The sequence below is a fragment of the Zootoca vivipara genome, chromosome 17 (genome assembly GCF_963506605.1).
Source record: "Zootoca vivipara chromosome 17, rZooViv1.1, whole genome shotgun sequence".
Lineage (NCBI taxonomy): Eukaryota > Metazoa > Chordata > Lepidosauria > Squamata > Lacertidae > Zootoca > Zootoca vivipara.
In genome coordinates this window covers 31,447,966-31,727,062 of record NC_083292.1, presented here as the reverse complement: position 1 = coordinate 31,727,062, position 279,097 = coordinate 31,447,966, and the positions used below count along the sequence as shown (strand labels likewise).

Below are 279,097 nucleotides of genomic sequence, written 5' to 3'. Positions count from 1 at the left end.
AGAAGTGAGCTGTGACAACTGAGGTGACATCTCATTTTTATGCATCTACGTCTCCCCATTTTCCTGATACAATCTTTTCTCTTGTCACCTTCTTTTTGCTCACTAAGATTCGGCTTTGTACTGACAAATGACAAGCCTAGGGGCAGAAACCTGCAGGAATAGTTTTCCATTGTTTCGGGGACTGAAGTATTCTCTTGGGCGTCGTGAAGGTCATTCAGACCTGCTAGGCCCAAGGAGAAACAGATCATGCATCTTCTTCCCGGTGGTACATGATCTCAGCTCAACTAAAGCCTAGTCAGCATCTCTTCCTCTCCCATTCCAGAGCCCACGCAGTCACAGACATTTCTTCCCTCAGAACAAGGCACCCCAGGCCTGTTTAAACCTTGAACCAGAGTTCCTTGGCCAAAGTTTGCTTCCATTTTGCTCCATAGCAGTCTGCTACTCCCTCATCTTCAATACACACAGAGCTCTCTCCCCTCCCAACCCCAAATAAGCTGAGCTAACTGTTATAAAATGCAAACATACGTATAGGAAGATGGGGAACTGTCTCTAGCTCAGAATTGCCTTCACTGACACTGGCAGCAACTGTCCAGGATTTCAGGCAGATGCTTTGCCTCTGAGCTACAGTCCTCCCCAATGTTTGCATATGGAATGCCATGTTCTTCTGTATAAAACCCAGTCCTCATTGGATGTCGCCATCAGGTGTCCTCCAGTACCTTCTGCGGCATCCACAAAATGTCTCTGTAAATACCTCCTCTAAAAACCACAACATTTGAGAGACGTTTTGCCCTTCCTACTCAGTTCCTGTTTGTAGTGGCTGAGCCTCCCCTACATAGAACATCTCCTAACCTTAAAACATTCCCACATTTCATTGGATGCCATTCTGAATAAAGGAGAGGTGCAAAGAGCTTCTGTCTTTGAGTGAGCGTCATAGCTGCCAAGTTTTCCCTTTTCTCGCGAGGAAGCCTATTCAGCATAATGGAAAATCCCTTTTAAAAAGGGATAACTTGGCAGCTATGGTGAGCGTGGGTGGCTATTGTAGCTGCATCTTTCCTATGAATGGGAGGCATGCCTACACAGTTTTGCTGCCCTGTGCCTTTTTCGGCCACACCCCACAGCAGCCATTTTGTGTTATTCCACACTTCCACGGCAGCCATTTTGCGTTACGCCACACGCCCACAGCAGCCATTTTGTGTTATGCCACACCCTGCGGCAGCCATTTTACATTACGCCACATTTTGTCATTGGCACCAATGACACACTCTCAAAATCCCAAATGTGCCCACTGGCCCAGAAAGGTTGGTGACTCCTGCAGTCTTCAGGCACGGCCAGGGATGCCGCACTCAAAGCCCACATCAGCACAAAGAAAAACAATGTTGTTGAGAAACAAATTGACTCCTAATGTATATTTAAAAAATCAAAGTTAGAACTGGTCGCGATGGGGGGGGGGTTCATCCTTGCGGCTTATACTGCTTGCTCCTGTGAAAAGTAATGTGCCCCTCTGGTTACTTTTTTTTCAGCCTTGGCACCACCAAGAAAGGGATTGGTCCAGCGTACTCCTCCAAGGCCTCCCGAACCGGCCTACGCATCTGTGACCTCCTGGCGGATTTTAACGAGTTTTCCAAGAAGTGAGTTGATGGGTGGAAGAGATTGTTGTTAGGCATTATTGTAGATTACGGGTGAGGATTGCTTAACTGCGCCGTAAATCCGCTGAGAAGTTTTCATTTGTCTATTGTTCTTAAGTTGTTCTAAATTGTTTTTAATATTGTTTTCAATCATAAAATAATGGCAAGGCGGTGTATAGCCTACCTACACCATGTTGTTTTTGGTGTTATAAGCTGCCTCGAGCATGGTTTAATGATGGAAAGGTAGCTCGGAAATAAATGACAATGGCGATCGTTGGGGAGTGCAACTGACTCAGCAGCAATCTTTCTCCCTCTCTTAGATTCAAGGTCCTGGCCCAGCAGTACAAAACAACATACCCAGCTCTCAACATTGACACGGAGGCTGAGCTGCAGCAATTGAAGGTGATTATTGGGTTGGGGGTAGGTCCATGACTACTGGGAAAGCCTGCCTGCGGTGATTCGTGATTTTATTGCATTGTGTTCTATGTGGAGCTACCCTTACGCCTGGTCCAAAAGCTCCATCTCGTGCAAAATATTGCAGCTAGACTGACAACATATTGACTCAGTTGCTTAAAAGCTTGCCCTGGCTGCCTGTGTGTTACTGAGCCAGGTTCATCTACAACAGACATCCCCAAACTCGGCGCTCCAGCTGTTTTGGGACTACAACTCCCATCATCCCTAGCTAACAGGAGCCAGTGGTCAGGGATGATGGGAATTGTAGTTCCAAAACATCTGGAGGGCCGAGTTTGGGGGTGCCTGATCTACAAGGTGCTTAGCAGCTTGGGTCTAGGTCTAGGATATCTTAAGGACCACCTGACTCCTTATATCCCGGCCTGATGACTGAGATCTTTGGGGTAGTCTCTGTTGGTGTGCCCCCTGTGGCTTAGAGGTGCTGCTTGTAACTACTAGAAGCTGTGCCATCAGTGCAATGGGTCCAAACCTATCGAACTCCCTCCCGATTGAGAGCAGGCAGGCACCATCCTTGCTGAGTGTTGGGTGCATGACTCAGACTTTCTTAAACTTAGACTTTCTTCGACTGAGCCCAAAACTGCAGCTCATTTTTTAAAAAATCAAAACCCGACAGATTTATGCCGAGAGGATCCGCCCACTGGTGAAGGACGGTGTTTATTTCATGTACAAGGCCCTGCACGGCCCACCCAAGAAGATCCTGGTCGAAGGAGCAAATGCTGCACTCTTAGACATCGATTTTGGTAAGCATCCTCATTTTAACATTTTGAATGCAGGAGAACCTTTATTCCTCTCACAGCAGTGGCATAGCCACACTGGGGTGGTTGCCCCAGGTGCAAAATGGTTCGGGGGTGCAAAATTTCAGTATACCAAGTGCTGCCTCAATACAGCTGTGTGCTTCCATCGCTGGGCTCCGTTGGAAACGGCTTCTCTGTGCAAACCAGGAAGTTGCCTCTCCAGACAACGAAAATACTCTCTTTTTCCTTATCTCTGCAGCTGTTGGTGATACAAAGGCTGTTAGGCAGGCATACTCCGTTTCCCTCCCACCCACCGCCTTGGCGTAGCCCCGGGCACTGGCAACCCACACTATGCCACTGCCTCGCAGAACTACGATTCCCAGAGGTCCCCGGGAAGAGGGGTTGCCCGTTAAATTGTGAGGGAAATAGGGGCCTCCTAACAACTCTCAGCACCCTTAACAAACGACAACTCCCATAATTATTTTGGGGAAGCCGTAATGCTTTAAATGTATGTTGCAAAAGTGGCATTCATTGGAGACAATGCACAGGTTCCGTGCGCTACTTACAGGCCGCAATTGGCTCAGTGACGTTGTGAGGATTCTCCTTTCCCCACCAGGTACCTACCCATTTGTGACATCCTCCAATTGCACCGTGGGAGGGGTCTGCACCGGCCTCGGCATCCCCCCACATTACATCGGCAAGGTGTACGGCGTGGTGAAGGCCTACACCACCCGTGTCGGAGTTGGGACCTTCCCAACCGAACAGGACAATGTGAGTCTTCCCCTGGGGGGCCGTGGGGGCAGAACAGGAGCAAGACTTTGCAGCAGAGGGGGAGACTGGGTTACCCACGGGTGATTTGATGCTTTTCTCCCGTCTTCCAGGAGATCGGCGAGGAGCTGCAGTCGCGGGGGCGGGAATTTGGCGTCACCACAGGCCGGAAGCGCCGTTGTGGCTGGCTGGATCTCGTGCTGGTGAAATACGCCCACATGATCAATGGATTTAGCGCGTAAGCCTCTCTCTCAGTGCTAGAACTCGGGGACATCCAGCAAGGCTGAGCTTTGGAAATTTCAGGACAGATAAAACAAAGCTCTTCTTCAACAAAGCACTGCCCCAGGAAGCAGTGATGGCTAACAGCTTGGATGGCTTTAAAACAGGATATTGCCCAGCCCTGGTTTTGTCAAAGGTGCTGGTGGGGGGTTCTAGAGGAGTTTATACTTTTTGTAGTGTGTCACTGGAATCCAAAACTGAAAAGGTTCATTGTAAGGTGCACACATGGTCCTCTGATGCCTTCGGTATGACCGCCACATTCTTGACCCCGCCCCACATTGAGGGGCGTATCATTTGCACAGTGAGGGTCGAACACCTGACACATCCATGCGTGCTAATGGCTGTGTGTGAATGACCCAACCTCCACCCCGGGCCCCGCCCATAGGCACACAGCCCCCCAGTCTTCCACCCATCTAGGGCAGGCATCCCCAAACTGCGGCCCTCCAGATTTTTTGGCCTACAACTCCCATGATCCCTAGCTAACAGGACCAGTGGTCAGGGATGATGGGAATTGTAGTCCAAAACATCTGGAGGGCCGAAGTTTGGGGATGCCTGATCTAGGGCCTTCAGTGGCAAACAGGCATTGCCTGCCCCTGTTGTGAATGGAAAGCTGCTCCCATCTCTTGAACCTGGTTCATAACCCTGTAACTGTCGCCCTCTGCTCTGCTCCACAGCCTAGCTGTGACCAAGCTGGACATCCTGGACACCTTCGAGGAGATCAAAGTGGGCGTGGAGTACCGGCTGAATGAGAAACGCATTCCCTACTTCCCAGGTGATGCTGTGGGCCTAGCAGCACATGAGTAGGCAAACTAAGGTCCGCGGGCCGGATCAGGCCCAAGTGCCTTCTGGATCCGGCTCGCGGACAGTCCAGAAATCGCTTGGATTGCCAGCGCGCGTGCATTCTTTCCCTCTCCCTCCCTCTCCCTCACACGGCGCCGGCAGCACCTCCTCCCTCCCTCCTCCTGGCTTCTCCCCGCCCTGCCTAGAGGAGGAAGGGGGCTGGGTTTTGTTGGTGCCAGCAGCAGCAGCAGCGCTCGAGCGGCCGCCATTTTAAGCAGCCCCTCTCCAGAGCCCTTTTGCGCGCCTTTCATGCTGCTGCTGCCGCCAGCCCCTGCCACTCGCAAGACACAGGTAAGCAGCCGCTGGGGCTCATGGTGCTCTTGCATCATCCCCCCCCAATATACTCCAGCCTCCCACAAGGTCTGAGGGACAGTGGACCAGGCCCCTGCTGAAAAAAAAATGCTGACCTCTGGCGTAGCCTGTAGGCCAGTCAGCAACGGGAGGGAGGCTGTTTTAGCCTTTGCAGTTTAGGTAGGCCTCAGACAGGGGACCTGCAGCCCTTCAGATGTTACTGGACTCTGGCCCCTAACGGGTTCTCTCCTTCGGTTCAGAAGACAGGAGGAAACTGGTGAGGAGTGTCCTGGAGTCTCCAGCTGTTTTGGACTACAATTCCCATCACAGGAGTGCTGACTGGGGCTCATTGGAATTGTAATCCAAAGCAGCTAGAGAGTCCCTGGTTGGCAGAGGCTGGTGTAGAGAAAAACAGGTTTCGCTGAGAGTGTGGGTTCAGAAAGACTCAAGGGGAGGGAATGCTTCACATAACTCATTGTTAGCTTACGGAACTCACTGCCACAAGATGACCACTGGCTTGGGACAGCTTTTAAGGAGGAGTTAGGCAAATTAATGGAGGAGAAAGGTCTACCAAGGACTGTTATAGCTGCATGTTCAGTTTCAGAGGCAGCATGCTCAGTTCCTTATTTACCATTTTTATGCTAGTCTGTTCCTTGGAGTTGTTCAAGAATTCAAATAAACAAAAACAAGTGCAGTTCTGAAAGGTTCAGCCCACCATCGTCATTCAAATTGGCATCCAGTTGTGTCCAAATGTAGATGAAAACTTGCTCCCTGACCTCAGGAACACCCATGCCATATTTGGTTACAGTGGGTTGTACCTACATAGGATGGGTTTCCTCATGAGTAGGACTAGCATTGACTGCAACCCAGTGCCATAAGAGGTCTCCAGATGCATGCCATTTGGAATGGGCTGAACCTTTCAAAACCACTGATTTCAACCAGATTTTGCCTGATAATTCCGGAGATCAAGGTACCTTTCGGAATGACGCTCATTTTAATTGCCGATTTCCAAACCACACTGATATATTTTTTTGTTTCTTGAAACTTCTGAGCAACCCCCAGGTACAAGTAATGAATAAGAATGCCCAGATACAACTCAAAGCAAAACCAGAATACCCAAATTTAACAAGAGCTTCTCTTTCCCCCACCCTCACGGACGTCCACAGCCAACCAGGAGCTCCTCAACAAAGTGGCCGTGGAATACAAGGTGCTGCCAGGCTGGCGGTGCAGCACCGAGGAGGCCCGCAGTTTTGGTGATTTGCCCCCCGAGGCCCAGGGCTACATCCGCTTCATTGAGGATTATCTGGGGTTGCCAGGTGAGTTCAGTGGCCCAATGCAAATGGAACTTCTCCAGCACCCACACTTTGGAACTCCCTGCCCATTGATGATGGGCAAGCACCTCCTTCGCTGTGGCGTTTCCACCGTCTGAAATCTTTCCATTTGTTTGTTTGTTGCTTAAGCGAGGCTGCTCAGACGTGTGAATTTGACGCGTATTTTAATGTATTTTACTTCTTAATGTAAACCCCTCGAAATTAATGGATCTCAGTTAGCCATGTCTGTGAATTTCAATATATCTGGGCAGGAATACGCGTTGGCTGCAATCCTTTATTGTGAAGGGGTGGTGGTGGAATGGCCATCTTGTTATTAAACATCTGATTTCATCTGTCCTATTAATGTATGTTTTATATTTTATGTTGGCCAGTTGTGTGTGTGTGTGTGTGTGTGTGTGTGTGTGTGTGTGTGTGTGTGTGTGTGTATATATATCCTGTTTGGATAAATAAATACCTTTCTCTCTCAACACCTCCCCCCCTTCCCCTGTTTTGCAGTCAAGTGGATTGGAGTGGGGAAATCGCGCAGATCCATCATCAAGCTCTTCTGAGGATGGCAGCGGAACAGAGCAGAGCTCACGTCTTGGAAGGAGGAGGCGGCAACCACAGGCACTGCCCCTTGTCACTGCTATACTCAGTTCACGGACCAATCAGCACATGGGAAATATGGGGATCTTCCCGCCCCACAGGCCAGCCTCCCACCACCTTCACTCAGCTTAGAGCACTCCTCACCTCCTTTCCCACTACGGAGGCTTGTAGCCTCAGCGTAACAGAGACTTGCTGCCTCTGAGATCTTTCATTTTCTTTCCAGGCTGGTTAATGCCACACACTCCGCTTTCCCCTTCTGCCTCTGGTCGTTCTTCTCTCTCACAGGGGCCGCTGCCGTTCCGCATCTGGCAGCCTCGGTACTCCTGTGTCTTGTGATGGGCAAGGACACAGTCCCCCGAAATTGTAGGACATCCCCTCGTAGCAGAAAGCAATTCCCAGAAATGGGGCAGTTAACTTCTGTTCGCTCTGAGTGTGGATTCCTGTTGCTGTCCTCTTGCACTGAAGACAGTGGCCAAATTCAAGCCACGGTTTATCAAGCGTTGAAGAGCTACAGGAAGCCTTGGATGCACGCCCCCGTCTCTCCCGTCTGCTCTTCTGCTGTGGCCACAGAGATTGGAAAGCTTTTGCTTCTTTCACTGTTTCTGATCAGCCACAGTTTAGCATGACACCTGAACCCTAAACCGTAGCTAGGTGTTAACTTCAGTCAGTTTTGTTCAGGTGAAACAACAAACTGCAGCTCATCAAAAAGCAGGATCAGAAGTTTCCATCCATGATGGAGGGGGGTAGAGGGGACGTGTGTAAGCCAATGACGTGCTGCATCTCATTTCCGTCCAATAACATTGCCATTGCCTTCTCTCTTATCTTTTCTCTTCACCTGGTTTTATGGGGAATTTCCCAAAAGATTTAGCAATTTGCATTTAACATCCTGCCTTCCGTGATTGGACATAACTATGCAAATCAAACCTCCCCATCTGATAGCAGGGCTTGGGGTTTGCGTTGATGTGCAGGAACACTGCCTATAATCATCAGAAGCCCAGGGATGAATTCGAGTGTTCACAGGGACTAGAATTCTGACTATTCTTTTTTTATTTTTTTCCAACGATAAAAGTGGAGATTCACAGGCCCGATAGACTAGATACCAAAGCGTTCTCAGCACAGACTTGCACAACCACACCTTCCCAACCCAATGAAGTATTCCTGCCTTTGCGTGTGCGCATGGGAGTGTTAGAAAGCTCCCTTTGTCACAGTGTTGCCCCCAGTGGGGGGGCTCTAATTTTCAGGGCATTGTCGTGTCTGCCAATTTTCACTGTGCACAGAAATTAGCAATAAAGAACAGTGGTTTATTTTATGAATGGTTTGAATCATGAAGGAAACGCCAGGCCGGGACTGCTCTATTTTTTGTACCAGTTGTGTTGAAGGGTTCATGCCCCGCGACACACACACTTTTCTAGCTCAAAATGTTGCCAACTCTGGAGCATTTCCTGGCAGGAAAAGGCCTGACAAACTCAGATCTGTGGGCCATAAATGGCCCTCCAGGCCTGTCTGGCTTGTGGGACTCTTCCTCAGGCCACGCCTTTCACCTGCCTGGGTTTGTGCTACTCTTAAGTGTTTTTGCCTAAATGGGATATGTCCATGAGTTCTGATTATTCCTCTTGTCTGGTTGGAGGATAGACACGGGTTTCTATAGAAACAGCCACATTGCTCCACCTACTTTGCCTTTGGCTCCACCCACCTCTGGCATGTGTGTCTGTCCGTCCCCCGCCCCCCAAAACAAGGTAGCCCTCAGGCTGAACAGCTTTCCCTACCCATCCTGTATGATGAACCTAATTTTGATGCCAATCTTGTGACCTTGAAACCTTTTGGGCTTCCGACTCCCATCCACCCCCTACTGCCAGCATGCCCCAAGGCCCCAGGGATGGTGGAAGTTGCATTTTGACATTTATTCCTGGCCTCTAGCCCCAGCCAGTTTGGCAGACGTTAAGGGACAGCCAACGGGATTTGCGATCCAGCAATGTCTGAAGGGCACCAGCCTGGGGGAGCCTTTGAGCAGCATGTGTCATCGTTTTCAACTACATTTATTCTCGAGCTCAAAGAAGACCCTGAAACCAATTGGCAGCAGGTGGGAGAGGAATACATTTCGGACTCCCCAAGTTTCCAGTGGTCCCATTTTTTTTCACGTTTTTGACACACTCTTGCGCACATGCCCTGGGCAAACCTGGCGCCAGAGTTTTGCAGCCCTGATAACCAAGAGTCCGTCCATACCACCTCCTTGCATGCCAGAGTTTCTTTTTGATTTTGTCGTCTTGCTCCAGAGTTAGTTGGCTCCGCCTGCCATTATCTCTGGTCGAACCTCCTGTTGGGCTTCCTTGCCTTCCACCCCATCAGTCCCGATGGGCACCAGCCACCACTGGGTTCGACCCAGTACAGGGCCACTTCTTGTGTTAGCATTGGCTGCTCAGGCTAAGAGTCCAACAACAGCTGCAGGGGCCACAGGTCTCCCCTGACCCCTTAGCACAGGCACCCCCACCTCTCCATCTCAAAACCACTCCAGCCCAGCTTGAGTGGCTCCAGTTAATTTTATTACTTTCTGTGCTCTCTGATACAGTGTGAGTTGGGCAGGTGTGTGTGGCACAAGCCGCCTCGGCCTGTTTTGGAAGAAATCAAAACCCCTCGCTCTTTTCCCCCCTGGGTAGAATTTTTTTTGCGGGGAGGGTGAAACTTTTCAGTCCCTCTGGCCATAAGGACCAAAACTTGGTTGAAATAGGTGGGGTGGGTGGGACGGGGGGGGCAGTTTGTAGCAAAACCATTCATAGATTGGGCATACAGTAGGGGGCAGTTAATACCTCTAGGTCTCGTTTTGAGGAGAATGGGTGCCTTCTTCCCACCCTGTGTTGACTGTGGTCCACTTAGAAGGAAACTGGAGGGGCCGCTGTATCCATATCACTTGCAGAGTTTGAATTGTGCTCGGTTGAAGTGTATGGAGAAGTTAGCCTTGCAATGACACATTGTGGAGGGGGGAAATTGAAAGTGGAAACCTCGACAACTGCCCTGCCAACCCCTTCCCCAAAACAGCCAAAAGTTGGGCTTGGGGGTACATTGCAGCCTTCTCCTGCACAAACCCAATTCAACGCTGAGCAGTGATAAGGGTGTCCCGGGACTGGAGGATGTGAGGGATGGGGCAGGGGAGAGAAGGGAATCTGAGCAGCCCAGTTGGCCCCCTGGGCCCAAAGGGGTGAGGTTGGGAGACAGACATAGCTCAGAGGAGGGCACAGAAGAACTTCTTCTCTCGGAACGGGTTTTCGGAGGTGGGCACAGGGGTGATGAGAGGGTCCTCACAGGCGTGGGCATCACAGTAAGTCATCAGATCCGCAGCAGCCTTGGAGACCTGCCGAGGGAAGGGGGAAAGAGTTGAAAACTCCAGCCTTCTGATGTCAGTTTATAAAATGTTGCATGGCACAGAGAAAGCGGATAGAGAAAAGCTTTCCTCCCCCATAACAGTAGAACTTGGGGACTTCCAATGAAGATGAATGTTGGAAGACCCAGGGCAGATAAAAGAAGTTACTTCTTCACACAACATACAGCTAAACTATGGAACCCACTTCCATAGGCAGCAGTGAGAGCCACCAGCTTAGATGGCTTTAAAAGAGGATTGGACAAATGAATGGAGGAGAAGGGTACGATGGTGCCCCCTCCATATATTGCTAGACTACAACTCCCATCAGCCGCAGCAATCATGGTCAGTTGCCAGGGATGATAATTGGAGTTGGAGTTCAGCAACATTTGGAGAGCCACAGGTTCCCCTGCCCTGATCCAGCCCAGCAGGGGCTTTCATAGGATCTCGTGCAGAGAAGGCTCTTTCATCCTTTTAACTGGAGATGCCCTGCTGCGAAATCTGGTACATTCTGCATGCCAGGCATGTGTTTTACTGCTGATCTTTTAAAAAATTTATTTGCTTGTTTGGTTACCGGTTGTGTTTATCTACCGCTTTCCTGCCGAGGGGCCTTTTCTGACTATACAGCTCAGTAAAAGCTCGTTCTCACCACATGAGGGTGCATCTGGGCAAGCCATGCGTTGCTTGCAGTTGTGACCAGAAAGCAGCTTTGCTGCATTCCTAGCAATTCAGGGCTCAAGGGTGGGGAGGGGAAGAGATCTGCCCGAACCGCTGTTCACCCTCCTCAAACGGGCAGCGACTTCACGTTCTTCGCACATGTCAAAAACTACAAGGGGTTATTTGATTCAATGGTCCTTGAGCGCGCACACAGACACATGGACTTGTACAGATGCTCCGAAGCGAAGTGGTTGAGTGTGGGCTTTGGGGTATCTGGTCTGCCACTGTGAGAACAGGATGCAGGACTAAATAAGCATTTGGCCTGATCCAGCAGGCTTGCTCTACTGTGGCCCTTGCCACCTTTAGATTGTAAATTCCTTGGGGCAGGAACCTGTTCCCTCCTCCTCTGCAAGGTGCCACATGCCTACTGATAGGTAAAGGTACCCCTGACCATTAGGTCCAGTCGTGACCGACTCTCGGGTTGCGGCGCTCATCTTGCGTTATTGGCCGAGGGAGCCGGCGTACAGCTTCCAGGTCATGTGGCCAGCATGACAAAGCTGCTTCTGGCGAACCAGAGCAGCGCACAGAAACGCCGTTTACCTTCCTGCTGTAGAGGTACCTACGGTATTTATCTACTTGCACTTTGACGTGCTTTCGAACTGCTAGGTTGGCAGGAGCTGGGACCAAACAACAGGAGCTCACCCCATTGCGGGGATTTGAACCGCCGACCTTCTGATCGGCAAGCCCTAGGCTCTGTGGTTTAACCCACAGCGCCACCCGCGCCCCTACATGTAGTGATAGTGCTACATAAATAAACACCAGGTCTTTTGGGGGGGGATTTTTTTATTACTGATTTTCCAAATGTGGAATGCCAGGTCATTTCCCCCATCTATCCCAATACTAGCAGCAGCTCTCCAGGGTTTCAGACTGGGAATGTTCGCAGCCCTGCCTGGAGATGTCAAGGATCTTCTGCATGCAAAGTAGATGCTCTATTGCTATAAATGAGAAGGGGTGGTGTAGTGCCAGCCACCTGTGGCCCTTGAGTGGCTGGCACTACAAATCTCATCAGCGCCAGCTAGCATGGCCGGGGATGATGGGAGCTGGAGTCCAACAGCATTTGCGGTGTGTGTGTGTCACACGACCTGACCCCAATGGGGGAAGCAGTAATCTACTGCCCTTTTGGCCCCCTTCCTCCTATTTCCTACCTTTATCCTGCACATGCTGGCCTCAATCTTCAGTTGCTCCACCATCTTCCGGGCCTGCCCAATACTCATAGTGCTGTTTACTGGAGTTTCGCCCTTCATGAGGATTCTGCGACAGAAATCATGGAGCAAAAGATACTATAAAAACACTGGGTGTCACTGTGGACCCTATTTTAGATGAGTTTTTTTTTAATATAAAAAAGAGGATTGGTCAAATGCAGGCACAGGCAACCTTGGCTCTCCAGATGTTTTGGAACTACAACTCCCATGATCCCTAGCTAACAGGGCCATTGGTCAGGGATCATGGGAGTTGTAGTTCCAAAACATCTGGGGAGCCAAGGTTGCCTGTGCCTGGTCAAATGTATGAAGGAGATAAGGTCTTTCAAGGGCTATTTAGTAACTAAATGGAACCTGCATGTTCAGAGGCACTCTACCTCTGGATACCAGTTCATGGGGGCCAAATAACAGCAGGAGGCCATTGCCTGTATGGCCTGTGTATATACCATACATTAGAAACACATGGCACCCCCCAAAGAATCATGGGAACTGTAGTTTACCTCCCACAAAGCTACAATTCCTAGCATCCTGAATGAACTACAGCACCCAGGATTCTTTTAGGGGGGAGGGGAGGGAAATATATTTTAAATGTACGGTGTGCATGCTGCCCTGCCCCTGCTTGGTAGCTTCATGGCGTCACTTGGAAAAACAGGATCCTGACCTGGATGAATTTTTGGTCCAATCCAGCCCAAAGTGCTCTCCTCCCTCCCAACCCACTTTTTATACATCCCGATTGGTCACAACTTAATCTGGAATGAGCTGGGGTTGTAAAGCGGCCCATGGGGTTTTTTTTGTCATTTTTTAATACAGCATTTTTAAAGCCCATCCTTCAGTGAACACTGTCAGGCCAGCCTATGACAGGGATGATGAACCGCAAGTACAAAATACAGAGTTGCATGGAAATTAAACCTGAACAGAGCAGCAGCATAAGAATGAAACGCAACAGGTTGAAAACATCACACCATGAATGTAGGGGGCATTTTGAGACTGTCTCTATTTGTGGGCAAGATTAGTTCACATAACAGCAAATCCGGGTCGTGCACTTATAGATGATTTGGGAGATATTGGGCAATAAGCCCACTTCCACAAAAGAACAGCCTTTTTGTGATAAAGAAAGGAATGGGAAGATGCCCTGGAATAAATAGGATGACACTTGCTTTGAGGCAACATCGTCTAATCTCCCAACCAATGAGTGAATGCTTGTTAAATAGCATAGATCAGGCATCCCCAAACTGCGGCCCGCCAGATGTTTTGGCCTACAGCTCCCATGACCCCTAGCTAACAGGACCAGTGGTCAGGGAAGATGGGAATTGTAGTCCAAAACATCTGGAGGGCCAAAGTTTGGGGATGCCTGGCATATATCATCTCATCTCCCTGCAAAGCAATTTAGGAAGCATCCTCAATAAACAGGCCGCCTGGTAGGGTCCCTACGTTACCTGGTAAAATCCTATGCAAATAAACATTTATTTGCCTGGCAGTAGAATAACATGAAATACCACATCTACATCGTTAATTTAAAGCACTATAATACCCCTTTAAACATCCATGGCTTTGCCAATAGAATCATGGGAACTGTAGCTTGTTGAAGGTGCTGCTGGTTGTTAGGAGACTCAATTATCTTCATGGAGCTACGATTCTCAGAGCAGTGTTACAATCAATCTAGGGCTGCCATTCATCCATATTTTCTCAGACTTTTTTTTGCCAATTATTTTTATTGATTTTCCAAATTTCAACCCAATCTTCACTGATTAATACAAATCAATACCAAATTTATACAATTTTAATTAAATGACTTCCCACTCGCCATTGTTGATGCGACCTTAGCTTCTAATATTACTGTACTGCGTTAAACCTTTTACATTATCTCCAGTTACAATCCATTACCCAAAATTATCCCTTAATTGTCAACTGTACTCTTAGCTGTTTCCATTCGCGTTGAAACAGTATCTAAAGCATTTACATACTTTTGTAAAACTTCAAGTGAGAATATAATACTGTACTTCTTTTCCTTCCATTCTTTGCTCTCTGCCACTTATATCAAATGGATTTTCCCAGACATTACCGGGATTTAAAAGGCGGAATTGATGTCTAGTGGGGCGGGGGCGGATTTCTGAAAGGCAGTGCTTTGTCCTAGATCTTAGGCAAGGTTTTTACCTTTTGAAATGTTGCAATCCTAACCAGGGAACTCAGAATTACAGCTCTGGGAAGGGAACAAGGGTTTCTCCTAACACAACTCAGCACCCCTGAACAAATTGCAGCTCACATATGAGGGGCCACAGCTAAGGAGGCCCACCCCTAAATTGCCACATACCTAATTTCCAATTCATCTTTTTATAATCCAGAGGAATTATATACCCTACTTACACCACCTAGTTTTCCACCTGTGAGTGCTTGTTAAATATAGGGTTGGCAGGGGAGAGTTTGAAATGCAAATACTTTGAACAATGGAACATAGGAAGCTGTCTTATTGACGTTGCTCAATCTAGCACAGTATGTCTACACTTACTGGCAGTGGCTGTCCAGGGTTTCAGGCAAGGGGCGGTCCCAGACCGAGCTGGAGATGCTGATCAGCGAACCTGTGATTTTATGCACATGCAAAGCAGATGTTGTGCCACTGGGAGCATGATTGGGAAATCGACAAGATCCAGTTGTGATGTTGTCATGAAAATGGGGCATCCGGTTAATCTTGATAAGGGCTGGAGCGGTGTTGCAAACTCCTGGCACTTGACCAGTCCCTGTCAAGGCTTCTTTTAAACAAGAAGCTGTTAGCTTTAACCTGGACCTGTTTTCAAGGTCAAAGCTTCAAGGGGAACTAGCTGCCCTCTAGACATTTTTTTGGACTCCAATGCCCATGGAGTCAGCATGGACAATGGTCAGGGATGATGGGAGTTGTAGTCCAGCAACATTTTCTTTCTTTCTTTATAAACCACACTTTCATATAAAATATCACTAGGCAGCATACAGACAAAAAGAACCACAGTATTGCAATGAGAATATCAAACGCATTAGGAAAAAGTGGCTGGCAAAGCATCTTCAAAGACCTGTCTGGGGAAAACAGTTTTTAAAAGATGTCTAGAAATGAGCAGGCATGGTCGTCCTCTGTTAAAAGCCAGTCAAACCTCGGGGGCAACACAGATGACCCATCTGACACCTCAGCGATCAAGAGGGAGCATGAGGGATCAGGTGGGCCTTAAAGTACTTTGGGGGCCCAAACATCTAGATGACCACAGGTTCCCCATCCCTGGAGCGTAATAATAATAGTAATAATAATAGTAATAATAATAGTAATAATAATAATAATAATAATTTATTATTTGAAACCCGCCCATCTGGCTGGGTTTCCCCAGCCACTCTGGGCGGCTTCCAACAAAGATTAAAAATACATTAAAATGTCACACATTAAAAACTTCCCTGAAGTTAGATGTCTTCTAAATATCAGGTAGTTATTTATCTCTTTGACATCTGATGGGAGGGCGTTCCACAGGGCGGGTGCCACTACCGAGAAGGCCCTCTGCCTGGTTCCCTGTAACTTGGCTTCTTGCCATGAGGGAACCGCCAGAAGGCCCTCGGTGCTGGACCTCAGTGTCTGGGCAGAACGATGGGGTTGGAGACACTCCTTAAGGTATACTGGGCCGAGGCCGTTTAAGGCTTTAAAGGTCAACACCAACACTTTGAATTGTGCTGGTGGAAGTGCCTCTGAGCACATACGGAGTGCCATTCCCAAATATCAATACACATCCTGCACTTCCAATTCGGGACTGGGAGAAAAGGCTCCCAGAAGGAGGTGTTGCTTCTGCAGACTCCAAGCGCCGCTTTCAAGCAGAGCTGAGGAGACCTTGAGCTGCTGTTGGACTCTCCCACCAGCCCCAGCATCCATGGCCAGTGAGCACATCTGGAGAACCTCAAGTTCCCCACCTCTGCTTTAAAATAACAAATAAAAAGGTTTTAAAAGGCTGCAGTCCTGTACCTGGGAGTAAACCCCACTGAATTTAACAGACATAGCGCTGATAGGATTTCTGTCGGTGTAACTGTTCCCCCCCCCCTGCTGCCACACAGCTGTTCCCTTCAATTTATTCTCACAAATAGGTTTGGGTTTGAGAGTGTCTGACTAGCCCAGAGTCACCTTATTGATTTATTTAGAAACATTTATAGAGTAGCTGGGGCAACCCAGCGAGATGGGTGGGATACAATTATGATGATGATCATCATCATGCTTAATATTTCAGAAATCTCTAGATATCCCACCTTTCCTCCAAGGAGCTCAAGGTGGTGTGCACGGTTATCTTCTGCCCCCATTTTATCCTCACAACAACCCTGCGAGGTGAGACAGACTGAGAGACAGTGACTGGCCTGAGGTCAGTGAACATCATGGCTGAGGGATTTGAACACAGAACACAGCCTTATTCTGAAGGCCCATCTGCACCATACATTTAAAGCCATGTTATACCACTTTAAACAGCAATGGCCTCCCCCCCCTAAGAATCCTGGGAACTGTAGTCTCTTAGGAGACCCCTAAATCCCCTCAGGGCACTTCAGTTCCCAGAGTTCCCTAGGAACAGGGGTAGATTAAATCTTGCTGAGAATTGTAGCTCTGCAAAAGGAATGGGGTGTTTTCCCTCAACTCTTGGCACTGTTAACCAAATGGCAGCTCCCAGGATTCTTTGGGGGGAGCTGTGTCTGCAGTGGTATAAAAGCACTATAAATATATAGTGCGGATAAGGTCTGAGTCAAATCAGAGGTCTGTAAAAGTATTGTCAACCCTGACTGGCAGCAACTTATTTAGGGTTGCCAGACTCAGACAGGACTTCTGTGCCTTTAATTGCCCTGCTCTCTTTTGAGTCTGGAAACCTTAAAGAGAAACCAGCAGACCCTTTGCTTGGAAATTAAACAGAGGGTCTGCTGGTTTCTCTTTAAGGTTTCCAGACTCAAAAGAGAGCAGGGCAATTAAAGGCACAGAAGTCCTGTCCTCTATTGAGTCTGGCAACCCTAAACTTATTAGGCCCAGACAGGGACTGTTCCCATCCCAGCTAGAGACAATGGGGACTAAGCGAGTTCTAGCAATAACCTAGGCCTGGCCTGAGGAAGAGAGGTACAGACCTCAGACGAAGGAGTCTTGATTTAAGCCAAGATCTAAACCAGGAATCTGGTGGTTGTATTTTTAATGGCCTGAGGACAAGAAGAAAAGGACAGGCTGTCTCTGGGAGCAATGCAACATTACTTTCCCTCACCGACTAGGGTTGCCAGACTCAATAGAGGACAGGACTTCTGTGCCTTTAATTGCCCTGCTCTCTTTTGAGTCTGGGAGCCTTAAAGAGAAACCAGCAGACCCTTTGTTTAATTTCCAAGCAAAGGGTCTGCTGGTTTCTCTTTAAGGTTTCCAGACTCAAAAGAGAGCAGGGCAATTTTTTTAAAAAATATTTTTATTAATTTTCCAATTAAAACCAATTATATCACATTCAATATTTCAAATTATACACATATATATATCAATCAAACCGAATGTTATGCCAAATCATCTAAAGAATTTTTTATTTGGGTTCCCATGCTTCAAGAAATTGGGAATTCCTCGCAACTGTCCACTGCCGTCTTTTTTCTAAAGTTCAAATCGTCCTCCAAGTTCATAATAATCCAGATCTTCCCCTTACAGTCACATAGATGTTTTCCACTTTCATCCGATTGTTTCCCAGCCGCTGAGATAAATATCAAACAACGTTTCACAGATGTTCTTTCTCCTGTGTGAGTTAATCAGTCCAGCCTCCCCATAAATCTTCTTAATGGAGCTCCTTGTTGCGTCGAAGCAGCCCGAAGCAGCGCCATCTCAAAAAGCTCAAATCACTTTCGCTTTCTCTCATAGCCATGAAGATTCACGATCATTATAGAATTTACAGCTTTTTCAGGCAGGAGACCCAAACATCAAACCATAAACTCTTGGTAAATTAATAGATCTCCTTGCCCTATAGCTGAACTTAGCTTCAGGTCGCTGCTCCAATTTAAAGTGTGTCACAACTCATAAATCCTCCGAGCGCGTCCAGAACTCCTTCCGCCCAACTAGGGGGAGGCTTTTCTCATCGGCAACTCCACATCTTTAAAAAAATATGCTCAGTAACAACAGTTATAAAGTTCAACTCACACAGTCTTTTGCTTCTCTTTCACTCCAAACAAGCCAGGACATCGCGTCCGGGAAGGTACGAGGCAACAATATGAAGGGAAAAAAAAATAAAAACTCGCTTCCCTTATCGCTCCGTCCCCATCAATCCTTCTTCCAGATGCAGTACAATCTTTGACTCCTCTCCTTTCAGCAGCATAAATTTCTCAGCAGTAAACAGCGCTTCTTCCCCTCCTTCTGAAGTATGTCCATAGATTTAAGCCTAATTATCTTCTTTAACCATGGAAATCCCCGCCATGCAGATTAGCGTCCGGGAGTCCTGGCCCTCGTAAGTGCTCAGCCCAAGCTCCCCCCACTCCAAAAACAGTCGGAGTGGGTCTGGGGGCATCGCGGGCCAGCGGCCCCTCTCCGTAACCCCCGGAGAGGGTAGGGGGCTGCCATTTACTCCCCTAGCAACCGCCAAATTCCTTACGAAGGTCAGAGAGATGGAAAACAGGTCCGCCATTCCTGCAGGCGGAAACCGGAACCTCAAGAGAGCAGGGCAATTAAAGGCACAGAAGTCCTGTCCTCTATTGAGTCTGGCAACCCTATCACCGACCCCAAAATATATAGGGAGAAAAGCTCAGGCCTTGGGGTTTGCTTTCCTGGTGTTTGAAAGCCCTGGTAGCCAGCCAATGCAGTTGTCTTTCCTTTTCTTAAAAAGGTTTCACAGTCTGCCAAATGAAGTGACTGCAGAGGGCATTGCAAGGGGGTTGTTGGGATGGGCGACACAAGGACCCCTGCTAGTGGCAAGGTGGATTGTAAAGCCAACATGATGTTATCCAGACTTTGTAGTCAGATTATAGGTCCCATCAGCCCCAGCCAGCATGGCCAGTGGACAAGGATGATGGGAGCTGTAGTCCAGTACCTTCTGGAGGGCATCACATCAGCTCACCCTGAGAGGAAAGCCCTTAAACCAGAGATGGGGAACCTGTTGCCCCTCAAGAAGTTTCTGGAGTCTGGGCTTCAACTCACATCAGCTATGAGCATTGGCCATGCTGCCTGGGGCTGATGGGAGTTGTAGTCCAAAAACAGCCAGAGTCCCAAGTTTGGGAAACACTGACCTAAGCCACTCCAGGATAGCATTCCATTCAGTCACATGTGTCCTCAATTTAAGACATTTCCTTTGGGGCCTCAGCCTATATGCCAAGTATACAGCAGGCGTCAAGGAGTATTGGGGACAGGTCATATAGCTCAGTTGCAAGCACCTGTTTTGCATGCAGAAGGAACCAGGTTCAGTCTCCAGCATCTCCACCCATGCCTGAAATCCTGGCGTGCCACTGCCAGCTAGTGTAGACAATACTGAAGTAGATGGACCAGTGATCTGACATGATATATGGCAGCTTCCTATGTTCCCTAGTGATATTAAAACGAAGGTTCATAGCTCAAGTTGGGCCATAGCTTCAGTGCCCTGCCGAGAGCTACTGCCAGTCAGAGTAGCTAGACAGTACTGAGCCAGATGGAACAATGGTTTGACTTGGTATAAGGCAGTTTCCTATACAGTATTCCTGTAGTGAAAGAATGCTATATGAGGGTTAAATTTCTCCACATTATTTTCTTTCTTTCTTTCCAGACGAAGAAGCTCTCCCCATTATCTCACTTCCTCCCTTTACAGCCCACCTTCCATGAGAACAAATACTCACCCTGTGAGCTCTACCCAAACCTTTATTTAAATAATAATAATTGCTGCCCCACCCTCATATCTTTCCTTCCTTTTTCTTTTCTTAGTAGATGCAAACAATAAAAGCGAGGGGTGGGGAGTGCAGAAAAGCTATATCAGGCAGGGAGATGCTATGAAGCATGAACAAATGGCAGTTCCAAAGGCTGGCATCAGAATTCAAGCACCCCCACTATGATTTCACATTTTTGTTGGTTCCCCTATTCTTGGCATAGCTGTGGGGGAAGGAATCTCTGCCCAAAAGCCCTTTCCTCTATTTCTATTTCCATCTGCTCCTCCTCCACTCCCCACCCCCAACCCAAGCAATCCAAGCAAGTAGACCATGGAAACACAAAGCTATGACAGCTACTCACACCCTCCTTCTTTTGTCTACTCTCTTGCCACATTTTATTTATATAGAAAAGCATTTATAGACTAGCAGTTCACACAAGGCAGTGTGTGCCACACAATACAAACAAGAAGAAAATCTATAACACTGTCAGAATAGTGCAAAATGGTCATTCAAATCCCTGGCTGATCAGAAAAAAAAATTAAACATTTGCATAGGCCCATCAACATTAGGTCTCTGCCCTGAAGAGGTTCCATATGCCAGACATCCTAATCTTCCCTCCCTGCATGCAAGGAGCCGCCTTCCACCCCCCACCTCAGAGCTGATGGAGTTTTCCCCCAATACAGACCTTTATTTTGGATCCCTGTTGGGAATGAAGAGATGGGGGTGTAAATGTGGGTGCCTGTTGGTTTTTCTCAGCCTTGGGTGTGTTCCGATGATCTGGCGTAGAGAGGAAGACTCTGGTCCTCTCTCCCCACCTGGACTTGAGTGTGGGGGTAGAGGAAAGGGCGTGGGTGTTCTTCACACGGCACCTTTCTGCTTCCTTCCCACCACCAAAGCGGTGACTCCACCCTGGCGTCTCCCCAGTACCCTCCTCACCTCTTCCAGGGTGGACCTTAATTAAATAGAACTGGTACCTAGAGGATGCTCCAACAAGCCACTTAAGGCTGGGGCTGAACCATCTCTGTGCCAGGGGTGGTGCTGGTTGTGGAGGCGAACCCCCCACATGGGTTTATCTAAAAAGACAGCTGCTTTTCTGGAGTGGAAGGCTACAGTTGCTATGGAGGAAATTTAATTAAAGAGGAGAGACGTGAGGTTGTGTGGGGATTGGGAAAGCACCGCTAAGGAGTGGGGGCTGCTGGCCCACACACCCCTCATGTGCGTAGTGGTACAGGCGCATGGGAGCTGCAGTACCGTGTCAGCATCTCCCTTTCATTTGGAAATCTGACATCAATGCACACTGCCTACTTTTCCCCCCTTCTTCCAGGCTTCTCACCCCCCTCCCTTTCTAAATAGGCACAGCAGGTACACAAGCAGCTTCCACTCCCTGCAGCACCTTGAACTATGTAATGTGGGAGGCAGAAAGCTGAAGGAAAGAGAACATTTTATTGATCGTCTCCGTTTTCCGCTCGGTGCTGCCACATGGCACTCCAAAGCCTTGCCTGCTCCTTCACATCGAGAGAAACTGCCGATTTCCATCTTCAGCTATTCGGAGGCCTAAATCCCTGCAATTTCCCCCAGTGGAAAGGGGATCTAGGCACATAACCGAAACCTACGAAGCTACACTGCAATGAGCCAGAACACTGATCCCTCTAGCATGCAGCAGTATACACTCTCCAGTTTTTTGGACAGGGGTCTCTCCCAGATGTACTTGGAGATGCAGAGGATTGAAACTGGGACCTTCTGCATGCAAAGCAGATGCTCTGCAACTGAGCTACAGCCTCAAGAGGTACCATTTTCTTGGCTGTTTATTAACCCATCTTCCCTTCTGCTTCCCCTTCTTAGTGAGGGAGGAAACAACAGAAGAGCCTGCTAGATCAGGCCGAAGGCCCATCTAGTCCAGCATCCTGTTCTTACAGGGGCCAACCCAATGCCTCTGGGAAGTCCAAAAGCAGGAATATATGCAAAATTTCACAAACTAAGGTTTGTAAAATAAGGATATCTGCATTAATTGTATTTTTATTTTTATACTCCTTTTAATTTTTATTATACCAAACGTCTGGAATGGATTATTGATACGTATCTCTGCCCCATGGGTGCTGCCAATGAGGAACAGGGGGCAGCAACCCCACAAATCAAGTAAATCAATTAAAAATACTTAACTAACTGAGGTTCTGCCCCCCTCAACATAAAGCCTGCCCCCCTAACATACATCTTGGCTACGCCCATGCTTTGCCCCCCTTTTGTCTTTGCTTTGATGTTTCATATCTCCTTCCTCTGGTGACAGCAAAAAGGTTCTAAATAATGAATTAAAAAAATAAAAATAAAGTGTCAGGTTTTTGATACACCATGTACAATTTAGGCTGTGCATTATTTTTTCCAGGAATGCCACGTACCGTACTTTCTGGTTCCAATAAGATAAAGTTGCTATCTGAATATCATTTCAATGTTAAGTTATGGTGTTATCATTAATAGATGCCCAGCTAATTTTTTCTTGGTGTGTGGAATGTCGGCATTTTGAATAATAAAATGATGCACCAACACCAGTTGTGGGGGTTGCTTTCCAATTTCCTGTATTTCACCAAATAGTAGATTCCAGGGTGTACAGACCTGCAGGCAGGTCCATCACACGTGAGAATACGTGGCTAACTCAGCACAGCCTCTCCAGCACCTTCCAACATTCATCCTAGACAACTGTACTGGGGCATTTAGGACAGGCATAGGCAAATTCGTCCCTCCAACTTTGGACTACAACTCCCATCATCCCTGACCACTGGTCCGGTTAGCTAGGGATGATGGGAGATGTAGCCCCAAAACATCTGGAGGGCCGAGTTTGCCTATGCCTGATTTAGGAGCTCAAAGCATCTCACACTATTCTGCCATCTCCCCATACTATCCTCACAGCAATCCTGTGAGGAGGACCGGCCAAAGGCCACCCAGTGAACTGAGTGGAGATTTGAACCCCAAGCTTCCCCTCCCCCCCAGCACCATCGTCCTTGGCAGAGGATGGGAAGAGGCCTGGTTCTCCTCCTCCTCCTCCTCCACCACTGCTGCTGCAGTCGCCATGGAAACGGGAGGCAGGCGGGCAGCATCAGCATCCTTCTCCCCACGTGACTGGAAGATGCTCGCAGCACGAGCGTTTAAAAAAAAGAGAGAGGCCCGCCTCCTCCTCTTCCCTCTCCCTCCCCGCCCGGAGGATCGACAAGGGCGGGGCCAAACCCGGAAGAGGCCGTGCCAGAGCCAGTTTTTGGAGAGACAGAAGAAATAAGAAGGGGAGGGGGGTGAGGGGGAGGAGGAGCTGCAGCCTCAAGCCGGCGCTGGAAACGACTAACTAAGGTGGTTGAATTCTCATCCCTCTTCTACAAGTGTAGCTGGGACCAGAAGTCCAGGTGTATAATTACCTGTCCCCGCATATGTGACTGGGACCCAGGCGTTCGGGTATCTACTTTTCTCCCCCCCCCTCCATCTATGGCTAGAACCCAGGCGTCCGGGTATCTAATTATCCGCCCCCCCCTTATTTTTGGTTGGGACACAGGGGTCCGGGTGTCTCTAATTATCTCCCCACCCACCTAGTTGTGGCTGGAGTGTACAAGTACCGTAGGTTTCTGACCTTCTTTACCCACTTCGGAAGCTGTGTTTGAAACCCAGGTGTCCTTCCTTACACACGCACACCTGCTTTCGAAGGAAACCTCGGAGTGCATAGTTTACTTCTCAAGCTGTCGTCCGTCAAAGGTGGGATTTAGGTAGTGGGAACTCTCCCCTCCCCCCCCCGCAAAAAAAACAATATGGGATGCAAGTCGGAAGTGCAGAAACTTACCTTATAATCCCATTGTTTCTGAAGTATATTTAAATCAACCCCCCCCCCCCCGCCGTCGCACATACAAAATGCCTCCTTTTTCATCAGCGGTTTTATTGGTTGGGAAGTGCTATAAGGTCTTGCTTGCTTTTGCTAGCCTAAGCTGTGATCTGGTGTGTTAAGTATCTTTTTAAAAAAACAAGAAGATTTAGCTAGAATTGAAACTGGGCTAAGTTCTGCTTGGAGTAAACCCATTGAAACCCATGTGCTTCTTCTTCCTCCCCCCCCCTTTGGTTTTCAGCTCTTGTCGTGTTTGGCAGAACGGTAGTATTTATCTATTGGATGAAGGTAGAGCATTGGTAATATTGTTTTAACAGATGCATTTGTGGATTCGGTTTTATTCTGTTATCTTTCTTCTGTACTTGGAAAAACAATAAAAATATTTTTTTTGGGGGGGGGGGGAATCCATGTCCTTAACTTAGTCATGTCCACTCATTTCAGTGTGGCTACTAATATTGGATTAATATTCAGTGTGGCTACTAATATAGGACTAATATTGGATGGGACCAGATGTTGGGTGTTTGTGTGTGATACAGGGTGCATGTACTGTAGTTGGGAAAAGTGCACACCTTTCAAAAGAGGGTTGTCAGGGCTATAGGTGACTCCTAGCCACAATGTCCATGTGCTGCCTCCGCTGTCTTCAAATACCAGTTGCTGAGAGTTGCTGTTGAACTCGCCTGCAAGCTTCCTATTGGGGGATCTGGTTGGCTGCTGTGAGTACAAAATGCTGGACTAGTTGGGCTTTTGGCCTGATTCAGCAGGGTTCCACTTCTGTTCTTTTGCTTATCAAAGGGCCCAGAGCTTAATTGGAGCTTAGTCTATGTAGCTGAAACTCTGGAACGGGAGAGATAGCAACTAGACCAAGGTTTGCTGGTAGATAGGAGCAGAATGAAGTGGATCAATGAGGGTTTCTGATTCTCGGTAGTTTAATAGCAAGTTTTATATATATCTGAACCTTGGTGTTCCCCAAATATTAATGGGACTTTATATACTTGAGTAGGGACCCAGGTGGCGCTGTGGTTAAACCACTGAGCCTAGGGCTTGCTGATCAGAAGGTCGGCGGTTCGAATCCCTGTGACGGGGTGAGCTCCCGTTGCTTGGTCCCAGCTCCTGCCAACCTAGCAGTTCGAAAGCACGTCAAAATGCAAGTAGATAAATAGGGACCGCTACAGCGGGAAGGTAAACGGCGTTTCCGTGTGCTGCTCTGGTTCGCCAGAAGTGGCTTTGTCATGCTGGCCACATGACCTGGAAGCTGTACGCCGGCTCCCTCGGCCAATAATGCGAGATGAGCGCGCAACCCCAGAGTCGGTCACGACTGGACCTAATGGTCAGGGGTCCCTTTACCTTTACCTTTATATACTTGAGTGCTGCAACAAAGTTGCTGTTTAAAACCCCAGGTATAGAAATTCTCTGTCACTACTGGCCTCTGTTTATCTTTCAACCTCCGTGTTCCTTGTATAAATATGACTACTGCACTGATTACTCTAGTTCAGGGGTCAGCAAACCTTTTTAGCAGGGGGCCAGTCCACTGTCCCTCAGACCTTGTGGGGGGGGCGGACTATATTTTGAAAAAAATATATGAAGACATTCCTATGCCCCACAAATAACCCAGAGATGCATTTTAAATAAAAGGACACATTCTACTCATGTAAGAACACCAGGCAGGCCCCACAAAATAACCCAGAGATGCATTTTAAATAAAAGGACACATTCTACTCATGTAAAAACATGCTGCCCGGATTTAGAAGGTGATTGGGCCGCATCTGGCCCCCGGGCCTTAGTTTGGGGACCCCTGCCTAGTTGTCTTTGATAAAGTCTTTCTGATCTTTTTTAATGCTACTGGTATCTTCAGAGATCTGGATTATTCAGGGAAAGACTTGTTTGTTAAACTTTTTTTTTTTACGGGTTATCTTGACTGTGCAATGAAGGTTTCATATCTATAGGGAGGCTATAATTATAGTGTGCGCGCTGGCTTTCTGATTAGGATTTCTATATTCTATTAGGAAATGTGCCCTGTAACCTGCTAAGGACTATTATCTGGTTGTACTTGTATATTGGTGATTTCTTCACCATTCCTGGGTGTTGCTTTGACTATAATTTGGAAGAACAGCAGGTAGAAAAATAAATTTGATTGTGTCTGGCTGCGTTTTAAAGTTTTGTGTTGGAATCCTTGGTCCAGAATAACATAAGTATAATTTGTTTCTGAATATGCTGGTTATCCCAAGGGTGTTGCTTACTGGGGTGTAGTAGCTAACGACCTCAAGCTCCAGAACCAGCACTTTATATCCAATTCTTACCTAACTCTCCAAGCAACTATTTTGCACCTGACTCTGCTTGATAGATCATATAGTAACAGTAAGAAGAGGGAAATAAGTTGCTAATAGAAGCTGAAAGTTCGGGCTTTACTGCCTTAGAAGCTTGTCCTTTTTTCTTTAGCCACCTCCTTCTCTCTAAAGTTCTGTAAACACTGTTTCTGTTCTGCACTGAGGTCTAGTTCTCACTGAAATGTCAGCTTGTGTCTGAGCTGTCGCTCTTCATCCTGCAGTAGGCGGCTTCCTATTTAATGTATATCCCTGCATGTAGAAAGTCAGCATGTTAAGGATAGAGGTTTACCCTACCTTTCTAGTTTTCTGTGTACAGGGATATTTTACTTTTGGGAGGAACATGGGCCTTTATCTTTGCATGTGGGTGGGGGTAGTCTGAAGTCATTCAACCCTGATATAATTTTTGAAGAATTAGGCCAGGACATGGAAAGCATTGAAGCAGAATTGTAGAGTTAGACCGGAACACAAAGCTCATCTGTCCAACCCCCTGCAATACAGTGGTACCTTAATTCATTCCTAAAGTCCGTTCTTAACCCAAAGTATTCTTAACCCGAGGGACCCATTCCCTACATAGGCCTCCCGCGGCCCCGCAAGCCGATTACGTTCGTATCCCAGGGCAAAGTTCACAACCTGGAGCACCTACTTCCGGGTTTGAGGAGTTCGTAACCCGAAGCGTTCATAAGTAGGATGGTTCGTAACCCAAGATACCACTGCACAGGAATCTTTTGCCCAATGTGGGGCTCGAACCCACAACCCTGAGATTAAGAGCCTTGTGCTCTACCAACTGAGCTGGCGGGTCCCTCACTGGGAGAAGTGAAGTTATAGGGAAGCAGGCAGAGGGCCTTCTCGGTAGTTGCACCCTCCCTGAGGAACACCCTTCCATCAGATGTCAAACAAAAAAAAACCCATTTGACTTTTAGGGAAGTTTTTAATGTTTGATGTTTTATTATGTTTTTATATGTGTTGGAAGCTGCCCAGGGTGGCTGGGGAAACCCAGCCAAATGGGCAGGGTATAAATAATAAACATTCTTCTTCTTATTTGCAATAAATCTCTGGTATGCACTGGTGAGGGTAAGTGGTGGGCAAGGGATCAGAGATGCTGCTGTCCATTGTGATTATTGTTGAGACCTGCAATTGAAAAACAAGACACATTTATGAAATAAGAACTAGTCCAGCGGAGGAACTCCGGTGTTCCAATTCCTACATCCCATCCCTTTTCCCTGTTTGGCGTCTAACGCTTTGGTCTCTCCCAGAAGTTTGATACTCCTTGCTTGACCTTCTACATTTCCTCTGGATCCTCTCTTGTAACTCTCTCCATCAACGGGCTCCTCCTTCCCTCTTCTGTTCACCCTTCTTTAAAATTCACCCCACTTCTGTTCCCTGCAAAATCTGGTTCCTCTGTGCTGAGATTTTCTCTGACCTTGGATTTGCCATCTTTCTCTCCCCTTTCTCCAGGCACCTTCCCACCCACGATGGCGCTGAGCCTGCAGAGTTCCTGATTCCCACGAGGACGGTGTGCTGTGCTAGGCAGCCCCGCCACCCGCCATGTGCCGGAGTCACTGAACCCCCCCAGGCCGCTCCATCTTTCTCATGGATATAAAGAGCCTGCAGAAAGCCAAGCGACGCAAACAGGGCAGCATGCGAAGCAGGAGCCAGAATCTATTCCCTGAGTAGGAGGCTTGGTTGCCATCCAGCTGGGAACAAGGGGAAACTTTTTTTATTATTTTTACTAGCCTCCTCATTGCCTGAGGATCTGCTGTTACATTCCTGGTTTTTCTCCCAGTTGCCGTTGAAGGCATCGAAGCTGCTCAGTGCATTGACTCCTGCCGGTTTGTTGACTTCGTTCCACTGGATCCCTCTCTGTTGCCTTCACCTCCCGGCGCCATGGCGGGCAGCACCGGACCCTTCCTGCCATGGGCGCAGGAAGTGGCGATGCTGTTGATGCTCCGTGTGCGCCGGACCGTCCTGCAGACGGCCATTTTGCTCTGCGTCTTGTTGCTTCTCCTCTGGATCTCGGTCTTCCTCTATGGCAGCTTCTACTACTCCTATATGCCTACGGTCAGCTACGTCAGCCCCGTCCACTACAAGTTCAGGTCAGTTTGGGGTTGGTTTCCATTGTAGTGTCCATTGCAGTCCTCTTTTGGGCCCTCCACCAAGTTAGGTGTGGTGGTGGGGGGTCTTTTCTGTGGTGGCACCTTGGCTCCAGAACAGCCTTCCTGAGAAGCTTCTCCAGCCACCGTTACAGGTGTCTTTCGAGTGCCAGGCTACAACTGTTGTTGGTTTGTCTGAGCTTTTTAACTAACTGTGACTTTTATGGAAGGTGTTCTACACCAGGTGAAAGAAATCATAATCGTAGACTTTTAGCTTGTTGGTTTTGAATGTCTGATGTAGATTTTTTTCAATTTTGTTCTTCTATATGGGGCAATGACGATAAAGATAATCTATCTATCTATCTATCTATCTATCTATCTATCTATCTATCTATCTAATCTTTAAAATTCATGCAAGGGTAAACAAGCTGACTCTGGCCTGCCAAATTTGTGTCGCTGCTGTTGGATGATGTGCACACAATATGTCGTAGCAGTAGACTAGTGCAATGGTTTTTAATCAGGGTGCTGTGGCACCCTGGGGTGCCTTGAATGGTGGTCAGGTGTGCTGGGGGCAGCACCGGCCTATATCCTTCTTTCCTTCCCTCCTCTGATGCTCTCTCACATCTCTACCTCCAAAGGCTTGTGCAGCTGTTTGTTGCAGCAGCCCTGGCAAATGGTGCCTCTGGGGCCGGCCAAGGGGTGCTGGTTACTGGGAGCTGAGTGGCCTCGGAGGAAGTAAGCAAGCAGGCGAGGATTCCTGAGGAGAGGGGAGAGGACAAGGGAGAGTGTCCACCAAAAAGGTGAGGGGCTCATGGCTCAGCAGGCAAGGGTCGACATAACTCAGCTCCTGAGACTCGGAGCGCATATCCCCACAGGGGAGCCACAGAAGGAATATACTTGGTCAAGGGAGCCATGGACTCAAAAAGGTTGAAAACCTCTGCTCTAGTGTAACAGTTTCCAGAAGAGTAGCTCTATTCGTCTTTGCTGTAAAAGCCTAAGGGAAATCTTAGGAACACAGGAAGACGGGCGCATTGGACGCAAGATTAAAGAACGCTTGTTTGCTTCATCAGATGATGGTGCTACTTCCTCCCAAACCTTTTGGTACCATGTTGCTGGGGTGGTTTTTCTCCTGCTCCCTTTGATCTTATTGTTGTTGTTTAGTCATTTAGTCGTGTCCGACTCTTCGTGACCCCATGGACCATAGCACGCCAGGCACTCCTGTCTTCCACTGCCTCCCACAGTTTGGTCAAACTCGTGTTCGTAGCTTCGAGAACACTGTCCAACCATCTCGTCCTCTGTCGTCCCCTTCTCCTAGTGCCCTCCATCTTTCCCAACATCAAGGTCTTTTCCAAGGATTCTTCTCTTCTCATGAGGTGGCCAAAGTATTGGAGCCTCAGCTTCACGATCTGTCCTTCCAGTGAGCACTCAGGGCTGATTTCCTTAAGAATGGATAGGTTTGATCTTCTTGCAGTCCATGCAAGATCTTCTTGCAGTCCATTTGATCTTATACACCTCCCCCCAAAAAATTATCTTGCTTTTGGTGTGTGTGTGTATTTACTTGCCCTGCGAGGAAGCCACCCACTGTTCTACCGCAAGGTGCTGTTTTGGGTGTGGACCTGCCCTTCTGCTGCATCTCTGCCTCAGGTGTGACTGGAGCACCTGAGGCAGCGACACAGAGGCTGAGCTAGGAGGCCGAGCCGACTCTGTGACTCACGGTGAGGCACAGCAACAGGCTTTTCTGTGGCTGGGAACTGTAATTCTCTCAGCAAACAGTTCGGTTTTCAAACTATCCTCCCCATCTCGGCCTGCAAGTTTACATGGGTGCAGAGATTGGGGGCCGCAGGAGTCAAGATCTGGATGGGGGAGGGAGAGAGCAGTTCATAAGAAGTTGCCTTACAACATGTCAAACCATCTAGACCACTATTTTACACTCTGGCTGGCAGCAGCACTCTAGGATTTCAGACAGGAAGTCTTTTCCTCAGCCCTCCCTGAGACCTTCTACATGCAAAGCCGGTGCTCTACTGCCAAGCTGCAACCCTTTCCCTAAACACGCCTTGAGTGGGCCCAGCTCTCAAGCGCCTTACCATTGCCTGGGTTTGTATCTCTCCCAAATTCAGTGGTGGGGGGACGGGACTTCTGTAACTGTGACTTAGCGCACACACACAAAAAAGCCTCGAACACACAAAGCTAGGATATCCGGGCAAAAAAGTAGGACAGAAGCTTTTTGCCTTGATACACTATTTTGTTGTTGCAGGGGTTTTGTTCAGTGTGAAGTAGCACAACCCAGACACAGATTTAGGCCCCTGGTGACAATGAAGCCAAGAGTCCGGCTGAGGGGAAGGCAAGAGCCGTAGCTCATCAATAGAGCATCTCCTTTGTGTGCAGAAGGTCCCAGGTTCAAGCCCAGCATCTACCAGTGGGGCTTGGAATGCCCCCTGCCCCGCCTGAAATATTGGAGAGCTGCTGCCAGTCAGTGTAGACAACACTGAGCTAAATGAACCTGACTTGGTCTGACTTGGTCTAATACAGCTTCTATGTGGGGTGTCCAGGTGGCAATGAACACCTGAGAATGCTGGAGGCAGCTGTCTTGGCAGGGGGAAGGATACAGTGGTACCTCGGGTTAAGAACTTGATTCGTCTCAGAGGTGCGTTCTTAACCTGAAACGGTTCTTAACCTGAGGCGCGCTTTTGCTAACGGGGCCTCCTGTTGCTGCTGCGCCACTGGCGCACGATTTCCGTTCTTATCCTGGGGCAAAGTTCTTAACCTGGAGCAACCACTTTGGTTAGCAGAGTTTGTAACCCGAAGTATCTGTAACCTGAGGTACCACTGTAGTCTAAAGTTGCTCTGGTGGCTGGAGCAACTTCCCTATGAGAAAAAAGTTCGAAAGCTTTTGCAGCTTTTTAGCTCAGAAAAATGTAAGAAGGGCAAGGTCAACAAATGATGTTTGAAAAACCGGATAGACGTGTTTTTTTACTCCCCCACCCCCTTCCATCTTGGATATTAGAATGCTTATGTTGTTGCTTTCTGTTCTGAATTTCTTCCCACAAGTCAATTTACGGTATAATAACAGTATATTTCCTGTTACAGTTGTTACGGTATAGTTACGGTATAGTAACAGGAAAACAGTTGCATATATAAATAACAGTTGATTGCAGATATATAAAAGACAATTACTGTAAAAATAAATAAATATAAACGTGGTACAGCACATACATAAAATCATTTCAGATCAGAGACAGATTCCAACTATTGCCCCATCTACTCAATTGGCAGGAGATTGAGGAGCTGACCAAAGGAAGTACTAACTCCACACACTGTGTATATATATATTTGTGGAATTTGCTGCCTCAGGATGCCTGGGGTGGCCTCTCGCTTAGATAGCTTGGCCAGCTGAAAAGGGATTAGAAAAAAATAATAATGAATGGGGTTGGGGGGGGGTGAGGAGAGTTCTGTTAAGGGCCAGCAGTTGTGGTCGCTAAGTGGATCCTCCATGTCAGGAGCAAAATTCCTCCGAGTACCAGTTGCCAGAGAGCAGCAGTGAGAGAGGGCTGTTAGCTTTGTGCCCTCCCAGAGACACTGTTGCTGTTTTGATTATTAACATTTACTTTACCACCCGCCCTTCACCAGCAGGTCCCAAAGCGGGTTACAACAGTTTTTAATCCGTAAGAAAATACTACATTCACAAGAACAGGCCGGGGCCTGGAAACAGACACCTCAGGTGTCAAAGGACCAGGGCAAAGAGCTGTGTCTTCAGCATTCGCCCAAAGCTGTATAGGGAAGAAGACAGGCGCACCTCTGCGGGAAGGGAATGCCGCAACTTAGGGGGCTGCCACAGAGAAGGCCCTGTTACAGAAGACCCAAATTTCTTAGGGAGGTGGAATTACAGTACTAGAAGGGCCTACTGTGCCGATCTTAACACCCAGAAGGATCTGTAGGGAAGGAGGCCGTCTCTCTGATATTTGGGGCCAAAGTCATTCAGGGCTGTTTAAACACTAGCATGAGGACCTAGAATGATCCAGAAATTAACTGGCAGCTAGTGTTGCTGTTTTAGAACAGGGGTTATATCTAAAGGAGTTCCAACAGGAAATTTGTTCTTCGTTGGGCAGGTCTCTCAAGTTCTGAATGTGACCTTGTTTGGGATCTTTTGTCCTCCCCCCCCCCCCAGGACTGACTGTGGCCAAATTGGATCAGAACTGTGCTCTTTCCCTGTTGCCAATGTTTCTTTCATCAAGGACAACCGGGACCGGGTGAGTTAATGGCTTCACTGGCCATTGATGTGCTTGGCACTAAGGTTGACATGCAGACTCCTCACTGTTGTCTTGAATCGAACGATGGAGATGTGGTTGAGAAGACTCTGGTCAAGGGAGTTGTGCAGAGCTCAAGCAACATTTCCCCCCATCCCTCAGTCTGGCCAACTTCTTAACTGGAGATCAGCACCTGAGAATTGCCGGTTAAATTGGGAACTTGACAATTTGATTTAATCAGTTAAATAATTTCAACAATTTGTACACCGTTTAATCCCAGTCATCACAATTGTGTATGGTGCCTTGAGCCCTTTGGAGGAAAGCCTGCCTTTTTTTTTTTAGACTTCTGCATTCCATGGTATAGCAAAATCCTACAAATTCCCTTTTCCAGAGCTTGCAAGAAGCTGTCTGCTCAGAACAATTGGTTGGTGAATAACTCCTGAGCCAGATGATGTTTTAATATTTGTTTATACTGCTTGCTATAATTTAAAAATATCAGTCGTTTTCATTTAAAAAATAGAAGTAAAAACCGTAATATTCAGTGAAATGTCCTAAAAACTAGACAAAAAGAGAACAAGGCTATATATATCTCACAGATGAGACTGAGCTGTCTACAAAATGGAGATGAGACCCTCTTTTGACTGAAAAACTCAGTTCCAAAACTCCAAAGTGTCTTTCATCACAGTCCTAATTAATTCTTATTGGGGCGCAGGTTCCTTGGGAGCAGATTCTAAGCTCTGCCGGTGTCCCAGAAGATGTGCCCGGTTTCTTTTAAGAAGTAATTTCATCACCTGCACCCCAGACAATGGTATTCCTGGAAGGCATGGGATAATTTTTTTCAGCAAACTGTCTCCAGTTTATAAGTGAACCTTAATTATAGCATGCACTAGACCTTGGGCGCTTGGGCAGAAATGCCCAGTTCAGCATTTTTCGGAAGGGCTTCTAGCTCAGTGGCAGAGCACACACTTAGCTCTCAAAATGTGCCAGGTTCACTGTCCTCTTTTTAGATGCCGGCTGATAACTTCCTTCTGTTTCAGTAGGCCTATCCAGACATTTAAATGTCTTAAACATGTCTTTATTATGAACTGTATTTTTTTTATTTTATTACAGAAGAGTTTGCCATTGTGGGCTCTTCTGGGAGGAAGGCAGGGTATATAAACTTAATAAGTAAATAAAATGGATTGTGGATATAATGCACAAGGATATAAATCCAGGTCCATTGTCCATGTTCCTGACAAGTTAGGACACTCTTACTATTCCCATTTTACAGATAAAAATACTGAGAGAACAGCACCTAGCCAGATGCCTGAGATGAGGCCTGGGCCTGGGCCAGAGACTTCCCAGCTTGTGCTCTGGGCTGCGATGATGCGCCCATTATCTGCGGCCTCGCAATTAAATCTATAAAAAATTGCCGCCCCATAAAAATAAGATTATACCAACCCACGGGTGCCTAGCCTAAAGAGAGGAGCGGATTGAAATTGTCTCTTAAGGTTATCCTGCCTAGTCATCACAAGGAAGCAGAGAAGGCCCATAGCTCAGTGGCAGACAATCTGCTTTGCATGCAAAAGGTCCCCGGTTCAATCCCTGGCATCTCCAAGTAGGGCTGAAATGGGGGCTTCCTGCTCAAATCCTTGCAGTGTAGACCAGGGGTATGCAACCTAAGGTCCGTGGGCCGGATGTGGCCCAATTGCCTTCTCAATCCGGCCCACGGACAGACGGGAATCAGCGTGTTTTTACATAAGTAGAATGTGTCCTTTTGTTTACAATGCATCTCTGGGTTATTGGTGGGGCCTGCCTGGTGTGTTTACATGAGCAGAATGTGTGCTTTTACAGTGGTACCTCTGGTTAAGAACTTAATTCGTTCTGGAGGTCCGTTCTTAACCTGAAACTGTTCTTAACCTGAGACACCACTTTAGCTAATGGGGGCTTTTGCTGCCGCCGCATGATTTCTGTTCTCACCCTGAAGCAAAATTAATAACCTGAGGTACTATTTCTGGGTTAGCGGAGTCTGTAACCTGAAGCGTCTGTAACCCGAGGTACCACTGTATTTAAAATGCATCACTGGGTTATTTGTGGGGCATAGGAAATCGTTCATTATTTTTTATCAAAATATAGTCCGGCCCACCACATGGTCTGAGGGATGGTGGACCGGTCCATAGCTGAAAAAGGTTGCTGACCCCTGGTTTAGACAATACTGCTAGATGGACCAATGGCCTGACTTGGTCTAAGGCAGCTTTCTATGTCTGTATTCCTTTCGAAGGGAAAAGAAGACTGCTGCTGCTGCACTTGAGTGCAGAGCCAGCCTTAATTGTTTTAAGACGTTAATTAATGAAGGACCCTAGAATTCCACTGATTAAATGTGAGGGTGTAAGGGGTGTGTGTGTAGTGTTTCTCTATCGCCTTCTCTGCCCTCAGGTCCTCATGTACGGCCAACCGTACCGCATCTCGCTGGAATTGGAGCTGCCAGAGTCGCCGGTCAACCAGAACCTGGGGATGTTCATGGTGGTCATTTCGTGTTACACCAAAGGTGGCCGTATCATCTCCTCTTCGGCCAGATCGGTATGTCCAGGGTTTGCGGGGGAACTGCATGGTTGGAGCAGGGACAGCTGAGTGGTGGTCTCTCCCCAGTGACCTATAGCTGGAGCGATGACATGAGTACTGCCCTTTTCTGCAGTATTCCCCCTCCCCGTTAATGGCACCCCCCTCCCAGGAAGCCTGCCCGGAGCCAGCCTTGCCATAATTTCAGCAACGGGCAAATGTGTTTTTGTTTTTCCAGGCTTTGGGCAGCACCGGTGATATATACTTGTGGGTATAGGGCAGTATACAAATAATAATAATAATAATAATAATAATAATAATAATAATAATAAATCAATATACCCTGTACTTTATTCGACCGATAGTCAGAAAGAAAAAACATTTCTCAATACAGATATAAAAATATAAAACTGAAGGCATCAGAGGGATACATAAAAATATAAAAATATAAAACTGAAGGCATCAGAGGGATACATAAATGGGGTATGACCTCGCTACTAAACCTGCTACAGGTAACCCACATCAAGACATTTGATTATACGTTTCCGACACTTGAGCGCCAGGAAGAGGAATTTAGCCACTGAGAAGGTTGTTTTCCCAGTGGACTTGTTTAGCAAATATGCTGCCTGCCGTTCTCTTAGTCGGGAACTAAACTGAGATAAATATGGGGCCATAAGATATTGCCTTGAATCATTATAAAAGGGACAGCTCAGTAAAATGTGTTCTGTGGATTCTACCTCACCCAAGGGACAATGGCACATTCTCTGACCGTATGGGACTCCTCCGAATCTTTCCCTCAAAACCGCTGAATCAAGGACATTCAGTCTAGCCGCAGTAAGTAGTCTGCGGTATTCCACGTAGTGGATATCCGCAAGGTAACGGGCTGGTGCAGTCTGATACACCTGCTCCCCTAAAAACATCCCAGATTTCATGCGGGCTATGTCCTCCTGTATTGCGATATCCCATAATAATAATAATGATAATAATAATAATAGGATAGACTGGTGATTCATATTTTATCCTGCAGCTTCCGGCAAGTTGTAGGAGGTGAAGAGTTGCCCTATCTGGTGGGGCATGGGCGTACCCAGCGAGGGGCAGGGGGGGGCAGCTGCCCCCGAAGCAAAAAAAAATTTTTTTTTACCGTATTTTATGGACCATAACCCACACTTTTCCCCTCCGAAAACTGAAGGGGGAAAGTCGCTGCGGGTTATGGAAATTGGGCTGTTTTCGCCCCCTCCGTGGCTGCAGCCAGCAACAGGGAGGGGGGAGGAGCAGCCTGAGCTGGGGGGGGGGGCGGACAGGAGCTCCATCCTTCCTTCCTTCCTTCCATCCTTCCTTCCCCCCTCTTTCTTTTTTCCTTTTTCTCTCTCCCTCCCTCCCTCCCTCCCTCCCTCCTCTCTCTCTCTCTCCCCTTCCTTCCTTCCTTCCTTCCTTCCTTCCTTCCTTCCTTCCTTCCTTCCTTCCTTCCCTCTCTCATCCCCTCTCTTGCCCCCCCCCAAGTTTTGATCCCGGGTATGCCCTCGTGGTGGGGCACAAAGTCCCCACTTATGTACTAAATAAAATAAGTTTGCTTGACTTACATTTTGGGAACCGAGGTTGGAAATGAGCATTCTGTAGTGTGGGTAGGTGTCCATGCGGCCATTTTTAAAAAAATTATTTTACTATTGAACTATCCCTAGGCTTGGGAGAAGCTGCCATACCAGGTGGGATACAAAACCTTTAGAAAAACCCATCATAGTGCACCTCCAGTGCATTGGCTTTTTTAAAAAAATAAGAAAAAGGTAGCTGGCAACCTCTGGGGTGTTTAAACCCTCTTAAATGCTGCCCTCTTCTGGGATACTCCATTCCACTCCTCCCCCAACAGCCAGTCAGCATTCTGTGGCCATTCTCACTCTTCACTGGGCTGTTTAGGGGAAACTCCCTCCAGTACCCTCTAATTCCCCCCCCCCAAAAAAGAAACAGGCATGGCCAAACTTGGCCCTCCAGCTGTTTTGGGACTACAACTCCCATCGTCCCTAACTAACAGGACCAGTGGTCAGGGATGATGGGAGTTGTAGTCCCAAAACAGCTGGAGGGCCAAGTTTGGTCACCACTGCCCTAGAAGATGCTTTGCACTCCCTTAACGGTGACCCAGTGACCGAGTCCGCGCTCTCCCTCTCTCCTAGGCCATGCTACACTACCGCTCGAGCCTGCTGCAGATGCTCGACACCTTCGCCTTTGCCAGCCTGTTCTTGACCGGTTTCACAGAACAGAAGCAGATGCTGGACGTTGAGCTGTACTCAGACTACAAGGAGGACTCGGTGAGGGGATGCCATTGCTCTTCTCCTTGATTTCCTGCTTCCTCTAGGGAAGACTGTCATTTCCTGTTTCCCATCTCCTGGCCAGTCCTTCGTACCTGACAATATTTTTATCCCACCACCTACTGGGGTAGTTTGCCGACCTTTGGTCCCCACCCTGCACTCAGCTCTCATATTGTGGCTCCTAGAAGCTGTCAGCCTTGCTTCCCAGGCATGGGCTGCTTAGTGCAACAACTCTGGGTTAGCGACATCTCACACGATCTCGTGGGATAATCTGACTTCCTGTGAGATTTTGCTAGTGCATCCCCACAAGTTAATCGCACAAGTTAAATGCGTGTAAGACCTTCCTTTGCACCAAATTTGCGGGGGACGGGGGACGGGACGGACAATCTCTCTGCATTTTGGGAAGGCACAGGTATTTGCTGTTACACTGACACACAAAAGATGAATCGGGGGACTTTGCTTCTCTTTCTGCTTGTAGTACACACCAACAGTCGGTGCCGTGATTGAAATCCAGACCACAAAGATCCACATTTATGGCGCCCAGCTGCGCATTCATGCCCATTTCACTGGACTGCGGTGAGGACTGTTGTTTATTATTTATATGAGCGTTTTTTAGATTTCTTCAACATGTAAAAATACAATGGACTTGAAGTAGAAATCATTCACAGTTCCACTGCAAGGCAAAGGTGATTCACAGATCATTTCACCCGGCAATTGTGGTAACTCCTTCCTTGAGTAGTTTGGAAAGTTTTGAACTACTTCAGTGAACTTTGTTAAGCCAAACTAGTTCATTCCAAGCATGGAGAAAGAAGGAAGGGATTGTTTGAGCCTCTGTCCACAGCACACTCCTGGGAGCAAATTGCAGAAGGGACAGCTGCAAAATCAATTTTTTTAAAAACCACATAAAAACTATTATTATTCAATGTATTTCTGTTTCAGCTTTATCCCTAGTTGGAATCCATGGCTGTTTACAGCATTTAAGAACAACAGTATAAAATACAAAGCAATACAAACTAAACTAGATAAATATGATAATTAAAATACATCAGAGCACAGGTGGAATCAGCAACTGAAACCCAGTTTGCCCTGACAGCCGCCCAGTGACTGACAACCTGCTTCTTGGTTTCCAAAGGCCTGTGTTGAATAGGAAGGATAAAAGAGAGGGAACCAGTCTAGCCTCTCTTGCGGGGGAAATTCCACAATATGAACAATGCACCTCTTAACACCTCCCCCTTCCTTCCTGTTCTTGTCTCCCATAGGTATCTGCTCTACAACTTCCCGGTGACGTCCGCCATCTTGGGTGTGGCCAGCAACTTCACCTTCCTGAGCGTCATCGTCCTCTTCAGCTACCTGCAGTGGATCTGGGGCACTGTGTGGCCCAGAGAGTCCTTATCGATGCAGGTGAGAGACAGTGCCAAGGATTGGGGGTGAACTACACTCTGTAACTTGTCACAGCCCTGGTTGCTTGGCCCAAAAGGAAATGTGGTTGGAGCAAGCCCACCTCACCTTCCCTTAGTCATATAAATGAACCACTACAGAACATGTTGCTAATAATAATAATAATAATAAGTAAAGGTAAAGGGACCCCTGACCATTAGGTCCAGTCGTGACCGACTCTGGGGTTGCACACTCATCTCGCATTATTGGCCGAGGGAGCCGGCGTATAGCTTCCAGGTCATGTGGCCAGCATGACAAAGCCACTTCTGGCGAACCAGAGCAGCACACGGAAACGCCGTTTACCTTCCCGCTGTAGCGGTTCCTATTTATCTACTTGCATTTTGACGTGCTTTCGAACTGCTAGGTTGGCAGGAGCTGGGACCGAGCAACGGGAGCTCACCCCGTCACAGGGATTCGAACCGCCGACCTTCTGATCAGCAAGCCCTCAGCTCAGTGGTTTGACCCACAGCGCCACCTGGGTCCCAATAATAATAATAATAATAATAATAATAATAATAATAATAAATAATAAATTTATTATTTATACCCCACCCATCTGGCTGGGTTTCCCCAGCCACTCTGGGCAGCTCCCAACAGAATGTTAAAAACACAATAAAACATCAACGATTAAAAACTTCCCTAAGCAGGTCTGCCTTCAGATGTCTTCTAAAAGTCAGGTAATTTATCTTCTTGACATCTGATGGGAGGGCGTTCCACATTACCAAGAAGGCCCTCTGCCAGGTTCCCTGTAACTTCACTTCTCGCAGTGAGCGAACCGCCACAAGACCCTCGGAGCTGGACCTCAGTGTCTGGGCTGGACGATGGGAGTAGAGATCGCTTAATATACCAACCTGTACAAATGAGTTACAACCAGCACAGTATACACTTCCCTTCACCCCTCAGCTGAGTCTCAGTAAAAGAAATCTAAAATTTGGGAGTGTTCAGTTACCAACATAATTCTGATTTCCGTCCTGTCTTTTCTCTCTCTTCCTCACCCCATCCCCGGGTAGTTATCTGGCCGGGAAAGATCCGGAATGCTTCAACATTCAGAAGACGTCCGGCGACGGATTGTGGCCCCTAAAGAAGGTACCGTGGAATTGGGAGCCAAGGGGGTTTCTTTTAGGGCTGTTTTGGTGGCACCTTCCCAGGTATGGAGCATTCCCTTCTCCAGTTGTTGCTGGACTCCCAACTCCATCAACCCCAGGCAGAATGGCCTAATGGTCCGAGATCACAGGAGTTGTAGTCCGGCAGCATCTAGAGCAGGCACCCCCAAACTTCGGCCCTCCAGATGTTTTGGCCTACAACTCCCATGATCCCTAGCTAACAGGACCAGTGGTCGGGGAAGATGGGAATTGTAGTCCAAAACATCTGGAGGGCCGAAGTTTGGGAATGCCTGATCTAGAGTTCCCCGCACTGGCTACTCCTGTCTTAGGCCACATTCACACCATATATTTAAAGCAGGGTGCTGAGAATTGTTAGGAGAGTTTTGTTTTCCCCACAGAGCAACTATCCCCCCAGTGGTACAACAGTCAACCTCTCTTCACAGGGAACTCTGGGAATTGTAGCTCTGTGAGGGGAATAGGTGTCTCCTAACAACTCTCAGCACCTTTAACAAACTACAGTTCCCAGAATTATTTGGGGAAAGCCACCAGTTTTTAAAGTGGTATCATAGTGCTTTGAACGTAGGAGAATCACCAGCTGCTGATGTTTTCATGTTCTTCTGTTTTCTGGCAAAGACTTTTTGTTTTCCCCTCTCTGAAATTTATTTTTGTTTTCACACTTCATTAAACCGAACAAAGCAAACTTCAGCGAGTGCATTGCAAATTTCAGAGTACAACGAATCTTCTTTCCTTTCAGAGATATATATAGCAGCTCAGTCCAGCATTCCTCACATTTGGTTTATTCATTAAAATGTCACCTCTCTCTCAAAAGAACTTTGGGATGTTGGCATTCTAAAAACCACCCTTCTTTTCAATGCCATTTTAATAACTCTTTAGTATCTTGTATATCAACATTTCAGGCTCTTTTTATGGCTTTTGGGATATGTCTGCCCTTTACAAAGTTGTTTTTTAAAATAATTATCTGGGCTTGGGCTGTGGAATCATGCCTGCTGTTTGTTTTCATCTCTGCTCTGGTTCTTGCCTTGTGGTTTAGTTGGATTTTAGAGAGGGTTTTTGTTTTGTTTTGGCATAACATGGATTTTGTTTCAAAAGTGTTTTGACTTCCTTACATTGGCATCTGCCCAGAGGACCCAGGCTGCGGGGAAAGTGATAAATAAAAGGGGCTAAGTTCTGAGGGTGCAAGGCCACAGGGCCCAGGTTAGAAATGGTTAAAAACCCATTCTCTCCCCTTATTATTAATTTGTTCAGCAATATTTTTTTCAAAACAGAAGTCAAAACAGCCGCTGGGATTTCAGGGCAGCGCTCGACAAAGCGTTGGGTTGCATCCAGCTTAAGTTCTACTCAAAAGTAGACCCACTGAAATGAATGGGCCCAAAGTTGGCCATGTCCATTGATTTCAATGGGACTACTCGGAACAGGACTAACACTGGATACGACCCACCATTCCCGGCAAGACTGAAATGATTAGCTGTGAGGCTATGTGACTGTTTTTCAGGTATTATTTTTTAAGTGTGTTTTAAATGTGTTTTTATTTCATTCCTAATTGTTTCACTACTTGCTTGCTAACCCAGGGCTCCTCTTTGGGAGGAAGGGCAGGATAGAAGTTTTAGCAACAGCAGCAGTAATAATAATGCAATGAATAAAATTATTTTGAACTCTTTTTTTGGTTGCCTTTGTTCTACAGGCCCTGAGGAAATAGAGGCTGCCTCACGTCAACCAGAGGATGTGGGGGCTGATGAAGAGGAGGAGGAATTGTCGAGAGCAGGTCTGCACTTTTTTAAGATGCTCTTTTGCCTTTCGGATGATCGCTTTAAATATATATATACAGTTGCTCTTCTGGATCAGACCGAAGGGCTAGATGGATTAGGAGTTTGTTGCCCACAGTGGCTGGCCAGCTGTTTTGTGGGGGGGGGGCGCTAACTTGCTGCCTTCCCCTACTTCCCTTCTAATATGGACTGCCCTTGAACTCCAAGGGGTTTTGCCTGGCTGCTGGAATGTGCCTTTCAACTCTAATGATGCCTCTCACTTGCCTGGTTGGAGGCTATACATTCGTATGTCCATTCGACTTCAGAAACGTTCGACTTCCAAAGTGCGGCTTCTCATTGCCTGCAGGAAGCTCCTGCAGCCAATTGGAAGCCCAGTCAGATGTTCGGCTTCTGAAAGAACATTTGAAAACCGGAACAATCGCTTCCAGTTTTCGATCGTTCGGGAGCCGGAACGTTTGACTCCCAAGGCGTTCAGGAGCCAAGGTACTGTACAGGGAATCGGGCCTGTGCAGAGTGGGGGGCAGATGGGTACACTTGCTCCGGGCCTCGGAGGGCTAAGCTGGGCCTCCTCTAGGGGCCTGCCAGACTTACATTGTCATGCCAAGAACGCCACGGGCCTCTCAGCAGACTGGGGACTCCCGCCCCGGACCTCAGACAAGCTCTGCACAGGTCTGCGGGATAAGCTGGTGATTTAATGGGATAGAATGGAGTAATCTGGAAAGAGGCTAGCTGGATCCTTGGTCAGGAACAGCCCACATTGTAATATTTTGTTTCCAGCCCCGTTCATCTAATTTTCTTTTTCTAACCCTTGTGCTTATGATGTTGTACATGGTCTAAAGGTAGATAAAAATGACCTTTTTAAAGAAAAGAAAAGAAAGAATATATTTATTTGATCAAAAAGATATAATTGATTAACAAATAAAGATTAAAACAATGCAGTTGTTTGAAATTAAACACACACAAAGCAATAAACAATTAAGGACACTAGAGGACAAACAAAATAATTCATTTCCAACTAGATGACAACTAGTTATTTTGATAGGGTAGCAGTGTTCAAATGCCTCTGGCAAAATATGCTACTGCTTGGAATTTGTTTCAGTTTCAAGTGTGAATTATGATAAGACCTTGAGGACAACATCTTGATTTTTTTAAAAGCATTTCATTATTATTTTTAAAAAGGGCATGTTACTGCATGTCCAGTATCAATTATAACCATCATACTTTTTCTCAGGGATTGTGAATGCAACAGTTGACATCTACTTAAACCACACATTCTTCCAAGTAGTTTCACATACACCCACACACACCCAATGCATGGTGAAATCTCGCTTAGTAATTAATTCAGTATATTTATTAGTGGCATTGTTTGTATTCAAGTGCCTCAAAGCAATTTGCACGCACACGCACACAATGAAATAACATTAAAATCAGATAAAAACAGCAGTAAACTGTTTAAGATGCTCATCTGATAATATATCTAAAAGGGACAAGTCCTATCCACCCCACTGAGCTGGTGAGATGTGGCTACTCTCTCTGTTCCCTTCCATGCATGATTTATGTCATTATGACCTTAAAATTTTGCAGAAATTAACCTCTGGACCAATTTCTCAACATAACTCGTATCTGGATCTGGTTTTCACCCCATCTGGACAGGCACTGTGCCAGTTGCCTTAAGATTTCGTAATCGTGCACAACATGAAATGGCCCTGTCTTTGGTTTTTATCTTGAACCCACTGAAAATAAATTGGGTAATCTTGTATTGCAGTGTGTGAAGGGTGGAACCTCTTCTCCTGCATCCCATCCCTGGGTCTCTGTTTGAAGTTCATGGTTTTAAAAGCCTTGGATGTGCCTCTTCATCTGCTGGCAAGTTGCAAAGTCCCAGTTGTGTAAGCTGTCCATACACACACAGATGGAGAGTTGTCTTTCTTTGTACCTCCTCCAGCTTTATGATATCCAGAGCCAAATTTTAAAACCTTTTAAAAATAAATTTTTATTAGCTTTTTGCATAAAATTTGACACTGTTCATTTCACTTTCAATATAATTATTTGTTACATTTGGACTTCATGTCCTTACATCCATAATGTCCCTGTTGCGTTCCTTTATCTGCTGCCGTATCTGCCATTTATTTTCTGTTGTATTATAACTTACGTTTGTTCATTTATTCTCAATAATTTTAAATTTGAACTAAATTTTAAATTCCTGTCTGTTTGCTATAACGCAGGGACAGGGAATCATTTTTGTCCCCAGAGCCGCATTGCCTCCTGGGAGCTACATGACAGTGGTGGGAGGGACAGCAAATTTAAATGTTTACCTTCGTGCGGTGGGTTAGTTTCTACATGCATTCATGCAACCCCCCCCCTCTATCTCCATCTGGACAAGCAAGAGGCCTTACTGGAGTTCAAGGACCCGTTCCAGACAGGCAAAAAATACTGAAGGAGGGTGCAAAGTGAGGCTGGCAAGGCATGTGGCCTCAGGAGTGTGGCCTGAGGCTCCCCAACTCTTCTGTAATGGGTTGAACGAGGGCAAATAAGCCAAGATTTGACATTCTGCTCTACAGAATTCCCTGTGGGTTGGTGGTTCTCATGTCCAGGCACGAGGCAAACAACTTCCTCTTTTAAACATCTCTGGGGAAGGGCCAGAGCATTTGTTTTGCTTGCAGCAGATCCGAGGTTCAATCCCAGGCATCTTATCCTTAGGATAGCTCAGTTGGTTACAGACTGGTGGTGATGATGCCAGGGTTGCAGGTTCGATCCCCGTCTGGGACAGCTGCATATTCCTGCATTGCAGGGGGTTGGACTAGATCAGGGATGTCCCAACAGGTCGATCTACTGGTAGATTCCCACAATGTTTTTGTAGATCGCGGTCAATCTCTGGCTCCCTTTCCTCTACGTCGGTAAATCTGACTCCTGCCCCGCCCCCTCGTCCTGCCCTCCATTGTTGTTTGAACTCAGGAAGGGAAAGCGGAGCTCCTTCTGTGCGACAATTTCCATCCATAGTGATGTGAGTGATTTAACCCCTCCTTCCCTTGCTTCCTCCCCCCCCACAAAAAAGCCGAAAGTCGCCTCCCCAGAAAGCCTGCACCTTAACTCCCCAAAAACAACTTTGACCTGAACCCGGGTCTTTCCTCCTGCCAAAAAAAGCTCAACCACTTTGAGCTGAACCCCTAAAAAAACAGGGGTAGACCACAGACACATTTTAATTCTGAAAGTAGTTCGCAGTCTCTTGGGAGCTGGCCACCCCTGGACTAGAACTAGATGATCCTCAGAGACCCTTCCAACTCTATGATTCTATGACCTCCAGACAAGGCTGGGAACGACTCCCTTTCTGAAAGCCCTGGGGAGTCAGTGTAGATGGTGCTGAGCAAGATGGACCAGTAGACCAACTCTGTATTGGGCAGCTTTCCTATGAGTGCGTTCCACAAATGGGGTATTCCGCCGTGATTTCCATGCCATCTTAGACGCTCCCTCTTTTTAACACACAATTTCCAGCTTACAGGCCTGCCTTGATTTTCTTCCACCTCCTCCTTTATTGAAAATTATATCATAACATACGAACAGAAACAAACAAATAAAAGAAGGAAAAAAGGATTTCAATTTTAACTGATACCTACCACAACAGCATAAAGGTAAAGGTAAAGGGACCCCTTCCATTAGGTCCAGTCGTGACCGACTCTGGGGTTGCGCGCTCATCTCGCATTATTGGCCGAGGGAGCCAGCGTACAGCTTCCAGGTCATGTGGCCAGCATGACAAAGCCGCTTCTGGCAAACCAGAGCAGCACATGGAAACGCCGTTTACCTTCCCCGCTGTAGCGGTTCCTATTTATCTACTTGCATTTTGACGTGCTTTCGAAATGCTAGGTTGGCAGGAGCTGGGACCAAGCAACAGGAGCTCACCCCGTCACAGGGATTCGAACCGCCAACCTTCTGATCAGCATACAACACGTCAAATCATAAATCAATAACCAATTACTTACTGTATAATAAATAATCTAACAAACACAAATAAATCAATCAAAACAAACCAACCAACAAACATACATTTAACGCTAAATCCTATCCAGATCTTAGACTTCCACTTGTCGTCCTCTCAAGTTACTTGATTAAACCACTTCCTAACTGCTTTCCAGAACCACTAAACCTTATATTTGCAAATTATTTCATTATACAGTGGTCCCACGACTTACGAACTTAATCCGTTCCGAATGCACATTCGTAGGTTGAAAAGTTCAGAAGTCGAACCGCGGCTTCCCATAGGGAAAAAAATATTCGGAAAAATTCGTAAGTAAAAAAATAAAACGCATGTAAAAATTCGTAAGTCGAAAAAACCGCATGTAAAAATTCGTAAGTCAAAAAAACCGCATTTAAAGCTGCCAGCGGTTTCCGTTCGGATGTAGAAAAATTCGTAAGCGTGCGGCCATTTGTCCTGTTCATAAGTCGAAACCTACGGTAGTCGAGGGACCACTGTATATCCTCCTTTCCTTTATTATCAATACAGATGATTATAAATGGATCCAGGGTTTTATAGTGGGGCACTGTTTTTTCATATATTTGCCGAACTTCCCCCAATTTTGATGAAATTTCTGATTACTACCTCTTGCTTCTGCCCAGTTGCTGAGATGCAGACCCAGAAGAGCAATCTAGAGAAACCTGATTCCGGGGCAAGGTCGAGTCTGGACAATGGGATGAGCGAAGGTAGGTAGCATGTCCTGGTCCTCACCCGAGCTTTCTCCACCCCACCCCTCCTGGATCCATGTTTTGCAGGCAGTATATACCAATAAACAAGGAGACTCTGCAAAGCTAAAGGGACACACACATATGCATGCACCCACCCCAGGATGGAGAATTTCAGGCCTTGGGGCCCAAATGTGGCCCTCCAGTCTTCTCTATCCCCCCCCCTAGGACTTTCCACAAGCCACACCCATTTTCAGCCTTCCTTCACACCCATCTTAAGGTGTGAAGCCATAATACCTGTTGCTTTCTTGGGTGGGGAAGTGTGTAAATAAACCTCTAACTGTTATTAAGCTGGCATGTAGCCTGCTATACAAAGGTAAGCATAGCATAGGACTCTCCTTCCTCAGAGGTTTTTAAGCAGAGGTTGGATGGCTTAAGCCCAGGGGTCAGCAAACTTTTTCAGCCGCGGGCCGGTCCACTGTCCCTCAGACCTTGTGGGGCACCGGACTGTATTTTGAAAAAGAATAATGAACGAATTCCTATGCCCCACAAATAACCCAGAGGTGCATTTTAAATAAAGGCACACATTCTACTCATGTAAAAATGCACTGATTCCTGTACTGTCCACGGGCCGGATTTAGAAGGCGATTGGGCTGGATCCGGCCCCCGGGCCTTAGTTTGCCTAACCATGGCTTCTTAAGCTGTTGTGGATGCTTTAGCGGAGATTCCTGCATTTCAGGGGGTTGGACTGGATGACCCTTGGGGTCCCTTCCAACTCTATAGTTCTATGATCCTATTATCCTTTGCCCCGCCCTCTTTGTTCTCTTGCCCCACCAACCTCATGCTTACCATGGGAAGTCAGTTGTGTCCTGCTGGCCCTGATTACAGAAATTTCACACACACACTGATGTTGTTGCTTTCCAATATCAGGTAGCACCCTTTGGTAGCATTTCACTTCCTTTCTAGGAGGGGCTATAGAGAGACTTGATTTTTAAAAAGTGAAAGCTCAGAGTCTGCAGTAGGGCTGGGCGATAGCTGGTTTTCAACGTCGTGATATATCACCAGCTAAACATCGCCATATACTGATACATCACGGTGTCCGAAATAAGGATGGAGCTACGTAGAGGCCTTGGCAACTTCACAGTTTTTCTTCCATCATGATTTTAGCCGGTACCTGCTCTTGTGATTTGCTGCCCCCTGTAGGAGAGAGCTGATCCTGCAGAGTTAACATAGGCTGGCTTCACAGCACACACACACACACACACACACACACACACACACCCCACGATTCGCAACATATTGAATATTGAAACCAATATCACGATACAGACTTTCAAACCAGTTTTGTATAGCGATATTGAAACCAATATCACGATACAGACTTTCAAACCAGTTTTGTATAGCGATATATGTCCCGGGGGCCCTAGTCTGCAGCATCTGCCTAAGGTCACGACCGGAAAATTTCACAGGCACAGTTGTGCCAGGTTGGCAACTGCTTTTATAATGTCTTGCAGAGCAGTCCTAAAGTGGAAAAGAGCCAGTGTAGTGTAGTGGTTAAGAGCGGTGGACTCGTAATCTGGGGAACCGGGTTCGCGTCTCCGCTCCTCCACATGCAGCTGCTGGGTGACCTTGGGCTAGTCACACTTCTCTGAAGTCTCTCAGCCCCACTCACCTCACAGAGTGTTTGTTGTGGGAGAGGAAGGGAAAGGAGAACGTAAGCCGCTTTGATACTCCTTCAGGTAGTGATAAAGCGGGATATCAAATCCAAATTATTATTATTATTCTAGAAAAGCTGTTGATACTGATTTCATTCTAAATATGTTATTTTAAAATGGTTATTACTAGTATTAGTGTTACTAATACCAATAAAAACTAACACTGTGGTGTTACATTTAGGTTAAATTAACAGTTAATAGCTGAAACTTAGCTATGAGCCCTCCTATTTGAAATGCCTGGATAACGGGGGCCTCTTTCCAACATGCAAATACTGATTTATCTCCTGTTCGCTTATTCATTTGCAGAGGCGGAATTTGAGTCTGTGGACAATTCCACGCTGCTTGCTGAGGCCAACTTCCCAGTCCCTTCCCGGGACGGGGACCCCTCAAGCCTGCTGCCCCCAGGGGCCAGGACCCTCACGCCAGGCTCAGAGATCCGACAGAGAAGTACTTGCTCCAGTTCCTGAAAAGGGGGCGGGCGGGTCTGTCTGCGGCTGCATGAGCCCCTCCTTAGCCTTTTGCACTGCTCCCAATAGCTTGCACCCACCACAGGCCTTGCTCTCCAAGGGGAGCCTCTGCTCCCAGCTTGTGTTTACATTCCAGCTCCTTTTTCTCTCCCCCCACCCCCTATTCCTCACCCGGAGACACTGTAACTTAAAATAAAGATTTACCTGCTAACGAATTAGTTGCCAGCGTACTGCAAAAACTCTGGGCTGGAGAAAACACATGCCGTGAATTCTTGTGCACTGGGAGGTGGGTTGGGGTTTTTTAAAGCCATGTACACCCTGGAGTAGATTAAAAGCCTAGGAAGCTGCATTAGGGCCCATCCTCACTTCTGTTTGTGTGTGATTTGTAGGTCTGTGATTTGTAGGTATAGGTAGCTGAGATTCCAGCATTGCAGGGGTTTGGATTGGATGACCCTCGGGGCCCCTTCCAACTCTATAATTCTACGATTTAGGGATGCGGGTGGCACTGTGGTCTAAACCACTGAGCCTCTTGGGCTTGCCGATCGGAAGGTCAGCGGTTCGAATCCCCGTGACGGGGTGAGCTCCCGTTGCTCAGTCCCAGCTCCTGCCAACCTAGCAGTTCAAAAGCATGCCCAAAAGTGCAAGTAGATAAATAGGTACCACTGCAGTGGGAAGGTAAATGGCAATTCCGTGCGCTCTGGCACTCGTCACGGTCCTCCTTGTGCCAGTAGCGGTTTAGTCATGCTGGCTACATGACCTGGAAAGCTGTCTCTGGACAAACGCCAGCTCCTTCGGCCTGAAAGCGAGATGAGCACCGCAACCCCATAGTCGCCTTTGACTGGACTTAACCATCCAGGGGTCCTTTACCTTTTAATTTTTTTAAATTCTACGGTTTATTAATTTTGTCCCAGCGCTTTTCCTGGGAAAACATGCTGTTTACCACTGATTCAGGTATCAATCGGTTTTTCTGCAGATCAATGTTTGTTTTGATTCAGTAGGAAAAGCACAGGGCTGAAAAAAATGCCTGCTCAGGCCATATACCCAGTACCTCACTTCTGCAGCACAAACAGAAGGCCCCTTCTCCACTATGCATTTAGAGCAGTATCACCCCACTTTAAATAGTGCTGGAGTTGCAGTCAAGATATACCACCTTGGCTTCCACTGGGATAGGGGTTCAGGGGCACCGAGTATGGGAGGCGGAAGATGCTTCAGCCCCCTCAATATTGTTGTGACACGCCCGCCCCCCCAAATTGAGGGTACTGCCTTCCCCTGCCACTGCCAGGCGAGTGCCTGGAAGCCGGAGAGGGGCTGGGACAAGCAGAGAGTGAAGAGTGTCCTCTGCGTGCGTCCCCCTTCCATGCTGGTGATCTCTGTGGGGGACACATAGGGTGAAGCATCTTAGCCCATGCATCCTTTCGAAAAGGTAAGGCAGCTGGCAGGGGGTGAGTGGTTGGGCCAAGTCTGCCTGCCTGGACTGGGGTGTGTGTGTATCGCACGTGTAGCATCGTGCATGCACATCGAGGGGCCCCCAACGTTGGGCGCAACTCGGCGCGCCTGTAGGGGTTGCACATTCAGTTTCCAGAATAAATCACGCAGGCTGAGATCCAAGTCTTTTCTGTCTGCACCGGTTTGTAGAAGAATTTCTCCTTTTTCCTGATGCAGAATCTGAGTTGCCTGATTGATGGTCTCCACCACCCCTCTGCATGAAATACACTCAGGAAATTGCCTTGGCTCAACGCTCAAGTTTCCTTGGCTGTTTGAGCTGCCACTTTCTCAATTAATAGGGTTTTCTGATAATCGTTGCATCCAGACGAGGGTCCCACCCAATCTGACGTCTCTCAGTTTGCAAAGACCCAATGTTCATCTGGCCCGTCTTGGCTGGGAAGGAGGGCTAGTCTGCATTCCAGAGACAGCTAGTAACTCTTGCCTCATTCCAGCCCAGTGGTAGCGGTGATGACCCTTATTGCTCCACACGCCCGCTGGAAGCCTGTGTTCACCTCATAGTGCCGCACACTGCTTGCTTCCAGCAAGGACTAACGTAGGTCACATGTTGTTTGCTAACTCCCATGGTGCTTTGCCGGCACTCCTAACTAAGGTCGGTGACGTCGCGCAGGGCTGTGCGAAATGCTTTGCTGAAACCTGAGTTTGTTGCGGTGGTACCTGTCTGTCCATCCTGGATTGCTTAGGAAACATGGGCAAGATAGGGGATGAAATACTTTTTGGGGGTAGACCTCTTAGTTGTAAGTTTGAAGCAGGAGTGAGGAAACCCGCAGCCCTCTAGTTGGTGCTGAAAAAGGAACCCAGTTTCCCTCAGTAACTGTGACCAGTTCAATCCCCTTTCAAATCTGCTGGAAATTAGGTGGGCATTTGTGCCTCACTCAAGGCAGATGATTATGTAGGAAGTAGGGCTGGGCGATGTCAGGTTTTCAACATCGCAATGTATCAGCAGCCAAACATCGTAATCTGGTGATAAATTGGGATGTTGAAAGGTAGGCAGCTTGTTCCTCCCGCCTGGCACTTCTCCCCTGAGGGGTGGGCAGTTTAAAGGAGTCCCCCCCCCCCCCGCCGCCTCTGGCGCACCAGTAGCAGAGGAAGCCGCTCAGGCGCCTGGGGCGGCGTGCCCAGGGGTGGGGCAAGCTGCCCATAGTGGTGGGGCGAGGGCACGTCGAGCCGCCTGTAGGGGTGGGGTGCACCACAGGGCCTCCAGAGTCTGCCTCCCCCCCACTCAGCTACCATACAACTGGGGGGGGGAGGCAGCCGGCAGACTGTTTGGGCAGCGCGGAGCCTGTGCGTGCCCAAGCCACCGCGCCGCTCCCAGGAGAGATGCTTGGACCGGGCGTGCTGCAGGCCCCGTGGTGAGTGCTGCCCAGCATTTTGTCACCCCCCCCTCAGTGGTGACACCCAGGGCAGCTGGCCCCCACCGCACCCCCCTTCCTCCACCCCTGTGGCCCACATGCCTGTATCAATTTTGTATTGGTGAAATCCTTGATATTTGTGCATGTTCACATGCTTTTACATTATAAGTGGAGGAGGGATTCACGGCAGGACAACAAAAATGGGTTTTGCGAGCCCATGCACTCACTAAGAGAGACTTAAACTTCCGGCCTGGAAGGAAAAAATACCCACCATCTAATACTCGGTGGGCTGAGTATTAATGTTACATGTTGAAGGCACTATTTATAAACGCCACCTCCGCTTGGGTGGCATATGTTGAGCTGTATGTGCAAATGTTGAGCGGTATACAAATTTAATTAATAATAATAATAATAATAATAATAATAATAATAATAATAAAGGATGGATGGACTGGTGATTCATATTGTATCCTGCAGCTTCCAGCAAGTTGTAGGAGGTGAAGAGTTGCCCTTATGCCTGGATCCTCCTTGCAGGCTTTCCATAGGCATCTGGCTGGACACTGTGAGGACAGGATGATGGGTGATTCAATGTACAGGAGTCTCCCACTTACATTCCGGGCCCCAGTCACGTGTAAGTGAAAAATCACGTACATGGGGAGCATCCTTTAAACACCCTCTCTGCCGCTCTCCAGCCAATCCAGACCAAAAAGACTGTATCCAAAAATATTCACAACTAGAATTGAAGCTTGGGGTCGGCTGCATGACGGCTGCTGCGTTACCCTGCAAATCAACTGCTAGGTGGGGAGGCTGAGCAGCCTAAACAAAGCCCAACTATCTTTGGAGCTTCCTCTGCCCTCACTGACATCCTCTTTGGGCTCCGGGGAGGGTCTCCTCACGAGCCACGAGAACTCTCCTGCTCTCTCCCGCCATTTCCAGGTTTGAATAGAATTATTTATTTCCCGGCACTGCAGGTATACTGCAGGTATACACACGAGCCGATCACGGGTAAGTGGGGGCATGCCTGTATTGTTAAGCTGGTTTTTCCTTCAAATAAATTTGCATTAAAAGTAAATTAAGAGATGATTCGCCGCCACCACCTTAGGTGCTAATTTTCTAAATGGAAACCCCCAAAGTGCATTGGCCATTTGTCATGAGGTCCACCTGGTGTCTCATCCTTGATTGCCAGACATTCTTCTCCCTCCCATTCCGCTCCTCCACCTTTTCTCCCACAATTTGCCAACCCTAACCCCCGCCTATCGGGTTGTATGTGGAGCAAATACTCTGAGCAAGCCAAGTGCCAGGAACACACGCCCCACTCATTCTTAAATTATGCAAGATGAGCGGAATTTAGCGCCACTCACTTTGAGGTTTTTTTTTGTAATGCTGGAATTTTGCGTTTCCATGGTATAGAAATTAGCACGTAGTGTATGAGCAATTCTGAATTCCATTGAGCTCTTCCAAGTTCAATCATGCTGGTTGTTTTCAGAATTAATTCATACACAGCCAAAGCTCCCCCCCCCTTTTTTTTTTGCTGGAAAGAGCTTTTGCTCAGGAATGCAGTCCGCTTGCTTAGTCAGAGACTCATGATAATGACTCAGCACAAATTTAGACAAAAGCGGATTTTGAAAAGAAACGTCTCAGTCGTACCCTGTGCCCCAGTTCTTCCGACTGAAATTTAATTAGCATTCCCCTAATGTGCAGTCGGTCCCACTTGCTTGTCTGGGCAACATTTGTTAATTAAGCTGGTGTTTCTCCTCCTCCTGTTTTTTTTTTTAAATATCTTTTCCCCTATCCCCAACCCTGTTTGTTTGTTTGTTTTAAAAATATTTTGCAAATGAGATCTTTTGAGAGGAGCTGTATCAGCTGGGAATAAAATAATTTGAAATGTTGGGATGTTAAAAGTTTCTTTATAAGTGCTGTAATGTGAGGAGATATGACGGCCATCCTCAAATTCCTAAAGGGCTGTCACTTGGAAGAGGGAGCAAGCTTGTTTTCTCCTGCTCTGGAAGGTAGGACTTGAACCAATGGCTTCAAATTTCAAGAAAGAAGATTCTAATTAAACACAATTAAATACCACATAGAACTTACTAATGGTAAGAGCTGTTTGACAGTGGAACGGCCTCCCTTGGGAGGTGGCTAACTCTCCTTCACTGGAGATTTTCAAGTAGAGGTTGGATGGTCACCTGTTACGGATGCTTTAGTTGAGATTCCTGCATTGCAGAGGGTTGGACTAGATGACCCTCAGGATCCCTCCCACCTCTACAATTCTGTGATTTTATGGAAGCTTACACGATCTGAAAGCAGCCGAATAAATGTGTTCCCAATTAGTTAAGGCAAATGATCAATGTGTTAATGGACTGGCAGCCCCCTGCAATTCACTGTTCCTTAAACTTGCAAAAGCTTTCAACGTGTTTTGAATATGGTTGTTTACTTTTGTACAGGCGGCATGCCTCTGAGCATGTACAGAGTACCTTTTCCCCATCAGCAGAGCAACCCATTTTTAACACAAAGGGCAAACTGCTTTTCAGATCACATCAGAACCTTGACAAAAAGCAGCTTTTAAAAAAATGGCAGTATAAAATATGGTAGTTCCCTAAACGCCCCATTCCTCTCGAAAAATGTCTTCTAGTTCTACAAATGCTGAAAGCTTTGAATGCAAACCTTTGGAGGTTTCTGGCCTAGTTTTCATGTTGTCTTGTTTGGGCAACTGAGGAAGAAAAGGAGGAGATCCTAGTAAAATCCTTGCCATATTGCAATTGCGGTAAGCTCAACAGTTCCAATGTTAAGCTCGTTTAGTTCCAAGGGGGACCTCCTTGCACAGCCTGTTTGCTAAATTTACTTGCAGAGGAGCTGAGGGAGTAGCAAAGAGCTCTGTTGCCAGGCGTGCAGGAGGGAAAGGGGAGGCTGCCGGCAAAACCGCGCAGCTCTCCCACTCGCTGGGGCGCCCCTAAGAGGCCTGTGCCCTGGCACAACGAGCCAGTAAACCCAATGGGAAAGACAGCTCTGGCCGTCGCCTCTTGCTGGTTTTGTGGGGAGGGAACTCCTGCGGTCCTGAAGAGCCCACTGCTGACACACAGCCTGGAACCTTCTTTTTCTTCTACCTTGGTTGCTGGATCCGTCTCCCATCTGCAGTGTGAAGGGCTGTTGCTACCAGGGAAGCCCACCAAGGAAGGGCCTGGAGCTGGTCGAAAAGAGCCTGAAGTATTCCTGAAAACTTTAATCTGAGATCACTGGTTAAGAATACGTTTTTAACTGTTTCTGAGGAAGGCTTTAAAATATTTATCCCCCTCATTATGGATGCATTAGCCAACCTGGGCTCATTCTGGAGGAAAGTAAATTAACATCACTATCTTACCTGAAAACTCTGCACATTGGGGCTCTGAAAGGCAGCATGAGGTATACAAGGGACAGCTCATTCTGGGAAGTAATGGAGGGAATCCAAGGAGACATGTTTTGTATTGTTAAGAAAGTTGCGTGCCTCCTTTATTTTAATCCCTGTCTGCCAGGATTTCAAAATGCGGTTAGGTCTGTGTGGCCTCAGTTCTCCCACCTCTAAAATGGGAATTATACTCTGCAGTAAAATAAAGAAGGTGAAGTCTCTTGCGTACGTCGGAGTCAGTCATAGATCTTTGCCTGCTCATGATGGAAGACAACTGCGGGTTATCGAAACTTCAGGCCACGGAGGGGGGGGGTTCTGTCTGTTGCTGATGAATAGGAAAATAAAAATAAAACAGTAAATTGTTTTAAAACACCGATGGGTACATCAAGCAGCATCTCTCCAGCACAATTGTTTCGTACAGAATTACTTAAGATTCAATAAATGCATTGTCTTTATTTTATTTTCCTTTTCAATTCTTCTGCTCTTGGAATGACCTCATTAATAAACGAGAGAGTGCAGGATTTTTGGCTCTTAGATATTTTCCTGTTGGCTGATGTGGACTGGAGACACTTGGCACTGGGCGTCCCATCACTGCCTTTTAATGTTCTCTCTCTTACTCGTTCACTCACTCATTCTCTCTTTCTCTCTCTCTCTCTCTCTCACACACACAGCTTCCATGTCTTTAATAGCTGTGCACAGGCCATAAATTCAACAGAATAAGCTTCTCTTGACATGAGGGGTGCTGTGTGGCTTCACCTGCTGAACATCTGCCTGTCTTGAGGCTCATAAAATCGCAAGGGGACTTTTTTATGGGGCAAGCTTATTCCCTACTGGTCTCCATGTGTGGTCTCTTCTTGAGCCTCGCTGTCCTTGGCCTCAGGCCTTCGGCTTGCAAAATGGGAAGAAAGCCCAGCGGTAAAGAAAAAGACGACGAGATCCTTTTGGAACGGAAGACGAATAAAGAAAGCAAATAAGATAATATAAGTGAGGGGCGGGAAATCTGTGGCTTCCACTTCCACCATTCCTTACCATTGGCTGGGAGTTGGAGTCCAACAACATCTGGAAGTTTCCCCACCACTGCACTGTACTGTAAATCATGTTTTTTGGCACCGCTTTGAATGAAAGATGATCCATGGAGAGCGTTTTTTGTCTGTGCTGATGCTCCAATGAGTGGCTGAGACTTGGGTGAGTGTATGGCTCCAGGCAGGGCAGGGCAACCCTGGTCTGGGAGCAGGAAAAATAACTCTCCCTCTGTCTGGGATGAGCATCCTGAATCAGTTTGCCCATGTAAGAATAGTTATTTCCCCCCCTCCTCTTGGGATTGTGACACAGCGCGCACACACACAGCGCGCACACACACACACCCTTCCCTGTCTCCTGTCAGGTCTTTTTTTTCTCTCTCCTTCCCTCTCTCTCTCTCCCTCCTCAACTCTTATTTATTCCCTAACCCAGAGGAGGGATTTCCGAGAAGGACGTGAAAGCCCTTATAAGGCACTGTTTGTTTTCTTTCCAGGCACCTGCCAGGGGGGGGTCCCCTGTCAAGCCAAAGCATTTTCCACGCCCATTAGCTGCCTTGTTGTACTCATCCCTACTGGCTGTAAAGGAGTGGGGGTGGGTGGGTTAGGAAGAGGTTGTGAAGGGGGGCGATGAGATCATCCCACGAGGAGGATATAAAAGTTTGGGTTTTTGGCTTCGCAAGAGGCCACCACTTTGCTAGTTCCCGGCAGGCCAGCGCAAGGAGCTCTTGCTTATCATTTCCACGGACACCACAAATTGCTCCTCAGCCTTGGGGCGGCACTTAATTGTGCCCCCACCCCCATTATACAGGCAGCTTTTGATACACACGCACCACATTTCAGCACCACAGGCTTTTGGTCCTTGCCTGGGGGTCCTGTTATTATTCCTGAAAACAGCTCCATCGTTCTTTCATCAAGGGGGATTCCTGCTACCTTGCATCCTTTGGGTAATAACTTGTTGCAGAGACCCTTCCCCGGCCGCCTGTTGCCTAGCAACCAAAAGCAGACATCCACCATCCAGGTGAGTGAATTTGCCCCCTTGAGGCACACCTCCTCCTCCTTGCCTTTTAAGTTGCGTTCCTCTTGGGGTAAAGCAGGGGTGGGGGATCTTTTTTTGGGGGGGTGTCACATTCCCATCTGGGGGGGGGGGGGTTGCCGCATACTAGCAACGGGAAGGGCCAGAGGCATAGCAAGAAAGGTAACTTTTATGTTTGTATAGTAACCTGTTTTGTACACATGCTCTATCCAGGCAAGCAAAGTCCAAGGGCACATTCCAGCCTGGTAAAAAGACTTAAGGAAGGTGCAAGGCACGGCTGTTGAAGGGGCCCAGCTCAGGATATATACATGCATTACATTTGAAACACATGTACTACCACGCCACAAGAATCCTGGGAACTGTAGTTCAGCCCGCACAGATCTACAGTTTCTTAACAAACTATAGTTCCCAGGATTGTCTGAGGCATTCTTTAAATGCATGGGGTATGTGCAGCCTCAGGAGGGGTGCTGCCTGGAGAGGGTCCTGAGGACCTGGCAGAGAGACCTGGATGGCTGCATTTGGACTCCAGGCCTGAGGTTCCCCGTCTCCTTGCTCTAGACCCTGCAGGAGGCAGTAATGGACCCTCTGGTTCAGGGGAACTCTACATCCAAAATCAGCTGAAGCAGGAGAGGCAGATCAGAAGAGGCCTTTTGCCTTCACGCCTCGCAGGTCACTTCTGGGTACAGGGCGCTCAACTAGGTGCACCCTTGGTCTGATCCAGCATGTCAGCGTTTGCAAAGGGAGAGCAGCGCCCTCGTCTCACTCACCCCCCAACTTAGGCTGCGAATGCACTGTGCATTTAAAATATATGCAGAACATGTTTGGTCAAACTCGCTTGCTCGAAAAAACTCAGGGGCTTGAAAGAAGACAGAAGGGTTTTAATAGACTATTATCGGATAAGATCTGGACTTGATTGATTAGAAAGCAGTGAATATAAGAGGACTAATCTTTCTGAGTCTGAAGTATGGGAAGTCAAATTTAAATTTGTATAATTCGGCAGAATATTTGGATTAATTGTTTAATTGATATTGGTATAATTTGAAAATGGATTAGATGTTTAAATTGGAAAATCTAATAAAAATGTTTAATATATATATATATATATATATATATATATATATATATATGCAAAACACATTCCGCCCTCAAAATAATAATAATAATCCTGGGAACTGTAGTTTGTTAAGGGTGCTGTGAAATGCAGCTCTATGGGGGTAAAGTAAAATTCCCATAATTCTTTTTGTGAGTTGCTTTAAATGAATGGTATGTACGCAGCCAACATCTGGAGGGCCACAGGTTCCCTCATCCTGTGCCTTACCACTTCTGATTCAGACCTTGGCTCCAGCCACAAGCATGCATAACTCTGGCTACGCACAAGCAGTCACCTCATTCAAAATAGTGATGCGTAATGTCAGATCTGGTGGTTTAGGAATTCTGAATGTTTCACCATATGGGCTGACACAGAAAGATGAAGGGAGTTATTTTATTTTAGATCTATATTTATATACGACTTAATATTAATAATTTATAAGCATCATACATACTTTTTTTTTAAGAGCACTGTCCAAAAAATAAGAACAATTAAAATAAACTCTAGAAATGGAGAAGAACCTTAAAATGCTGGAAAAGCCAATGTTAAGCAGTTTAGCAGCGGACAGGTTGGGTTATTATCTCACTCAGGAGGGTAACTACCACAGGATTGGACCTGCAATTTTGAACCCACCGCTTCTGGTAGTTATGAGCCATGCCTCTGAACCGTGGTAGACCACTAACTGAGACTCCCTCAAATATCTCAGCATTTGGGCAAATATGTATGGTCTCTGTGATAGTCTGGACCCAAGTTGTGAAGGGCCTTGTAAATTGGGTTTGTGATATCTCAGTCGTTAGAGCATCTTAATCTCAGGGTTGTGGGTTCAAGCCCCATGTTGGGCAAAAGATTCCTGCATTGCAGGGGGTTGGACTAGATGACCCTTGTGGTCCCTTCCAACTCTATGTTGCTTCTATGACTCAGTATAAGGCAGCTTCCCACTTAAAAACAGCTCTAAATAACGATGACTTTTGATTAACTTAAACTGCTTAGCGCCTTCTGTAGAAATAGTAGTTTGGGATAAGAACCTACGTTATTTGGTTGTTTATATATTGCATAAACGCCAGCTTCTGAGTTAGGGTGGGATGTTTCATTATTTATCTGTATGACATTGTTATATGTTGAAATAATTAATTAGTAAAAAATAGTTGAGGGGGGAGGGTATTAAAAATAAATAAAAACAGCCCTATTTCCCCCTTCTACTGTGCTTCTCTTCCCTCTGTTACCAGGAGCCATGCAAATCCCGGGGCTGTTTCTGGTAGCGGCTTGGATCCTGACCCTCTGCCCCCAGGCATCACCGACAAGCATGGGGCACCCTTTGCCCGTGCCCCTGAAAGAGAGCCCCCTCTCCCCTCACCCCTCGGGGAGCAACGCCCCAGCGGTGAGCAAAGACAGGACCTCCCCGCCTGATCCAGTCAAACCTCCTCTGGATTATCCTGACTATCAACATTACGATGATTACGACTACCCTCTGACCTCAGAGCCGCAGACACCCAGCCTCCCTCAGCCGCCCCATCACCTTTGCGAATACAACCCCTGCCAGCACCTCCAAGTACCCTGCGCGGAGCTGAGTAGGGCTAGCGGGTGCTTGTGCCCGGGGGTCACCGGCCCGGATGTGCCCCCTGAGCCGCCCCGCCTGCAGACGGTCCACACGAGTGAGGTGGGAGCGAGCATGCGCTGGTGTGCGCCTTCCTCCACAGTGCAGGAGTACCGCTTGCGCTATCAGCTAGTCGGCGGGGACTTCCTCTCCGGCCCGGCCCTCAACAACACTTTCCGCTTGGCGGCTGTCTCAGGGTTGCTGCCAGATCACGAGTACCTGTTCTGCATTGTGGCATCCAACCGGGCCGGATCCAGCCCCACGGACGATGGCACCCGGCAGCACGGGCCGTGCCGCCTCGTCCGGACCCCTGCCCACCAAATGCCCTACGTCTACATAGCTGCAGGGCTGGCCGCCACCCTCATCCTTGTGGTCATCTCTGCCTTGGCCTGGCATTTCTGCGTCCGCAACAAGAGGAAGCATCCTCACCGAGGGTCGATGGACAACATCCTCGACGCTGAGCCGGGCCTGGATGGGGCGGCAAACAGCTCTTTCCGCAGTGAGGAGCAACTCTGAGCAGGGTGTTGGCGTCTACTGGCAAGATGGCATCTCTGTTGCTTCGGAGTTAGAGGTTCTGCTTCTTTGGGGGAGAGTTTGTTGTTGCCTCCAGGGTGGAAGGAGCAGCGATTTTGTGTTATCCAGGCCTTTTTTTCCAGCCGGAACTCAATTCTGGTACCTCTCAGGTGGGCGCCGTTGCCATTATAAGAGAACAAGCGAGGCATTCGTGGTGAGTTCTGGCACCTCTTTTTCTCAGAAAAATAGCACTGGTGCCATCCATGCTGTCTACACAGAGGTGGCAACTGTTTTCTTCAAAGGCTCTGTCATTTTCACGGACCTTCGCCCAGCTCTATTCCTGCTGCCTCTGGGGCAGAAGGGGAGCGATTCTGAACTTTCAGCGCTGGGGAATTTGAACTAGTCCACTCCCCTGATCTTTCGTGGCCTGAGAGAGGGTGCACAGACAGATCTGACACCTGGACCACCATTTTGAACTGTGCTCTACCAGGGCTGGACTTGCCATTAGGCAGAACGAGGCAGCGGATGCAGACAGTTAAGAAGCAGCAGCAAAATGTTAGAGGACAGGACCCAATGTCCTTGGCTGTCGTGAACAACACTGGTCCATCGTCACCAGTGCTGAAGTAATGCTCAACGTTGAGTCCAATCTGATTCTGTACGTGGATTGGACGCAGGGCCAGTGAAGGGTGTGGCCTGGGGAGAGGGGGTGTGGCCTGGGGATACTTCCAAGGGTCAGAGAGAGAGAGAGTTGGGGTGGGGGGGAATTCAGACTCCGAGCCTGAAGTTCCTCATTACCATCCTACAACATTGTTTCTTCTCCAGCAAAATGTCTTGGCTCAATCCTGTACTCTACACACACCCTTTGGGGAGAGGACTGCAAAGAACTTGTGTCATCGTCACTCTTAACTCCCCAAGTGCCCAGTCAAAGCCCCGTGGACCAGTTCAGTCAGCTCAAGAAGAAGCCATGTATTCAGATCCTGCCAAATTGTCATTTCCAATTCTTTCTTCTTTTGAAAAGGATGGCTGCTCTTGGGAGGGATGTGAAGATGGTCTTTTAAGATGTTGCAAGAATCTATGTTTATTTATGTATTTATTATTAGAGGTTTTTAAACTAATAAAATAAAATAACATTACAGAGGTACAAAAGTTCAGAGATGCCTACAACTAGCGGTGGGGGAGAAATTTGATTCAGTTCACATTTATAGGTGAATCTACCTCTGGGAAGAGACACAGCTCAGTAGACAGAGCTTCCGCTTGGTAGGCAGAAGGTCCCAGGTTCAATCCCTGGCATTTCCAGTTAGGATTGGGAAAATACTCCTGGTCTGAAATCCTGGAGAGCTGCTGCCAGTCAGTGTAAGCCAGGGGTTCCCAACAAAATTTTCTCGAGGACCCCTCATGGAGCCACTATTGTGACAAGGACCCCCATTAATTCCTAATCCTAAAATTAAAAAGTGAGAGCCAAATTAAGAGTCTTTTTATATTTTATATTTATACGTTTTTTACAGTTACAACAGAGTACTCCATCAGTATACAGTTAGTTTTAATTTTCAGTTCTTAATGAGATGAGTTAAATCTGTCCTTTGAGTCCATTATTTCTGAAATATTAGGTTCCAAACTTGAAACTTTCACTCTGAAATCCGACCGCATGTCGAACCGATTCCTATATTTGTTTTTCATGAAACACATGGAAGAAAATGCTTGCTCACACCAATACGTGGTTGCAAATGGAAGGATCTTTTTCATTGCCTTATCTCCAAGTTTCTTGTAGTCCTTGCGGCATACAGCAGAACTACTGCCTCTATCTAATTCTAGTTTTGCGCTAGACTCTGCTCATGCAGGAAGCGGCCAAAACAAAAAATCTGTTATCATACGAAATATATTTAATATATTTTTTATTCTAATAGGATCTTGAGGACCCCTCTGGCATAGCTCGCGGACCCCTGGGGGTCCCCGGACCACCTGTTGGGAACCACTGGTGTAAGCAATACTGTGCTAGATGGGACATTGGTCTAACTCAGCATATGGGAGCTTCCTATGTTCCTACCTAATTTGAAACTTTCCCAAAACAAAGCTCAAAAACGGTCCCATTGTTTGAAATTTGCACTTCAAGCAGTTCTCCAAGTCATGTGTAGAAAAATGCTTATGCTAGACAAAGCTACTTCTGGCGAACCAGAGCAGCGCACGGAAACACCGTTTACCTTCCCGCCGGAGCTCACCCCATTGCAGGGATTCGAACCGCCGACCTTCTGATCAGCAAGCCCTAGACTCTGTGGTTTAACCCACAGCGCCACCTGGGTCCCTTATTAGAGGAAATAGATTTACACAAATGCTTATATTAGGCACAATTGCACACCAGCATGTGTGCATTAGGAGGAATTCGACTAAAATGCTGATAAATTTTAATGAGTGCAAACTGATATTGAAATGGGGAGAACTGAATTTAATACAGTATTAGAAAAATGAGAAATGGATAAAAAACAAAAACAAAATGGGCAGATTTGCTCATTTGATGCTCACTCCAAGCCAGATATTCTCATAACTGCACATTGCTGTCGATTGATTGTTGCTGGAGGAATCGGAGTAGAGTTAAAACCTTAAACGTCATTTCCTGGCGTGCCTTCGTTCCTTATTAATCTTTTCTTTCCAGAGAACCTCAGATGAGTTATGGCAGCCTTACCTGACCTGCTGCCCATCCCTTCAGATGTTTTGGAACTACAACTCCCATCAGGCAGAGCCAGCCTGGTGAGTTGTAGTCCAAACCATCTGGAGGGCACCAAGTTGGAGAATGTGGAGTCAATTGAATGTGGTTGACTCTTTCCACACACACACACACACACACACACACACACACACACACACACACGTGTCGTTGCATCAGGACTAGAGTTTCCGTTGGCGGCTATCCTTGGCAGAGTTCACAGGCTTTTGGGCTGTGTCCTGGAAAACTCAGTGTTTTCCAGATGTGAGTTGTTGAAGGAAGGCATGGGAACGGTGGGAATTGGGGAGTGCCTGCCTCTTGGCCGAGCTGGGACAACATGTACCCATAGGCCTCTGGGAATATGGTAGGGTTGAGGAGGTGGGGACTTTCCCTCCCTGAGCATCTCTTGGATGCCTGCCTACCTCAAAAAGCAGATGTGAGAAAGTCTTCCCAGAGTGAGGCCTGTCCTGTCTTGGGTTCTGAGTCAAACCTGGCCCCATCTGCACCATGCGTTTAAAGCAGTATCATACCACTGTCATGGCTTCCCCCAAAGAATCCTGGGAGCTGTGGTTTGTTAAAGGTGCTGAGAGAGTTTAGGAGACCCCTGTTCCTCTCACAGAGCTACAATTCCCCAAGTGGTTTAACAGTCCATACCTCTTCCTGGGGAACTCTGGGAATTGTAGCCCTGTGAGAGGAATTAGCGGGTAATAGTTTTGGACCCCACCGGCACCCTGCTTCATACCACTTTAAATAGTTATGTTTTCCCTCAAATCCTGGGAACTGTCGTTGGTTAAGGGTGCTGAGAGTTGATAGGAAGCCCCTAATCCCCCCACCGACCTACAGTTTCTTGGGGAGATGGATTAACGGTTAAACTGGAACTGTACATCTGTGAGGGGAATATGGAGCCAATGGTTTGACTCAGTATAAGGCAACTTCCTGTGTTCCTTTAGATGTCTTAATGCAGACCTCTGTAAATAAGAAGTAAATTTGCATGGAGGCTTAGATGAGGTTTAATTTCTTCACACCATCGTCAGTAATGCCCTCTTTGACCCGGGCATTGAAGGTGATGTAAACAAGGCAACGTGTCTTTGTGAAATTCCTGCTTCTTGATGGCTAGGCGGTGTTGGCAGGAAATGGTTGGCATGAAAACATACGTAACAAGTTCCCCTTTGGGTGGATCAGTCACATCTGTGTGTGCCGGCACACTCAGGCAGAGCAACGGCTGGCAAATTGTTGCACAGCACAATCACATTCATTCTTCCACGTTCATTGTTGGTTTCAACATCACCTTCAGTCATAGAATCAAAGAGTTGGAAGAGACCACAAGGGCCATCCAATCCAACCCCCTGCCAAGCAGGAAACACCATCAAAGCATTCCTGACAGATGGCTGTCAAGCCTCTGCTTAAAGACCTCCAAAGAGGGGGACTCCAACACACTCCTTGGCAGCAAATTCCACTGTCGAACAGCTCTTACTGTCAGGAAGTTCTTCCTAATGTTTAGGTGGAATCTTCTTTCAGTGGGGAAAACCTTGTGACTGTGCACACACCACACACTTAGAGCACACACAAACCCCGCACAAAGCACCCTGGGAACTCTAGTTAGTTTTGGGTGTTGGGAATTGTCGTTCCTGCTCTCAAAGACAGGCCAGACCCACAAGCAGGGTGCCTGTTGTGGATTGTAAGGTGCAGGCCAGGTTGGTATGAGCAACCTGACCCCAAACCAGGGCTTTTTTCAGCCAGAACTCAGTTCTGGCACCTCTCAGGTGGTTGCCATTGCCATTTTAAGAGAACAAGGGAGGCGTTCATGGAGAGATCTGGTGCCTCTTTTTCCAGAAAAATAGCACTGCCCCAACCCATTTTGGGCAGGGGTGTAGAACCTTTTTATTCCTGGAGGCCACATTCCTTTCTGGGTAAGCTTCCTGGCGGCACATGCCTGTGGAGGGCAATGCCAGAGGCAAAAGTGGATTGGTCAACAAACCTAAAATATACCCTTCTACAGTAGGCCGGTTTGTGCACACATCTCTCCAGTCAGGCAAGGAAGAAGCATCCCAGTCACGCAAAAACACTTGAGGGTTATAAGCTTTAAGAAGTAATTTGGTAGAAAAAGAGACCGTTAATGGTCAGACTAGTTTCTTTGTGAAGCAAATAGCCTAGGTCAGGTCTGCTCCTTATCCACTTTGTAATGTAAACTGGAGCCACTGTGTTTGGATCTACTGACTGAAGAGATGGAAGATACTTCTGAAATAAGAGATGAAATAAATAACCTAGCCAGGTCTGTTCATTATCCACTTTGTAATGCAAACTTGGGCCAAGGCATTTGAAAGCTGAAGCTACTTCTGGAAGAAGAGCTAAAGCAGTGTGTGGGAAACCTTTTTGCTACCCTGGCTGGGTAGGTGGGGGGGGGGATAAAGGAAGGAAAGGGTACAAAGGAGAATTCCCTGGATGCCAAGATCCAGGTTTGGGACAATAACTATTTGGTGAGAGAACCCCATCAGCTAGTTAAAATCACAAAATATGCAGCAAGGGAAGCATGGGAATACCAGCTGTTAGACCTTTTATAATATGCCATTGTGAGTTCCAAAATAGTCCACCCCATCATAGAAAAATGCAAGGATGGTAAGTTAAAAATGGTTTACTTACAAACTCTTCAAAGGTCAGGTTCATGTGCTTTTCTATACATGTCAGAAAACACAGGCGATACAACTTGGCTTAGTTTCAGAGTTGAAAGTTCTATTGGTATACAGTAGATAGAACACAATAATGGCTTGTTAGAGCCATGCGGTCTGAGCTCTCTTTACATGCTGAGCTTCTTGGGTAGACTGAGAGAGAACAGTAGGCCTGATTACCTGGTTCCTCCCAAGGTAAGTCCAGCAGGACAGCTTACTCTATGGTTTTAACCCCTGCATGTATTAGTTCAACTTAAAATCTCTTTCCTGCAGGGAAAACCTGCAGTTTAGTGCTGAATTGGAGCAAACGGCAATTGGATTTTCCCAGTATTGGGAAGCTTTTAATGTCTGGTGCATTGTATATTATTTTATATTCTGTTGCACGCCGCCCAGGGTGGCTGGGGCAACCCAGTCAGATGGGAGGGGTACAAGTAATGAACTGTTGTTGTTCCAATTTATTGCAAAGGAACAGGTTTTCTGGCCGGAGAAAAGGCAAAACTGCTCAAAATTGTGCCTCGAATGCACAGAACAAGGGGGAAAAGCAATCGGAGAAGCAGAAGCGTGGACAAGCCCTCAAACAGGGGCCTCTCTCATAGTCCTACCTGGGACTTTCTGCCCACCAAACAGATGCTCTGCCACTGAGACACAGCACCTCTCCACTCAGCGCTACAACAGGAAAGGAACATGCCCTCTCAGGGTTCTACGAAGCCCAAAGTATTTTAGGTTGTGAACACCATCCGGGGCAGTGTTCTGGCTGAACACATAAACCTTGTAAATCCTTGTCTGTTTATGCTTTTCCTGAATGTTTCCTCCTTCTTTGTTGCTCTATGCCAGGGACAAGAGTGAATCATACGCCTCTTTTTAAAACTTGGATTACGTTGTTCCCCTACCCCCACCCGCAAATTCTGGAGAGCGGGACTGTGTAGGAAGCGTTTATAGCCTTGGGAAGGTGGGGTGAGTGGGGAGGGTTTTTTTGAGACATAAACAGTCTAGGACTCAACGCACAAGGTCATACTGCATTGGGTTTGAGCACGCTCACAAACATGTGCGCCATTCATGCACAGAAACCCACCAAGCCTTGATTTAGATCCCGGATGAGTACACGTTCATGTAACACTCAAAAGCTTTTCTCTCGCACACATGCAACACAGGGAATCCATCATCAGAGTCAGGTATTTTTTTAAAAAAATGTTGACTTAAAGCAACTGAGGGGCTCTGATTTTCATTAGAGCAGCAGCAGCAGCAACCAGAGAAATGAGGGACAGTTAAATTAATGCTGGCTATGTGCCAGCATTTCCTTATCAAAATTAAAGACTCCCATAGCTAGGGATGGACAAAGTTGACAGTTATGGTTTCTCCTTTTGACAATCTGTATTTTCACATCTGTTTGCGAATTTGCTTTTTAAGAATTCCTTGTGAATATTCATTAGCATCTCAGTGCAGTTTTTCCTAATATGCATTGTTTTTATATTCAATTTTGCCTAATATACACATTTTCTTTTGCAAAGTAATCTTAAGAACATAAAAACCACCTGCTGGACCAGGCCAATGGCGAATCTAGTCCAGCATCCTTTCTCACAGTGGCCAACGAGGTGCCTGTGCAAAGCCCTCAAACAGGACCTGAGTGCAAGAACACTATCCCCACCCCCCACCCCATGATTTCCAGCAACTGGTATTGAGAATCATTACCACCTCCAACCAAGGAGGCAGAGCATAGCTATCATGACTAGTAGCCATTGATTGCCTTCTCCTCCATGAATTTGTCAAATCCTCATTTAAAGCCATTCTAAGTTGGTGGCCATAACTTCCTCCTGTGGAAATGAGTTCCATAGTTTGACTATGCTCTACATTAAGAAGTATTCTTTTGCATTTCAATGCACACTTTATCCCAATATATGCATCTTTTTACACATCAGTTAGCTGGAGATCCTGCATTATGCAATTCAGAGAGCTGTGAATTTTGATGGAGGGTTGTGTTCCGGTTCACAAATTGTTTCATATCAGTGTGAATCTGGTAAAAGTAAAGGTAAAGGGACCCCTGAACATTAGGTCCAGTCGTGACCAACTCTGGGGTTGCGGCACTCATCTCGCGTTATTGGCCGAGGGAGCTGGCGTACAGCTTCCAGGTCATGTGGCCAGCATGACAAAGCCGCTTCTGGCGAACCAGAGCAGCGCACGGAAACACCGTTTACCTTCCCGTCGGAGCGGTACCTATTTATCTACTTGCACTTTGACATGCTTTCGAACTGCTTAAGTTGGCAGGAGCTGGGAGCGAGCAACGGGAGCTCACCCCATCGCGGGGATTCGAACCGCTGACCTTCTGATTGGCAAGCCCTAGGCTCAGTGGTTTAACCCACAGCGCCACCCACTGAATCTGGTAGGTTAGCCTTTGAAAACTACAGTGGTACCTATGGCTACAAATGCTTCAGGTTATGAACTCCGCTAACCCAGAAGTAGGTCTCCTGGCTGCAAACTTTTCCCCGGGATGCAAACAGAAAATGTGTGCCGAAGACACGCGCACAGTGGGAGGCCCCATTAGCAAAAGCCTGCCTCAGGATAAGAATGGTTTCAGCTTAAGAACGAATTAAGTTTGTAACCAGAGGTACCACTGTAATCCAATTTCTGTCCCATCCTTACCGGCAGCTGATTCAAATATGATTGTGTGCGTACCCCACGCAGTTCCTCTCAACATCTAATTGCAAGTCTCCCATAATGTTATTTTAGCCTTCACGCATAGGCCACCCCGGCCAAGCCTTATTTGCAGCAGGACTTAAGAGATCATTCTTTATTACATTTTTATCCTCCCTTTCCTCCAGAGCTGTGGAGATAGCCCACATGCTGATCCTTCCTCTCCTTTTAACCTCCCACTAACAACCCTGCGAGGCAGGTTAGGCTGTTGTGGGACAGCAACTTGGGCCAAGGCCAGCCAGTAAATTTCCTGGTTGGGGTGGAATTAAATTAAGGAGAGGCAAAAGACAAAAGAAAGTACTTCACACAGTGTGTATAGTTCAACTTCCCCCTGTTCTGTGATGTGAGGGATAAGTAGCCACCATTTTGGAAATCAATCCTCTTCATAAAGCAAATCTGTTTGTGTGTTTGCCTTTAAAAAAAAAAAAAGAAGGCTTCATTGAGCAAATTCACTTGGAGGCGTCTAAATTGGTTTGTTGGCATTAGCAGAGCATTCCCATGCTTCATTCATAGGGTTTTTTGTTTTCTTTTCCTTGCTTCTTTCATATCGAGTTTCCCCCCCTCTCACCCAGCTGAGTCTTCCAGTAAAATTAGGAAGACAGCTGTTTGCCAGGAATGTAAAAGTCTAATTCCCAAGGGCAGCTTGCCATCCGTAAACAGATTCAGGATTTTTTCCTTGATCACATGGAAACATGAATTGGAAGAGGACTTGATCAAAAGGGATAAATGACTATTTCTTTCTGCATTCTGCATTGGAGAGAATTTTTCAAAACAATCCCTGGAACTGAGAGTGTTGTATCTATGCAGTGGGGCTGCCATATGTCTGGGACTTAAAAAACAACAACAACTCAACAAGTTTGGGGTGTCCTGGTTTTTACTCTTCGAAGTATGGCAACCCTCGAAGTCAGCACAGGCTGGGGGGGGGGTGGAAGCCCAAGGCCCCAATCAGCTGCATGAGTAAGAGGACCCCAAATTAATAGGATGCAGTAATGCTTCTAAGTAACAGTTCCATAGCCTTCAAGTGTCCCGATTTTCCAGGGAGAATCCCAGAATGACAAAAGCCATCCTGGTTTCTGATTTTACCCTGGAATATACCCATTTCCCCCTCCAGAGTGGCAATTTTGTCCCAATAATCATGCAAATAAAGACCGCTTTTTATAACTCCACATACACATTCTATATTTACACTATATTTGTGGTCCGGATGATGCTCTTATTTTTAGCCTGGCAGTGCTGGCACTAGAGGATCAAGGAATGCAGAAAATGTTGCCAACTGGGCAAGCAAGCCACAAGCAGGTGGCATACAAAGCCGCTTTGATTCTCCGTCCTCTCCCTGACTCAAAACAACTCTGTTTAGCTTGTGTGTGTTTGCTACCAATATATCAAGTCTGAATTAGCTTCGTTCTCTCACTGGGGCAATAAAGCTGTGACTGGGCTAAATGTCGCCTCAGTCTGCAGAGGGCAGTTCAAATTACGGATCAACATCCCTGCACATAGAAGACAAGCATGTCAACACTAATTAAGTGTCAGTGTTGCACTCTACCCCAATCTCTGCATGGTATGAGATTCCGGGTACTAACCCAGGGTTCAGTTTCCTTGGAAAGAGGGCCATAGGAGACTGTGGTGTCTTTATGATATATGGTTACAGGTAGGTAGATCTACAGCAAACCTTTTTAGAACTAAAATATCCACCTGATGAAGTTAAACAACAGATCAACAGAGCCAGACAGATACCTAGAGAGAACCTGCTGCAAGACAGACCCAAAAAAGAAAATAACAGAACACCACTAGTCATCACATTCAGCTCCCAAGCTAAAACAGTACAACGCATCATCAGAGATCTACAGCCTCTCCTGGACAATGACAGCTCCCTTTCTCAAGCTCTGGGAGGAAGACCTTTCATTGCCTACAGACAGCCACCCAATCTTAAACAACTCCTCACCCACAATAATACAACCACCAGACTTAACATGGACACTGGTACCAGAGCCTGCAATAAACCCAGATGCCAACTTTGCTGCCACATACATCCGGACAACATCATTACTGGCCCCAACAACATCCAACATACCATCTCAGGACTATTTAATTGCTCATCTTCTAACATTGTGTATGCCATCAAATGCCAACAGTGCCCTTCAGCTCTCTATATTGGACAAACAGGCCAAACCCTACGCCAAAGGATAAATGGACATAAATCTGACATCAGGAACCAGAAGACAGAAAAACCAGTAGGAGAACACTTCAATCTCCCAGGACATTCTATACAAGATCTCAAAGTAGCTGTCTTACTACAAAAGAATTTAAGAAATAGACTGGAAAGAGAAGTTGCTGAATTGCAACTTATCACCAAGCTCAAAACCATGGAGGGACCTGGTTTGAACAGAGATATCGGATTCTTATCTCATTATACATGATAAGCGATCTTCAGCCATCTCAACCCTTGCTTTTTCATGCAAAACCATTTGCAGTCGTTTGCGGTCATCAACAGCTATCAGTCAGTCAATCACCCATTTCCACCACCCTTCTGAGTGATCCCCCCTCCCCATCCCCACCCCTCCCCACCCCTTCTCTACATAAGTGCCTGGAAACTTCCATTTCACTGTATCTGAAGAAGTGTGCATGCACACGAAAGCTCATACCAAAATAAAAACTTAGTTGGTCTTTAAGGTGCTACTGAAGGAATTTTTATTTATTTATTTTTTTATGATATATGGTTTATTTGCACCTGAGATTGGATGTATGATGGAGGGGCTCAGAGCATTAACACCCCAGAAAGTATTGCTTCTCCCACAGTCACAGCCTTGGATTCAAGCAGAAATCAACCATGGTTCTCACTCTCTGACTTCTGCCTACTTTTGGCTCAGCTCTCTCAAAAACACTGACTTTTGTCTTTCTCACTACCAACTAGGTGAGGGAGGGGCTGGTACAAAATCAAATCAAATCAAAGTTTATTAAATGGTCACAGACCAAAACTACTCGTACAGCTATTCAACAGGATAACACAGAAATAAACAGAGGACAAATTTAATACAAATTTGGCCCCAACAACACTTTAAAATAAGGACGTGGCTAAAAACAACAACACTTCCTTTCTTATGCTAAGGATCCCTACTTAAGGCCATTAACTCACCAAGAAACTTGCATGGCTCCTTCAACAATGGAATCCCCCAAACTCACAACACTATTGTTGGCATCCACTTGTCTTGAGAGACAATGGAGTGCATCTCTGGGGGTGAAGTCAGCTGTGTTAGCAGTGACTTGGGGTACAAGCCTGGGCAGTGTGTATGGAGGTCCAGGGCTGCCCAGACAACAAGACGGACAACATCATGAATGTGGTCCAAAGGAAATCAGAGCAATGTGTTTGGCACCAGCTTGGCTGGAGTTGCCAGAAGGTGCCATACTGTCGTAAGGACTCCACTCCAGATTTTGTAGGGTTTACTCCTTAGCCTTTTATTTTCCCCAAAGACATCCCACAAGGCAGCAGAAGTTTAGGATCAGAGTACTGTATTTCTTTTCCCAGATGGGCTACCTGCCCTAGCTGATGAGTCCCATCTCCAGCTTCCTTCTAGGGTGAATACTGCTAGTACAACACTATATTTTAAAAAATAAAATATGCATTTTATAATTTTGATGTTTTAATGGTGTTTTATGGGATTCCCGCCCCTCCGCCCCTGCTGATTTTATTCTAATATGTTACCTACCGCCTTGATATGTTTTTGTGAAAGTTCAGATTATAAATTCATGAAGAATTGTGATGATGTTCTAATCGGGAAAGACCTGGAAAGTCTAGTGTGAAGGAAGGTGGCATTCCAAAAATTCTTTCAGTGGGTTGTGCCATCGCCTCTTACAGAAGTTCCTTGTTCACTTGTTACCCATCTATGAAGGAAACTTCTGTTCGGTACCTGTTTTCCTTGGTCAAAAAGCCAGAGGGGCTTTGGCGACCATCAGATTGGGGGCCCCACACATGCAGACCCAGGCACATATTTCTTCAGGATTGACTGAAGCAGAGCCAATCTCACCCACCTCAGATGGACGGATGTTTATACGCCCTTCATTAAAATTATGAACGTCAAGTGCTGGAGGTTTTACAAACAAGATTCCATTTGAGTGTCTTGTTCTGCAACTCAGACAGTCCGGAAAGGAGTCAGAACTAACGGCTGGTGCTAAAACTTCATTAGTTTGTCCTTTTCCATCCCCCTGGCAGCCAAAAAGGGGCATGAAATTTCTACCACACCCTTTCTGTGCAAATTAGGCTGCGTAGACAGGCCGTGCTGCTTGCTTGAAGTACATTTAAAGCACACAAACACCCCCAAAATTATGGAAACGGTTGTTTTTAAGGCAGTTGTAGCACTACTAGGGGTAGACTATTAGGGGTAAACTTAAACCCAGGGTTCTACTTTTGGGAGGGTGATTTAAATGTATGGTGTATATGCAGCCTTAAAATTCTGGTGCCCTGTCTTTATCCAACCCTTCCCTGAATACTGTTCCAGCATTTCCTACAAGATGGACATGGTTGTAACCTGTTGTGCAGCTGAAGGAGCCAGAGACAAACTATTGTAATTTTTACCTTTGCAGAGTAGGCTAGTTTCTACACATAAGGCTCTTCCGCACTTGCACTTGAATCAGAACAAACAGATTGACGTTTGTTCTGATTGAGCGGTAAAGAGCAGGTTTTCCTGGGGAAAGAGGTGGGGCAAATGTAAAGCTGCTCAGACCCATCATGCCTAGAAACCATGAAACGTGTAGAAGTGTGGACAAGCCCTTAATCACACACCCTTCTCTATCTTCTACCCAGGCAAGCAAGAGGCATTGTTGGAGTTCCAGCCAGGAAAAAAACACTTAAAGGGGGAGTGAAGCTAAGCCAGTGTGGTGAGTGACCTGGGGAGACTCCCAAGGGCCAGAGAGAGAGAGATTATTGCATATATTAATATTGTGCAGTTTGAAGCAACTGGATGCATGGAAACAGAGTCCTTTTGGAATGAAGCATTAACCAGAGCCATGAAAATATTATTCAGAGTTTACTTGCATAACTTTCTTTAAAACATAACAAAAACCAGAAAATGATACATCCATACAGTTCCATATCTTGTGCATACCCAGCACAGGCAGAGTGTATTTTCAGAAATAACTTTAAACTAGGGTTGCCATATGTCAAAAAGTGAAAATCCAGATATAAAAGTTGTACAGCTTTCTTTTCCCCCAACTTGGGGGGGGGGGAGGAAATGAAGGTATTTTTGAGGGCATTCACCAAAATCTACACTTCCGACATGGGTTGCCATACGTCCTGATTTTCCCAGACACTTCAACAATTTTTGCCCGGACACCATTTCCGACAGCACATGGCCTGGAGCTGTTTACAGAGAAGAGAAGAGAAGAGAAGAGAAGAGAAGAGGAGAGGAGAGGAGAGGAGAGGAGAGGAGAGGAGAGGAGAGGAGAGGAGAGGAGAGGAGAGGAGAGGAGAGGAGAGAAGAGAAGAGAAGAGAAGAGAAGAGAAGAGAAGAGGAGAGGAGAGGAGAGGAGAGGAGAGGAGAGGAGAGGAGAGAAGAGAAGAGAAGAGAAGAGAAGAGAAGAGAAGAGAAGAGAAGAGAAGAGAAGAGAAGAGAAGAGAAGAGAAGAGAAGAGAAGCTACGGTATTTACTTCAGAAGAGTCTTACACATTTTTACTCAGCAGAGTCTAAAAGCACCAAAACGGCGATTTGCAATTCAATAATTGCCTGACCTAAGGTTGCTCACTCATGCTGTTAGCTAGCTAGAGAACAACAACCAGACGGTGCTCTTCTAACATAGCCCCCATGGAAAATCCCCATGTGAAAGCCTTTCACCAATGCACATTTAACCATTGTAAATTAAACCAATTATGTTGTTGTTTAGTTGTTTAGTCGTGTCCGACTCTTCGTGACCCCCATGGACCAGAGCACGCCAGGCACTCCTGTCTTGCACTGCCTCCCGCAGTTTGGTCAAACTCATGTTCGTAGCTTCGAGAACACTGCCCAACCATCTTGTCCTCTGTCGTCCCCTTCTCCTAGTTCCCTCCATCTTTCCCAACATCAGGGTCTTTTCCAAGGATTCTTCTCTTCTCATGAGGTGGCCAAAGTATTGGAGCCTCAGCTTCACGATCTGTCCTTCCAGTGAGCACTCAGGGCTGATTTCCTTAAGAATGGATAGGTTTGACCTTCTTGCAGTCCATGGGACTCTCAAGAGTCTCCTCCAGCACCATAATTCAAAAGCATCAATTATTCGGCGATCAGCCTTCTTTATGGTCCAGCTCTCACTTCCATACATCACTACTGGGAAAACCTTAGCTTTAACTATACCAATTATACTTAACAGATATTCCCCTCACAGAGCTGAACTTTCCCAGAGTATTTTGACCATCAGGGGACTCTGGAAATGTGAGGGTAATGGGGGTTTCCTAACAACTCTCAGCACCCTTAACAAACTACCACTCCCAGAATTATTATTATTATTATTATTTTGATGGGGAAGGGGGGAGCCACGATTGTCTAAAGCAGTATCCTAGCGCTTTAAATGTGTGGTGTCAATGTGGCCTTTGTCATGTCTGTGGACAGAGAGAACAGTCAAGAAGGTTGCTTAGGAACGTGAATTCTGAGGCCTAGGAGGGTCTCCGGTGCCGCCATCTTCTGACGCTCTCGCATATCCCCCCAAGCCCTTTTAGCCCCCTTGACCAAGAGTCTCAGGAAGGTCCTCCCAGTTTGGCGCAAGACCTCCAAGGACCAATTGAAGGCTCTTGCTTCATTTCTCCCCATCCAGCCAGATGGGGAGCAAACAGCAGAAACCCGCAGCCGTATCTGCACCCGAGTTGCTCAAAGTGAAGATCATCTACTGGTGAGGCGGGGAGAAGTGTGCGCATCGATCGGTCAGTCCCCAGGTCTGACCGCAAGAGGATGTGCTCCTCTGTTACCCACTGCCACTATACAGCAAGCACGGCAAGAGTGGTCGGGCAAGGACCCGGAGACCACAGTTCGAATCCCCTCTCGGCTATGCAGCTCAATCAGGGTCCTTGAGGGCCAGTCACTGTCTCACAGCCCAACCTACCTCACAGGGGTGTTGTGAGGGTAAAATGGGGGAGCGGTGAGGACCATGTACTTGAGCTCTTTAGAGGAAATGTGGGGTATATTAACTTGGGCACCCACAGGCAAATGGGGGGGGGAGTGGGGCAAAATAAAGCACTAAAAGTTTGATAGCGGGAGCAGGATAATTTACCGTATATTCCGGCGTATAAGACTACTGGGCGTATAAGACGACCCCCAACTTTTCCAGTTAAAATATAGAGTTTGGAATATACTCGCCGTATAAGAAATGTGACCCGGCGTATAAGATTACCCCCGACTTTTGAGAAGATTTTCCTGGGTTAAAAAGTAGTCTTATACGCAGGAATACACAGTATAGCAAGGCAAGTCGTACCTGTACATTTTGCCTCGTAGCTCAGGTGCTACAAATGCTGAAAATGTACTATTTTCTTTTTTTAAAAAAATTAAAAATCTGCAAATGTGGAGATTATGGTTTATCAGGAGGGGGGGCAACTGCCCCTCATTCCCCCCCCTCTCAGATACCCATGGATATAAATGTAATCTATACTGTTTTGAGTTTGGGGGGAGGCAGGCTGTATGCCTGAGCCCCTTTTAATTCTTAGATCCAAGAAGGATTCAAATTGCTGAATTAACTAGGCAAGGGCTATAATGGCCCCCTAAGTATGGGTCCTTAAGGTAACAAAGGAAGCAGCTCTGTGCCAGAAAATGAATGGATAAGCGCCCTGCCCCCCAATTGCCTGGAAGTTAATAAAACAAAAGGCCTAAGAGGTGTGTGAGCTTAGAAGCTATGGTAGGTGGAGGAAGCCACAGATAAAGAGAAAGAGACAGGCATGTTTGGTTTCTGTTTGAATCCACGGCTTTAGCTATAAGAGAAACAAGATCCTCTTGGGGTGTTAATAATGACTCAGGTGGTATATAGGTGTAAATAAACCATAAATCATAAAGACACTACAGCCTCCGCTGTCCCTCATTCCAAGGAAACCTGTTCAGAGATTGGGGTGGTGTGCAATAATACTGCATATTTTGGAAAGTTGTTTGTTATCTTTGGTTAAAATACATTTTAACCAATTTTTGCATGATGCGGCTCCTAAGATCAAGGCGCAAGTTTCTGTCTGTGTTGTAATTGGGCACCATTTTGAATCAAGGTTGCAGACGGAACTTTTCAAACCTGCACTTGTTTCAAAACCGTGCTGGTTCTTTTGGTTTCCTAGAATTCCTCAGCCAATCTGGGTATGAGGCTGCTGGTAATAAAATGAATAGAATCATAAAACGCTGGCAACCTTACAAACAAACCGTTTGTTTTTGTTTTGTTTTGTTTTAGAGCCGAATGAGGGTACAAAAGTCGGGTAAGTGTCCCCTGCAGGAGAGCTATTCTTCCTCCCAAATACCCCCCTACCCACTTATTTTGCCCTGAGTACCCCACCACTACTGAATCACCCAATTCATGCCCTTTGTGTTTTCATAGTCCCCTTCAAATCTTGTGATTCTCTGAATACCAGTTTCTGGGGAGAGCTGCTTGCAGGCTTCCCTGAGGCATCTAGCGGGCCATTGTGAGAATCTGACCCAGCCTGATCCCGATTTGGCCTGATCCTGCAGGGCTCTGAATACCAAAAAGTTAGGGGAGAGTTGCTATCATACTCAGGTCCTGCGTGTGGGCTCCCTTCCCATTGGGGCATTGGCCACTGTGAGAACAGGATGCTGACTAGATGAGCCTTTGGACTGAACCGGCAGCCAGGCTTTTATGTTCTTAAATACCCCTCCTTTCTAAACCCCAATGTTGAGAGGTGCAGTGAGGAGGCGTAGGGCACATAGTGCTGCTTCCCCAACAGGATGTGGGATTAGGCCTCTGCCTGCCGCCTTGCTTTGAAAGAAAGAAAAAGAGCCGACTACATTTGTTGTGATGTGGGGTTCGTGATTTCAGCTCTTTTGACATAATATGCTGGAGACAGTTCTCTGGTAACACTTCTTTATTAAAGCAAACAAAACTGAGCTCTGAGGAGAGGAAAGTTCAGGGCCATCTTAAGTATATTTGGCGCCCTGGCGCCGTGGTGCGACGGATCCCTCCCGGGCAGGCGGAGCTGCACGGCCGGCGGGCCCGGCGCACAGCGCGGCTGCCGGGGGTGCAGCTCCGTGACGGGTGGGTGGGCGCAGCTGCGCAGCGCCCCCCTTGCGGGCGGGCGCCCTGGCACCACCCTGTCTGGCCTTAGGGCCGGCCCTGGGAAAGCTACATTTATAGGGACAGGGGACTAGCTAGAAAGGGATACATTTTGGAGGGAACAATATCAAGCAATCACCGTGCTGCCTTTTGGAGGAAACCAATAAGACAGAGGATCCAAATACAGCAGCTTACCAATAGTAGCTGTACCTTCTGGAACCAAAAGGCAGTTACTTTACCCTAATGCAAATACAGACAATAGTTATACAGATATAAAATCCTTTGACTCAATACACAACAACATTCTTCTGTGATTCACCTCTCTAGTTCTTGCAGATTAAAAGGCTCCTGGAAAAATGCTTCCCGAACATGCTGGAAATTGTAAGTGATGTGCCTCTGGGGGTGGGACCAGGGGACACACCTGGGGGATAGGAGGGAGTTTGGATGCGTCGCGGTACCCTCCACACCATACATTTAAAGTTCTGTACATGACTTCCTCAAAAGGTTTGTGGAGCTACAATTCCCAGCACCCTTAAAAAAACCTGCAGTTCCCAAGACCCTCTGGGGGAAGCCAAGTGCTTTTATTGTGCCCTAAAGGTATGGTGTTGGCGTGACCTTGAATAGTGATCTTTGGTGTGAGCACAGGAATGTTTATTCTATTTATGCCATGCCCAGGTGCCCAGGGTGGCATCGTTTTCCCTCACGCACTGTCACCCTCACAACGACCCTGTGAGGTAGGATAGGCTGAGTGTGAGTGACAGGCCCCATTACATGCTCACACACAATGACCCTGTGCAGTAGGTTAACCCGAGACAGTGACCGGCCTCACCCCACCCCATTTTAAGTGTACAAAAACCCTGTAAGGTAGGTTAGGGTGAGAGGGAGTCGTGGGCGCAAGTGCACACCCAATTTTATTCTCATAATGACTGTGTGTGGTCGATGAAAGTGACAGGCCCAAAGCCTTCCTCCCAGTTTTTCCTCTTTCTTTCCTTCTCTTCTTTTCCTGACTCCTCTCCAGGTTGGGGAAGTTGGTGGTCAAGGTGCCTTTGAGGTGCTTCTTCCAGCATCCGGTCAGGTTTTGCACTCGAAGACGGTAAGTACCACCAAAATGGGCTCTCTGATTTGGCACACGCACCTGGTATACACTGTGCATTTAAAGCTCCCCCCTAAGAATCCTGGGAACAGTAGTTTGTTATTTATATTATGTATTCTATTCTATTCTATTCTGTTATTTTCTAAATTTCTATACCGCTTTATATTTTTAAGAAAAACCTCAAAGCAGCTTGCAGCATATTAAATCAATAAATCAATAAAACATAAATAAAACAATCTGAAGAAAGTCAAATATAGAGTATACTAGGGGTCAGCAAACTTTTTCAGCAGGGGGCCGGTCCACTGTCCCTCAGACCTTGTGGGGGGCCGGACTATTTTTTTTGGAGGGGGGGGAATGAACCAATTCCTATGCCCCACAAATAACCCAGATATGCATTTTGAATAAAAGCACACATTCTACTCATGTAAAACACCAGGCAGGCGCCACAAATAACCCAGAGATGCATTTTAAATAAAAGCACACATTCTACTCATGTAAAAACATGCTGATTCCCAGACCGTCTGCAGGCCGGATTTAGAAGGCGATTGGGCCGGATCCGGCCCCCAGGCCTTAGTTTGCCTACCCATGGAGTATACAGTCAAAGCAACATAACACAAAACTAAAATATTATCTTAAAGATTTCAAAATAAAACATTAAAAAGGAGGTTAACTACAGAATACATATTTAACATAGATTATAGATCAGGGGGTTCATAGCTCTGTGAGGGATAAGCTACAGTTCCCAGGATTATTGGGCAGGGCAAGAAATGTGCATTAACAAACGAATGCTTTGTACGCGACCGTACTAACACATCCACATAACATGTTTCTGGAGTTCCTGGAGAATATGACAGCATATGGGTTTGATTCTGCTGTAAGTCGCAAAAACCTACAACCTACAGACAGTGGTACGCCCAGGAATCAATATACAGTGAACCCACAACTTACACACATTTAACTTGTGTGCCTTCAGCTTTGCGTGTGTGGCAAAAAATAAAAATTAAGAAAGGGCAGAAAGTGGGGGGTTCCAGGAAAAAATGACTTGGCAATCCTACTCACCTTTGAACCCAATATATTTTGACAATATGTGGTTTTTGGCTTTAGGCAAGATCCCCAGAATGTAAATTGTGGGCTTGCTGTGCAAAATTGGGGGTCCCTTCCCTTGACTGAATAATAGATTTATAGAATCGTAGAATTGGAAGGGACCCTGAGGATCATTTAGTCCAACGCCTTGCAATGCAGGAATCGAAAGCACCCATGGCCTATGACCATATGACTCCTGCTCCCTTCCAGAGTTGCCAGCTGGGATGTTCTGCCTGCCTTCTATAGTACAGTACATTTCTATGAGATACGGTAGCTGAACACTTAGCGCTGAGGTGCCCCCTAGTGCCCATACCTCTCCCAACGTTTGAAAAAGCCCAAATAAGAAAAGAGTGTTTCCAGGTACCACTTCCAGATGGGAGGTTGTTGTTGGAATCATTGCTGCTCTTGTATGCAGGTATTTCACAGGATCTAGAATGATGCTCTCATCATGAAAATGCCAACCTGTACTCTTCTTCTTCTTTTCTACGAATAATAATAATAATAATAATAATAATAATAATAATAATAATAATAATTTATTATTTATACCCCGCCCATCTGGCCGGGTTCCCCCAGCCACTCTGGGCGGCTTCCAACAAAACAGAAATTCTAAAATACAGGAATCCATCAGACATTAAAATACAGAAATCCATCAAACATTAAAAGCTTCCCTAAACAGGGCTGCCTTGAGATGCCTTCTAAAGGTCTGGTAATTGTTGTTCTCTTTGACCTCTAGTGGGAGGGCATTCCACAGGGTGGGTGCCACTACCGAGAAGGCCCTCTACCTGGTTCCCTGTAACTTGGCTTCTCGTAGTGAGGGAACCGCCAGAAGGCCCTCGGTGCTGGACCTCAGTGTCCGGGCAGAACGATGGGGGAGGAGACACTCCTGCAGGTATACCGGACCGAGGTCGTTTAGGGCTTTAAAGGTCAACACCAACACTTTGAATTGTGCTCGGAAACATACTGGGAGCCAATGTAGGTCTTTCAGGACCGGTGTTATGTGGTCTCTGGATTTATCATTACTCTTTCTTGTTAGTTAAACAATTTCATTTTTATGTAATATACACCCACCCACCTACACCACCATATCATAAAATATCTGGGCAATGTGCAGCAATATATATGTACAATGATACATCAAACACCATGAAAAAAGTACAAAATAACCATTTAAATGACTGGCCAGTTAGCCTGCTGGCGTAAAAAAAGAGACCATCTATATTTCTGTATTGCAGGGGGGTTGACTAGATGGTCCTTGGTGTCCCTTCCAACTCTACAATTCTATGATATACCTGTTTAACAGCTCCCCTTGGCTTACCTTCCCCTACTTAGCATCACCGGGGTGACTGTCCCACGTCTCTCCTTTCTTTTCCTGGCCCAGACACTCGCTTCCCTTAACCCACATCTACTCACAATCATACAACACAGACAAAGAAAGGCAGATTCATCCATCCCAGCCAGAGACCACCCCACCTCTCACCTGGGGCTTTGCCTCCGCTTCCCCTTGCCTCTCACCCAAGGAGACACACTACCACTCGCCAGTACAGACTCTCACCCTGAAAGGGTCAAGTGGCTTTGCCCTGCAGTTATCCGTGTACACACCACTGGTCTCTTAACCCGAGGAGCCCCGAATGAGCCTCAATTTTGCAATGTTTTCATGCAGGACCTCACCTCTGACCTGAGCTATCCAGCAGCTCACATTTGGCAAAGTGCAATGGTTTAGGGAGGAGCTCCTCTTTGATCGCAGATGGTTTTGTGTGGGAGAGACTGGCTCAGTTTCTTAGGGAGTTTCGCTCCATTTGTCAACCCGACTCCATAGCAAACACCAACAAAACCAATTGGTTTTCTATTAGCTTGCGATTGAAAAATTAATAAATATTGGCTCCCTGGAAGGGGCTGGCGGGGTCTAGGGGTAAAACTTGAGAGGCCTAAGTAAGAGCTAGGGTGAATTCTGGTAACCCAGGATTTATATGCAAGTCCTCAGACCTGAGCTTTACAACAACTCAGGTTCAGAAAGTGTAGAGATGTTGCTAACTAGACACTTAAAGGACTGGGGGCACCAAGCCCACACTACAAATTGCAAAAATACATAGGGTTCCTCTGTGCAAATGTAAACAGCAGGTGACCAGGTTTCCACTAGGGCTGCACTTTGCATAGTGGTCGGTTGCTGTGCAAGCAAAGTAAAATAAATATATAAAGTTTTAAAAATGAGGGAGGGGCAGGAAAGCCCTTTGGGCCACCCCCTGACGACACCCTTAGAAAACTGCACATCTTAATTCAGTTTGCAGAGGAACTGAAATTGTGGGAGAGGAGCTCCTGTGTAGTTTAGCAGCGTCTTGCTAATCTGATTGGTTCATGTGACTGCGCTCTTGAGAATTGATAGCCGTACCCCCACACAAAGAAAACTAAAGGAAGGAGGGATCACTTTCCATGTTGCATCCATTCTTTCCAGTTTTTACTCTTCTGGACATAAAAAAAAAATCAAAAACTTTCCTAACCACTCTTTGGGTTGTATTATCCGATGCTAGTCCTGCTCAGAGAAAGCCAATTGAAATGAATGAACCTAAGTCCAACCTGTTCATTAACGTCAATACGGCTATGCTGAGTGGGACTAGCATGGGATAGAAGCCTTTGTCCCAAGTTGCTTCATCCTTGCAACACCCCTGTGAGGCAGGTTAGTCTAAGTGGAAATGCCTGGGCACTGAACCCAGTCTCCGCAGTCATCACATTCTGACACTACAACTCAAGGATGGGGGAACCTGAAGCCCTCCAGATGTTGCTGGACATTAACTTCCATCAGCTTCTGCTGACTGAGGCTGATGGGAGCTGAAGTCCAACAACACCCAGAGGGCCACTGGGTCCCCCTCCCTTCTGCTCTAACCACTGTGAAGCCTTGCCCTGCGGGGCTGTTCTGCAAAAGTCAAAAGAGGGACTAGTAAGGCGTCTCCTTTCCCTTCCCTTTAAGAATGGCGATGGATTTGTGGACAGCAATGATAAGGTGAAAATAATCTGCACCGGCATCAGAGCGAACCTGAAGACCAAGAGCAAATGGAACCCCACAAAAGAATTAGAATCGTTCTCAATTGTGGGTGCGCAGTCGTCGGTAGAAAGCCAAGGGATCGGCAAATCAGAAACCAAACCATCACTGCAGCTGGCTCCAGGACAACCGTCCACAGTGGTGCAGGTGCAAGAACGGCGATCAGTACCGAAGCCGAAGTTGGAACAACCGCCAACGGTCAAACAGATCATGCAGGTGCAAAAAGGCTGATCAGCACCGGGGCCGGCATTTGGACAACCATTAATGGTGGAACGGATACCGGAGATGCCAAGAGGCTGATCAGCACCGAGGCCACCGTTTGTACAACAGCCAACGGTGGAAGAGATGCTGGAGGCGCAAGAGAGCTGGTCACCACTGAAGTTGGAGTGCGGACAGCCGTCAACGGTGGAATGGATACCGGAGATACCAAAAAGCTGATCAGCACCAAGACCACTGTTTGTACAACAGTCAACAGTGGAACGCATGCTGGAGGTGCCAAAAGAGTGAGCAGCACCCAAGGCGGCATTTGCACAACCATTAATGGTGGAACGGATGCCGGAGATGTCAAAAAGCTGATCAGCACCAAGACCGCTGTTTGTACAACAGTCATCGGTGGAACGCGTGCTGGAGGTGCCAAAAGGGTCAACATCACCAAAGGCGGTACCGGTATTTCGACAACCATTAATGGTGGAACGGATGCCGGAGATGCCAAAAGGCTGATCAGCACCAAGACCGCCGTTTGTAAAACAGTCATCGGTGGAACGCATGCTGGAGGTGCCAAAAGGGTCAACAGTACTGAAGCCGGAGTTCGGACAACCATTCTCGGTGGAACGGACGCTGCCGGTGCAAAAAGGGCGACCAGCAGCACCAAAGCAGGCACCGAAGCAACCATTAACGGTGCAACGGATGCTGGAGGTGCAAGAACAGCAATCAGCATCAAAGCCGGCATCGGAACAACTGTTAGCGGCGGAACAAATGCTACAGGTGCAAGAACAGCAGTCAGCATCAAATCCAGCGTCGGAAAGATCATTCACAGTGGAACAAATGCTGCAGGAGCAAGATCAGCAGCCAGCATCAAATCCAGCATCGGGACAAGTGTTATCGTTGGAACAAATGCTGCAGGAGCAAGAATCAGCGAACGACGAAGCCCCCATTCCAGGGAGGCGCAAATTCATCAAGACGACCAGGTATTAGGGTGCTGGGGGATTGGTAGAGTCTTGAAGTGATGGGCATAAATATTTGCTTGGGGAGGCCAAATTGGGCTCGCGGCCCGGGGTTCACCCCCACCCCGTTTTAGACAAAGGATGAGAAGCCTCAGACCAGGCATCTCTGGCTGACCCTTGAGCCGCACTCCCTCCTCAGGCACACCACTTCTCTCCAGGTCACACCCCTAACTGATACTCCTCTTTTTCACTCATACAGGACGGAATCAAAACATTAAAACTCTGCCACTTGGCTAAATGCCAGTAGCAGTTCTTTGCACTTTGCTTTAAATGTTTTGAAATGTATTGACCAATTTAGAGTTCCTCCTGACATCCTTCTTATTGTGCATTCATGATTATTTGTGCTCATGATGGTGTCGGGGCAGTTATACACAACCCCACTTTCAGTACTTGTTTGTGCCTACAAAGGTTTTGGGGTGGACACGCTTCCAATCTGCCCATGCCTTGAAACTTCCTGCTAAAATCTTGCAACTTCTCAAGCACTCTTTCTCCACTCTCCATAACAGCATAAGAAGAGTCCCACTGTATCAGGCCAGTGGCTCATCTAATCCATCACCTTGTTCTCGCAGTGGCCAACCAGGTGCCCCAATGGGAACAAGACCTCAGCACAAGAACACTCTCCCCTTTTGTAGTGTCCAGCACCTGACATTCAGAGGCCTAGTGCCTCTTGACAGTGGAGGGATAATAGTCAACACAGCTAGTGATTGATAGGCAGTGGCATAGTGTGGACTGCCAGTGCCCATACAGAACATGCATGTGCATTGAACTTCCTAATGGCCTCTGCGTCACCCAGGAGCTTACAGCCGCAGAGATTAAAAAAAATAAGAGTTATTTCGTTGTCTGGAGAGGTCACTTCTTCGTTTGCATGGAGAAGCTATTTTAAACAGTCCAGCAACGGAATTGCATAGCCGAACTGAGGTAGCACCAGGTGTTGAAATCCTGCGCCACTAACAAATTTTGCATGCAGGGCAACCGCCCCTGTGGCCCCCCCCCACGCTACGCCACTGTGGATAGCCTTATCTTCCACCATCAGATCAGATCCAGCAGTATAGTGGGCCCCTGTTCAGGCCAAGATGAGAGGGCATCTCATGCCACACAGCTCTTCCCTTACATTGGCTGCAAAGAGGTGTCACTCAGAGGTGAATCTGAAGTTCTCTCTTTCCACGCAGCTGTCCAATATACACTTTGCTGCCTTCTTTGCCTCAGTCCAGCCTCTCACTCTTTCCTTCTGCTTTTAGGGGGGGGGAACCCCTCCAGAAGTAAAGAAAATAGTGGTGGGTGGGTCCGCCTCTGGCCCACTCATTTAAGCGATTGCTGTTCTAGGACGGCCAAATGGCTTGTGCCAACCACACCTTGCACAACTGTGGAACAACTTCTGCCCCCCCCCCAAATTCTGCAGCATCGAGTTGCGAGTACTAGGCTGGCCAAACCTGCCAATCTGAATTTCTCAGTTTTCCTAAGTTTGGTTCTCCACATTTCCACATCAGTTTGCTATTTTGTTTTGTTTTTAAGCCCTATTGAAAATTCATCAGCCTCTTAGTGTGAATTCCTCTTAATTTGCATTCTTTGGGTATGCAGTGCACATTTTTTGCAAAGCGATTTCCCCTGTTGCACTGCATTTGTGCCTTTTATAGTCACTGATACACGCATCTTTATGCACACGCTACCCTGGTGTATTCACATTACTTGGCTGGGGAACTGCACTGCAAAATGCAGAAATTTTTAAGGGTGGCTGTGTTTTAGTTCACGTATTGTTCCAGGAAGTGCAAATTACATAGATCTGCAAGCTGATTCAAATTTATCCTACATCCCTCCCCGAGTACCCCTTTCCTAGGTGGGTGCCCTGCTGATCCGCTTTCCTTCTTCCTTCAGGAAGTGAAGGTGCCATTGGAGAGCAGATTATGACGGTATTGTCCGAAAAGGTGGAGTGACCTTGGGCGATCCTTGATAACCCCCTGCCCTCCTCAGCTAGTATCCCTCACCTAGCTGGCAATAATATTAATAAAAATTTGGAAAATCTATAGGATTGTATTATCTTTGCTTTATCAGGGTGTGGGGGGGAGTGGGGAGGTAATCATTCCATCCTGTTACAATCCTGGGAATCAGGTATTAGAAACACCAGTCCCACATTCATTTTTTTCTCCTATTTGCCCTGTTTGCAGCTTACATTATAGCAGAGATGGTGGCATCAGAACTCGGCACACGAAGGTGGGAAGTGGGGTGGAGAGTCCTTGGGTGGTATCCAACTAAATCATAGGGATGGGGAAATCTGTGAGTTTTGGTTTATCTTAGTTTCCCATTTTTCCAGTCGTAAATTCAGTTATCCACATTTCCACTTTGGTTTGTGAACATTTTTATAATGCCACCAGCATTTTAGTGCAGATTTTGCAAAGCATTTCCTCCATGTTATTTCCACAAACAAATGCATTTTTAATGCTCACTTTGCTGCAAAAGAGAGGCGTGGATTTCAAAGGACTGCTGTGTTTCAATTTTCCCTCCTCGGAATAGACCCTACCTCTGAAACCAATGCCCATGATTCTGCATGCAATAAAGGAGGATTCTGTGGCCTATATAAATATTTCATTCATATTGGGTGGACTTCTCTTGATTTGCATAATTCACTTTGTAAATTGTATCATGAGGGCTAGAAACTTGCATCTAAAAGAAAAAATGCTGAGATTCCCAGGAACCTCAGCATCGCGCCCACTCATTGTTTGAAGGACATGGATGATGTTTGGCAGTGGAAGAGACTATCATGGAAGGTGGTAGACTCTCCTTCGTTGCAGGTTTTTAAACTGAGATTGATGGCTATTTAGCTGTGGCACCTGCATTGCAAGGGATTGGACTAGATGATTCTTTTTTTGGGGGGGGGGAGGACTCCCTTCCAATTCTACAATTATATGATTCTCTGAAATTGAAGCTGCTGTGCCTTCCCAGTGCCTCCCTCTGCTATTGTTAAATGCACAAATCAAGCAATTTGTTAGAAGTTTGTTCGGAGATGCTGTATATATTAAACACTAAATCACCAAGAGGCACAGCCCCCCGCATTGTTTCTTGTTGCTTCTCTTCAGCACCATGTAACAGTGCATGTGTTCCAGTCGCACAAAGACTGCAAATAGCCCAGTCAACAACCTGCAGTTACAAGTCATAAATCTCCCCCATGCCTCCTCCAATTTATTCCTGTGGACACCCGTAACATCACCTAGCTAGAAAGCAGGACGCAAATGGGAATTTGTGAGGTACTCTTCCCCTACTCCCCACCCTGGTCTCCCCCCCACCCCACCCCCAAGTGGTGCATCTGCTCAGCTCACACCGTGGTCTCGTATTCCGTGACCAAGGCAGGGCACGGGGCCAGGCACCTCTTTCGTGGCACCCCCTCGCACCACCCGCCGCCTGGAGAAACGCCGAGATCTGGCTGCACCGTGGCGGCGTGAATGCCATGCTCGCAGAACACCCGCTGGACCCTGTCCATCACGGCCTCGCACATGGCCACGTCCCGGCAGTGCACGTGGGCCGTGCCCACTAAGCTGCTGGGCCCGTCCAGCTGCCAAACGCGGAGGTCCCGCACGGCCACCACGCCTTCCGTGGCCCGCAGCTGCAGCTCCAGCAGCCTCAGGTCCAGCTCTTCCGGTGTGGCCTGCATGAGGACCAGAGCGGAGCTGTGCAGGGCCGGCCACGCCAAGCACAGCAGGGCCACCGACACAGCCAAAGCGAGCCCAGGGTCCAGGTAGAGTAGCCAGCAAGAGGCGTGTCCCCACTGCAGTGCCTCTGCAGTATGCCAGGCCCAACAGGGGGATCTGGGGCAGTGGCTGAGGCAGGCTGCATCGCCCAGGCAAGGAGGCCACAGCAGGTGGAACATGAGAGAGTACAGAAGGACGGCCACAGGGCCCAGGCAGGCAACCACCCAACCAAGGCAAAGCGTTGTCCACTGCCCCAGTTTTTCTGAGGATGGCATGGGTCTGGCCTCCCTGGCCTCCTCCATCCAGGGCTGCCCAATGGCCGAGGAGCCGTTGCTGAGCAAATCTGTAGATGAGGAAAGAGAACCAGAAGCTTAGAGAAGGGGCAGGCAGGACCAAATTAAGACCTTTAATTTAAGCACTTAAAAGATTTTGGTTCCCCCATATATATATATATATATATATATATATATATATATATATATATATCAAATTTGAAATATAAACAATAATAACCCTTTTTTAAAATTTTTCGAAATGAAATGAAACCTACAGTAAGATGGAAAATAATGTTTATTTTTGTATGCTTCTGCTTTATTTGAACACATTTCTCCTACTTTTTCTAATTGCCAAGTCTTTGATCAGGTCTCAAAGCTAACCTTAGGTAACATGTTTGCTTCTGTATTTCATAGAGATGAAGCACCCGGCCTGCCTTGTTGCATAGTTGCATAGCTCAATTTTAATGTTAAAAATCTGGCAATGGAAAAGTTCTGTGGTGACCTGCTTCCTTTGATGCCCCAAGCAGGCGATTATTTTGCTTAATGGTTAATCCAGCCCTCGGGACAGGCCTGAGACATTTCCTTACGTGGGAGTTAAGAGGTGGATGAGCTTGTCAGGTTCAGTTTCCCTCAGTTTCAAATATTTCCAAGTTTAGAATCATGGAATTGTAGAGTTGGAAGGGACCATGAGGGTCATCTAGTCCAACCCCCTGCAATGCAGGAATCTTTCACCCAACATGGGGTTCAAACCTAGGACCCTAAGATTGAATCCCTAACATATCCATTTTTATGCTCACTTAAATTGAACATATTTTTGTGCACAAAATTGTGAGAAGTGCAAATTTCTATGGATAGGTGTTAGTGTCTTGGTTCGAGAAGGGCAAATAGGGTGGTTTTTCCATCAAAATGCAAAAGGAATCTAATTTCTCTGCCATCCCCAGATGTACACCACAGAAAAGAGAACTGGGGGGAACAAAGAAGGTAAGATTTGTCCTGCTAGATCAGATCAAAGGTCTATCTGAGCCAGCACCGTTCCAAAAAAACTGCCTGAAGCCTCTGAGAAGCCAATAACCTTCCCTTGTTGTTTGTCCACAGCAGTTGAGAACAGATTGCCTCTGAGCCCTATCCTTCATTGCAGGCACCTCTACTGCGGAAGAGGCAAGCCATTTTCCCTAAGAAATAAGCACAGCTTGCCTCTTCAGCCGTCATCGGAAACGTCTTTAGAGCATTAACCTTGTTATTTTCCTTAAGGTTTCCAATTTTCGAACTACTGGGTTAGAACCTGTGGCCCTCCAGATGCTGTTGGACTCCAATTCCCATTGCCCCCAGGACACTGGCCATGCTGGCTAGGGCTGATGGGAGCTGAAGTCCAAGAAACATTTGGAGGTTCTCCACCCCAGGATTTGATAGCCCAAGTGTAGCCAACGTGGTGCCTTTCACAGATCACTGGACTCCAGCTCCCATCAGCCCCAACCAGCATAGCCAATAGTCAGGGATGATGGGAGTTGGACTCCAAGAACATGCAGAGAGCACCGCATTGCCTCTACATGAGACAGTTCATTCATTTCTTCCTAGTCTCCTTCCCTGTCCCCCTCACACTCACAGTGCAGGCTGCTTCATTAGGGCACTGCCCCACCCATCTCAGTCTGCCCCCTACCAGCCATACCTGCCCGTCTTAATTTATTACAACCAACCCAGAGGGTGTCGCAACCTGCCAGCTTCCTCCCTCCTCAGTCTGAATGTTGTCCCTGTAGAACTCAGCAGAGAAGAGAATGTGGGCTCTGCGTGCCATTGCTCTCTTGACTCCATCTGTCACTGGCCCTGATTCTGCCTTCCATTGGGCTGCCTGCCCTCCGCCCCACCGGTCTCAATGCTCCCCAGTCACTGCTGCGCACAAACTCACCTTCCATCTCCTGGGCACAGCTGTCTCCTTCGGTCACCCTCCTCCTGCTGCAGCACGGCCTCGTGCCTGGGTCTTGGGGATGCTGGCCATGCAATCCCACCCTGGCAAGGTGGATCGGGATCCCCACGGCCCCGATCCCCATCAGGGCCAACGCATGCTGTGTGACGTGTGGATCGGCCACCCTGCGGAGCGCCTCGGGCAGGAGCGCAAGGCACAGGGCGCTCAGGAAGATGGCGCTGGCCAGGGTGCCCGCAATGCGAGCTCGCACCCACCCGAAGGTATTCCTCCGACTGGGGTGTCCTCCGGTCGCCAGCCAGGCATCGGTCAAGGCCACAGCAAGAGCCAGTACACCTCCCAGGGTGTGGAATGCACAGGAAAGCAGGAGCAGTGAGCCGGTCACCCGGCTGGCCACCAACTCTACCAGGAAGAGGCAGGCGGAGAGGCAGAAATGGCCGACAGGCCAACCTGTGGAGCCCACCACTGCCCACAGAGGCAAGGAGCCCTCTTCCATCCAGGATTTGTTTCTCGGCTGGGCTCCCATCTCTGCCTTCTACTCCCAGTCAGCTGTCACTCCAGCCACAGATCTCCTCCAACCTGTGTCCTCTTCTTTGCCTTGATTCCCACCTCTTCTGAATCCTCCTGTTGGCTCCAACCCCTTCCCCAGTTGTAGACCTGCTTATTCCTCCTTCCGCCGCCCCAGCCCCTGGTGCGCGCTCGCTCCCAATCTTAGATGTTGCCCACTTTCTCCTTTGCTGGCCCCCTTTGGCCAGAGACCCAGGCCTGGCCTCTGCCCTGCAATCTGTTCCCAGTTTCTCGCTCTCTCGCTGTGTGTGTGCTTTACACTTGAATAAAGTTTTGCACTCGGAGACCAGTGCACACTGCCCCTTGGATTCCAGGGGTCCTTTAAAGAGGCAGCTCCCTCTCTCACACACAGTCTCTCTCTCTTGCCTTTGGCCTTCTGCCCAGGCTTCCACCAGCTGCAGAAACCAGGTCATAATGATGCATGTGATTCTCCCCCTGCCACAATATGAGGGAGGAGAGTTGCAGAGATTCCACCCCCCACCCCAACAAACCCTACTAGGGTAAAACGCGAGGGCTTGCGAGGTCACGGTTCTGGTGTATGTGAGATCTTGCAGAATATTCCCCAACAGCTCCCATCCCCATGATTGCTCTGCAGCCAAAAAATCGGCTTAGCAGATGCCAGTCGTCACCAGCTTCACTGGGGTGGGGAACAGAGCAATGCATTCGCCAGCCTGGCTGAGCTTTGTGTAGACTGCAATCGTAGCAGTGAATGTGCTGAACCGTTGTCTTGCCTTGGTAATGGACTGGATGAGAGCCAGGAAACTGGAGCTCCATCCAGACAAGGCTGGGGCACTGTTAGTGAGCAGTTCTCTAGACCAGATGGATAGGAGGGTTGCCTGCTCTTGAGGGATTGGGTACGCATCTTGGAGGGACTTCTGGATCCTTTGCTGTAGCTTGAGGCTCAGGTGGCCCCAGTAGCATGGAGTGCCTTCCATCAGCTTTGACTGGTGGCTCAGTTGCGCCCCTGTCTGGACAGGTATAGCCTAACTTCTGTCATCTTCGCTCTGGTAACTTCTAGGTTAAAAAAAAGGTAAAGGGACCCCTGACCATTAGGTCCAGTCGTGACTGACTCTGGGGTTGCGGCGCTCATCTCACGTTATTGGCCGACGGAGCAGGCGTACAGCTTCCGGGTCATGTGGCCAGCATGACAAAGCTGCTTCTGGCGAACCAGAGCAGCACATGAAAACGCAGTTTACCTTCCCGCTGGAGCAGTACCTATTTATCTACTTGCACTTTGACGTGCTTTCGAACTGCTAGGTTGGCAGGAGCTGGGACCAAGCAACAGAAGCTCACCCCGTCGCGGGGATTTGAACCGCCGACCTTCTGACTGGCAAGCCCTAGGCTCTGTGGTTTAACCCACAGCGCCACCCGCGCTAACTTCTAGGTTAGATTACCGCATTGCGTTATATGTGGGGCTGCCTCTGAAAACGGTTCAGAAACTTCAGCTGGTGCAAGACAGTTTGAGTCCCTGATCTGGATGGCTTTCAAAGGTAAGGTAAAGGTAAAGGGACCCCTGACCATTAGGTCCAGTCGTGACCGACTCTGGGGTTGCGCGCTCATCTCGCATTATTGGCCGAGGGAGCCGGTGTATAGCTTCCAGGTCATGTGGCCAGCTTTCGAAGAGGATTAGGCAAATTCATGCAAATCGCAAGCAGGGAGAGTTGCTGCTGCTCTCAGGTCCTATTTGCAGGCTTCCCATTGTGGGGAGTCTGGGGGTCTGGTTGATCACTGTGAAAACAGGATGCTGGACCCAGCAGAGCTTTTCTGATGGTCTTAGGGGACCTTGGGTCTGGCTGCAACCCTCACCTTCTCTGCATCAAACCCTCCTTGGGTGTTTTTGCCTGGCAGGACTCTGAACAACTTGCCAATCACCTGGCATTATTATGTCAGGTAACTGATGGGCATGTTGTCCTGCTGCTCACCTGTCAAAAGTCCCTTGTGCAGCTCTTGGGAACCACAGAAGAGGCTTTGCCAGCCCTATGCTCAGTAAAGCTCCCAGCATAGGGCTGGCAAAGCTGCTTTCTTCTGGGATCAGCTGCATGATGGAGCTCCCCACATGAAACTCAGCTGCACAACTGGTCCTGCCTCACACCTGATGTCTCATGCGGTGTCAGGTATGGGGCAAGTGGGTGTAGGTTGGGGAAAATGGACCCCCCTGCACCAAATTGGGATCCGTGCAGGGTTAAATCTGGCCCGCTGGCCAGAGGTTCCCAACCCTTGCTATAACCCCTGCAGCCAGTGAATGAATGAATGAATGAGCAAGTGAAGGAGAAAATGTGAATGAAAGGGATATGATAGAAAGAAAACAGAAGGAAAAGAATGGGAGAAAAAGAAAAAGAGCGAATGAAAAAGAGAAAGAGAAAAATAGAAGACTAAAAGAATGGAAGCGCGAAAGAAGAAATAATAATGAATGAAAAATAAAAGAATGAAAAACGACAGGAAAACTGAACTAAATACAGTAAACGCAAGTGAAGAGAGAAAGAATAATAAGAGAGAGAAGTGAAAGAAAAAAGAAGAGTACAAGAGAGAATTCAAAAAAGGGCAGGCAGAAGGAATGGAAAATAAATAAAAGGTAGAAAGAACGAGGGGAAGAATAAATGAGGGAAAAGGTATTATAACATAATGAAATTGTAAAAAAGAACAAATCAATTAATAAATGCAGTAAGAAATTAATTAAATGAATTGAAAGAGAAAGAAAAGACAGGTGTGGGGGGGCCTTGGGGAGGGATACATACATAGGAGATAAAATCGCTTTGGCACAGATTTGACCGCCTCGAACAGTTTCCTGCCCCTTTAAGGCGAAGCTCTCCGCCGACCCCATGATCGCGCACCCTTTCTGTCCCTCGGCGGCCGCCTTCGCGCATTCCGGCAACCTGCCCACGTGAGCCAAACAGCGGCCGCGCGACAAACCCACCGCTTCCGGTGCGCTTTTGCTGCTGTTGCCGCCGCCGCTGCTGCCGCCTGGGAAGAGAGAGCGAGAGCGCCGGTCCCTCCGAGAGCAGGTGAAAGGCGGGGGGGGGGCGCTCCTTCTCCCGCCACCTGGGAAATGGCAGTAGGCTCGCTCGTACAGGCCCCCTCCCCACCTGGCGCAGCCTGCCCTGCGGGGTTCTCCCCCCCATTCCCCAAATATGCGGTCCCTTTAAGAAACAGGGAAGGGCCCCGCCTTGACACCCACCCTTTTCCAGCCTCGCGTTTGGCTCCTCCCCTTTCCAGGTCATTTGCTCCAAAGACCTTGGGGGGGGCTTACATTTAACCCTTTAAGATCTATGGAGGAGGGGGGAAGCTGGGGCCGTTAAGCGTAAGAAATGGCTGGCTGGGTGTTTATGGGACGAATTTAAACCCCATGGGTCCTTCCTCTGGGGGGTAAGTAAATAATGTGTGCATCTTATTTATTTGCAAAGATTTATAAGAGGTCTAAATTGAAACCGCAGATAAAATCACCACCAATAATTAGCACTGAAACACTGATGAGGTCAGCAAAATTTTGAAAGCGAATCTAGGTGTCTTTGGGTAGTTTTGCTATAATAATGATAAAAATAATTTTAACTGTATTCCGCAGGCTTCTTAAACAATATTGTGAGGGTGAACACATCATGCTCCTTCTGGGGTAATTTTCCACCTTTGTTCCCCAGACTCAGCTCTCACCTGTGGCTCCCAGAAGCTGTCAGTATGTGACAGCGGTCTCAAACCCTCAGTGAGTTAGGGACTTCACCGGCATGTGAAGACAGGCTCCAGTGGATTGAGTGGACTAATAGTGGGTCTAACGGTCAAGAAGGCCCAGCTAGTCCAAAAACTGCTAGATTTATTGATGCTTACAAAAACTGCTATAAGCTGCTCTGAGCCTGTGTGACCCTAGGGTTACACAGTTGACTTAATGGTTGAATAGGAATTCGAACTTGGGTCTTCCCAGTCCTAGTCTTTCAGTCTACCTGCTATATCCCACTGGCTCCTAAGTTAAAGTCATCTCAGGGGAGGGGCTAGTTCCTTCATCCCCCACCCCCGGCAAGTCTACTGTAGCTTTTACAAACAGCTTAAGACAGGATTGGCCCATGTGGTGACCTCCAAATGCTGTTCGACTCCAACTCCCATTGGCCCTTTTGTCTGGGGTTGATGGGGAGTTGTATTCCAACATCTGGAGGTCACCGCATTGGCTAACCATGTCCTCAGATACGGTCAAACCTCGGTTGTCGAACGTAATCTGTTCCGGAAGACCATTTGACTTCTGAAACATTCGACAACCGAGGTGTGGCTTCCGATTGGTTTGCAAAAGCTTCTCACGCTCAAGCGGAAGCCGGTTGGACATTTGAGTTCCGAAAAAGTTTGCAAACTGGAGCATTTACTTCTGGGTTTTCGGCGTTGGGGAGCCGAAACATTCGAGAACGGAGCTGTTCGAGAACCGAAGTTTGACCGTATAGAAATTAACCAGCAAAACCTCCCCTGGAGTGGAAATGCAATGATAGACAGACTTTTCTCTTGCTCATTTTTTTTCTATCTTAACAGGCAGCTGTTAAAGGCAAGAGTGTGGGTGGCGTTCAGGCATTCAAGGCCTTGGCTGCACACACTGATATGATATTCCTCTCCAAGGTCGGGAGGTTTGCTCTCTCTTAACTACAGAGAGCGCAAAAGAAAACAGGGCACATTTTGGAAACAGAGTTGTGGTGGAGTTGTATTAACATGACAAAATTGTGACCATCAATTCTCTGTGTGTGTGTGACTTTTAAGCCATTCTCGGCCAACCCAACCCCCCAAAAAACACCTCCCAAACTGGCATACAATAAAGTATCAAAAGTATGACAAACAAATGAGGATTCCATGTATTATCACTGTGCCAGTGCAGAGTAATAACTTTTGACTTCAAAGATAACTTTTGACAGTAGCTTTATTACAGAAATCTTAGGACAAATGTTTCCTGGGTGGCACAGATTGTTCTGTTGTACAGATTGCTCAGTGCTCTGCCTCCATGGTTGCAGCGCAGCATGCTTCTGAATACTCTACCTGTTGCTAGAAACCACAGGAGAAACTGCTAGCCAGTTTCCCACAGACATCTGGCTGGCCACTGTGCGAACGGTGGAAGCTGGGCTGATCCAGCAGGCTTTCCTTACGTTCTTACGTAAAAAAATTCTGTCGTGGCTCCCGGAATGTTACTTCCTTTTGTTAACCTCTTCCTTTCGCTGTCGCTGTTAAAGGAACTAATACAAATTTCAGGGCTCCTCCTGTTTCTTTTGCAGAGTTTGCTGGCCGTGGTGGTGGCATCCCAGCCCAGCAGCATGGAGGCTACAGCTCTGGAGAGCCTCATTGAGATGGGCTTCCCCCAGAACAGAGCGTAGGTGTCTGTCCCTGGGGAAGGGTGGGAGGCATGTGAGGGTTAAAATGGCAAGGCCAGCCCTTCTGGTCCCACATCTATTGCCCAGAAGGCCTAGAAAGAAGAAAACTGGATCTGTGCAAGACCCCCTTCTCTGCTCCCAATGTATATGTGTGTTAGCTTGCAGGTGTATATGTGTATATGTACGGTATATGCTACCAGGGTATATGTGTGTTCAGACAAGCAGTACTAGACCATGGCCATTGGCCTTAATTGAAAATCAGCCTTTGCGAAAAGCTGTAGCTCAGTGGTAGAGCATTGGCGCTGCCAGTCAGTGTGGGCAATATTAGTGAGTGATCTGACTCAGTAGAAGACAGCTTTCTGTGTTAGTATTTGGGAAGGGCTACAACATCTACCTGGCATGCAGAAGGTCCCTGGTTCAATCCCCAGCATCTCCAGGTCAAGCTGGGGGACATTCCGTGCTTGAAATAATAGTATAGAGCAGCTGCCAGTCAGTGCAGACAGTATTGCGTTAGGATAGGTGGACCAATGATCTGACTCAGTATATGGCAGCTTCCTTTGTGGACTTAATTGTTGCAGCGAACCCTGTCGCCGTCCCGCAACCTGCAACCCCACCCTAGATGAAGGGGAAGTTGGGCTTCCAGCACTTCTCAGAAAGGCACAAAAAATGTAGAATAGCCCTGTGTTCATATGTAGTTCACTACCTCTTCCCTCTCCTTTTTCCCCAGAGAGAAGGCCCTAGCGCTAACAGGGAACCAGGGCATTGAATCAGCAATGGATTGGTAAGTACTGGCTCCCTTCTTCCCTCCTGCAGACAAAACCCTTGCAGCCCTCCTTTTACCAGTCTTCGCCTGAATGGTGCCTCTCTCTCTACTCCTAGGCTCATGGAGCATGAAAATGATCCTGACTTGGACGAGCCGTACGTGCCCCCCCAAGGCCATGTTCTGAGCACAGAGGAGCCCCCTGAGGGAAGGACGCCAGAGTCAGTGCAGAGTGGATCAGGTCAGAGCAAATATGGAGAACTTGAGGTGGGAGGGACCCTCATCAGGGGGTCCTGTGCCTGGCCTAGTTCTTACTATCACCTGGGAGAGGAGGGGGAGATTGGAATTTGTTCCATCCAGACAGAATTGAGCTCCTTCGAACCTCCATCTCTTTCCACTGAGGGCAACTTTTCCAGAGGTTCTAGAACAGGAATAGCCAACAGCTCCCCCTCCAGATGTTGGGCAGCAACTCCCATCATCCCATCCCAGGCTGGGGCTGATGGGACTTATAGTTCAGTAACAGCATGCTGGCCCATCCCTGTTCTGGAATCCTGCCAGCAGAGAGCCTTGCTTGGTCAGTTAGATTCGTCCAAGAAAGATCTAAAAGCTAAAAGCCACAAACCAAGATCTGAATGTTTCCGTTGCTGCTTTGTCAGCCGTCTTCCTTAACATTCTTGGCTCTGGTTTTTCTCCCTCTCTCATTATTCTAGAACTCTGGAAGTACAGTGTGGGAATGGACAAAATTAAAGTCCTTCCTCCCAAACAGTGTATGGTTAAATCAGTGGAGTCAACTCACAGTAGAATCATAGAGTTGGAAGGGACCCTGAGGACCCCTTCTTTAGGGTCAGCGACTCAGATGGCATTAAAAGGGGGTTAAACAGATTGATGCAGGATAAAGCTACCAGTGCTTACCAGCCATGAGGGTTGAGTTCACGCTCCAATGCCAGAAGCAACAGCGGCTGGGAATCACAGCTGGATAAAATTGCTGTTGCACTCAGATCCTATGACCTTTATTATGAGATTTGCGGGTATTGGGTAGTATACTACTAGTACTACTACTACTCCAGTGAACGGGCTCTTGTTATGTTCTTATGTTAATTTTTCTTTTTCTTCTTTTTCTGCTCATCCTCAAATATAAGAATTTCCTTGCTTGTCTCTTTGGGTTCTCCCAAGCCCAGAGGGTAGCGACATAACAGGTTTATCTCCCCATAGATCCCACGTTAGAGGAGCTGACGGAGGAAGATAACCGACGCCCCCTGAGCGAAGAAGAGAAGCGGGAGCAGACAAAGAGGTGATAATAATTCTGTCGGCTTTAAATTCTGCAACCTGAAAAAAGGGATTCTGCGACTAGAATATGATTAGGCTAATCATGCAAGCCTGCATGTTTCCCACCCACCCACCCACCCACCCACTTTATGTGGAACTTGGGTCCCTATGTGGTTTTGGACTTCCAGCATCCCCAGCCAGAATCACTGGTTGTCAGGGATGATGGGATTTGGGGAGTCCCAATGAAATCTTGATGGTTAGGTAAGGCATCTTCGCATAATTATGCTGTGAGGTGAGCGGGGCACAGAGCTGCACAGAGCACCGAAGCCCTTTCAACTCCACCCTCTCTTGTTTACGGCAGCACCCCTGTGGCTTATGAGATCCCCTGGGGGAATTCCCCCATGTGCTTTCAGGATGATGGAGCTGATCACTCAGAAGCAGCGGGAACGTGAGGAGCGAGAGAAGCGGGAGAGCATTGAGCGGGAGAAGCAGCGCCGGAAGCAAGGCCAGGAGCTCTCCCTCATCCGTCAGAAGCTGCAGGAGGATGAGATGAAGAAGCTGGCCGAGGAGAGGCGCAAGGAGAAGCTGGAGGAGAAGTTGGCCAAGTGAGAGCCTGGGGGGGGGTGGGCAGTGGGGACCCAGAGCGGGGCTGGAAGGGGAGGAGGCTGCTCCTGTAGAGTGGAGAACGGCAGCAGACTTCTCATGGTCTGTGGGTGCTTTTAATGCCTTCCCAAATCAAAGCAAAAGAGCTGTCAATATAGGAAGTTGCTTCTCTGTCGAGTCAGGCCATTGGTCTGTCTAGCTCAGTGCTTCCCAAACTTTGGCCTCCAGCTGATTTTGGACTACAGTTCCCATCATCTTTAGCTAGCAGGGCCAGTGGTCAGGAATGATGGGAGCTGCAGTCCAAAAACAGCTGAAGACCCAAGTTTGGGAAACACTGATCTAGCTCAATATTGTTGGCAGTGACTGGCAGCAGCTCTCCAGAGTTTCAGGCATGGAGTCCCCCTGCCTGTCTGCTTTTCTCTCTCCCCCAGCTCTACCTGGAGATGCCGGTGATATTTTAACCTCCCTGTGACATGATCATTGATTCATTTCACCTGCTCCCTCCCTCCCTCTTTCAACAGCTCGTAACCAACCAACATAACACGCCTTGCATTTTAATACTGATTTTAACGTTTTGCTGGGAGCTGCGTTGAGCCTTCCTTTTAATGGGAAGGCAGGATAGCAAAATACTCCTACAGCACAGCCCTACACTTGCCCAACTCGAAGCAAGTCCCCTTGATTTCACTGAAGCTTACTTGCGAGTAATTGGGGAGAAGGCTGCCGTTTGTAATGAAGAGCTGCACAGGGCAGGCTTCCCCGACCTGGTGCTCTCCAGGTGTTGCTTCTCACTTCCTTTATATCCCACCTTTCCTCCCACGAACTCATGGCGGTCTGCATGTTTCCCACCCTCTCTGTTTTAGGTTTGGTTGAGAGATACAGAGAGAGTCATTGCCATGCTGACCGTAGATAGGGTTGCCAGACTCAATAGAGGACAGGACTTCGGTGCCTTTAATTGCCCTGCTCCCTTTTGAGTCTGGAAACCTTCAACAGAAACCAGCAGACCCTTTGTTTAATTTCCAAGCAAAGGGTCTGCTGGTTTCTCTTTTAAGGTTCCCAGACTCAAAAGAGAGCAGGGCAATTAAAGGCACAGAAGTCCTGTCCTCTATTGAGTCTGGCAACCCTAACTGTAGGTGATGGGAGTTGGAGTCTCAAGATATCTGGAGGGCATCAGGTTGGGGAAGGGTGGTTTAGAGCAGGGTTTCCCAAACTTGAGTCTCCAGCTGCTTTTGGATTCCTGTTCCCATCATCCTTGACCACTTGTCCTGCTAGCCAGGGATGATGGGAGTTGGAGTTCAAAAACAGCTGGAGACCCAATTTTGGAAAACCTGGGTTTAGAGCAAGTGGTCTGTCTGTCTGTTTGTCTGACACACGCACATACACACACACTGGGGGTGAGTGTCCAGATCTATCCAAACTTTAGAAAGGAAAGGACGCGATTCTAGGTATATGTACATAAGAGTGGAATTTAGCACTTTTCCACCACCCAGACTCTGCCTTTTGGTGGTAAATGGGCAGACGGCTGTGGTTTCACTGAACCTGCAGTTTCTAGTCGAAGTTTTGCTGGAAGATGTTTTGGGGAAGGGGAGTTGCAACGTGGAGTCAGGTTGTGGAGGGGAACTTGTGGGATGCTGGTGGAGGTTCATGCCGTAGGGCAGCTGTGGGGAAACTCTGCCCCCACGGAAGTTGCTGGACTTTACTTCCCATTGTCCCTGGCCATTGGCCACAATTGCTGGGGCTGATGGGAGTTGTGGTTCAGCAGCCTGTGGAGGGACAAAGGTTTCCCACACCTGCGGGTGGCAAATGCTGTTTAGTGGGATAGGAAGTGGAGCAAAGGAATTCCTACCTCCCTAGTATACTTTAAAATCCTTCCCAGGTCACACCTGACCTTTCTAGCCTTTCTCAGGTTCGTAAGTTTTCCAGCTTCTTTCATGAGAGCCGGGGCAAGGGGCATGAAGTTCAGTGGTTAGAGCTCTGCTTTGCTTGCGAAAGACCACTCCCCGAAACCCCGGAGTGTTGCTGCAGATGAATACTGAACTAGGTCTTGACTCTGTAGAAAGCAAGTTTCCTTTCTGCCGCTGGGACAACCCCATTCTTGACACCAAGACTGCTATCAAATGACGCTCTCTTGTGATCGAGTTGCAGCCTCCCTTGCTCTCCTACCCACCCACCCCCCCAATAAAAACTCTTCTCCTTTCCAGGCAGCGGGTGCGAGAGAAGATAGAGCGCGATAAGGCCGAGAGAGCCAAGAAGGTAAGCAAGCAGCAGAAGCTGGGTAAGGGGTGTGCTCTGAGAGTCGTATTTTTGCTCGTGGCTTCCTTCCACGAGAGATGTGGGTCCCACAGGTGGAAATAAAAACAATTAAAAATGAAAAGGCATGATCAAGGTAACAGATGTACTGTCTCCAGAGTCTGTTCTGTTTCCTTCCATATTATTATTATTATTATTATTATTATTATTATTATTAATAATAATAATAATACCCTGCCCATCTGGCTGGGTTTTCCCAGCCACTCTGGGCGGCTTCCAACAAAATATTAAAATGCAGTAATTCCAATCTGCTCATGGCTGACCCAGAGGGAGAAAAAGGACAGGGGAGCGAGTGAGCCTGAGGTTGATTCACATAGCATGAATCCAAGACTTGGGGAAACGGCCCTCCAAACAATATTGGGCTCCCATTTGCTATCAGCACTGACCGTTGACCATGTGGCCCAGGGATCAGCATTTCAGCACTGCATCCATTTTAATGGAGTATTTATAGGAGGGATGTTATGGGAGAGAACTTTCAGAAAAGCCAACTCCCACCTTCCGTGCAAAACAGTGGAAGCCAGCAACAAATGCATTGCAATGTTTGCCCAAGCTCTTAGGCGAAGGCCCTGCCTGTTGGGTAAACCTGCCGGTGTTGTTAAACTTCTAGAATCATATAATTGTAGAGTTGGAAGGGACTCCAAGAGTTATCTACCACACCCTGCGTTTAACATCCGATGCCTTTTTCACGTGCCTCCTCCACAAACGGTCTGAAGGGCAGCAATACGAGAACGGGCTTTTCTGTGGTGGCTCCCTGCTTGTGGAACGCTCTCCCCGGGGAGGCTCTCTGGGTGCCTCTGTTACATATCTTTAAGCACCAGGCAAAAACATTCCTCTTCTCCCAGGGTTTTGACTAATTAAACAATCTATGGCCTTTTAAACTGTGGGGGTGGGAATTCCTTTTCATTGCTATGATATGTACTTTTGTGTTTTTCTATTGTAAACCGATGGGACGCGGGTGGCGCTGTGGTCTAAACCACAGAGCCTAGGGCTTGCCGATCGGAAGGTCGGCGGTTCGAATCCCCGTGACGGGGTGAGCTCCCGTTGCTCGGTCCCTGCTCCTGCCAACCTAGTAGTTCAAAAGCACGTCAAAGTGCAAGTAGATAAATAGGTACCGCTCCAGCGGGAAGGTAAACGGCGTTTCCGTGCGCTGCTCTGGTTCGCCAGAAGCGGCTTAGTCATGCTGGCCACATGACCCGGAAGCTGTCTGCAGACAAACACTGGCTCCCTCGGCCTATAGAGCGAGATGAGCACGCAACCCCAGAGTCGTCCGCGACTGTACCTAATGGTCAGGGGTAAAGGTAAAGGGGCCCCTATAGCTCGAGGGAGCAGGCGTTTGTCCGCAGGCAGCTTCCGAGTCATGTGGCCAGCATGACTAAGCCGCTTCTGGCGAACCACCTGGGTCCCTAATGGTCAGGGGTACCTTTACCTTTTTATTGTAAACCACCCTCGGATGAAGGGTGATGTCAAATTTAATAAATGGTAATAATAATAACCCCCTGCAATGAAGCAGTCACCACTGCAGAATCCTTGACAGATGGCCATCCGTCTGCTTAAAATGAAGAAGAGACCACAGCCTCTCATGGGAGTCCATTTCGAACAGCTCTTGCCACCAGAAAGTTATTCCAGATGTTTAGCCGGAATCTCGTTTCTTGTCATTTGAATCCATTGATTTCAAATCCCCCCCCCCCAGAGCACCATCTTCTATGTGACAGCCCTTTAAATAGCTGAAGACTGCTCTGTCTCCTCTTCTCTGGGCTAAACAATGCCCAACTCCCCCAACTGTTCCTCATAAGGCTTGGTTTCCAGACCCTTGATCATCTTGGTTGCCCGGCTCTGGACACCTTCCAGCTTGTTGATACAGTGGTGCCTCGCTTAACGAATGCCCTGCTTAACGAAATTTCCGCTTAACGAAAGGTATTTTCGAGCGGAGCTTGCCTCGCTAGACGAATGCATTTTACGAAAAATTCATCTAGCGAATCGCGGTTTCCCATAGGAATGCATTGAAATTCAATTAATGCGTTCCTATGGGCAAAAAAAAATTCAAAAAAAATTCAATGCATTCCTATGGGATTCGCTAGACGAATTTTTTCGCTATAAGAAAAGACCCGTGGAACGAATTAATTTCGTCTAGCGAGGCACCACTGTATCCTTATTTGCGAACAGGGCTTTCTGCCCCTGGAGTGCAAGCCTGCACTGAGAACATACATCAGGGTGGTGTTGGGCGGCCGTCTTTTGTCAACTGGCCCATCTCTCCTTTTTAATTCAGTTTGGCAGCGGCAGCAGCAGCTCTTCCCAAGGCTCCACCCCGCCTGAGCAATCAGCGCCCACACCGGTTCCCTCGTCACCCAGCCAGGAACCCCCTGTCAAGCGAGAGTATGATCAATGCAGGATACAGGTAACTGACTGCCGGGCAGGCTGTGTGTGTGTGTGTGTGTGTGTGTGTGTGTGTAGAGAGAGAGCTGCTTGTTCTCATCTTGCATGTACCATAAGCCAGTAGCCACTCTGCTTGCAATATACAGCCATGGGGTGGCCAGTCTTAACCTTTTGCATTCCTGCCGTAAAAGACTCCCTGAAATCTTCCCTGCCTAATGCAAGCAGACCATGCCAGGTTATCAGTGGTCCAGCCATGCAAACTGGAGGAGTCTGCACTTCCAAACTGGTCCCTGCTATGAGCCTCCTTTCAATTGGATTGATCTTAAAATAAATACAGAAGTAGAACCTTGTCGAAATGCAATTAACAGAAAATACAAACAGCGGTTCAAGCTCGGACACTTTGCACAACCAAAAAGGACAGCCTAGTTAGATGATACTAAATCTATACATCCCATTCTTTGATCCTTATTGGCACATCTCATAAAACCAGTAAGAAGGGATATTCCCTGGGTCCCACACAAAGGATAATGGGAATACGAACCTACTTTCCCCAAAATAATGGTAATACTTCTTAGTGTTTCTGTAGTGTTTTCAAGTGCTTCGGTGCATTATCTAGCTGTAATCCTTACACAACAACCCTGCAAGGCAGGCCAGTATTATTATTCACCACACTGCAGATGGGCTAGTGGGGGGGGGGAGATTGAGGGCTTGCCTAGTAAGGCCACCTAGCATTTTCATGGCAGAGGCAAGGCTCCAAATGTTGACTTCCTGACTGCAGCTCAGTATCCTTCGCATGCAGAAGGCACCAGGTTCAATTCCTGGCATCTCCTGGGAGGGCTGGGGGAGCCACTCTCTTCTGAAACCCTACAAAGCTGCTGCCGGTCAGTGTAGACAGTACTGAGCTAGATGGACCAAGGGCCTGACTTAAGAAAGGCAGCTTCTGTGGCTCCCAGATGATTATCTGGACTTTGTGGTGGTGTCACTTGAGATAGCTTTAGGCAGGCCCCCACTTCTGATCTCCATCCTCACATTTGCAACAAAATCTTCTCCCCGTGATTATCATCATCATCATCTACCCTGTGGTTAAGGATTATCGAGAGTGTGTACAGGAAGCATATGAACCACATAAAGCACTAACAAATCCTTAAACTTTAGCATTCTTAATTATTAAAGAAATAAGCAATTACCATTGCATGTTTAAAACCTTTGGCAGATAAGAAATCTCCGAGTTCTGAATGGTGGTCTTTAGTAAAAAAAAATCAACAACTTAAAATTACATGTGCATTCTCATCCCAATGGCTGCAGTTAAGATTAACCACAGTTTAGGGTTCAGATGTAACACTAAACTGCAGTTAGCCAAAAACATACGTTTTCCCATCTTCTTCCTGTGGCCGTGCTGGAAGGAGAGGGAAGACAGCCCACAAGCCCCAAGGCTTATTCATGTTCATGGCTGACTACACCTGAATGCGACAATTGTGCAGAATTTCAGATCCTCTCCTCCTCTGTTTTTCTCAGGTGAGACTGCTGGACGGCACGTCGCTCACTCAGACGTTTCGTGCCAAAGAGCAGCTGGCTGCCGTCCGGCTCTACGTGGAGCTGAACCGCAAGGACAATGGTGACGAGCCTTTTCACCTCCTCACCAGCTTCCCGCGGCGTGTCTTCACAGAGGAGGACATGGAGAAGCCCCTGCAGGAGCTGGGTGAGTCTGAGATTGGGGTAGGAAGAGGGAAGGGGGCGAGCTTTGCTTGCAGTGTTTTCCCTCCTGCTACTCCGTGGAGGACGGAGGAATTCTTGGGCAAGGGCTGGGAACCTCTGGGTCACGAGCCCAGTTTGTCCCGGCACAGTTCCCAGTTTGGCCTACAATGCCCGCCAAGTTACGTCCCGCTCCTAATACCTTATGTGACGTCAGGTAGAGATGCAGCCGGTCTGGCTCTGCCTGGGGAGCTTCAGTTGCGCAGCCAGTCCCTGCAGAAAGCAGGCTTGAAATCGTTGCCTGTCAGCTCACACGTTTTGACTTCAAGCTTGTGGATTAGTTGTGCGCTGTGTAAAGCGCTTTGCAAGCCCTGAAGTCCTGACAATTATCACCCAAAGTCAGGTGAGTGACAGGTGGGCAGGGGAGATGAGGACCCCCCCCCCCGGCAACACCAGGTTCCCAACCCATCCTAGGCCAAAACAGTAGCACTGTCTGTTGGAAGCTGACCCATTTTATGCTACAGAGAGAGTCTGCACCAGAGGAACTGGTGACCTACTTTTTTTAGTTGCTGTTTTGTTAATATTGTTTTATAGATTCTAAGTGCCATGTTGATTTGTTGATCATATGATATGACTTCTGCTGTAAATGTGATGGTTAGCTCTTTTTTTTAGCTCATTTTGTTAATAGCGTTTTGTAGATTGTAGATTGTTAATTATTTCATACGATTTATGCCGCATTACGTTATTATGTATTGTTGGTAAGCCGTTTTGAGATTCATTTGAATGAAAAGCAGCCTAGAAATACATCCAAATCAATCCAGAAGCTGCTGAACTCCAGCTCCCATCAGCCTCCGCCAACATGGCCCAATGCTCAGGATGGGAGTTGCCGTCCACCAATATCTGGAGGGCCAGTTTTCCCCCAGACGCAATTGGAACACACACATTTCGTCATCCCAGACTGTTGCCTGGTCCGGTTCTAGGGAAGGTCCATTTAACAGAAAAGGGTCCATTTAACACAAAAACCCACAGCAACGCGTGGCTGGGCCAGCTAGTAGTACATAAATATTGACTGTTTTGCTTTGACCCAAAGTCTCAACACCCCCTCACCTGCCCTGCTAACTGCTGGATGTGCGTTTTCCCCATTACCTTCCACTCTCTGCCTCTCTCTGTGTCTCCTCTGTAGGTTTGGTGCCTTCTGCTGTGTTGATCGTAGCGAAGAAAGGCAACAGCTGAAGTGGCTCTCCTCCTCGCTCTCTCAGCCCCCTCCTTCCCTTGCTGCCGGAGGTGACTCTCACCTGACCCCTGTGCTCTGTCTCTGGGGGGGGAGCGCACATCCCAGCCCCTCCTGGTTTTCCTAACCAACTCTGCCCACAGAGACTCCAAAGCACCGCCATGTTTTGGGGCTGGGATTCCGAATCAATGGCGACGATCGGGGTGGGGTTGGATGCGATGGAGAAGTGTGTTGGGCTTCCCCTCCTGTCGGGGAGGGAGGGGCAAGGTTGCAACTTGACTTCCTCTCTTCATGCCACACACACACCATGAATAAAACCTATTCTCTCTTTCCTTGCTTCTTGCGAGAATTCTTTTATCCCATTTGTTAAGAGGTCGGACACTCAGAGACATCTAGTTGGCATTGGGAGGGCAGTGCCCGGGGCTCTCATCCAGGAAAAGGCTGCTATCCTGCTGCCTTGTCTCTCTACTCCAGGGACTTTGATGTATTTACTAGGGTTTTTTAAAAATCGAACTTTCTAATAAGAAAGAAAAATGCAGACAATGCAAACCAAATCATAACAAAGACAACATGTTCTGTGGGAAGAAGCAAAGGGAGGAAAGCGGGTGGTCCAGACCAACCAGCACTCAGACATTCAGGCGAATAGATCTGTACAAAGAGTCCAGATATCCGATAATTTCCTGGTCACCTTCTCATATGCTGCCAGTTGAGTCATGGCTTCTGTCCTCTGTAGGGGTGGTGAGGATGTTACCTTCCTGTATTAGAGTGTTAGACATTGAAGTTTCTACCACACTCTCCCCTCCCAAGCAATTAAAAATGTAGCAAAGAACATACATCCCTTCATCATCGTCAGCTTTTAGGCACCAGGTTAAGACAATTTTATTTACCAGGCCGTTAGTAGTTAAATTAGCCTCTACACAATGGTGTTCATATTTTTGTAGGGTCAGATTAGCATTTTAGGAATTTTGTGTTGTACATCATTTAAAAATTTTCTGGTTTTTATATTATTTTGTGTTTTAATTTTGTTCAGTTGCTTCTGAGACTTACTGTATAAAGCAACTAACAAATGTAATGAATAGCAATAATTTTAAAACATTGACACCTGAAAGCTTTTTTTAAAAAAACCAGCCACCTGCCCTCGCAGCTAATAATTTCAAAGTTCCTAGAAACAGTATATTTCAGGTATCAAAAGACCAGGGTGAAGAGGACTGTTTTTAAATTTCACCTGATTGTTCATGAGGAAGACAGATGCATCTCAATTGGGGGGCGGGGGAATTACACAGATGAGGAGCCACCACTGACAAGGCCATGCTGCTTATGGGGTCACTGCCAATTGGACAAACCTTCTATCAGGGTCCTGGATGGTTGGCATTTGAGCTGCTCTTTTAGATAGGTCATGTTGTGCAATTGTAGGAATTGGTGTCTCTTGCAACTGTAACAGCCTCTTTTAACAGCACTCAACAATTTATAAATTAGTTCTGGGTCCTTTAAATCCCTTATTGAAGCCAGTGTCCCTCCCTGACCTATTTCACAAATTGTGTTGTGGGAGGGAGGGAGGAACCTCTTCCTTCCACTTCCCTTTGCATGCTGCTGCAATTAAGATAAAAAACATGGAGGGGCAACCCCTAAGTGAAACTATAGCCCCTGATGCAGAAACAGCTTGATTTAATTAAATCCAGTTAAATATTTACATAGAATACATGGTGCTTGGGGTTTTTTTTTAATCCAGAAGGAAGCAGATTTTCTCCCCTGCCACAGCTTCTACTGACAATATACTATACTAAAGTCTCTGCAGAGGGTGCACGGTGTCTTCTTGGCATATAAACCAGCTTGCCAGACATCACAAACAGATCCAGGGTATTTCCCTCCATTAGTCTTTTATTGGCTACGGTTTGAACTGCTTCCAAATCCGGAAAAAGACGATGGGCATCCAGTAATGGGGTACTGCCATTCACTCATCTTTCTTTAAGCTTCCAACTGGGTTTACCAACACAGTAACGCCCCAACAGAAGAGACCTGGAAGGGAGAAAAAGAAAAGCATGTGAGGGGTGTGGTGCGAGGAAGAGTTCCAAGGGCCAGATAGAGGGGCCCATTTGGCCCCCCTGGTCCTGAGGTTTCCCACCCTTGATCTTAGTCATCCAAGGATGTATGCCACAAACAGCAGGAAGAAACAAAAGGGGCCAGTGGCAGAGCTAACTTCGAAACAGACATCTCCAATACCCCGCAAGGCAAATGAAGAGAAATGATTGCTAGTCTATATGATTTTAGGGCAGATTTCTTGCCCCATATAAACTGAATGATTTTGGACTATAGGAGGAACATTAGCACTCCCACTGGACCAACTTTCCCAAGTACAGTTTTGGGGGTCACACTAGAAGAGGCACAGGCAACCTTGGCTCCAGATGTTTTGGAACTACAACTCCCACAATCCCTGACCACTGGCCCTGTTAGAGCTAGGGATCATGGGAGTTGTAGTTCCGAAACATCTGGAGAGCCAAGGTTGCCTATGCCTGCTCTAGAAATAGATCAACCTCTGAACAAGAAATGGGCCTCAGTAATCATATCAGGGGAAGATAAAAGTACAGTGGTACCTCAGGTTACAAACGCTTCAGGTTACTAACGCTTCAGGTTACAAACTCCGCTAACCCAGAAATAGTACCTCAGGTTAAGAACTTTGCTTCAGGATGAGAACAGAAATCGCACGGCGGCAGCGGGAAGCCCCATTAGTTAAAGTGGTCTCTCAGGTTAAGAACAGTTTCAGGTTAAGAACGGACCTCCGGAACAAATTAAGTTCTTAACCAGATGTACCACTGTAATGGCAATGGTTATTCACCATGACAACAGAGCCTCTATGGTCAACAGCGGTCTACCCGCTGAGGGCCAGGTGCTGGAAACAAACAGGGTGGGAGGGGGATGACTGCCCTGCTGCCCTGAGGAAGAGCTCATAAAACACTTGGCCGTAAAGAAGTCGCTGGCCTAGACAGGGAACAGCCGCTACTTGGTGGCTTTGCTCGCAGAAGGTCCCAGGGGCTGAATCCCCCAAGGGCATCCCCAGAAATGGCCAGGAGGAGGGACTCTGGAGAGCTGGGGCTACGTTGCAGTAGGCAATATTGTCCCGACGTGCTACAAAGCTTCCTATGCTCCTGTTTGAAAACAGCGCCTTCAGTTCACAACCATGAGGACTAGAACCTTAACTTTTCCAAGAGGCAGAGACAGTTGATGTCTCCTGGGACTGGCAGGGTAAGGTCTGAAATCCACACCCACCAGCTCAGAAGGGCAGGCGCAGTTACCTTCACTACGGTGAGGGCAAACACACTCTGCATATGCTCAGAGGCAACTTCACCCAAATGTCGATCTCGCAGTCGGTCCTGGCGCTGAGCCCAGGGCCAGATTTATGTATAAGCTAAACAAGCTATAGCTTAGGGCCCCACTCTCTTGGAGGCAACCCAAAAAAATTAAAAGAAAAAAAAGCTGAATGTACATTTCCAAAATATGAGATAAAAGACAAATAAAATAAAACCTACATACAGCAACTGTGTTTTGTGTTGTGTAGGCTCCTATGATGTAAGTCATGGGCCCCACCTGCTGGCCTGCTCCCTAAAATATCACTGGTTTGCTCATTTCTATATAAAGGGTGCCTACATTCTGCATGGACTGGTTGCAGGGCAACATGTAGCATGCAGCTGCAGACTGCAGTGCAGCACGGTTGAATATCGGTCAAGCTGTTGTACCTGTTATCTAATATTAAAGAGTGCTTGTAGACTGATGATCAGGCAGCATAGACTAAGGGTATGAGCATATATTCAACACAAAAAACAGCGACAATTTGTTGTTGTCAAAGGACCCCATTACCTTCAGTAGCTTAGGGCCACATCAAACCTAAATCCGGCCCGCACCGGCTCCCCACCCCCACCCCGGAATTGAGCTCCCGCACCTCTCTGCGCCCCCTCACTTACAGACGGCGAAGGTCATCTGGGCGATGTTGCCCATGCTGGGGTAGATCCTCTGGTTCATAATCCGGAGAGGCCCCGAATAGACGAACAAGGAGGAGGCGATCAGGGCTCCCCCGCTCAGGGCGCGGCAGCTGAAGCAGGACCAGAAAAAGGAGCGTTTCTGCTCCGGTGAGGAAGCGGCGTCCTCGGCCCTCGAAGACATGCCTCGGCTTTCCTGAGGGGGAAGGAAGATGGCGGCGCCCAGGACACGGAAGCGGCCCAGAAGCCGCTCTGCTTCCTGTCCCTCGTCTCGGTGGAAGCAGAAAGGGCGGCGTGCACTGCAATGGGTGTCCGAAAAGGCCAAAATTCCCCGATCGATTGGTTCCGCCATCGATTTGGATTGTGACGCTGGCTCCCGTCAGCGTTTGCAAATGGAGGCAAATCTCAAGAGGAGAGGAAGGGGGAATTTCCTCCCTCCAGGAGATATTAGTTAGGGAAATCAAGCAGATTTTGTCCAGTTATTTGTCCACTTCTCCATCTGTATAAAAGCCAGCTTTCCAATATTCTTCAGTGGAAGAATAGAACTGAGAATAAGGCTTTTGCTAGGGAAAGGGGCTTATGTAGGCTGTGGCAATAGGAGCAGGTTTGATTCCGATGGGTGGGCTTCACAGAGAGCAGGTTTGGACCATGCTTAGGCTGGCCTACTAGGGCAAATCATAGAGTGGGAAAACTCCAAGGGTCATCTAGTCCAACCCTCTTGCAATGCAGGAATCTCAGCAAGAGGTCCCCCATCCAATGCGAAACCATACAGGGGCACTGCCCTGTCAGTGCGTCATCCCACAGCTAGCCGCCACTTGCCTGCCTTCTGATATACAACCAGTCCCGGAGGCAGCTCTACCTGTCAGATTCCTACTCCTTTGTGTCAGTGTTGCTTCTTGTAAAACTCAGCCAGGAGGAAGATGGGCACAGCACTTGCATTAGATGGTTCCAGCTCCTGTTGGGCTCCCTGCCTTCTGCCCCAGCGGTTCCAAGGGGCGCAGCCACCACAGACTGCATTCAAATGGTCTTCATAAGGTTTCTCATTTTTTCCCACCCATGCCAATGAATAGCTGTCATTCAGTCTAATGGGGAAACATTTAAGTCAGGGATGTGGAACCTGTTTCTCCATGTGATGACAAATTCAAACTTCCATCAACCTTGACCAGCATATTGAAAGAACCATGGATTATGGGAGTCCAACAACTTTCAGCAGTGCACAGGTTCCCTAAGTACTGTTCATGGCAATGTCACTGCTGTGAGGGCCCAGCCTATCATTCCATGCCTGGCAATGGGTGGCCTGAACCTCAAGTGATGATAGGTCATGGAAGACAGGGGTAAGGAAGCTTTTTTCAGCACAAGAGGACCATGTTCCTTTCTGGGCAACCTTCTGAGGACCACATGCCAGTGGTAGGCAAAGCCAAAGGCAAAAGTGTGGAAACGTTTATATAATTTAGCCGAGTTTAAACAACACCCTGTTTGAGTTTATGGGTTGCTAACTTGTTTGAGTCCTATCAATAATTATACCTTCCTGGTTGATAATCCCTTTCTGCCCCTCTTAAAGAAAACACAAATGAATCTGATTCATATTAATATAAACTACTTTACTATTAGATTCTTTCAGGTTTACAGAGTTGTTCTTGAAGGCAGGCTTAGGTTAAATAACAGATAAACTATATACTAGATAGTAGTGAGTCATGAGAAGTCTGCATCCGAGCAGTTACCTGTTAACACTCCTAGCAGCAACCGACCAACCGTCCAACTGACAAAACTGCCTGCCACATAGAGGCAGTTAGTCCTCTTGGAATGTTGGATTTGACTGATAGCTTTATATCCCACAAAAAGTAGGCACTACAATTAATGTTACCTTGGTACAGTGGTCTAGTTTCTACACAATTACCTCTGTACCCTCCGCCCAGGCAAACAAGACGCAGGATCAGAGTCCAAGGCTGCATTCAAGCCAGGCAAACACTTCTGGGACACAAAGCAGGTTGAGAGGTGCAACTTGAAGAAAGTTCTGAGAATCAGATAGGGAGGCCTGAAGGTCTGCATTCATCCCCTGGGACTGAGGTATCCTGCTCTGGCTGTAAAGTGCATGTTGCCATTGCACAGACAACTTGGCAAAATATAAGCCCTCTCTGTCTCTACAAACACATATTTCTATCGTAACTACAAATTATTATTATTTTGCTAGTTTACAACAAACCTTTAAATAAGCACAGGTGTCACTGTGATTTACAAAGGAAATTTTATCGCTCAATGTTTACACCAAAGCAAGCCTTACAGCAAGAAGGAAGAAAAAACAGAAGAACCTCTCCATTGAAGAGACAGTAAAGTCCTCCTAGATCCAGCATGGAGCAGCTTCTGCAAAGTTCTCAATTTAGAATAGAGTCCAGCCAGCACAGACTCTTTCTGTTCACCGCTATTTTTTCCAGGGCCATGGCTTGTGAGCCACATTCTCATCGGTCTTCGCTGCCTCTTTCAGGATCTCCATTACCATGGCGTTCTGCTTTTGCCGCTCAGTCAACACCTGTGGGGTAGCATCCGCGAACTCCTGGAGAAAGAAATAAAGATGTTTAGGAGATCCAAGAGAGGTGCCTTCAAGGGTGACGTCAAACCGCTGGAGAGTTGCAGCTACGGCTATAGAGAGAGACACGGGAGGACTACATGTGCCCATTGGGGCCAGTATACTCTGACTGGCAGCAGCTCTCTCGGGATCTCTGGGGTCTCTTTCTCGTCAGCTGCTACCTTTAGCCAGAAACGCCACGGGCTGAGCCCGGGCTCCCCGCATGTGCTCGGAGCGGCACCGTCGCTTCCTCTGACCTCCACCGCAAACCCCAGAGACGGGAGCTTTCGCCCACCTTCGCCATCTCCTTTCTGCGCGCATCGTCCGGCGCGATCACGGTCCAAAGCACAAGCCCCGCGCCCGTGGACCCCGCCACGAACAAGATCCCCTTTGCTACGCGGTAGGCAGTCTCCATGGAAGCAAACGACACCCCACCGCTCCAAAAACACGCTCCCCCCCCCAAAAAAAACAAGCGGTAAGGACCAGCCTCCCTGGAAGGGCGAGGGGAAGAAAAAACGTGGCGCACCACCCAGAGAGCAGAGGTGTGTCTGGGCTAGAGTGTCCCGGCCGCAACCTAGAGATAAGAAAAGGAGAGAGTTTTGGAGATGTTAAAGGAGCGCCAAAGAGGGGAGAGAGTCTTCCTCTTTCGAACTTAGGTCTTCTTTTGTTTTTTAAAAAAGTAATTCTTTCGGATTTGGATTTTAAAATTGCCCTGAAAATGCCGGCATCAATAGGAAAGGGCCGTAGCTTGGTAGCAGAACATCTCCGTTGCAATGCACAAGGTTCAGTCCCCAATGGCATCTCAGGAAGAAGCTCCTTGCTTGAAACCCTGGAGAGCCGCTGCCAGTCAGTGTAGGCAGTACTGAGCTAGAAGGGCCGGTAGATGGTCCGATGGAAATAGCAGGCAGCTTCCTCTTCTTTATTTTCTTTTCTTTGTGTTACTCTGGAGGAAAAGCGAGGCTGATGGGAATTGTAGTCCAAAATATCTGGAGGACACCAGACGGGTGAAGAGCGCTCAATTTACCGCATGCTCCATGCAATCCTATTTAGCAAACTGAGCTAAACGCTCTGAAACTGCCAAGCCTGCCTGATATTTATTGACAATTGGCATCTATTGATTGCTACTAATTACCTTATGTGACGGGTTTATTTTCCCCTGGAAAAATAAAGCACGGGGGGGGGATCCCACCTCACATCACTGGTAAAAAGGATGCCAAACAAAGGGATGATTTTATGGTACGTTGGAAACCGTATATCGGATATAGCAGAAAGAGCTCTCAGCTTCCTCCCGCAAATGATCTTAATGTCTCATAATGACCAAAGAGCAGAATAAGATTATCCTCATATTCATTATTTTATATATTTATTGAGTTTTCCAATTTAACAATCCAATAAAAACCACATTAAATGCATTCCAAAATATAATACAACCAAGAAGACCAAATTTTATGCCAAATTATATATCTTTGGGTGACTTCCCATGCTCTGAACCTCATCTTCATTACTTTAAAGGTAAAGGGACCCCTGACCATTAGGTCCAGTCATGACCGACTCTGGGGTTCCGGCGCTCATCTCGCGTTATTGGCCAAGGGAGCCGGCGTACAGCTTCCAGGTCATGTGGCCAGCATGACAAAGCCACTTCTGGCGAACCAGAGCAGCACATGGAAACGTCGTTTACCTTCCCGCTGTAGCGGTACCTATTTATCTACTTTGACGTGCTTTCGAACTGCTAGGTTGGCAGGAGCTGGGACCGAGCAACAGGAGCTCACTCCGTTGTGGGGATTCAAACTGCTGACCTTCTGATTGGCAAGCCCTAGGCTCAGTGGTTTAACCCACAGCGCCACCTGCGTCCCTGTTCCAGGAGGTAGTTGCAGGCAAAGGGGTCTGCAAGTGGAAAAGGGCTGTTTTTTTGCATTAAGCAACCTTAAGCAAAAAATGGGGAGAGGTAAAAGGATCCCCTTGGCAATCTAGTAAGGCAGTGGTACTCCAAGGATGTGGCATGCAACATTGGTGTGGCAGGAGAGGGTGGCAAGTGTTGTGGGAAGATTCAAGGACAATCAAAGAAACCTTTAAACATTTCAGCGTAGTATAGTATCAAAAAAATTATTTTTATTTGCAGAATGTGGATAGATATCTTTTCAAAATGAGAGCAAGGACTTCAAGTGATACTGAATACAATCGTAGTTGTGTTTTCCAACGTATTTATTATTGATTTAAAAAATGGTGTGGCACGAGCACATTTTTATTCAGAATGTTTGGCCCTGAGAAAAAAAGTTTGAGAACCACTGTTATAAGGTGATTTTAGCCTGGAACGCTATGGCATGGAGAGAACGTTTATCTTCTTCACCACTTCAATTTCTGGGAGACAAGTTGCTTATAAAAGGCCAGGGGTGGGGCCGGTTAAAAATAAAGAAGCAACTTTGTTGTTGTTGTTGTTTAGTCATTTAGTCGTGTCCGACTCTTCGTGACCCCATGGACCATAGCACGCCAGGCATTCCTGTCTTCCACTGCCTCCCGCAGTTTGGTCAAACTCATGTTCGTAGCTTCAAGAACACTGTCCAACCATCTTGTCCTCTGTCGTCCCCTTCTCCTTGTGCCCTCCATCTTTCCCAACATCAGGGTCTTTTCCAGGGAGTCTTCTCTTCTCATGAGGTGGCCAAAGTATTGGAGCCTCAGCTTCAGGATCTGTCCTTCCAGTGAGCACTCAGGGCTGATTTCCTTCAGAATCGATAGGTTTGATCTTCTTGCAGTCCATGGGAAGCAACTAAGAAGCAACTAAGCAACTGAAAAAAAGGTGGCAACCTACACCTCACTATTGGCTTGTCCGATGAAATGTCACCTTGTGCATTAAAAAACAACAGTATGATATCACAATGTACTTCAGTGTGCCCACTGTCCACAGTCGGGTAATGTGATTTTGTGGCTATATACACATTGAAAGGGCCCATCTGTTTCAAGTCAAATTTATGCATTCCTGTACTGTACACACCCAGAGAGGGGGACAGTGTCTTCACCCCATACTTCTGGTTACAGGTAGGTAGCCGTGTTGGTCTGGATCGAAGTAAAATTAAAAAAATTCCTTCAGTAGCACCTTAAAGACCAACTAAGTTTTTATTTTGGTATGAGCTTTCGTGTGCATGCACACTTCTTCAGATACAGTGAAATGGAAGTTTCCAGGCACTTATGTAGAGAAGGGGTGGGGAGGGGTGGGGATGGGGAGGGGGGATCACTCAGAAGGGTGGTGGAAATGGGTGATTGACTGACTGATAGCTGTTGATGACCGCAAACGACTGCAAATGGTTTTGCATGAAAAAGCAAGGGTTGAGATGGCTGAAGATCGCTTATCATGTATAATGAGATAAGAACCCGATATCTCTGTTCAAACCAGGTCCCTCCATGGTTTTGAGCTTGGTGATAAGTTGCAATTCAGCAACTTCTCTTTCCAGTCTATTTCTGAAATTCTTTTGTAGTAAGACAGCTACTTTGAGATCTTGTATAGAATGTCCTGGGAGATTGAAGTGTTCTCCTACTGGTTTTTCTGTCTTCTGGTTCCTGATGTCAGATTTATGTCCATTTATCCTTTGGCGTAGGGTTTGGCCTGTTTGTCCAATATAGAGAGCTGAAGGGCACTGTTGGCATTTGATGGCATACACAATGTTAGAGGATGAGCAATTAAATAGTCCTGAGATGGTATGTTGGATGTTGTTGGGGCCAGTAATGGTGTTGTCTGGGTGTATGTGGCAGCAAAGTTGGCATCTGGGTTTATTGCAGGCTCTGGTACCAGTGTCCATGTTAAGTCTGGTGGTTAACTTAACATGGACACTGGTACCAGAGCCTGCAATAAACCCAGATGCCAACTTTGCTGCCACATACACCCAGACAACACCATTACTGGCCCCAACAACATCCAACATACCATCTCAGGACTATTTAATTGCTCATCCTCTAACATTGTGTATGCCATCAAATGCCAACAGTGCCCTTCAGCTCTCTATATTGGACAAACAGGCCAAACCCTACGCCAAAGGATAAATGGACATAAATCTGACATCAGGAACCAGAAGACAGAAAAACCAGTAGGAGAACACTTCAATCTCCCAGGACATTCTATACAAGATCTCAAAGTAGCTGTCTTACTACAAAAGAATTTCAGAAATAGACTGGAAAGAGAAGTTGCTGAATTGCAACTTATCACCAAGCTCAAAACCATGGAGGGACCTGGTTTGAACAGAGATATCGGGTTCTTATCTCATTATACATGATAAGCGATCTTCAGCCATCTCAACCCTTGCTTTTTCATGCAAAACCATTTGCAGTCGTTTGCGGTCATCAACAGCTATCAGTCAGTCAATCACCCATTTCCACCACCCTTCTGAGTGATCCCCCCTCCCCATCCCCACCCCTCCCCACCCCTTCTCTACATAAGTGCCTGGAAACTTCCATTTCACTGTATCTGAAGAAGTGTGCATGCACACGAAAGCTCATACCAAAATAAAAACTTAGTTGGTCTTTAAGGTGCTACTGAAGGAATTTTTTTAATTTCACCCCATACTGTACTGTCTTACCTGATTTGTTTCCCCGAACTGGCAAACCCCACCTGCCACAGAATTCCTATTCAAGGAATATGTCTTCTGCACATGTGTGCTACCATATGCCTGAGCAGTACACATCTCAACTTGCATTTTCAAATCAGGTGGCAGGTGGTTTGTGGGGGAATGCATCGAACAGCAGAATTTCTAGATAGACTACGGGATACAGATGAGTGTGAGGCTTCAAATGCCTGTGTTGGGAGTACAGTAAATTGGATCCAGAGTTTATGACAATGTGCTGTGCACACAGCCAAGGATGGGTTCCCTTCTCCCCTTAATTGGATTATCATCAGATCTGGGAAATCCACATTAGTTGGAGGGCGGGGGACATGACTGAGGATGCTGGGAAACCAGACACAAGTAACTTAATAGCCACATTAATTTTTTTTAAAATATATTTTTATTAATTTTCCAATTAAAACCAATTATATCACATTCATTATTTCAAATTATACACATATATATCAATCAAACCGAATGTTATGCCAAATCATCTAGAAATTTTTTTTGGGTTCCCATGCTTCAAGAAATTGGGGATTCCTCGCAACCGTCCACTGCCGTCTTTTTTCTAAAGTTCAAATCGTCTCTCCGAGTTCATAATAATCCAGATCTTTCCCTTACAGTCACATAGATGTTTTCCTCTTTCAACCGATTATTTCCCAGCTGCTGAGATAAATGTCAAACAAAGTTTCACAAATGTTCTTTCTCCTGTGTGAGTTAATCAGTCCAGCCTCCCCATAAATCTTCTTGGTCTGGAGCGTCCCTATTGCGTCGACTCTCAACACGAAGCAGCGCCATCTTAAAAAAACTCAAATCACTTTCGTTTTCTCTCATAGATTAACGATCTTTATAAAATTTACAGCTTTTCCAGGCAGAAGAACCAGACCTCACACCATGCATAGACTCTTGGTAAATTAATGGATCTCCTTGCCCTATAGCTGAACTTAGCTTCAGGTCGCTGCTCCAATTCAAAGTGCGTCACAACTCATAAATCCTCCGAACGCGTCCAGGCACTCCTCCCATCCAACTAGAGGGGGGCTTTTCTCGTCAGCAACTCCTCATCTTCAAAAAATATACTCAATAACAACAGTTTATAAAGTTCAACTCACACAGTCTTTTGCTTCTCTTTCACTCCAAACAAGCCAGGACATCACGTCTGGGAAGGTACGAAGTAACTCATATGAAAAAAAATAAAAAAGAAAGACTCGCTTCCCTTATCGCTCCGTCCCCATCAATCCTTCTTCCAGATGAAATATAGCCTTTAACTCCTCACCCTCAGCAGCATAGATTTCTCGGCAGTAAACAGCGCTTCTGCCCCTCCTTCTGAAGTATGTCCATAGATTTAAGCCTAATTATCTTCTTTAATCATGGAAATCCCCGCCATGCAGATTAGCGTCCGGGAGTCCTGGCCCTCGTAAGTGCTTCAGCCCAAGCTCCCCCCACTCCATAAATAGTCGGAGTGGGTCTGGGGGCATCGCGGGCCAGCGGCCCCTCTCCGTAACCCCCGGAGAGGGTAGGGGGTTGCCATTTACTCCCCTAGCAACCGCCAAATTCCTTACGAAGGTCAGAGGGATGGAAAACAGGTCCGCCATTCCTGCAGGCGGAAACCGGAACCAATAGCCACATTAATTTTATGAGTGGATGAGGCCATATGATCTCAGAGGATGCTTTGTAAAAATGGATCACAGGATAGGAGATGGGAGCTTGCTGCCTGGATGAACCGAAGCTGGATAATGCTGTTAATGTTGATTGCCCCTTGAGGGGCAATCCTTCAGGTGCCACGTTGTTTACCAGCCCCTGCTCCTGTGCTGTTACCACGAGATGTTGGCTTGCGGGTGTCAGAGTTTGTTCTTGCCTCGCTGGGTGGACAACATTCTGATTTGAGTATCGTTTTTCAACTCACGTACTTTCTTCCACAGTAGTTTACTGATGCTGGGACTTTATTGTGAGGTTGCCATTATCGATGGACATGCATCAGAAAGGTTAGATACAAAAAATGTATTGTATTATTATTTTTAAAAACCCAAAAGTCTAACTTGAGGGTCAAGCCGCTATTAAAAGCAGAGGTGCAGGCCTAGCTGGGTTTGTCCTATCAGTTGGCAACCCACTTACACCTTGATATGTGCAATGAGGCACACACAAAGGACAGCTGTCCGCTTTAAGTAAGGCATTCCCCACCCTTCGCACTAGCCCTGTGACAATCTCTGCCTTGAGCTCATTAGCTGTGCTTTGAGTTTCCATGATCTCAGAGGGCGATTAATATCCAGGGAATAGAGATGGATGGCCAGTGTCCTGGGGTGACCTCACCCCCTGGATATGGAAGCCCCTCCTTCCCCCCCCCAATTGCTCTGTTATTCTGTCCAGAGCCTGGGGAAGCAAACACCCTCTCTGCCCCACACCAATACCACCAGACAAGGAATAGGATATTTCCGCTGCTGGAAGGTGAGCCCTGGGAATTGGAAGAGGATCCACCCAAGATCCCACAGGATTGATTTCCAGGAAAAGGTGAGAAACTGAAGGGGAGGGGTAGAGAGTTCCTCTTGGCAGATTCCCAACAGCACCTGCTTCCTTGCTTTCGAGGAGTTCCTATAGGAACATAGGAAGCTGCCTTAGGCTGAGTCTGGCTGTCGGTCCATCTAGCTTAGTATTGCCTGCACTGACTGGCAGCAGCTCTTCATGGTTTCAGGGAGGAATCTCTTCTTCCCAGCCCTACCTACCTGTGTTGAATCAGGGACCTTCTGCATGCAAAACATGGAACCACTGAGCCATGGCTCCCCTCTCCCAAATAAAGTAAGATTCTATGGTTCCTCATAGTTCTGAAGGCAGAGCCAATTTATTTCATTTTATTAAGTTTATATCCAGGCCTTCCTCCCAAAGGAGCCCAGGGTGGCAACCAAAAAGTAATAAAACAATTAAGAAATACTGGCTGGGGGGGGGGAGCCAGTACCTGTATAGGTGCAGACTGGGAAAGCTTCTTCAAGGATGAATGCCTTCCGCAGGTGCTGAAAATAATACAGTATATAGGAACATGTGAAACTGCCTTTTAGCTCAGTCCATCTAACTCAGTTATCATCTACACTGACATATCAACCTTAGATAGACAGGTTGGAGGGTCAGTCCTGGTAAGGAATGTGTAGCCTCTTTAGTTACACTAGCTACCTGTTAATTCCCAGACCCAATTTCAACATGCTAGTAAATAATAAAATAATAATAATAATAATAATAATAATAATAATAATATAATATAATAATAATTTATTTATTCCCCGCCCATCTGGCTGGGTTTCCCCAGCCACTCTGGGCGGCTTCCAACAGAAATATTAGAATACACTAATTTCTTAAAGATTAAAAGCTTCCCTAAACAGGGCTGCCTTCAGATGTCCTCTAAAAGTCTGGTAGTCGTTTTTCTCTTTGACATCTGGTGGGAGGGCGTTCCACAGTGCGGGAAATGAGAATTTCAGCATGGTATACCACACACTCTGCAATTGCAACTTTCCCCTCTGGTTCTGCTCCTGTGCCTTGTGCATCAGAACTATTTTTAAGAAGAGTGAAGCTTGTCTTCAGGGTAGAGACAAAATATTTGAGGTGGGGAGGGGAAGCTTCACCTCTTTAACTTCTGCGTGTCAATAATATGTTTGTTTGTTTGTTTGTTTGTTTGTTTGTTTAATGTGGCAAGGTTCCCAAACAGCTTCTCTTGAGAGCGCTCACACCCGCACTCTCCATTTAAAGCACATCTCTACCACTTTCTGCCTTCCATCCAATAATCTCGGGAGTTGTAGCTTGTTACGGGTGCTGGGAGCTATAGCTCTATGACGGGTCTCCTAACTCCTCTCAGCGCCCCTTCGCAAATGACAGTTCCCAGGATCCTTGGGGGGAACCCACAACTTGCTTAAAGTGGTATAGGTTTTCAACATGTGGTGAAGATTCTGACCAGCCCAACTTTGACATTGCTGCAAATCCCTTAGAGTTTAGGGTTGCTTCAGGAGTTATAAGCATAGCTGCCAAGTTTTCCCTTTTCTCGCGAGGAAGCCTATTCAGCATAAGGGAATTTCCCTTAAAAAAAGGGAGAACTTGGCAGCTATGCTTATAAGACCCTGCATTTAGTGAGTCTGCCATGCACCGAAGGAGGATAATATCTCAGTTCCAGGGGGAGAAGACTCTCCCAACTGGAATATTTTTGCCACAATAACACCCTGTTATAAGAAAAAACTGCTCATTTCCCCCTTATGGGGTATCCAAGAGCCTGTATAGAGCCCTTAAGTAGGTTCTCTATCAGTAGGAGAAAATAACAATAGGCCAACCAGAGAATATTGAGAAGCAAAGCAGCTAGTAAGCCTGATCTTTATTAAACTGTTGCAACAGGGTGCTCGCCACCCCACGCAGGAAGGGAGGAGAGGAACCCAGAACAAAGGTGTGCAAGCTCTTATATAGACTTTTGAAATTGCCCACCCTGTAGCTCAAGGTAAAGGTAAAGGGACCCCTGACCATTAGGTCCAGTCGTGACCGACTCTGGGGTTGCACGCTCATCTCGCATTATTGGCCAAGGGAGCCGGCGTATAGCTTCCAGGTCATGTGGCCAGCATGGCAAAGCCGCTTCTGGCGAACCAGAGCAGTGCACGGAAATGCCGTTTACCTTCCCGCTGGAGCGGTACCTATTTATCTACTTGCATTTTGATGTACTTTCGAACTGCTAGGTTGGCAGGAGCTGGGACCAAGCAACGGGAGCTCACCCCGTCGCGGGGATTCGAACCGCCAACCTTCTGAGCAGCAAGCCCTAGGCTCAGTGGTTTAGCCCACAGCGCCACCTGGGTCCCTTAAGACCACCCCCCAAAAATATCATACATACATCACAGAAAGAGGTGGTCTCCAGCTGAAATTTGAGTGTGTTGCTTCTCTCCTGTCTGCCAGGATACCTGATAACGCCTTATTATCTGATTGCCTTTTCTGGGTTCCTGAATCTCTTAAGCCAGGGGTTCCCAACAAAATTTTCTCGAGGACCCCTCATCGAGACGCTATTGTGACAAGGATCCCCATTAATTCCTAATCCTAAAATTAAAAAGTGAGAGCCAAATTAAGAGTCTTTTTATATTTTATATTTATACGTTTTTTACAGTTGCTTGAACATCAAGTGCATTATCTTCCTCTTCATCTGTAGGCCTTTGTTGTTTTAACGAACCACTTTTTAACCAACGGTCCATTTTTAACTACGCGAACTGTAGCTTCCGCGAAAAACGACGCTTTGTTTACAAGCACTACTGTTTTGCAAAGAGGCAGCGCGCGCCAGGGAGGAGGGAGGGGAATGGAGAAGACAGGGTACCTGCGCAGTAGCGCACAAATGAAGCCGACGCGCGCAAAGCATCTTGGGGAGGTGAGCGTTAGTAGAATGCGCGCGCTGCCTCTTTGCAAAACAGTAGTGTTTGTAAAGCGCCACCTAACGGCATACAGCAGAACTACTGCCTCTATCTAATTCTAGTTTTGCGCTAGACTCTGCTCATGCAGGAAGCGGCCAAAACAAAAAATCTGTTATCATACGAAATATATTTAATATTTTTTTTATTCTAATAGCATCCTGCGGACCCCTCTGGCATAGCTCGCGGACCCCTGGGGGTCCGCGGACCACCTGTTGGGAACCACTGTCTTAAGCATATTGATAGTGTGCTCAGCTTAACAGATACTTGCCAGACTGTATTTACAGGGAGGTGTAAGCCCCTACAGTCCAAAGACAATTGAAAAGCTTTCCCCATTTCCTTCCTCCCCGCAGAGAAATTATTGAGGTCAATTTGGGAAAGGCAAAATGGCTTCAGGGTTGCTCTCCTGTACTATTTCAGACACAATACTTATGCATGTGTGTTTGCCTTGTACATTTAGGAATATATATCTGCATGCTGGGGTCACGTCACCTTTGCTCCACATGCAGTGATGGGATATGTGGGCATATCTTATGGCTGAAGGATTATCTGGCCACGAGGACAAAGCGCTTTAGCGCTTCCGTGAGATCCCAGGCCAGAGTCAGGGCACTCAGACCCTAATCCTTCTTAAGCGGCTGCACCCTGAGCTCTCCGCTATCAGAGAGGGACGGCAGCAGCGATTCTGAGGCCGCATGCACACCTCACATTCAAAGCAAAACATGAAACAATCATGGCTTCCCCCTTTAAAAAAGGGGGGAGGAGCCGCTGTTTGTTATTACAGGGACAGTCGAGGGTTTTCAGAAGCCGTTCTGGTTTCTGATTTGATCTCAGAATGTGCTGCTTTTCCTTAAGACATCCCTATTTTTAATCAGATTAATGTTGGATTAATACTTTGGCCACCTCATGAGAAGAGAAGAATCCTTGGAAAAGACCCTGATGTTGGGAAAGATTGAGGGCACTAGGAGAAGGGGACGACAGAGGACGAGATGGTTGGACAGTGTTCTCGAAGCTACGAACATGAGTTTGACCAAACTGCGGGAGGCAGTGCAAGACAGGAGTGCCTGGCGTGCTATGGTCCATGGGGTCACGAAGAGTCGGACACGACTAAACGACTAAACAACAACAACAATGTTGGAGGGTATGGACGCGGGTGGTGCTGTGGTCTAAACCACAGAGCCTAGGGCTTGCCGATCGGAAGGTTGGCAGTTTGAATCCCTGCGACGGTGTGAGCTCCCATTGCTCGGTCCCTGCTCCTGCCCACCTAGCAGTTCAAAAGCACGTCAAGTGCAAGTAGATAAATAGGTACCGCTCCGGCGGGAAGGTAAACGGTGTTTCCGTACGCTGCTCTGGCTCGCCAGAAGTGGCTTTGTCAGGCTGGCCACATGACCCAGAAGCTGTCTGCGGACAAACGCCAGCTCCCTCGGCCTGTAAAGTGATGAGCGCCGCAACCCCAGAGTCGTCCGCGACTGGACCTTTATGTATTAAGGGTGCTGAGAGTTGCTCAGAGACCTCTCTCTTCCTCCCACAGAACTACAAGTTCCCCGTGAAAAGATAATGATTGTTGTACCTCTTTGGGAACTGTAGTTCTGTGAGGGGCCTCCCAACATCTCTCTGCACCCTTGACAAAGGACTGCTTCCATAATTCTTGACATAATAAAAGTTTTTAAAACGCTTGTAAAACTCTGTTGGTTCTGATGACACAAGATTAGGTTGCGGTGCCTGTGTCCTCTCAGGTCTTGTTTTGCTTGCATGTATATTCATTTTTATTTTTTTGCTGTGGATGGGGTCTCAAAAGCTGGAAGGGGCTCGAGTCTCCCTGGACCTCCTGAGAGTGCCTGCTCCCAGATGCAGTCATGACTGAAATGATGAGGGGCTGTGAGGGCCCTGAAACTCCGGCCGAAACGTGTGCTGCGTGCCAGATGTCTACAGGAGGTCTGGATCCTGCCATGAGTGGTGAGCCTGGTCCGAACACTGATCAGGAGATGCAGTGGATCTCAGCCAGGGAGGACAGTTCCCACCAAGCGCCTTCTTTGAACACCCAGGTAAGATGGGAACACCTCTCCACCTCCGTCTTCAGATAATATAATTCCCTCCTATGCAAGTTGAGCAACTTCCCTTATCCTTCTCATCCAGTGTGGGAGCCAGTGCGGTGTAGTGGTTAAGAGCGGTAGACTCGTAATCTGGGGAACTGGGTTTGCTTCCCCGCTCCTCCACATGCAGCTGCTGGGTGACCTTGGGCTAGCACACTTTGAAGTCTTTCAGCCCCACTCACCTCACTGAGTGTTTGCTGTTGGGGAGGAAGGGAAAGGAGAATGTTAGCCGCTTTGAGACTCCTTCGGGTAGTGATAAAGCGGGGTATCAAATCCAAACTCTTTTTCTTCTTCTTCTTCTTCATCCAGTGTCTAAAGCACGAATCAGAAAGCCAGTGAATGTCCTCATTGATGTTCCCTGTTCACTAGGGTCTTGGCAACTGGGACATCCAAAGGCAAGCTTTGCAAGAGCTGAACTGCTAGCTCAAAGCAGAGGCTCTGTGTGTGAGCTCTGCTGCTTTGTCTATTGCAATTGGAGTCCCCACCCCAAACAAGTTTTATTTATCAGAAGAGCTTTATTTACATGGAAAGAAAATGGCAAACTGGAGATGATGTGAGCAACACAAACCTTATCCAAATCCATAGCAATTTGCTAGCTGCAGAATTGTAAAGTTGGGGGTCAGCTAAGCCCCCGGCTCCCATCAGCCCCAGCTGGCAAAGGGATGATGGGAGTTGGAGTCCAGTGAGGTTTTCGGACTCCAACTCCCATCAGCCCCTTGCCAGCATGTCCGATGGTCAGAGCTGAAGGGAGTTGTAGTCCAACAACATCGAGAGGGGTACAGATTCCCCATGGCTGAGCTAGAGCAGCCCAGCAGGTGGTTATCTCGCTTCCGCTGGTGGAAGAGAGAACCCACCCATTTCTCTAGGGCAGGGGTAAGCAAACTTTTACAGCAGGGGGCCGGTCCACTGTCTCTCAGACCTTGTGGGGGGGCGGGGCGGACTATGGTATATTTTTCGGGGAGAAGTGAACGAATTCCTACGCTCCACAAATAATCCAGAGAGGCATTTTAAATAAAAGCACACATTCTACTCATGTAAAAACACGCTGATTCCTGGACCGTCCACAGGCCGGATTTAGAAGGTGATTGGGCCAGATCCGGGCCCCGGGCCCTAATTTGCCTACCCATGCTCTAGGGGCAGGCATCCCCAAACTTCGGCCCTCCAGATGTTTTGGACTACAATTCCCATCTTCCCCGACCACTGGTCCTGTTAGCTAGGGATCATGGGAGTTGTAGGCCAAAACATCTGGAGGGCTGCAGTTTGGGGATGCCTGCTCTAGGGGCATTGGCTCCATTGTCAAACTCGCTCTGACCATCAATAAGCTGCTTGAAAGCTACACCACACATTTAAAGCATGCGACTTCCCCCAAGGAATCCTGGGACTTGCAGTTTTGCCCCTATTATTCCTTGCACTCTTGCTGAACTACAGTTCCCAGGATTCTTAGGGGGAAATCACGTGGTTTAATTGAACACATGGTGCGCAGCACCCAGCCTCTCTCCCAAGTCCTGAATTCGTCAACCGGTGAACAGGCCTTCTTCCGTTCTTTGATTTGGGTTAAAACTTCTTCTGCACTTCTCTCTCCAGCTCTTCCTAAGCCCTCCCCAGGGCCTGGGGGCAGACCCCTTCCGGAGCTCCCCCTCGGAGTCATGTGGCGACCTCCCTGGCGAGACCTACGAGGAGATGTCCAGGGACCCCCTTGAGCTGCCGTGTGAGGAGATGTGTGTCCGGGCAGACCCTTGCGGGGGCCAGTGCCCAGAAGTGCCATGCGAGGAACTGTGTGAGAGTGTCTTCAAGGGGCCAGCCTCCCGGAGGCTGTATGAAGAGGAGCGTTATGTGGGGACATGGCCAGGCAAGTCTCGCCTGCCCTCCATTGTAGTGGAACCCAGCGAAGGGGGCGATGTGGAAAGCGGGGAGCTGCGGTGGCCCCCCGACTTCACGTTGCTGGAGGAGGCTGAGCAAGACGAGCTCTTTGCTGACGGCGAGGAGGCCTTGGGGGCAGGTGAGTGCCCTACTAGTGCCCACCCCCCCAAATCCCAACTTGATCCGAGGGTGGGCCTTTTTTCAGCCAGAACTTGCTGGAGCTCAGTTCTGGCACCTCTCTGGTGGGCGCCATTGCTGTTATTTTCGTTGTTTTGGTTTAATTATTTACTTATGTTTTAGCTTGTATTTTATTCTTGTGAACCGCCCTCAGATCCTTTGATGAAGGTTGGCATTATTATTATTATTATTATTATTATTATTATCAAGGGAGACGCTCATGGCACCTCTTTTTCTAGAAAAATAGCACCCTAGTATGCCACACTTTACTGAGTGAACACGGCACAGAATCCTTTGCGAGAGATTTTCTTTTCTTTTCTTGCATATTTTTACCAATACAAAAAGCAACATAGATACAAAAGTCATAAATCAAAAACCCAAAAATATTCATTTGTTCTTACACACTGTTACACCAACATTTCCTTAACTGTCACCCTTTCCCACACCAAAATAGAAATATTCTCTACCCTCTTTGTCCCTTGTCATCTTATTTTATATCAACCCTTAGACGCAAGCACAAGGGAGTCAACCGCAAACGAAAAAGGAAAAAGAAAAAAGAAAGGGGGAAAAAGGAAAAGAAAAATTGAGTTTTGACTTCCTGATAATTCTCAATGCATATACATATTTCTTGAAAATGAACGTACTCCGCTTAGTAACCATTCCTATAAATTATTATCCAATACATTCTAACAACACTGTGCATCCTCCATTTTGTAAGTGCAACTCTTTAACTATCCTCAATCACTCGAATGCTGGCATAGATATTAAACTTTTACTATATTTTTTCTGTACCTGTCCCACTTATTTGCGAGAGATTTTCAGGTTACCCAGCTCCGACTATAACCTCCTTCCCCCTCTTCCTGTTTTCTTGTTTTCCAAGGATTGTCATCTTTCGACAGCGATGTGGAGGAGGTGCTTCTGTAACGTTCTGCACGACGTTTCCCTGGGACAGGTGGACAGAAACGGCACTTTCCCAACGCCACCCACGTCTAATCACGACTTGGCAACGTCTTGGAAAGGGACTCTGGGGCATCGCCTTGGAAAGGAGCAAAAGTGGCTTCCTGCTGTTTTGTTTTGAGGTGTCTCTCGGAGGGGTGGCAGACAGCCCAGGCAAAGGGGCCTGCAGACAAACATGGCAAAGGCGACCAGCATCATTCTATCAACCGGGGGTGAGCGTCTGTCAGCAGAGGATTAGGCCTGAAGCTCCTCCCCACAATTCCTGCATGGTGCCATCTCCTTTTCCATTTAGCTCTTGGCTTAAACTGGGGCGGGAGAGGCACATGTGACTCTCTAGGTGTAGAAATGTGAAGGCTTGGGAGAAAAAAGCATGGAATAATAATATTATTATTTTATTTTATTTTATATAAAAAAACATTCCCCCCAGGCCTTCACATCTCTGTCTGGCCCTTGGGACTCTTTCCAGTCACCTCTGCTCCTCACACACACCTGCTTCCCCCCTAGGCCCCCAAAAGGCTGTCTAAAAGAGAATGTGGCCCTCAAATCGAAAGGGGGTTCTCCACCTTTGGTTTTTTGCCTGCGCCTAAATCTATATACATGCAGCTAGAAGAAGCATCTCTGTATAGCTTGATGGTAACTCCTGGATCCAGCTTTTGGACAGAAATGACTTGGCCACTGTATTCCACACTCTGGTAACTTCCAGCTGGATTACTGCAACACACTGCATGCGGGGCTGCCCTTGAAGATAATTTGGAAACGTCAAATAGTCCAAAATGCAACAGCCAGGATAATGTCTGGGGTTCTCAATTACTTAGGCCCCAAATAACCGGTATCTGGATGGCTGCCTCTCGAGTGTTAGGGTTGGCAGAGGGGCCCCTGCTGGTAGTTCCACCACCCTCAAAAATTTGGGGTGGTGGTGGAGGCCTGGGCAAGGACATTCTCTGTGGCAGCCCCTCAGTTGTGAAATTCCTCCCCACAGAGTTGTGTATGGCACCTGCATTATGTAATTTTTGTCATATGCCGAAGATCAACCTCTTTGACACCTCAGATATATACTGGTATGTATATCTTAGAACCCATCCTATTCTCTCGACTGTCATTCGTTGTAACTTATTTTAAAATAACGTATTTTTAATTTGTTGTAACCCACCCTGGAGCCTGGTGGTGAAGGGTGGGTGAGAAATATAATAAATGAGAATAACTCTCAACCGGCTCATTTTCATTCCCTTTTGCCATTCCTGTTGTTTCCCCCCTTCCAGCTCTTCCTTCCCTGGGTAGGCTTGCTTACACGGAAAAGTTTTTGGCAGACATTAAAAACAGCACAACAAAGGCGCCTGCCTAAAGTCAAGTGGCAAGGAGTTCCAGAGAGCAGATGCTGCCACACTACACGATCGATTCCTTGAAGAGCATTAGCTAGCACCCAATTTCTAAACCCCGGCTGGCCTCAAAGGTTTTCCTCCACCCCACAGGATAGAATTTTCCGGTTCCTCTTCTATTTGACAGCCCCACGAGTCCCTGAAGAGCCTGGGCTTAGTATGTAAGCATAGTAACAGATGCCACTGATATGCGCGATTTCCTTCACGGTAACTTTCCCCCCACCTGCCTGTTCCAAAAACGGTACCCTGGCGTCCGGATCCTCATCGGAAAACTGAAGAAGGTTGCCTGTGGGCCTCAGCACCCTCAGGCACTCTGACACCAACGTCTTGGCTCTGCCCGGGCCCTGGGGGCATCGTAGCAGCGTATCACAGGTCCCCTTGTCGAGTACGAGGTGGAACGATCCCTCCTCGAAGGTGCTGGTCAAAGCAGTGGCATCGGCCAGGTAGCAGTGCAGTTCTGAAAGGGGGTGCCCCGGCGGGGGGCTCTCCCTCACCAGCTGTCGCAGGGAGTCAATGGCTGGAGGGGAGAAATCCAAACACGAGATGCGAAGTTGCCGGGGCGAGTCTCGAAAGAGCCCCAGACTTAAAGCAGATGTGCCGCAGCCGACGTCTAGGATTTGGGTCCGGCCGGCCAGCGAGCTCTGAAGGAAGGAGAGCAGGAACCCCGAGACATCTTCGTAGGAAAAGAACCAGTCGAAGTGGCCAGGACACGAAGCTCCTTTCTCCTTAGCGGTGTAGAAGCGGTCCCAGGCGTCACGCCGGTCCATTTGCCGAAGGAGATCACCTGGAAGATGGATAAAGGCAGAAGGTGCCGCATGTCAACTGCGAGGCCACATATCTGCTGGACCTCAGCTTGCCTTGCCTTTCTCTGACCCCACAAAATTTAAAACGAAACACGCAGGCTTCCTATTTCACAGGGTATTCTCCAGAGCGCAATCCTACACATATTTACTACTCAGAAGTTAAATCCAAGGTGGTTTACTCCCTTGGCACTAACCAGCCCATTTTTTGTGACTTAGAATCGTAGAGAAGGGACCCCAAGGTTCATCTGTTCTAGTCCAACCCCCCCGTAACAAAAGTAGGATATTTATTATTTGATGTATATTCAAATTTATCATTTGATGTACATTCCCTAATTGTGTTCGTTATGTTCTCATTTGTTTTATAATTCGAGAAAATCATCATCATCATCATCATCATTGCAGGACAAAAATAAACCAGAAGATTTGTGATATAAAATGTTACAGGATTCAAGCAGAAGGTTGCAGCATTATGCGCCAATTTGGGATGAAGCAGTGTGGCTGCCCCAGGACTTTTGCAGGCTCAAACTGTATTGAAAGCTGGATTGCATACAATTGCCCCAACACGGTCATGATAAGCACAAATAATCATGCATAAGCTACAAACAGGATGTTGGGACTGGGCCTCAGTGCCTTAAAAGGCTGCTTTTGCCCTTCTGTGGGACTCCCTTGGGGTAGCCATTTTCTAAAGGCATAATTCAGAGTTGGAATCAGAGTGGGAAGGGACGCTGAGGAACATCTATTCTAGTCTAATAATAATAATTTATTATTTATACCCCGCCCATCTGGCTGGGCTTCCCCAGCCACACTAGGCGGCTACCAACAGAAAAATGAAATAAAATAATCTATTAAACATTAAAAGCCACCCTAAACAGGCTGTCTTCTAAAAATCTGGTAGCTGTTTTTCTCTTTGACATCTGATGGGAGGGCGTTCCACAGGGCGGGCACCACCACCGAGAAGGCCCTCTGCCTGGTTCCCTGCAAATTGTCTTCTCGCAACGAGGGAACCGCCAGAAGGCCCTCGGCACTGGACCTCAGTGTCTGGGCAGAACGATGGGGTGGAGACGCTCTTTCAGGTATACTGGGCAGAGGCCATTTAGGGCTTTAAAGGTCAGCACCTTTATTCCCTCCAATTATGAACACAGGTGTTGTGTGCTGACTGAAATGCAGCTAAAATGGGACCACCAAGAACCAAGAGGAAGGAATCAGCATGCTCAAGGCAAACTGTGAGATTTGCCAATGCAAAAACACCATTGGAGGAGAAGGGGGGAAAAGATTGGTTATATTCTTTTTTAAAAATGTTTTTTTGGGGAAATAATAACTTGAACTTAGATCCTGCTCTTACATGCCATGATCTCTCATCCAAGGACTGATGAAGCACAAAACTGCTTAGCTTCTGCACCTGATGTTCTCAGACCAATTGTGTCTGTGTGTGCGCGTGTACACACACATAAAAAAAATGCAGATAAACAGCATAAGACTCTTTACATAGCATAGCATTCCTCTTTGGGGTGCCTTCGGTCTGTGGTTGTGCACAAAGAATCCTGGGAAACTGCATCTTACCCCTCACAAAGCTACAATTCCCGGCACCCCTTTAACAAACTACAGCTCCCAGAAATCTTTGAGGAGCACGTGTGTTTCAGATGTATGGCGCGTTTGCATTCAGAGCAAACCCTCATTCGAACAGGCAACACCATCTAACAATCTCCAAATCCAGAGCCCAGCCGCGGTCTAAGTTTGATGCGAGCAGATCGGGATCAATGCTCGGATCCCTTGAAAGGAGCCTTTTGCAAACCTTGATTGTGCAAAAGCTCCCTGCCCTCCCTCCTCTCCTTGGCGCGAGAGGCACCCACCTGACCAAGAGGAAGAGGAAGAAGCAGAAGAAAGCGAGGAGCACAAGAGGGTCCTGAAAACACCCGGAGGACCTTTCAGCCAGCTTGCTGCTGTTGCTGCAGCCATCTTCAGGGGGGCGGGAGGAAGGGGGAAGGAGGAGCTAAGGAGAGTACAAGGAGGAAGTAGTTCAGCGCTGCAAAGCAAGAGAACATCGGCATCTGGGTCAATTGCAAAGCAGGTCAAACTTTTGCCACCATTTCCCTGATGTGTTTCGCTACTGCTCTGCCACGTGGGAGGAGAAATGTTGACTACGGTAATTCTTGGAGGGAGCACGGACCCACCGCACCGATGCGTACTAGGGAAGCGGGTTGAGGTTCTCGTTATCTGCCAATTTGAGTGGGTTTTTATTGCTTCGTTTGCTGTTTGGGTTTTGCTAAGGTTGCTTGTTCGTGTTTATGGGGCTGCGGTGCTGTTGCGATTCTTCCTCGAATTTATTTATTTTAGTTCATAAAATTTATACACCGCTAAACCCCTCAAAGAGTTCTGCTATTCAAGACTTTTGAAACGTTAAAATAACATTCGACTAAAAACAGATTAAAACCCTCATCGACTGTATAAAAACTTGCCTACGCTTGCAGGAACAAAAATGTTTTTAGCAGGCACTGAAAAAGTAGAACGAAAGCCTGATATCAATAGGCAGGGAGTTCCAAAGTGTACTTGTGCTGCCACCCTAAGAGACTTGAGTTATTAAAAATGCAGAATGGATCTTATGTGGCACGTCTACGTTGCAGACACGAATTCCCAAAGCTTCAAACATTGTTATGGGGTCGAAGCCCTTTGTTTTTATGAGTATGTGAATGAGCATGCTGGAATAGCTCAGTCGGTAGAGCATGAGACTCAGCTTCAGGATTGTGAGTTCAAGAGCCGCCACACACACCCTTGGGCAAAAGAGTCCTGCATTGGAGGCGGTTCGGCTAGAATAGATGGCCTCCGAGGGGTCATTCCAACCCTTAAGAAGAAACAAACATATTTACGGTATTAACGGGTGTATTTCTTTGAGACATGAGAAAACAATTCGAGCTTACACACAACGTTGAGAAAAAAAATCATATTCTCATGAAATAGGATGAATTATAGTTTAGCACCAAACAATAAAGAACAAATTTTTATCTATCTTTTGTACCAGTAATATTCTCCCCGAAGGGAGGTGCACCGTTCCTGGAGGTACTGCAATACCAGGTCGATGCATGGAGTGGACGAAGCAAGCCCCTATTCCATCTCCCAGCTCCAAAAATCCATTTAATATATAGTCCTCAAATAGAGGACATATCAGATATTAAACTGATAAGAACAGATACTACACTTGATCTTAGCCAAAAGGCCGAGAAGCGATACTAAGCAAATAAAAAAATTCGCGCGTCTCCTTTCCCGATGCCTTTTGAGTTGTTGGTGGGTACCTGGGTGCTGCAAAGCTCTCACCACCCCCTCGGAATCAGCACCGTTTCCAATTCCATAAAATACACTCTGACAACATTTCTACTTCTTTTTTCCAACTCAGGAGCCTCTCAATCGATAAGTGAACATCAAAACTAGATTATTATTTCGATCTTGCCAATTTCTCAGCGACCTGCCTGGTTACTCCAATGGCGATTGGTGCTCAATCTGCATACTCCCGCCCATTTTACGTCATGGTCCTTGTAACTGTTAACTCATTGCCTGCCTGCCTGTACAGGTCCGACAAAGCTTCCCGTTCCTAACTTCCTGTTCCCCTTGAGAGCATCCTGCAAAAACTCAGCTGTCAAGCCAAGCAAAGCAGAGTTGCAGAATAAATATTTCCCTTATTCCAAGCAACTTTAACGAACTGCAGGTTCCAGGCCGTGGTGCCTGGTTTGCATTGGGACTAAAGTGGGGAAAGCAGGCAGCCCAGGCAGGAGGTGGAGACAGAATGGCAGGTGGGGCCAGATAATTCTCGCGTTGTCCTCCTCCTCCTCCTCCTCCTCCTCCTCCTCCTCCTCCTCCTCCTCCTCCTCCTCCTCCTCCTCCTCCTCCTCCTCGCTGAGTTCTGCAAAGACAAGTCTGATTCTAAGGAGGAGGAAGCTGGCAGGCAGCCCCCCCCCCCGTTGTTCCCTAGGAAGGCAGACAGAAGGGGGCTGGCTGAGGACAGATTGAGGTTGGTGGGGCAGCGGCCATTCCCTTATATGGGCAAATGAGAACCTATGTCCCCATTTGCATGGCATTTCCTTTGCATGGAAATGAATGGCCTTTGCACTGAAACGAGCATTGTAAAATAACATAACCATACTGTAATGCATTGTGTAAAATTCTGCCACAGCAGACAGCTAGAGGAATAATTTGACTCTTGTTGGAAGGCAAACTGCAGCAGAAAGGAATCAGTGCTGCTTGTGAGGAGCAGGAGTAAGGATGGAAATTGATGCCTTCTTAAATCTCTAATTTATTGAGCGGCAGTGGTGGGGAATTCCTGAAATCTGCTGCATATTTGTTAACCTGTTCATTGAAATGCCAGGCCTTATGTAGTCAAAACGACGCCCTCCCGGGAGATATAAGCAGGCAGGACTGTTTGGAAAGTACAACAAATATATATATTTAGGGGGGAAACCAATGATGACTAAGTAAAGTCAATGGCCATGGAACGCTGAGCGGTTGGGTGGGGAGGTGATTGGAACATTTTGGAAATAGAGCCTGGCTGGTTAGAATTTGGAACTAGAACATTCTGAAGCAGAACATTATGCTACTTGTTTCATCCCCCCCCCCAAACCAGCGGTATTCTTCCACAGAGATGAGGTGCCATGTTCCTGGAGGCAATGTTCCTGGAGGCACTGCAACCCCAGGCTGATGCAGGGCAGTTTTGACTAATGTACAAATTTTTGCAGGCAAACTCTCATATATATATATATATATATATATATATATATATATATATATATATATATATATATTCCTTCCAGTAGCACCTTAGAGACCAACTAAGTTTGTCATAGATATGAGCTTTCGTGTGCATGCACACTTCTTCAGATACACTGAAATAGAAGTCCCCAGACGCTTATATATAGAGAAAGGGTGGGGAGGGGTATCACTCAGAAGGGTGGTGGAAATGGGTGATTGACTGATAGTTGTTGACGACTGTAAACGACTGCAAATGGTCTTGCGTCTGGGGGCTTCTATTTCAGTGTATCTGAAGAAGTGTGCATGCACACGAAAGCTCATACCAAAATAAAAAACTTAGTTGGTCTTTAAGGTGCTGCTGGAAGGATTTTTTTTATTTTGTTTCGACTACGTCAGACTAACACGGCTACCTACCTGTAACCAATATAATGCACTTTTGTGTGTCATTTTCATCACTTCTCTCCAAACATACGTATTTTTGCAAACATTGGCTGGACAACTGTATAAATTAAACATTCAGAATAAGCGCAAAGTGCCCCTGCGTTGTATTTCTCAAAAGCTTTGTATAATATAAACTATGTAACAAAGCACAATCAAAATTAGAAACAAAGTTTTTCTGTTTTTGCACCAGTAATATTCTCCCCGAAGGGAGGTGCACCGTTCCTGGAGGTACTGCAATACCAGGTCGATGCATGGAGTGGACGGAGCAAGCCCCTATTCCATCTCCCAGCTCCAAAAATCCATTTAATATATAGTCCTCAAATAGAGGACATATCAGATATTAAACTGATAAGAACAGATACTACACTTGATCTTAGCCAAAAGGCCGAGAAGCGATAACAAATGCAACAAAAATTACGCGGGTCACCTTTTCCGATAGCTTTTGAGGTGTTGGTGGGTATTTGACGCTGCAAAGCTCTCACTGCCCCATCAGAATCAGCACCGTTTCCACTTTCACAAAATACACTCTGACAACATATCTACCTGTTTTCCAACTCAGAAACCTCTTCATGGACAATTTAACCTCAAAACTAGATTATTATTTCGATTTTGTCAATTTCTCAGCCGTCTGCCTGGTTACTCCGATGGCGATTGGTGCAAAATCTGCATAGACCCACCCATTTACCCAGCAGGCACTGTGAAACCATTTATTCATTGCGTGCCGGCAGAGGTTCCAAATCTTTCCCTTTGATAGCTTCCTGTTCTTTTTAGAGCTTCCAGCTTGAAAAGCTGTAAAAGGAATTTCTAGCACTTAATGACTGCTGACAATATTATCTGGTGACACATAGACTTAGGAACAATTTACCGTTAAATCCAGATCCTTTTAAGTTTACCAGATTTACTTGCTCTTACCCTCTCAACTTTGATTTCAGCTTGAAATGCACAAGTGTCCCGAATTATCAAGAACACCTTTTCATTTATATTTGTCTTCTTTAATTTAAAAATTGGAGATATAGCCGCCTCCAAATTAACTCATTATACTTCAAGCACAGTTAAAAGAAATAGCAAATATATTTGAGTTACAGGTAGGTAGCTGTGTTGGTCTGCCGTAGTAAAAATAAAATAAAATAAAAATCCTTCCAATAGCACCTTAGAGACCAACTAAGTTTGTTATTGGTATCAAACTTAGTTGGTCTCTAAGGTGCTACTGGAAGGATTTTTTTACATTTTGTTTCAAATATATTTGAGACAGGGTTGGAAGGATGTAGTTTGTGAGTGCCCATAAAACAATGGAAAGGCATGGTGGGTTTTTTATATAGAAGTTTATTGTTCTAGACCTAAGCAATGACAAACCAATAAAATAATATACAGTGGTACCTCTGTTTATGAACACAATTGGTTCTGGAAGTCTGTTCATAAACTGAAATGTTCATAAACTGAAGCGAACTTTCCAATTGAAAGTAATGGAAAGTGGATTAATCTGTTCCAGATGGTCCGCGGAGTACTTAAACTGAAGCGTTCATTAAGTGAAGCAAACTTTCCCATTGAAAGTGATGAAAAGTGGATTAATCTGTTCCAGACGGGTCCGCGGAGTACTCAACCTGAAGCGTACTTAACCCAAAGCATGGGTGTAATTGGTTCCAGAAGTCTGTTCATAAACTGAAGTGTTCATAAATTGAAGCGAACTTTCCCATTGAAAGTAATGGAAAGTGAATTAATCCGTTCCAGATGGGTCTGTGGCGTTCATAAACCGAAAATTCATAAACCGAGGTGTTCGTAAACCGAGGTTCCACTGTAGTAGTTTACATCCCCTTTATTAGCCAACATCCATGATGTGAGAGGACACCAACAAACTCAAATCCAGCCTTTCAGATGGATTTATAGCTTTTTTATCTAATGTTCTGTTTTTAATGTTCTGTTGAAAGGTGCCCAGAGTGGCTGGGGAAACCCAGTCAGATGGGCAGGGTAGAAATTATTTATTTATTTATTTATTTATTTATTTATTTATATTCCTTTCCCCCATTTCCTTTCCTTTTTTGAAGCCAGTGCATAGGGAGCCACTGTGTGTGGCAAAGCTATCGCTCACTCAAAAGAAACTAGACTATTTCTGTCAGGGTGTACCTGCTTGCTTGCGTCAACAAAGGTTTCAGAAAGTGATCTCTTTGGTCTCTATATGACAGATGAGTGATGTCTTCCACCAAACGTTGGCCACAAATACCAAGGCTGTCTGCGTAGAGGACAACACAGTGGCCATCAAAGACTGCAGTTGTGTTTATAAAGTGATGCCTAACTCAAAGACATTTCTAAAGGAAGCTGGTAAGAGTTTGGTCAGGTAACTAGCTCTAAAATGCTGTGTTCTCAAGAGTGGATACCAAGGCAAAAATCTGGACATCCCTTCTGGACTCTATCCAGAAGAGCCACTCCCTTAGCAGAGCTCAGTTCTAGAAAATACGGTAATAGTCTAAAACATATTGACAAGCGGCTTTTGGATGACAAAAGCGACTTTTCAAACTTGTTACCGTCCAATTCCATATAGCACAGTGCAGGAACACACTCAGTACGTAGGCATAGTAGCAAATTGTCTTGTCTTAATTGTTGTGTGTGAAATATACTGTTTCCAAAACTTTAATGGAGTTTGAATCCGAACCAGTGTTTTCAACACCATAGAGCATTTGGGTAAGCGCTTTACTACCAAATATCTTCAGGGGTTTTATCAGCTGCCCTCTCCCTTACTGTTGACAAAACTTTGCATCAATGCCCCTATGGTTTTCTGTACCACTTTCACTGCCTCCATATGACCAAGCGAGTACACCCAGATATCTAAATGAGCGAGTTGGTTCTAGAGCCTGCTGATAAAACACCATCAGCATACTTAGAGCTGTGTCTGCCAAAAACCACAATATTGTGATGTTGTTTTGTAGTTTCCGACTTTGTGACCCCATGGACCAGAGCACGCCAGGCACTCCTGTCTTCCGCTGCCTCCCGTAGTTTGGTCAAACTCATGTTATTAGCTTCGAGAACACTGTCCAAACACTGAGATTTTTGAGGCCCAAACGAGAGGCGAGTACAGCAGTTTTCTTCACCACCTACAGCATTCAGCTCCATTGGCTGTCCACATGTTCTAGAGCAGATTCTCAACCTTGGGTCTCCTAGCTAGCAACACCAGAGATCAGGGATGATTGGAATTGTAGTCCAAAAAAAAAAAAACAGCTGGAGACCAAAGGTTGGGAAAAACTTGATCATTGTGGCTGCCCTCCCCATCACTGGGCAACCCCCCCCCCCCGCCAGCCAATAGTTTTCCATGTGACCTAGAACATGTCCTTGAAGGCTGATAATGCCTTAGTTGCCTGGAGCAAAGAGGAGTGTGCATAGAAAAGAACCTACCGTACAAACTGAACATTTATACCAATTGCTCCAACCACTTTTGCCTGTGGCCCTGCCCCACCAATGGTTTGTGGCCCCTGGAAGGTTGCAGAACGGAAATTGCCCTAGAGTTGGAAAAGGTTTCCCATCCCGTTTATAGTGCCACATTGAGAGTCCAGAGGGTAGTTTTTAGCCACATTTATTATAAACATATATAACACACATACATGCCCATCAAGCAAATATTTCACGGAAGACAACAATGTAAGATAGCAAAAAATTTAGAGTGAAAAGTTTACAACAGAGAAAGCCTAAAAAGATGCAGAAGTTGAATTTAGTACAATTACAAGTCCTGGGTGAACTTTTAAGGCGGCCATACCTGCCACTGAAGAATACAGCGAGGGTGCCAGGCGAACCACACTAACAAGGTAATCTATAATCTACAGTGCTAGCTTGTGGGAGCATCCCATCAAAGCCCAATTTCGTGCACACAAAAAATCAAGGACTTCAACATTAATGCTTGAATTAAGATTTTGGCTGCTTTGTAAAACCTATGCCAGGGTAAAACCAGCTACACAATTGTTATTTATATCCAGCATCATTTGAACCCCGATTCCCAGGGGCCCTCAGCAGACTAGCTGCCGCCCCTACTGCCAATATCAACCTCCCTGCAACTGGACACCCCCGCAACAGGCTGAACCTGTGCCTTTCTGTGGCAGCAGCTTCGCCACGCCACTCTTCCCTCTCGTATTTTTGGCACCATGAGCACATAGGGCTTCTCTGCCCTTTCCAGGCTCTTGAGAAATGGCACAGCAGGTCAAGCCACTTAGGGAATTAGGGACTCTTCTAATTCCTGTGGCTTATAGCCAGTGCCCAGTTGGGCTGCGTGCTAGCACCTGGCCTGCTGAACCTCCTCTCCAGATTCTGGGACCCAGCCTTTAAGACCCTTGGGCACCATTGCCCTCTTCTACAGTAGCCTTTAGCAGCTTGAATAGTCTTGCGCCTCCAGTTCCGTATCTCTGCAGAAGTCTTAAAAAGCCCTGTGAAGAAAAAGGAGAAATTATGCTTAAGGGTTTCTCTCCCCACTCCCACAAAACAGCCCCTCTCTACAGGCTCTAGCTCATGGGTAGGCAAACTAAGGCCCGGGGGCTGGATCCGGCCCCATCGCCTTCTAAATCCGGCCCGCGAATCAGCGTGTTTTTACATGAGTAGAATGTGTCCCTTTTATAAAAAAAAAAAAGCACCTCAGAGTTATTTGTGGGGCCTGCCTGGCTGCCTGGTGTTTTTACATGAGTAGAATGTGTGCTTTTATTTAAAAAGCATCTCTGGGTTATTTGTGGGGCGTAGGAATTCGTTCATTATTTTTTTTCAAAATATAGTCCAGCCCACCACAAGGTCTGAGGGACAGTGGACCAGACCCCTGCTAGCCCCCCCCCCAATTTCCACTGGCTCTAACCAGGATGGCCAAAGGCCAGGGCTGAGAAGGGGTTGTAGTCATCCCTCATCTGAGTGGGCATCATGTTGGAGATGGCTGTGCTAGAGCCTTGACAGTTATAGAGCTTGTACTTGACCCAACAAGCCTTTTGTCCCAGTGCTTGAGGATAGAACCAGCAGATGGCAAAACCGCTGGCACCGAAGACAGAACACTGGGTGGGCATTCCTGTACCTCCAGACATTACAGAGCCGGGCACTGGGAGACCCGGACCTGCCAAGAAAAGGAGGAGCTGGACTGAGGTGAACCCCCACCACCTTTGTAGCAGCTACAGTTTAAGCACACACAGCAATAAGCAAAACCTCCTCTTTATAAGCCATAGGAAGAGTTCAAAAGTACCAATGCCGCTTCCCAACTCCTGCCATCTATGACTATATTGGCCGGGGGCCTGGTGGGAGATGCAGTCCTAACAAAAAGTAGAAAAAGGTGGCTTTCCAGATCTTGCTGAACTACAACTCCCATAATCCCTAGTCGTGCTTGCTGGTGCTGATGGGAGTTGAAGTTCCAGCCACAATTACAATGCCTCTTCCGCACCAGAGGCCACAGCTTGACGGATTTCTCTCTCAAACCTTAATGGCAGAGGTGCTGGGTTCATTGCGGCCGTATACGCGGGCCGCTTTGGAGACGGACATGGCAGTCCTCAATAAATCCAACAGGGGCACTTTCTTCTACAGCGTTGGAACAGATCGCTGCTTCTTACGCTGCCCTCCAGGTGACCTGCAGGCAGCTAGCTTGCGTTTAGGGGTCATGGGGTATGATAAACACTGTCCTTGAAGAACGGCGCGCTCGGCAAGTTAATCGCATTCGCGCTCACCCCAAGACGGCTCACAGAGTGGAACCGCCCACCCTGTGGAATGCCCTCCCATCAGATACCAAAGAGAAAAAACTACCCGACATTTAGAAAACATCCGAAGGCAGCCCTGTTTAGGTAAGTTTTTAATGTGTGACATTTTAATGTATTTTAATCTTTGTTTGAAGCCGCCCAGAGTGACTGGGGAAACCCAGCCGAATGGGCGGGGTACAAATAATATATTATTATTATTATTAAAGAGATCCACCGGCGGAGCCCCGAACTGCTCATTAAATAACTTTTCCCGGTGCTTGTTTACCCAGGAGGAGGAGACAAGGCGGCTCGATGGCTGAATTCCGGCGGGGCTTATGATCCCTGCTATGGCGCGCAGGACGAGCCGAGGAGCAAGCAGGAGACACGAGAGGCAGCGCGGGGGAAGCGAGGATGGAAAACATGGAGGCGCGTTAAGGCGCACAGGCCTCCACAATCGCCACGTGGCTCCCCTGCATCTGCCCTGTTATAAGAGTTAAAAGGGGTCCTTCTCCAGGACCCCTTTTAACTCTTATAACAGCCCTATATAGGTTCCCCCAGCCCACAAGGCAAACAGGATCAGGCCACCTGCACAAAACCGACCGAAAGGCCCCTGCGGTTCCCATTTGATCACCAGACTCTGGAGGCCAACGAAACCCACGCAGTATCCCACCCTCCTTGCTACTCACCTCCCTTGCAGAAAAGAAAGAGGACTCCTCCGCCTCCTCAATTTATATTTCAGGCCGGAGCTCTTAGGCGCCACCTCGTGGTCATTTTTTAAAAAATATATCAGTACGGGGAGGGAATAGTGAGGAGCCGATCGACAACTCCTACCCTTGATTGGCCGTTTCAACGAATCAGGGGCGTGGCCTTGATGAGGGGACGGTCCTTCTAGCCATCGCGGAGGTTCTTGCTGTGCGTCTCCTACCCGGAAATTAAACTACGCAGTATAAGGAAGTAGGCGAGAAAGACGTCACGTGGGCGAAGCATGGGAGCCACTGGAAAAATCAACCGGCCCCGGACGGTAATTGAGTTTTTCTCTCCCCTCCCGCATCTTGTTCCGGGCTTTTGTTTTGTTCCGTTTCATGGCTCTTATTTTTGATGTTTTTCCCAATGCGGCTAATAATGTCTAGCATTAGCCGCCCTAGAGGAGGGATGGGGAGCCCGCGGCCTCTGCGATGTTGTTGGGCGCCACCTCCCTTCAGCACCAGCTAGTATGGCTAGCGATTGGCGATTATGGGAGTTATAGTTCAGCAGGGGTTTGGAGAGCCACAGGCTCCCCTATCTGTGGTTTGTTTGTTTATCACATTTGTATCCCTCTTTTTTCTTTTACTCCAAAGAGCTTAAGGTACCATACTGATTCCCTTCCTCACAACCACCCTGTGGGGTAGGTTAGGCTGAGAGACTGACTGACCCCAGGCCGCCCATTAAGTTTCATGGCTGAGTAGGGGTTTGAACCCTGGTCTTCCAGGCCCTCCCTTTAAAAAAGCAGCATATGAAATGGGAAGAGTTGTAAGGTGGTAGAATGAGCTGCATTTGATGGGTGATGTCTTTTTTGAAAGCTTGCCTAGTTTCAGATTTCCTGCCTTTTGAAAACTAATGCACAGGGAAGGTCACCCTTCTTCCTTGTGTGCTAGCCTTTTACTCAGGCATCCCCAAAATGCTGCCCTACAGATGTTTTGGCCTACAACTCCCATGATCCCTAGCTAACAGGACCAGTGGTCGGGGAAGATGGGAACTGTAGTCCAAAACATCTGGAGGGCCGAAGTTTGGGGATGCCTGCTTTTACTTGTTGAAGCTGAGCTTTTAAAAATACCCTCAACCGTCAGTCTCAAGTACAGTATTGTAGTATAAACTATTATACTGCATTGGAATTCTCCCCTTTTGTTCTGCTGCCATGTGTGGATCCAACATTGAATTGTGGTCATAGGTTGGTGTGGATGTCCTATTCTTGAATGCTTCTCTGGTAAGAAAAAACACCCTGCTTGTAGGACTAAATACATTAAAAACAATTTAAAACAGAAACAGCTTGCACCTAAAATTGGACCGCCAACTAAAGATCAGGCAAATTCATGGAGGGTAAGTGGCTACTAGGATGTTGTTGAGATGGTGACTTGTGTGTCTCAAAGTGGCTTCTCTCTATTTTAGGAGCTACAGAAAAACCTTTTCAAAAGGCGCCGTGTCCTTAGCAAGCAGAAGAGGAAGAAGCACCGGATTGTAGGTGCTGTGGTGGATGAGGGGCTCATCACCATTCATCACCTAAAGAAACGTAGGTGAGTTATGCTTAGCTTTGGAAGCTCTGGGAGAGTTCACCCACTGAGAAACCAAGGAAGAAATCAGAGTGTGGTCACTAGGATAATTTGTAGGAAGGCAGTGGCCCAGTACTGCTCCCAGCCTTGAGATGGGCATGGGGAATAGAATCTAGAGAAGTAGGAAGAGTGTGAGCTGGATTGCTTGGCTTTTTTTCTGTCATACTTGCAAGAAAAGTGGATTTTGCTGGGGGTCACATCCATGCCGTGCATTTTAAAGCACATTGCAATCCAGCAATGCGTGGTTCAAAAACCCAAACTTCTCCTCTTTGCGCATCATCAGCTCCCTGCCATTTCCTCCTCCAGTTCTAGCTCCCGAGCGAACATTACCCTCTCTGGGAAAAAGAAAAGGAAACTGCTGAAGCAAATTCGCCATTCCACAAAGGAGAAGACAGAAATGCAGGGTAAGCATTTTTAGGGCCAGTTCATCAGTCCTCCCCCACCCCCTACCCTGGTCCCTTAAGCAGGGAAGCCTTAAATCAGTATTTTAAATACTGAAACGCTTAGGGGCCATGGACCATTTTATGCATTCAGCAGATGTCATGGGTGGGACTTTTCTTGGATTTTGCCACTTTAGGTTCTGGAAGGGGTGCTTGCATATTTGAATGACCCTGTCCCTGTGTAGTAGAAAAAGGTTAAGCCGAGTCCACTTTCTGGGCATGCTGGTTTTCTGCATGCAGGAATTATTATGTTTTATTTCCAGGGGGTGAGGGTAAGGCAGATGGGAGCCCCACTTTCACTCTGAAGTGGTGCTGTCAAAGAAGAGCTTTAGTCAGTATTTGGTTTTGTGGGATGTGTAAAATTGGTTCTCTGCTACAGCCTGATTAGTTATGAATATATGAAGCCTCTTTTTAACAGGGATCTCATTGCCGCCGCGCCCTCCCCCCAACTCCCATCAGTTCTAGATATCATGGCCCAAAACATTAGGGGTGATGAGAGTTGGAGACTAGTGATGTCCAGAGTGCCACAGACTTTGCACCCCAGTCCTTGACACATGTCCCAGCCAATCTGGGTTTACATATGAAAGGCACTGACAGAGGTGTAAAATAGGAATGGGGCTCCAATCCCCATCAGCCCCAACAAGTATGGCCAACAGTCATGGGTGATTGGAGTGGCAGTCCAGTAATAACTAGAAGGCCACCGTTCCTCCACTCCTACCTTTGTTGATCCAGAGAGCAGGCAATTTTGCTGCTCAAATGGGGGACTGCTCAGAGGAGTACATTGTTCTCACAGGTGCACTTAGCTTTTGGTGTTGTAGCTCCAGCCCTCTGGATAGAAATGATTGGCTGAAATCAGGTGGGCACTTGATGTCATTTTTTGGGGTACCCATTGAAGACATGTTTTGTTCAAGGAGGCTTCCCTTGATAGGTGTTACAGTCATGTATGAAAATTGATTGTCTGTTTATTGATATTGTTTTTAGAAATTACAGCTTTTAGAAACTGGGGTTTGTGTTTTTAAATTGCTTTAATGGCAGTTGCTGTACCACTGAGCTACTGTTTTTAAAGTTCCTTTTCTCTCTCCTTATCGCAGTTGACCTTTCTGCAGGTCCAAATAAAAATGCCCAGAGTGGCAAGCGGCAGAAGAAGAAGAAGAATGGGGAGAAAACAGCTGGCCCAGATGTAGAGATGGCAGAAGTGGAGCCTGCAGCAGAACCGGGGAGCTCAGATCTTCCTTTACAGTCTTAAATCTCAGTCTCCTCTCTCTCTTTCATTGCCTGCTGGCAGAACTCTGGGGTTATGGCTGCAAAACCAGGAAAGTCATAAGCATTGAGCTTTGAAGCTCTTCAGCCCCATGGACTTGATGTGGCTAGATTTCCTTTAAATACACACATAGTCTTGAGAGGTTTGCTGAACAGGCTGCAACTGTCTAGTTCCTTTGCCTCTCCAGATATTGCTGAACTACAACTCCCATCATCCCCTAGCCTTTGGCATCTAGATGGGGGCTGATGGGAGTTGAGGGACATTTTTTTTCTGTCTGAGGATTGCATGTTGATGGGGTGTCAAACCAAAAGTGGGTGGGGCTATAGCTGAAATGCATAACATGGATACTGTGCACACATGCAGACTTTCACTCTTCTATTGCAGCAGCCTTTGGCTATAAGCAATAAACTTGACTGACTGACACTCTTCTTCTCTCACTCCCCCCCCAAGCTATGGGGTTTGTTGAGGGTAAAGCATTTTGGGGTGTGTGTGCACTTAATGAAGACTGCAGCTGAGGAGGGACATTTTCTGCTCAAAGATCTCTTATCCTCCAGTGCAATAACTAGGCTGGAAAACAGTCTGCATTTGGCACCAATCTAGAAGGCTTTGTTTCCAAGCCTAATTTTGGGGTACAATTGGATTTGGGGCAGATGTTCCAGGGCTGAAATATTGTCCCAATAAAATAGCAGAAAACCAGTTCTGTCTCCTGGCTTCTAATTTCTTCCTTGCTTTTTGTGTGTTTTTAGTGGTGGTGGGGAACAATAGGTTTCTGGGCTATTGGAAGGAGGAGTTCTGGATCAAAAAGAAAGGAAATCTGTAATCTGTAATTTACTATCCTTTAGAAAGGGAGGGAGTGTAGCAACTTTTTACCAAACTGGGAGCTGCTTATGTGGATTGATTGCCACCAGCCCAAGTGCTGGCGCATAGTTGACATATCAATAGAATGGAGCCCCCTCAATCCCCAGGAGTAACTCCCCGTGAACTACTTGTTATTGTTTAGTCGTTTAGTCGTGTCCGACTCTTCATGACCCCATGGACCAGAGCACGCCAGGCACTCCTGTCTTCCACTGCCTCCTGCAGTTTGGTCAGACTCATGTTGGTAGCTTTGAGAACACTGTCCAACCATCTCGTCCTCTGTCGTCCCCTTCTCCTAGTGCCCTCAATCTTTCCCAACATCAGGGTCCTTTCCATGGAGTCTTTTCTTCTCATGAGGTGGCCAAAGTATTGGAGCCTCAGCTTCAGGATCTGTCCTTCCAGTGAGCACTCAGGGCTGATTTCCTTCAGAATGGATAGGTTTGATCTTCTTGTAGTCCATGGGACTCTCAAGAGTCTCCTCCAGCACCATAATTCAAAAGCATCAATTCTTCGGCGATCAGCCTTCTTTATGGTCCACCTCTCACTTCCATACATCACTACAGTGAACTTGTACAGTCTGTCAAATAAAACTCCAAAGGGGTCTTGCGGCACCTGAAAGGTTAACAGGGTAATGAATAATGCAAGAGCGAGTGGGAGGGATCCGCGGCGGAGCGGCCGGCCGGCCGATTCGAAAAGCGAAGAGGCTGGCTCATACCGCGGGATCCAATAAGAAGCCTCGGTGGGGAGGGGGAGGGGCCGATAACCCTCTGCGGGAGGGGCCAGTCAAGCGGGATCCAAGATGGCGGCGGCAGCTGCGGGGAGGTGAGAGCGAGGCTCACTTGTGGGGTGGCGGCTATGCGGGGTGGGGAAGAGGGCTGTTTTCAGAATGGGTGCCCTCCCTTCCCACCGAAGACCACCAACTCTTCATTCCTCCTGAATTACACTTTAACTTCCGGGGCTTCCCTTCAGCCCCCGCTGCCTTCCCACAGTCGCCTTATTCCCGCCCTCCAACCCCACATGGTCTCCCCGCCCCCATTGTGCTTCCACGTCGCTGCTGGAATAGACCTCCTTCCCGCAGGTAGCCTCACAGGTGCGCGTGCTGCTCCTTGCCCCTGCTCACCCACCCAGTCCGTGGTCCCCGAATCCCTTGCAGGACCCCTTTCCATTTGTGCAACCCCCATAAGCCCCTTCTAAGGCTTGCAGACCCCTTACAATGCAGCCACCTGCCTGTACGTCTGTCTACCTGTGCTGTGCGCACACGATGCATTCAAAATACCCAGTGCAAAGAATCCTGGGAACTAATTTACCCTGTCAGGGATCTACAGTTCCCAGCGCCCTTAACCAACTCCACTTCCCTGGATTCTTAGAATCACAGAATTGTGGAGTTGGAGGGGACCCTGACAGTCATCTAGTTCCACTCCTTGCAATTCAATTGGTCATCTAGTCCAACCTCTTCCTCCCCCTCATTTCTTTGGGGAGAGCCATGTACTCTAAATGTATAGTGTGGATGTGATCCATCTCTGCAATTTTTTTTATAATGAAACAGATAATCCAGTATCTCCATTTGACAGACCAAGTTCAAGAGACACTAGCCCAGGACCACCTAAACAAAACTGTGACTGCACGGTGATTTTGAATGCAGTTTGACCTGATCCAGCAGGACTTTTCATATGTTCATATGTTGTATTCCACTGGTCAGTCTAAAACAGGGGTTGTCAACCTGGTCCCAACCGCCCAATAGTAGGCATTTCAGGATTCTAGGTAGGCAGTAGGGGGATCTATGGCACAAGCTGAATCCTCCTTCCATCAAGCACTGGTGGGCAGCAAGGAAATTTTACCATCAAGAAAATTTCATTAGTGGGCGGTAGGTAAAAAGGTTGACTACCCCTGGTCTAAAAGAAGTCATAATGACACTTTTCAGATTACAAGCCCAAAGCCAGAGTGAAAAGTTGCCCCCACACCTTTTGATTTTCAGAATTATTTTTAAATACTGTAGTGTAAGTCAACAAAATGTATGTATTCCTACCCCATTTGTTTCCCCGTTTATAGCTTGTAAGCCCCTGAGGTCAGGGGCCTGTTTTGTTACTCTGCCGCCGGCTTCTTTTCCTTCCTGGTCAATTGATTACTGTACTTGATCTTTTGTTTTCCCTTGTATTTGTACATAAATCTGAAAGGACTGGTATAAACCAGGGTGGAGGGTGAGAATGTCATGCACTTTCATGATGATGATGATTAATGATAATACTAAAAACAGATCATGCTATTAAAAAACACCTGTCGAGCTTTTAAGGTGCCACAAGTTTTCTTTTTTTTAAACAGGCGACGCATACATCTCAGTTTTGGCAACTGCCCTGTAAAAGAAGCAAAAAACCATTCTGACTGGCAAGTCAAGGCAATTGAGGAACACTCCTCCAGTTAAAGAGTGACACAGTGCTTGCCTTCCATGGGTGCCAAGCGTTATAACGGAAAGTGGAATGCTAATCTGAAAGGACGGCAGGCCTGCACGGAACAATTTTCCAAGGGGGCACTTTCTGTGCGCTGTTTGTATGCTTCCCTCAACGCTGCTCAACCGCGCGCAGGCGCAGAAGGGAAGTAGGGGGGACAAAGGGACTGGTTCTTCTGCAGCTTTTCTCCCCTTGGGCGGTATGTCCGCTCTGTGCGATCCCCCGGGGGTGGCAGGGCCTCCGGGGTCCAGCCCCAAACCAGCAGCTGCTTCTCCATCGCTCAGGTACTGATTCTCTTACCTCTTCTCTCTCCTCCCCTGCCACTTGTAAGGGACTAGGACGCCCCCTTTACACTGGCACCACCCAGCCCCCTCATCTTTGTACAGAGGGTGTGGTGATGGTCACTTTCTCTGGTGGCTCTGGGAAGGAATAATTACAGCGCGCTTGTGTCATTTTACAGAGGTCCCTGCCTCGAAGAGCTTGCAGTCTAAAATCCGAAGAGAAATGGTAGCGGGGAGGGTTAACACAGGGAAAACATAGGTACCATTTATGTGCATTTTGGGTTAGGTTGCTGCTACTATTGTGCACAGCAACGGGGGTTGGACTAGATGACCTTTGGGGTCCCTTCCAACTCTGCAAGTAAGGCTTGTTGGGAAATTCAGATGTGACAGATGGGAAATAGGACTTGGGATGGGAAATAGGACTGGAGGCAGAGCATCTGCTTTGAGCGCAGAAAGTACCAGGTTCCGTACCCAGTAGCATCTCCAGGCAGGGCTGCGAAGAAGTGCCTGAAGCCCTGGAGAGCTACTGCCAGTCAGTGTAACCAGTACTGAGCTAGATGGAGCAAGGATCTGACTTGTATAAGGGAGCTTCCTATGTTAACATGCTGGATCAGACTCAAGGCTAATAATGACAGAATTATTTTTGAAAGGAAGCTCTCACCCCTACCCTGGTCATGTTTTTCTTGTGAAATGACACATGCATAAAGTTCAGATATTTAGCAAATCACATTTCAAAGCAAATTAAAACAATCATTAACACCAGCCATTGTTCATAAAGTGGACTGTGAGCTTATGAATTAAACACAACACTTTTCCAAGCTGGATGTGGGGGGCGAGAATTGTAAAAGGAGAGAAATGCTTCTGTGGGAACACATGGTGATAAAGCTAGTTTCTGTTGTGAGATTGCAATAGAGTAAGCCCTTGCAAGCAAATTAAGCCCCCACCACCTGCACTTTATATTTAAAGCAGTATCATACCACTTTAAAACAATATTGTTTAGGATCGTGACCCAGGATTGATGCTATGTTTCCTTCTTTTTCCTTTGCCTCCTGTAGTTCGCAAGAGCTGGCCCAGGAAATCAAGGCCTTCCTTAGTGGTGTAGACCCTTTGCACGGCAACAAACTCACCCTGAAGGAGCATGCCCGATGTGCCATCCTGCTGCTGCGCAGTCTGCCGCCTGCTCGCAGCGCCGTCCTGGACCACCTCCGGGGTGTCTTTGATGAGTATGTGTGCACCTACTTGCTGGACCTGGAGAGCAGCGAGGGTGGGCTGGGCTCCATCCGCTCCCAGGGTCCCAACTTGGATGACGTGGTGCAAGAGATCCAGGCCGTGCTGTCCGAGTTTGTCCGCATGAACCCCAAGGCGTGGGCAGCCTTGGTCTCGGCCTGGTCCATCGACCTGATGGGACAGCTGAGCAGCAAGTATGCTGGCCGGCACGGCGTGCCCCACGCCAGCAGCCTGAATGAGCTGCTGCAGCTGTGGATGTCCTGCAAGGCGACTCGGACGCTGATGGAGATCTACACGCAGTGCCTCTCCTCCATGATCAGCACCTGCCCAGACGCTTGCGTGGATGCCCTGCTAGACACCTCGGTCCAGCACTCTCCACACTTCGACTGGGTGGTGGCCCACATCGGCTCGTCCTTCCCCAACACGATCATCAACCGCGTGCTCTCCTGTGGGCTGAAGGACTTCTGCATGCATGGCACGGCCTCGGCTGACCTCCTCCTCTTCCCTAGCGCCACAGCGGCAGACAAGAGGGTCCCCAAGATCGCCTCGGTGGTGGGCATCCTGGGCCACTTGGCCTCCCGCCACTCCGAGAGCATCAAGCAGGAGCTGCTAAGGATGTTCCATGGGAGCCTGGGCCCCACGCGGGACCAGCAGCAGAAGGCCACCGTGCCCTTCTTGCTCCAGCTGGCCGTCATGTCTCCCACTCTGCTGGGCACCATCTCGGCCGAGCTGGTGGACTCCCTCAAGCCAGGCGTGCTCAACCAGCTGCACCAGCACTTTGCCTCGCTCCCTCGGGAGGATCTGGAGAACATGGTGAGTATCGTGGTGCACCTCATCTGCCAGACGTCGGGAGGAGCTTACCGCACCCTGCAGTTCCTCATCAACACAGCCATGCCGGCTTCTGTCATCACCACCCCAGGCCTGGCCGTCCACGACAGCGTGCGAGAGGCTTGCGACCGTGTCATCCAGCTGCTGCTGCTCAACCTCCAGAAACTGGTGTACAACCGGGGCTCAGCCAGCTTGGCAGAGGCCCCTCCCCGGCCGGTGCCTTTCCTGGACGAGCTGAAGGGCCACGTGCGGGAACTGTGTGTGGAGACGCTGCGGCTGGAGAGGAAGCGGTTCCTCTGGCAGCACCAGCTGCTGGTCCTCCTCTCCGTCTACTGCACCCCCAGCTGCGCCAGCGAGGCCCTCTTCTTTTTGCTGACGCTGGCCAGGAGCCAGGAGGAGCTCAGCCTGGCCACTCAGCTCCACGCTGTGCTCAGCTCTTGCATGAGCGACCTGCTGCCGGCCACCGTGAAGAAGTGCGTGTGCCAGATCCACGCCGGCGCCCTCTCCGAGCAGCACATGGCTCAGCTCTTCCAGAACCTGGCCTTGATCATGCAGAGGGAGAGCGAGGGCCCCGCCTCCATGGGCCACCAGCTGGGCCAGGCTGTCGCGTCGCACCTCTATGACTTTGGGCAGCTCCTGCTGCACTGCAACCCGGAGGTGGCCCAGGTGGCGGCCTTGCTGCTCTCCGTCTGCCCCATGCCAAAGGCCATCCGGCCAGCTCACCTCCTTTTCCTCATCCGCTCAGCCGTCCACCACTTCTTCCTGGTGCTGCGCTGCAAGTCCCCCACAGGCATCAGCTACGGAAGCCGGCTCCTCTGCTGCCTCAGCGGGGCTTCGCCCACCGCTGGCAAGGCCATACTTCAGTACCTGGTGGAAGGGGCCCTGCACCCAGGGAACGCCGAGATCTTTGGCGGGCTGCCCGAGCCTCCTGCGGTTGGGAACGACCCTGCCACCCTGGAAGGCACCAAGGTCTCCCTGCTGGATATCAACCGCCGATTTATGGCCGCAGTGAACTTCTCGGGGAGTGTATGGTCTGTGTTCCATGCCGGCGTGATTGGGAGGGGCCTGAAGCCGCCCCACGCCCCCTACCAACGAGAGCCGGAGGAGATATCCCACAATGTCCAGACCTTCCTGGGTTTGCTGCTGCGGTGCTGCGGAGCTGAGCGCTGCAGCCCGGAGCCCTCCCAGCACGCTGCAGTCAGCCCCGAGGCAGCGAAGACGGTGGCGGTGGTGCTGGTGGAGACCGTCTGCCCTGACATCACCAACAGCGAATTGGCGTGGCCTCCGGAGGAGCACACCCGCAACACAGTGGAGCGGGACATCCAGATTGGGAGGGCTTTCCGCGACAACCCCCTGCTCTTCCAGCTGCTTAGCCTGGTGGCAGCGGGGAGGCCAGCCCTCTGTTACTGCTCAGTGCTTCTCCGCGGCCTCCTGGCGACTTTGATGGCGCACTGGGAGGCTTCGCGGGAGAACGACACCACCAGCTCCCCCTGGCACTTGCAGGCCTCCTGCGCCCTGGTGGCCTGCATGGGCGAGGGCCACCTCCTCCCGCCCGTGCTCAGCAACATGCATGAGATTTTTGACCAGCTGGCGCCCTTTGAGGTCCACCTCTTGCTCCTCAGCGTCTGGGACTACATGCGCGACAACAGCCCGCTGCCGCAGAAGTTCACCTTCAACTCTGGCACAGGGCTCTTCTTCCGGGACTTCAGCAGAGACACCGACATTGGCAAATACCTTTGCGTCCTGCACAGCGTCCTGCATAAAAACATTGACCGGCTGGGGCTGCTCTCAGGGCGCTTCCAGATCTAGCTCCCCTTTTGGTGCTCTTGCCCTGTGGGATTGGTCAGCCTGCCTGCCACTGTCAGGGGAGGGAACATCCTGCCCTCCTGCCTTTTTAAAAGTCTGGTTTTGATTGTAAGCAAAGGAAAAACTGCCATATGACTTGTCCAGGTGTGCAGCAGTTGGGGGGTTGTCATGAGAAAGAAGGAACAGAAGGTCCTTCTTTCCTAGGCCTCATCTCTATCCTCAGCTTCGATGTGATGCCCCCCCCCCCAAGCTGGTGTTGGCAGCTTAGTTTGCAGAAGGACCTATGAATTGTGAGCTGAAAATGCAGTTAAAAGTAGTGAGATGCTGCTTCAAAAGCACAACATGCAGCAAGTAGAGAAGTTGCCAGGATGACCTGGCACTTGAGAGGGTCATAGGCCTCGGTTAAAGCCAGACGGTAGCAGTTTGGACACAGTCTGGTGTACTCTGCTGTGTGCCATGTGTTATGGCTGTCAATGTCAACTGACATAGCCATATCCAGGTAGGCTGAGGGGGAAATGCCTGAAGCTTTTGCATTTCTCTCTCTTGTTTTTCCAGATCTGTTAGCTCACTTCCTTGCCATAGTATTGCTATGATCTGGAAATCTGTTAAGAATCCCACGGAGGTTACAATCACTGAGCAGGTACACATTCCTAAATGCACAAGAATAGGGAGGGGGCAAGGAGGGAAATTTTGGTAAATAAATTCTGGTGCAAACCACCCCCTCCCCGCAAAAACAAACAAAACAAAACCCATTTCCCCATAATAAAGGACAAATAGATTAAGTAATAATCACTTATCGGGCTGCTCAGTTGGTGAGTGCGCATAAGAATGTGCAAATATTTCTAGTTACACAGAGTTGGTGAAATGTTGCCCTACTGAAGAGCTCTTGGAAGACTTTCATGTTTCTGGGTTATGCAGAGCTCTTCTGTGGGCCCAAAATGCAATGCTTCAACACGAGCAGGGCCCAGTCAGTATTGCCTTACTTGACGTGAGAGTGTTTTCCCCATACTGCTTCACTAAAGTAAGGATTTGGGCAGGTGAAGCCATTTGCCTGTTTGGCTGCTTCTCAAGAGTGGCTCTGAGCTGACCATTGATTGCGCCCTACTACAATTCCTGGTGATGGGGGTTTGCCACATGGGGTTGTAGCCAGCTAAGTCCTGTTCATTGAAACTTTTATTTCAGTGGGCCTTCTCTGAGTAGCACTTGGATACAACACTTTGCATAAACAGATGTGGTCAGCTTATCCTACAAAGCAGAGGGCTCTTCTCCAGAAGGTTTCTGATGCTGTTGTGTGGGAACAACTGACCATAGTGCCAGAACTTAGCTAAACTTATCCGTGCGTACTTGAGCACTGATCTATATAGCCAGTCCAAAGAAAGATGTCCCCCTGTTGGTACCAGAGCTCCGCTTGTGTGTGACAAGAGTCCTGCTTGACCTCCTTGTGCCTAAATGCCCTCTGGGCAATTGCTACTTTCCTTTTCAGGGACGATTCAAGTGCTAGAAAGAGGTCATGTGTGGCACGGGGTTCTTGCTGTCAGTCATTTTCAGCAGGGCTGGAGGGTTGCTGACCTTTCTGCTTTTGCATCATCACAGCCCAGTTGGGTGGTTTTTGTGGGAGGTGATGGGTTAAACCATTTTCTAAATAATAAAAAAGTGAAGAAGGAACTTCTGTCCCTTTGCTTTTTTCAGTTAGAGACAGAGGGCTAAGAGAGTTTCCATCTTGATGGCGAAATAAGCAGTTGTAACAATGTTGAGCAAATTTCAATTTCTTTTTCTTTTTTTTAAGGAAACGGAGCTTATATGACTCTGCAGCTGGCTTGGCATACAAAGAGCAGCTCACGCAGCACTGGCGCTTTGTCCAGAAACAGTCTTCCTGCAAATACTTTTTAATTTGTAAAAAAATAATCATAATAATTAAATGACAAATTCCAGCCAATGAAAGAACACCAGCAGCCTTCCACCTAGGGTTGCTCTGGGGTTTATGAAGCCAAAGAAGATCAGTGCAATTTTGTGATCTGCGGTTAGAATCAGTGCTGTTTCAAAAGGTTCAGTCTGCCATCTTGATTTTAAAAAACCCATCCAAACACAGACAAAAACTTGTTCCTTGATCTCAGGAACCATTGTGCAAAATTTGGTTATGGTATTTTAAGAGGTGTTCAAAATGTAGAGCGAGGCAGCAGTAAATCACATTCTGCAAGTTGGAGTTAACTCTTTATTAACAAAAACACAATCTACACAGGAGTGTTAGGCCTAATGAGCACAGCCACTCATCTCCAGTAGATCCTGCCTCCATGAAGCAGTTGCTGAGACTAAAGGTCCCCACCTCCCCACAGCTGTCTACATCCCCTCCTCTCCAGGGTTTTTTCCAAGCAATCTCCACCCTTTTCATGCGTCTTCTGGTTCTGGGAGGCAAGGAAGAGAGCTTGTCGCAGCAGGAGTGGGAGACACTGTTGATGTTTTTATGATCGTGGTGCTATAAAGTTCATTAGTGGGTCATAAAACACTCGTGGACCCACGCTGCCAAGTTGCAATGACGCCCAGCCACGTTCCCGCTGTGCCAGTTTAAAATCCTCTTCTTGTATCTAGCAGAGTTACTGCGCAACTGGAACCAGATAGCAGTTTGCCGGTGTCTTCAAGAAAACAAGCACACTGTAGCTTCAAAGACTAACTTAAACTTTATTTACTGAAGCTTAACATAATACATCTAAACCAACTGAACTAAGCTGCATTTTAGCAGCACTCTTATCTCTTAACACTCCTCTCACCTAACTTTCTGCTCTCATGCTCCAACTCAAACTTCACAGAGACACAGAGAGAGAGCATTCTCTTTAGAGCATGATTTATGACTACACGGCAATTAGCAATCAGCGCACAGCTGTGGGCTAGCACCCAGAGAAATAAGAACGCCTGAGAGTGTTTTTTTAACTCCTTGCTGTCCAGAATCCCAACAGACACCCTTGACACTTGACTTCTCTCCCCCCACCCTCCTGCTTCAGCTTCAGCCTCTGATTCCAGACTTCTCTCTGACACAGACTCTCCAGCTCACTAGGCCCTGTTACCTCTTCGGTTTCTGACACCTCCTCTTCCCAGTCTTCTCCCTTGGACTATTACTCATTGTTATCCCCAAGTTCTGAGCCTTCTCCCCTTGGTGCTTCTCCATCTGGTTTCTCCCGCCATTCCTTTGTGTCCAACCAGTTCATAACAACAAACAACTGTCCAAAATATGTAGTAGATATACAAACAAACAAACTTATAAGAACCTTGCTGCACCAGGCCATTGGCTCATTGAAGTCCAGCCTTCTGTTCACACTGACAGATCAGATGCCTTGCAGGTGGGCAGAGTGCTGTTGTGCTCATGTCCTGCTTTCAGTTTCCCCACAGGCTTCTGGTTGGCCACTGTGAGAACAGGATGCTGTACTAGATCGGTCAATGGCCAGATCCAGCAGGTGTGTCTTGCCTTATTAAGACATTCTTACCCAAGGATGTGTTGCCCTCAAGCTGTCATTGGGCTCTAGCTCTCATCAGCCCCAGCCAGCACAGGCAACAGGGAAGTTGCAGTTCATCAGCACCTGGAAGGCCACAAGGTCACCTCAACTCTAATCACTATACCACACTGCCTTTCTTGATAGCATGGCATTCAGTGTGGCTTTTACCATGTCAAACTTATTGGCAGCAGCTCCGTAGGGTTTAATTCGGGGTAAATTCTTAGCCCTACATGGGGACACTAATGATTGAATTATTGGGACCTTCTGCATGTGGAGCAGGTGCCCTGTTGTTGAACTACGGCCCTCTCGCCATCGCCAGCTACCTGATCCTGTTAACTGATGACTGGTGCCATATCCACACTGTACATTTAAGCAGCATGGCTTCCCTTAAATAATGGGGACTGTAATTTAAGGGTGCTGGGGAGAAAAGCAATGACAAACCTAGACAGCATCTTAAAAACCAGAGACATCACCTTGCCGATAAAGGTCCATATAGTTAAAGCTATCATTTTCCCAGTAGTGGTGTATGGAAGTGAGAGCTGGACCATAAAGAAGAATGATCACCGAAGAATTGATGCTTTTGAATTATGGTGTTGGAGGAGACTCTTGAGAGTCCCATGGACTGCTAGAAGATCAAACCTATCCATTCTGAAGGAAATCAGCCCTGAGTGCTCACTGGAAGGACAGATCGTGAAGCTGAGGCTCCAATACTTTGGCCACCTCATGAGAAGAGAAGACTCCCTGGAAAAGACCCTGATGTTGGGAAAGATGGAGGGCATCCCCTTCTCCTTGTGCCCTCCATCTTTCCCAACATCAGGGTCTTTTCCAGGGAGTCTTCTCTTCTCATGAGGTGGCCAAAGTATTGGAGCCTCAGCTTCACGATCTGTCCTTCCAGTGAGCGGATATATACAACCCCAAATGAACAGAGTACATAAGCCCTCAAAAGAAAAAGAGTTCCATTGAGTTTGGGGCATTGCGGTGGGGGACAGCTGGCTTCGCGGTTTTGGCTAGATGAACAGAACACACATCCTACTGCTCACTTTCTAAAATTTCAGTAAGGGGCCAGGACCAGTCCAAGACTCCTTTCTCAGAATCGGATCCCTGATGTTCATTCTCCCAGGACGGGACCCAGGCGTTCGAATGTCCCATCTCACAACAGGATCCAGGCACCGAAGCTTCGTATCATCATTTCCCAGAACGGGACCCAGGTGTCCGAGCGCTGCCCCCATCCCCCGCTCCCGGGAAACGTGCCTTTGCCACCTCCGGTGTACGCACGCGCCGGGAAAGCCCGCTCATGAATAATGCAACAGTGAGTGGGAGGGACCCGCGGCGGAGCGGCCGGCCGATTCGAGAAGCGAAGGGGCGGGCTCATGTCGTGGGATCCAATAAGAAGCCTCGGTGGGGACGGGGTGGGGACGATAACCCTCGGCGGGAGGGGCCAGTCAAGCGGGATCCAAGATGGCGGCGGCGGCGGCAGCAGGGAGGTGAGAGCGAGGCTCACTTGTGGGGTGGCGGCTACGCGGGGTGTGTGTGGGGGGGGTGAGGGCTGTTTTTAGAATGGGTTCCCTGCCTCCCCACCGAATACCACCAACTCTTCATTCCTCCTGAATTACACTTTAACTTCCGGGGCTTCCCTTCAGCCCCCGCTGCCTTCCCACAGTCGCCTTATTCCCGCCCTCCAACCCCACATGTTCTCCCCGCCCCCATTGTGCTTCCACGTCGCTTCTGGAATAGACCTCCTTCCCGCAGGTCGCCTCACAGGTGCGCGTGCTGCTCCTTGCCCCTGCTCACCCACCCAGCCCGTGGTCCCCGAATCCCTTGCAGGACCCCTTTCCATTTGTGCAACCCCCATAAGCCCCTTCTAAGGCTTGCAGACCCCTTAGAATGCAGCCACCTGCCTGTACGTCTGTCTACCTGTGCTGTGCGCACACGATGCATTCAAAATACCCAGTGCAAAGAATCCTGGGAACTAATTTACCCTGTCAGGGATCTACAGTTCCCAGAGCCCTTAACCAACTCCACTTCTCTGGATATTTTGCGGTGTAGCTAGGCCTCCCAATGTATGGCGTGGGTGTGACCTTTCTCTAATTCATCTCCACAATTATTTTTTATTATGAAGCAGATAATCCAATATTTCCATTTTGGCAGACCAAGTTCAGGGGACACTAGTCTAAAACCACCTAAGCAAAGCCAAGGCTGGGCTGTGATTTCAAACTTAGTTTGCAAGATTCTTCAAGGATCAGGTTTGGATGTGACAACAGGATCTTGGACTAGATGGGGCTTTGACTTGATCCAGCAGTCCTTTTTTAGTTTGCTGTGCTCTGTACCAGTTATTAAGAAGCACAGCACTGAGCCTTTTTGCTTGTTGACCATTTCATATTCCATTACATTCATTTTGTATGTTCTTGAGGACTGGAAACTTTATTCTGCTGAGATTTACAGAAAACTATGAAAATGATTTGTACTGTGGACTGTGCTCTGCACATTTTTGCATAGCCATGGGTCTGTGTCTGTGCTGTAGAGCATCTGATTGGAGATGCCACTGGCAGTCAGTGTCAAGAACTCTGGCCTAGATGAACCATTGTGCCAACTCAGTACCGTACAAAGCAGCTTCCTATGTACCTGTGCTGTGTTCACAGCTCAGTGGTAGAACATCTGCTTTGTATGCAGAAGGTCCCAAGTTCAGTCCCCAAAATCTTTAGGTAGAGCTGGAAGAGACCCTGCCTAAAACCCTGGAGAGCTGCTGCAAGTCCGTTTAGACAAGACTGAGCTAGGCACACCAATAGTCTGATTCTATATAAGATGGTTTTCTATGTTCCCTAATACCCATCCCAATTGTAGTTCTTGTGATTGAACCATGGCATGGTTGTGATTATTTCCCTTAGTTTTTGTTTTCGTGGTGTGCTTCAAAATACTTTTCAAAATAATGTGGACGACCAAAAAGGACAGGTCCCTGCCTCAAGGAACTATGTTTTGAAAAAGATGAGGAACCAAAAAATAAAGGGGCAGTTTTTCTTTTTATCTTTTTATTACTGAAACTGCCTTCAGAACTTAGTGCTTTTGCAAGTGAGGTCTTGTCCAGCCCAGTGTGCTGATCCTGCTATTAGCACATGGCTCCTGCTTTTCAGCCTTTGATCACTCAGATGCAGCATGTGTGGAAACGAGCACTGACCTTCACACCAGCAGTGGAGAGCTCTGTTTGCCCTTTGCACTCTCCCTGTGCCCATAGTTCTGTCTCTAGAAGCTACTTCCTGATCACTGACGGCACAGCAGATGGCTGGTCCCATCTTGGAATTCCTGCTATGAATGAGTCTGTGCGTCAAGAACAGGTGTTGGCAGATTTTACAGTCGCATCTTCTCTATACATTGAAAGCACTCTCATGCTTCTTTAATAGTCATGACTCCCCGTTTCCCACTCAAGAATCTTGGGAACTGTAGTTTGTGCTGAGAGTTATTGGGAGAACTCTCAAGAGCTATGATCCTCTACATCCTTCACAAAACACAGTTTCCAGGATTCTTTGGGGAAGCCTTGATTGCTCAAGTGGTATAAAAGCGCTGCTCTTATTATGTATTAACATATCCATTTATTTATTAAAGTGTTTATAGACTGCACTTAAAAAAAACATATAGCAGGTTGGTATACAGTGTACAAAATTACATTAAGAGACATAAAAACATCAGTAAGAATATCAGTAGATATTCATTGGCAATAAGAAATCCACATTGCAAAGGCCTGTCTGAATAACACAGTTTTTTGGAGATACATGAAAGGAGGCAGAGATGATTCCTGCCAAACCTTCACTGGCAGGAAGTTTCACCGAGCAGGGCTCACCAAAACCCAGGGGCATGCGGGACCATGAGAAGTACCCCATTGCAGGATGCCAGTGATCAAGGTAGAACATAATGCTGAGGCAGGGCTTTCAGCGTGTTGTGGATGTGAGCAAAAGCTGTTTAGGTGGAATCCCACTCTGGTGTTTTTACTAAGGCCCCAAGCTCCACCATTCAGAGACAGGTATAGTGGCTGGAGAAGAGGAGGAAACGCCTCATGAGCCAGAAATGGGGATAATGTGCATGTACAAGTACAAATCCCCTTGAGTGAGCTTTATATGTGGGATTCTAACTGCCTAATTTGGGGAGAGAGAAAAGCTTTCTCTTGTTGCTGTTGTTAAATAATTAGGAGCCAGAACCCCTTGTTGATGTTCTGCCAATGCTGATTTGTGTGTGAGTGTGCATTTTTGCATGCCTGCCTAGACATATAATTTGGTTACCTACATTTTATTCTTTTATTCTGCGTTTTAATCATAATGGTTTTGTGCATTTCTAATTGGTTAGTAGATTGCAGCTGTTGTTTATCTATAGTTTTAGTTGTACACCACGTAGAGAGGTTTGTAAAAATTATGTGATTTATAAATCTCCTGCATTTAAAAAAAATCATGTTGTGTAGGTCAGGCACAGATCCTAGCTTCGATCCCCAGTGCATCTAGGTCAGGCTGGCAAAGCCTGTTGTCTGAGACCCTGGAGAACTGATGCCAGTGTAGACAGCAGTGAGTTAGATGAAGCAATGGTCTGCTTTGGTGTAAAGCAGTTTTCTCTGTTCCTATCTGGTGATCCTGATCTTTCTTTTTGTCATTACTACACTACAGATGAGATAAGGCAATCCAGAAGCCATCTTTCAGTTGAGAGCTTGCGCAGGACCTGTGTTTTTAAACACTGTGGGGAAGGGCTGTAGTTCGGTGGTAGAGCATCTGCTTTACATGCAGATAGTCTCAGCAGTCCTGATTACCCCCCCCCCCCAAAAGGATGTTGTTCAATGCTAGAGCATGATTCTCTTAATGTCAGAGCCAAGGGTTTGAGCCACACATTGGGCAAAAGATTCCTGCATTGCTGGGGTTGTACTAGGTGAACCTCATGGTCCCTTCCAACTCTACAATTCTATGATTCTATTATTCTGTGTATCTTCTGTATTCCCATTCTCATTTCCCTTTTTCAGTGAAGCAATTGAGCAGCCTGTGTCAGTGGGATCTTAGCTTTGAAAAGGCATTTTGTGTCTGCCCTGCTTGGGTTAGGCTGGTGTAGAAATTCCAGGTGGCACCTGGGCCTTAAAACATCCCTTTTGAGCACAATCAAAGTAGTTGTAAGATGTAAGTAAAGGTAAAGGGGCCCCTGACCATCAGGTCCAGTCGTGTCTGACTCTGGGGTTGCGGCGCTCATCTCGCTCTATAGGCCGAGGGAGCCGGCGTTTGTCCGCAGACAGCTTCCGGGTCATGTGGCCAGCATGACAAAGCTGCTTCTGGCGAACCAGAGCAGTGCACGGAAACGCCGTTTACCTTCCCACCGGAGCGGTCCCTATTTATCTACTTGCACTTTGATGTGCTTTCGAACTGCTAGGTGGGCAGGAGCTCGGACTGAGCAACGGGGGCTCACCCCGTTGCAGGGATTCAAACCGCTGACCTTCTGATCAGCAAGCCCTAGACTCTGTGGTTTAACCCACAGCGCCACCTGGGTCCCAAGATGTAAGTAGTTGTTGGTTAATGCTAGCTGGCTTGGAGCAGGCACATATAGTGAGACCCTGGTCCCTCTAGCTCAGTATTGTCTGAACTTGCTGGCAGCAGCACTCCAGGGTTTCAGGCAGGGAGTCTGCCCTACCTGGAGATGAATCTGGGGCCGTTTGCATCAAAACGCGCTTGCTGTCTCTGTGAGCCAGCAGCCCTCAAGTACATCTGGTGGTGGAGAGTCTGCAAGTTAACAATGTATTGCATGGAGAAACTTCTTCCTTCCCAATAGACTCGAGATGGCAGCTCTTGCTTGGTTAGCTCTTTGCCTGGCTGTTGTCTATGCTGTGGACAGAAGCAACTTCAAGACATGCGACCAGAGCTCCTTTTGCAAGTAAGTTGGGCGCCTTATATCTGCTGTCAGGGGAGGGCTCTCGAGTGGGGAGAGCGTTGCTGTTGTACTCAGGTCTTGCTTGTGGTCTTCCCTTAAGGATCTGTTTGACCAGTATAAGAACAGGATACAGGACTAGGTAGGCCTCCGGCCTGATCCAGCAGGCTCTTATCTTCTTACAATAAAAGCATCAGTCAGCCACTGATAGCCTCAATTTTGACTCTCCCCACCGGTCAGAGGTAGTATGCCTCTGAACAGCAGTCCCTGGAAATCATTTGCTGTTGTCCTCACGTCCTCCTTGCAGGCTTCCTACTGAGGCATCTGGTTGACCAGTGTGGGAACAGGATGCTCGTCTGATGTTCCTGTTATTTATTTCTTCATTGTATTGCTCCAAAGGAGCCCAGAGTGAAAAATAGCAGCATTAAAACGATATTACTAAAAGCAGCTTAGAAATATTTTTTTTAAAAGTTTAAATGTTTGTCCTGGCTGAGGAAAAAGGGCTGGCGCTCATTTCCTCAACAGGATTCCTGTTCCCCGAGGAAAGGATGAGGTCCTTTCCCTGTGCCGTGAAGTTTCCTCTTGTGGCTACGAGTACAGAAACAAACAAGCTTCCTAAAATGGGAGGGAGGGATAGTAAAAGGTGGCCCTGATCATTTGCCTCCAGTAACCATGGTTTCCTCTCCCTAGGCGCCAGAGGAACGTGGAAGCTGGGAGTTCACCCTACAGGGCGCTGCTGGAGTCGCTGCAGCTCAGCCAGGATTCCATGAAGATCCAGCTCATCAATGAAGCTAACAAGGTGAATTGACGAGTTGAAACCCTAGGTAGCCAGGGTGGTGTAGTGGTTAGAGTGTTGGACTAGGACCTGGGAAATTGGGGTTCAAATCCCCATTCAGTCATGAAGCTCTCTGGGTGACCTTGGGCCAGTCGCAGTGTCTTGACCTACCTCATAGGGTCCTTGCAGGGATTAATTGAGGAGTGGGATGAACCATGCACTCTTTGGAGAAAAAGGTAGGATATAAATGCAAGAAATAAGCTCTTCCGCTTACCTGCTTAAGAAAGCTGGAGTGGCCAGCCAGATGGAGATGTCAGTCGCCAACCTGGTGTCCAGCGATCTCCATGTGGTCCATGTAATTCGCAAAACACGCCTGGCACCTGGCTAATTTTGAACACTAGTTGGAGGGCATCTGCCAGAGAGACCCTGGATAACTGCTGCCCTGGAGGAGAGAGTGCTTGACTAGAGTGCCAAATTTATGACTTGGTACAAGGTGGATATCCTACATCTGTGTAGCTCAGTGAAAGAACAGGTGGCTGGTGTAGAGAAGCTCACAATTTCAATCCCCCTCAGCTCATCACTAAAAACAACCTCCATTTGCAAGGCTGGAAAGGCCCTTATCCGAATTTTTGGAGAGCTGCTGCCAGCCAAATGTAGGCCATGCTTGTAAACATACATGTATCAGGCAGCAGTCTCAGCTGTGGGGCTGGACCCTCAGTGTAAAACAGGGACAGGGAACCTGGGGGCCCTCCACATGACATTGGAATCCAATCAGCCCCAGCCAGCATGGCCAGCGGTCAGGTATGATGGGAGCTGTACTCCAGCAACATCTGGAGGGCCACAGATGTTCCCCACCTCTGGAAAAAGACAGGACTTGACCCTGCTCTCTGCCTTCAGGTCCCTCTCCTCCTCGAGCTCTACGGCTTGAAAGGGAACATGACCCGGATCCGGATCAATGAGTTGAACCCGCTCAAGCCCCGCTATGAGGTACCAGATGTGTTAGTCCAGGACCCGTCCACTACCAGGTACGCAGATGGAGGGCCATTTATACATCCTAGCTCACCGTGGGATGTGAGGAGAAGGCACAGCGGTTTAGTGTAGGGGCAGGGAACCTCAGGCCCAGGGTGGGATGGGGAATTTGTGTTTGTTGCCCCACCCACTTTCCCCCTCAAGCCCCACCCACCACTTGCATGGCGCCTCCAGAAGGTTGTCTTGAAGGGAATGTGTCCCTCGCACTTGAAAAGGTTCCCTGCTTTAAAGGGAACCCTTCCCCCTGGGGTGGGGGAGCGAAACAGCATCTGCCCTTCCTTTCTGCGCCCGAAGATCCAGCAAGATCTTGTCAGGGCCTGGTTGATTCCCACCACAAAGTAGCAGCAGTCTATAGTAGGGCAGGGTGATAGCTGATTTTCAACATCGCGATATACTGATATGTCACAATGTCAGAAATAAGGATGGAGCTATGTAGAGGCATTGGTTGGCTTTACCGTTCTTCCCACGTTGTGATTTTTGCATAGCAAAAAATAATATTTGCTATGTGAATCACGCATTATCATGATTTGTGGTACATTGCTAGGTCAAAGATCACATTATGAACGTGAAACTGGGTTTGGACCATACATCAATATATCGCCCAGCCCTAGTCTATAGAATAGCGCCCAGGATCTTTTATGTAGCCATGAGGATATCTTCCTGCCCTCTCTTTAGACGCTTCCCTTTCTTCATGCCACCTGCTCTGTTCTTTCCCCTTAATCCTCCTACCCCCACCTCCCACCAAAGATTATCTGTCACAGGCCGGGACGATAACAGCGTGGAGCTGTCCCTGGGCGAGGGGAACCACAAGCTGATTCTGACGGCCAAGCCCTTCCGCATGGACTTGCTGGAAGGGCGGGAGCTGGTGCTGAGCGTCAACTCCCGGGGGCTGCTTGTCTTTGAGCACCTGCGGCAGCGGAAGGACTCGTGAGTACCGGGGCCGTCGGCACAGGGGAAAGGGAGGGGAATGCTGTTCCTGGCTTCTAGGCAGCTTCTGTCTTCCTCAAACGAAAAAGATCAAGCAAACAAACAAGGGAAAGGGGATCTGTCAATGGACAAGGTTGGGGTGTATCTGACAGGTGGGAGCCTGCTGCTTTCAAGTCTTCTAGGAAAAGCGGCTGACCCAGGGAAATGGGGTGTAGAAAGGAGAGGTCGGCCTCCTCTTTCATTTCACACCATTGACTTCCCTATGGGTCTACCCTTCCCATTCCAGAATGGGTTGTGGGGTGGGGTATTCGGTATGAGGCAGGAGTCCTGATTTGTGGAAAGCGGGGACGGCCTGTTTCCTAGAATAATATTTTGTAGAGTTAGGCGAGACCCAAATAGTCATCTAGTCCCAACCCTCTGCAATGCAGCTAAATAACCCTTTTAGCTGCAGTCTGCTTTTTCTTCCAGCAGGAGCAAGGGGTGCTCCCAGTGCTTCACGGGTGCCTGCAAAAGGGGCCTGTGCCAGAAGCCTTTCTGGGTGTGTTTTTAACCCCGCACTCTCACTGGGAAGTGCTACCAGGCAAGACCTGATGGGGCTCTCTGATGCTTTTCATCTCCAGCCTCCCACCAGTGGGGAACACTGTAGTGATGTTTCAACCTCCATTCGGGCCTGGGCGACTGAGCAAAGGCCTCTTTGTATGGGTTTCATTCACACCCTCTCTTCGGGGCACAAGGCCAGAAGTTGCTATCATCCAGGATGTTGGAGAAGAGGGAGGGGTATAGCTTAGGTCAGCCTTCCCAACCTGGTGCTCTCTGGGTGGTGTTGGACTATGGCTTCCACCAGGCACAGCCCAATGGTCAGTGGTGATGGGAATTGTAGTCCAGCAACATCTGGGTGAGCTGTGCTGCAGTATGATCCTGGAGGCTGAACTACGTCATCTCCAAGATCTCTTCCAGCTCTGTGATTCATTCTGTAGAGCGAGAGCATGTCACAAGCACATCTCTTAAAGCAGGGCTAGGAAACCTGCTTTCCTCTGCTGTTCGGACTCCAAATCCCATCAGCCTCAGCTGTCCTGGATGGGTCTGATGGGAACTGAAGTTCATAGTGTCTGGAGGACACCAGGTTGAGGGAAGACTGGGCTAGGGAAAGCAGCAGGCTTTCTGTACAAGGGGTGGGAAGGGGGTCTCAGTTTACCTACCCTGCCCCCTTTTCCCTACCCTTGCTCCCCAGTCCTAGTTGTCCTGGAGGGAAGAGCAGGGCCATTTTCAGGGGTGGTTGGGGGGCTGGCTGGAGGAATGTGTCTCTACGTCTCTGGGATTCCTTGCACTGACTCTCGTTGTGTTTTCTGTTTTTGTTGGTTTGTGCCTCCCCCTCCCGCTCGGCCCCCCCAGTTTCTCGGATAAAGTTAGTAGCACGGTCGTTAGCATTTGGGATAGGATCAAGAACCTTTTCTCTAGGTAAATCTGCAGCTTCTGCTACTGTTTCTAAAACCCTCCCCACCCGCCGCCGCCTAGACAGTGGCTCTGCCATTCCCTGCCCACCTTTACCTGTGCCGTATTTGGGGATCCCTGTGGTTAGTTGCTGCCCTCTCAAATCCTTGAGGGTGTGTGGCAGCCTTTAGCTCTGTTTCCAAGGTGTGCATGAACGCATTTGACTGTCCCGTTTCCCGCAAACCTTGCCTTGAGTAAGTTTATGAAGTTGAATTTCATGCGACTCAGTGCTGGCAGCAGCCAAATCAAAGTGTCCCTGTTAAAAATAAAAGTAAAAAGTCTGGGTGTGATCCAGCCAGATTTAAGTCGTTTTACTTTCGACATAGTAAAGTTGAAGCCCAATGCTTAGGTTTATTCTGTTTTTCCTGGAATTGTATTATTATCATTGTTATTACCACCCCATCAGTGTACATGGCATCTTGACAGCAGTACATAGGGAGGTGTAGGGAACCTGTGACTTTCCAGATGTTGCTGAACTACAACTCCCATCATTACTGGCTTGCTAGGGCTGATGGAAGTTGCAGTTGAGCAACATCTGGAAGGCCAAAATTTCCCCATACCTGACATAGGCAGCCTAAAATATTTAGACAGTGGAGATTTACAGCAAATGGGAGGGAATGGGGTTGGGCAAAATCCTGGGTTTTGGTTAAGAATGAGGACCGGGAGGATGAGCCAATAGCCTTGGGGTGAATGGGATTTTGAACGGGATTTGAATAAAAAGGAAGAGGAAGCTGCCCTACCTCCAGCTCAGTATTGTCTACACCGACTGGCAGCAATTCTCCAGGGTTTCAGGCAGGGGACATTCTCAGCCCTAACTGGAGATGCTGGGGACTGAACCTGGCACCTTCCGCATGCCAGGCAGATGCTCTGCCCCTGAGCTATGGCCCTTGCTCACACATACCCATGCTCAGAGAGATGAAGTTCTAGGCATAAAGGCATCAAAGCTTGCTTCACTTTGGCTGGATCATGTCCTTTTGTCCTTGTCGCCTATGATTTCTAACTCTGTCCCAGGTTGTTAAGTAATTTCCCCGACTCTTTCACACATTTTGTTTGCTTGCTCTTTAAGCAGAAACACAAAGGTAGTGTGCAAATGAGGCTAATAGATATCCAGATATTATACAAATGAATACCAAAGAAATATTGTGCCACCTTAAAGCAGGGGTGGAGAACATCAGTGACCTTCCTAATGGTGCTGGACTACAATTCCCATTTCTCCCAATCATTGGCCATGCTGACTGGGGGCTGGTGGGAGTTGGAGTCCAACAGCGTCTGGAGGGCCACAGGTTGCCCACCCCTCCTTAAAGGCTTACCAGTTTTTCCCAAACCAGTTTTTGGCCTACAACTCCCATCATCCCTAGCTTTCAGGACCAGTGCTCAGGAATGATGGGGATTGTAGTTCAAAACAGCTAGAGACCCAAATTTGGGAATCGCTGGCTTACATGCTTATTGTGGCACAGTTGCATGTCTCTTGAGTCCGCAAAAGTATCTGCCGTGATAAGAGCGCAATATTGAGAGATAAACGTGTCCCTAAATTCAGTGAGGTTTACTCCCAGGTAAATGGGTATGGGATTGTAGCCTAAATTTATTAGTCTTGTGTTCAGGGGTAGCCTATGTGGTGCCTGTTGTTGAGACTCCAGCTCAGCTAGCATGGCCACCAATCAGGGATAATGGGAGTTGTAGTCCAGCAACCTCTGGAGGGAACCACATTGTCTGCCACTGCTTAAAGGTGCTGCAATATTCTTCTCTCTGTACATAATGCAGTTAAAGGACTGTTTTAAGAGTGCCATAGCTGGTTGCCACATCTTTAGAATATGGTGGGTGGCAACGCTGGGCAGGGGTGGAGACCCTGTGGCCCTCCAGTTGTTGTTAGACTCCCAACTCCCATCAGCCCTAGCCACCATGGCCAATTGTTAGGGATGCTGGGAGTTGTAGTTCAACAATGTTCTCAGGCTCCATCAGCCCCAGGCAGCATAGCCAATGGTCAGGGACAAAGGGAGCTGAAGTCTAGCAGCATCTGGTGGGCAAAAGGTTCCTCATCTCTGGTTTACTGCCATGTAACATGTGGAGAAAGTATTGCTATTGTACCTGCAATTTCCAGGCTGTGCTAAGCCTAAGAGACCAGCCTTGATGTCAGATCCAGCTTTCTGATATGTTTCTTATGGTCTCGCAAAAAAAGCAAAGAAAACAAATGAAGTGAAATTCCCGAATGTTTGTCTTTTGAAGCAAAATGTGCCAGTGTAGGAGACCAAGGCCCATTTTGCCGCTCATTCCGTATAGTGCATTTCTAGTAGCAGAAATGTTGGACTTTTTCTTGCCTCTTTTTCTCTGTGCTGGTTGGTATCGGGAGGTTGCTGCTAATAGAAATTGTTTCATATCGGAGAGGGCGCTCACACTTTTAAGTCCTTGCCAGAAGAACATGCTGATGGGCTGCTTGCTGCTGTCTCCTTTCTCTGGTTCTGTGTAGACCATGTTTAGTCCTAGATGAGAGCTTGCGTACTTCCAAACCCAGGGCCCTGTAGGATTCCCTTTAAACTCACACACCGTGCATCGGGGGTGTTATGTATGGCTTGATGACAGCAGTCCAATACATAATAAGAGCCTTCCTTAGATCTTTTTCTCCCTTAAAAAGTACATAGAGTTGAAACTGGAAGTTGGAAGAAAGCTCCATGTGCTTTTTAAGTCTTAGATTAATTCTGCTATATGTGACTTTTACCCAGATTTCTCGGAAAAACAAGGTCCGTATGTGTGTGCTTTTCTCTTTCTGTCTTGTTGGGGGGGGGGCAGGGGGAGAGATCCAGCTGAGGGGAGAGAGAAGTGGCCAGCGGAAGACCCTCACTCAAAATTCCAGATGTGCCCCCAGACATTAAAAAGTTGATGTGCCCCAGTCTAAGGGGGAACCATTGGCCTTCTAGATACTGCTGGACAACAACTCCCATCACCCCTGACCATTGGACCACAGTGGCTGAGGCTGCTGGGTGGGCCACAGATTCTCAAGCCTAAGTGAAGACCTTCACTCACACACACACTTGCATGTAGCGGGCAGTTCCAGTCTCTCTGAGAAGTGAGTGTAGTTTTCCAAAACCTTGGAATGCATTCCATACTGCTTACCTGCCCAGGGGGACCCCTTGGCACATCTGCTGATGAACCCATATGCGTTTCAGGGGATATCTGAGTGGGCAAGTGCTCTGATTGTTCAAGGAGCCAGCTGTGCTTGTTTAGGGTGCTGTCTTGTTTGTGTGCTATCTAGCTGTTGCAGAGAAGCAAAGACCTACCCTCAATACTATGCTGCAATGCATATCAAAAGCACTCATTCCTATGACTGACAGATTCCCCGTCACCCGACCACTGTAAGACCTCTCAGGCCACAACCCCAGGCACACTTGCATCTTGAAGTGCAAACTCACTGAACACCACAGGGCTTGCTTCTGAACTGACATGCATAGATCTGCCTGGTTTAGTTGTTTGGCCGCCTGGGTTTTCATCAGCTGCTTGTTAGATGTGCAGATGAAGAAATAACATCTCTAATGAGAAAACCACCCTTGCAAATAAGCCTAGAGCAGACATAGGCAAACTCAGCCCTCCAGATGTTTTGGGACTACAACTCCCATCATCCCTAGCTAACAGGACCAGTAGTCAGGGATGATGGGAATTGTAGTCTCAAAACATCTGGAGGGCCAAGTTTGCCTATGCGTGACCTAGAGGCACAACTGCAACCCCCCCCCTTCTTCTTTAGGTGCAGGACGAAAAGTGGCCAGTCCAAAATGGGATTGGCAACCATTTCCAAGAGAGAGCCCAGCGGGTTTGGAGCTGAGGGAACCAGAGCCTGGTTTTGCACTGTCCTCTGCCCCACAGCTGCCCACACTTCCCCTTCCCTTGCTAACTGGCTGGGCTGCGAATTGGTGTGTGCTGTGCTGCTTGTAGTGGACTAACGGTTCCAGCATTTCATTTGGGCTAGGACAAAGTTGGGATTTTGGTTTCCTTTTCCTTTCAAGCTGCCTGGATGGGGTCATGGGGTAGGTGGGGATACTAGGGCTGAGCCTTCCTTTCTCCCCCCTCCCTTATTTTCTTCCAGAGAACCACCAAAGGAACCAGCATCAGAAGGGGAGGGGGCTGCTGAAGCCTCAGATGCCCCTTTGTCAGCGGAACAGGAGTCTACAGAGAAAACCGAGCAGGTGAGCACAGGGTGGGAAAGGTGTTCACCCGCAGTAGCAGTGAGGAACTGTGGGCCTCCCGATGATGGGGTGCTCATCGACATCAGATTCTTCACCCCTGCTCTGCAAGGAATAAGGGAGCTGAATGCTGAACCATAATGTTTGTGAAGTGAACCACAGTCATGCCAAGCCATGGTTTTTAATGAAGTGAATGAGCCTCTTGGGCTCACTCACTCTTCTCCCAGCACTGCTCGGAGGACATCAGAAGCTTCCAGTTCCAGTTTTGCTTAACCACAGTTTGTTGGATCCCAAGACTGAGAAGCAGTTAACAATAACTCTGGTTTGCGTGAAGCACATCGACTTGAAATGGTGGCTTGAATTTCCTTTGTGTTATTCTCGCAGGGTGAGGAAGCACCCAAAGAGGCTAGTGAGACAGAAGAAGAGCCAGGATCTTGGGAGGAAACATTCAAGACACACACAGACAGCAAGCCCAATGGTAAGTCCTGTCAAGGAAGGCAATCCGAGAAGCATTTTGTTACTGCCCACTTGGGTTAACAGACCATGGTTTCAGATCCTGGTTTAGTAGCCTTTTGCAAACCATGGTTTGTTGCCAGTGCTTCCAAACCCTGCTTTGGTATTAAAGTGTAAGACACTTTAATGCTGCTCCACTTGCCTTCTTCCTAGCCCCCCCCCCTCTTTCTCACTCATTCTCTCTCTCCCTCTCCCTCCGTCCCTCTCTCTCTCTCTCTCTCATTCTGCAGGTCCAACATCCGTGGGGCTAGATTTCTCGTTCCCGGGTGTGGAGAACGTGTATGGGATCCCAGAACACGCAGACTACCTCCGGTTGCGAACCACTGAGTAAGCCCTGGGGCCTGACAGTATTGTTAGCAATGGTGGTGGGGTTCCCTGTGCACGCCCCCCCCCCAATAGAGCTTAAGCAGTTGCAGGAGGGTTGTATGTGTGTGCCCTAGAGATTGGGGTGTGGGGTGTGTGTTCCTTTCCTGGGCGCCCCAGATGGTGTCACGAGTATCAGGGAGGCATCCACTCCATTGGATTCTCCCTGCATTTTCCCCTACTGTTTCTAATTGCCAAATCCTTGGCAGGGGAGGGGACCCATACCGTCTCTATAACCTGGATGTCTTCCAATACGAACTTTATAACCCCATGGCTCTCTATGGCGCTGTTCCTGTCCTGCTGGCCCATAATCCCCAGCGCACTCTGGGCATCTTTTGGCTCAACGCGGCGGAGACTTGGGTGGACGTCACCTCCAATACAGCAGGCAAGGTACTGTTTATCCAAGGGCACATCACCCCTTTTACTCCTTGTGTAAAACTTGTTTCCATTCCTGCGTTGCAGCGTTTCAGGGAGTAGGACTAGATGACCCCCACAGTACCTTCCAACTCTACAGTTCTGTAATTCTAGAACAAGGAGATGGCTATATTTTTCCTCCACTGTCGGCTGCAGTATTCCTCCGAATACCAATTGCTTGGAATCACAGATGGGGAGAGTTATTGTCACGCTCCTGACATGCTTTCAGGCTTCCCAGAGATCTACATCTGTTTGGCCACTATTAGAACAGGATGCTGGACTAGGTGGGCCTTTGGCCTGGTCCAGCAGGACTCCTCTTATTTCATCCCTAGCTGAGACACATCGCACGCACCTGTATGAGACCCAAAGCAAATTGAGATTTATTGACTTATTCCTCATCCAGCTATAATGCAAACTATAGGCCACATATGCACTGTACATTCAAAGCACTGTGATACCCCTTTGATGGTCACGGCTTCCCCCAAAGAATCCTGGGAACTGTAGTTTGCTAAGGGTGCTGAGAGTTGCGAGGAGACCCCTGTTCCCCTCACAGAGCTGTAGTGTAATTCCCAAAGTTCCCAGGAAAGATGGATTGATGGTTAAACCAATCTGGGAATTGTAGCTCTGTGAGGGGAAAAGAGGTCTCCTCTGCTCCCTTTACCAGTTCCCAGGATTATTTGGGGGAAGCCATAACAGCAATACCATACAAGTGGTGTTGTAGTGTTTTGAATGAATGGTGCTGATGTGGCCATAGTTTCTCCTTCAGTTTCTTCTTCCAGGGTTGGTTGGTCTCATCTACTTTCTTCAGAACTGGCATCTCTCATAGTGGGAGGAGCCTCTCCCAGTTTCAGTCCTGCCGACTTTGAAGGAACAGAGCTGACAGCCCTTAATCTATTGCCTGTGTGATGTCCACAATAGCTAGCTAGGATGGACATTTCATTTGCCTCCCTGACCCATGTGTATTTCAGTGGCAGCTGAAAAGGGGATGAAGCGCAACACCTTTGGCAATCTTCCCCCTGCTGCTGGTAGCTTGAAAGCGATCCTTATTGGAAGAGTGGCCATTTTGCCACACACAACTGAAAGCTGTGTGTAAGCTCCCCTGGCAAAGTGCCTTTTATCAAGCCACACATACACACCCCATGCAAGCCATTCTGATTACCCCACAATACTCGGATGTCAAGTGCACTTGGCGCACCCAAACCCGGGAAGGAGGGGGCAGGCAGGTAGATGCCCAGGGGCTGACCTGGTTCAGGTTGTCATGGCAAAGTGGCCTGCTGCAAAAGAGGAAGACAAAGACAATGCATGAAAGCTTATTTATGTAAAGCCAAACTATGGTTTGTTATTCCACCTGAGCTGATTGAACAGTTTGTCACCAGATAATAATATAATAATAATTATTTATTATTTATACCCCGCCCATCTGGCTGGGTTTCCCCAGCCACTCTGGGCAGCTTCCAACCGAATATAAAAAACAGTACAGCATCAAACATTAAAAACTTCCCTAAACAGTTGTCTTCTAAAAGTAAAATAGTTACTTATTGCCTTGACATCTGCTGGGAGGGCGTTCCACAGGGCGGGTCTTTCCCATAGGGCTTAGTGGTGCATTGCGCCAGGGCGCCAGCAAGTGGGGGAGCTGCGTGGCTTTTCTGGCGGCCTCCCTTTTCACTGCCTGCCTACCAGCTGCGCCCCGCCAACCATAAGGCTGGCGGGCGTGCAGCTTTCCTCCCAAGCCTCTGTGGAGACCACTCTCCTCCCGAGGAGGCTTGGGAGGGGTACAACTTCACTCCCAAGCCTCTGCGAGGATCACTGTCCCGCAGCGGCATGTGGGAGAGTTGCGCACCCCCCCCCCATGGCTGGCAGTGCACAGCTAGGGCCACCCCAACACTATCCGTGGTAATTTGGGGGCGCTGGGCGGATATTTGCACCCTGGCACTGCATCTGCTAAAGACAGCCCCATTTGTCACCCCCAAACTCTTTCACAGACTCTGTTTGGGAAGATGTTGGATTACATGCAAGGAGGAGGCGAAACTCCACAGACAGATGTTCGCTGGATGTCTGAGAGCGGGATCATAGATGCGTTTCTCTTGCTGGGCCCTACGCCCAATGACATCTTCCGGCAGTATGCATCCCTCACAGGTGAGTGGGACGGAGATTGTGTTTACTCTGCTTCTGGAGGAAACTGGCTTTAAACAATGGCAGGGATTATCTATTTCCTTTTTTCTTACCGTACTAGTCCTAAGAGTAGACTGAAGTCAATGGCCATGATGTAGTCCTTTTTTATTATTTTTACTTTAAGCAAATAAATTTTGAGTTTATCCAATAAAACAGAAGACCCCCAAGCACATATACAAGTATGTAAATATCATTAAGCTTCTGCTACAATCAAATAAAGACTTATTTTCATAAAGGTCCTAACAGTATATGTAGACTAGCATTCTCTTAAAAAGGCTCCATTTTTTCCACAAAAAGCAGGTCTGTCTCTCCTTTGTGACCCTTACTATATTTGTTAATTTTATAATAACAATAATTTTATTATTTCTACCCTGCCCATCCAGCTGGGTTTTTCCCAGCCAATCTGGGCAGCTTCCAGCACATATAAAAACTTAATAAAATGCCAAACATTAAAAACTTCCAGATGCCATTCAACCATAGATGCAATATCCCATACTTTTCTGTTCTGTTCCTTCAAACTGGGGGCTCTCATATTTTTTCCAAATGTGACACTTGTTCTGGCTGCAGTCAAGACTAATTTTCTGTCCCTAAGTCCATTGCTTTCAAGGGGTTTGTTTTGAGTTGTCGACTTAGTTGGGGGCTCCAGGACAAAGTGGGCCCAGCAGTCTGACAGCTTTTCTCTAGCCCACCCTCTGCGGGCATGAAGATGGGCAGGTGTCCTCGGCTGACCTTCCTTTCTCTCAGGGACCCAGGCCCTTCCTCCGCTCTTCGCCCTGGCCTATCACCAGAGCCGCTGGAACTACAATGACGAGGAGGACGTGAGCACAGTGGACAATGGCTTCGATGAGCACGACATTCCATACGACGTCATCTGGCTGGACATTGAGCACGCTGACGGCAAGCGCTATTTCACCTGGGATCCCAACAAGTTCCCCCGCCCCCGGGAAATGCTTCAGGGCCTGGCAGCCAAGAGGCGCAAGGTGAGGTTTGAGGATACGTCCCCAGCTCTTAAGTTTCCCTGCAGGGACCCCATGGTCATCTGATGTGTGCCAGACATTAATGACATGTAACCATGGGCTAGAGCCTGGGGTGGGGAACCTCAGGCAACAATGCGGCCCTCCAGGCCTCTCTAACTGGCCCCCGGGACTCTCTCCCCAGGCCACACTCCTCAGTGGCCCTGCTTTGCACTGCAGATATTTTTGTCTGCCTGGAATGGGGCCTGCAGCTCTGATCATCTTCTTCCTTCCCTGGATGGGGGATAGGGAGGGGTGCTTGAGTACTGTACGAACGTAAAATTAATATTGCTCCGCCCATTTTTGCATCTGATCTGGCGCTCCAGTGGCATGTGTCCCTCGGAGGGTTACCTAGAAGGGAATGTGGTCCTAGTGCTGAAAATCATCATCATCATTTTTAATTTGTATACTGTCTTTCTATCTTACAATACTCGAGGAGGTTTACAAGCTGCAGACACAAAAAATGTACGTCTTATAACAATCTAATGCAATACAAAAATGTGATAATAAAACATAACTTTAAAATAGGCAACCTACATCAAAAAAGTAACATTCAACAATCATTAGAATAGTATTAAATATTAGTAATAACATATAAAAGTTAAACAGAAATCCATTCAACAGTTACAAAAAATAATTTCTAAACTATAATCAATAAAACAACAGCAAGCCACAGTACATAAAATAATACAATGCAAATTGAGAAGCAGAGACTAGAGGGTGGGGCAAGGCAGGTGGAAAGAGGCCTTGCCTGATGGAGTCTCCCCTCACCTGCTTCCCTACCCCTGCCTTCTTGTTGGCATCCACCTGTCCAGAGAGGCAATGCCCCCAGGGGTGAATTCAAACTGCTGTTTTAGCAACTCAGAAGTGACCTCCCTGAGGCACAAGCCTGGACAGGGTGTCTGGAGGTCCTGGGCTTCCCAGAAGACAAGACCCTCCTCTTGGGCTCTCTGGTGTGGTCCAAAGGAAAACAGAGCAATACACTTGGCTGCAGGAGTTGCCGGAGGGAGGCGTACGAGGCGTCATCCCACCATTTAAGGGACTCCACTCCAGATTTGTGTAGGGTTTACTCCTTAGCTTTTTCTTCTCCCAAAGATTTCCTGCAAGGCAGCGGAGGCTTAGGATCAGAGTTTTCCTTCTCCTAGATGGGCTACCTTCCCAGGTGGACAAGCCCCACCTACCCTTCACTTCCCTCTACAGCACATGCAGAAACCACCTTATTGACTGTCAGACCCACTATTGGCATCGTCTGCTCAATCCTCCAGAGCTTGTCTTTACCTGCAGGGGAAGTGCCTAGCTCACTGAGGGTTTGAGACCCATCCAGCTTCAGTGCCCTGCTTAGCAGTCTCCGCTGTCACTTGCAAACCCAGAATAAATGACGCAGAGGAAGACAAACCATTTGAATTTGGTCTTTCTCAAGGCAGGGGGCAGTGCTCAGCTCAACCACTTTAATCCCTGACCACCCTGGTTTTTCTCAACTCAGATGGTGAGCATTGTGGACCCGCACATCAAGGTGGACAGTGCTTATCGAATCCACAACGAGATTCGCTCCCGGGACTTTTATGTCAAGACAAAGGACGGCAGTGACTACGAGGGCTGGTGTTGGCCAGGTGAGGAAAGTGAATTTGGTTGGTGAGGCAGGAGACTTGTTTTGATGTGCTCCTGGCGTTTGGGGCCTGCCCTGACTGGCAGTCATGTGGGTCGGCCCTCTTGAGTGGCAAACCCTTGAGTGCCATGAAAGGGCAGAGGATTCTCAGGTTTTGTTATACATTATAGCAGCGGTCAGAATTTTCCATGGGAAAAGCTGCAAAGACAATAGTAGGTTTGCTTAAGGAAGCTGAGAGAACAACTAAGTATTGTAAAATGAACAGCTATGCTTAGAGACAAAGAAAGATTTAGAGAAGCTATAAATGGTTGGAGTCTAGTAACACAATATTTAAAGAAACCTAAAACAATCTCAGGAGAAGGAATACATCACAAGTGGCCCTCCTGATGTAGCTGAACTACAGTTCCCATCATCCCTCACGGTTTGCCACACTGGCTGGGGCTGATGGGAGCTGGATCCAAAAACTTCTGCAGAGCAGGCACCACATTGACTACCCCTGGAATAGATTGTATGCATTTTTAAATATAACCTACACCCACCCACCCCGAAATGTGGCTGGATTATGGCCAATATTTAATTTTGTAAATACAGTGGTACCTTGGTACTCCAACAGCTTGACTCTTGAACAAATCGGCTCCTGGATGCCGCAAACCCAGAAGTAAGTGTTCCGGTTTGCAAACGTTTTTCGGAAGCTGAACATCCAACACGGCTTCCACTTGAGTGCTTGAAGCTCCTGCAGCCAATCGGAAGCTGTGCCTTCGTTTTTGAATGGTTTCGGGAGTTGAATGGACTCCCAGAATGGATTAAGTTCGAGAACCAAGGTACCACTGTAACTGATTATTCAGTGGCAGTTTAAAAATATATATCTGCTACATAACATGGGTGCCCAGGGATTGACCAGGGACAGCCCGCGATTGACCAGTAGATCGCGATCGACCGGTTGGACAGGCCTGCTATATAATATTTAGGCTATTAAGTAAATCTTAGGAGATCTTGAAAAGCAAACCACTCAGAAATATGCATACATCTACCAACAGTTCTATAACAACAATTTTACTGATTTGTGTTTCTTAATATATTTGCACTGTATTGATTATTTAATTGTTTATAGTGCACAATACATACTGTTTATCATAAATTTTATATACAGTACCGCTTGACTATAGAAAACCTCAATGAAAGCAGTTTACAGAAAAGAATAAAACAGCAAGATTAGTAGTAAAAACATAGCATTTTTAAAAACCAGCAATAAACTAAAAGCACATCATTTTATTCTGCTTTTTTTTAAAAAAAAACATCAGGTGTTTAATATTTGTTAAACCAAAACGGAAGGGTTTAGCCTAACTCTTTGCTTCCTTTTGCCCAGGCTCAGCAGGCTACCCGGATTTCACCAACCCAGAGATGCGTGCCTGGTGGTCCAGCATGTTTGGCTATGACCACTATGAGGTAGGCAGGTGGTTTACCTCTTAAAAGGAGGCCTCTCTTCAGCTTTGGCGCAGATAGCCCTTCTTGGATCCTCCCCGCCAATTGGCTTTTCCTCTCCTTCGGCTTCAGGGCTCCATGGAAAACCTCTACACCTGGAACGACATGAATGAGCCCTCCGTCTTCAACGGCCCCGAAGTGACGATGCACAAAGATGCAGTGCACCAAGGGGGCTGGGAGCACCGTGACATTCACAACCTGTATGCATTCTATGTGGTGAGCGCTGCCTTCCTTTCCTACTCCCCCTTTCTGGGCCAAGAAAAGCTGAAGTCCACGACATGACCGGTCTGTTTACAAATGAAACAGCTTTTGCTAGCTTGCTCCCCTCCAGCGCATCTGGGGTTGATGGGAATTGTAGTCCAAAGCATCTGGAGGGAACCAGGTTGGTGAAGGCTGGTTTGGAACATCTCTCTCGTCTGGTCTTCCAAGGAACTCAAGTGGGCTGGGAAGTAGCTCAGGATCTGCAGGAAAGATCGCTGGATGCTTGCGGACGTATTTCTTATTCCCATGGCCAGTGGTCAGGGTTGACGGGAAATGAAGTCTACCAGGCAGAGGGCCTTCTCGGTAGTGGCGCCCACCCTGTGGAACGCCCTCGCATCAGATGTCAAAGAAATAAACAACTATCTGACTTTTAGAAGACATCTGAAGGCAGCCCTGTTTAGGGAAGCTTTTAACATTTGATGAATCATTGTATTTTAATATTCTGCTGGAAGCCATCCAGAGTGGCTGGGGAAACCCAGCCAGATGGGCAGGGTATAAATATTATTATTATTATTATTATTATTATTATTATTATTATTGGTAGGGGGTGGCACAGGCTTCTCCTCCCTGGATCAGTGTGGTGTAGTGATTAGAGTGTCAGACTTTGACCTGGGAGACCCCCTAATCCCCACTCAGCTGTGAAGCTCTTGGGCAACCTTGGGCCAGGCACTGTCTCTTGACTGGGCCTACCTCAGAGGGTGTTGTGAAGACAAAATGGGGAGGAGAACCATGGATGTCACCTTGAGTTCCTAGGAGGATAGGTGGGATAGTGAATGAATGAATGAGGTCACCTAGTAAGCTTTGTGGCTGAGGGAGAGTCAATCCTAGGTCCCTCTGGTCTAAGTTCTAACTGCTAGAGCACATTTGAGGAAACTAAGCAGGCATGAATCTGATCAGTACTCTGGATAGGAGACAGACAAATCATAACTTCTAAAATTTGTGTTAAATTTAAGAGTTGGATAAATTACAACCAATTAGGTTGTTGCATTCCCCACACAGATTGGTGTAATTCTTCTTCTACATAAAAATGATTGGTTACAGTTCTGCACACTTTTGTTAGTCATGAGGAGGGGCAAGGCGGTGAGCCAAGCTTCTCAGATTTCAACAGCCCCGCACAGGAATCCAAGCATGTATAGCCATGAGGACCAGAAGCTTGCTTTATTTATTTTTTTAAAAAAATCCACGAAGCAGAATTCTGCACCTGGAACCACATTCTGCGTTCCGTCAGAATCATAATATATATACATGTGCCATATTCTGTTTGAGGAGGGAGGCATGGGCTGCAAGGTTTCTGGGCTTGGGTTCGGGTGTTAAGTTTGATCACGGTTTGAAGTGTCCCCATAACACTTCTTTTTTTCCCCCACTGCCGGCAGCAAATGGCAACAGCGGAGGGGCAGGTGAAACGGTCGGGAGGCTTGGAGCGTCCGTTTGTGTTGACTCGCGGCTTCTTTGCGGGCTCACAGCGCTACGGTTAGTGGTGCATGAGATGGGAGGAGGGAAGAGCCATTGCTCAGTGACAGAGCACCTGCTTTGCATGCAGAAGGTCCCAGGTTGGGTGGTCCCCCCCCCCCCCGTGGCATCTCCAGGTTGGGCTGGGAAAGACTCCCTGCCTGAAACCCTGGAGAGCTGCTTCCAGTCATTGGAGACTGTCCTGGGCTACCTGGACTGATGGACTGGCCCTGTACAATATGGCTTACTATGCAGCAGGCCTGTGGGAAGAAAGGCGGGATATATTTGAAAAATAAACAAGACAGAGAAACTGTAGAGTTGGAAGGGACCTCGAGGGTCATCTGGTCCAACCCCCTGCAATGCAGGAATATTTTGCTCAAACTCACAACCCCGAGATCAAGAGTCTCATGCTCTACCCATTGAGCTTTCCCAGCATGAAAACAAGCAGCTGATAAAAACAAGCCAGCAGGTCAGGGTAGTTTTAAAAACATGGCACAACATTAAAATAAAAAAGAACCAGTCTGCCATGTAAACTCTGCCACAGTGGTTATACCAATTCAGTAAAGACTATTAAGCTAAAAGCTCCTTAAGAAGCCAGGTATGTGAGTGGAGGGGGCAAGCATGCAGACTGTAGGCAGGCTTCCAAGGCAGGGCTGAGGACACCTTTGACCTTCCAAATGTCGTTGGACCCCCAACTCCCATCAGCCCCTGCCAGTATGGCCAGCAGTGAGGGGTGATGCAAGTCCAGCAGGTTAGGGTCACAGGTTAGCCTCTTGTGCTCTAAAGGCTGTCATCAAGGAGTCAACAAAGCAGGCCTTCCTGGGGAGGGAGTTTCAGAGCCCAGGTGAGGCCACAGGAAAGTGGCAGGTTAAGAGATGATCTGTGCACAGGTTGTTCACTATTGCACCTTCTTGTTGTCACCCTCTTTAGGGGCTGTGTGGACCGGTGACAACGCAGCGGAGTGGGACCACTTAAAGATCTCCATCCCCATGTGTCTAAGCCTGGCTCTTGTGGGCATCTCTTTCTGCGGAGGTAAGCCCTGCCAGGTTCAGATAACCCGTGTTGAAGAAGTTGGTCCGTGGCTTAATAATAATAGTAATCGTTAATATGGCACCTCTGAATGATCTACACATTTGGCCTACTTACCATGTAGCACTAAACTGTGGTTTAATTCTTCATGGATGAGCCTCCATAAGTCTGCGGGAAGCATCAGACTCCTTCACACCCCCATCTCCTCCCCCTTCACGGCAAGAAAAAGGACATACACCGAGTTAGAATCTCAGCTTGGTGTTACATACAAACCAGGAGTCATGCTTTACAGGAAACAATGGTTAGTTGCTGAACAAGCCAAATTCAAACCATTGTTTGCTGGAAACCGCGACCTGAAAATTGTACAAGCTACTAAGCTGAGATTCATTGAAAGTGAAACTGAATTCAGCAGAAGATATTTCCAGCTGCACAGGAGTGGGGCGGTCACGTGAGGCCAACATTTGGTTTGCTGTTACGGGAAGCTCATCCATGTGCTTTAATGTTACTTGTGGACACAACCATTTATTGAGATTCTTAACACCGGGGGGGGGGGAGCCTCGGCTGAATTCAGCCCTCATTACTCTCCCCAGGCCACACCCTTTCACTAGGCCACACCCCTCACTTTGCTTTGCATCCTGCTTGAGTTTTTACTTTGGTCAGATGTGACCTATTTGTGATAGGCTTACAAGTTCCCCATCTCTGGATATTAAAAGTATTGATCTTTCTCCTACCTTCCCTCCTCCAGCCGACGTGGGTGGCTTCTTCAAAAACCCTGAGCCGGAGCTGCTGGTGCGCTGGTACCAAGCGGGAGCCTACCAGCCTTTCTTCCGGGCGCATGCCCACATGGACACCACCCGTCGGGAGCCCTGGCTCTTTGGTGAAGAGAACAAGGCCCTGATCCGGGACGCTGTTCGCCAGCGCTATGCCCTCCTGCCCTTTTGGTACACCCTCTTCTACCACAGCTACCGTACAGGCGAGCCTGTCATGAGGTGAGCGAAACGGTGTGAGGGGGTCTCTCCATTTTAGGAAAGGGTGACTTCAGCTCCCTGCACGTAGACTTGCTAAATAGGTAGGTGGTCCAGTCTCAGCAGAGATGCTGTTACACAAAACAGGGACAGCAAATCTTGCTCCAGGTTACTAGCTGTGGCACAGCTGCTCCACCTCCAGAGACCTCTGCCTGAGAGCCTTGAGCAATGGAAAGCTGAAAGCAGACCAGAACCTCAGAAACGGCATGAAATCTAAACTGACTGATGCCTGAAGCCCTAGATTCTTTTTCAGATTTCTAGCCAGCTGCAAACTAGGGTTTATCAGTTCACACATTACACCAAACCAATAGTTACGTTTCCTCAAGCCTGGCTTGGTGTGATGTGTGAAAATCAGCTGCTGTGGTAGGTGGTGCTTTCCCCACTGTTGTGTCTCTACTGCTATCACAACTAGGGTTGCCAGACTCAACCCTTTAATTGCCCTGCTCTCTTTTGAGTTTGGAAACCTTAAAGAGAAACCAGCAGACCCTTTGCTTGGAAATTAAACAAAGGGTCTGCTGGTTTCTCTTTAAGGTTTCCAGACTCAAAAGAGAGCAGGGCAATTAAAGGCACAGAAGTCCTGTCCTCTATTGAGTCTGGCAACCCTAATCACAACTCTGTTTCCCCCCTCCACAGACCTCTTTGGGTGGAATATCCACAGGACGCTACAACATATGCCATTGATGATCAGTATCTGCTTGGTGAGTGTGGCGAATCCCAGGGCTGATGTTGCTTCACTTCCTGTTCTCCGGCAAGAATCTTTGCATTTTAACGTCCCATAGCCATTTTGGTTCTTGAGCATTTCAACTGAGATGTTAGGGGCCCACTTCCTTGAGTTATCTTTTCTGTGATCACCAGGTTCTATACATTTTTGTACCATGGGGATATTTGCAGGCTCTGCAAAGTCTTCTATAGCCTAGCTGCTGCCAGCAGCCATCTTACCTATTCTTGAGATTATAAACATTGACTTTTCCAAGTTTTCTGCAATCACTATGGGTCCCTCCAGACCGGTGAGGTTTCTCAGGGTGTTTTCTTGCAACTTGTGATTGATGCAATAATAATGCATTAGTCATGGGTTTATACTAAACTGTCCACCCATTCTGCTTTGTTAGTTCTGGGGCGCTTCCCCAGTGTTACTATATTTTTCCGCTCTTGCACTAATAGTGCACCAAAAGAGGGGTGAAAAATAAAACTGGAACACCGATGATATAAAAAGTTACAGGGGTTCAGAAGGATGTTGTGAGACATGTGCTGATTCTCTTTCTCTCAACTGTTTTGAGAGACAGAGGTTTTTCTTCCCCTCATAATACTGGAACACAGTTTTATCCTGTGAAGCTGAATGGAGGGAGATTCAGGACTGGCTAAAGGAAGCAGTTCTTCAAAAAGCACATTGTACATACAGGTGAAACTCGGAAAATTAGAATATCGTCGAACAGTGCATTTATTTCAGTAGTCCAGCTTATTATTTTTAATTTTTCTTTTAATTTTTACAAATGCTTTCTTTTGGAAATTCCACAGTAATAAAACAAATAGTTACAATAATACAAAAATAAACATCGCCATTACATTTCATTAATTACATTCCATTTATAATTGACCTGCCTAACGACAAATAATTACAATTACAACATAAAGGCTTGACATATCTTGCTTTGCATGTCATGCATCTATCTCATATATTGGTTTCACCTTTTAAGTTGCATGACTGAAATAAATGCACTTTTCGACGATATTCTAATTTTCCGAGTTTCACCTGTACGTAGACTATAGAATTCAGTTCCACAAGATGTAGTGATGGAATGTTTTGATTGAAGACGATTTCTGGAATTGTATGCGGTTAAAGTTCCCATTAATCTGTATCATGTAGGATGAGGGAATAAGCATTTAAAATAGTCCAAAAAAATGGTATATGAGCCCAATAGGGCTGTTTCTAATGAAGATAACTACCTGTAATTACATACTATAATTACTAAAATGACTGTACAGCAGCTATCAGAACTGGCCCTGTTAAACATTTTCCAAAACAGCAACTGAGACAAATGTTTCAAACCTGCAGTCTTCTTGTACCTGCTGAGCTAGATGAGGGGTGGACCAAGAGGGTAACACATTATCTAATTGGTATAAGATAGTTTGACAGGTTGCTTTTGCTGACTAAAGGAACAGAAATGCAAAGATTCTTTTGTGGTAGATTGGCGCTTTTTTATTGTTTATGCAAACAAAGATGAAATGCAGGCGTTGGATGCAATGCAGCATGCAAAACTTTATGGCTGCTCTGAACATTGTGGGCTTGAACTTTGATACTTCCTAATGGGTTGCATGGGGACGCGGGTGGCGCTGTGGTCTAAACCACAGTGCCTAAGGCTTGCCGATCAGAAGGTCAGTGGTTTGAATCCCTGCGACAGGGTGAGCTCCCATTGCTCGGTCCCTGCTCCTGCCAACCTAGCAGCTCGAAAGCACGCAGTACAAGTAGATAAATATGTACCGCTCCGGCGGGAAGGTAAACGGCGTTTCCATGTGCTGTTCTGGTTCACCAGAAGCGGCTTAGTCATGCTGGCCACATGACCCAGAGGCTGTACGCCGGCTCCCTCAGCCAATAAAGCAAGATGAGCGCACAACCCCAGAGTCGTCCACGACTGGACCTAACAGTCTGGGGTCCCTTTACCTTATTAGATTCATGCTTTTGTTTTGTTTTATTTTACTTTAGACTTCTCTTGCTTGCTCTATGACAGGCATGTCAAACCTGCGGCCCTCCAGATGTTTTGGCCTACAACTCCCATGATCCCTAGCTAGCAGGACCAGTGGTTGGGGAAGATGGGAATTGTAGTCCAAAACATCTGGAGGGCCGCAGGTTTGACATGCCTGCTCTATGAGATGAGGAGGGGATTGTTTTGTACTGTTACAAGTGTGTGTGTGTGTGTGTGTGTGTGTGTGTGTGTGTGTGTAAAATGTAGTGAAGGCCAGCAGCTCAAAAAGGGGATTAGACAAAATATTGGAGGATAAGGCTGCCAGTGGCTGCTAGCCATGTTGGCTCTATTTTGCCTGTAGTATCAGAAGCAGAATACCAGTTGCTGTTGCGTTCAGGTCCTGCTTGTGGGCTTCTCTTTGGCATCTGGTGGGCCACTGTGGGAACAAAATAGTGGACTAGATGGTCCTTTGATCTGGTCCAACAGGGCTCCTCTAATGTTCCTAATTCAGAGCCAGGTTACAAGAGGAGCAGTTAATGCAAGTTTCTAGATCTCATACTTTTATTCTGTTTTCTTCCCTTTGTAGGCGATGCCTTGCTGGTTCACCCAGTCACAGCACAGGGGGCCCGAGGTGTGCAGGTCTACTTGCCTGGCAAAGGAGAGGTAAGTGAGGCTGGCAGAGTGGAAATGAGGCGCGATGGGGTGGGAGAAGGAGAGTCCTTTGTCAGAGTGTATAGCACAGAGAGTGAGCAACTCTGGCAGTTCCTTGGCTTTACCTGTGTCCAGCGCTAAGGAAATAAAGGCTGCGATGACCCAGAGAGAGAAAGAGGAGACAGAGAAGGGGTGGTAAAGGGAGAGAGAAAGTAAAGGGGATGACAGAGAGACAGACATAGACAGAAGGGGTGGTCTTGCCCACTTGAGGCTCTAGGCCCACCTACTGCTGGCATGGGGTCCCACATATTGCCTATGAGGGGCTGCAGCCCTCAACAGAAGAAAGCACAAGATCGACCAGCCCTGTTTTAAATTAAACCTGGCGCTCCCCAGCACTCCCAAGATTCTGTTTGCAGTTTGGAGTGACAAGTCCTGTGGATGTCCATAGTCCTCTCTAACGTGCCTTTTCCCACCATGCAGGTTTGGTATGATGTCCACACTCACCAGAAACTTCATGCGCCCCAAACCCATTATTTAGCAGTCACCATGAGCAGCGTAAGTCAAAAGGGGGGAGAGGGTTGATGCGGTGGCGGGGGGGGGATCCCTGGAGGGAGGAAGAGAACCAAGACAGGGCATGGAAGCCTTGCTTCCTTGGCCACTGGAGGCGTCTGTCTTTCCACCCCACCCCACCCTGGAACCACCACTTAGGATTCTATATTTATTTGAATTCCACTCATGAATCTCTTTCTATGAAACCTCTCGAAGCCATTAATAATAGTGGGTTGCCACAAACTGTGTTGTACTCGGCGTAGAATCACTAAAATTAATGGACCTCAGTGAAAAATTCCTTCCAGTAGCACCTTAGAGACCAACTAAGTTTGTCATTGGTATGAGCTTTCGTGTGCATGCAGCTGAAGAAGTGTGCATGCGCACGAAAGCTCATACAAATGACAAACATGGTTGGTCTCTAAGGTGCTACTGGAAGGAATTTTTTAATTTTGTTTCGACTACGGCAGACCAACGCGGCTGGCTGGCTACCTACCTATAATTGGACCTCAGTGAGTTTCCTCTGAGTAGTACTAGCATTGGCTTGCAACTCAGTAACAAACACCTGTTTTACATACAGTTGTACCTTGGAAGTCAAGTGGAATCCATTCCAGAAGTCCGTTCGACTTCCAAAACGTTCAGAAACCAAAGCACGGCTTCTGATTGGCTGCAGGACGCTCCTGCAGCCAATCGGAAGCCGCAGAAGCCCCATTGGACATTTGGGTTCCAAAGAACATTCGCAAACCGGAACACTCACTTTTGGGTTTGCGGCTTTTGGGAGCCAAAACGTCTGAGTACCAAGGTGTCAACTATATTGGAAATAATTCGAATCCAGTGCACATACAGACTAGGGTTGGTGTTTTTTAAGTGTTGTAAAAAAAAAGCACCAAAAAGACAATAAAGACATTTCTTTACCACCTTCTTTCAAAAGACCACACAATGGTTTACAATATAGTAACATACATAGCATAATATCACTATGCTACAAAAAATTAAACCAGGTGGATAGCAATCAGTAGTACATAATAATTCCTAATACACAGTACTTATTTATACAGTATAGAATATATAATGAACAATGCAGAATAATGTCAACACAGCAGCAAACCTTACAACTTAACCCCCTGAAAAATACTAGTCTCATAATGCAAGTTATAGTTGTTGTTGTTGTTGTTGTTGTTGTTGTTGTTGTTGTTTATTTTATTTGTTCCATTTCACAAGATTTAAATAATATTTGATTGTAATAAAAACCCCAGAGTGTCTTGCAAGAAGAATAAAACAATACAATTATCAGTTAAAAAACATCTAAACACAACTATTTTGAATAATCATTGAGTAATTAAAATCAACAGTGAACTAAAAACCCAGATTAAAACTCATATCAACATCTGGATAGGCTTGTCTAATTATAATTTTTTTAGACCAGAACATTTAAAACAATATAGTCCTTAAAATGCTCATCCTATTACAGAGGGCTGCATCCAATTCATTTCTGCTCACAGTAGAAATTAATGGCTCGATCTTAGTCCTGTCCATTGATCTCAATGGGTCTTAAGTAGAACTAACATTTAACAGCAGCTTTATAGAAAATAAACAAGGAGCTAGGAGGGATAAGGTAGTTGTCCAATGGATGTAGGAAGCAGCGCAACTTGAGCATTGCTCGCAGTGGTAGAGCATCTGGTCCCAGGATCATTCCCTAGCATCCCCGGGTGGGGCTTGGAGAAAGAGACAGAGAGATCCCTGTCTGGAACCCTGGAGAGCTGCTGCCAGTCAGTGCAGACTGAACTAGAGGGACCAGCCGTCTGATTCAGGATAAGGCAGCTTCCTATGGTCCTCAACGCCTCTCTGCAGATTCCTGTGTACCAGCGTGGCGGCAGCATCGTGGCTCGGAAGGAGCGGGTCCGGCGATCTTCAGACTGCATGTACAATGACCCTTACACCCTCTACGTGGCCCTGGGCCCCCAGGTGAGGTGGGAAGGAGCAATGTGGGACAGGGTTGTGGGAGAGATGCTCTACAGCAGGCTTTCCCAAACTTGGGTCTGCAGTTGTTTTTTGGACTACGACTTCCATCATCCCTAGCTAGCAGGTCCTTGCTTCAGCTCCTTGTGCATTTCTGCCTGGCTGGGATGCGTCCTTGAACTCTCATTTTCCTGGAAGGAGGAAGGAAGCAGTGTGTGTAGGGAACTAGTCTACAGTGCTATACTTCACCATCTTAGCCTCTGGTTCCACCCACCACTGGTATGTGACGCCCAGAAGCGAACGGGGCTCCTCAGATTGCAGAGGTTTGCCCATCTCCTATATCCATTCCACACCACTGCCCTGATGGGGAGAGACTGAAAAATCTGGGAGAGTGGTAGCAGCAGCAGCAGCAATAAAGAGGAAGAGGCTGCACAGAGAGTGTCTTGACCATGGTAGCTCCACCCTGTACTGGATTTAACTAGCAGGACCTCCTCGCTTTCTGTGTCAATGCCCCCCCCCCACTTCTCTTTACAGGGCACAGCGCAAGGAGAGCTTTTTGTTGACGACGGGCACACATTCAACTTTGAGACAAAGGGGCAGTACCTCCATCGCCGCTTCAGTTTCTCCGGCAACACGTTGACGGCAAGGTACTTGGCCTCTCTCCTCTTTCCCACAAAATCCCCACCCCAGACCACCTATCCTGCCTGGTTGGTGCTGCTGCTTCTAACTAAGGTGGTCGGCCTATGATTGCACTTCAGATTGCAGGTGGGGCAGTTGCAGGATTAAAGGCTCCTCTCCCCACTCATGGAAAGTTAACGTGCCAGGGAAGAGCAGTCCTGCCCAACCCTGACATGCTAGGTTTCTACAGGCAAGTATTTTTTCCATAACTGGTGGCCATTCAACCACCAACACCCCCATCTAAAGTTTGGAACAGTACAGCCCAGACATGGTGGGTCTGACCACCTCTTTAATGCGAAGGCCAGAGCTGTCTATTTTAATGTAGTCCCATAATTATTTAATTGCTGCTTCTGGGATGGTTATTTGCTGGTGCTGTTTTAGTTTTATTTGCGGCGGTTGTTTTAGCATTTTAATGCCGACATTTTGTTATTCGGCTGTGTAAATCTTATATTGCTTTATTGTAACCTGCTTTGCTTTATTGTAAGTCGGGTGAAAATGTTATGTTTTGGGGGTGGGATTTAGGTGCCATCTTTGTTGACTTTTAAGTAGAGTTTGAGACTACAGTATCACTTCACTGCCCTCCAACCCCCTTCCCCTGCCTTTGTTTTCTCCTGTCTTCCAGCTCCGCAGACCCGAAGGGCAGCTTTGAAACTCCGGCCTGGATTGAACGGGTGGTGATCCTGGGAGCCGGGAAGCCAGCGGCAGTGTTCCTCAAACAGAATGGTGAGTGATTGGAAAGGTCCTGGGCTCCATCTACTGGCATCTCCATGTTTTGTTATTTTGTGGGGGGTGGGGGTGGGAGGACGGTAGCTGAGTGGAAGAACACATGTTTAACATGGAGAAGGCCCAGGCTTGGTCCTGGGTGCCTCCAGTTATAGAAGGAAGTAGGAATCCAGGTGATGAGGGAAGACTCCCCTCTGCCTTAGGCACCCGGGCAGGATAGACAAATTGTGCCTCATTTCAGTAAGCTGAAATACGGTCACCTGAGCTGGGTCATAGTGGGGCTTTCTTAGGAGGAAAAGGAGGGGGCCAACATCTGCTGGGAGAAGTTGTTGTGGCAGGCAGTGAATACCCCCCAACAGCAAAAAAGTTAATGGTTCCCCCTGGTATCCATAAAACTTGAGCAACAGTTTCCTATGAACTAAACTGAACGGTGGTGTTTTGTCTGTGTGCACTGTGAGAATTTTGGGGATGGGAAAAGCGGCATATTAATTTTAATCTAATCTACTTTCAGCTAAGATTTACAGCAATGGGGGAATCTTTGGCCCTCCAGATGTTGCTGGACTACAACTCCCAGAATCCCTGATCATTGGCCCTGTTGGCTGAGGCTGATGGGAGCTGTAGTTCAGCAACACCTGGAAGGTCACAGGTTCCCCGTCCTTGAGCTAAACTCGACTTCAAACTGTCCTCTGTTGGGGAAGGGTGGCACTTCCCCCCCCCCTCAGCTGTGCTCATCTCCTCTCTCTCTCTCTTTCTCTCTCTCTCCCTCCCCCCCCCTAAATCCTAAAAGATGTTGCAGAGTCTCGCCTGGATTTCACACATGAGGCTGAAACGTCTGTCTTAACCATCCGGAAACCTGCAGTCAACATTGGGGCAGACTGGAGCATTTCCCTGCGATAATGCCACGAGGCTGGGCGGGAGGGCGGGCAGAGGGGTTCAGCTGGACAAGAGGGCTAAGGAAACACTCAAGCAGTGTTGGGGAGTTCTGTGGTGCCTCCCCTTTCATGGCCATGTGGGAAGGGAAGGCTATGTGCTCCCCACCCTGCAGGGGCTCAAGTCCAACATCCTGTACCACTCAGGCATGTCTTGGGAGGGGGCGGTGGCGACGATCGCTTCCACCCCTTCCCCTTCCGATCCTGGCTTGGACTCTTTCTTTCCCCCCTGCGTGTGGTTCCATAGATTAACTTTAGCAATATTTGCTGTAGAATGAAGAATCTCCGGGTTGGAGTTGGTTGAGAGTCTCGTTTCCCCTCTGCCGGGGGTGGTGGCTAAGAAAGATCTCTTCCCTTCCCACCCCACCCCACTCCCTGGAGTTGCAATATTGGGACCAACCATTTTGAGGGGCTGGGCCTTTCCAGAGGGGAGGGATAATTGATTTGGTCTCCTCAGTTTCCTATCCATCTCCACTTCCCTCTTCATCTCTCTCCTGCCCAACCAATTCCTGGCTCCAGTTACTGACCACAAAACGATTGACCTTGGCAGGGGTTGCCTTTTAACCTTTTCCTTGCCAACAGGTGAATGTATGGAGAACTCCCTCTTTCATTGTTCCCTGCCCCATGCCGCCACTCGCCATAAACAACAGGGCAACATGTACACCTAGCTCACTTGTGGGGAACCTTGGGCCCCTAAGACATTGCTGAACTACAGCTCCCATCATCCCCTGGTCATTGGTCATGCTACAGCTGATGGAAGTTGTAGTTCAGCAGCATTGGGTTCCCCACACCTGAACTAGATCGTGGCCATTCTCTCCCCACGCTCTCTTTTACCCACCAGTCCCAATACTTTCTTATTTCAACCCCCCCCCCCCCAAATAATCCTTAGTACTGTGAGTGAGAAGGGATTTCTATTTCTTTCCGGAGTGGGGATGGGGCTTATCTTGGTGTCAGTGAATCACTGGCACTTCTATTTATATAATTTCTTGGGGGAGGGTAGATGAGACAGATCATGTGAAGGGAAAGGGGAGGCATGGTGCGGTTTGGTTGGAAAACCAGGCCCTGGGTTATGAGAGCAAGCGGAAGCGAATGTGGAATGGGGGCGTTGTCCTGCACAGGAAAAAACAAGAGTGGCAGGTGGGCGGGGAAAGAAGCTGCTAAGAAATCAGGCCCCTTTCCTGCCAGAAAGAGAGGAGAGGGGCCCATCCTCCTTGGGGTAGAGTGGGACTGGCAGGATTTTTTCTTTTTTACACTTCTCGCTATGCCTTCCATCTCTCCCGCTCCTGCTTCTAGCTATCACTGCTCCTGCCCCCTCTCAGGCTAGGCTGCCTGGCTTGCGTTTGGCCTTGGCCGTCTTGTGTGTGTACGTGGATTAACATTCCTGGTCCTGGCTGGTTCTCCCTCGTGCATTTGCAGGCAAAAGGCCCAGAGCGAGTCTTTTTTCTTTCTTTCTTTTTTTAAAAAAATGGTCAAAATCCCTTCTTTAAAACACACACACACACACACACACACACACACACACTCTTCCTCTCCTCCCATGCTTTCTTGATTGTGATTTCATCTGCAGGTATAAAGCTTTCACTGACTGAGTGTTTTGATAAAAGATGGACAATAAAAAACCATTAAAAATAAGCATTTTGGTTTTTTTTCTTCTTTTGATAGCTGCCATAGATTACGCATGACAATGTCAGAGGCGTCTGTTTTGCTGCATGGATGCATAGTGTATTCGAGTCAGGGGACCATGAGAGCAAAGAAAGAGGCAAGCCTCATAATACCGTGTTTCTCCTAAAATAAGACACGTCTTATATTTAATTTTCCTCTAAAAAAACACATCGCGGCTTATTTTCGGGGGATGTCTTATTTTTTTTTATTGAGCATGGTACAGCATTGTTAAGTATGGTACGGGGCTTTCTTGCGCCGCCCGCTGAGCCCGCTGCCGGGTCCCTGGGCTTTGTGCGGTGCGGCGCGGCTGGGGCTGCTGCCGGCTACTGTGACTTCGCGCTCCGCCCGCTGCCGGGTCCCTGGGCTTCATGTGGTGCGGCTGCGGCTGCTGCTGGCTACTGCCGGCTACTGTGACTTTGTGCGCCGCCCGCTGAGCCCGCTGCTGGGTCCCTGGGCTTTGTGCGGTGCGGTGTGGCGCGGCGCGGCTGGGGCTGCTGCCGGGTCCTGCCGGCTACTGCGACTTCGCGCGCCACCCGCTGCCGGGTCCCTGGGCTTCGTGCGCGCGGCGCGGCTGGGACTGCTGCCGGCTACTGCAACTTCGCGCGCCGCCCGCTGCCGGGTCCCTGGGCTTCGTGCGGTGCGGCGCGGCGCGCCTGGGGCTGCTGCCGGCTCCTGCCGGGTCCTGCGGCTTCGTGCGCCGCCCGCTGCCGGGTCCTGGGGCCCGTTCAGTCGGAGCTCGGCGCGTCTCTGTGCTGGGGCTCCCGCTGGGCTGGGGCCCGGCGCGCGCTGCTGCGTTTGCCGGCTCCCGCTGGGTTGGGTAGGTACCGGTACCCCCAACATGTCTTATTTTGGGGTGATGTCTTATATTTTTTTGCCTTTAAAAGATCGTGCCATGGCTTATTTTAGAGGCACGTCTTATTTTAGTAGAAACACGGTAGTAGCACATATAAAACTTTTAAAAAGGGAATATTGAGCTGTGTTTGGATTTCCTCCCCTTTTGGGGGTGGCGGCTAGGAAACACTGGCCATTTGGACCAGTTTCTTACAGCAGGGAAGGAAACATGGTGCATTTTCAGATGCTATTGGACTCCCAACTCCCATAATTCCTGGCACCTAGGAAGCTGCCTTCTCATCCAGACCATTTTGGACCATCTACCTCAGTATTGCATATCACGGCTTTCAGCAGGGTTCTCTTAGCCGTGCCATGCCAGAGATTGAACCTTCTGCATTCAAGGCAGATTCTCTGCCACTGAGCTACGTCTCTTCTGTTCACCATGCTAGATGGGGCTGATGGGAGTTGGAGTCCAATAGCATCTGAAAGTGCACCATGTTTCCTTCCCTGCTGTAGAAGAGGCTCACATGTAGAGGCTCACAGGTTCCCTGCCTTAGACCTTGTGGGATGAATTGGTAGGTATGGCTACAATTCCTATCCCATAGAACCTTTCTTGTTTTCTCTGTTGAATTTGCATGGGCAAAGTCTGCACCCAGTGGTCATCCACCTTTACATAATCCATATTGGATCTCCCCATAATTATGTGACAATAAAACACCTTATGCCAAAACCTTATGTAGTGTAGTGGTTAGACTGTCAGACTATGACCGGAGAGACCAGGGTTCAAATCACCAGTTGGTCAGGGAGCTCTCGCTTGGTGACCTTAGGCCAGTCACAGCCTCTCAACCATAACTTCATAGGATTAAATAAGTATGGGGAGAATCCTGTATGCTACCTTGAGCTCCTTGGAGAGCTGGGATATAAATGTATGAATGAGAAAGACAGAAAGAAGGATTAAGAAAACAAGCGTCTGATCTGAGGAAGTGTTATCTAGTCCACAAATGTGACCATAATTAATTTGCTAAATCTTTTAAGGCTCTGCAAGACCTTGTGTGCTATTTTTACTTAAGCATGTCACCTCCCCGCCAAAAAAGGACACTGGTTTGCATAAAAATGGCCAATTTAGAGAAACATTTTGCTCTAATTTAAATAGAAATGCAATATAACTCACTGTCATGGGGAGCAAGACTGTGACCAGGTGACCTCTGTGCCATCCACTGGGACCTCCATCCACTGTCCCAAGTAGCGGTGCTAACTAGATGCGCAAGTTCAAGTCCTCTCCCTTCATAGGGTACATTCTCTTTAATCTGGATTTGGGTCACATCCACACTATTTAAAGTGCAGGGTGCTGGGAGTTGAAGCTCTGTCCTCTTGACAGCCCTTCAAACAGGAAAGTAAGACACGCGGTCACCCTATCTGGAAACTTATATGAAAAATGAATTAAACTCGCCCACCCTATTGTCAACATGTTTGCATTCGACATGTCTTCTTTGGCGATCACTCGTAGCCGAGTAAGATTGTCTTCCATAAACACGATTTTAACAATGGGTCTGTAAGTGACTGTGGAGGCCAATTCTGGATCCACATGTCCTTCCACAGTGGGGACATTGGTTTCCAGGCAGGAGTTGATCACAGTGTGGATTTGCCAAGCGTGCCTTCCTCTTAGCACGTTTCTCCCTTGCGTCCTGAGATCGAGTTTCTTCAAAGCCCATGACACCGTTGGTAAAGGCTGTTCTCCAACTGGAGCGCTCGCAGGCCAGTGTTTCCCAGTTGTCTGTGTTTATATTACATTTTTAAAGATTTGCCTTCAGACAGTCTTTAAACCTCTTTTGTTGACCACCAGCATTACGCTTTCCATTTTCATTTTCCATTTGCCTACGTGTCGAATGAATGGTGGTCATTCGACACGTAGGCAGGATGCCACCTACTTTTCTAAAATCAAAACAGCAACCCTTTGTCAAACACTTACCTGTCAATTGTACCATCCCTCTTCGTGACTTTTTTTGACCACTCTATGACGAAAAAGGGGGTATAAATGTATGCTTTGTTTTTTTTGTTCGGGGTTCTCTTTCTTTCCACACGCGGAGAGTGGGGAACCCTGTTGCAACAGTCTTTATCTTTGCAATAAAGGATCGGGCGTAATCGCCGTTTTGCTTCGACTTTGTCTCTAGAGTCGGTCTCTGTTTCCTTACTCCTACCGATTTGGAGCCTCAATTTCTCTATATCGGGTATAAGGACAAAGAGTGGCTTTTATTAATTTCTACAACAAAACGAAACAGCTATAAGCAGAAGAGAACAAAACGGAGTGTACCTGAAGCTAGGGAAAACATTTCAACGTATTTCAACATTTCAGAAGAAAAGGCATGAAGCAATCAGGAGGTGGGGGGAACGGGCCAGACGGGGAATAGCTGCACCGGGGGAGCCTACACGAGAAGGGACCTCTGAAGGACGATAAAAGCGGCTGGACCGGAAGTGCTGGGTTGGCCGGCGCGGGGGACTCCGTGGGGACCCCGGATACGATGAAGGGGGCTTTGAGCAGCTGAGGATCCTAGTCCCCGTAACCCTTCTCCCTCCTTCGCCTCGGGTGGCAGTAGCAGAAGCGTGGTGAGCACCGGCCTTTGCTCCGTCGCCATAGCAACGGTGTCACACCGTCTCCCTTCCCATGCCGGGAGACGGGGGGGGGGGTGTTGAACGGGGGATAGGGGCGTCGGCGTGGGGTTGCTGCTGCGTTGCTAGGAAAAGATGGAGAGGCTCTGCTTAAAGGGGTTGCCAGAGCCTCCATGATGCTGCAGTGCTGAAGGTTGCACAGTAACTGCAAGGGGAAGGGGAGGGGCTTTAGCATACAAGGAGGGAGAGAGATCTCATCAGGGTTTGGGGTTCCTAAAATAAGAGGTTGCAGGGGCTTAGGAGTGTTTGCATCCCACAAGCCAGCAAGCCCTTGCTCTCTTCCTAGGAGTGTGCATGATAGAGAGAGACGTAAAGACACTCTATATGTGCTCAGATGCCATCTCCGCAACTCCAAAGGCATTTGCGTAGCTTGCAGGCTTCAAACTGTCCTGTCGTCGTTGGCCAGATGGTTTCCTGGTAAAGGTTTGGACTTAGGGCAACATTTCCTCCCTACAGAAATGGGAAACCCATTAAGATGCTCTATACCTAGAGACTGTAGTGGGATTTGATGGATTCTTGAAGGCTCTTGGGGATTTTTGGACAGTTAGATAGACCTGGCAACCCTGGTCTCTGAAGAATGATGAGATGTGAGGGTCCAGACAGGATCGCTCCTGAGTTCCTTATTTGATGCTGTGGAGCCCACGCTGCTCCTTGTTATTCCCAGGAGCTGTAAGCAGTGAAGCAGGCTGCTGAGATAGATTTGCTAGGCACTTTGAGGAGAAAAACTACACTTTGGAACTCCCTGCCCATTGATATTAAGCAGGCACTTTCACTGTACTGCTTTTGGCACCAGCTAAAATCTTTTTTGTTTAAGCAAGCCTACTCAGACCTGTTAATCTGGCATGCATTATCAAGACATTATTTTATTTTATAAAGTATATATTTTTAAATTGCTGCTTTTCTTTTTAAAATAAATTAGGCTAACTTGTTTTTATCATCAGATTCTATGGATAGTATTTTGAGTTGTATCCAACAATGTTTTACTCACAGTAGACCTACTAAAAACAATAGTCATGTTCATTAATTTCAGTGGGCCTACTCTGAGCAGGACTAACACTGTATGCAACCCTTTATAATTTATGAAAACTGCTTAGAGGTTTTTATGGTTAAGTGATATTTTTAAAAAACCTTATTAACTTTTTAAAAAATCTCTCATTTTTGCATTACTTAGATGGCATGGTTATGACAAGTCCAGTTGAAGTGCCCAGTGCACTGTCTAGTCTGGTTTATGGGATCAGGTTCAGCTTTTGAGGCCTGAGGATGTGGACAAAGTACGTTGAGTCATTTGGCTAAACACATGTGGTTTCCTTGAGCTAGCCAGGGAAGGCTGACCAGGTGAGTCCAGAGTGTTGTAAGTGCATTATTGTGTGACGGCGACTACCGCTTTAAAAAGGTGGTTGTTTATCTGCTGCTTTCTGACAGTTACCTCCAGGTTGCAAATATGCCCCTCCTCAGCAAGGGGCTCAAGTGGTGGCCCACCTTTGAGAAAACTATCTCAATATATTTCTATCTAGGTTTAGACCGGGTTTTAGCACTGAATCACCCATGGTTGCACCTTTATCAGGCGAGTGGCAAGGGAAGTGTGACCATGTTACTCTTGCTTAATCTCTCTGTCCTGCGAGTTGGCAGTACCATTTTATAGTGGTTCCAATCCTACATACAGGACTACTTTCAGAGAGTAGCATTGGGTGACTATGAGTTGCCTCCAACTCAGTTCTGCTCAGAGTAGATGCACTGAAATGAATGAACCTACCATGCCTATTCATTTCAGTAGGTTCACTCTGAGTAGGAACACTGCTTCTAACCCTGCATCTCGGCCCCCTGGCAATTATGCTGCAGAGTGCTACAGGTTAGCAACTGGTTCCCGGTTCTGGTTGCTATCTATATGAAGCCATTGAGAGCAGCCGTTTGAGGATTTGGAACACAGTGCCATCAACACGCCGATGACACCCAGCTCTATTTCTCTGTTACAATGGAGTCAGGTGAGGCTGTACAAGTCCAGAACCAGTGATTGGCTGGATAAGGGCCAGTAAGCTGAAACTGAATCCTAACAAGACAGAAATATTGTGTGTCAAGCGGTTTACAGCTCTAGGAATTGGATTGGAATGCCTGCCTACTCCGGACAGGGTAGCACTCTCCCAAAATGAACATGTTCATCATCTGTGTGTATTCCCTGGAGTTGTCTTTGTCACTGGAGCCCATGTGGCTTCAGTACCTGTGAGTGTCTTTTTGTGTCTGCTTTGGCTGGAGTGCCAGTAATAACCATCCCTGGGCTGGTATAGCCTTACTACCATGTTTCACACATCGGTAGCCTCAAGTCTTGATTGCTGTAATGCGCTCAACGTGGGGCTGCCCTGGAAGCTGCAACTAGTGTAGAATGCAGCAGCTAGGGTGGCAAGCACAGTGTCCTTCTGTGTACATGTTTACACCACCAATTTAACTGTCATGAAGAATCCTGCAGTGTGTTAAGGGTGCTGGAAACTGTAACTCGGTAATGTCAGCACCATTAGCAAATTACAGTACTGAGGATTCTTTGGGGGGAAGCCCTGACTATTAAAGTGGCGTAAGAGTGCTTTAAATGTATGGTGTGGGTGGTATCTTAATTTTTTACCTACAGAGCCATGTGTTGACCTTTGTTTGATGCTCATCTCTGCAGGGCCTGCCATGAAGGTGAAATTGAAAAACGTGTTTGTCATCTATTTCCTGGTGTCGGTGATCGGCCTGATGTATGCGCTGCTGCAACTGGGTGAGTGGCAAAGGAGGGATGGAGATGTCCTCTTGTTATTATTTAATGGACTTGTAAATCATCGTTCGTGATAACTTCTCTCTCAAGGCACTTTACAATAGCCTGCACAACAGTACAAACCTAAGAAAAGCCCGGCTGGATTAGGCCTAAGGCCCATCTAGTCCAGCGCCTGGTTCTCACAGTGGCCAACCAGATGCCTATGAGAAGCATGTAAGGAGAACCTGACCACAAAAGCAACTGTCCCCACTTCTGATTCTTAGCAACTGGTATTCAGAAGTATACTGCCTCTGACAGTGGAGGGAGGACATAGCCAAAATAGCTGGTAGCCATCAATAGCCTTTTCCTGCATGAATTTGTTTAATCTTCTTTTAAAGCCATCCAGTAAGGTGTCTTATGAGATTACACACACACACACAAAATACAATATTTACATTAATGGTGGCAAATAAAGTTGATAAAAAATTCAGCAGCTGATAAATCACCCAGCACCATTAACCATCTAAAAGGCATCTAGATTATAATGGTATTTAGAGACCTTCCTGAAGGCCAGCAAGGAGGAGACCCAACATTTTTCCCTGGTGAGGGTATTCTAGAGATTTCTGATAGAATAGAGAGTATTATCACCAGGGTACTGAGAATATTTGTTTTTATTTCTTTAAAGCTTCTTTATCTCACAGTTCAACCGTCATCCGTAATCAACTATCATTGTTTTTTTTGGCTTACAAATAACAATGATAAGAGCAGTCCCTATCTGTGGACATACAATCCAAAAGGCACAACACAAAAGGAACATGGATTGGGAGGGAGGAGGGAAGGGGGAAGGGGAAAAAACAAACTCAGGCGCTAGAACATGAACATCGCTTGCTGCTTCAGACAAAAGTCTGTCTAATTTAGTGTTCTGTTTCCAGCCACAGTTAGCCAGATGTTCTGGGAGCTCACAATGACAGCAAGACAGTGGTGGTCCTCCATTGTTGTTTGTCTCTGATACCTGGTACTTTGATGCAGTGCTTTTCTTCTAGGGGACGCAGGAGTACGCATACCCCTAAACATTTTGTGAATTTAAGTTTGGCCTCATTGAGGGGCAGTATTTCAATATGAGTAGGAAAATGAGAGTACCCCTAAACATTTTTTTCAGAAAAAAGCACTGCTTTGTGAGCCAGTGTGGTGTAGTGGTTAAGAGCGGTAGACTCGTAATCTGGGGAACCGGGTTCGTGTCTCCACTCCTCCACATGCAGCTGCTGGGTGACCTTGGGCTAGTCACACTTCTTTGAAGTCTCTCAGCCCCACTCACCTCACAGAGTGTTTGTTGTGGAGGAGGAAGGGAAAGGAGAATGTTAGCCGCTTTCAGACTCCTTCGGGTAGTGATAAAGCGGGATATCAAATCCAAACTCTTCTTCTTCTTCTTTGATGTATACTGCATCTGAACATGACTTGGCAAATTTAAGCTGCATCAATTCTGCATAGAATCATTCCCAGCTAAAACAATGCCCAATTATTGGTACACTATCTAGGACTTAAACCCTACCAGGCATGATGGAACTGCCTTCCAACTAAACACACTGTAAGGATATTTCCAATATTTATTAGCAGGCAATACCCTTATTTAAAGGTAAAGGGACCCCTGACCATTAGGTCCAGTCGTGACCGACTCTGGGGTTGCGCGCTCATCTCGCATTATTGGCCGAGGGAGCCGGCGTATAGCTTCCAGGTCATGTGGCCATCATGACAAAGCCGCTTCTGGCGAACCAGAGCAGCACACGGAAACGCCATTTACCTTCCCGCTGTAGTAGTGGTACCTATTTATCTACTTGCACTTTGACTTGCTTTTGAACTGCTAGGTTGGCAGGAGCAGGGACTAAACAATGGGAGCTCACCCCGTCACAGGGATTCGAACCACCGACCTTCTGATCGGCAAGCCCTAGGCTCTGGTTTAACCCACAGCGTCACCCGCGACAATACCTTTATTTAGGACCAAGCAAATTATGAACAAACTTTTGAGTTCTCAGAACTCTTCCCTAAGGCTGGATATTTAGCACTGCTGGGTAAAGAGTTACAAAAACAACACCTGACTTGATGTTTAAAACAGCCAAGTCTGTATCCAGTCGTAGTCTTATGATGGCCTGCCGACAGATATAGAAGATTTGACTAGGCTCTACTGCATAGAGCTATACTCTCCTGGGCCCTCCAGATACTGCTGGACTCCCAACTTTACACATCTATAAGTACATTTGATATGTGGTCCCTGATTGGTTGGGATATGTGTCTAGGATAGGGTAGGTATTCTCCAGGTGCTTCTAAACTACAACTCCCATCTCTGACCATTGGCCATGCTGTCAAGCTCATGGGAGTTAAAGTCCAACATTATCTTCTGGAGAGCCACAGGTTCCCCACTTCTGATTTAGAATGTAACCCTTTGCCTCCACCCTACCTTACATTGTTCAGGGCTATATCCACACCATACGGCTTCCTTCCCCTTCTTCTCCTGGGAACTTGTTAAGGATTCTGGGAATTGTAGCTCTGTGAGGGGCTAAGTTCTCAGAATTCTTATATATACTGTATTGGCCCGAATATAAGCTGCACCCGCAAATAAGCTGCACCTTTAAAATTCAAAGGGGGGGTGGGAGGAAAAAAGACAATATCCAAATATAAGCCACTCCCTTAATACTGGGTTACAGGCTGAAAATCGCTGTGGTTGATAGAATTGTAACTCCGAGCCAATTTAAGCCTTTGATCTTGCAAGCCCGCAAAAGTTACCGTACAATCGCAAATCGCTATTCAATTGCTACAATTCCACAGGCACTCACACCTGTAAATGGCAAATGAACAGTCTCAAGCTCGCAAATTGGCATTCCGTTTTACCGTATGTCTGTTTCAGCAGCGATATGGTAAAAGCCAATTTTTGTAAGGTTGCGAATTTAAGCTGCACTTTAACTTTTCACGGTCAGAATTGGGAGGGGGGGAGTGAGGCTTATATTCAGGCCAATACAGTATATATACGGATATTATTGCAGCAGTTGTGTGCTGATGTTCCTCCCTCTGGCTTCAGGACAGCCCTGTGACTGCACCCAGCACCTGAAGTCAGCCAGCGACCTCATCCATGCCAAGGAGAAAAAGCTGTCCCAGCTGCAGAATGAGCTGAAGCGGCTCCAGGGGCGGGAAAAAGTCCCAGAGCCAGCAGAACAAGCCTTGCCGGTCATTTATGCCGTCACGCCCACCTACGCTAGGTAAGGTGTCTGCCAGATCCTTGGAGGTAGGGGGCAGTGTCAGTTCAGGATCATAGTTCAGCAACTGGGAAGGATCTGCTGATCAGAGGAGACGTAGGGGCATAGGAAACTGCCCTCTGGTCCCATCTAGCTCAGCGTTGTCTACACTTTGACTGACAGCGACTGCAGGCTTTCATACAGGAGTCTATGTCTAGCCCTACCTGTAGAAGCTGAGGTTCAACTTGGAACCTTCTGTATGAAAAACAGATGCTCTGACACTGAGGTAGAGCCCTTCCCTTAAGACACAGGAAGCTACCATGTACCAAGTCAGACCACTGGTTTGTCCGTCTCTATGTGGCAGCAGATCTCCTGGCTTTCAGGCAGGGGTCTCTCCCGGCCCTGCCTTGAGATGCTGGAGATCAAACCACCAACCTTTAGCAGGCAGAGCAGGGGCTCTACAACTGAGTTAGGGCCTTTCCCCTAAAAATAAACAGAGGTTCCCCTCTTTGTGGTTCTGAATAGACCATATCCAATAAACTTATTGTGCTGTCCAAAGCCCATGGCAATTACATTATAATGTACCAAAATACAAATGTTGATTCCTGTGTTGCAGGGGGTTGGACCAAATGGTCATTGTGGCCCCCTCCAACCCTATGGCTCTATGAAATAAATAAATAGCAAACACTGATAATATAAAGAAAGAAGAATCAGAAGTACCGCCAGCTAACCCAACTTCAGATTAAACCTCCCAGTCTCCCGAAACAATTTATAGCAACATTATCTAATTCTCCGTTTCTAATCCAAGAGCCACTTTATGTGTCCCAAAGCAGTTAGTGTCGCTCCAAATATACGGAGCCGTTCCTTCCAGAAATCTTTCTTCGATCACTGTATAAAGGACAGATTAATAGATAGTGAATAACGTCTTTCACCAGATATTGGCCACAAACGCAGAATCTGTGAAATAGAAACCTAGGAAGCTGCCTTATACAAAGTTCGGACCATTAGCAGTGACTCTTCAGGGGTTTCTGACAAGGGACATTTCTTGGCCTACTTGGAGATCCTGGAGGTTGAACCCGAGACCTTCTGCATGCAAAGGAAACACTCTGCTACCAAACTGTGCATGCCCCTCCCAAAGCTGTGGCTGGATTCCCTCTAAATCTGTCTTCCCAATTTCTCACCTGCTTCCTTCTCTCCGGCCTCCTCCTCCTCCTCCTCCCCAGGCTGGTCCAGAAGGCGGAGCTGGTGCGCCTGTCGCAGACCCTCCTGCACGTGAAGAACCTGCACTGGATTGTGATCGAGGATGCGCCAGCCAAGACGCAGCTGGTCTCGGAGCTGCTGGCTCAGAGCCACCTGCGCTTCACACACCTGCATACCGAGACGCCCAAGGAGCACAAGCGCAAGGAGAGCGACCCCAACTGGCTGAAGCCCCGGGGGGTGGAGCAGCGGAACCTGGCGCTGCAGTGGCTGCGGGAAAACCACGAGCTGGGCAAGAAGGCAGTGGTGTATTTTGCAGATGATGACAACACCTATAGCCTGCGCCTCTTTGACGAAGTCAGTGCCAGCAAGAAGGGGAGCAATAGATTGGGGGCGGGGATTGCAGTTCTCCTAGATTCCAGAATGTTACATATTCTTCTTCTTCTCCTTCTTTTGAAAAACAGAACCTTTTATTTTAACAAATATAATGGGGAGGAGGAGAAAGAAGCATCGTCAGATGATACTAACAATACAAATCTTCCATCAGTTCTGACTTAGCCCCCATCTGCACTGTACATTTAAAGCCGTATCGTGCCACTTTAAATTGTCATGGTTTCCCCCGAAGAATCCTGGGAGGTGTCGTTCATTGGTTTTTTTTGGTTTTTTTGGAATTGCTAAGAGGTCCCTATTCCCCTTTACAGAGCTATAATTTTCAGAGTGGTTTTGCAATCAGCCGCTCTTCTCAGGCAGGGGTGCCAACTTGAATAGGGACCTTGGCCAGAGGCGTAGCAAGCCCAGTTGGTGCCCAGTGCGATTTTTTTTTTTGTCACCCCCCTATGCGGCTCTGGCGAAAAGTGAAAAACATGAATTGCAGAAAAACTAGAGCTTACAGAACAAAACCAACTTCAGATATGAAATCAGCATTGAAAGAACGTATAAGAACAGTTGAAAAATCTCATGCAACAGAAAATTAAAAAAATGTTCCCCAGTGGCGTGCCGAGTGTCTCCCCCCCCTCCAGGGTGGCACCCGGGGCGACCCGCCCCCATCGCTCCCCCTTGCTACGCCACTGACGTTGGCCCCTAAGTGTTGGCTCCCATGTTCCCAGAGATTTAACAAAGTTTGGGTGGGATTCCGTGGGAGTAAATGGATACTCCGCTATCTATCTATTCTGCAGTTGTGTCAGTTTCTACGGACATAGGTGCCTAAGTAACAAGCCTCACAGCTGGTGGGGGGTGGGGGGTTGAACAGAAGGAATTACTCCTTACATACATAAGTCCTAACTTATGTGACTTAAATGATAGAAGCCCACAGTGAATTCTGCCAGATTTCTGTCTAAGTAGACATGGCTAAGGTAGCATGGTAAACTAGCATGTGTTGAGCAGGATTGTTTCGGTGCTTTATTGGGGAGAGGTTCCAGGTTACCACAAGAGATGGGAATAAACAGATTGTTAAATAAAGCAGGCAGCGTTGGTCTCCAGAAGGTGTTGTTGTTGTCGTTCAATTCATATCCCACCCAGGGCTGCAAACACAGCCACAGTTTTTAAAGAAAGTGTTCCAGAAAAGTGAAACATTCTAAAAGCAGTTTTATCAAACGCTTTCCCTCTTTTTCCTTCTTTGCTCCACCCTGTCCCCAACCAGATCCGCTCCACCAAGCGCGTCTCGGTGTGGCCCGTCGGCCTGGTGGGAGGCCTCCGCTTTGAGCGCCCCCTGGTGGAGAACGGCAAAGTGGTGGGTTTCTACACAGCCTGGAAGCCCAACCGACCCTTCCCCATGGACATGGCCGGCTTTGCCGTGGCCCTCGATCTGCTCCTGGCCAATCGGGAAGCTCACTTTGACTTGCTGGCCGAGCGCGGCTACCTGGAGAGCAGCCTGCTGCAGTCACTGGTGTCGATTGAGGAGCTGGAGCCTAAAGCTGACAACTGCACCAAGGTGAGCAGGTTGGCAGACACCAGTAAAACTGCTAGCACATTTGCAAAGCTAAGCAGGGTCTGGTATGGTTTCAAATTGGATGGGAGACCATGTGTTGAGATTCCTGCATTGTAGTGGGTTGGATTAGATGATTTTCAGGGTCCCTTCCAATTCTATGATTCTATTGAGTCCCCCACAGATGCCAATCTCTGATGAAAAAGGAGGGTGGCAGCAGCCTAGGAGCCACAGTCTCCTAGACAGCAGCTATTTCCAACCTGGCAATATTTTTGACCGCCGCAGGGATGAGGAACCTGTGACCCTCTAGATCAGGCACCCCCAAACTTCAGCCCTCCAGATGTTTTGGACTACAATTCCCATCTTCCCCAACCACTGGTCCTGTTAGCTAGGGATCATGGGAATTGTAGGCCAAAACATCTGGAGGGCCACAGTTTGGGGGGGGTGCCTGCTCTAGATGTTGCTGGACTACAACCCCACCAGGCCTGATAATTGGCCACACTGGCTGGTGCTGATGGGAATTGGAGTAAAACAACAGCTGGAGGGCCATGAGCTCCCCATCTCTGCTTTACACCTCTGTAAGTGCATTTAATAATGTGATCCCTGATTGGTTGGGACATGGAGACTACAGGTCCCTCCAGCTATTTATCATTAGCCATGCTGGCTGGGGCTGATGGAAGTTGGAGTCCATCAACATATAGAAGACCACAGGCTTCCCATTCCTGGACTGCAACTTCCCTCAGCTCCTCTGTTCTGCCTCTGGCTGTTGTGAGTTGGTGTCCAAAATATCTGGAGCACACCAGGTCAGGGAAGGCTGCCTTGAATTCTGACCAATGTTTTAGCAGATGACCAGGACAAGGGGAGAGTGTGTGTGCACGGCATTCATTAATACAGGGTTTCACTTCCTCAAGCAGCAGGAAGTTTGCAGCAGCTATTTTAAGGCGGTTTGTCTCGGACGAGGCAGGCCTGACTCCCATTGAGAAGTTCCTTTTTGAGATGTCGAGAAGCAATTTAGCGCCGTTGGTACGGTCACCCCCAAGGGCAGATGGTCCTACTGCTCTTCCCCACATAATGGTTGACGGTGGTAGCCTCTGTGAGTGGGAAATCTTTGTATGTTTGCCCCTGAAACAATACATGTTTGAAAAGGAAAAGGGGTGGGGTGGGAAGAGGAAAACTCAAGCAAACTCGGGGACCAATAGTAGAGAAATGAAACCTAAACACATCTTTTGATCTTGCAGGTGCTCGTCTGGCACACCCGGACCGAAAAGCCCAAGATGAAACAAGAGGAGTTGTTGCAAAAGCAGGGCCTGGGCTCCGACCCCAGCATCGAGGTGTGACTGGGCTCCATTTGGCCACTGAGACATTGGCAGTGCTTCCGTGGGGCGTGGGAGGAGCTAGAAGGACTCGGCCAAACTCGATTGGTCACAGATGCTGAAGCCTTTGACTGCCACTCCCCTGCCCATCTATGGACATGCTGCCCTGGAACTCTTTTATTTATTAAGGATGAGCTCCCTGTTCTTGACCCCCAGCATGGAAGGCACACTCTGTCTCCAGTGAGAAGAGACTTGATTCACAACTGCTGCTATCCCCGCCTCCCCCCTCACCTTCCTACTGCTGGGGAAATGCCTTTTATTTCGGTGCCCTCCCTCTTTAAAAACGTTTCTTCATTGAATGCTGCAGCTTCCTACTGGTGAAAAAGCCCCCTTTGCTTTCCCCTGCTGGCTGCTCTGCCCCCCCCCCAAAAAATGCTCCCCCCCCTCCCTGGCAACATTTGTCTTATAGTCTGACTGCTCTCTCCTATAACAAGAGTGCTTGAATGATGTTGATTGGTGTTGGGAGGGGGACCTAAGTGAAATCCAAAAGTTAATCCCTTTGATTCCCCCCCCATTTTAGCCACCTTTAATCTTCCACTTAATAAAACCAGTTTCTTAAGAGAGCAATCACAACACTACTGTAACAGTTCCTGAGCCACATCCCCACCCACAGGAGCAGAAAACAAACAACAACAACAAAACAGAGGAAAGAGGATCCCCAAATATAATCCAATTGAATCCAATTGACAATGAAATCCTGTCAGAGGTAATGGATCTTTAAACATGAATATGGAAGCATTAACAGATTATGTGTATGAAAATTACAAGATTTACATTTGTATTGTGAATTTGTATTTTATGCACGTATATCGGCACCTGCTTATGCCTGACTATGAGAAGGGAAAGGGTGCAAGGAGGTTAAGCCTCTAGTAGCCCTTGCTGCAATTCTTTGGAAGAAAAAGTTGTAAACAGCTGGAAGCAAGGATAAGGATTCCTGTGTCTCGCCTCCCGCTGATGTGTTCTTCCCCCAATCATAGCATTTTTCTTTGAATCAGGGATGGGGGAATCTATGGCCTTCTGGACATTGCTGGTCTCCAGCTCCCTTCAACTCTGATGCTGTTGGCCCTCTAGGACTGATGGGGCCTGGAGTGCAACGACATCAGGAGCCCCACCACCACACCACCCCTTCTTTCTAGGAAGGACAGCAGCCCTTGCCAAGCCAGGGGCCTGATCCTGGGGAGGGGCTGGTTCCTGTTCCCCATGAGCTCTTGAGTGTTTCTGTGCTGTGTCCGCCTCAGTTTGCATGTGTTGGTGGCTGTTCCAGCAACTTGCATGCTGACCACTCAATAAACATGTTGACTTCCACTGCTTCATCTCATTTGTACCTCGGCCTGCCTTAAGATGTCATGATTGACCCCTCTGTAATGCAGGGTGGTCCTCCAGGGGCTCTTGGACTCCAGCTCCCATCAGCCACTCAGCTGGTATGACTATTGGTCAGGGGCAGGGCTGATGGGATATGTAGTCTAGCTACATCAGGAGGACCTGACAAGTTCCCCATCCCTGCTCTGTTGACTGAGCTGTTATTGCGTTCTTCAGGAGCTGGGTGCCATTTGGATGTTTTGGACTACAATGCCCATCAGGGCTGAGATGGGAGTTGGAGTCCAAAACATCTGAAAGGCACCCCAGTTGCTGAAGGCCACTTTATGGGGTCTCCATAGCTTCCATCTCCACCGTAGACAATGTCTCTAGCTACCCCTGCCACTTTGGCCTCTCCTGCCTCTCCTAAGGTGGTGTGTTCTACAAACACAAACAAACACACAAGCCTTAAATTCTGTGCCCAGGCATGCCAAATCCTGCACCAGTACAAAGTGAATTCTGCAACTTGCTCAAATAATGCAAATATGTCAAATGTGTGTGCATAGTTGCTTCTTTTTTGCGTAATGTCTTGTGGGGTATTTTTTGTTTTCCACTCATGGACAGGAGGACAAAGCTTAGGCAGGCGCTGGTGACTTGCCACGAGGTACTGGGAATATTATTCACAGTGCAAGCCTATGTGTGTGACTATTCAGAAGGAAGTCACATTGAGCTCCATGGGAACTTCCTGTTTTGGGGAGATTTCAGCAAGCATCACCCACATAAGGTGATTTAAAAAAAAATGAAAGCTGAGAGTCTCCGAAGAATTAAGAAACCACTGCGGACATGCAACCCTGTTTTTCCTCTTGTCCCCTCCTTCACCTTTCTGTCATCTTAGTCAAGCTTCACAGTTAAATCTGCTTTTTTTTGTTTGTGAACTGATGGCAGCAGACGCCAGGGGATATTTCTTCCCCCTCATACTTTGGCAACCCTTGTACTGTACAGTGCTTCACATCCAAGCCCAATCAGTTTCTGAAATGCCTCTCTCATACCCCATTCATACCTAAGCATCTCTAACAGGAATGGAAATATCAAGCCTAGTGGCCAAATGTAGGGGGCCCCCCCAGCCCCTATGCCTGGCCCTTAGGAGACTCTATGGGCCACACAGCCTACCGTGCTTCACTCCCTCTCTGTGTGTTTTCTCCTAACTGGAATATGCCATTGAATGATGAATTTTCTTGTTTCCCAGGACAGAGAGGAGAGTGTAGAAACCACTTGCTTTTTTAAAATTATTATTAACAAGAGTACAAAAATTAACATTCATTGCTCTGTCCGCTTTCATCTCTTGCCCCACCCACCATCAACACATGGCCCTTGGAAGGGAATGCGGCCCCTGAGCTAAAAAAAGACTCCCAATTCTTGATCTATAAAATCCCATGCATTTACAAACCTGCCTCCCTGTATCAAGGCAACAGTTCACAGACTCAAATCTGCTATAGCTGGCTATACCTGGTGGAAGTACCCGGTGGCTTGGCCATATTGAACACCTTGGGGACAAGGGACAAGCCTGGTGTCACCGACACCCTGTTTTCCACACCAGACGGCATTCCCTTCATCGCTGCATAACTACTCCTTCCCTCCCAGCTTCTAGGAGTGGAGATCAGGGCTTCCAGGGAAGAGGGCGTGTCTTCTGGGCAGATGTGAGCCTCAAGAAAAATCCATTTCAGCTTTCTTAAAAAATTGCAGCCAGGGTCTCAGGAACTAGTTTCCAGTAGCTTAAAGTATTGCCCAAGAAGCTGATCAATAGCTGAGGTCAGCCTTCGCTGGGTTCAACATGTGCCTCTTGCCAAGCTGTATGTTCTGGGAAATGTTTAGAAAAATGATCAAGGAGCTGTAGCAATTCCTCCGGTAAAGGCAGGTACATTAGGGCAAATGTTGTGCTGCCCCAGTCCAGGGGGGTGGCCTGGCCTGTCGGCTTCCTCCTCCTTAGTCTCAGTGTTGACCCTTGCAGAACTCAGCAAGGAGGCTCCACTTATCAGGGCCAGATCAATACCTTTAGAGACCCTAAGCCAGGCATCCCCAAACTTCGGCCCTCCAGATGTTTTAGACTACATTTCCCATCTTCCCCAACCACTGGTCCTGTTAGCTAGGGATCATGGGAGTTGTAGGCCAAAACATCTGGAGGGCCGCAGTTTGGGGATGCCTGCCCTAAGCACTTAAAAGATTTTGGTTCCCTCATGTATTTCTATTTCAAAATATAAACAATAAACTAAAATAAAATTGTATTCTTCGAAATGAAACAGAACCTACAGTAAGATGGAAAACAATGTTTATTTTTGTAATCTTCCACTTTATATTGGGGAGGGGAATATACATTTTCTAATTGCAAAAGTCCTTGATCAGATCCTCAAAACTAATATTACGTAACACACCTGCTTCTGTACTTAGTAGAGATGAGACGTCCAGCTTGCCTCGCTGCATAGTTGTTCTATTGGGATATACTTCAACACTCAGCTGATCAATTTATGACCGTTACTGGCAATGGAAAATGTCTGTGGCGCTCCCCTTCCCTTGATGCCCTAAGCACGTGCCTATTTTAGTTACTCCAGGCCTGCCGCCTATTGCCTTTTGCTCAGCCTACTGTTGGTTTCCCTGCGTTCTGCCCCATCAGTCTCAAAGGGCTCCATCTACCACAAAATCCCCCTATGAAGAAAGGTTATGACATTTGGGAGGTTTAAAGCAGGGGTCCCCAGACTTACCGAGCAGCGGGCCGGTGCCCGCCGCGCCGCCCGCGCGGTGGGCCGGACGGCAGGGGAGTGCGCGCGCAGCGGGCCGGAGGGCGGGGGAGTGCGCGCCCGTGCGCATGCGCACACGCACACGGGCGGAAAAAAATAGCCGAAAATCGCTTGTGCGCATGCGTATGGGCCTCCCCCGACCCGGAAGTGCACCAGAAATGACCTCTTCCGGGTCGGGAGAGGCCTGTACGCATGCGCACAAAGGATTTTCGGCGATTTTTTGCCGATTTTTTTTATTGTCGCTGCGCCGCGCGCCGTGAGAGCGGGCGGCGGCAGCGGGCGGCGGGGGTCGTCGCGGGCCGGATTGGAAGGCCGATTGGGCCGCATCCGGCCCGGGGGCCGTAGTTTGGGGACCCCTGGTTTAAAGCTTGGAGGAGAGGCGAGTAAGGGAGGACATGATAGAGCTGTATAAGCTTATGCATGGTGTGGGGAAAGTGCATCGGAATATGTTTTTGCTCCCTTTCTCATCATTCTAGAACTTGAGGCTATCCAATGAAGCTGAATCATAAAATATTGGAATTGCAGAGTTGGAAGGGACCCCGAGGGTCATCTAGTCCAACCCCCTGCAATGCAGGAATCTCAACACGTGGTCACCCACCTATTGGAAGATTCAGTACAGACAGAAGGAAGAGCTTATTTACACAGCACTTAGTTAAACTGTGGAACTTGCTTGCTCCCACTTGGGTGGCTTCAAAAGAGGACGGGAGAAATTCATGGAGGAGAGGGCTACAAGTCTACATGGTCACATTCTCCCTCTACTGTCAGGAAGCAGACTGCCTCTGAATGCCAGTTGCTGGGAATCGCAAGTGGGGACCTTTGCCGCTGCGTTCAGGCCCTGTTTCCCAGTTTCCCATCAGCATCTGGTTGGCCACTGTGAGAGCAACATGCTGGACTAGATGGGCCTTGGGCTTAATCCTGAAGGACTCTTCTTATGTTGAACCTCACAAGAGGGACGAGATGAAGCAGCAATTCCCTCCGGGCAATTGATCCGACTCGCCCCAAAGGTCAGCAATGCCTTTGGGGGAGGGATCCCCCCCACTGGAGCCACCTTGTTCACTGGCCACTCAAATCTGGAGTGCAAGTGGTGTTGGGAGTTGGATGCCCACACATCCTGTCCTGCTGGAATAATAAGTTCCTTCAGCAGCTTCTGATTTCCCAGGCTGAAAAAATCGAAACCACCAGCCAGGGCCAGGAGCCAACAGAAATCGCTTATCTGTATAAAGCTTTCACCAGACACTTCCTCCTCTGCGACTTGCTTGAGAACGCAAGAGTCTCCAGTCCTCACGTTCCCCAGCTCAGGATCCGTTTCCACCTTTATGGGCTGAAGAAAATAAAGCAAAAGCTCCTTTGCTTGGCCAAAGGAGCTAGGGCAAGCTATAGGCATGCCTGGGCATGGGCTATATTTGAGGACAGAGGTGATTGAGGACAAATCCTTCTTCATGAGGGTGGACAGTTTATTATTTGCTGGTGCCCATAAATTCAGAGAATGGGCAGACTTCAGGCTTGCAGGATCAACTTTGTTTAAAAATATAGAACCAGTGAAAGCTGCTCCATTCAGGTCAGGCTAAGTAAGTGCTGCCCCACCAGTCTGTAGTCTTCCTACAGATTGCCTCCACTTGCCTGCCTTCTGACTTACCAGCTGCCTAGGGGTTGGCACCAACTGACAGCTCCCTCCTCCTTAGTATCAGAGTTGTTGCCTTTACAGAACTCCTCAGGGAGGGGGTGGAGGACAAAGCTAGAATTGGTTGGCTCTGCCTGCCATTGGATCTGGTGCCACCTACTGGTGGGCTCCCGCCCTTCAGTCCAACCAGTCACCAGCTACCACTGAAATCACTCTTACCAAGGGTCTGAACTGATTCCATGCAAGTCTCCTGCCCTCCTTCGATCTATTTTGTCTCTCTCTCTCCCCCTGCACCCCCTTCAGTGGTGGCTTGTGCCCAATGCGACTGGTAGAGCAGATGGCAAAGGAGCCCAAACTCTAGGTGGAGGTGGAGCTAATGATAACCAGACAGAGGGCCTTCTCGGTAGCAGCACCCGCCCTGTGGAATGCCCTTCCATCAGATGTCAAGGAAATAAGCAGTTATCCTAATTTTAAAAGACATCTGAAGGCAGCCCTGTTTAGGGAAGCTTTTAATATTTAATGCTGTATTGTTTTAATATTCAATTGGGAGCCGCCCAGAGTGGCTGGGGAGACTCAGCCAGATGGGTGGGGTATAAATAATAAATTATTATTATTAACAGAGAAAACTGACTCAAGGTTTCTCCCCATCCTCTTTCCTGTTGAACTCTACAAGGACAACACTCAGATTAAGGAGGAGGAATATCAGTGCTTATCAGCAGCACTGATAAGCAGTGCTACCCCCTGGGATGGAGGAGTCAGGCATGTTGGGGCTGGCAGGATGCCTCCCAAGGGCCTGACTGCTGGATCAATGGCCCATCCAGGTCAGCATCCTGTTCTAGGGTAGCCAACCATGGTGCCCACCTTCGATTCCCAGCAACTGTTATTATTAAGAGGCATACTGCCAGCTCCGACCTCTCTGGCCTATTACTTACAGAGAGCCCAGGGGGTGGCACTGCTTGCCAGCTTCCTCCTCACTCTTGCAGTTTCACTTTTGTAAAATTCAGCAGAGAAGAGGAGGAGGATGGGGACAAAAAAAGAGAGATTGAGTTGTCTCTGCCTGTCATTAGCTCTGGCGCCACCTACCGGTGGGCTCCCTGCCTGCCACCCCATTGGTCCACACCAGGCATCCCCAAACTTCGGCCCTCCAGATGTTTTGGACTACAATTCCCATCTTCCCTGACCACTGGTCCTGTTAGTGAGGGATCATGGGAGTTGTAGGCCAAAACATCTGGAGGGCCGCAGTTTGGGGATGCCTGGTCCACACTACCCTGTGCTCTGACCAGCAGCAAGGACTCTTAATAGCTCAGGTATGAAGAGCCAGCACAGACTCCAACTCCTATCAGCCCCAACCAGGATGGCCAATGATCAGGGTTGATAGAAACTGAAGAGGTGGTGACATAGGCTTCCCCCATCCCTGGGCCAGTGTGATGTAGTGGTTAGAGCACTGGACTAGGATCTGGGTGACTAGGGTTCAAATCCCCACTCAGCCATGAATGTCACTGTGGAACCCTGTGAGGGGGAATAGTCACAGCCTCTCAGCCTAGCCTACCTCACAGGGTTGTTGCAGGGATAAAGAGGAGAAGCTCCTATCAGCTCCTCAGAGAGGTGTGATATAAACCCAATTGCTTTCAGTTGCTGTTGTTTTTGGTCTAGAGCAGGCATCCCCTTCAGATATTTTGGCCTACAACTCCCATGATCCCTAGCTAATAGGACCAGTGGTCAGGGATGATGGGAATTGTAGTCCAAAACATCTGGAGGGCCGAAGTTTGGGGGAGCCTGGTCTAGAGGTATGCAAATATTATGAATTAATTAAAAATGATAAATGTCATCATCTGAGCATGAGGCTCGTCTTGATCCTCAGGGTCGTGGGTTCGAGCCCCACCTTGGGTGAAACATTTATGCATTGCAGGGGGTTGGACTAGAATGACCCTTGTCCCTTGTGGTCCCTTCCAACTCTACAATCCTATGATTCTATGTATGACCATCTTGCCTGCCTGCCTGCCTGCCTGCCTTCCAAGCCCCGTTCTCCAAGGAGAAATCACGCGGTAGGAAGACTTTTCCAACTCTCTTCGATCAATTGGAGAACCTCCAGCGAATATCTCCCACCGCTGCCCCCTCTCCCCTCTTTCCAATTTGGTCCAGCAGAGCGCCGGGGTCCCGTCGCCCCCTCATCTCCCCGCTGGCCAGTTCTTTCCTGTGGGCCCAGCCCAGCGCTTGAGAAACTAACTTTAAAAAAACAAAAAATAAAAAACCCAGCGAGGCGCGAGCGAAGACAGCGCGATGCAAGACTTGTGTGTTTTTTCTCCTCTCCGTGCAAGGGAAATGACATACCGCCCTTCTTGCTTCCTGGGGGTGGGGGGAGCCCGGCCCCAGCAGCGCGATCGGGACAGGGCGGGCGCTTCTGCTGCTACTGCTGCTGCTGCCGCCTCCTCCGCTCGCCGCTTCCCGCAAGTCCCCGGGACCTTACTGGCTCCTTCATCCCCTGGCTCATTCGCCTGGCGAGGAGGGGGACAGAAAAGCACGCGATCGCCGGCTTGAGAGCGCATGGAAACGCGCCGCTCCGCCGCTCCGCCACCACCATGGACGGGTACCCGGAGCGCAGCCCCAACGGTGAGCTTGTGATTTATTCTGATTTTATTTTATTTTGCCCCGTGCGAAGATCGATCGACGCCCTCCATTTCCTCCCCGTCAGCGGGGCTTGGGGAACAGGAGCGCGGAGGAAAGTTGTCTCGCGCCCTGACGCAAGGGGACGCTGGAGAGAGGTGGGGCAACAGAAACGGGGAGAGGTTGCGAAGCGGCTTGAAACCAGCGCAGCGCGATCTCTTCCCACGACATCCTTGCTTCCCCCCACTCCCGGATGATGTCGGGTTGGGAGCGCAGAAGACCGGAGATCGCCTCCGCCCCGCGCCCAACAACACAAACGCGGATACTTGTGGCGTAAAAACAAACAAACACGTGGGTGAAGTTGCAACGTCCTGCAGAATTAAAAAGGGACACAGCAAGCCTTACATCGGAGTAAACAAACGAAGGATCGAGTTGTCCAGCTTATAAACCTAGGAATGCTCACTTGGGAGTTAAAGCTGAAAGCGCTTACTGAGTGGTAGACCCCATAGAACACAGTGGGTGTGTTGTTGTTGTTGTTGTTGTTGTTTAGCCTGCTCTGCTGCTTTTATGGAATAAACAAGCAAATAATCCAGCTCCCCCAACTTGCAATTATTACTCCTTTCCAAGCACCTTAAAACCATTAGACTGTGGTTTGCAGATGTGCAAAGGTACAGGGGGCATTGTGTTGTTGAGCAAGGGCAGATTCTGTTGCTGTTAAGGAGCTCGGAGGCATAGGATGAGAGAGAGTTGTGTGCCTAGTTCAGGGGTCAGCAACCATGGGCCGGTCCACCATCCCTCAGACCATGTGGTGGGCCAGACTATTTTTTTGGGTGGGGGGAAATGAACGAATTCCTATGCCCCTCAAATAACCCAGAGATGCATTTTAAATAAAAGGACACATTCTACACTGATTCCCGGACCATCCGCAGGCCGGATTGAGAAGGCGATTGGGCCGCATCTGGCCCACGGGCCTTAGGTTGCCTACCCCTGGCCTAGTTCATGCAGTGTATGGTTGCAGAGGAAATGTGGGTTGGTTTGGTGGGAAGGGTTTGGGAAGTACGCACTGTGTGAATCTCTCCCCGGGGAAAGCAGGAGGTTTGTGTGTGTGTCCCTGTGTAAATATACTACGTCAACATAGGAGGAGAAAAGTGTTGTGTATGTATATATGTGTGAGATTCTGTGAGCAGAGTTTCCACACTGGAAATAACATGCAGACTGTGTGCAAGAGCATTGTGCATATGAGGTTTGCAAACGTGTTTTTTTCTTCTTCTTCTTTAATCTGAGAAGCATGTGCAAATGTGGACGTGGATTTCCACAGGTCTACAGTCAGTGTGTTGGAAGACTCTGCCCTCTACCCCTGATCATTGGCCATGCTGGCTGGGGCTGATGGGAACTAAAGTCCAACCGCGTTTGGAGGGCCATGGGCTCTCCATCTCTGCTGTACACTTCTGTAAGTGTATTTAATATGTGATCCCTGATAGGTTGGGACAAGATTGGTCTAGAACAGGGTATAGGGAAACTGTGACCCTCCAGATGCTGCTAAACTAAAACTACCATCGACCCTGATCATTGGCCATGCTAGTGGGGACTGATGGGAGTTGGAGTTTAGCAGTACAGTATTTGGAGTTGGCACCAAGCTTTCCGACATACACCCACACCCACAATACCCCTTCCCACTTCTCACCCAGTGTTTTGTTGTTTATTAGGCCCCAATCTATACACATGCATACTCCCCTTTGCTAGAATGACAGGCTGCCTTCTCCCTTCTAAAGCTAAATAGCGTCAATATTTATAATGCCTTCTAAATAACACCAAAAAATTTCCCCCAAGTTTGTGCATGATAGAATCTTTATCCCTGCAAATCTACAGTGGTATTTCTTCCTTCTGTTCCTAGGCAAAGAACCTGCAGCGATTCGTTCCCTGCTTGGGATACATTTTTTGCATATAAACAAATTCACTCACACCCTGACATACTTCTCGTCAGTCCTGAGGCTTAGAGGAAGCCACATACAGTATTGCAACATCTGGAGTCAGAGTCAGTAGAACAGCAGGACATGTGGATGTGGGGCGGAGCTTCTACATTTTACGAAATCAGGAGCCACCAATTGAGTTCATCCCTTGACGCCCCCCCCCAGCATTTAAAGCAAAACCCACCCCAGGAAATATTGAGAACTGTAATTTGTTAAGTGTGCTGGGAATTGTAGCTCTGTGAGTTCCCAAGATTCTTTTAGGGGTGTATAGTGTGTAATCCTGTCTGTTTCATCTTTATTTGTTGAGTGAGACATAAAAGCCCACCCTGCATTTAGGGCCTGGAGTGGGCAACCCTGTTGATTTTCTGTTCCCACAACAACCCTGTGAGGTAAGGCCGGTTCTCTTTATTCAAAAGCAAGTATTACTGGTTTAATCATATTCATATCCCTCCCTGTCCTACAAAGAGCTCAGGTCTGCTGCTTGTCATCTTATCCTGCACTACAACAACCCCGAGAGGTAGGTTAGGCTTAGAGAAAATGACTTGAGCAAGACCACCCAGTTTGCTTCATGGCTATTCTAAGCAAAGGCACAAAGCTTTTTTTGTTTGCCACCCTTTGACTACCCAGACTGTGAGCTTGAGAGCAAAACAGGGTGAGTAGAGGGGTGGTAACCGCTAACTAATATGTATTAAGAGATCTTCATTTGTGACTGTAATTTCGAGCGGCAGTTTTTCACTGGGGTTCCTCAGAAGCTTATCAGTGAGAAGATTAGTCAACGGTGCACAAGATTTCCTCGCTTATCTGTCATTGCTACCCATCAGATATGCAGCTACAGAGGAGTACTGCATTTGGTGTGAGCAAGAGTGCATTATCTGTTCAGAAGAAACAGTCGTGATGAGGCCTAAATATCTAGGATGGTGCCCCATGTGAAATGAGCACTCATAGAACATATCCCAGAATCCTTTGCAACCAGCTGTGATTCAGCAGGGAATGTAGAAGTTCCCCCAATGGTGGGAAGCTTTATATATATAAAAAAACCCAACCCAACTGGGTTAGAAGCAATAATGTTCTGCCTAGTTTAGCAGAGTAGTTACCAGTAATAGTGTGACCTGGAAAGTCCCTTATTCAAATTTTGCCTCAGATAGTGTCTCACTACTAGGTGTAATTAGGCAAAACTATAGAGATAATACAGGTCTACTTTCAAAGGCTGTTGCTTGCAGCCTTACTTTACCAACAGGAACAAAGAGCTCTGAACACCTGAAATACACTATATATAACACCTAATTTAGCTGCAGCTGAATCTGAAAACCAGCCCCTCCTTTTGCCAGTATAATGAGATTGCAGTCTCGTTCTTCGGCTTCCAACGCCAGGTGTGCTATATGGCCCAGGCTGGTCTTTCAGGTGGCGTGTCGTAAATTGGGCCTTCCTGGACAGGTTCCTGCTTCTGGTTCAAGACACTGGTGGAGAGTGGACTTCATGCTCAAAACCAAACTTTCATGGAAAAGAGAAATTATGTTTGGGTGTATTGAGACACAACTGCCTTGTACATTTAAAACAGTATTCTACCACTTTGAACAGTAATGGTTCGCCCCCCAAGAACTGTGGGAACTATCCTTCATTAAGGGTGCTGAGTGTTGTTAGGAGACCCTTATTCTCCTCCTTATTCTCCGTTTCTGCTTACGCTGTGCCTTGCAGCCAGAGTTGTGAAATCCAGAGCAGCTCAGTCTCCTGATTGCATCTCATCCTTCACCCTTTGGCCTACTTCTTTTTTGGCCTGCTCTGCCAAACATAAAGGCAAGTCGGCAAGATCAAATTGTTTCTTTCGGATTAGTTATCCAGAATCAGTTTGCCGCTCTCTTGTTCCTCCTTGCTTGCAGTTCCTCACCTGAATTCGGATTGTGCAAATGTAAATGTACATTTTGTAAATGTGCACCGAGGAATGGAGCAGGGGAAACCAGACCCCTCACTCACTGACTAAGGTGCTCCCCCGACCTGCAAAATTGTGTAGACTGAATCAACCTCCAAAGTTATATGAGAGAAATAATTGAAGCAGTAGCAGATCACAAGAGTTTGAAGAGTGTGTCAAGAAACACAGGCGCTACCGTATACGGAGGTCACATCCACACCATACATTTAAAGTACATGATGACTTCCCACAAAGAATCCTGGGAAGTGAACTATAGTATGAGAAGGGTACTGGGAATTATAGCTCAATCCCCAGAATTCTATAGGGGAAGCCATCAAATGTATGGTGTGGATCTGATCGAGTCAAACCATTGGTCCACCAACACTGTATTGTCTACACTGACTGGCAGTGGTTGTCCAGGGTTTCAGATGGGGGTTCTCCCTATATCTTGTTTGGGAATACCAGGGACGGAACCTGGGACCTTCTGCATGCCAAGCATAGGCTCTATCACTGAGCTAAGCCCCTTCTCCTGTGGGCTTTTTCTCAACAGAAATATAGACAATGCTCTCTTTGTGGAAATTGGTTTGTTTTGCCTCATTCTGCTCTCGAGTTAAAGTCGTCTTATTTGAAGTGGAAATAAGAGTTTGGTGGGTCTTATCCTTCTCACCTACGACAGACGGACACACTTATTAATTTACTCATATTCTCTCTCTCTCTCTCTCTCTCTCTCTCTCTCTCTCACACACACACACACACACACACACACACACACACACACACACACACTGTTCCCCAACTGGGTACTGAAGTAAATTGTGGGTGTCTTTTCCCCCTTCCTCTCTCCATATGTAGCCTGGCAACCGGAAGTGACTGAGCCAGACATGAGTAGCTGGGAAAACCTCAGTCAGGCCTAACCCAGGCTTGTGAAGTCTACATTTGCAAAAAATATAAGAATTTCAAAATGAGTTTTTTTAAAAAAATATTTTGTATCTGCAGTGCTTAGGAAAAACGAACACCCAGTTATGTCACCTGGCACATGAAATATTGTGGTTTAACACATATCAAAACTTACGTTTGCCACATAAGAATTTCAAATTTGTGGATGGGCGGGACATGAATTTATTAATAAAATTAGGACACTTTTTTGCATCTGTGGTGCTGGGAGTGCGGGGGGCGGGGCGGCACCCAGTTATGTTGCTTGACACGTAAAGTGTTGTGGTTTAACATCTATGGAAACTACGTTTGCCACAAAAGAATTTCAAATGGGGAAACTCCCCCCCTTTTAATCAGTGGTGCTTTTTAAAAAGGGCACACTTGGTTATGTCACTTGGCCTGTGAAGCATTGGTGTTTAATGCATGACGGATACTAATTTTATTTATGTATTTACACATTTACGTATTTATTTCTTAGATTTATATACCACCCTTCATCACATGATCTCAGGGCAGTTCACAAGATAAAATACTTTCCAGTCTAAGATGCTGTGCCATTTCAGAGACTGGAAGTATATATAGTTGACAACCTCAATTTCAAAATGACTTCTCCACCCCCTCTGAAGCCAAGGAGAGGCCTAGGAAGCGCCTGTCCCCGAAGGTTTAATTCCTGAGATGAGCACCTTGCCCAAAAATGTCACCCAACGTGTTTGGCGGGGAGGGTGGAGGGCGTGTGTGAGTGTGGGGGCGATTTTTCTAGTGGAAACTGAAAGGCCCAAGAGGGAGCAGGAGGATGCTCTGGCATTTCCATGCACACAGCACACCAGGGCCTGGGCAAGGCTATAAGACTCCTGAAATCCTGTATTGCTTTATTGGTTTTTGGGTGTGGAGCAGGGAAGGTGTGGCGTAGAATTCCTCAGAGTCAGGCCCTCTCAGAAGGTGAGACCAGGAAGCAGAAATTTGAACTAAAAACCTTCTGCCTTATTCTGTAGACTGGGGTGGTAGATCATCAGGCCCAGGGGCTGAATGTGGCCCTTGAGGACTCTCTATCTGGCCCTTGGAACTCTCCCAGACTGCACATCCTCTCCTTAGGCTGCATCCTCCACTGGCCTTGCTTCATACCCCAAATGGATATTTTGTGGTTGGAATGTGCCCTTGAATTCTGATAATGCTTGCCTGAATGGAGGATAAAGTGGGTGTGTATGTGCAGAAACAAGTCTATGGTACAAAGGTAAAATTAACATTTATTGCTCCGCCTACTTTTGCTTCCGGCTCTGGCCCTCGGAAGGCTGCCTAGAAGGGAATGTGGCCCTTGGGTTGAAAAACTTCCCTACTCCTGCTGTAGATGCCACAGGGCACCATTCGGGAAAATACATGGCTGAATGAGGATTTGAATTCGGGATGCAAAACTTCCCATTCTAACACTGACCATTGGTCTAATCTGAAATTTCAGTGGGCAGGCAAGGCCCTCCTGCCCTATCCCTTCCCCTTTTAAGTTGACTGTACTGGGGGCGAGGGAGATGTGAATTGAAAAGGTCACTGAAAAAATGCCTTTTTGTTCAAGGGTTCTTGGGCCCTTGAGTGTGCGGAGGAGGCAAATCTGGACAAAGCTGAGCCTGTTTGGACTATTTTTTAATCTTTAAAGCCCATCTGATTTCTGTGTTCCTCAGCACAGAGACGAAATAAGTCTCCATTATTATTTTTTTGTACCAGCTTCTCAGATCCAGGCTTCTTTTGAGTCCTCTCCACATCCTCTTTTTGTTGGACAAAGGCCTTTACCGCCCACTTCTCAGTCTTTTTTTGGGGGGGGGTAGTTGAGAGAGAGGAAGGAGGGGATGTGGTTTCATCAAGGGGGGTGGTATATCCAACAAGAAAATAACCCTAGCAAGTCTTGCTCGTTGGCTCAGGCTGGAAAACACTTTGGTCTGCTTCGTCACATGCAGCAAGATTGCCAGCTCCCTCTGTTTTCTTTGTATAACTTCCAGCTGGTGTGTTTGGTACCTTGAAGAAGAAGGGGAGGGGGAAATATGAATACTGCACTATTTTATATTTGCATCCACTTCCATACATTGCGAGCTATTTATGAGCCATTGATAGTCTCTTGCTCCATAATGGCAAGATCTGGGACACAGTGAGATCCTCTATGTGCAATTTCCTTCGTACTCTTGCTGTCCTTTTCCTATAGCCTGGATCATCCCTGTGAAGTCCCCATCCATTGATGCCTTTGTCCCCCCCCCCTCTTCTATAGCCCACCTTTTCCTCTAAGTTCGATGCGGCATACGTGGTTTTCTCCCTTCTTATTTTATCCGCACAACAACCTAGGTTAGGTTGAGAGGCAAACGACAGATTTGAACCCTGGTCTCTCCCAAATCCTGCTCTGACATTCTAACCACAGCACCACACTGGCTTAGGTTTATGCTTTTGTTGAGTTGGGATGTGTCATTGAGCTGCAACAAAGCCTCTTACTTTCCTGGATGGAGAGAGGGGAGCATGTGTATTAAAATCTCTTCTGCACAGCTGGAACAAACCATGGTTGAGGTCATCTCTATTGCTCCACCCACTTTTGCCTCTAGCACCATCCACCACAGGCATGCAGCCCCTGGAAGGTTGTTAATGGGGAAAATGTGGCCCTTGGGCTGAAAAAAAAGGTTGAGAGAATAAAAGAAACTTAAGATTTATTAGTCCTGGCAAACAAAGCCATTCTGAATAAAAGCTTATATTTTGCCATTATGGAGTTGTGAGGTGTACGAAACGAAAGTCCAACACTAGCACTGAAGAAGCAGGAGGGAACTAAAGCCTGAGAGAAAAGCAATCTGCTCAATAAGGAATCGGCAAGGGAAGAACGCATTGCCTTTCTGCCACCACAGTTACAAGTGTCATTGCTTTACTCCCAACAATAAGAACATACCAAAGCCAGGGCATGTTGTTTGCTGAGGCAAAGTCTCAGCCCAGACAGGAAATATTTCCTAGCCCTTTTCCGCCAAGGAGGCCTTGGTTGGCCAGATATGCATTGAAGAAGGAGGAGGAGGAGGAGGTTGTAACATCACTAAAAATGGAAGATGACAGAGGACACAAATTTGCATAAAAAATTCAAATGTATAGCTGCAAATTGAGAAATACCGTGTTTCTCATATTATAAGACATGTCTTATATTTATTTTTTCCTCAAAAAAACACACTATGGCTTATTTTCAAGGGATGTCTTATTTTTTTCCTCCTCCTGCTGCTGCGGCCGGCATTGCTGCTGCGCCTATCACTATGTCTTATTTTCGGGGTATGGCTTATATTCCTTGAATGCTTAAAAATCCTGCTATGGCTTATTTTATGGGTATGTCTTAAAATATGAGAAACAGGGTAATTACTGATATTTAAATAAAAACACATATCATTTGCCTGCCTGCTCAGTCTACTGAAGAGCTGTATAGCATAACTGTGGGTTGGCAATTTCAAGGCCACTCCTAACCAGGGCCGGCTCTACATAGACCCCCGGTGGCGCAGTGCACCACGGCGGGGGGCTGGTAAGCTGGGCGCCGGCCTGGCAAGGAGGGCGCCGCGCGGCAAAGCCGCGTGGAAACCAATTGCGCCCTGCGAGGGCGGGGCGGGCGGCGGAGCGATCTCCGCCCTTCAGCACCAGGGCACGCGATCTGCTCAAGACGGCCCTGCTCCTAACCTCCCTTCTTGTGGTTCCTTACCTTTAAACCAGACTTGGACTGGACAGCCCTCAAATAGAAGTCACTTTAGAGAACTGTCCTCTGTAAAGATGTGCTTTTTAGTTTTTCGGGGGAGGCTTTTCGGTTCAGAGAAAAGGCGCGTAATTGGGGGGACAAGATAAAGGTGTATCAAATTGATAGATGGCCTGGAGAAAGTGGCCATGCCTCTCTACTTCACGCAGGTAGACAAAATAAAGTACATCTTCACGCAACACATAGCTAAACTGTGGAATTTGTTCCTGCGAGATGACTACCAACTTGGAGGGGAAGGAGGTTATCAATGGCTATGTTCTAACATACTCTTAAGGAGCCAATATAGCTCTGGATATCAGTTGCTGGGAACCGCAAGTGCCGAGAGTTACTCTCACACTCGGGTCCGGCTTGTAAGCTTCCCAGTTGGCCACTGTGAGAACAGGATGCTCAACCAGGTGGGCTTTTGGCCTGCTCCAGCCACCCTCTTATAGGTTATGGGGAAAGGGTAGTAAAGGGTTAAGCCATCTTGACACCCTCGGTCCTCTGCGTCTCCCACACATCCTTAGAGCACCCAGGGGGGCAGGGGGCATGTGTTGTGCAGCTGACGGCGGCGTCAGGAATGTCTAAGGCGGGAGTCGTTTCCTCCCAACTGCCACTGTCCTCCGCTGCCAGCACAAACAAGGCTGGCTGGGCATGAGGCAAGAACTGGGCTTGCTGCCTGCACAATGCGGGCCAGAGGACCTAGCTTGAACCAAGCAGGCCTCTCCTCTCCTCTGTCGCCCTCCCTCCATGAACTGTGGCACCCCAGGACCGGACCGGCCTTGTGCGGGAAACCTTAACCACCCCCCCCTGCTGTGTTTATTATAGACACTTATGACCATTGTGGCTTCTGGCAAAACATGTGTGTGTTTAAATGCAGCAAATAAGGGCCAGTTCTTCTTGGTGTAGGAGCACACGGACTCTGGCGCTACACAAAAGTCATCACTCGGAGGAACGCTGCAATCTCCAGCGCTGAAACAGAAAAGCTGCTCCTAGGGGTTTTTTCATGGGGAGGGCATGTTGCTATTACAGTATTGTGCTCTATGTAGGACAGGGGAATCTGGGGCCTGAAAGTGGCCCTTCAGACCTCTCCACGTGGCCCTCTGAACTCTCCCCGGCCAGGTTCCCTCTCCACAGCCCTCACCAGCTCTGCTTCACAACCTTATTGAGGTTTTTTTTTTTTTGCCTGGCTGGAATGTATTCTTGAACTCTGATAATGCCTCAGGCTTCTCTAGATGGAGGATTGAGGGTGTGTTTGTGTGTGTGTGGAAACTGGCCTACTGTACAAAGGGAAATTTTACATTCACTATTCCACCCACTTTTGCCTCAGACCTCGCCCGCCACTGCCATTTGGTTGCCCAGGAGGGAATGTGGCTCTCAGGGTCAAAAAGCTTCCATATTCCTGATGTAGGGCTGCCAATGTACCTGGTGTTTGTCTTTTATAGTAATGTAAACAGCTCTCTGCCCTGAGGATGTTGCAGTCTGAAATCGGATGAACTGTGAAATATACTCGGAGTCAAGAGTGAATTTCATGCTCTTTATTCAGCTCATAGTCATCAAGGAGGAGAAGAGAAGACGAATGGCTCTTTTCCCAAAACCATCTGCTTATATACATTATTTACACAATGGGCCTTGCGTGATTGGCTACTTCAGGGCTACACCTGTGGGCCAATTATATTGTGGATTGACTTTTGCCTGCAGCCTGATTGGCTGCTCCTACAGGCCAATCAGGTAGCAGATTCACTTCTGCCAGCCGCCTGATTGGCTGCTCCAGCAGGCCAATCAGGTTGCGGATTCACTTCCACCTGGAGTTGGATTGGGTAGCTCCCGCTGATTCTGAATCCTATTGTTCTAGGATTCAGCTCAGTACATAACACCCCTCCCCTCTAAGTTCCAGTCCTGCCCGGGAAGTTGCATTCGTAGTCCCCAAGGTCTGCTGGCCGCCTCCGTGTGCGTTGTGGCCTGGGGTGTTCCTTGGTCAGGGGTTCTGGTTCTGGCTCGTGTTCCGAGGCTGCTGGCTGTGCCGGGGCTGTCTGGTCTGGCGCCACTGAACCACTAGGTTGTAGCTCTGGTTCCGATGTCCTTCCAGCCTCGGGGCGCCACTCTGTGCCTACTGCTTCTGCTTCCTCTGCCCACCCCTCTCGCTCTACAGGCCTCACTGCCCTGCTGTCCCCTTGGGACCCCTCTGTCCCGCTCTCCTCCCGGGTTCCTCCTGGGAATCGTCGCCGTATCTGGTCGCAGTGGCGGCGCCAACATTGCCCCCCTTCCGTTAGTACCTCGTACGACACGGGACCGGTCACCTTGGTGACTGTGGCGGGTACCCATGCTGGGCCTGCCCCAAAATTCTTTGCATACACTGGGTCCTGGGCCACAAATGTCCGGGGGTTCCTGCCTTTCCCCACCACTACCTCATCCTGAGCTCTGTCGGGGTGAAGTCGGTCCAGTCTAGTTGCAAGGCGCCGGCCCATTAGTAATTCCGCTGGGCTCCGGCCCGTCGTTGTGCTTGGGGTGCTGTGCTGTGCTAGAAGAAATGCAGCAAGGCGGTATTCCCAGTCCCCTTGTGTCATGCGGCGGAGGCTGTCCTTGGTGGTCCGCACCATGCGCTCCGCTTGGCCATTGGTGGCAGGGTGGAATGGTGCTGAGCGGATGTGGCGGATGGCGTTCTGCGCTGTGAAGGTCTGGAACTCCTCTGACGTGAATGCGGTTCCATTGTCCGAGACGAGGGTGTCAGGGAGCCCGTGGGTCGCAAACAGCTTACGTAGTACCCGGATGGCTGCCGCCGTAGAAGTGGATGGTACCAGTGCGACCTCCAGCCATTTGGTGTAGGAATCCACCACTATGAAGAATGTTTTTCCCTGGAAGGGGCCAGCGAAGTCCACGTGCAAGCGTGACCATGGATGTCGGGCGGACTCCCAGGGCTGGACTGGGGCCCTAGGGGGATCCGGGCGGGATTCTTGGCAGGTCTGGCAGTGTTGGACCCAGGCCTCTATCTCTCTGTCAATCCCCGGCCACCACACATAACTCCTGGCAAGGGCCTTCATCCTCACTACCCCTGGGTGTGTCTCGTGTAGGGCTGTGAGGACCCTTTTGCGGAGGGGCTGGGGAACAACAACCCTGCTTCCCCATAACAGGCACCCCTTGTGGGCCGACAGTTCATGTTTGCGGTTTGTGTAGCCAGCGAATTCTGGCCCGGGGCTGCTGCTGGGCCATCCTCGCCACACCCAGTCCAGGACCCGGGAGATGACCCTATCTTTTGTGGAATGGTGCGCAACTTCTTGTGCCTGAATGGGTCGGTCGGGAAGCAGCTCCAGGGTCATAACCTCTTGCGCAGGCGCTGGGTCGGGGCCTGTTTCTGGTAGTGGTAGCCTGCTGAGGGCGTCTGCGTGGCCCATCGCCTTCCCAGGGCGGTGGATTAGTGCATACTGGTAGCCGGCAAGGAAAATTGACCACCTGAGGACACGTGGAGACAACACTTGGGGGGTCTGCTTCTCAGGGGCAAACAGGCCAAGCAACGGCTTGTGGTCAGTCACTATGGTAAAGGGCCGCCCGTACAAGAAATCATGGAATTTTTTTACGCCCTTCACGATTGCCAGACCCTCCTTGTCAATCTGTGAGTAGTTTCGTTCGGCTGCAGCAAGCGTCTGGGAGAAGTATGCCACCGGCACCTCTCTTCCATCCGGGAGTTGGTGTCCCAGGACAGCGCCGATGCCATAGGGAGAGGCGTCGCATGCCAGCACCACTGGCAGCCTCTCGTCGAAGTGTGCTAAGACCGAGTTCGAGACGAGCAAGTCCTTGACTGCCTGGAATGCGGCCCTTTGTCGCTGGCCCCACACCCAAGGGGCCCTTTTATCTAGGAGTCTGTGTAGGGGCTCCGCTACCGCTGCCTTATGGGGAAGGAAGGCATGGTAAAAGGTCAATAGTCCCAAGAATGACTGAAGTTCGGGCTTGCTCTTGGGCGCTGGGGCCTCACAAATGGCCCGTACCTTGTCCCCGTTTGGATGGACCCCTTCTGCGTCCACCTTAAATCCCAGAAAGTCCACCTGCGGCACTCCCAGTAAACACTTTTCCCGCTTCACCTTGAGGCCCGCCGTCTGGAAACGGTGCAGGACGGAGCGGAGGCGGTCCTCAAATTCCTCTGGTGTGGGCCCGGCGATCAGTACATCATCGAAGAAGGGGGTGACACCAGGAATCCCTTTAAGGAGAGAGTCCATTAGATTCTGGAATATGCCTGGTGCCACGCTAACGCCAAATTGCAGCCGCTTTACTCTGAATGCCCCTCTGTGCGTCACAATCGTCTGAGCCTCTGCTGTGGCTTCGTCCACAGGCAACTGTTGATACGCTTGGGCCAAGTCCAGTTTGCCAAAGATTTTTGACCCAGCCAGGGTGGCGAGGACATGGCTGACCACTGGCACTGGGTATGCATGGGCCGTGAGAGCCTTGTTTATGGTGCATTTGTAGTCTGCACAGATGCGGACCGAACCGTTAGGCTTGACGGGTGTGACAATTGGAGTTTCCCAGGGGGCGTTGGGCACCGGCTCCAGCACTCCTTGCTCCACGAGCCGGTCCAATTCCTCGTCTATGCGGGGTTTCAGGGCAAACGGGACCCGGCGGGCCTTGTGCCTGATGGGTCGTACAGCAGGGTCTAGCTGTAGGGCAATGGGGGGTCCTGTATATCGTCCCAATGCCCCATCGAAAACCCCTGGAAACTCTTTGCATATGGCGTCCACGTCCACTTGTAAGCTAGTGCGGTTCACCCCGGTAACGGCTAGCCCCAGAGGTCCAAACCATGCCAGTCCCAGTAAGCTAACGTAGGGGCCCTTAACTACCAGCAAGTCCAATTGTTGCTTTCGCCCTCGATATTGCACCCTGAAGGTCCCCACCCCCATAGTAGGGACCTTACGTTTCTGGAAGTCCCGGAGGGTGAATGGGGCCGGCCTTAGTTTGGGACCCCCATTAGGGCACAGTTCCCTTAATGTTCGGGCCGAGATTATGGATAGAGTTGAACCCGTGTCCAGCTCCATGCGGCATGGGGCTCCCTCTATCTGTACCTCTATATAAATTTTCTCTGTGCTGGGATGGGGCAACTGGAATACCTGGTAGTCCGTGATCTCCGTCGAGTTGCCTTGGTGCATGGTGCCGTGTGACCTGGGGCTCCTGGGTCGGTCATCTGATGCTTGTCGACGGGTGAGTCGAGCCTGACACACCCGGGCGATGTGTCCCAATTTTCTGCACTGCCTGCACTCTGCGTTACGGAAACGACAGGTCCTCCTCTCGTGGTTCTCCCCGCAGCTTGCACAGTTCCCTCCTTCTCGTCGAGGCTGCTGTGGTGTGTGTGCTGCTTGAGTGCGCCGCTGTACTCGGTGTACTTCCTCCCTGTCAGATTCGGATTCGTCGGTGAGGTCTTCGTGGTAGACCCTCGGTTGGGATGGCGGGGCCGGTCGTGCCTCTTGCGTTGACCTCTTGGCGGCTTCGGTTGCCAGGGCTTCCTCCAGAGCAATCTGGAACGTGAGGTCTTTTTTGGCGTAGAGGCGTCGTTGCAACATCTCGTCCCTCAGGCCACCGACGAGGCGGTCACGAAGCATGTTCTCCAATTCTGAGAAGTTGCATAACCGGGCGGCTTGGCGGAGGGAGGTCACAAACCCAGTTATGGTTTCCCCCGGGGCTTGCCGTTTTGCGTAGAAGGCATTTCGGCAAGCTACCACCGAGGGCTGTGGTGAGAAGTGCTCCTTCAGCCGTTCCATTATTGTTTTGTAAGAGACGGTAGCGACATCTCTAGGTGCAAGGAGAGCCCGGGCGATTTCAAACGTCTCCTCTCCACAGACGCTGAAGAATGTCGCCCTCTTCATGGCGTCGTTGGTGACTTCTTTCGCTTGCAGGAGGAAGTTGAAACGGGCGGCGTACCCTTCCCAGTCTCCTGATGCTGGTTTGAATGGCGAGAAGCTGCTGTCGGTTGCCATTCTGGGTTCCTTGGGTCCTGGAGCTGAAGCCTGGATGCACGGTGCGATGCAGCGGTGCAGCAGGTGGCGGTGCTGCGGTGCAGTGCGTGGTGGCGGTCAGCTCAGCAGGATCCCACCTTCGTCGCCAGTGAAATATACTCGGAGTCAAGAGTGAATTTCATGCTCTTTATTCAGCTCATAGTCATCAAGGAGGAGAAGAGAAGACGAATGGCTCTTTTCCCAAAACCATCTGCTTATATACATTATTTACACAATGGGCCTTGCGTGATTGGCTACTTCAGGGCTACACCTGTGGGCCAATTATATTGTGGATTGACTTTTGCCTGCAGCCTGATTGGCTGCTCCTACAGGCCAATCAGGTAGCAGATTCATTTCTGCCAGCCGCCTGATTGGCTGCTCCAGCAGGCCAATCAGGTTGCGGATTCACTTCCACCTGGAGTTGGATTGGGTAGCTCCCACTGATTCTGAATCCTATTGTTCTAGGATTCAGCTCAGTACATAACAAACTGGTTTGGCTGTGGGTTCAAGACAGACTTGTTTTTTAAAACAAAATTAAAAAATTCCTTCCAGCAGCACCTTAGAGACCAACTAAGTTTGTCATAGGTATGAGCTTTCGTGCATGGTCTCTAAGGTGCTGCTGGAAGGAATTTTTTTATTTTGTTTCGACTACATCAGACCAACACGGCTACCTACTTGTGTTTTTTTTTAAGCCTTTATTTGGCGCAATGCAGAATTAACTTTAAGAAATACAAAATAAATCCATGCAACATTCATCTAAAAGTGGCTAGCCCCCACATGGGGACCCTTCAGGCACAGAGGCAGTATGCCCCTACAGAACAGATGCTGAGGACAAGCAGTGGGTAAAGTGTCAACCTTCCTTCTTTGCTCGTAAGCTTTCCAAATGCATCTGTCTAGTTGTTGTTTTGGAAATGGCATGCTTTTCCAAGTAGATGGAGCTTGATCTAGTTTCTAGCAAGGCAATGCTTATGATACCTTAGGAACACAGGTATACTCTGGCTCAGGCTGTTGGTCCATCTTGTTCAGTACTGCCAACACTGACTGGTAGTGGGTCTCCGGGGTTTCGGGCAGGGGACATTCCCAGCCTGACTTACAGATGCCAGAATTTGAACCCGGCACCTTCCGCATGCAAAGCAGATGCTTTCCCACTGAGCTACAGCTCTTCCCCAATACATTATTAGATAGATCCCCAATTATAGATGAGGTCAATGTGGCCTAACCCTGTTACGGGTGTGGGGAATCTTTGGCCCGCTGGATGTTGATGAACTACAGCTCCCATCAGCCCCAGCAAGCATGGCCAATGCCCTGGGATGATGGGAGTTGTAGTTCAGCAACACCCAGAGGGCCAAAGGTTCCCCTTAACCTGCCCTCCTGCATTTTAAAAGCACGGGTTCTCAAATCTAATTGCAGCTCCCTCCTTTGGCAGGTGAGAACCTCCTGGGTAGCAACACCATCCTGCGCCACCCGGCCTGGCTCACTGACCTCGATTCCCGACTGCGGAGCCAAGAGGAGGAGCTGACGCTGGTGAAGTCGGCATTGGCAGACGCATTGCGGAGGCTCAGCTTCTATGACCAGCAGATCCCTCTGCTCAGGCAACAACTGCTTGAAGGTGAGGGTGTCAAGAGTTCCAGTAGATGGGCAGCTATCTATTTGTTTGTTTGTTTTATAAAAATGTATACAACGCTTGATTGTTTTTTTTAAAAAAGGAAAGACCCTCTAAGCAGATGGTAGCTTTTAATCGGAAGAAAGGTGCATACAGGTGAAACTCGGAAAATTAGAATATCATTGAAAAGTGCATTTATTTCAGTAACGCAACTTAAAAGGTGAAACCAATATACAGTATGAGATAGTTGCATGACATGCAAAGCAAGATATGTCAAGCCTTTATTTGTTGTAAATCTAATTATTTGTTGTTAGGCGGGTCAATTATAAATGGAATTAATGAAATGTAATAGTGATGTTAATTTTTGTTTATTTTTGTATTATTGTAACTATTTATTTTATTACTGTGGAATTTCCAAAAGAAAGCATTTGTAAAAATTGAAAGAAAAATAAAAAATAATAAGTTGCATTACTGAAATAAATGCACTTTTTGATGATATTCTAATTTTCCGAGTTTCACCTGTATATACAGGTGAGGGGAGGTGAACCTTCCTAACTGTACCTCCCTGTTAGGCACACAAAATAATTCCCTTCACCTCAGGTCAGACACCAGAAGTGAGCCATGGAGAGTGACAAGTGCCCAGGATAATGGAGAAAAATGCCTGGGGGTGAGCAGGGGGATAAAGTGGAGGTGGAAATCCCTGTTTCATGTGAAAATCAGCCCCCATCCTCACATGGCAGGTTGCTTACAGCCATCAGATTGCTTCATGGGAATGGTTGCTTTAATTCAAATTCCTTTTTCACTGCAGCAAATTCCGGTCTGTCAGATGCCAAAGATCCTGCACTCCTTCCACAAGACAACGGTGCCTTCTGGAGCCTGCCTGCTGCTTTCTCCAATGATTCTTTCAGGTACAGTACTTGCCAAGGGATCTTTGAGAGGCCCCAGCAAAGACTGTGCTCTGCAGCTCACTCCCAAACCATGGAGGCTGGTCTGCTAGGGAGAATGGAGCCCTGGCCCACCAACCTGCCAGCCCTCAGCCAGCTCCCACCTGCCTGCCATCTTATAGATAACCAGTCTAGGAAGGTGGCCCTGCCTGTTTCCTCCTCCTCAGTCTCAGTGTTACTCATTGTATAACTCGGCAGGAAGGAGGATTAGTTGGCTCCACCTGCCATTGGCTCTAGCTCTGCGTACTGCACCTGAGAGTGTTGAAATAAAAGGAGAGGAAGTGCTGTATAATGGTTAACTAAGTGTGGTGGAGTGAGTGAATGAATGAATGTTTATTATTATGACTAATAGTAAAACCAGAATTTCAGCATTATTTTTTCATTAAAATTAAAACGGACAAAGTGGAATTTAACGATCAATATAGCAATCAAATAGATTTAAAATATGTATCCAAGGAAATATAAACTCAATGATTAAAAAAAAAAAGCCAGAAGAATTTGACTGTGAGCTGTGTCAATTTATGATTGTTTGTGGAACTGTGTGGTGGAGTAGCTAACTCCTCACCCACAATAATACCGGTACAACCACCAGACTTAACATAGACACTGGTACCAGCGCCTGCAATAAACCCAGATGCCAACTTTGCTGCCACATACACCTGGACAACACCATTACTGGCCCCATCAACATCAAACATACCATCTCAGGACTATTTAATTGTTCATCTTCTAACATTGTGTATGTCAATATATAAGGGTCTGATGACTTCTATATATAAGGGTCTGGTGACTTCTGTTTCAGTGTATCTAAAGAAGTGTGCATGCACACAAAAGCTCATACCAGTGACAAACTTAGTTGATCTCTAAGGTGCTACTGGAAGGATTTTTATTATTAAATAACAATAACAACTACTACTACTTCTGTTTGAGGGAAATTCTATTGTTTTCTCAGCATCTCAAATTGCGGAATTTAGTCACAGGGAATATAACACCACCACCCCACCACCCCAAAAAAACCAGAAGTGTTTTCTTGCACTTACTGCTCACTTTATTGATTTGTTATTACATTCATATCCCAACTTTCCTCCAAGGAACTCTCTTCCCCCCTCCCATTTTATTCTCACAAAAATTCCTTGAGGTTGGTTAGGCTCATAGCTGCCAAGTTTTCCCTTTTCTCACGAGGAAGCCTATTCAGCATAAGGGAATTTCCCTTAAAAAAGGGGAGAACTTGGCAGCTATGGTTAGGCTGAGAGGCAGGGACTGGTTCAAGGACACCCAGTGAAAGCTTCATGGCCAAGTCGGCATATCGGGGTTTGAATCCTGGTCTCCCAGGTCCTAGCCCAGCACCCTGGCCTAACCACTACACCGCCAGTGGCTCTGTTACTGCACAGTAATTGCATAATAACTCCATCATCTGGGAGGAAAGCTTGGCTTTCTGAAACACATCTGACATGTTGACTTTTTAAAGGGGTGTGTAGGGTATTTACAATGATGATTGAAACAAGCTGGCATCCCACAATTCACATTGTGTTTTGGTTTGCAGGTCCACTATTGCGCAGCAACCTGGAGGCTACAGGGAGTCAGTGCCTTCAGCTGAAAGGGCCCAGGGCTCACCAAGGGTCAGCGTTGGGACGCAAACAGAGGAGTCCTCCATGCTGGAGGCAAAGCAGAGCCAGTACCTAAGCAACAGGCATCTTAAGCAGACAGAGAGCTCGGTGGTCCAAGGACAGACAGACCAAGCCCCTTCCACCCTTGGACTGACAGGCTTCACAGAGGGCTTAGCCAGTGGAGGCCCTCTGGAGCCCGTTAAGAACTCCTTCGGGTTGCAGGCCGAGGGAGGAGGAGACCCAAGATTTGCTTTGGAGTTGCAAAATGTTCAGGGAAAGCAAAAGGTTCAGGAGGAACCCCAGGTTCGAGGCACTGGTTGCCACCTTCCTAGGACTTGCCCTCACGAAACTCAAGATGTCGGGGAGCCTGCCCCTGAAGACAGAGACAAAGTCTCCGGCGTGGGGCAGTCCCAACCCCCAGCTCAGTCGCTGGGTCACCTGCCAGCATCCCCTGAGCCTCCGTTGGAAGTGGGGAGCAGCAACAGCAGCAGCACCCCTGCCTCACCGGTCCCAGCTGTGCAGAGTTTGATGTCCAGCAAGAAGGAGCTGTGAGTTTGAAGGCTGAGGGAACTGGGCTGGATTCTTCTGGGAGAGAAACAGAAAGAGGGGCGAGTGTTTCAGAAGGTTTTCATTGCTCTGGATTTAGTCTTGTGGGTGTTTAAAAATAAAAAAAATCAGCAAAACTCCAGAGATCCAAGAGAAAAAAGGTTGTTTAAGACATGGAGCCTATCTGCCAGAGACCATAGCTTCCTATATGCATATGCCTGGGTTTAAGGCTGGGCGGAGATTGGTAGATTGGAGCAGAGAGCCAGGATTCCCAGGTTTTCTGTCTGATTCTGGGTGCAGGGCAAAACCCACCCATGGCTTGATATTATGTGAAGAGGCTGTGTGCTCCCTTTTCCCCTTGCATGATCTGATTCATTTAGTTGCCTCCTTTTGTATATGTTTGTATATGTTTTTATTCAATTAACAAATCCTGAAGAGTCTCTGCCAGTTTGTAGGCAGAGCAAAATGGACCAATGGTCTGACTTGATATGAGGTGGATTCCTATGTTCCAGATACCAGGGGTGACGGCAGTGCTATGTCTTTCTCCCTGAACTTCCTAGCTTGCTGTCCTCAGGTATGGCAGAGGATGTTGTCCCATTGCTGGTGTTGAAGATCCAGCTGCCTGTTTAGTTGGATTCAGTACATTGAACATATGTGAACATATGTTCCACCCCTGGCATGACCCACTTAGGGTCAGGATGTGATCGTCTGGCGGCTTCCTGCACACCTGTTGAAAACTGATTAACCTACTGGATGGATTTAGGACATTGGTTGGGAACATTTGTGGCCCAGTGGGACAGATCTTTACCTCTCCCCACCCCACAGGACAACTTTAGCAGGTGGGCGGGACCACCCACATGTCAACCATCTGACATCCTAAGTGACAGCAGGTGACAGACAGGTGGGTTGTCCCACCCACCTGCCAAAGTTGACCCACAGGGTTGGGGGGAAATGGCGACCATTCAGGATTGAACTTCCCATGCACCAGCTGATAACGTGGTTCTCTCCTGCTCTCCAGCCACATCTCTACCTGCTCCACGCCTGACAGCAGCTGGACGTGGTTGGGGGGAAAGCTTCCTCATAGGGGGAAAGCTTCCTCATGGGTATCATGAAGGAAACAACATGGGAGTCAGTTATTTATTTATTGCTCCACATTTCCTGTCAGAGGAGAGGAGAGTCGTTTGTAAGATTTTCTGCCTCAGATGGAAAAATCACGTGACCAACCATGGGTCTGGTGTATTTTGACACCTCAGGCAGCGAAATGTCTCAGGTCGGCCCTGTCTCTGGGTCACTTATTGTCCTGTGATTCACCCTTTCTCTCCCCCTCTACCTTTTTGAGCTTCTTTCCCTGCTTGCTCAGAGGAGCCCGCCCCTTTCTCTCTTGGCTGAATTGAAGGTTTGGTAAAAACCAAGCTCTATTTGCAGCTGTGGGCAGAGCGTTGCCCCCGCACCACAAGGCCAAAGGCAGCTTCTTCTTCTTTTTCTGGCTGTGAAGAGCTCTTCCTCATAAGAAAGAGCCTGTCTTCTGCTGCCACCACCACTTCTCTTTAGAAGAAGGGGGTGTCTAGAGATGCTCCTTCTCCGTGGCCTAAGCACCCTGGGGAGAAGCAAATCAGCCAATATCAGTGGGTGCAAAATAGACTCGCAACAAAGAGAAACAACTTCCGCTCTTGCAGGCAAAGGACAACAGGGGAGTTTTTGACTGCAGGATGCATCTCTGTTACTTATTTATTTTATTTAACGCAATTTCTATTCCACTGGATTGTAAGCAAACCTCTAAGTGGTCTACAAAAACAATGATTGAGTTGCATCCATAAGAATGTAAGAAGAGCCTGCCTGCTGGATCAGGCCAGAGGCCCATCTAGTCCAGCATCTTATTTGCACAGTGGCCAACCAGATGCCAAAGGGAAGCCCACAGACAGGACATGAGCACAAGGACAACGCTACAAACTTGTGATTCCCAGCAGATGGTGTTCAAAGCTCTACTAGCTCTGACAGTGGAGGCAGAACGACTGCACTCTAAGTAGACCCACTGAAATGAATGGACCTGACTTAGGTTTTGTCTATATCAATGGGCCTACCTGGAGCAGAGGCGCTTCCAGCTGACCTTTTTTATTGAGCATTCTTTCCTATTTGTTTGCAGGGAGATTAGACGACATTGGCGATTCGATGAACATTCCACTCTGATTTATTTGTGGGGAGCGCCAATCATGTTGCACGAAGGGATGTTTCATCCCACCCTTTCCAGTGCATTTTCCTGTGACTTTCCTTATTGCAAAAAGTCTGATCTTTCAGGGAAGTGAATTTGTTGTGCAAGAGCTCCAAGTCATTTCTATTTGCACATCCTGAATTTGCCTATATGTTCTTGAATCCCACCTGAAAGTACCAACAGTCTAGCTCTGTAGGACTAATGTTGGATACGACACTATAGTGCGGCACCTTACCTATTCCCCCTTTCTTTCTTTTCCAGACTGCGGAGAAACAGCTCCTCTGACAAACCCTCCAAAACCAAGCAGCGCCTCTCCAAGAAGGCAGCGTCCTCAGCCAACCTCTTCAACCACTCCAGCAGCTTTGAGAAGTGAGGCGCCCACATGCACATACCATGTATCACACTGATTCTTCTGTTGTAGGGACATGAGTGGCATTTGGTTGTATTTGCTCTGAGGGTGAGGGAGCATGCGCTCTGTGCATGTTCAAAAGCACAATGCCATCCCAAGGTTGCAATCTGGATTGTTTAGTTATTTGGAGATGCCCAGGGGCAGTCTGCAAAAAAAAAAAGAAAAGAAAAAGAAAAAATACACTACTAAAATATAACCTCAATATCTTAAAGGAGCGGGAGGGAAATACATTTTAAAATATTTGCCTGGTGCCAGAAATATAATCATGCTGCAGGTGGGCTTTTCTGGAGAGGGAATTCCACAACCACAGCACCCACACCAAAAGTACTCTGTCTTCCACTTCGGAATTTTTTTTGAGGGGGGGGGGAATTCGAATCAGTCCACATTTAAAGGCAAACCCATCTGATTTGCATTTTTCAAAACAAGGTATGATCCAAAACACCGTTATCTTTTGAAATTTGAATTTCTCCAGATTTTGCAATGTAGTTCTCCAGCCTGGTAATTTGTATAGAAATGCAGGATGTGTACATAGAAATGCATATATTAGTGAAAATAAAGTACAAAAAACCATTGTTTTATGGCAGGTATAGGCAAACTCAGCCCTCCAGTTGTTTTTGGCCTACAACTCCCATGATCCCTAGTTAACAGGACCAGTGGTCAGGGATGATTGGAATTGAAGTCCCAAAACATCTGGAGGGCCGAGTTTGCCTATGCCTGTATTACGGGGAATAGGTATTGGGAGATCTTTGCACTAAAATGCTGATGAGTTTGCAGGAAGATTTTAAAAAATGCAAATAGATGTGGAATTGTGGAAAAACAAATTTAAGATGGGGAAAAATGAGATGCTGAGAGAAATGGAAATGGACAGATTTGCACATTCCTGCTCTCTGTCTCTCTTGCTGGTTGCTGTCCACCTTACCTAGCTGCAGAGGCACCTGGAGGAGTATTATTGAAGATGACCTCTGGTGACTCTCGCTGCTCCCTATAAGCCAGGGATAGCCAACACGGTGCCCTCTGGGTGTTTTGGTTTCCAACTCACATCAGCCTGCATGGTCATTGATCGGGGATAATTGGGAGATGTAGTCCAAAATATCCAGAAAGCAGCATGTTGGCTAATCTGTTATCTACATCACACAAATACACATAAACATAGACACACACCATATATTGCCATGTGGGATTTGGTTATGTTTGCTCTGTGGGGAGTAATAGGGTATTGTGTGCATGCTCAGAGGTAGTGTTCTTCCCAGTGCTATTTTTCTAGAAAAAGGGGTGCTAGAACTCACCATGAACACTTCCCTTGTTCTCTTAGAATGGCAATGGCGCCTACCTGAGAGGTGCTGGAACTCAGTTCCGGCTGAAAAAAGCCCTGGTTATTCCACAGTTCATTTCCTTCTAAGTTACCTACCACACACATATACCCTGACCGGCCCCTTTAATGTTCTGTTTTCTCTTTGCAGCCGAACAAAGGATCCCTCCCTAAGTCCAGGTGAGCTCTCGAAGTCAAGGATGGTGAAGGGGACAATAAAGCTATTGGGTGGGTTGGAGTTGTAGTCCCAAACCTCTGGAGGGCACCAGGTTGCTGAAGGCTGCTCCAGGCAAAGATGCAGGTTCCTTCTTCTTTCCTACAAATGCCTAATCCTTCCTCCCTCTCCCTCTGCGTAGGGCCACTGAGCGCTCGACGGATGCATCAAGGTGAGGCTTCGGAAACGATTGCATTGGAGAGTTTGGGAAAAGAAAGCAGGCAGGAGTTTTTCTCCCTCCTTCTTAGCACCATAACTTGGGGACATCCTATGAAGCTGAAGGTTGGAAGGTTCAGAACAGACAAAACGAAGTCCTTCTTCACACAGCGCATATGGGAGTTTGTTCTGAAGTAGAGATGTTCACCAGATTGGATGACTTTAAAATACAATTAGGCAAAATCCAGAGGATAGGGCTATGAAGGCTATCTCTGTAGGAGGGGGTATGCTTCTAAGAACATATGAATAGCCCTGCATTCTGTTCTCATAGTGGCTACCAAGATAACTGTGGGAAACCCTCCAGCAGGACCCAAACACAAGAGGACTCTCCCTTCCTGTAGCTTCAAGCAACTGGTACCCAGAAGCATTACTACTATCATGGCTAGTGGTCACTAATGGCCTTTTCCTCCAACAATTTATGAATAGTGGTTTCTGGAAACTGCAGGAGGGGAGAGTGTTGCTGTGCTCAGGTCCTGCTTGCAGGCTTCCCATAGGGATATATAGCTGGCTACTGTGAGAATGGGATGTTAGACTGGACGGGTCACTGGCCTGATGCAGCAGGTTCTTCGTAATGGAAGACAGAACATCTGGTGGTGCTGGTGGTGGAGTTAGGCCACATCCACACCATACATTTAATGCACTCGTGACAGCACTTTAAACAGTAACAGCTTCCTCCAAAGAATCCTGGGAGCTGCAGTTTTCTTAGGGGTACCGAGATAGGTCTGGATAGAGAGGCCTGGGGGTGTGGATTGCATTTGACCCCCTAGGCCTGAGGTTCTCCATCCTTAAGATAGGAGCTTAGGCAAAGTTTTATCACTTGATTCTCCTGGTTGCATCAGGAGTCCTGAAAAGTGGGTGATGCTTGGTCGTTTGAGGGGCAGGACCTCCATACCAGAAGACATGCTGATTGACTTCTTGGGCCAAGGTGGGTTTGGCATTTGTTGTGCTCCAGCTGCTGATGCCCACCTGTTCCCTCCTTCTGTTTTTCTGTCCCTTTAGAAGGACGTTCCACAAAGATGTTCCTGCGTGGCCGCCCCATCACCATGTACATCCCTTCCGACTTCCTCAACTACGAGGAGCTGCGCATGGAGCTGCCAACCGAGAAGCTGAAGCTGGACTGGGTGTATCCTTTGAGGAAGGAGGAGACCTCATTCCTTCATCCGCCACCCGCCTGCTCCAGCCTTTCCTAAAGCACAGTAGCCACCACAGAATAACACTGTTTCCCCAACGAAACCCATTCAAGGAGGGGTAGCCAACCTGGTGCCCTTTGGGTGTTGTTGGACTCCATTTCCCATGAGCCTCAGCCAGCATCACCAATGATCAATGATGGGAGTTGTAGTTCACGATATCTGGAGGGCACCGGGCTGGCAAATGAGAAAATGAGAGACTGAGAAGAATAGACTGAGAGGAATAGAAATGGACAGATAACACTCATTCCCTTTTTCCCCCCTCACCCCCTTCTCTCTGTGTTATCTGTCTTACCCCACATGGGAGTGGCACCTGGAGAAGTGACTCTGAGGAGCACTGACTGTGCCCTATAAACCAAAGGTAGCCAACATGGCACCCTCCAGGTTTTTTGGACTCCATTTCCCATCAGCCCCAGCCAGCATGGCCAACGGTCAAGGATGATGGGAGTCATAGTCCACATTGTGTGCAGGACAGGAGGCTGGCTATCTCTGAATTAAAGCATGCAGATCTAGGGCATAGGAGGAGGATTATTATTTAAATTTACACTTAGATTCTACCTTCTCTGTTTTTTGTTTCTAGTTGACTAGGTTGAGGGAAAGAACTGCAGATCAGTGGTAGAAATCTGCTTTGCATGGAGAAGGTCCCAGGTTCGATCCTCAGCATCTCCAGGTAGAGCTGGAGGGAAAAACCTCCTGCCTGAAACCTTGGAAATCTGCTGCCAGTCAATGTAGACAACACTGAGCTATATAGACCAATAGTTTGATGGGATTAGGCAGCTTCCTATGTTTGTTTGTTTGTTTGTATTATTATTATTATTATTATTATTATTATTATTATTATTATTATTATTATCCCAGCCTTCCTCCAAGAAGCTCAGGGTGGCACACACAGATTTGACACTTTCATCCACACAACAACCCTGTAAGGTAGGTTGGGTTGAGAGTTAAGCAAACCAGTCCAAAGTCACCAATTGAGCTTTGCAACATGAGCAGGGACTAGCACCCAGTTCTTCCTGGTTTAAGTCCCACCATTTTGGACCCTGAAATAGTGGCCTCCCTCACAGGGGTGTTTTCACGAAAGATGTCAGAGTCATCGCTTGAGTCCCCAGTGACACAGAGAGCAGGCAGTTGTGGCTCCCTTGTCCTCCCCGTTTTGCATTTGTGTCGGTTATTTGCTCCTTGACGCCCGTCCCAGATATGGGTACCGGGGCCGCGACTGCCGCTCCAACCTCTACGTGTTGACATCAGGAGAGCTGGTCTACTTCATTGCCTGTGTGGTTGTGCTGTATCACGTGCAACATCGCACACAACGCCACTACCTGCGGCACACTGACTGCGTGCGCTGGTGAGTTGCGGGAGCCATTTCCCAGACCTGAGACCTACTCCAGTACTCCGGTGTATATTACCTATATGTACTCCCACAACACAGGGACAGGCACAGGAAACATATAGACAAATGGTTGTGCTCACTCTCCCATGATGCAAGAAATAGGCACTCCACTACAGGCACCTAGTCTCACCAGTGGCGGCTGGCATCCAATGGGACTGGCCAAAGCAAATGACAGGCAGAGGCAGAGCCAATGACAGGCAGAGCCAACCATCATCCTCCCTGGATCACTGAGACAGGAGGAGGAAGAAGAAGCCAACAGGCATGGCCCCCCCCCACTGGCCTGGTTGTAAGTAAGTAAGAAGGCAGGCAGGTGTGTGGGGCTTGGTGGCTGAGAGTAGGTGGGGCAGCACCCTGTTCACCATAATCATCCAGCAGAGGCAGATTTAGGGGAGTGTGACTGGTTTGCCTGCACTGGGTGCTGAACCAAGAGGGTGGTGCAGGGGGCACTGCAAAGATGAATTAGAACAAAAAGCAGGGGGGGGGAGAGAGATGCTGAATTTTGGCGTTGCACAGGGTGCAACTGAAATTTGAAAGCCCAAAGTCCACCGCTGCGTCCAGGATCCACTAAATCTCACTTACATGAAATGGAAGAAACTTAGTGAAAATTGTGAGTTCCTGTGCTTTGGTCCATGGGGGGTGGGGGTAGAGAATCTGATTGAGCAAAGCAGTTTTCACCTTCTCTGGAGCGAAGAGATTAGGTGACTTTGAGCTTGGGAGCAGATGATGGATTGGGCCTTTCCTCTTGTGAGTCTGTTCTTTCTTCAGCCTAGCAGTGCATCCTGACAAAGTCCGTGTTGCTTCGGGGCAGATGGCTGGTGTGGACAAGGATGGCAAGGTAAACCCCTAGAGCTGGGAGGGACCCAAGGCCGTGATTTCCCCCCTACATGGCTTATAAGCTTTTTGCCCAGAGATAAGATTAATTGACTGCAGTGGTGCCATCAGATTTCAGACTTCGGGGCAGAGAGGTTTGGGGCTCCACTCAGCGAAATGAGCCAGAGTTCTCCCAAACACAATAGGGCTGGTGGCCTTTCACATTTTGAAGTACTACAAAATGCTGTCCAAACCAGTGTTCTTCAACCTTGGCAGCCAGATGTTGCTGGACTACAACCCCCCACAATCCCTAGCAGGATTTATGGGATGATAGGAACTGTAGTTCAACAACTTGCTTTTAATAATAATAATAATTTATTCTTTATACCCCGCCCATCTGGCTGGGTTTCCCCAGCCACTCTGGGCGGTTTCCAACAGAAAAATAAAATAGAATAATCTATTAAACATTAAAAGCCTCCCTAAGCAGGGCTGCCTTCAGATGTCTTCTAAAAATCTGGTAGTTGTTTTTCTCTTTGACATCTGATGGGAGGGCATTCCACAGGGCAGGCGCCAGTACTGAGAAGGCCCTCTGCCTGGTTCCCTGCAACTTGGCTTCTCGCAATTAGGAAACCGCCAGAAGGCCCTCAGTGCTGGACCTCAGGGCAGAACGATGGGGGTGGAGACACTCCTTCAGGTATGCTGGACCGAGGCCATTTAGGGCTTTAAAGGTCAGCACCAACACTTTGAACTGTGCTCAGAAACGTACTGGGAGCCAATGTAGGTCTTTCAAGACCGGTGTTATGTGGTCTCGGCAGCACAAAAAATTCTTTGTGCTTTTAACTTGTTCTTAGCTTGTTATGATCTCATTGTTTGGTTTTACGTTTTTACATTTTTACATTGCTGTAAACTGCTGAGATACAGCTTTATGATACAGTGGTATGTGGTATATAAATATTTTTTGTAAACAAATAAACTTCTGGGGATGCAGGGTTGAAAAACATCTCTTCCTGCTTCCCAATCAGACCACGCTAAGTCCAGAATCTAAAATTACCTAACTGCCCTACTGCCTGGTTACACAGACATCAAAGATGGAGTTCAATAACCTATCAAAACAGAATGCACTTAAATGGCAAACTCTTCTATTGGTCTGGCTACTGACAGCAGGTGGAACCCATTAATAAAGTGTGTGTGCGTGCGCACAAATAAAAAACCAAGCAGGTGTGAGTTACTTGCAGAAAGGAGGATATTAATGTTATTAAAATATAACATATTAAAATTAATTACTCTGTGATAGATAGATAGTCCATTTGAATTAATATTCTGCTACTAGCAATGTGCTTTCTATATATAGTACTGGCTTGTTTTGATCTCCACCTCTTTTTGCTCTACCTCTTTACACAGGGAAGCTGACCTTTCTTATTTCTCTTCCCACTCTCCTTACAGCCTCTGCAACCCTCTGTTCACATCTGGGACTCGTCCAACCTTAGCACCCTGCTAGAAATTGGTCAGGGCAGCTTTGAGAGAGGAGTTGGTTCCCTTGCTTTCTCCACAGCTGTGAGTGTTAGAACTTCGCCATCCTATATGTTGGTTGGTTCAAGGAAAAAATAGGCATATAAAAAGGAGAATTTCTGGATGCCAAGATCCAAGTTTGGGGCAAGTACTCTTTGGTGAGAGGATCCCAAGAGAGGTTTAAAACCACAAAACATGCAGCAAATTGTGGAAATACAGACTGTTAGACCTTTAAAATATGTGCCCTTTAAAGTGAGTTCCAGAATGTCCCTTTAAAAGTTTATTTCCAAAATTTTACACTTCCATAAGCACAGGGGGAAAATCCCACACGTTTGGTAAATTAAAAATGGGTTTACTTATGAACGCTTCAGAGGTCAGGTTCATGTGTTTCAGAGCACAGACAGTAAAACGTAGCTTATTTACAAAATGGTGAAAGTTCCTAAATTATTAGTATAGGAACTCAAGACTGGCTTGTGAAAGCCATGTGGTCTGAGCTGGAGCCATCATTTCAAACCTCTTTATACTCTGGGCTTCTCAGGTAGACTAGGGGAGGACAATAGGCCTGATCACCTATTTCCTCCCAATGTAAGTTGACATAGCTAAGCCTGGCAGGACAACTTACTTCATGCATTAATTAGACTTAAGCATGTTGGTTATATGAGACTGGTTATCCCACACAAAATACTATTATACACTTATTCTCTTGAGCGCCGATCCTTATATATAATTTTCAAAATTACGTATATACCGTATTTTTCTGTGTATAACACGCCCCCATGTATAAGACGACACCTATTTTGGGGGACTACAAATTAAGAAAATTGGGGGGGGATTGCCCAGAGTTGTTGAGATTTTTGTGGGGGGGGGGTTGCCGAAAATCATTCACCCACCTGACCAACGCTGCCAGTCGCATGCATTGCCGAAAACAACAATTGTCTGCCCACTCACCGCCAGCAGCCACCAATCGCCTGCCCAATTGCCACAGCAGCAGACAATCAACAATTGTCACCAATCAACAATTGCCACCAATTGCCTGCCCAATTGCCACAGCCCTTGCCATAGCCACCAATCACCCGCACAATCGCCAATGACAATCTCCTGCTCGTGGCTGAAACCAATCGCCCATCTGCGCTATCCATGCATAAGATGACCCCCAATTTCAAACATTATTTTAGAGTAAAAAACCATCGTCTTATACACAGTAAACTATGGCATTCCACTTTTAAGTTTCATAAGTTAACGCCATAGGTCCCAGAGCAAGCAGTGAGCTAACTGCTTCACACCATAATGCAGGCGTCCCCAAACTGCGGCCCTCCAGAGGTTTTGGCCTACAACTCCCATGATCCCTAGCTAACAGGACCAGTGGTCAGGGATGATGGGGATTGTAGTCCAAAACATCTGGAGGGCCAAAGTTTGGGGATGCCTGCCATAATGGAACCTTGTGTTATGATCATAGGGTCCATCGTGTAAGATGCTGCTACCTACAATGGCTATGTTCTCCCTCCAATGAATGAAGCTCATGGACCACTGGTGGTCCCCAGATCACAGTAGGGCAACCCCTGTGGTAGAGCATCCCCTTGGCATGCAGAAGGTCCCAGGTTCAATCTCTGGCATCTCTAGTTAGGGCGGAGAAAGACTCTCTGCCTGAGACCTTTAGAGAGCTGCTGCCAATCAGTGTAGACAAGATTGAGCTAGGTGGACAGTGAACTAACTCTCTGTAAAGCAGCTCCCTGTGTTCCTATCTCCCTCCAGGATGAGGGGGCATACTTATGTGTGATAGACGAGTCCAACGAGCACATGCTCTCTGTCTGGGACTGTGCCCGTGGTACCAAGCAGGCTGAAATCAAAGTGAGTACTGTGGTGGTGGTTGTTGTTATTTGAACTTGTTTGTTGCCTGTTACACAAAAAGATCTCCAAGCAACTCACAACATTTTTAAAAAGCATAAAGGTAAGTAAAAACAACAACACATGGTAATAAGAACACATGCACACAAAAATACATTCAGTTCATAAAAAAATATATGCAGCCCCCAACAGCAGCAGTAGAAGGTTTGAGAGTCTGAGTAACAGCAAACAGCCTCATTGTGGTCCATTGGTGCTGAAAAGGTGTCAGCAAAGGCATCACTTTGGGCCTGACTGTGGAGAGCTTCCACAACTGGGGAGCCAAAAGACCCTCTCTCTTGTCTGTGTGGAGAGGCCTGGCTTTGCTGTCTCATCTGATTTGAATGCGGTGGGTGGAATTTGACTTTGCACTATTACGATTGTTACACCAGTGCAAGCATTTTTGTCAAAATGCAGCTTACCCCCCCTCCCACCAAAAAAGGATAATTAATAAGAAACAAAAGCATTAAAATAATTCTAATTGTATAAATAGCATAATTAAAAACACCATGAAAGCCCAGAAAAAGTGTTAGAGTTTTAGCTGGCATATGAGTCAGGGAAACATGCACCCCAGCAAGGAGGTCATTCCACAGAGGCAGAGACACCACCCAAATAAAAAACAAAGTAAAAAAAAAATACTGTAGCAATAATTTGGGGGGTGGCTCCTCATAACATCATCATCTCCATCATAATAATAATAATCACCATTGTTATTATTATTATTATTAATTTACTGCTTAATGCCAAAATAAACTTCAAAGTGATTTAAAGGTAAAGGTAAAGGGGCCCCTGACCATTAGATGCAGTCGTGACCAACTTTGGGGTTGCGCTGCTCATCTCCTATTATTGGCCGAGGGAGCTGGCGTACAGCTTCCAGATCATGTGGCCAGCATGACAAAGCCGCTTCTGGCAAACCAGAGCAGCACACGGAAACGCCATTTACCTTCTTGCTGTACCTATTTATCTACTTGCACTTTGACGTGCTTTCGAACTGCTAGGTTGGCAGGAGCTGGGACCGAGCTATGGGAGCTCACCCCGTTGCAGGGATTTGAACCGCCGACCTTCTGATCGGCAAGCCCTAGGCTCTGTGGTTTAACCCACAAAGCTTAAAAGCCAGTTATAAAAATATAAACATCCCTAATTCAAAGTACACAATGAAACAATCCCACTAAAATAACAGCAATGCGAAAAGTGCCTTTTCTTCAGATCATTTCAGGAGTGCAGCAATAAGGCGATGATCTGCTTGTCTGGAGGTTTGATCTTCCCTACACACATAACTAAAGTTAAAAGGCGCTTTGGGAGACTTACAGCACTTTGAATAATTCTTGTGGGCATTTTTGGTGGTGCTGAGAGGCCACATCGCCTGATATCTTCTTCCTTCTACTCCCCACCCATGTCCTCCACCCATCCACCCGATCGCAATGCTCCTTGCAGAGTACCAATGAATCTGTCCTGACTGTGGAGTTCAACCCCCAAGACAGCAGCAACATAATCACCACTGGGAAATCTCATGTCTATTTCTGGACCTGGAGTGGAAACAGCCTAACAAAGAAGCAGGGGATCTTTGGGGTGAGGCAATGCTGGTGTGTGTGTGTGTGTGTGTGCATGCGTGGCGGAGGGGTCGTTGGTAAAGTTGGGGGCCTTAAATAATAGACAATAGGGAGGGAGAAGTGGGGAGGGAAGGCTTCTGAATGCCAGGCCTTAGATGGTCAACCCCAGTTCCTTCCTCGGTGAAAATATGAGTGCTAAATGTGGTGACAGAAAACACCCTGCACATGCTCAGATGCACCCTTTTTAGCTAGCTACGGTGCGTTTTTCAACCAGAGTTTTCCTCAACTGCCTTAAGCCCTGTCTTGATAACTTAATGGTCACATCCACACTATTTGTTTAATTCACATTTAAATCACATGGCTTCCCTCAAAGAATCCTGGGATCTGTCATCTGTTAAGGGTGCTGGGAATTGTAGCTCTGTGAGGGGCAAACTACAGTTTCCTGGATTCTCGGCCGGGGGAGGGGGAAGGCTGTGTGGTGTGGTTGTGACCAGTGTCTCTGCTGACATTTTATTCTGTCCCAATCGATGCTCACGACTCAAAAGTCTCTCATTGTTTCCATGCTTTGCCTGGCGTTAGTTGTTTGTCCAAGTTAATCTTTCTCTTTTCTTCTTCCCATGCAACTCCTCACACACATGCCCAGATTGCTATGCTATCATTTGCTAACTTCAGTGTTTTACCCTGGGCAGAATTGCAAGTGCAAGTTCCTGCTTGAGCAGCTGCTTCTTCCTCCTCCTCCTCTTCTTTTTCTTTTCAACAACCCAAAATCACAGTAGCAGTGCATTACGTTGTTGCCATATACAAATAAAAGGGGGGGGGAATAAATGGTAACAAACCAGTATAAAGCAAAGCCTACATATTTCTCAAACTGGCATGGACGGCAGGAGCAGACTTTGGTAATAGGGTGCCTTGAGCGAGGACAAAATTTGGCTCTGCCCTCCCTAAATATTTCTTATTTTCACAATAATGCCCTTTTTATTTTTTATTATTTTGTGCCCCCTCAGCTCGGCGCCCTGTGTTTGAGCCCACACTGCCTGCCCTAAACCCAGCACTGCAGACAGTGAATGTTTGGCATCTAAGTCCAAAGCATAAGAAATAAAATCACACCAGATGGCGTAGAAGCATTCTGGATCCTCCATCCCTTTGAAGACACAAAATTTATGTGTTTATTTCCCCCACCACAATAGCCAAACTCCTTCAGTTCTTGTACTGTACTACAAAGACAAATGGAGATTCCCGCCCCCCCCCCCTGAAATTTTCCATTACAGGGCTATTGAAATCCTGGCTGCAGCTTTCATCTGTGTTGAAAGTTATTTAGAACAACAAGCTTTCATGCTGTCATTCCACACATTCAGTAACGACCATTAATAGAGAAGCCTGAAGAGGCAATTTGATTATTTTAGATATTTCTTGATAAACTTCCTGCTGGAACTTAGAGTTACGGGAATGAACCTCGCCCAGTTCTGCCCAGCCATCTTTGTATCAGCATCTCCCCTTCCTGATCTTTCCAGAAATACAAGAAACCCAAGTTCATCCAGTGCTTTGTGTTCGACACCAACAGTGATGTGCTGACTGGAGACTCGGAGGGCAACATCCTGACTTGGGCCAGGGTGCCTGCTGACATCCGTACACTGGGCAAGGGGGCGAAAGGTATGTGAAGGTGAATGGTGATAGCAGACCATGGTCTGCTAGGGTGGTTCCTTGGGCATATGCTGATTTGCATGCAATTTGCATATGCTATGGGATGTGGACAGACACAGATTTAGAAACGATTACAGGGGACTCCCCACTTGCGCGCTATCAACTTGTGTGTATACTCATGGTGCCGGGAAATAATGGAGGGAGAGAGCTGGAGAGTCCTTGTAGCTTGCAAAGAGATGCTTCCTGGAGCCCGAAGAGAACTTCAGTTAGGGTGGAGAAGAGACTGCAGGCACAGTGGGGCTTTGTTTAGGCTTCTCGGCTTCCCCACCTAACAGCTGATACGTGAGGTAGTGCAGCAGTAGCCGCCACTTTTCCATGTGTCTTCCAGTCTCCAGCCAGCCCCAGAGCTCCAATTCCAGTTGTGGATAATTTGGTACAGTGGTACCTCGGTTGTCAAACCCAATCCGTTCCGGAAAACTGTTCGACTTCCAAAACGTTCGACAATCGAGGCTCAAAGGGCAGTCTGCAAAGTCAATGGAGAAAATGGGGGGGGGGAAACGCAGTGGAAGCTGTTCAACTTCCAAAAAGCATTTGAAAACCGAAGCATTTACTTCTGAGTTTTTGGCGTTCAACAACTGAAAGGTTCGGCTTCCGAGACGCTTGAAAACTGAGGTACCACTGAACAGCTTTTTAAAATCTGGAATGGAGAGTGAGCGGCCGAGCAGGCATTTAAAGGGTGTTTGGAGCATGCTTCCCAATTACGCGATTTTCACTTACGCGTGCAGGGCGCCAGAATGTAACCCCAGCATAAGTGGGGAGTCACTTGTACTATAAGTGAAACTCGGAAAATTAGAATATCGTCAAAAAGTGCATTTATTTCAGTAATGCAACTTTTTATTTTTTATTTTTCTTTTAATTTTTACAAATGCTTTCTTTTGGAAATTCCATAGTAATAAAATAAATAGTACAAAAATAAACATCGCTATTACATTTCATTAATTACATTCCCTTTATAATTGACCCACCCAATGACAAATAATTACAATTACAACAAACAAAGGCTTGACATATCTTGCTTTGCATGTCATGCATCTATCTCATATATTGGTTTCACCTTTTAAGTTGCATTACTGAAATAAATGCACTTTTCGATGATACAGTAATACCTCGGGTTACGAACGCGATCCGTTCCGGATCGCAGTTCGTAACCCGAATAGTTCGCAACCCGAGCGCGATGGGCGCCGCCATTTTGCGCATGCGCAAAGCGCGATTTTCGCGATTTTCACACTTTGCGCATGCGCAAATCGCGCGATCGCGCGCGCGCGGCTTATGCACGCGCGCGCGGCGAAAACACTTCCGGGTTTGCGCAGTTCGTAACCCGAACTGTTCGCAAACCGAGGTGGTCGTAACCCGAGGTACGACTGTACTCTAATTTTCCAAGTTTCACCTGTATACTATAAATAGATATACAATGGAGAGGCGAACAAGATAGACCAATGGTCTGACTGTACAATAGGGCACCTTCCTATGTTCCTATGGAGAGGCATGCCAACAGAGAATCTGGCACCAATCCCCGTGTCACGTCACCGAAAAGCAATACAAAACTCAACCAGGGTTTGACACAGGTGTGTTTTTACTTCTCTCTTTACAGAGACATACCAGATCAGCAAGCAAACGCGAGCCCACGAAGGCAGCATCTTCTCTCTTTGCCTGTGCCGCGATGGCTCGGTGCTCAGTGGCGGCGGCAAGGACCGGCGCCTAGTCCGGTGGAGCCCCAGCCTCTCCCTGCTGCAGGAGGTGGAGGTAAGAGAGGTGACTGGATCTGCACAGCAGGTCTTGGAGATTACTTGGCATATGCTAATAACCACCATATCCTTTAGCTTAGGGGGTGGCTAACCTCATGTGGCCAGGAGGCCACATTCACCCTTGGCCTACTCTTTGGGGGCTGCGTGCCAGAGGTGGCTAAAAGTGGGCGTGGCCACCTCACACATTTGCACTCGCAGTCTGAGGTACACTCACCCACAGACACAGACACAGACACACACACAAAGTATCCTTTCTGATAGATCTGATGATTAAAAAAGAAGCCGTTTGCATCCGCATCAAAGCAATGAGGTCTTTTCACCCTGGCCCTGAGTCTACTTCAAACATTCTCCCACCTTTTTGCCCCAGCCACCAGAATCAGTAGGGTCTTGGGGGGTGGGTTTTTCTTTTACTAAAATACGCTTGGGGATCTGGGGTTAGCCTCTTAACTGCTTTTGCCCCTCAGTGTAGGTTTGCGCCCGGAGGGAGGATACACCTTATGGTTAAGGCTTGTTGCTCAATTAAAGAAAAATTTACTGATTTAATCATATGAATTTTAAAAATCTCATCAGATGGTTCCCTCTGGTTTTGTTTGACACACTTCGATCCCATCCCTGATGGAGAACAGTGAGTTGCTATAAATCAGGCTTCCTCAACCTCAACCCTCCAGATATTTTGGGACTACAATTCCCATCATTCCTGACCAATGGTCCTGCTAGCTAGGGATCATGGGAGTTGTAGGCCAAAAACATCTGGAGGGCTGAGGTTGAGGAAGCCTGCTACAAATCCTTAAAAATAACAAAAGGCAATAAGGCAAAGTAACTTGAAGCGTTGAATTTCCACATGGGCATGTGGCCCTCGGAAGGTTGCTCAGAAGGAAATGCAGCCCTCAGGCTGAAAAAGGGTTTTAATCCATCCTTGGATAAATTCATCAAACTTTACACACAGACCAGCTTTATAATGCCTGCTTCTTCTTTTACAATCAGATTCCAGAGCAGTTTGGTGCCGTCCGCACCATCGCCGAGGGTGACAGAGGGGAGCTGCTGGTAGGGACCACACGCAATGCCCTGCTACGGGGGAGCTTGGCGGAGGGCTTCCGGCCCATCATCCAGGTAAAGGGGTGGGTCTGGTCTGGTCGCAGGGCCTCCTCTTCAGCCGCTCCTTCCTTCTCCAGCTGCTTCTCAATGCTCTTCCTTTGCAGGGGCACACGGACGAACTGTGGGGGCTGGGCACTCACCCTTCGCGGGACCTTTTTGTCACTTGCGCCCATGACAGGCAGCTCTGCATGTGGGATAGTGGGGAGCACGCGCTGGCTTGGAGCACCACGCTGGAGGTAACTGGACCTGGGAGGGGAGGAACGTGTGGCATGGCCCAGGGGTGTCGGCGATGCCATTGATGTGGTACCGTTCCATGGAATGGGCCAGTGGACAAAGTTTCCTGAGATCAGTTTGGATGGCTTTAAAAAGAGGATTAGACAAATCCATGGAGGGCAAGGCTATTGACAGTAGCTTAGCCATGTTGTCTTATGTTTTCCCTATCGGAGGCATTATGTCAGTTACTGGGAATCACAGGTAGGCAGAGTGCTGTTGTGCTCATGTCCAGCTTGCAGGCATCTGGGTCGACCAGAAGTGTTGTTTCTGCATGATCATCCTACACAAAGCAGACGCAAAACACATGAAAGAAGCGAATTCTTGTCCTGTTGGAAATTTCATTCAGCAAATAAATCCCCCCCCCCTGGCTTCTAAGATTTCAATAGCCATTGGCTAACATGCTTTGGGACTGTAAGGGTTAGAAACTGAAATTTTTTAAAAAAATACAATGAAAACTGTACATAAGAACTTACTTTATTTACTCGAATCTAACACTCACCTTTTTGGGCCAAATTACGTTGCAAAAATTAAGATGCACCTTAGATTCAATGGCACATTTACATTCGCCAGCAAATACAGTTTTTTGGTTTCAAGGTTCTGAAAATTGAGATGATTTGACGGCACATTAGACTTGAGTAAATACAGTCAGATGAACATGCTGGATCAGGCCAATGGCCTATCCAGTCCAGTAGCCTGTTCTTCCAGTGGCTGACGAAATGCCTCTGGAAAGCCTATGAACAGGATGTTAGTGCAACAGCATTCTGCCCCCACTTGTGATTCCCAGACGTTGGTCTTCAGAGGCATAATTTTCCCAGCAGAGGGGAAATATAGCTGACATGGCTAATATCCACTGATAGCCTTATCCTCCAGGAGTTTGTCTAATCCTCTTTCATAGCCTCTTTCCACCTGACTGGGGCAGTTCTGTGCTTTGAACACACTGAATGAATAGCACCGTATCCACTTAGCCACCCTATGTCATGATAGTATTTACAGTAAATCTCATGTCATTCCTCTTTCTCTCTTCTCTAGGAGACAGGGCTCTGTGCTGACTTCCATCCCAGTGGGAAAGTGGTCACAGTGGGGTTCAGCTCTGGACGGTAACTACTTGTTCCACCCCACCCTCCCCTCAACTTTTGCATGCTTGGGAAGGGCAACCCTGCATCGTTAGTAAGGGTTGCCAATTTATTTTCTGGCCTTGAGAACACCTGTGTGAAAAGCAGAAAATCAACAGGTTAAACTCCCTCTGGCCAGAATGCAGTTAGTGGGGGAGCTTTGTCCTGTTAAATTTCAGCTTTCTGTGCACCTACACGCCGGAAAAGAAGTGCGCCTTTTGGTGTGGCCACTGGCTGCTGAGAGAATCTCTTGTTTTCTCCCTCCAACAGATGGGTGGTGCTGGACACGGAGACGCAACAAGTGTTGTCAGGCTACATAGATGGGAACGAGCAGCTCTCAGTAGTGCGCTATTCGCCAGGTTAGGCCGTTGCTTCCTTTTTCACCGGTTACTAAGTTTCCACATAGGAAGCTGCCTCATATTGAGTCAGACCTTTGGTCCATCTAGCTCAGCTGCATTTGCACGAACTGGCAGTAGCTTTCCAGGGTTTCAGACATCTGAATGCAGCCCTGTTTTGGGAAGATTTAATGTTTGATGTTTTGTTCCTTTACCTTTTGTTGGAAGTCGCTCAGGGTGGCTGGGGTAACCCAGTCAGATGGATGGGGTATAAGAAATAACATCATCATCATCATCATTATTATTATTATTATTATTATTATTATTATTATTATTATTATTACCAGCTCTACCTGGAGATGCCAGGGATTCAATCTGGGACCTTCTGTATGTAAGGCAGATGCCATACCACTGAGCAAAGATTCCTCCCTTAAAAATGAAGGAAGATTCCAGTCCTCATGGTTCTAGCTGGACAGCTGCTTTAAATAAGAACATAGGAAGCTGTCTCATCTCAAGTCAGATCACTGGGTCCATCTAGCTTTGTATTGTATATACTGACTAGCAGCAGCTCTTCAGGGTTTCAGACAGGGGACCTTTCCCAGCCATCGTTGGAGATGCCAGGGATTGAATCTGGGACCATTCTGCATGCAAAGCAGATGCTCTACCACAGAGCCTTTGCCCCCACCCCAGCCTTTCCTGTTGGGGAATTTGTTTCTCTGTCCTCCCCCCCGCCTCTAACTTTGCTTTTACCTTCTTTGGCAGATGGGGAGTTCTTGGCCATTGGCTCCCACGACAATTTCATTTATATCTACAGCGTAGAGGACAGTGGGCATAAATACACCCGCTTTGGCCGCTGCACGGTGAGCATATTATTGATTGGTTCGTTGGTAAGCAAAACCAGACCAGATGCTTGCTAATCTGCACACTTTCTCTCCCTGCACTCCAGGGACACTCCAGTTTCATCACACATCTGGACTGGTCCAAGGATGGGAAATTCATCATGTCCAATTCTGGGGACTATGAAATCCTGTACTGTAAGTTCCATGTCTGAGCAGGAGGGGGAAGGAAGCTACATGTTTGCTCAAGGTGAAAACCCTGAGATCCAAATCACAAACCTCTAAAAAAAAAAACTTCTTCCCTGAAGTGCATTGTGTGGTAATTCCTTTAGCTACCAAGGTGTGGAGCTGCTGTTTTATTTCTGCAGTAAGGGCCATTGGTTAGGGAAAGAGAAATTTGGGAGAAGTCCCTGAAGTGGCAGAGAAAGGAAGGTCCTGAGCCTTTGGTTAATTCTGAGACCTGGTAGTTGTTCCCATGTGGTGATCTGGTCTCTGTTCGCTTCCAGACCACCTGTTTATCAAGCATTCACTGTGATTAGTTTGTGTGGAGCTTAGATGACACCATATATTTAAAGGACATCCAACATATATTTAAAGTACATGAGCCCCCCCCCACCTCAAGAATTCTGGGAACTGTTGCTCATTAAGAGTTCTGGGAGTTGTAGCTCTGTGAAGGGGAAAACTTTAGTTCCCATTATTATTTAGGGGAAGAAGGCTGATTGCCAAAGAATTGATGCTTTTGAATTATGGTGCTGGAGGAGACTCTTGAGAGTCCCATGGACTGCAAGAAGATCAAACCTATCCATTCTTAAGGAAATCAGCCCTGAATGCTCACTGGAAGGACAGATCCTGAAGCGGAGGCTCCAATACTTTGGCCACCTCATGAGAAGAGAAGACTCCCTGGAAAAGACCCTGATGTTGGGAAAGATTGAGGGCACAAGGAGAAGGGGACGACAGAGGATGAGATGGTTGGACAGTGTTCTCGAAGCTACCAACATGATTCTGACCAAACTGCGGGAGGCAGCGGAAGACAGGAGTGCCTGGCGTGCTCTGGTCCATGGGGTCACGAAGAGTCGGACACAACTAAACAACAACAATGTGTACTTTCAGTGTGTAGTGTTGAACTGCCCAAAGTGTTATCCCACATTTTCTAGTGCATTTCCTCATCCCTTATAGCAAAAGTCTGGCTTTCTTCGGGGGGGGGGGGAGCAGGCAGGTTTGGTGCACAGGTCTATCATTTGGCTTTAATTGTGCAACCTGAAAACGCCAGTATGTGCCTGAATTGTTGTTGCCATCTGTCTGTCTCAGGAGTGCACTTCTGAGGGTGAAGTCATACGGCTGCTGCATTAGCAGCACCAGAGTGACCTCCCCAGGATGCAAATATGGCCAGTGTCTATGGAGGTCCTGGGTTGCCCAGAAGACAATAACCCCTCTCGGCCTGTGACTGAATTGTACCGGAAAATATCAAGATCCTAGGAGTGCTCTCTCTCTGGGCAATAGTCAGGTATCCTCTACAAAATTAACCCTTACTTTTGCATGTCTGGTTCTCAGGGGATGTTGCTGGAGGTTGCAAGCTGCTGAGGAACCGCTTTGAGAACAAGGACCGCGAATGGGCCTCGTATACCTGTGTGCTGGGCTTTCATGTTTTTGGTAAGTTTGGAGGCGAGATAAGAAAGACAAGCCTACTCCACTGGTTTTGTTGGGAAGCTAACCTGCTGGGTTCTATGTGCTAACCTAGCACATGGGAGGGGGAGAGAGAACATAGTTAGGCTATTGGCCCATCTCATTACTGTGTACTCTGACTGGCAGCAGCTGTCCTGGGTTTCAGGCAGGGAACTTCCCCAACTGTACCTGGTGATGCTGGGGATTGATCCTGGGACCATCTACATGCTCTCTGCCACAGAGTTACATCCCCTCCCTGTAAGATTCTGACCTGGATTTCATCTTGTTCTCCATAGTACTCATCACATCTCACTTCCCCCTCTTTCTTTCCATCCGCTCACAGGGGTGTGGCCTGACGGATCGGATGGCACCGACATCAATGCACTTTGCCGTTCCCACAACGAGCGGGTAGTAGCTGTTGCAGATGATTTCTGCAAGGTGCACCTCTTCCAGTACCCTTGCGCCAAGCCCAAGGTAGAATGGAGTTGACTTGAGGTGGGGTGGGAGAAGAGGTTGCTCACAGGCAAGGATTAATTGAGCTCTGAACTGGGCTAGGCTGGGGATAAGGACATGAGTTCTGTCTTCTGACCACCATTCTAGGCTTGGGTTGATTTCCTTGACTTCAGAGGTACCGCCCTGTACTTTCAAACTTATCCCACACTGCCGGCTGGATCCTGGTGACTCTAGGCTCTCCCAACCTAATCCAGTCTCTTATGGATCATAGGCAAGGCTACTTTCGCCACATTCCTGCATCTGTGCCACTCAGCTAACCTTTAAGGGTATTTCTAGGTCAAAAGGTGCTAGCTGTTGTTGGACTTCAACTCCCATCATCCCTTACCATTGCCTGCGCTGGCTAGGGCTGATGGGAGTTGCAGTCCAACAACAAAATCTGGAGGGCACCACATTGGCTTTCCTGTTCCCAGACACCCCCTTGACGATGGCACCTTTTCAAAACATTTACCCACCTTTTCTTCTTTTCCACAGGCACCAAGTCACGTCTATGGGGGCCATGGGAGCCACGTCACCAATGTGCGTTTCACGCACAACGATAGTCACCTTATCTCCATGGGGGGCAAGGACACCAGCATCTTCCAGTGGCGAGTGGTGGGCGGCAGCCTTGCCCGCAGCCAATCCCTCTCTTCTGCCTCAGTCTCCTCCCAGGATGCTGGGGTCAGCACCTGAAGCCAGCGGGAGAGGAAGAAGCAAAATCTCATACCCCAGTATGGTGACTAAGCCTTTGCAAGAGAGGATGATGGGGCTGACCTCCCATCCCCGTGACTCGTTCTTGTGGACTGAGTGCTCAGGTTGATGGATCCATGGGAAGGCGGGAGTCTCTTCTCCCTGCCAACTTAAATTTCCTTTGGCTAACAATGTGATTTGCTTTATTAACATAAGGGTGGGATCAGCCAGGATGACTAGCAATCCTAGGCTCAGGAGAACTGGCACCGTGAAGGAAAATGTCTAGCCTGTTGTGTGTGAGAAGGCAGAGAGACCTGTTCCTTGTCTCTCAAACAGGAGGGGGTTTTTTTTGAGAGAGAGAAGGACTTATTGTGAGTGGCGAGGGGACAGGGGTGTAAATTTGGGGAACTCTCTGGAGAATGCTCCCTTTGAACCTCAGTGATGTTCCCCTTTCAAGCCTGAAAGACGCTGGATTCTGTTAAGTCCAGAGAAGATGGGTAAATGTCTCCATCTACACACCCCTCCCCTTACTGCCATCCTTCTGTACTTCGTTTACATTCCTAGTGATTCTGGCAGGGGCTGGATCTGATGTGTAAATAGCAAGCGCAAAGAAAGGCCTTAACACTGTGAGAAACGCAGAGAAATAAACCTTTGCATCCAGAGTTCTGCTGTTCCATATCTTTTTTTCACCCTGGACATGGTGGAGGGGGGCGCAAAGACAAGGACTGCAGCAGGAATTTGTTGCCTAGTTGGTAACCCTGGTTACCCAACAACACCAGTGTGTGTTGGGACATATTTTTATAGGAGAGGGAGTGAGGGGAAAAAACTCAGCTTCAGTGCTAAGTTTTGAAATCTACATGTAGTCAAACAATGACCATATGCCCCGTAAGTGGCAACTGTAACAGAAGCCTGGGCCCAATTCAATGTATGTGAAGTAGAGAGGGGCAGGAAATGTTTCCTTTGCTTTAAAAAGTATTGTTTCTGTGTGTGCACATGGTTCGGTTGTTTCTGAAACAGACGGGGAAGATGCCAGTAGGCTATTGCTTATTATTTTTGCACTTTCCCAATCTCTGAGCGGTGCGAGATTCCAGGGTTTCCAAGTACGCTTTATCCAGGGTCCATGTATCCTTTTGGAAATGAGGCACAGTGGAGACTGTGGTGTTTTAATGACAGATGATTTATTTACACATACAGTATATACAGCTTGAGCCTACGATGGAGGGGTTCACAGCATTTACACGCCAATAGGGTCTCGCTTATCCCATAGATACAGCCCTGGATTCAAACAGCCACCAGCCATCTACCTGCTACTTTGCTTCTTGATTACATCACTTTTCACACCAACCTCTCGAACCTAAGATCTGGCTTTATCTTTTAATTAACCCTGAGTTGAGATTTACCATCTCATACCAAGTTCCTTTGGTCCTTTGTAGTCTCCTTACTTGTTTTGTTTTGAAATCTAAGAGGTAAATGGAGCAAGTATCTCCTAGCACCTATTTAGCAGCCCTAAGTTCTTTTGTATAACAGGTGGCATATGAATATGCAATAAGCCTGCAATTTGTGTGCATGTAACTTGTGTACACTCAGCTTCACACACTTGGAAATTAAAAATAAATAAAAGGGGGTAGAAAGGGGTCCAGGAAAAAAAGACTTTGGCAATGCCACCCACCACTGCACTCAATGTGTTTTGACTATATGCATTTTTGGCTTTAGGCATGATCCCCAGAATATAACCCCTATGTTAAGTCTAGGGCTTACTGTACTTCACATTTGTAAAATAGTCGGTCCTACCTCACAGGGTTGTTGTGAGAATAGAAAATCACTGGGCCCTAAAGGCATGGTGGGCTTATAAGTTTCCAGCAACAAATAAAGAGGGAGCAGATAGGACTGTGCTCAACATACATTTAAAGTGCATCCGGTCCCCTCCTAAAGAAACCTGAGGACTGTAGTTTATTCCTAACAGAGCTGCAAGTCCTAGCAGGCTTACTAAACTACAGTTCCTACTTTTTTTGTGGAGGGGAGAGAACTCTGCCTCAATGGGAGTGCCTGATCACCTCATCTGTCTCCTGAGAAATCTCTATGTGGGACAAGAAGTTACAGTTAGAACTGGATATGGAATAACTGATTGTTTCAAAATATGGAAAGGAGTACGACAAGGCTGTATATTGTCTCCCTGCTTATTTAACTTATATACAGAATTCATCATGTGAAAGGCTGGACTGGATGAATCCCAAGCCGGAATTAAGATTGCCGGAAGAAATATCAACAGCTTCAGATATGCTGATGACACAACCTTGATGGCAGAAAGTGAGGAGGAATTAAAGAACATTTTAATAAGGGTGAAAGAGGAGAGTGCAAAATATGGTCTGAAGCTCAACATCAAAAAAACTAAGATCATGGCCACTGGTCCCATCCCATCACCTCCTGGCAAATAGTAGGGGAAGAAATGGAGGCAGTGAGAGATTTTACTTTCTTGGGTTCCATGATCACTGCAGATGGTGACTGCAGTCACAAAATTAAAAGACGCCTGCTTCTTGGGAGAAAGCAATTACAAACCTAGACAGCATCTTAAAAAGCAGAGACATTACCTTGCCGACAAAGGTCCGTATAGTTAAAGCTATGGTTTTCCCAGTAGTGATGTACGGAAGTGAGAGCTGAACCATAAAAAAGGCTGATTGCCAAAGGATTAATGCTTTTGAATTATGGTGCTGGAGGAGACTCTCGAGAGTCCCATGGACTGCAAGAAGATTAAACCTATCCATTCTGAAGGAAATCAGCCCTGAGTGCTCACTGGAAGGACAGATCCTGAAGCTGAGGCCCCATTACTTTGGCCACCTCATGAGAAGAGAAGACTCCCTGAAAAAGACCCTGATGTTGGGAAAGATGGAGGGCACAAGGAGAAGGGGACGACAGAGGACGAGATGGTTGGACAGTGTTCTCGAAGCTACCAACATGAGTCTGACCAAACTGTGGGAGACAGTGGAAGACAGGAGTGCCTGGCGTGCTCTGGTCCATGGGGTCGCGAAGAGTCGGACACAACTAAACGACTAAACAACAACAAATGGAGCCTACGGTTGGTTGTGGCATTATACTGCATATACTAGGGGCAATAAATAAAATGGATAAACTGACGTGGATGTAGGCACACTTTCGAGTTAGTCAGAACACTTCAGCATCCACCCAATAGGTTTCTTGCGTTCTGCGTAGCAAGAAGCGCCCGCACATTCCAGGAGGAGCAGAGGCGTTGAGGAAAGAGTTAATCTATTGACACCGAAAATGAAGACAGCCGAGCGTCGCGGCCTTGCGCCTAATTTGCGAATAGTGACGTAAAGACGCCAAGGAGCGTTCTGAACTCTTGCCACTAAAGAGCAGTCCAGACCCGTGCTCCCTCCCGCTTATGGGGGGGGGGAGGAGATTTGTTTTACGGAACTACCCGAAGCTATCCGGGAAAACACGAGTGGCCCTCGTCCATTTCCGGGTATGGTCAGCAGACGTCGCCCTCATTCATCCGTTGGTAGTATTGGGGGAGGGGGAAAACTGGCTGGGGAAATCCCCGTCTCTTTCCGACCTCTTTTCCGTAAAAGCCCGAGATGCTGTAAGGAAAGGCGTGTTCTTTCGACGAGCGAGAACCGGAAAAAGCCGAGGGTTTCCGAAGATTCCCGAGGGGCTTTCCGGAGGTTCCCGAAGGACTTGAGGCTTGGCCGGCGCCGGCGCTCGCTGCGTGAGAGGGAGACGACAACGGCGGCGGGAGGCGATGAAGAGCGCCCGGGCCCGGAGTTCCTGAGGGGGCCGCGGCGGGCCGGGCCGGGAGGAGTCGAAGCGCCCCACAGGCGTCATGGCGGCCAATATGTACCGGGTGGGCGGTAAGGAAGGAGAGGGGGGCGGGGGGAGAGGGCTTTTTATTTTTTTTGCCTGTGGGGGGAAAATGGGGGAGGGGCGAGACACGAGGGGAGGAGGGGTTGCTGGCTGGAGGGGGGAATGTGAGGGGAGAGGCAGGGAACGAAGGGGGAATTAATAGGTGAGGGGGCTAAAGGGGTTCAGCCTCAGGGGTTAAAGATAGAGGGCTGGTGGGGGTTGCATTGAGGAGTTGGGGGAGGGGAACTTGTCTCACCGAGGGGGGCTAAAAGGAGGGGGGGCTGGACCCAGGAAGTGGGACTAAGTTTATTTGTAATGTGAGGGGGGCCCTTAAAAAAAAAAACCCACCATGGGGAGTATGGTGGAGTTTTGTGTGTGTGTGTGTGTGTGTTTATAAAGTTAGTTGTGAGGGCTGGGTTGTGGATCAGGGGGGCTGCTGAGAGGAGCGAGGAGGCTGGCTGAACTACCTAGTTTGTGGGGTAAAAGGCTTTGAGGAAATAAGGGGGATGCAAAAGAAATGTGGGGTGTTTGGGTGTGTGTGAAAGGAATAAGGGTGGGGGGTTAGTTCCAAGCAGTGGGATGAAGACTTGAAGAGAGGTGGTTTGGTAAAGCAATAAGGGGTTAGTGAAGGAGCTTGGGGGGGTGGGCTGACTTTAAATTGGGGTGCTGTGGGGCAAAGGGTGTTCCCAAGGGGCAGGGAGGGGAGCCGGTGAATGAAATAGTTTGGGGTGGTTTGAGGTTTGTGAGGAATACATGAAGGCACTTGGGTCTAAACAAGTTTGGGATACTGGGGGCACTAAGAGGGTTTGTTCCAAATAGTGGGATAACGTTTGGAAATAGTTTGTTTTAAGGTAATTGAGTGGAGAGAGGGTTTTTTTTGGCGGGGGGGGGGGCTAATACTGGAAATGGTAAAATTAAGAAGTAGCAGTCATAGTGGTAGTGGTGGGGCTTAAAGTGCATGTGGAGCAGGGTGGTGAAAAATAGATATATGAAGGTTGGGGAATATTAAAGAGGTATAGGGAGAAAGGTGTTAAGAGGTCTACTGTAGTTTGAAGTAGCAGCACAAAGATTGGAACCCCAAGGCGTTTGTGTGAATGCACATGGATGTGTGCAAATTGGAGGGCAGTGTGAAAGAATAGGTTGGGGTACTGGGGATAAGATATGGGGCTGGGCAGTTGGGGGCATGAAGGAGTTGGTTGGAGGACTCTGCTAATTACTGTATGTGGTGGATGGGGCAGGCTTAAGAATTCAAAGCCTTTGGGAAAAGGTTTAACTTGAGGAGAGGTGGCGGTTTAAGAGTCTGGCCAACCCTTTTTTGAGTTTGGAATTTGGATGAAATAATTTGCGAGGGGGACACTAAAATTAAAGTATGGTGGGAAACATGATAATTTTCTCTCTCCCCTGCTAAACAGTTGGCTGCAGCAAGTGAGAAGAGGGTGAGCTGTTTTCAGTCTCAGATGTGGTGGTAGAGAAGTGAGGTTCACAGGATTGGGGTGGGTGGGTGAGACAAGACCAGACTGGTGGGAAATTGGGGGGGGGGTTAAGTATTGGTAGAAATGTCAAGATCTGGTTAGTTGTACAGGGAGGTGTGAGGAGGATGTGGTTGGTTCTGGGAGAGAGTGGGAGCGAAGAGACAGATGGGGAAGAGCATAATACACTCAAGGGCTGCACAACTTAGAAGTTGAGCAAAGGGTCTTGTTGGATTTCAGCTGGGGGTAGTTAGAAGTCCGGGCCTGTCAGACTGGGGGGCAGGGGGGCAAGGAGAGTGGTTTGTGCATGGAGTTAAGAACAGGATGCTAGAGAGTTGGTTTTAAGAGTCTGCGGTATGTGAGGTGCTGGAACCTCTGTAGTCAGAAGCAATATAGATGATGGGGGAAAGCATTGGAGAGAGCCATTTCTATGGTGCCTTGCTTACAGACCTCCAGGAGGCATCTGCTTGGGGTTTGTGATGCTGAACTAGGGTTGTAGTCAATGTTATTCCTACTCAGAGTAGACCTATTTCATTTAATAGCAGTGACTTAAGAAAGGTTCATTTATTTCATTGGGTTTGCTCTGCTTACAACTTAGCTGGAAACAACCCAGTGTGTTTCATCTTTGGTCAATTCAGAACACTCTACCAATATATTCTCCCCCCCCCCTTGCCATGATCAGTGCCTCCAGAATTCCCAGCGCCACAGGGCCATAGGTCAATGATAGAAGGCATAGCTTGCTTGTAGAAGGACCCAGGTTCAAAAGGTTCTGGTAGCAGGGCTTTTTTTCAGCTGGAGCTCAACTCTGGCACGTCTCAGGTGGGCGCCATTGCCATTCTAAGAGAACAAGGGAGAAGTTCATAGTGAACTTCATAGTACAAACACATGAGAGAGAGACAGAGAAACATGCTACTTGCAGTCTGATTAGATAATAAGGGGCTGGATGGGCATATGTTCAGTCGTCTCCCTGTCTTTTTTTCCCTTTCACCTTCAAGCTTCTCATTCTTGCATTTAAAACCTGCTGCCCTCATTCCCTCCTACTCTCCTGTTCACAAGCTGTTGGACCCCTTAGTCACCTCTTCCCACTCTTATCTATCTCTTTAAACACCCTGTGGCTCCCTTGGCCTGGAATATCCTTCCTCTCCCTGGTGACAATTCCCCTCTCTTCTAGGCCCCTTCTCTGAAGACTTAACTACTTCAGCCAAATGGTTGGCTGCCATCCACCCTTTGCTTGCCCTCCCATTGTTACCTGACTCTCTCTCCAAGCCAGACTCCCCCCCCCCCCACCGCCGCTTCTTAATTTCTCCACCACCTCCTGTTTAATGTGGGCTGAATCTGAGTCACTCATATATTGCTTATAGTGGCTAGTACTGGTAGGAAAACAAAGAACTTATTGGTAGTGGTGGAAATAGGCCTTGTGGAAGTGCAACAGGAAACCCAACCCTTTCTTACATGTCAGACAAACGACTGGTAACCACACCTGGATTGGGGCTTGGGGCTTGGCTACTCTGGAGACCATGGATGATAGTCTCTATATAGTGATATTGTGTGACTGGCTGGCCTTCTGCACGATGGCTTTCACCTTCAGCATTCCCATAGTGGTGATATTGGCTTGCTTTTATGTGATTGTCGTAAAGATTCAAATATGGTTGTGAAACACTTTAGACAGAAAGGTTTCTAGCCTTTCCCTGGCTTTAGCCACTGATAGGTATGATTTGCACCAAACAAAAAACAAACACCCTATAACTCTGTGTGGAGGCAGCCTGCCTTTTGTAGCGTGTAAGAAATATGCAGATCAGGGAAATTTGCATGTAGTGCTGCTGTTAATGATGGGAAGAAGCAGGGCACTGAAGCCTCATTCCCTAATCAGGGTTGGTGGACAATCCCTCCAAAAACTGCTGGATTACAAAAGCCAATACTGTACAGTGGTATCTTGGAACTCAGATGTAATCCATTCCGGAAGACGGTTCAACTTCTGAAACGTTTGAGTTCTGAGGAACGTTTGAAAACTGGACCACTTACTTCCAGGTTTTTGGTGTTCGGGTGCCGAAATGTTTGAGAATGGAGCCGTTTGAGTTCCATAGTACCACTGTAATTCTCAGTGACCAACAACATCATTTGAGAGCCAAAGGTTCCCAATCCCTGCCCTAACTTTAGAATAGATATGAGGAACCTTCAGTCCTCCTGATGTTGCTGTATTACAATGCCTATGAGCCCCAGCATCCATGACCAATGGCCAGGGATTATAGGAGCTGTACGGTAGTTCTGCAACATATGAAGGTCCAAAGTTTCACCACACCTCCATTAGAAAATTCTGGTTTCTGCAGCTTCAGTAGGCTTTTCCCCAGGACACCCAGTGCTTTCAGGTTCACCTTTTTAAAGGTTCAAATTCTGCTTGCTTTAAAAAGTGGGAAATGAAATATGCTTATGTTGAACTCTTCATCTTGCTGTCAAATTCCATGGGGGTACACACAGCATAACTGCAGAGAAGTGGGAGGTTCACAGCCCTGAGTGTGGGACTTCTGGTGGGATGGACAGAGGGTGCAGTGGAGGGTGGGGCTGAGCTGCAGGGTGGCAAGTCTTGAGGCTGGGCCAGAGGGGAGAAACACAGAATAGTCTTTGTCCTGGATAAAATGGGCTGGGCTGACCTAGATTAGATAAATCTTCATATTTTTCCTAAGGCACTTTGATGGATATAGTATTCCTATACAGTACGCAGTATGCGCTTGAGCAATGGCTACTAGCTATGGTGAATGAACAGAACCTCCATGTTCAAAGGCAGTATGCAAGGGAAGGTGACATGCTTAGAAACTTCCCAGAAGCATTCCTGTTGGCTGCTGTGGGAAATGGGATACTTTACGCACATGACCTTTGAAGTAATCCAGCCAGGCTTTTCATATATTCTTGAGGTGTATCTATGACAACACCTGTAGGTGTCAAGAGCATGGGCTGTAAATGTGGAAGTCTTTAGTTCAAATCTCAGCTCGGCCATGAACTTGCCAGGTTCTGTACAGCATTAAACAATCTCCCCAGCCTCTTGCCCTTATCTGTACAGCATAACAGGGATAATAGTCCTTCTGGCCTTTTTTACAGAGGAGCAATCAGGATCGCTCCAATCAAGGACAGACAGGAGGTGATTGAGACCTCCTGATCGATTTCTGGATGGTTTGCAGTAGCTCAGCAAGGGACTCTGACTCTTCATTATTTAACAAAACCAGCAACCAAAAAAGCTCCCCACCTTCCCTCAAACAGGCTTCTGAAATGAGTAAAGCCTGGGGAATAACCAGGAGCATATTTCCTGTGAAAGGACTTGCAGGAGGTCATTTCTTACAACTTCCAGGGCTGAGTATTACCAATGCCTCCTCCACTGTCAGTGCTTTGCACCTGTTTCTAATTGGTGGACTTTGAAGGTCTCATAAAAAAAAGCACAGGTTGCTTGCACAACTTGCCTTTGATGCACATTCAAAGCACATACCTCCAAAAAATAATAATCCTGTGAGTTGTTGTTTATCCCTTACAGAGCTACAATTCCCAGCACCCATAATAAATTACAGTTCTCAGAATGGGCTTTAAAGGTATGGTGTGTACACAGCCACAGTCCTGAAGTGTTCCTGCCTTGGAACATCCATGAAGCATTTAAAGCAGGGTTGGGGAACCTGTGGCCCTCCAGACTACAGTTCCTACGATCCCTGACCATAGGCCATGCTGGCTAGTGTTGATGAAAGGTGGAATCCAGCAATATCTGGAAGACCACAGAGCACCCTAGGAGGAAAAACCGTTAAACATCCACTTACATTGTTGTTTCAGGAGCTAGTGTCTCCTGAGAATATGTTCCTGCTTTCCAGCTGCTGCTGCTTCCACTCCCTCATTGCCTTTCGTTTTGCCCCTCTTACAGATTATGTCTACTTTGAGAATTCCTCTAGTAACCCCTACCTCGTCCGCCGCATTGAAGAGCTCAACAAGGTAATGACAGCGCTGGTTGCGGGAGGCAGAGAGATGGGGCGGGGGGAGGGGTGCTGGTCCAGCCTTGGGACTGCTGGACCTATTGTAGCCAAGGAAGCCAAGATATTTGGGAGCTGGGGGAATATGGGGGTGAAGTAGGAAGCTGTTGGGTGTGGTGAGGCACTTGAAAAGGATCCTGGTAGTCTCCATAACTCAGTAAGTTTTGTGTTCTCAGGCCTCTGGAGCTTTCTTCCACTTGAGGTTACATAGGCACCCTTCAGGTGCATGGCAAATACTTCCTTATTCCAATGGGCATTTTTTAGGTAGTGTTGATGTTCAGCTTTATGATGAGTTTTCATTCTCCGTGTTTACTTTTATGTACTTAGACTGGCTAATGATTAAGTGGTATAGAAATACCTTACATAAGAACAAGATCTTGAGGCCACTGTTGCCTGCCCACTAATAAACAGCGTTTGCCCCTCTGCTTCTACCCCTAGACGGCCAATGGCAATGTGGAGGCCAAAGTGGTCTGCCTGTTTCGACGGCGTGATATATCCAGTAGCCTCAACAGCCTAGCCGACAGCAATGCCCGTGAGTACTGGGGTCCCTGGTGTGCTTTGCATGTTCTTTGGAGCCAGTAGCTGTGGAGTATATTTGGGTTGGGGGCGAGATGTTGCACTGGGCCTGTTGGGCTGGGTAGTGCATGTGCCGTGTGTCTTTGGGAATGGGCCTTTGGCAGCCTCTCTGGTGACACCAGCCGTGCTGGAGGAGGTTGTGGGGGAGGGGAGAGGCACAGAGGTGGATAGGGAGCTGTTGCCCTCAGGCTGGAGCAAGAGGAGGAGGGAATCCAGCTAGGAAGAGAAAACAGGAAGGGAGTGTGTGAAAGGCTGCCCTACCCTCTTTCCCAGAGCAGTTGCTTCTGAGAGCCCTGGGAAGCTTTCAGAAGTGGAGACTTACTTGGGGGAGGGTGTCTTTATTTCTCTCCACCTGCTTGCTCATAGATCCAAAATACAGAGCAGCAGTTAGTTGCTGGCTGTTTGCATAATACATTTACTCTTTAAAAAACTTTGGCAGGGGTCGGATAGGAGAATAAGGTGTATGTAGATTTGGAACCTTTATGCTTTTCTGCCATTGGAGAGGGGCCTTTAGGGTCTTTGCGGAACTGAATCCCGGTGGCGAAGGCAGGGAGGTGACATCTGCCTCTGGCCCTTATAAAACATAGCCTTCTCTGAATCCTGGCACAGTCATCAGCTGCTGAAGGGTTAACAGAAGTAGGATGGGGTGGGAGGAGCTTGCATGGCTGGTTAGGGCTTCCTGGCCTCTTGGAGCAGGGGCTGTGACCTTGACTCTGTCCAATCAGGCCAGAGGAGGAGGAGGAGGAGGAGGGCTGGTTCAAGGCTGCCTCTAATCCACAGGCCCACCTTTTTTTGCAGAGGGTTTCCTGAGTCAAAAAGCAGGGGCGGGAGGGGAGGGTGGAGTAAGCATCCTTCAAGTCCCTCCCTGGGACTCTGCCAAGTTCTGAGAAGCAGAAGGGGGTTGGGAGAACAATGCGCCTCTTGGTGGACGCTGCTTCTTGGCTGCTTCTAGGAGGGTGGCTGAATGTCTCTCTCTCTCTCTGTATGTGTGTGTGTGTGTGTGTGTAGACAGGGAGAGAAACTGAAATGCAGGCACATGCTGTGTTGCTGCAGAGGGGAGCGGAAATGACGACCCTTTGACAGCAGCAAGTTGGGCACTGCTCTTTTTTTCTTTTTTAATAAAAAGGGAGATTTTGGGTTGCTGTCCTAATCCTGCTTAATTTGGGAGTAAGCCCCATTGGAGTCAAAAGACTCCTGAGTAAACATGGCTAGATCTATGCTGGGAAATGATCAAAAGGTTGGAGTATCTGAGGTGCTTTAGTAGTTGGGTTTTTTGGGGGGAGGGAATTGATTGGGTCAGGGGTCATTATAGGTGTTAGTTACAATTGGAGGAGGGAAAATATTTCTCTCTTTCTCATAGTACTAGAACTCAGGAACACCCAGTGAAAATGAGAGGCAGTCGATTCAGGACAGCCAGAAGGCTTTTCACGCAATGTGTAATTAATTAAAAGATGGAAGCCGCTGCCATAGCATGTGGTGGTAGACTACAACCAATGTGGCTTTTAAAAGAGAATTAGACAAACTTTTTTTTCCCTTGCTCTTCAACCAGAAAAGGTTCCTAGAACAGCTTCTTATTGTTTGTTGAAAGGGAGTTTTTTTTGTTTGTTTTTTTGTATTTTGTCTTCTCATTTTGTATTTTTATGTTGTGAATTGCCCTGTGATGATGTCCAATTGTCAGTACTGTAAGACAATCTCTGCCTCCAGGGTAACTATCTGCAAGATATGAGACACAAACAACAAGGGGTGGGGACTAACTTGTAGTACTTAAAACAACCAGCTGGGATGGAAACAATGTAGGGTAGCCTGATGCATCACCTTTGCTAGGTGACTTTGTGGGAGAGCTAAAGGCAGCTGGTCTCCCTTTGTTCTACAGCCTGGTGGACTCATAGTGGGAGAATAGGTGTATTAACTAAGCATGATACTGAGAATAGAACCTCCATGTTCAAAGGCAGTATACCTGTTTGAATTTAATTTATCACCATTAGATTGAAGCCTTCCTCCAGGGAGTTCAGGGAGGCAAACCCCACTTTAAACTCACAACAGTGCTGTGATCTTAGGCTTTGGGTGTGAATGTGTGATGGAACGAGAGGCCACCCAATGAACTTTGTGACAAGCAAGTATTAAAACCCACATTCTCCAAGTCCTATGTTTTAACTATTGGCATCCTGGCTCTCAGACATTAGAGAGAAACAGGAGAGGGGCCATTGCATTTCTGCACTGCATGTGACTTTCCACATATGTCTAACTGGTTGCCATTGGAAGTGGAGTGTTGGGTTGGGTGGGCCTTTGATTTGATCCAGCAATCCAGTTTTTATGTATGAAAAACTGATTTTAGCCTTTTGAGTAGTCTCCATATTGATTTGGGGGTGATTGCCAGCTAAGTCAAAGGAGCCACATTTTGCTGTTTCTGGGGGAGATGGAATTCCTGGAAGTGAACACCTTTACTTTCTGCCTCTTTCTCCCCACACCCCAAAACAGGAGAATTTGAAGAAGAGTCCAAACAGCCTTCAGTGTCGGAACAGCAGCGGCACCAGCTAAAACACCGGGAACTCTTCCTTTCACGCCAGTTTGAGTCTCTGCCTGCTACCCATATACGGTGAGGAGAGGCTGGAGACAATTGTTATATGTGTGTGTGTGTGTGTGTGTGTGTGTGTGTGTGTGTAAAAACAAGCACTATATTTGTATAACTATTAATAAATAAAATCAAACAACCATACACACACAGTTGAGAGAGCTGCTAGGCTAGATGCAGGTTCTGTTTGTCTTTGCAGGGGAAAATGCAGTGTTACGCTGCTCAACGAGACAGACATCCTCAGCCAGTACCTGGATAAAGAGGTGAGGCAGGTTGCGTAAAAAGGACTGTATGTGGCTGCTTGTAGAGTCCCAGTGTTCTGGACTCGGGATAAGAGGGTATCATCCCTCAGCTCCATCAAACAGAAGAGTAGGGAAGGCAGCTCCCCACTTCTTTAGGCTTTGCAGGAGGAGTGAAGACATCCTCCTACCATCAAGAACTGAAGAGACTGAGGGTTTTAAGAGTACCTCCTTTTAACTTGCCATGTCCATTTTTCCTCCCAGGATTGTTTTTTCTATTCGCTGGTCTTCGACCCAGTACAGAAGACTCTTCTCGCTGACCAGGGTGAAATCCGGGTTGGCTGCAAATATCAGGCAGAGATCCCAGAGCGGCTGGCGGAAGGTGAGTAAGGAAAACACACACACAAACATCGATCACTGAGAAAAAAGGAAGAAAGAAAAGTACTTCCCTTGGTTGGTGGGATCATGGCGGTCTGTGCATTGACAGCCCCTCTCTCATACTCCCTCAGGAGAATCAGACAATCGAAACCAGCAGAAGATGGAAATGAAGGTGTGGGACCCTGACAACCCTCTTACTGACCGGCAGATTGACCAGTTCCTTGTGGTGGCTCGGTGAGATCCAGCTGGGGGGGGGGTGTTGTGGCTCCTCTTGCCAGTCTAGCTCCAGCTCCTGCGGGTCATTAACCCTCCCTTTTCTTCCTTCAATGCCAGGGCTGTTGGCACCTTCGCTCGTGCCCTTGACTGCAGCAGTTCCATCCGGCAGCCCAGCCTTCACATGAGCGCGGCTGCCGCCTCCCGTGACATCACGCTGGTGAGAGGGGGCGAGGAGGGAGAAAAGGGCAATAGCTGTGGGTGGGGCATGACGGGTGGGGAAGGGCTGTATATTTTGTATAGGTAAAAAAAACTGCACCCAAGCCCTGGGTCAGGAAGAGCCGAGGGTTGACCCCAGTGTCAGTTCTACTCCAATCCATGGAAGTTACTAGGCATTACTACCGTATTTTTCTGTGTAGAAGACTAGGTTCCCCCCTTAAAAATAATGTCAAAAATTAGGGGGCGTCTTATACTCTGGGCCATCTCCCCCCATTTTCTTAAATCTGAGTCCCCCAAAATAGGGGGCATTTTATACATGGGGGCGTCTTATAGACGAAAAATACGGTAACATGGATCCATCAGTTACAGTAGGTCTGCTCTGTTGGATACAACCCCGAGATTTGCAAAATGCTAATTTAAAACCATGTCAATTCACTTATTTTCACAAAACTGTGTTTTTTTTAAACAAAACAAAACACAAAAGCTTGGTATAATTTATTCAGTTAAGACAGTTGAGGGACAAGAAAGTCTTCTACTGACATTTGGATCCATATTCAAACACCCCTCTAGCATTGTTTTCAACCATAAGGAATAGGAGCTCAATTCAAACACTACACAAAAGCATATGTTAACCATGGTTTACCACTGGAACCAACTGGTCTTTGAGCTTCCTCTCTTAGAAGGAGCAAGCCATGGTTGTGAGGCTGCTTGTCTGCTCCCTTGCCCCGGCCCCAATCTGCTCAGCAGTCTGCAGAGGCCTCCAGAGACATAGCAGTGGCTACAATTCAGATTTGTTGATTCAGACATGGCACCAAACTATAGCACAATCTGCTTAACAAACCATGGTCTGGTTTGCTAGCGGATTGCAAACCATGGTTTCTCAATTCAAACTTTGCGTCCATTACAGCTAAGTTTCCCTGAGCTGATATGGGGGTCTGAGATTCTGAGGAAACTTAAGTTCTGAATCCAATGCTACATTCAGCAGACTGCACAATCCCACGTTGTACAACTGCCTCCTGTTCTCTATCTCTTCTGTCCCTTTCTGTCTTGGTAGTTCCATGCAATGGATACATTGCAGCGGAATGGCTACGACCTGGCCAAGGCTATGTCAACACTTGTGCCCCAAGGAGGCCCCGTGCTGTGCAGGGACGAGATGGAAGAGTGGTCGGCTTCTGAAGCCATGCTCTTTGAGGAGGCCCTGGAGAAATATGGCAAAGATTTCAATGACATCCGGCAGGACTTTGTGAGTTGGGGCTATGAGTTGGGTGGAAAATAATGGTCAGAGTCTCCTGTAGCTCTACTTTTTATCCCCTCCCCTTCCTTTACCCCCAAAACTGGGAAGGGTGGCTTCTCCCCCACTCTTGCAAAAGGGACATTATCATTTCTCCTCCTGATAAGCAGACAGACCCAGTTTCTAATTTGCGGCAGGACTCAGTCTTTTGGGATGCTTGTAAAACTGGTATTGTGTACAGAAGTGGCTTTCAACCGATGTGTTGTGGCACCCTGAGACGCCTTGAGTGATGGTGGGGGAAGCCACGGGCAGCACCAGCCTCTGTCCTTTCTCCTCCCCTCCCTCCTTTTAATAGATAGATAGATTAGATCATGTATTGATAGAAATGGCCATGCATGGCGGAAGCAAGGATTGCAACACCTACAAAGTGCGCCTCACAGGAAATATAGTTCCCAAGCCCCACCTCCACCTTGGAGGGGGCTACACTGCCCGCAGACAGGCTGAAGGGGAGCCGCAGAAAGAATGTAGTTGGTCAAGGGAGCTCTGGACTCAAAGGTTGAAAACCTGGTGTGCAGAGTTCCTTCTCTTCCAGATTCCAACTGCTTCCCTAACTGTAGTTCGTCCCCACCAATTGGAGGGCTGCCCAGGGTCAAATGCCAGCTCCCCCCCTCAAACTGGTGGGTTGGGCTAGTAACTGTCCGTTCCCTTGAAGTCTTGTCTCTCTTGCAGCTCCCGTGGAAGTCCCTTGCCAGCATTGTGCAGTTCTACTACATGTGGAAAACCACGGACCGATACATCCAGCAAGTGAGTGAACTGGTTTCTGCAGAGCTTTGGGGGTTTGGCAGTGAGGGGGGAAGGGACCATGGCTGGGGTGGGAGAGTCCCGTTCCTTGCCCAGAGGCTGCACCTGCCTGTGGACCCCCCCCCCAACCCAAGTGGCTTTGATAACATGGGATTCAGGCAGAGACGCCCGCTAAAGGCAGCATGTCTTGACCTTCCCACATTCTCCTTTTCCTTACAGAAAAGGTTGAAAGCAGCGGAAGCTGACAGCAAGCTGAAGCAGGTGTACATCCCCACCTAGTGAGTATTCCCCACCCACCTCAGGGACCAGCAGGGACAGATGTGCCCAGAGTTCAGCCTGGCCTCTCTATAACAGCTTTTGTCTTCTTCCCCCATCCCTTCCACACCACCCAGCACAAAACCCAATCCAAACCAAATCATCTCTGTGGGCTCCAAGCCTGGCATGAACGGGGCTGGCTTCCAGAAGGGGCTGACCTGCGAGAGTTGTCACAGTGAGTACCTGCGGGGGGTGGGGGTGGTTGTATCTCTGAGGACAGGGAAACAGCACAAGCCAGTCCACCCCTTGCACAGTCCACCCCTTGCACTGCGCTGCAGTGTTTCACCCAATGTGGGTGGGCTCTGTATTGGTTCACCCGCCTGAGTTATTTGCCTCCTAACCTGGGGGTGGGGGGAGGAGAGAGAGAGAGAGGATCTAGGGTTTCACCTATGAGTCCATGACCCCTCTGCCTCCCTTTTGCCCCACAGCCACCCAGTCAGCACAGTGGTATGCTTGGGGTCCCCCCAACATGCAGTGCCGCCTGTGTGCCTCCTGTTGGATCTACTGGAAGAAATACGGGGGCCTGAAGACCCCGACACAGCTTGAGGGAGCAGCTCGCAGTGTCACGGTAAAGCCTGCTCTAGTATCTCTAGTCCTTGATTTGAACCTGAAGTATAACATTTGTTGTCTTCACCGAAGCCTCTAAAATTGCTATATTTTTCTGGGTTCTACCTGTAATGGCTACTAGCAGCAGCTAATTTAACAGTGATGGGGACTTTGCTCAGAGGATTTCCTGGCCACATTGTTCTTAATCTCTCCATGAAAGCAGCTTTGCCCAGGAACAAATGGTTGGCTTTTTAGATTTTGATACCACATTGGCAGGTGGTACAGTGCTGGCCTCTTTTTGCTATGTTGTCATTGATGTAGCTGGCATGTTCCCACGTGCTGGTTCTTTCCTATTCCCTTTACTTTTTTGGGAGGGCCATTCACTTTGCAAGCTGAGTGGGGATCTCACCACATTGCCCCCTTCTCCCGTTTTCCAGGAGCCACACTCCCGGGGCCACATGTCTCGGCCAGAAGCCCAGAGCCTCTCTCCCTACACAACCAGCGCCAACCGGGCCAAGCTTCTAGCCAAGAACCGGCAGACCTTCCTGCTGCAGACCACCAAGCTGACCCGCATTGCACGCCGCATGTGCCGGGACATCCTGCAGCCGCGCCGGGCTGCTCGTCGTCCATACGCACCCATCAACGCCAATGCCATCAAGGCAGAGTGTATGTTTTGTGGGTGTGGTGGAGAAGGGCTGCTTGGAGCAATGGAGGAGCTGACGGATCTCATTCCTGTTATTTGCTCTCCCCTCCAGGCTCCATCCGGCTTCCCAAGGCCGCAAAGACGCCCCTCAAAATTCACCCTCTGGTGCGGCTTCCACTGGCTACCATTGTCAAGGAGCTAGGTAAGGAGACAGGGCTAGGGCTTATGTCTCACATCTCTTGATGTTGGCCTGATCGCCAAATCACAATTATTGCCACAGGTTTGTGCACTCCTTTCTCACATGTGAATTCCCCTCTCCCTTCTATGGTTTTGCTGTGATGTTCAAATCAAGCAAAAATATGACTGGGATTAACTGGGATTTCCTCCAAACCATGATTTGCAGACAATCCTGACTTGTGTTGAATTCCAAATCATGGGACATAAGAAGGAATTGCACACTCTCCCACCAACCAGTCCACAACCCATTTGAAGATTGTGTCCCTGAATACCGGTTGCTGGGAATTGCAAGTGGGGACAGTTGCTATTGCGCTCAGCTTCTGTTTGTGGGCTTCCTTATGGGCATCTGGTTGCCCACTGTGAAAGCAGGATGCTGGACTAAATGGGCCATTGGCCTGATCCAGCAGCCAGGCTCTTAGGTTCTTATGGTGTCATTCTGGTGTCTTGAAATAGGGGAGAGAGGAAGCTTTGGCCCAAACAAGCTAGTTTCTCCTTCCAAAAACTTCAGATGTTTATAAGAAAACATATCTCCAAAAAATGGGAAGCAAGACTGCTGGGGGAAGGCCTTCAACAGTTGCCCACCTAAGACAATACTCTTGTTCTTCCAGCTGCACAGGCTCCCCTGAAACCAAAAACCCCCCGAGGCACCAAGACGCCCATCAACAGAAACCAGCTGACCCCGAACCGAGGCTTGGCTGGCATCGTGGGCAAGCGGGCATACGAGAGTGTGAGTGCCGCTGGGCTCTGGAAGGTGGGCATCGAAGGGCGGCGGTAGCATGTGGGTGTGATTGAATGTGATCTTAGGGCAGGGAGAAGGGATGTAATAGCAGCAGGCATAGTAGAGAGTGTCAAAGGATTGTATCTGATGTTAACCCCACTCAGAGTGTTTAAATGAATGAACACTACCAAATTGGTTCCATTGAAATCAGTGAGCCTTCTCTAAGTGGAGCTTGGGTGGGTACCACCTTACAGTTCTGAAAGTTTATTTTGTGTGCTTGTGGGAGGGGGAGACCCACACATTTGAAAACCCTAAAAGGGGCAGAAATGGCAAATAATATTTTTTTTAAAAAAACTGCAAAATTGTTAGTGTTCACTGTGGCTGATGCTGCTTAAATTTCCCGTAACTCCTTTTTCTTTTTCTCCTTGGGAGGGAAGGAATACGTTGTTTCTGGGGTTCTTTGTTCTTTCTGGACCTACATCTCTCTTTCTTTCTTTCTCTCTCTCTCTCTCTCTTTTCTTTCTCTCTCTCTCTTTCTGTAAGTTCCTCTCTGCAGTTGGTGGGGAGGATGGGTAGCCAGTTTCCCCCAGCCAGGCAGCATAAGACCCCCCCTCCCATTTTGGGGCAGGGTGAGACTGACTCAGGATGGAGGGAGAGGGCGGGAGCCAGCAAGAGGTGGACACTGCCTTTTGGGGTTTCCTCTCGCTGATAGCTCTATGTGCGACTGGGTGCAGGTGGCAGGGGGCGGGCTCCCCTTCTCGGCCAACGGGCGGCCCATGACTTCCGGAATGAGGTCGAGCACTCAGCCTGCCATCAAGCGTCAGAAGCTGAACCCGGCCGACGCCCCCAACCCAGTCGTTTTTGTGGCTACCAAGGACACCAGGTACTGGGGAAGGGATTTAAAACCAAAAAAATGCAGTTGGGGTGAGCAGGAAGGCAATGGAAAGGGTGGCGCAGTGGGCAGGGTGTTTAGCTTATCCCTTCTCTGGCACAGGGTTGGTACTGGCCTCTTCTGTTCAGGGCTCCTGCCTCAGATATGGATGCAGTTTTCTTATCAGGAGCAAACAAATTAAAAATGGAATTCCCTTCCCTCCCCGCAAGTCCTGACAGCTATTGCTGTGTGCTACATAATGTCCTTGGGACATTTATCCACTTACCCACCCCTCTTTTCTGCAAGAACTCTGGGCGCAGAGAGATGCTCCACTCTTCCAGATGGTCAAGGGCCCTAGGTCAAAAGGTAGCAACCCAGCATGTAATTCACCTGGGAAATTTTAGTCAGGTTGTTGCACAATAGTGGATTCTCTCTCTCCTCCACCTTTCTGCCACAAACAGGGTGTGATTAATGTGCAAAAAAATGTAGAATTTACTTGATTTGTTTGTTACATATTTTTGGGTTTTCATCAAATTCTGGAGATTTTAGATAAGAGTGTCATATGCCAAAAGCTCAGAAGGAAATATGCATGAGGCCCCAGTGTGTGCTTCTGCTGTTCCCCATTGCAAACAAGGTATAGAAAATGGCCCTTCTACATTTTAAAATGGATGCAAAGAAGTTCAGAAACCCAGGCATGTGGAAGTATGTCCCTCCTAGCCTTCATACACAGCTTCTGTTGCAGAAGCAGCAACCTATGCCTAATAATTATTGGTGCCCAAGGCACAATCTTTCCCCCTTTTTTTAAGGTTTTGTTTTCAGAAATGGCAGGTGCTACAAGCTGTGTAGCTTTGGCACTGGCAACAAGGTTTTACAAACCCTGTCCGATGCTGTTTAGAGACAATCCCAATCTCAGGCCAGAGCTGCAGTTGGGGGGGGGGAAGGGAGTTTAAAAAATACAAGCTGCAGTAGGAGCCGGGATGGGTTGAAATAAAATATTGTTTATGGGCCCCACAAAAACTGGGACGGCCAGGTATAGGGGTTGTATCTGGCACTGCCCTGCCAGGCTTCTCACTGCGTCTTCCATCATCTCTGAGGCGCTGCATGCACCACGCGGCCTGTCCTCTTTGGTTAGGCTCTGCAGTGTTTGTGCCCCTGACGCCCTGCGCCTCTTCTGCTTTCCTTCCCCCAGGGCGCTCCGCAAGGCCCTGAGCCACTTGGAGATGCGCCGTGCTGCCCGCCGGCCCAACCTGCCGCTCAAGGTGAAGTCGGTGCTGCCCCTCCGGCCTGTGGTGGCTCCTCTGGTACCCGTACCCCCAGCCCATCCTGCCAGCACCAGCGAACCCATCATCCTGGAAGACTGAGTGCTGTCACTTCTCTGGCACCCCCTCTAGGATCCTTGTAGCCATCTCACCCAACACCAACACCCCTTTCCCGCCTCCAAGGCCTGTCTGGCAGAGAGAACTTCAGAGCTCCAGTTGCCAAGCGTTTGCTGGGATTGGGGCAGGCGGGAGGGGGGCATCTCTTTCCCTCTTCCCCTCCCCCTTGCAAAGTTGGATACTGGACACCCTTCATTTCCTCCCTTTTTATATATATATGTATTTTTTAATTTCCACGTTTTCCCTTTCTTTTTTTTACCCTCCCCTAACAATTCAGACTTGCGCACAAAGCTGGCCACTTCCCTCCCCTCCCCATGGCAGCACTGTAAATGCAAGTTGTACCCTCTTCTGTGTGTGTGTGTGTTTGGGGGTCAGGATGGAGAAGACTGTAGGGATGGCATGGACTTGGGGACATACAAAACCCCTTTCAGAGTGACTTCCATTCCACCCCTGCAGCTGTTTTTCCTTCCTCTTTTTTGGTCTCCTATGTCTCTCTCCCCACCCCACCCTTTTTTTAAATTGCCCTCTGGTCCCAAATACCCATGTATCTGGGAAAAGAGGGGCAGCCCCAGCTGTCTGTAAACATGGCTACCCTTGCCCCTCCCCTCAAGCCTTTGACAAGCCCATTTTTTGTACATGGTTTGGAGAGAAAAAAAAGTCAGGTTTTTTTAAGTCAACCTCTTACTGGTTCTTATAGCAACAAAATAAATGCTGTTTTCTTCACACCTTCCTCTCGTCTCTTTTTTCCTTTTGCATGTGAGGGAGCTGGTTTTGGGAAAACTTGGTGCATGTGTGTTGCTCCTTACAGGGACGAAGGGTTTAATTTTATTTGCCTTGTGTTAAGAGTGGATAGTCTGGACCAGGGGTCCCCAAACTACGGCCCGGGGGCCGGATGCGGCCCAATTGGCCTCCCAATCCGGCCCGCGACGACCCCCGCCGCCGCCCACTCTTACGGCACGCAGCGCGGCGGCGCTCTTCCAGGTCGGAAAAAAGCGCCGAAAATCCTTTGTGCGCATGCGTATGGGCCTCTCCCGACCCAGAAGAGGTCATTTCTGATGCACTTCCGGGTCGGGGGAGGCCCATACGCATGCACACAAATGATTTCCGGCGCTTTTTCCGACCTGGAAGCACGCCGCCGCGCCAGTAAGCGCACTCCCCCGCCCGCCGGCCCGCTGCGCGATCGGCGCGGTGGGAACCGGCCCAAAGCCCGGTAAGTCTGGGGACCCCTGGTCTGGACCTACATAGGTTATGCCCCTCCCCCTCCTGTCCCCCTTCGGGAACTGGTAGGCAGGAAAACTTGGAATGGCCCTTCTAAATTTTGCAGATGCAGGGAAGAGAACACCACTCACTTCTTAGATAAGACACACAGATAAATTGAGAGAATTAGCTTTTTGTCCTTGAATTATCCACTGGTACTTGCTGAGGACAGGATAGAAATTATCAGGGAGGCTCTCGTAGACTCAGTATGTTCACAGTCTGTTAAAAAAACCCCTGTGCTTTTCAGAGACTTGTCCTCCCGGTGTATGATTCCCGCTTCAACACTGGAGAAACACTTGGAGGCTCAGTTTAACTTGTTCATTTCAATGGAAATAAGTCCTCACTTTTACCAGTTTCATCTCTGCCATGTTGATGTGGGCCCTCAAAAAATTCAGTTGTCTCATGCAAGAGGATGGTGGAAACAACACTGCCTTTCCGCTCTTAGCCCAGACAGTCTTCTAAGGCGCAAATCCCTTCTCTGACAGGCTCTACAGCTCTGCTAATCTCCCTTCTCAGTCCTCATCTGGGATTAAACTATTCAGATTATAGAAATGCCTCTAGACTAACATCCGTTCTGGTTGTGAATGGCATAAAATGCACAGCAGCTTTTCAGGAACATTGGGAACCTTTCCTGCTGAAGACAGGCTGTAGCGATGGAAGGTGGGGGGGGGGGGGAGAGAGAGAGATCTTCAGGAAATCAAGAGATGCAGCATGGGGCCGGTGTTGGAGGAACAGGAAGCCATGCAGAGCCAAGGGGTTGCGCCATCTCCCACCCCCGCTTTCTTACCTTACCCAGCATAACCTACGTGTTTCCTACTCATAACTGTATTGGTCTCTGGAGTGAGGATTTGAAAGTTTCAGAATGAAGGGGGAGTTGGCCGTGATTGGTGACACAGTAACCCGAATCCCTCATGAATTGTCACATGAGTACCTTCCAAGCTTGGCTACCTACATGTTCGGGCTTTGTAGTAAACTACATTCTGGGACCCTGAGGCCCCTTTCCTTTCCAGGGGTCTGCATCATCTGGAGCAGGGATTTCTAAGCTGCTTTCCCCCTCGAACCACTTGAAAATTGCTGAGGGCCCCTGTGGACCACCTAATGTTACTGTTGCGCCTTTTGTAGCAACTGTAATGTGCTGTGCTAGCTGCTCTAGGAATTTTATTTAGTATTGATTTTATTTCTCATACAATAAAATACAGTATTCCATAGAATTCAGACAGTAGTACCGTAAAAAGAAATATGAGCTCTTGCATACTTTCTCCCTTCTCGCACACTGAACCAACAATGTAGGGCAATGGGAGCTTTGAGGATTAAGTGCAAGATTTAGTTCTAGGAAAGCTGAGAGGATTGAAGGCTGCTAAAACAAAAGTAGGTGCCAGTAAGAATATCAGAAGAGCACTGCTGGATCAGTCAAAATGGCCCATCTAGTCCAGCTTCCTGTTCTCACAGTGGCCAACCAGATGCCTCAAAGGGAAGCCCACAAGTGGGACCCGAGTGCAAGAGTTCTGCAGTTTCCAATAACGCATTCAGGACACTGCTTGCAGTCATCTATGATGGCAGTGGGTTTATTCAAAGCGAGGGCCAGATTCCCTTCTGGGGTGGCAGGAACATGCCAAAGGTGGGCAGCAGCAGAGGCAAAAGTGAGCAGAGCAATGGAAGTTAATTGTGCTTTTGTATAGGCGATAATGGGAGTAAAGGCCTCTGCAGCCTTCCCAGGGCTTGAATTTCCTGTTTACGACCCAGCAGCAGTAGTAACAAGAATTCTGTCTTAACTTGCCCAGGACAGAGAACCCCTCACATGCCTGAGGCTTCCTCAGCCTTTGGCTGCTTCGCTAAGCTACCTTAATGGTGTGGGTGTGCAACTGGAAGCTGCCATTGTGCTCCGAGTCGTTTTAAATGCCGGGAACTTTTTCCAAAAGAGCTGCCCCACTATGAAATCTGGGCCTCCACAACTTCTGTAAAAGGAACCACCAACTATATTACCCATGAGCAAGCAATGCCAGAGTCTTGCAGGTAGCTGGTAACGGCTGTCTATTCAGAACATTTTTAAACTGGGCAATTCCTCACAACACACATTGTTGGTACCTTTCGTATCACCCTTTGATGACCTACAGGCAATACCTATTGTAACTATCCTTGCGCATCATGGCTACTTTGTAACCCAGGATGGAGAACCCAAGGGCTTCTCTAGCTACACCTTGGGATGTCTCCCCAAGCCACACACCTTCCCCTGCCACATCCCTCAGCAGCTCCTGCTCTGCACCCTCCTTGGGCGTTTTTGCCTGCTTGGAATGTCATTGCACTGTGAAAATACTTACAGGACAAAGAGATGTTGGAGCAGGGGGTCCCACCCATTTGTGTTTGGCACAGAGGTACTTCCTTTGTTACCTTAATCCCCCATACAGTACTTAGAAGGGTATCACCTCACCTGGAAGCTAGCCTGGTTATTCTGGAACTGAAGCCGTGCTGGATTCAAGAATTAGAAGGGCGCTCAGGCATACAACCTACCCCACCAAAACTCGTAGTAATACATACACAAATATGTGAAGGGAAGGGGAATAACATGTGAAAGGAATCTAATATAAGGTAAAAATTTCCTTCCAGTAGCACCTTAGAGACCAACTAAGTTTGTCATTGGAATGATATTTCGTGTGCATGCACACGAAAGCTCGTACCAATGACAAACTTGGTCTCTAAGGTGCTACTGGAAGATTTTTTTTTATATTTTGTTTCGACTACGTCAGACCAACACGGCTACCTACCTGGAACTAATAAAATGTAATTT

General features: G+C 47.9%; 16 protein-coding genes and 3 non-coding genes across 32 annotated transcripts in view; 12 read left to right on the top strand and 7 right to left on the bottom strand.

Annotated features, from left to right (window-relative positions):
* The window catches only part of LOC118075742 (adenylosuccinate synthetase isozyme 2), a 13,518-nt gene extending 5,285 nt beyond the window's left edge, over positions 1-8,233 (top strand). Inside the window, exons 6-13 of the mRNA XM_060269566.1 lie at positions 1,521-1,628; positions 1,946-2,027; positions 2,710-2,836; positions 3,447-3,601; positions 3,712-3,836; positions 4,552-4,649; positions 6,175-6,324; positions 6,835-8,233. Of these exons, the coding sequence (XP_060125549.1) occupies positions 1,521-1,628; positions 1,946-2,027; positions 2,710-2,836; positions 3,447-3,601; positions 3,712-3,836; positions 4,552-4,649; positions 6,175-6,324; positions 6,835-6,887 (898 nt within the window). The 3' untranslated portion in view covers positions 6,888-8,233. The remainder of the gene's footprint in view (positions 1-1,520; positions 1,629-1,945; positions 2,028-2,709; positions 2,837-3,446; positions 3,602-3,711; positions 3,837-4,551; positions 4,650-6,174; positions 6,325-6,834) is intronic.
* A 1,209-nt stretch (positions 8,234-9,442) lies between these two features.
* GNG3 (G protein subunit gamma 3) lies at positions 9,443-20,943 on the bottom strand. The gene is made up of 3 exons (XM_035099413.2): positions 20,693-20,943; positions 12,139-12,244; positions 9,443-10,270 (listed from the first exon to the last, which is right to left on the bottom strand). The coding sequence occupies exons 2-3, from the start codon at positions 12,235-12,237 to the stop codon at positions 10,142-10,144; spliced, it is 228 nt and encodes a 75-aa protein (XP_034955304.1). The 5' UTR covers positions 12,238-12,244; positions 20,693-20,943; the 3' UTR covers positions 9,443-10,141.
* A 2,300-nt stretch (positions 20,944-23,243) lies between these two features.
* BSCL2 (BSCL2 lipid droplet biogenesis associated, seipin) lies at positions 23,244-48,748 on the top strand. Of its 3 annotated transcripts, none has more exons than XM_035099041.2 (11): positions 23,244-23,340; positions 27,640-28,277; positions 32,440-32,521; positions 34,934-35,077; positions 37,222-37,356; positions 37,835-37,932; positions 38,616-38,757; positions 39,804-39,879; positions 41,599-41,679; positions 46,289-46,372; positions 48,373-48,748. In XM_035099041.2, the coding sequence occupies exons 2-11, from the start codon at positions 28,069-28,071 to the stop codon at positions 48,531-48,533; spliced, it is 1,212 nt and encodes a 403-aa protein (XP_034954932.2). In that variant the 5' UTR covers positions 23,244-23,340; positions 27,640-28,068; the 3' UTR covers positions 48,534-48,748. The 3 variants fall into 3 exon arrangements, with proteins under 3 accessions (XP_034954932.2, XP_060125281.1, XP_060125282.1); XM_060269298.1 differs by having other exon boundaries at positions 23,284-23,393; XM_060269299.1 differs by lacking the exon at positions 23,244-23,340 and adding an exon at positions 23,347-23,442.
* A 7,639-nt stretch (positions 48,749-56,387) lies between these two features.
* LRRN4CL (LRRN4 C-terminal like) lies at positions 56,388-65,022 on the top strand. Its single transcript, XM_035099170.2, has 2 exons — positions 56,388-56,804; positions 59,136-65,022. Exon 2 carries the CDS (start codon positions 59,141-59,143, stop codon positions 60,017-60,019), a length of 879 nt encoding a protein of 292 aa, XP_034955061.2. The 5' UTR covers positions 56,388-56,804; positions 59,136-59,140; the 3' UTR covers positions 60,020-65,022.
* An 11,113-nt stretch (positions 65,023-76,135) lies between these two features.
* Positions 76,136-85,722, top strand: LOC118076417 (glycine-rich protein 1). 2 transcript variants are annotated; one of them, XM_060269652.1, is made up of 5 exons: positions 76,136-76,469; positions 77,606-77,659; positions 78,297-78,371; positions 82,420-83,678; positions 85,587-85,722. In XM_060269652.1, exons 4-5 carry the CDS (start codon positions 82,503-82,505, stop codon positions 85,617-85,619), a joined length of 1,209 nt encoding a protein of 402 aa, XP_060125635.1. In that variant the 5' UTR covers positions 76,136-76,469; positions 77,606-77,659; positions 78,297-78,371; positions 82,420-82,502; the 3' UTR covers positions 85,620-85,722. The 2 variants fall into 2 exon arrangements, with proteins under 2 accessions (XP_060125635.1, XP_060125636.1); XM_060269653.1 differs by lacking the exons at positions 76,136-76,469; positions 77,606-77,659; positions 78,297-78,371 and having other exon boundaries at positions 82,241-83,678.
* A 1,299-nt stretch (positions 85,723-87,021) lies between these two features.
* Positions 87,022-90,380, bottom strand: LOC118076239 (proton-coupled zinc antiporter SLC30A1-like). The gene is made up of 2 exons (XM_035098866.2): positions 89,573-90,380; positions 87,022-87,737 (listed from the first exon to the last, which is right to left on the bottom strand). Exons 1-2 carry the CDS (start codon positions 90,111-90,113, stop codon positions 87,022-87,024), a joined length of 1,257 nt encoding a protein of 418 aa, XP_034954757.2. The 5' UTR covers positions 90,114-90,380.
* Positions 90,381-93,034: 2,654 nt separating this feature from the next.
* Positions 93,035-106,046, top strand: UBXN1 (UBX domain protein 1). 2 transcript variants are annotated; one of them, XM_035098596.2, is made up of 10 exons: positions 93,035-93,156; positions 95,383-95,477; positions 96,206-96,259; positions 96,358-96,479; positions 97,451-97,529; positions 97,918-98,109; positions 100,306-100,357; positions 102,681-102,809; positions 104,303-104,486; positions 105,663-106,046. In XM_035098596.2, exons 2-10 carry the CDS (start codon positions 95,422-95,424, stop codon positions 105,710-105,712), a joined length of 918 nt encoding a protein of 305 aa, XP_034954487.1. In that variant the 5' UTR covers positions 93,035-93,156; positions 95,383-95,421; the 3' UTR covers positions 105,713-106,046. The 2 variants fall into 2 exon arrangements, with proteins under 2 accessions (XP_034954487.1, XP_034954488.1); XM_035098597.2 differs by lacking the exon at positions 93,035-93,156 and adding an exon at positions 93,200-93,517.
* A 5,861-nt stretch (positions 106,047-111,907) lies between these two features.
* Positions 111,908-112,765, bottom strand: LOC118076069 (ubiquinol-cytochrome-c reductase complex assembly factor 3). Its single transcript, XM_035098595.2, has 2 exons — positions 112,540-112,765; positions 111,908-112,232 (listed from the first exon to the last, which is right to left on the bottom strand). The coding sequence occupies exons 1-2, from the start codon at positions 112,657-112,659 to the stop codon at positions 112,101-112,103; spliced, it is 252 nt and encodes an 83-aa protein (XP_034954486.1). The 5' UTR covers positions 112,660-112,765; the 3' UTR covers positions 111,908-112,100.
* An 11,329-nt stretch (positions 112,766-124,094) lies between these two features.
* Positions 124,095-127,292, top strand: LOC118076238 (uncharacterized). The gene is made up of 3 exons (XM_035098865.1): positions 124,095-124,283; positions 125,916-126,330; positions 127,249-127,292. Exons 1-3 carry the CDS (start codon positions 124,095-124,097, stop codon positions 127,290-127,292), a joined length of 648 nt encoding a protein of 215 aa, XP_034954756.1.
* On the bottom strand, positions 126,570-132,865 carry CSKMT (citrate synthase lysine methyltransferase). Of its 2 annotated transcripts, none has more exons than XM_060269482.1 (2): positions 132,792-132,865; positions 126,570-129,485 (listed from the first exon to the last, which is right to left on the bottom strand). In XM_060269482.1, exon 2 carries the CDS (start codon positions 129,466-129,468, stop codon positions 128,818-128,820), a length of 651 nt encoding a protein of 216 aa, XP_060125465.1. In that variant the 5' UTR covers positions 129,469-129,485; positions 132,792-132,865; the 3' UTR covers positions 126,570-128,817. The 2 variants fall into 2 exon arrangements, with proteins under 2 accessions (XP_060125465.1, XP_034955315.1); XM_035099424.2 differs by lacking the exon at positions 132,792-132,865 and adding an exon at positions 131,355-132,727.
* Positions 132,537-132,727, bottom strand: LOC118076616 (U2 spliceosomal RNA). Its single transcript, XR_004691524.1, has one exon. It is a non-coding gene; the product is annotated as a U2 spliceosomal RNA (small nuclear RNA).
* A 2,020-nt stretch (positions 132,866-134,885) lies between the features above and the next one.
* On the bottom strand, positions 134,886-135,076 carry LOC118076611 (U2 spliceosomal RNA). The gene has a single exon (XR_004691519.1). It is a non-coding gene; the product is annotated as a U2 spliceosomal RNA (small nuclear RNA).
* Positions 135,077-139,623: 4,547 nt separating this feature from the next.
* LOC118076633 (small nucleolar RNA SNORA57) lies at positions 139,624-139,764 on the bottom strand. Its single transcript, XR_004691535.1, has one exon. It is a non-coding gene; the product is annotated as a small nucleolar RNA SNORA57 (small nucleolar RNA).
* A 1,118-nt stretch (positions 139,765-140,882) lies between these two features.
* C17H11orf98 (chromosome 17 C11orf98 homolog) lies at positions 140,883-145,060 on the top strand. Its single transcript, XM_035098954.2, has 4 exons — positions 140,883-141,378; positions 142,503-142,627; positions 142,970-143,067; positions 144,195-145,060. The coding sequence occupies exons 1-4, from the start codon at positions 141,343-141,345 to the stop codon at positions 144,347-144,349; spliced, it is 414 nt and encodes a 137-aa protein (XP_034954845.1). The 5' UTR covers positions 140,883-141,342; the 3' UTR covers positions 144,350-145,060.
* A 936-nt stretch (positions 145,061-145,996) lies between these two features.
* INTS5 (integrator complex subunit 5) lies at positions 145,997-156,012 on the top strand. 2 transcript variants are annotated; one of them, XR_009556898.1, is made up of 4 exons: positions 145,997-146,041; positions 147,539-147,947; positions 149,000-151,913; positions 153,592-156,012. XR_009556898.1 is itself a non-coding variant. In XM_035098952.2 (3 exons), exons 2-3 carry the CDS (start codon positions 147,766-147,768, stop codon positions 151,806-151,808), a joined length of 2,991 nt encoding a protein of 996 aa, XP_034954843.2. In that variant the 5' UTR covers positions 145,997-146,041; positions 147,539-147,765; the 3' UTR covers positions 151,809-156,012. The 2 variants fall into 2 exon arrangements, 1 of the variants encoding a protein (XP_034954843.2); XM_035098952.2 differs by having other exon boundaries at positions 149,000-156,012.
* Positions 156,013-156,725: 713 nt separating this feature from the next.
* GANAB (glucosidase II alpha subunit) lies at positions 156,726-190,684 on the top strand. Of its 2 annotated transcripts, XM_035098183.2 has the most exons (25): positions 156,726-156,774; positions 161,075-161,176; positions 161,861-161,969; positions 162,843-162,970; positions 163,722-163,901; positions 165,294-165,359; positions 169,465-169,564; positions 169,946-170,039; positions 170,305-170,401; positions 170,647-170,827; positions 172,834-172,987; positions 173,768-174,003; positions 175,520-175,646; positions 177,009-177,088; positions 177,197-177,340; positions 178,759-178,855; positions 179,765-179,866; positions 180,609-180,852; positions 181,522-181,586; positions 184,156-184,232; positions 184,701-184,775; positions 186,618-186,731; positions 187,260-187,372; positions 188,026-188,126; positions 188,914-190,684. In XM_035098183.2, exons 1-25 carry the CDS (start codon positions 156,749-156,751, stop codon positions 189,021-189,023), a joined length of 2,922 nt encoding a protein of 973 aa, XP_034954074.1. In that variant the 5' UTR covers positions 156,726-156,748; the 3' UTR covers positions 189,024-190,684. The 2 variants fall into 2 exon arrangements, with proteins under 2 accessions (XP_034954074.1, XP_034954076.1); XM_035098185.2 differs by lacking the exon at positions 165,294-165,359 and having other exon boundaries at positions 188,914-190,510.
* Positions 190,685-193,952: 3,268 nt separating this feature from the next.
* Positions 193,953-205,019, top strand: B3GAT3 (beta-1,3-glucuronyltransferase 3). Of its 3 annotated transcripts, XM_035097844.2 has the most exons (8): positions 193,953-194,152; positions 194,502-194,638; positions 195,387-195,550; positions 196,872-196,961; positions 200,008-200,185; positions 201,385-201,715; positions 202,998-203,288; positions 204,521-205,019. In XM_035097844.2, the coding sequence occupies exons 4-8, from the start codon at positions 196,880-196,882 to the stop codon at positions 204,617-204,619; spliced, it is 981 nt and encodes a 326-aa protein (XP_034953735.1). In that variant the 5' UTR covers positions 193,953-194,152; positions 194,502-194,638; positions 195,387-195,550; positions 196,872-196,879; the 3' UTR covers positions 204,620-205,019. The 3 variants fall into 3 exon arrangements, with proteins under 3 accessions (XP_034953735.1, XP_034953734.1, XP_060125400.1); XM_035097843.2 differs by lacking the exon at positions 194,502-194,638; XM_060269417.1 differs by lacking the exon at positions 193,953-194,152 and having other exon boundaries at positions 194,315-194,638.
* A 7,590-nt stretch (positions 205,020-212,609) lies between these two features.
* Positions 212,610-255,457, top strand: EML3 (EMAP like 3). Of its 2 annotated transcripts, XM_035097842.2 has the most exons (24): positions 212,612-212,974; positions 228,900-229,082; positions 229,885-229,984; positions 231,564-232,175; positions 234,644-234,751; positions 236,252-236,280; positions 236,457-236,486; positions 237,530-237,653; positions 238,913-239,062; positions 239,873-239,942; positions 241,361-241,471; positions 243,179-243,274; positions 244,742-244,876; positions 246,369-246,507; positions 248,150-248,301; positions 249,288-249,413; positions 249,503-249,634; positions 250,701-250,768; positions 251,054-251,142; positions 251,881-251,978; positions 252,065-252,152; positions 253,506-253,604; positions 253,960-254,090; positions 254,601-255,457. In XM_035097842.2, the coding sequence occupies exons 1-24, from the start codon at positions 212,944-212,946 to the stop codon at positions 254,796-254,798; spliced, it is 3,099 nt and encodes a 1,032-aa protein (XP_034953733.1). In that variant the 5' UTR covers positions 212,612-212,943; the 3' UTR covers positions 254,799-255,457. The 2 variants fall into 2 exon arrangements, with proteins under 2 accessions (XP_060125713.1, XP_034953733.1); XM_060269730.1 differs by lacking the exon at positions 249,503-249,634 and having other exon boundaries at positions 212,610-212,974.
* A 2,866-nt stretch (positions 255,458-258,323) lies between these two features.
* On the top strand, positions 258,324-275,780 carry MTA2 (metastasis associated 1 family member 2). 4 transcript variants are annotated; one of them, XM_035098624.2, is made up of 18 exons: positions 258,324-258,658; positions 264,015-264,082; positions 264,559-264,652; positions 267,175-267,292; positions 267,468-267,531; positions 267,772-267,889; positions 268,017-268,119; positions 268,219-268,318; positions 269,372-269,560; positions 270,278-270,352; positions 270,569-270,627; positions 270,742-270,839; positions 271,093-271,232; positions 271,648-271,876; positions 271,966-272,055; positions 272,699-272,841; positions 273,543-273,691; positions 274,869-275,780. In XM_035098624.2, exons 1-18 carry the CDS (start codon positions 258,631-258,633, stop codon positions 275,038-275,040), a joined length of 2,037 nt encoding a protein of 678 aa, XP_034954515.1. In that variant the 5' UTR covers positions 258,324-258,630; the 3' UTR covers positions 275,041-275,780. The 4 variants fall into 4 exon arrangements, with proteins under 4 accessions (XP_034954515.1, XP_034954517.1, XP_060125714.1 ...); XM_035098626.2 differs by having other exon boundaries at positions 258,325-258,658; positions 272,699-272,817; XM_060269731.1 differs by lacking the exon at positions 273,543-273,691 and having other exon boundaries at positions 258,325-258,658.
* The last annotated feature ends 3,317 nt before the right edge of the window (positions 275,781-279,097 follow it).

Coding starts and splice junctions, on each gene's coding strand:
- GNG3 (XM_035099413.2), bottom strand. CDS start 12,237: ATGAAGGGCGAAACTCCAGTAAACAGCACTATGAGTATTGGGCAGGCC. Junction 10,271..12,138: donor CCAGCATGTGCAGGATAAAG/GTAGGAAATAGG, acceptor TTCCCTCGGCAG/GTCTCCAAGGCTGCTGCGGA.
- BSCL2 (XM_035099041.2), top strand. CDS start 28,069: ATGGCGGGCAGCACCGGACCCTTCCTGCCATGGGCGCAGGAAGTGGCG. Junction 35,078..37,221: donor TCTCCTCTTCGGCCAGATCG/GTATGTCCAGGG, acceptor CCTCTCTCCTAG/GCCATGCTACACTACCGCTC. Junction 37,933..38,615: donor GCCCATTTCACTGGACTGCG/GTGAGGACTGTT, acceptor TGTCTCCCATAG/GTATCTGCTCTACAACTTCC.
- LRRN4CL (XM_035099170.2), top strand. CDS start 59,141: ATGCAAATCCCGGGGCTGTTTCTGGTAGCGGCTTGGATCCTGACCCTC.
- LOC118076417 (XM_060269652.1), top strand. CDS start 82,503: ATGGAACCCCACAAAAGAATTAGAATCGTTCTCAATTGTGGGTGCGCA. Junction 83,679..85,586: donor AAATTCATCAAGACGACCAG/GTATTAGGGTGC, acceptor TTCTTCCTTCAG/GAAGTGAAGGTGCCATTGGA.
- LOC118076239 (XM_035098866.2), bottom strand. CDS start 90,113: ATGGGAGCCCAGCCGAGAAACAAATCCTGGATGGAAGAGGGCTCCTTG. Junction 87,738..89,572: donor CTGTGCCCAGGAGATGGAAG/GTGAGTTTGTGC, acceptor CCTCATCTACAG/ATTTGCTCAGCAACGGCTCC.
- UBXN1 (XM_035098596.2), top strand. CDS start 95,422: ATGGAGGCTACAGCTCTGGAGAGCCTCATTGAGATGGGCTTCCCCCAG. Junction 102,810..104,302: donor ATGATCAATGCAGGATACAG/GTAACTGACTGC, acceptor TGTTTTTCTCAG/GTGAGACTGCTGGACGGCAC. Junction 104,487..105,662: donor GAAGCCCCTGCAGGAGCTGG/GTGAGTCTGAGA, acceptor TCTCCTCTGTAG/GTTTGGTGCCTTCTGCTGTG.
- LOC118076069 (XM_035098595.2), bottom strand. CDS start 112,659: ATGGAGACTGCCTACCGCGTAGCAAAGGGGATCTTGTTCGTGGCGGGG. Junction 112,233..112,539: donor GCAGAAAGGAGATGGCGAAG/GTGGGCGAAAGC, acceptor TTCTTTCTCCAG/GAGTTCGCGGATGCTACCCC.
- LOC118076238 (XM_035098865.1), top strand. CDS start 124,095: ATGACTGAAATGATGAGGGGCTGTGAGGGCCCTGAAACTCCGGCCGAA. Junction 124,284..125,915: donor CGCCTTCTTTGAACACCCAG/GTAAGATGGGAA, acceptor TTCTCTCTCCAG/CTCTTCCTAAGCCCTCCCCA. Junction 126,331..127,248: donor CGAGGAGGCCTTGGGGGCAG/GTGAGTGCCCTA, acceptor TTGTTTTCCAAG/GATTGTCATCTTTCGACAGC.
- CSKMT (XM_035099424.2), bottom strand. CDS start 131,460: ATGGCTGCAGCAACAGCAGCAAGCTGGCTGAAAGGTCCTCCGGGTGTT. Junction 129,486..131,354: donor TTCCTCTTCCTCTTGGTCAG/GTGGGTGCCTCT, acceptor TCCATCTTCCAG/GTGATCTCCTTCGGCAAATG.
- C17H11orf98 (XM_035098954.2), top strand. CDS start 141,343: ATGGGAGCCACTGGAAAAATCAACCGGCCCCGGACG. Junction 142,628..142,969: donor CATCACCTAAAGAAACGTAG/GTGAGTTATGCT, acceptor TTCCTCCTCCAG/TTCTAGCTCCCGAGCGAACA. Junction 143,068..144,194: donor GGAGAAGACAGAAATGCAGG/GTAAGCATTTTT, acceptor TCCTTATCGCAG/TTGACCTTTCTGCAGGTCCA.
- INTS5 (XM_035098952.2), top strand. CDS start 147,766: ATGCTTCCCTCAACGCTGCTCAACCGCGCGCAGGCGCAGAAGGGAAGT. Junction 147,948..148,999: donor GCTGCTTCTCCATCGCTCAG/GTACTGATTCTC, acceptor TGCCTCCTGTAG/TTCGCAAGAGCTGGCCCAGG.
- GANAB (XM_035098183.2), top strand. CDS start 156,749: ATGGCGGCGGCGGCGGCAGCAGGGAG. Junction 165,360..169,464: donor ATCAAGAACCTTTTCTCTAG/GTAAATCTGCAG, acceptor ATTTTCTTCCAG/AGAACCACCAAAGGAACCAG. Junction 172,988..173,767: donor GCAGTATGCATCCCTCACAG/GTGAGTGGGACG, acceptor CCTTTCTCTCAG/GGACCCAGGCCCTTCCTCCG.
- B3GAT3 (XM_035097843.2), top strand. CDS start 196,880: ATGAAGGTGAAATTGAAAAACGTGTTTGTCATCTATTTCCTGGTGTCG. Junction 196,962..200,007: donor GTATGCGCTGCTGCAACTGG/GTGAGTGGCAAA, acceptor CTCTGGCTTCAG/GACAGCCCTGTGACTGCACC. Junction 201,716..202,997: donor GCCTGCGCCTCTTTGACGAA/GTCAGTGCCAGC, acceptor GTCCCCAACCAG/ATCCGCTCCACCAAGCGCGT.
- EML3 (XM_035097842.2), top strand. CDS start 212,944: ATGGACGGGTACCCGGAGCGCAGCCCCAACG. Junction 236,281..236,456: donor GGATCCCTCCCTAAGTCCAG/GTGAGCTCTCGA, acceptor CCCTCTGCGTAG/GGCCACTGAGCGCTCGACGG. Junction 246,508..248,149: donor ACTGGGCAAGGGGGCGAAAG/GTATGTGAAGGT, acceptor CTCTCTTTACAG/AGACATACCAGATCAGCAAG.
- MTA2 (XM_035098624.2), top strand. CDS start 258,631: ATGGCGGCCAATATGTACCGGGTGGGCG. Junction 270,628..270,741: donor CAGGTGTACATCCCCACCTA/GTGAGTATTCCC, acceptor CACACCACCCAG/CACAAAACCCAATCCAAACC. Junction 271,877..271,965: donor CAATGCCATCAAGGCAGAGT/GTATGTTTTGTG, acceptor TCTCCCCTCCAG/GCTCCATCCGGCTTCCCAAG.